Below are 288,358 nucleotides of genomic sequence, written 5' to 3'. Positions count from 1 at the left end.
AACATTCTTTTGATAATGTTACTTTCCAAATCATAGAAGTCAACACCGAGTGGGACACCACGGCGAGAAGGAGAAGAGAAAATTTTTGGATCCACCAACTCCACACTTTAGAACCTGATGGTCTTAACGAAAAAGATGAGAAAAGATACAGGAAAGATAAAGAATAATTTAGTACACAGCATCGTCCTTTTTATCCTGTAATATTGGCCAATGGACGTTGCTAACTTCAACTATCAATTTTGTAAAAATCTTGAATTTCATCCAAATAATGAATTATTTTCAAGGCAGCTAAATTCAAGTGCAACATATACATTGAGCTGCAAAAGTTTCTTATTATCTACATCCGATTTCACCTGGATAGATGCACGCTTGATAAAGCTAGTTAGTCTAGCGAAATATTGCGTTTATTTTCATCATTTTGTAAATATTTTAAACATTCTTATATTTACATACTAAATAGTGTGTTAAAATTACATTGTTAGGCAATCTATAATTTTATTTGTGTAATTGGATTAATCTCTGTACTGATTAATCCACACTCCCATAGATTTGTATGTCATGTGCTGCTATTTATTTATATATATATATATATATATATATATATACAACCAATATATATATATATAGGTATACCATCTTTTCCGCAAGTTTGTTGTTTTCTGTTTGCTATTGAACTAATAGTTAAGATCCATTTGGTTAAATCTGGTGATCCGTTTATTTGGCAATCGCCAATGGCAGTCAGCAGGATTTAAGAACATCCGTTGTTCGACCTGCTAGTAAAATGCGTTTTGTTAAAATATACTTTTTCACTTTTTTGGTCTTTTGGAAAATGTTATTCGTGCTGTATTCAGACCCCTCAACAATTTGTTTTGCATGCACACGTATAAACATTGCGGTTTTTATCCAACGCAATCATAGGTTTGAACGTTGTTTTCAATTTAGACTTATATTTATATATATATCAACACGCATATTGTTATATGTATAATGTGTGCAGTACTATGAATCTAGTTTAAAGCTGAACTGACTGAGATGGTACCTTATAGAAGTAATGCTTGATGACTATCAATAATAAACTCATTATAGATACCAGGTTAAAGATTTTGTACGCCAGACGCTCGTTTCGTCTATAAACGACACTTCAGTGACGCTCGATTCAAACAAGTTATTATTTATGAACATTAAATAACTAAATGTATAGAAGCAACATGCATTATGTCATTTTTGTGTAATTTTATTTCAAATCAATTTTCTAAAAGTTGTTGATGGTATAGCTATTTTGAAATTCATTCAAGGAATTTAACGTTTAAGTCAATAGTAATTGATATCAATCTTTGAAAGAAAGATTATTTGAATTCATTATCTGAAGAATCGGCCAGTCTACAGTATTATAATGTAGCTGACCAAACGACATACCGGAAATAACTGGGAATAAAAGGCTGAACAAAAACGTCCAAGTCAGATAAAGGCAACAGTGGTATACCGCTGTTCAAAAGTCATAAATCGATTGAGAGAAAAACAAATCCGGGTTACAAACTAAAACCGAGGGAAACAAATCAAATATTAGAGGAAATCAACGAAATAACAGAACACAGAAGTGCAACAGAAAACAAACAATAATGCAACATTCATAGAAACGAACTATTAAATAACAACTGCCATACTCCTGTCTTGGTACAGGACATTTTAAGAAAAAAAAAGTGGGTTGAACCTGGTTTTGTGGCTAGCCAAACATCTGCGCTTATTGGCAATGTTAAATATACCGCTAAAATGACAACATTACATGACGGGAACAGAGTACAAATAAATGCAAAAACACCAAAGACAGAGATATACATAAATGAATAATATAATAGTACATTTCGACATGTTAACCACAGAATAACAACGAATAACTAAAATAATATACTAGGACAGTACACAAAAACAGCTGAATAGAATTACGAAGTGTGTGTCTGTAACACGAATGGATCAACGCCACATAAAGTAACGTCACAGGTAAATTTTAAAAAATTGGATATAAATCAAGATAAGGTTTCTAATTATGTTATTTGATGTATTTTATAACAATTACAAGAATATTAATTTAGAATTGTGTTAGTAATAGTGCAACTAACCATGTCGGCCTTTCTTCCAAATCAAACTGTGTAAAACAAATAAATCCTGTGCACATAGTTGCTTTAAACTAAAATCATACAAATGAACTAGTTGATTAATTATCTTAACTTTTACATACGAATAGAAAATAAAAGATAGAATCACAACTACAAACGATTAGACACAAAACAATATCCGATCAGAATTACAAATAAAACTTCGTAACTGAATACATGAACGCTGGATAAACAAATACCGAGACACGTCTTATAGCAATGTGAATTAACACTCAGTAAAGCAGTCATATTCGGGAATAGGTCACGTTCGGTACTTAAAAGACCAGACGACATAAATGGTAAACCATATTCTAAGGCGTGGAAAACATGTCCTTAGTTAGTTTAGACACAGACACATCGTATAGATCAACCAATTCGTGATGGTGTTCATAAAATTTACGGATTGTCATTTTTAATCTTTCCTCCTCATAACTTTGTTGGAGCAGTTTCTTCGTAAGGAGCACACTCCTGCACATGAGGTCCTTTAAGTGTGAACATGCAAACAGAAATATTTTATTTCAGTCCAATGTATTTAAATCAGCCAGTTACACTCCATGCCAACTTTAAAATTCTGTCAAGTGGAACCGTGTTTTTTAATGTTACTACATATTCTCAGTTGTTGCAAATAATCTACAGATGTCTGCTTTTGTTTGCTTATGTTGTTTGGTTACTGACCCATTGACTTTTACCCAACATTTCTACTTAAAGAAAGAAGAAAGATACTAAAGGGACATTAAAACTCATAAGTCGTAAATAAACTGACAACGCCATGGCTAAAAAAGAAAAAGACCACTAGACAAACAATAATACACAAAACACAACATAGAAAACTAAAGACTAAGCAACAAGAACCCCACCAAAAACTGAGAGTGATCTCAGGTGCTCCGGAAGGGTAGGCAGATCCTGCTCCCCATGTGGCACCCGTCTTGTTGCTCATGTTAGTACAAATTCCAAAGGAACATAGAACAGACCTATGATTATCCACGATTTCCTCTTTGTCAAGTGTCGTGTGGGTATATGTTGAGTTTCCAAGTTAATTGTCAATACCAAATTCATTTATCAAGCAGTTTATGTAATGTGATTTACACACAAAAAACGGTGTTGTTTGGGGCTTTGTCTTACTTAAATCATCAAGTGAGAATGAAGAATAATAAATATACCAAACGTCTTAATGTATTTATAGAATTTCAACATGTAATGACAATTTTAGGGAAATATTAAATTAGTGCGAGCACATGATCAATTTTTACTGATTAAGAATATACACACAGAAATGAAACAAACGCTATGTTTTGGGAACTCCCCATACTTTGGATTGTATTACAATGGCATAAGAGGTCGTAAAGTGTTCCACGATGATGTCTGTCAGTGTAAAAGTATTTGGTAACATTCAATAAAGATTGAAGGTTTAAGAAAATTCTTAATGTACAGGTAATACTGGACTGGAACAGGAAAAACATAGGACTGTTACAGGTTAAACATAGACTGGTTGAGGTCAAGCATCAGACTGGTACAGGTTAAGTATAAGACTGGTACAGAAAAAAAAAATAATTACAAAATACCGAATTAACTTGGTGTACCATAATAAACAGTACGACATATACATCAGCCGTTCTCTGTCCGAGTAGATTCCCGAAACAACACCATTTTAACAGTACAAAACATTATGCGTATCATTGGAATTGCCTTAAGTTATTTGTGTTCAGAATTTTAACACATAAAAAAAAAAAAACTCTTAACAGTTTGAGTCATGTTTCAACTGTAAGCTGTTAGTAAGCAAACCAAAATTGATCAAAAGAAATGAATAGTACAAAAGCTAAAGATTTAACAACACATGTATCATTGTAACTTAATATTATATCATTAGTATAAACATACTGCCCTTGGATGAAGGTGTTAGTGTAGATTAACACACGAGGGAAAAAATTATCACTCAAGACGAAGAATTATACTGAATGCCTTATTCAAGTGTGCACTATATTATTAGAAGGAAAATTGTAAAAAAATAAAGTCATAAATTAAGATAGTTTACTAATAACAACAGCAAAACAATGGAAATGATGTAGAAATGAGAATCTGTATACCTCGGCCGCCGGAGCCGGTGTTAATTGTTCCGGATCGGCAAACTTCGGGCTCAGCGGGTGTTAATTTTAGGCATTAGCACCCGTTGCTTATATTATCACATGTTGATATGGGTGGGCTGGGCTTATGAAAGGTTAGTGAAAACTAAAAAAAATGCCTCGTGTCCAATAAAATGAATGGTTAACATAAGAAATTTGCATATTAACAACTCCTCGTCGAACAACTTTACTGAATTTATTCTATGTTTTATAGTATATACTTTTTACGTGTACTAAGTAACTATGCATGGATGACCACAACGGGTAAATTTATACATTGTATTTCAATCAACCTAATATGTGTGGAATAAGTTGACAAGATGGGGAGAGTATATGAAATAAGGAGTTGTGGTTTGATTGCCAGTGAGATAACTTTCCTACAGAGTCTAATAATCGTTTTTTTTCAGCAATTTTAGGCCACCGTATGGCCGTCAACAATAAGCAAAACCTTTTCAGTATCGTCAGCTATATTAAAAAGTCCTCGATATGACAAAATGACGGACAGCAACTAACGACAACCACCGAATAACAGGCTCCTGACTTTCGACGGGCATACATGTTTCTAGAACCATGAATTCTGAATTATCTATAATTGTCACTATAGTAAAACAAACTAGTCCAGCAGGTTATCAGTCGTCCATCGTTACGTGTCACATTATTTAATGGTAATAACATCACCACCAAGGACAGAACAATTAGCAAAGGAGAAAACGTACCGTTAATAATAAATTTTAGAATGAAGATTACCGCGAGAAATTTAAACATCGTGATCTAAAAATAACGTTCGTTTACTATTACTGTTTGCTTAATAGGTATAGTTGAAGTGTTTAAATTTCAATCGTTCATTTATAAGTTGGGTTTTTATAAAATTCATTTAGCTGTGATCCGTGAAAGTATATAAGTAAATCATTCTGAAATGATACACCATATTTTATTAACAGGTCATAAAACACTTCCAAATGTTCTTCACGTGGTCAAGGATTTATATAGTGATACTTGCGTGATTGATTAAATGAGACACTGTTTATATCTAACTATAGTAACATGAGTACTTGTTGATTATAGCAGGAAGCACTTTGTTTTTAAAGTTTTTAACAACGTTGACTAACACTGGCAGTATGCGTACCCTCATAGTTTTGTGCATTATAAATGTTTATTTATGTAACACTGTGTTTTCAAAATGCAGTATCACATTAGATATGTTAGGACATAAGGAGGCTCAGTGTAAAGACCAAGGATTAACATCTGTTCCGATCAATTTACCACCTGATATAAAGAACTTGGATTTAAGTTTTAATAGACTGAACCGACTGGATGCCAACGTATTTCTTAGATATAAGTACCTAGAACATCTAATGCTTGATAATAATGTTATAAGACTGTTGCATGAAAAGGCTTTCAACGGCTTATCATTATTGAAATATTTGTCTATGTCTAACAATTATCTTAATGTAACCGATTCGTATCCCACTGAAGTGTTTGAGTCTTTAAAGAATTTATCAGTTTTAGACATAAGTAGAAATATGAAAACACCAGAATACAACCCGTATAGAATTCCTGTTGGTGAAATCTGTAACTTGCGTGAACTGTCAATTGATCTTGTGTTTAACGCAACGTTCGGGCAGCAATTCAAGGAACTGCACAATTTACAAAAGTTGAGATTTGACTATTGTCACGTTAATTTTTTAAACAATGAAACGTTTTCAGAAATGCCGGGACACATAAAGGAATTCCACATGACAACTTGTAAAGATTTTGTCGTTGTTGAAGTTGGTGTTCTGATTCCATTTCCACAACTAACAGTACTTAATCTCACTAACAGCAATATTCACTTAACACAGGCTCTCCGACTTTTACATCCGTTTCAGAATAAATCAATGGAAACAATTCTTTTTCGTGGGATAACTTATGCCAATTTTAAATACGGTCTAGATTCGGTTATTCTTACACCAGAGTTGATGAAGTATATATCGACTATCTGTATAAAATCTTTAGACTTATCTGACAATGATATCATATTAGTTAGAAACAGATCATTAGTTGTGTTTCAACATCCAGAGTGCTTTGAAAATGTGATGTTGTCGGCCAATAGTTTTAGTTTAGATAATTGGGCGCTCGATTTCTTCATTCTTGTTAGTAGGATGACTAACGTAGAAATATTTGATTTTTCTTATCTTCCACTTAGATTCAAGAATCCAATTTTTCTTGACGTAATTACAAACAATAACCATACACGAGTTGAACAAGTTCAAAGCAAATGGACAAAAAAGATAATTCCTATCACAGTAACATTACCAAATAAAAAAATTTGGTTTGTGAGAATAACTCATCTTATGGCTTCAAATTCTTTCAAGGAAATTAAATTCACTAACAGTTCCCTTCGTCACCTTGAATTATCTTACTTTGAAACAGACATCTTTCCAATTATGACTATTGAGGGATTTAATAGTTTGGAACATTTAGATTTGTCAGGAATAAGATCAGATATAACAATTGGAGTGGGGAAAGTTCCACTTTTAATCCACCTAAAAACTCTTATCCTGAAAGAGACAAAACTGTACAATGTTTTACAAACTAATACTACACCATTTAGATTTTGTCCAAATATAATGAATTTGGATATATCACATAACTATATCTGGAAAATAAAAACTCTTGGACAGCTCCGCAACCTTAAACAGCTTAATCTATCTCATAATTTGCTGGATAATGTTCCAAAGTTTGTTACAAAGTTGGAAAACATCGCAGAACTCGATTTGTCGCACAATCAATTAACAACAGTTCGAAAGAAAACACTCGATTGGATTGATAACCAGCATAAAAAACTTGGAACTTTTAAATTATATCTCAGTGGTAATCCATTGATTTGTTCGTGTGGAACAACCGCCTTTCTGCGTTGGATTCTGAAAACTAAAGTTAAGCTAGATAACAATGGTAACTACTCGTGTTGGGTTGCTTATAGTAATAATATCAACTATACAAGAAATGTCACTGAAGACTTTCACCATTATTTCGTTGACTGTGATCCTATCTTATGGATCAGATTAGGCATTTCATTATTGGTTTCTGTTTTATCAAGTTTGATTTGTATTACTCTATTGTACAATTTTAGGTGGAGAATAATTTTCTTTTTCTTCCGAAATTTCCGGAGGTTTGCAGAGAAAGGTCTTGAGCTTACATTTGATTATGACGTTTATGTGTCATATTCCGATGACTGTGTTTGTTTTGTAAAAGAATTACAAGAAAAAATAGAAAACGAATGGGGATTTAAAATCTGTATCGAAGACAGAGATTTCATTGTAGGCGAATCGATTGCGACGGAAAGAGCTACATCCATTAACAGATGCAGACACATTATATTTGTAGTCTCGCCATCTATAATCGAAAATGAATGGAGTCGTTTTGAAATCGAGCGTGCAAAGTATGAGAAGTTTTCAAAAAATCTGCAGAAGATTGTTGTTATTACAAGAGATATCGCTTTGGATAACATTCCCGTAGAATTTTCTATCATTTGGAAAGATGTTCTACTTATTCAATGGCCAGTTGAGAAGGATGAAGTTCAAATGGCTTGGCAAAAGCTGCGACTTTGGTTCTTCTGAAGTAGTGTTAAGGTACAAGCGTCACCATTTTGCTACATGTACCCCTAATAGAAGACTTATATATGTGTAATAGGGACAAAAATAACAGTAATACTAAAAAAAAAGAAAAGACAGGACACCGTCTTTTTCTTTTTACATTTGATTTCAAAGCGTTTTCATCTATAAATTATTTGTTGCATTGCTCTGTCATTATTAACCGTGTGTATTGTTAGATAGATGAGTTAAATATGGAAATACATATAAACATAATTAAAACCTGTCCTAACCACACTAAATTATTTTGGTTTGCCTTGATTCATTGTTTTCATGTCAACGAAATGATTATAAATCATTCCTGTCAGATTTTCATTTTTTGTTGTTGAAAAATGAAAGAATATGTCAAGACAACAATAAAAAATCTATTTGTGACAACATTTCTTACCTATCTGACTGTTAAACGCATACTTTGAACTAAATAATTATGTAGGTGTACATATTTGAGCAGTTTATGTGTGCTTCGAATTGATTACCATTTTTGTTGAACTTTTAAACTACAGAAAAAAAGATGTTTTTCGAGGTTGTTGTGGCTGTCTACGTCCAACTAGAGGTAATGTCTACTGTCTATGGGAAGTATCTTTTGGTAGGTGTGGTTTCAGATTTATGAGAGCTACAAGTGTATTTTTATGTATGTTAATGAAGATAACGTTTTAATTGTTTAAAACCTTAACAGTAATCTATTTCAGGGTAATATTTGATGTACAGCAATAGTTGCTGCTTTCCTGGAGGAGAAGAATTTCAGACAACGTAAATCAGAATGAAATATGATTAAAAACAAGACAAGAAAATGGCTAAATGCACACGACAGGGGAGGAAAATAGGTCACTGAATAAACTCACAATAGATACAAAGATACAAGTTCTATACGCTAGACGCACGTTGTGTCAACAAAAGACTCATCAGTGACGCATGAATTAAAAAAAGAATAAAAGGCAAAGTAAAGCATAAGGTTGATGAGCATTGAGGACCCAAAATTCCGAAAAATATTTTAGAAATTATACCAGAAGTCTATAGCATTATAAAACCCCTTGGTTTGTTTTAAGGGATTTTGTTTGTTCTTGCTCTTCTAGTTTATGGTGTTTTTTTATGCTTTTCTAATTTTTCAATGTCTGTGGTGTTTCTATCGGTAAAAGACTTGTTATTCGAGGATCACTGATGAGTCTTTTGTAGACGAAACGCGCGTCTGGCATACACAATTTTAATCCTGGTATTTATGCTGAATTTATTTATCCTTTTTTTCCTGAAAAAAAAACGTGTTTCTTTTTCAAAATTTTACAAACGGTCAAGTTTTAAAAAAACAAGAAAATTCACATGACTGATACTTACGAATTCTATGGTTTACACAATAGTCAATTTCCAATCTGCTCTTGCGTGATGTCCTAATAAGTTGATATTACTTATTATATAGGACTAGACTAACACGGCGGGAGTAACATGTGGAGCACGATCTAATCTTCCCGGAACACATAAGATCAACCCCGGTTTTCGGTGGGGTTCGTGTTGCTTAGTCTTTAGTTTTGTATGTAGTATTTTGTGGAATTATTGGTCTTTTCGTCGTTTTTCGTTCTATGCAATGGCATTGTCAATTTTTCTTCAACTAATTTGTTTTAAATGTCCCCTTGGTATCTTCCGCCTCTAGGATTGTGGCTTAGTTCGTTTATCAATCATATTTTTGCTTGGTATTTTGTATATAACACAGTTTTTTAATTGTATCATTCTTTGATATGCTATGCATGTACATTGGGCTTTTGTTTTAAGAACTACCGTTTATAGTATGCGTTTTATAAATTTTTTTTACAGTTCATTATCATCAAGGTTAATGGTAAAAGTGGGTTTTGTATATTTGCTTAATAGTGATCTTGATTGTATTTGTACATCAGAAACAATAGTTTTTGTTTTATTATCACCCTTATTCTGCATGTGATTAATTTTTTAAAATGTATATCGAGAAGTTAATAATTTGATATGAAGGACTTTCTTTAGAATGTTTTCCTTAAGTGAATTTTACTTTCTAATAAAACTATGTCTTTATTTGTCTGACAGCTCGTAAATAGAACTGCACTCACCAGGCCCATAATGGATTGATACTAACAATAAGGGGCAAAAGATACCAAAGGGACATTCAGACTCATAAGACGAAATAAACTGACAACGCCATGGCTAAAAAAGAAAAAGACAAACAATAGTACACAAAACACAACATAGAAAACTAAAGACTGAGCAACACGAACCACACCAAAAACTGTGGGTGATCTCAGGTGCTCCGGAAGATGATATATACATAAAGCTTTGGCAATAAGAGGTCTGCATCATTCCTTACGAGCAGATATAATATGCCCTCTCCATACCTAGAAAACCATTTGGATTATGCTAGATTTTAACCAAAATTAAATCAAACACGTGGTTTAACAAAAAAAAAAAAAAAACCCCAAACTAACAAACAAACAAACAAAACACAAAAAAGAAGACCATTGGGGAATCCAAAGATATACTCAAATATAAGTTAAGGAATGTTTCAATGAAGAAGAATATGTGTTTTTATACACGCCTTCTTTGCAGTTTACATTATCAATCTAGGATGCATTGCTAATAACCAAGTACTTGTGAACATTGATCATCTATTTTATTCATATGTTTATACGCTTGTATAAATATTGTTAGTACTTCATAAGCCTCTTAAGGCTGGCTAATATATTATACTATTGCTGATGTATTGAAATGTAATTTTGATGTTATGTACATGTATATTGTATCAGGTTTCACTTTAAATTTAATAAATAAATATCATAGTATTCATTTAATAGTTAAATGATAACATTATAATAAATGTACATTTCGAAATGAATGTTCCGTATGCATAAGTGTTATTAACAAATATTTATTGTAGAATAATTGGTTTATTCTTATATATTTCAATCAGCATCGGGAAAAAATGGTGATATTTGTGTTTTTGTAGTTCCGTTTTCATGATTTGTTTTTACGTATTCTTATGATCAGACTTTGAGTACGTGTATTCAAGCAACTGATATAAGTGTTGATATCAAAAATGTTTGATGGATTACATGTGTATACCATGACAATATATAATCCACTACTATACACATTTCATGGTATATATCAACATGAATATTTCTATATGTATGATGTGTGCAATACTATGAACCTAATATAAAGCTGATTTGAATGAGATGTCACTTTATAAAAGTAATGCATGATGTCTTTAATTATTAAACTCATCATGAATACCAGGCTTACAAATGTGTACACCAGACGGGCGTTTCACTTATACACGACACATCAGTGACGCTCAAATCAAATAAGTTTAAAATGCCAAATAAAGTACGAAGTTGAAGAGCATTGAGAACCCCAAAATTCGCAATGATTGATGCAGAATGTTTAGATTTAAATGCATTATGTCATTGTTGTGCAATTTTAATTCAAATGATTTTTTAAAATTTCGTGATGGTAAAACGTTAAAAGTTTAAGGAACTTTACGTTTAAGTCAATAGTAATTGATATCAATTTTTGAGAGAAAGATAGTTTAAATTTAAAAGGTAAATGTGCATTCAGTTGTTATTCAAACAGATAAAAAGACAGATTATGATTAAATCAGCCAGTACACTAAATAAAATTCTGTCAATTGGAGCCGTGTTTTTTTTTTATTGTTGCTTCAAATTCTAGGTTGTTGCAAATAATCTACAGATTTTTTTTATTAGCTCAGTATGTTGTTTGATTACTGAACCAGTGATTTTTACACATCAATTCTATTTATATCTATCGAGTTTTGTAACAATACTCATTATCAAGTCAGAAAGAAGAATAATAAATGAACCAAACTTCTTGGTTTATTTATAAAATTTCAATCTATGATGGCAAATTTAGAGAAGGATTACATTAATGTGAGCACATGGTTACTTTTTACTGACAAAGAATATACACACAAAAATTAAGTGAAAGCTATGTATTGGGAACTCCCCATACTTTTGGTTGTATTAAAATGACATAAGAATGCCATTACAATGTCAGAAACAGACTGTATGTCAAAGTTAATTGCATTACATTCAGTAAGATGCTGGACAAAACTATTTTCAAACATTGCTTGAGATGTTAACTTTCAACAATACATGTAAATGAGGGTTTGATTATGGGCTTTCATATCGGCATTCTTTACTTTTTGAGCCAATTTTCTCCTCCCAGCATTTTTGTTGCGCACATTTTTCCGTTTTTTTTTAATAATTTAGCACGTCATTGTTCTCTATTTTGTATTTGTCTTTTTTTGATTTTGCATTTTATACTCAACCTTTTCCGCGATTAATCTCTATTATGTATTTAAACCCCCATAAAAAAGCTTCCGTTATAGTTTTATAAAATTTTAAAGGTTATCGATGTTTAAAAAAAATTCAAGCACTGACTGTGCTTAATGCTGACACCACCAACGCCGGAATGTAGGATCACTATGTGTCAAAAAGCTGATGATGTCTAGTTTCGTATTTTGTACTTTTAAATTTCTATGTTGTACTAATCAAGCAAAACCTTCACATGGAGTATATATATCGCCCATTAGCTACGACATTAAGGGCTTGTGTTGTCTATCATGCTTTTCTAGATAAAGGAATGCTGCTTTCACGGATGCTATTGAACCAACGATATGTTAAAGGCGAGGATGATATCATCTCCGCGGAAATTTTATGGACACCATCATGACTGGGTTAACTGCTTTGGTATATCTACCTCACATATGTACGCGTTGTCCCACATACAATTCCTTCCTGAATTCCAAATTACGACTTCATCAAATAAAACTTTCTTCTTGTTTTTTTACTTAAAATTGGCACCATGAAGGGTGCAAACGTAGTGCAGAAACTACTACCCTTCTGGATCATTTGAGTCAACCCCTAGTTTTCGTGGGGCCAATATTGTGGTCTAGCGAATTTTGATCTTATTTGTGTGTATATATGTTTCTCTTTGGTTATTGTGTTGTGTGTTTTTCTTTGACTTCTAGTTCTTGATTACCCTCTTGTCACCTCCATTTTTATACCATTTTTCTTCCTTTTCAAAAGTTTCTGGAATCATTACCGTTTTAAATTAATGAATCAACGAAAATTCAGTAAACACAATTCCAGACAACGAACACAGTTGTAATCCTACTCATTTTATTATATAAATCTTTCCATTAGATAAAAGTAAGACTTTTATATATAATAATGATTTATTTTAAAGATGATAAAGATTTAGAACAAGAAAGTGTATACAAGACATTTTTGAAAACAAGAAAGACCCTGTGTATATTTGCAAAAGTAAAACAATAATGTGTATAAATTTGCACATACCGTAAACACTAGCATATGTTTTCTTGAGTATATAAATACCATCACATGGAGTTTCCAATGTGTATATATACACAAATGTGATGTTAGGTGTTTGGTTAGCTGCTTTACTACACAACTGTTCTTATTTCCGTTGTTTGTAGAGTGACTTGCACTTTGCATGTAAAAAATAAATATCTTTGGAACAACTTTTACGGGGTTCAAGTCGTCCTGCTAAAAAAAACAAATGTTTTGAATTCAACATTAGGTGAAGAACAATAAGTTACTTCCAGCAGGTCGAGCAGTTCCAGTGGAAGTTTAAAATCCCCATCGTCAATTAATTTGCCACCAGATCTTGGAAGCACCAGAGTAAGCAGCATGCAGTACATTTATATAAACGGTTTAAAGACTATTTTATTTTGTCTATGAATATTATATTCACTTCATGGTCTATGGTTGCTTTATGATACTGAGTACAGTAAGGACAACAAAAAAAGCTCCGATTCTAAATTCAAAATAATGATGATGGTTAAGTGGAAGAAACATAGGACACGAACAAGGAAGACAAAGGACTGGTACATGCTAAACAAGACTGGTACAGGTAAAATATAAGACTGGTTCAGGTGAAACACAGGACTGGTACACGTAAGACATAGGACTGATACAAGTAAGACATAGAACTGATAGAAGTAAGCATAGGAAATGGTACATGTAAAACATAGGACTGGTAATGATAAACATAGGACTGGTACAGGTAAAACATAGGACTGGTACAAATAAAACATGGAATGGTACAGGCCAAATTTAAGACTGGTACAGGTCAAACATAGGACTGGTACTGGTCAAACATAGTACTGGTACAGGTCTAACACAGTACTGGAACAGGTCAAACATAGGACGGGTACATGTCAAACATAGAAATGGTACAGCTGAAACATAGGACTGGTACAGGTTTGACTCAATACTGTTAAAATTTAAACAAAGGACGGGTACAGTTTTCCTACCGAAGGTCGTTGGTTCTCTCCGGGCACTCTGGCTTCCTCCACCAGTAAAAACTGACCGTCACGAAATATCACAAACATAGGACTGGTAGAGGTATAACATAGGACTGGTACTGGTTAAACATAGGACTGGCACAGGTCAAACATAGAACTGGTAAAGGTATAAAATAGGAAATGTACAGGTTAAAAATAGGACTGGTACGTACATGTCAAGCCTATGAATAGTATAGATGAAACATGAAACTGGTACATGTATAAACAATGATTGGTACAGGTCTAACACAGTACTGGTATAGGTCAAACATAGGATGGGTACATGTCAAACATAGAAATGGTACAGATGAAACATAAGACTAGTACAGGTCTGAATCAATACTGTTACAGGTTAAACAAATGACGGGTACAATTTTCCTACCGAAGGTCGGTGGTTCTCTCCGCACTCTGGCTTCCTCCACCAATAAAAACTGACCGTCACGAAATATCACTAACATATAGGACTGGTAGAGATAAAACATTGGACTGGTCCAGGTTAAACATGGGACTGGCACAGGTCAAACATAGAACTGGTAAAGGTATAAAATAGGACTTGTACAGTTTAAACATAGGACTGGTACATGTCAAGCCTATGAATGGTATAGATAAAACATGAAACTGGTACATGTATAAACAATGATTGCTACAGGCCAAACATAGGACAGGTACAAGTCAAACACGGGACTGGTTCAGGTCGAACATTTGACTGGTTCATGTAAAAAATAGACTTGTACAGATATAAATTACAACTCTAACAGGTAAACATAGGACTGCTAAAGGTAATAAAAAGGTCTGATTCAGGTAAATTGTAGATAAAACATGAGAATGGTACATGTATAATCATAGGACTGGTACAGGTAAAACATAGGACTGGTACAGGTCAAACATTTAACTGGTACATGTCAAACATAGGACTGGTACAGATATAACATACAACTCTCACAGGCAAACATAGGACTGCTACAGGTAAAAAAAAGGTCTGGTTCAGGTAAATTGTAGATAAAACATGAGACTGGTATAAACAAGGCTCAGTAAAGGTCAAACATAGGACTGGTACAGGTCAAACATTTGACTGGTTCAGATAAAACAAAGGACTGATACAGATATATCGTACAACTCTAACAGGTAAACAGGACTGGTACAGGTAAAAAAAGGTATGGTTCAGGTAAATTGTAAAAGATAGAACGGGTACAGGTCAAATTTAGGACTGGTACAGGTCAAACATAGGACTGGTACAGGTATAAAATAGGATTTGACTAGGGAAAATCAAGGATTATTAAAACATTGGAAATGGTACATGTAAAACATTGGACAGGTACAGGCCAAACATAGGACTATAACAGGTAAACCATAGGATTGCTACAGGTAAAACATAGGATTGTAACAGTGAAACATAGAAATTGTACAGGTAAAACATAGGACTGGTATTGATAAAAAAGAAGACATGGTCAAATAAAGAAAAAGGACTGATACATACAAAACAGAGGACTTATACAAGTACAAAATATGACTGGTACAGGTACAACCAAAAGACTTGAACAGGTCAAAAAGGACTGGTACGAGTATAAGATAGGACTGGTTCAGGAAAATCATTTAGCTGGTAATGAAAAAAAAAGATAATTGCAAAATAACGAGTTAATTTGGAGAACCATATCAAAACAGTACGATATAATATATTACTAGAATGAAGGAACTCTGACTCATATGAAAACAACAAGAGGTCAGCTCGTTCCCGTAGTAATGGCGAAAATTTGTTGAAAAAGTCTACCTCTAAACTCAACAAATATGTTGTCAATAAGAAACTTCAGCATACTTATCACTTGTTCTTCTGTGTAGCATGTTTTATTTTTTTGTTCACTATTAACAAAATATGCCGCATGGTATACCAAAGTATTGTGGATTATTTCTTTCAGACGATTTTTCAATTTCACATGGGGAATGGTGGTAAACAGGGTTGAAAAATCAAAAGTTTTGATAGATTTTCTTTTTCTTTTTAAATGTTTCCTGGTAAGTAATATTTTAATTTGAAATTACGACAGGCACATACAGATTATTTCTGAGTTTTACGTTCCCATTTACAAAAGTTCAAGCAACTTCGAATAGTAAATGACGTAATTGTTGCCCTATGAAAAATAAGTATGAACAAGTACGGGAAATATGATTATAAAACTGTTGACCGGGGAAATAATTTTTGAAACTATTGACTGGCATATAGTCTGTTGAATGAAATAGCACAAATATTTCATTCTTTTTTACTGAGGTAAAATAAAACCACATATTAACAACTCATCGTAGAACAACTTGCCTGAATTCATTCTATTGTCTCTTTGACACATTCCCCATTTCCATTCTCAATTTTATGATTTATAGTCTGTACTTTTTACGTGTACTTAGTAACTATACATGGATGACCACAACGAATTGGATTACATTGTATTGTACAAATAAGGCCACTATCCAACAGAGTTAAAATAATGTGGTTTGCAGCAATTATCGGTACGTGATTAACTTAAAAACTATTTCTTCATTTTATGAATCTTTAGGTGGATTTATGTCAGTTATGATAACATTTTATCATCAAACAAGACTGAACAGAGATTGTTGATAGCTGATCCATTTGACTGTGTATCTCATGCATTACAGTTACAATTGATTGTCTGTTAGATGAACCATGGATTCTTATTTAGCTATTGTTACTTTAACAGTAAGAACTGGCCAAACAAGTTATGTACCTCTAACATAATCTAATTGTCCATTTTAAATCACCATCAATGACAGGACAATTAACAGAGAAAAAAAACGTTTATCATAAATTTTGGTTTGACAATTATCATGAGAAATTCAAATATCACAATATATAAAGAATATAAGTGAAGGGTAAGAGGGAGTTGTTAAAATTATTCTTTTATTTTTGAAATATAATATCTGAAGGTTTTGCTGAAACATCTACCAACTGGAGTTTCTAATATGTTCCTTTCAATGTGATCCATGAAAGTATATATTAAGTAATCATTCTGAAATAAAAGGAACAATTTTATTAAGTAGGTGATTTCAAAACACTTTTTTAAAATCAATCTCAAATTTTAATCACGTGATGGACCATATGAGACATTGTTTTTATCTAACTATGGTAACATGAGTACTTGTTGATAATGTTGAGTATGAAAGGAAGTACTTCATCTATGAAATTTTATATTGCGTTGACTGACACTTGGATAAGATGCGTATCTTCATACTGTTGTGCATAATATCTGTTTATTTATGTAAAACTGTTTTTCAAAATGCAATATCACATCAGATATGTTAGGATATAAGGAGGCTCAGTGTTGAGAACAAGGGTTAACATCTGTTCCGATCAATTTACCGATTGATATAAAAAAAATTGGATTTAAGTTCAAATAAACTGACCCGACTGGATGCCAACACACTTCTTAGATATAAGTATCTAGAACATCTAATGCTTAATAACAATGTTATAAGACTGTTGCATGAAAAGACTTTCAACGGCTTATCATTGTTGATATATTTGTCTTTGTCTAACAATTATCTGAATGTAACTGAATTGTATCCAACTGAATTATTTGAGTCCTTAAAAAACTTATCAGTTTTAGACATAAGTAGAAATTTGAATACATCAGAATACAACCCGTATAGAATTTCCGTTGGTGAAATCTGTAAATTGCGTGAACTGTCAATTGGTCTTATATTTAACGCAACTTTCGGACAGAAACTTTAGAAACTGAACAATTTATATAAGTTGAGATTTGACTTTTGCCACGTTAATTTTTAATACAATGGAACATTTTCAGAAATGCCGGTACAGATTGATGAACTCCACATGACAACTTGTAAACAATTTGTCGTTGTCGAAGTTGGCGTTTTGATTCTATTTCCACATCTAAAAGTACTGAATCTCACAAACAGCAATATTCACTTAAGGTAGATAGGGTGTCTTCCTCCATCTTGGATTTTGAAATACCAGAAAATAATCGGTCTAGATCTTTAATAAAATGTGCAAATTTGAGAGTAGTGGGTAACTCATGTGTAAGAATTTTCATTTTAATATAGAAAATGACATGTTTTATTATATTTATGGTTGTATTTTACAAAAAAACAGAATACTTTTGTTTGATTTAAATTTTTCCAACTTTGCCACATAAGGGGAGGCAACTCAAATGTAAAGGGCAGATAATTCAGATCAAGTTACTTTTACTATAGAATGTGTTAGGAATTTACCTATTTTATTATGTAGCAAGAAAACGGGTCCCGTGACCCCATTTTTTCTTTTTCTTATCTGAAAGTATAATATTAGAGCTATCTTCTCATATTTTATCTCAAAATTCTATGGTGTAGTTTTCGTTTTATGGCAGAAAATTGCGTTTTCCATGCATAATCTATACAAAATCTGTCAGTTTTGCACAACCTGTAGCGTGAAAATAAGCCCCGTGATCCATTCGTTTTATTTTTTTTTTTCAAAAAAGCATGATATAAACTACATTTTGGCAAATTATTAAAAAATTCTATGGATTATAATTTAGACACCCCATCTACCTTAACACAGGCTCTTTACGTCCGTTTCAGAATAAATCAATGGAAGCAATTCTTATTCGTGGAATAACTCATGCCGATTTTAAACACGGTCTAAGGTTGGTTTTTCTTACACCAGATATGATGAAGTTTACAACAACTATGTGTATAAAAACTTTAGACATGTCTGACAATAAGATTATATTATTACGAAACAGATCATTAGTTGTGTTCAACATCCAGAATACTTTGAAAATGTCATGTTGTCGGCCAATAGTTTTAGTTTAGATAATTTTGTATTCGATTTCTTTATTCTTGTAAGAAAGATGTCCAACATCAATATATTTGATTTTTCATATTTTCCACTTGGATTCAAGAATCCAATTTTTCTTGACGTAATGAAAAACGATAACCATACACGAGTGGAACAGGTGCAAAGCAAATGGACGAGAAAAGTCATTCCTATCACAGTAACATTACCGAATAAAAAAATTCAGATTGTAAGAATAACTCATCATATGGCTACAAATTCTTTTAGAGAATTTAAAGTGATGAACAGTTTTCTTCGTCACCTTGAATTATCTTTCTTTGAAACAGATTTCTTTCCAATTATAACTATTGAGGGATTTAATTGATTGTAACATTTAGATTTGTCAGGAATGAGTTCAGATATTACAATTAGAGTCGGGAAAATTTTCTCTTATACTGAAAGAGACAAAACTGTACAATGTTTTACAAACTAATATTACAGCATTTAGTTTTTGTCCAAATATAACTATATCTGGAAAAAAATCCTTGGACAGCTCCCGAACCTTCAACACCTTAATCTATCTCGTAATTTGCTGGATAAAGTTCCAAATGTTGTTACAAGGTTGGAAAATATCGCAAATAAAGGCAACAGTAGTATACCGCTGTTCAAAAGTCATAAATCGATTTAGAGAAAACAAATCCGGGTTACAAACTAAAATCGAGGGAAACACATCAACTATAAGAGGAAAACAACAAAATAACAGAAGACAGAAGTGCAACAAAAAGCAAACAACAATGCATCATTCATAGAAACGAACTATTGAATAACAACTGCCATATTCCTGACTTGGTACAGGACATTTTAAGACAAAAATGGTGGGTTGAACCTGGTTGTGTGGCTAGCCAAATCTCTGCGCTTTATGGACAATGTTAAATATACCGCTCAAGAGGCAAAACTCGATTTGTCGCACAATCAATTTACAACAAATAAAATTGAGATTGGAAATGGGGAATATGTCAAAGAGACAATAGCCCGACCAAAGAGCAGAAAACAGCCGAAGGCCATCAATGGGTCTTCAACACAGCGAGAAAATCCCGCACCCGGAGGCGGGCTTCGTCTGGCCCCTCAACAAAAATGTGTACTAGTTTAATGAAAATGGACATCACACTAAACTCCAAAACATATAAATGAATTAAAATTAAAAAAAACATACAAGACTAACAAAGGCCAGAGGCTCCTGACTTGGGACAGGTGCAAAAATGCGGCGGGGTTAAACATGTCTTGTGAGTTCTCCCCCTCCCCTATACCTCTAGCCAATGTAGAATAAACGAACACACAGCAATACGCACAGTTGAAAAGAAGTCCGAGTCCGATGTCAGAATAGGTAACAAAAGAAACTAGGCAAAATGACAATGATATATAAATTAAGAAAGGACTACTAGCAGTTACTGACATGCCGGATCCAGACCTCAATTAAACTGATTGAAAGATTATGTCTTCATCATACGAAAATCAAGCACAATTCCTCCCGTTAGGGGTTTAGTATCATACCGTCATAAAATATATGAGAGGAATATAACCAATATCATGTCAACAACTGGTTTTAGGATAAATGTGTTTATTTCCGATGCAAAGACCCTATGAGTGAATCAATATCAATACCAAAATATGCCATCTTTAATGACCTGACAATAGTATTGTAACTATATTCCTTCTGAATAATTCTGTTTCAATGTTTGGTTAGCTTTTGAGGTGAATGTCGACATTTTTCTGCTTTGTTAAGAATATTACCATAACAGATTGGATGTGAAATACCTGAACGTATAAGATGTCTGCATGGTGATTTATATTTACGAATAATGTCCTTGTACCGATGATAAAATTTAGTAAATGTTTTGACTAGTTTGTAATATGGAAACCCTGGTGTAATAATTTTTCAGTAATAAAGAGGTTTCTTTCGTTAAAATAAAAAATGTTGTTACATTCACGAGCGAATCGAACAAGTTGGGATATATAAACACCATAAGATGGTGACAAGGGAACGTCACCATCTAAAAATGGATAATTAACAATAGGAAATGAAAAATCACTTCTTTATATCATAAATTTTGGTATTAAGCTTCCCTTTGAAGATATAGATATCAAGATCAAGGAAAGGGCATTGTTCATTGTTAGTATAAGCTTTATTTAAAGTCAGTTCAGCAGGATAAATCTGTTTAGAGTATATACTGAAGTTGTCATTATTGAGAGCCAATATATCATCCAAATATCTAAAAGTGTTATTAAGTTTTTGTATCAGATACTGTTTTGATGGGTCTTTGCTGATTTTAGTCTAAAATTGTAACTCATAACATTACAGAAACAGGTCCGCAATAAGTGGTGCACAGTTAGTCCGCATAGAAATTCCGATAACTTGACGATATACGGAATCTCCATAGCGATGAAAAATGTTATCTAGTAAATATTCAAGGGCAGTTAGCGTATCAAAGCAGGTCCAATTGACATAGTTCTTTTGTCTGTTGTTACTAAAAAATAACCTAAAAGAGTTAGAACATATATATTCGCATTCTGACTTTTTAAATGCCCATTTAATTATGTGTGTGAAATTATTCTTAAGAAGATTATGAGACAAAGAAGTATATAGGGTAGAAAAATCAAAACTTTGAACAGATTCGAAATCACCAATATAAGCATGCAATTTATCAAGTACTTCTAACGAATTTTTGACACTCCTAAAGTAATTAATTCCACTATTTTCAAAGGCTTTATTTGAACAATTTATTACCAGGTTTTTGATTGTACCATGTGTACTAGTAAGTTGAATAGACAGTTTAGTAGTGGAACAATGGCTTGAAGACGAAATAATTTTGTAAGGTGTTTTGTGCAGCTTCTGAAGCCAGTACATAGTTGGAACTTTAATTGTGTTTAGTTGTGCTTGTAAAGAGGTTGCTAAAAGTTTATGTTTGTTACAGATGTCATTTTCCGAAAATGGAGTCAGTTGGAATGTTGGTAAATTCGTTATTTCCTTTTGCTGAACCTCAATATAAAATTTACATCAAACAATAATGATATTATTTGCAGCCTAATCAGCCGGGACAAAACTAAATGCCTTGGCGAGTTCTTTTAGCTTATGTTTGATACGAGAAATAGGGCTTTTATAGTTGTTGTTAGGAGTAAAATGTTCTTTAAAATGTTTAATACGAATATCATCTATGTTCATTACTGAATTAAAAAAAGAATCTAAGGATTTTTTGTCAGCTTTTTCTCGTTTTATCCATTTCGAGCAGTAAGTACTGAGTGAGTCGTGGATGATGTTACGACACTCATTTCAATTAATAATTGACGGGGGACGATATTTAGGTCATTTACTGAGGAATGATTTCAACTTTCTGTCATGAACGATGTTAAGGTCTCCTGTTATAACATGGGAACTTGGGCCATAAATGTATTCGGAATTACTGCAATTTTATGACGTAGGTGTATTGTCACTGATATTAACATCTTTACACACTTTGCTTTAATTAAACACATATTTCCGGGTAGATTTTTTGTAAACATAACAAATAAGAGGGAGTTCAGTATTATCAAAATAGCCAGGAATTTGTTCTTTAACAGAATCATCATTAAAAATACCGGCAATATTTACAAAATCAAAACTTTTATTGACATATTAGATTTTAATAAAAAAAATTATGATCTTCAAGGCGATCAATTTTGGGAAACAGTTTAGAATAACAATATGCAATTCTAATTTGGACGATTTCATACTTAGGACTGCAATATGGAATTGTGTTGCAATCCTCTAAAATTTGATGCAATTTATTAACAGGTAAAGAACAGAGCTTGGTTAACAGATAATGTCTGCCGTTGTTTTTTGAAATAGTAATTAAGTCCTAAATATTTGTATTGTTAAGTACGAAATTTTCTCTGATTGAAATTTATTCTACACCCATGAGAACGGTTTTTACGAACAGTTTTAGAAACTATATCCAAATGTTAACAGAATCTGTTCTTGGTATATTACCAATTCCCGTGATATTATCATTAAGACCCAGAGGAAAGACTGTTAATTTTTAAATCCAATTTAATTCAACTATTTTCCGCGATCGTACAAACTTTGAATGAGATTCCCCAGGCTACTTATTTACTACTTCTAAAGGGTGAACTGTTAAATATTTAATAGGATGCTTGTGCTTCTTAAGATGTTGATTAATGATATTTTTTAATTTATGGGGTCTTTTAAAACGATAAAGGTGTTCTTGCGTGCGTTTTGATAAATAGCGTTCAGTTTCACCTACGTACTGAATACCGCATCCCGATTTGTTGCATGTGAGTAAATAGGACAAATAGATAATACTGTTAGTTTTGCAATGTATATCAGTTTCAAAATTTAAGGAAAATGTGCGAGCATTAAACGTGCACCTTACCGTATTGTTGGTGGAAAGACGTGGACATGTAAGTAATTTTTTGGCATGACACTATCGATAGAAGGGTAAACACGATTTTTATTATTAAAAATATTAGCGATTGTAGTATTTTTAGATAACCGATTTTGAAGATTGAGACGTGTAGATACCCTTTGAATGAGTTTGGTATTTAGTATTTTTCCATTTCTGAGTTTCATTTTTTGTTTTTTTTTTATCCGTATTTCCAATTGAAAGAAGCAAAGACTGGCGTCCAGAATACGAACCAGCACACAGGAATTGAATAAAGTAAAAAGATAAAACTGTTCGGCTAAAGACGTCAAACGCTATCCGTCATTAGGTACCCGACAAAATACGTTAACTACAAAACCAGAGGACAAAAACAAAAGACAGGGTATATCAGGGTAGCGCCCGACGTCTGACTAAATAGTAGAATTGGGCTGAATAGTTAAATATGAGTTTTAGATAAATATTCCTAAAGTAGTGAACATAGAGAAGTTCTCGCTCGGACACACACTCCCTTATCTTGTATATTATAAGGGCATTAACCTCAAGCACGGGGTGGCACTCTACTGTCCACGGCACTAAAGACAAACTCTGTAAAAAATAAAATTGAGAATAGAAATGGGGAATGTGTCAAAGAGACAATAGCCCGACCAAAGAGCAGAAAACAGCCGAAGGCCATCAATGGGTCTTCAACACAGCGAGAAAATCCTGCACCCGGAAGCGGGCTTCATCTGGCCCCTCAACAAAAATGTTAACTAGTTCAATGAAAATCGACATCACACTAAACTCCAAAACATATACATGAACTAAAATTAAAAAAACATACAATACTAACAAAGGCCAGAGGCTCCTGACTTGGAACAGGCGCAAAAATGCGGCGGAGTTAAACATGTTTTGTGAGATCTCAACCCTCCCCCTATACCTCTAGTCAATGCTGTCAAAATAGGTAACAAATGAAAATAAGCAAAATGACAATGATACATAAATGAACAAAGGACTACTAGCAGTTACTGACATGCCAGCTCCAGACCCCAATTAAACTGATTGAAAGATTATGTCTTCATCATATGAAAATCAAGTACAATCCCTCCCGTTAGGGGTTTAGTATAATACCATCATAAAATATATGAGAAGAACATAAACCGTATCATGCAAATAACTGGTTTGAGAATAAATGTGTTTATTTCCGATGCAAAGACCCTATGAGTGAACCAATATTAATACCAAAATATGCCATCTTTAATGACATGACAACAGTATCGTAACTATATCCTTTCTGAATAATTCTGTTTGGTAAGCTTTTGAGGTGAATGTCGACATTTTTGTGCTTTGTATAGAATATTACCATAAAAGATTGGATGTGAAATACCTGAACGTATAAGATGTCGGCATGTTGATTTATATTTACAAATGATGTCCTTGTACCGATGATAAAATTTGAATAGTAAATGCTTTGACTAGTTTGTGATATCGAAAACCCTGGTGTTATAATTTTTCAGTTATACAGAGGTTTCTTTCGTTTTAACCAAATACGTTGTAACATACACGAGCGAATCGAACAAGTGTGGATATATAAACACCAAAAGATTGTGACAAGGGAACGTCACCATCTAAAAATGGATAATTAACAATAGGAAATGAAAAATCATCTCTTTTATCATAAATTTTGGTACCAAGCTTCCCGTTAAAGATATAGATATCAAGATCAAAGAAAGGTCAGTGTTCATTGTTAATATTAGTTTTATTTAAAGTCAGTTCAGCAGGATAAATCTCTTTTGTGTACATACTGAAGTTGTCATTATTGAGAGCCAATATATCATCCAAATATCTAAAAGTGTTATTAAATTTTTGTATCAGATGCTGTTTCGATTGGCCTTTGCTGATTTTAGTCAATTGTAACTCATAACAATATAGAAACAGGTCCGCAATAAGTGGTGCACAGTTAGTCCACATTGAAATTCCGATAACTTGACGATATACGGAATCTCCATATCGAACAAAAATGTTATCTAGTAAAAATTCAAGGGCAGTTATCGTATCAAAGCAGGTCCAATTGACATAGTTCTTTTGTCTGTTGTTACTGAAAAATGACCTAAAAGAGTAAGAACATATATATTCGCATTCTGACTTTTTAAATGCCTATTTAATTAGGTTTGTGATTTTTTTCTTGATAAGATTATGAAACAAAGAAGTATATAGGGTAGAAAAATAAAAACTTTGAACAGATTCGAAATCACCAATATAAGCATGCAATTTATCAAGTACTTCCAACGAATTTTTGACACTCGAAAATTAATTAATTCCACTATTTTCAAATGCCTTATTTGAACAATTTATTGAAGATTTTAATTGTACTAGTAAGTAGAATAGACAGTTTAGTAGTGGAACAATGGCTTGAAGACGAAATAATTTTGTAAGGTGTTTTGTGCAGCTTCGGAAGCCAGTACATAGTTGGAACTTTCATTGTATTTAGTTCTGCTTGTAAAGAGGTTGCTAAAAGTTTATGTTTGTTACAGATGTCATTTTTCAAAAATGGAGTCAGTTGGAATGTTGGTACAGTTGGAAAGGACACACTTGACTGGATTGATACCCAGCATAAAAAACTTAGAACTTTTAAATTATATCTCAGTAATAGCCCATTGATTTGTTCATGTGATACAACAACATTTCTGCGTTGGATTCTGATAACTAAAATTAAGTTAGATAACAATGGTAACTACTATTGTTGGGTTGCTTCTAGTAATAATATGAACTATACAAGAAATGTCGCTGAAGACTTTCACCATTATTTCGTTGACTGTGATAGTACCGCATGGATCAGATTAGGCATTTCACTATTATTTTCTGTTTTATCAAGTTTGATTTGTATTACTCTACTGTACAATTTTAGGTGGAGAATAATTTTCTTTTTCTTCCGAAATTTCCGGAGGTTTACAGAGAAAGGTCTTGAGGTGACTTTTGATTATGACGTTTATGTGTCATTTTCCGATGACTGTGTTTGTTTCGTAAAAGAATTGCAAGAGAAAATAGAAAACTAATGGGGATTTAAAATCTGTTTCGAAGACAGAGACTTCATTGTAGGCGAATCGATTGCGACGGAAAGAGCTACATCCATTAACAGATGCAGACACATTATATTTGTAGTCTCGCCATCTTTAATCGAAAATGAATGGAGTCGTTTTGAAATCGAGCGAGCAAAGTATGAAAAGATTTCAAAAAATCTGCAGAAGATAGTTGTTATTACAAGAGATATCGCTTTGGGTAATATTCCCGTAGAATTTTCCATCATATGGAAAGATGTTCTTCTTATTCAATGGCCAGTTGAGAAGGGTGAAGTTCAAATGACTTAGCAAAAGCTTCGACTGTTGTTCTTTTGAAGTAGTGTTAAGGTACAAGCGTCACCATTTTGCTGCATGTACCCTTCAAAGTACAATTATATATGTGTAAAGGGAAAAACTAGCAGGAATGCTTAAACAAATGTAGACAGGACACCGTCTATTTCTGTTAACATTTTATGTCAAAGCGCTGTCATCTATAAATTTTTGTTCGCATTGCTCTGTCCTTATAAACTCTTGTGTATTGTTGGAATGATGAATTTAATATGGAAATAAATATAGACATTATTAAAACATGTATTAACAACACTAACTCAATTTAGTTTGCCTTGATTCAATGTTTTGGTGTCAATGTAATGACTATAAAGCATTCAGGTCAGATTTAATAAACTATGTTGAAAAATGCAAGAAAATGTCAAGACAACAATAAAAAATCCAATAGTGACAACATTTCTTACCTATCTGACTGACATTTAGAATTCATGTATTTCGGGGTTGCTGTTTGAGGGGTGAGCCTGTCTACGTCTAACTACAGTTGGTGCCTACTGTCTTTAAGAAGTGTCATTTGTTCTGTTTGGTTTCAGATTTATGTGAGCTACAAGTTGATATTTTATTTATGTTAATGATAAACCTATACAATAATCTTTTTCATGGTAATATTAAATGAACAGCAATAGTTTCTGCTTTCCTGGAGAAGAAGTTCAGTAAACGTTAATCAGAATGGGATATGATTTAAAACAAGGCTAAATGCACAAGACAGGGGAAGCAAATGTGTCACCGAATAAAAGCATATTATATACAAGGATAAAAATTCTCCAGACTCACGTTTTGTCAACAAAAGACTCATCAGTGACGCACGAATCATAAAAGAATTAAAGGCCAAATAAAGCATGAAGTTGATGAGCATTAAGGACCCAAAATTCCAAATGATAGAAGAAATCAATAAAATTATAAAAAACCTTTGGTTTATCTAAAGGGGGTTCGTTTGCTGTTGCTTTACTTGTCTTTATGTTTTTTTAATTTTTTAATGTCTGTGGTGTTTCTATCGGTAATAGCCTTGTTGTTTTAGTGTCACTGATGAGTCTGTTGTAGACAAAGCACGCGTCTGGCGTAAAAAAATTAAATCCTGGCGTTTATGGTGAGTTTGTTAATCCGTTTGTTTCCTGTAAAACGTGTTTCTTTTTCAATATTTTATATACGGTCAAGTTTTAAGTTCGAAATTTGAAATGACTGATAATTTACAAATTCCATGGGTTAGACAATAGTCAACTACCAATCTGCTATTGCATGATGTCCTCATCAGTTGATATTACTTATCGACGTACTTGATAGGATTAACTAGGAATATCTCATAATGTGATTATTTTTTTAAAAGGTATGTCTGGAAGTTTATAACTTGATATAAAGGATTTCATTTAGAATGTTTTTCCCTTAATTAATTTTACGATTATGTCCAATATCCCGTAAACACATGTACAACTGTACTTATCAGGACCAGAGTGGATTGATACTTACGATGGTTTTGGCAATTAGAGGTCTGCATCATTCCTGTCAAACAGATATAATATGCCATCTCCCATTCCAGGAAATCAATTATATTATGTAAGATGTTAAACAAAATTAAATCAAACATGTGGTTTTTAACAACAACAAAACAACAAAAAAAAAAACAACAAAAAATAAAAAAAAAAAAAAAACCAATGGGGAATCCCCAGATAAGGTTTCCTTGGATTTCGAGAAAATAATCATATCCAAGTTAAAGGAATGTTTCAATGAAGAAGAACATGTGTTTTTTTACACGCCTCCTTTGCAGTTTCCATTATCAATCTAGAATGCATCACTAATAACCAAGTACTTGTTCTGTGATTATTAATCAGATATTTAATCATATATTTATACGCTTGTATAAATATTGTTAGTGCTTCATAAGTCTATAAAGGCTGGCTGATATATTATACTTTTGCTGATGTAATGAAGTGTTATTTTGATGTTCTATTATGTACATGTATATTGTATCAGGATTCAGTTTAAATTTAATAAATCTAAATCATAGTATTTATTTATTAATCAAATGATTGCACATAATGAACTTACATTTCAAAATAAATGTTCGGTATTGATAAGTGTTATAAGCAAATATTTGTTGTAGACTAATTAGTTAATTCTTATATCTATTTCGGTCAGTATCTGGATTAAATTTTCATACTTGTATTTTTGTAGTACCGTTTTCATGATTTGTTTTTGCGTATTGTTACCATTCAAGCGACTGCTGTTAGTACTTATATTAAAGCTACTGATGTTAGTATGTAAATTAAAGTAGCTGCTATTAGTATTTATTTTTAAAATGTTTGATGGATTATACCGTGACAATATATAATCCACTATTATACACGATTAATGGTATATATTAACATGAATATTTTTATATGTATGATGTATGCAATACTATGAATCTAGTATACAGCTGATCTAACTGAGATGTCACTCTATAGAAGTAATGCTTGATGGCTATACATTTTCAATAATAAACTGAGATGTCACTTTATAGAAGTAATGCTTGATAACTTTAAATATTAAACTGAGATGTCTTTGGCCTTTTAAACTTGTTTGATTCGAGCGTCATTGACATGTCGTTTATAGATGAAATATTTGGTGTACACATTTATTAGCCTGGTATTTATGATGAGTTTTGAAGAGCATTGAGAATTAAAAGCCGAAGTTATTTATGAACATTTAATTAAATGAATGTATAGAATTAAAATGCATTATGTCATTTTTATGCAATTTTTATTCAAATCATTTTTTCTAAAATTTGTTGATGGTATCGCTTTAAAAACTAAAGGAATTTTACGTTAAGTCAATAGTAATTGATATCAATCTTTGAGAGAAAAAAAAGTAAAATCACAAAAATACCGAACTCCGAGGAAAATTCAAAACGGAAAGTCCCTAATTAAATGGCAAAATCAAAAGCTCAAACATGGATAACAGCTGTCAAATTCCTTACTTGGTACAGGCATTTTCTTATGTAAAAATGATGGATTAAACCTGGTTTTGTAGCTAGCTAAACCTCTCACTTGTATGACAGTCGCATAAAATTCCATTATATAGAAAGGTTGCTTAAATTAAAGAGGTTAATGTTCATTCACTAATTATTCAAACAGATATAAAGATAGATTATGATTATATCAGCCAGTTCACTCCATAAAATTCAGTCAAGTGGAGCAGTGTTTTTTAACGGTTGTTTTAAATTCTAAGTTGTTGTAAATAATCTACCGATGTTTGTTTTTGATAGCTAAGTACGTTGTTTATTTGCTGACTCAGTGATTTTTTTTTTACATTATTTCTATTTTTATGTTTTGAGTTTTGTACCAAATTGAATACTCATTATCAAATAAGAAAAAAAGAATAACTTCACCAAACTTCCTAGTTTATCTATAAAATTTCAATCTGTAATGGCAACTTTAGAGAAGGATAACATCAATATGAGGACATGGTAGGTTTTACTGACAAAGAATATACACAAACAAATTAAGTAAAACCCATGTATTTGGAACGCTCCATACTTTGGATTGTATTAAAATGCATATATAAGAAGTCGTAAAGTGTTCGACGATTGCTGCTGTCAACAATAGACCGTATGTCGATGAATATTTTCAAACATTGCTTCATCTGTTAACTTATCAATAATACATGTAAATGAGGGTTTTAATTATGAGTCTTAATATTGGCATTCTTTACTTTATGCCAATTTTCTCCTTCCGGCATTTTTGTTGCGCAAATTTTTCCATTTTTTGTATCTTAGCACATCATTGTGCTATAATTTGATTTTCACTATTTTTTTCTATTTTGCATTTTATCCTCTATCTTTTCCGCCATTACTCTCTATTCTGTATTTAAATCCTCATAAAAAAGCTTCCGTTAAAGTTTAGTAAAATTTTATGAAAGTTTGACAAAAGTGATCGATGTTTAAAAAGACTTCAAGCACATACTGTACTAAATGAAGACGCCGCTGACGCCGTAATATAGAATCGCTATGTGTCATATAATATCTTTTGTAGCAGGCTTAATAACGATCAGCAAAAATAAGAATTCTTTTATTGAAATCAAATTTGTAACGTTTGTATCCTTAGGGAACCGAATGTGATCTTATTCTAACCTACTTGGGTTTTTAGTAAGTGATTATAAAAGTTTGATCACATCTATTCCGTTGAGCTTGAAATGAATGATGCCATATATACAGGCAGGTCTCCTTCCTATTAGAGATTTACGGAAAGTCTCCGTACCGAATGTTTACTTACTCGGACAGGAAAAATGGAGGAGATTGTCTCAAAATAAAAAAAAAATATGTACTAAACTTTTAGCATTCAAGGTAAAAGTCGTAAACAATAAACCTTTATATAAAATTTCACAAATCTTACCCCACCCCCTCTTGTTAGCTCACTTAAGCCAAAGGTAAATGTGAACTATTGCCATTACCGCTTGGCATCCATCGTTGGCCGGTTGTTTTTCAGGCTTAAAAAGTATTTGAACCAAACTTAGTAAATGGGTCATTTTAGAAAAAAATGTTGAATTGTCAGTACACCTATGCTAAATTTGTTTTTATGGCTAATGAAAAATGCATTTGTAAGTGTTTAAATGAAAGATTGTAGCATTTATGATTCTTTAAATCAATAATAAACACGATTAAGATATATTTTTATGAGATTAAAATACTGAAAGATGCTTGCGTAATTCATGTGCATACAGTGTCAGGATAGCAAATTTTGATTTTGTTTTCCTTGTTTTCTGATTGACTTGAAATCTGCATAATAAACTATTTTAAAATATTTAAAATAACTAACGAAAAATCAGTTTCTTTATTATTCGAATGTAATATTTTTTTTAATAACTAATTTCAATCGGCGTACATGAAATGCATGACTATACTGTTACTGATACTAGATCAACCGTTAAGTTATTTCTCCCTTTAAATATTGGACTATTCAGTGATGATATAAAAAGCACAAAGCATTCTGAAAATTGTACACGGCACGTTTCCCACATATCAATGTAGAGAAGAGACTTAATTAAAAAAAAACTAAGTGCGTATCTTCTGTCATTTCTATGATGTTACCAACAAATCTGTAAATTACAACAATAGTATACTTGTAAAATGTGCAATTACGTGTTAGAAACCAAGACCACAGAAGAAAAACATTATCACTGCAAAAAAGGGAGTAGTTATTTCACAACAGCATTCATGAATATGAAATTTGTCTCTAGTGTTACTGCATATCCTGTTACTATAGTTTAAGCATAAACAGGATAGACAACATAAAGAGGATGGTTTAAATTAGTAACTTTTATTCAAATTTGGAATTTCGACATTTTTTTTTGAATGACCCAAATATAAATGCTTTTTACATGGTTTACTACCAAAATTGTGTCTTACATCCCTATCCAATTTTCAAAATGGCCATCACAGACTTTGAGCGGTAGACTTTTCGTCAAAATCTACTAAATGTAGGTTTGAAATTAGTTTCAGGAATGATCCTCCGCAAAAACTGAGATCGATTATTCCGACAAATTTAAAAACGTGACCACCATGGCCTGTGATTGGTTGACAGACTTTTGTCAAACACTTGTTGGCCCATTCGAACCAAACTTGATAGAAATTTTCCTGTGTTGCCTGAATGGCCGCAACAGACTCTAATTTGTTGTCACAAGTAATTTTTTATGAGCAGTGATTATTTGTTATCGCTTCTTCCACACCCTGGTAAACTAAACTTCCCTTGTTTTCGTACCTGTGGAACAATAAAATATTTCTATCAGAAACCCAGATTTTTTCATTTGTGCACTTCATCATTCTGTAGAAAAAAAAATCATTTAAAAGTATATATCTGGCTGCATATATTATGTTTATTATGTTAATGAACTTGACGATACATCCGATTGAAATGTGATGTTATTCAAATTTTGCTGCTTTTTGCCGGTGGAGCGATAGTACGCTCCGTTCATGGAGACTAGTTTTATTTGCTCAAAAATACCTTATGAATCAAGTGCTTCGTACAATTCAAATTTGAGACGACCCCTTGCATTTTACCTGTCAAAGTCAGTGTCAACAGTAGGTACCGAGACTTTCCGTAAATCTCTGTTTTGACATACATCCAAAAATTGTCAGTAACTTAACCTTACGACAAAGGAGATGATTTCAAGTTTCGTTTTGTGAACTTTCCAATTTCTATGTTGCACTAATCCAGCAAAAGCTTCACATGTAGTATAATTATTTCTTCCATAAGCTACGATATTAAGGGCTTGTTTTGTCTATCATGCTTTTCTAAATAAAGGAATGCTGCTAACTCGGATGCTATTGAACCACGGGTATTTTAATGGTGAAGATGGTATCATCTTTGCGGAAGTTTTATGGACACCATCATAACTGGGTTAACTGCTTTGGTATATAGACCACAGATATGTCATCTGAGTCAACCCCTAGTTTTAATGGGGCCAATATTGCGGTGTATTTACTTGTGAACTTATTTGTCAGTCTGTGCTTTCTCTTAAGCCATTGTGTTAATTGTTTGTCTTTCTTTGACTTCTAGTTCTTGATTGTCCTCTTGTTAATACGTTTTATACCACTTTTCTTCTTTTCCAAAAGTTTCTTAATTCACTACTGTTTAAGATTAACGAGCCAAGGATAATTCAGTAAACACAATTCATTCAGACTACAAACACAGTTGTAATCATAATCATTGTATAAGATAAATCTTTTCATTAGATAAAAGAAGACTTTTAAACAAAATGATGACTTTTTTAAAGATGATAAACATTTAAAACAAGAAAATGTACGAGACAGTTTTGAAAATAAGAAAGTCCCTGTGTATTTTTTCTTTTGCAAAAGGAAAACAATGATAGTAAACAATAATCTGTACAATCTTGCACAAACCGTAAACACTAGAATATGTTTTTTAGGGTATATGAATACCATCACATATAGTTCTCATTGTGTATATATACACAAATGTGATGTTAGTTGTTTGTTTAGCTGCTTTACTACACAATAATTTCCTATGTGAGAAGAATGACTAGCACTTTCCATTTAAAAAATAATATCCTTGGAACAATTTCTACGGGGCTCAAGTCGTCCTGTTTAAAAACAAATGTTCTAAATTTAACACTAGGTGAAGGAAAACAAGTTATTTCCAGCAGTTCGAAGGCAAGTTGAAAATCTCCATCATAATACATTGAGGATGTACTCAGTTCATGTTTATGATTTTTTGTCAGATGTTCGGATTTCTTGGGTGCTTGCCTACGATACAGGGTAAAATATTATGGCCCATATCATCCACTTTTCTTTTCATAGAAAACTTTAATAGCTCATAAAAAGGTGATTACCAAAATTTAAGCAGAGTCTAGATGTGTTTTCTTTCGATTGGAGACCCAAATAATGACAATGCTAAATATAAGGTAAAAGTCCGAGTCAGCCTTTTCCCGCCATTAAAAAAATGTTCCTTTACTAATGCTCTTCTGACTTAAAGTATCGATTTTGAATTCTAGATTTTTTTTAATTTCACCTAACTACATCCTTAATTGATATGCCACCAGATCTTGGAATCATCTGAGTAAGCAGGATGCAGTTCATTTGTATGAGCAATTTAAAGATTATTTTTAGTCTATGAATATCATAAACACTTAATGGTCTATCTTTCATTCCTTCAACATTTAGATATCTCTTTCTTAAACTAATTCTTCTAAAGGACAAAACTATGGTTGCTTAATGATACTGAGTCTATGGGTATGAAAAACCAAAGACACATTGATTATAAAACCAAAATAATTAACTAGGTGCAATTTTGAAGAGCGTTAAGCAGAAAGAACATCAAAAGGTCAAAATATAGACAATTATCCTCCCCTTGATTATCCTCATTAGTGGAATTAGAACAAAGACGAAAAAGAAAGAATAATAAAAAAGCACATAAATATGTATTATAGACGACAACAAAATATAACTGGTGCAGACAAAACATAGGACTGGTACAGGTAAGACATAGCACTGATACAGGTAAGATATAGGAAATGTCAGAAGTAAAACAAAGGACTGGTACAGATAAAACATGGGACTAGTAATGGTGAAACATAGGACTGATTCAGGTATAAAATAGGACTGGAACAGGAAAAACAAAGGATTGGTACAGGTGAAACATATGGTACAGGCTAAACAGGACAGGTGCAGGTAAAATATAAGACTTGTACAGGTAAAACACAGGACTGGTACAGGAAAGACATAGGACTGATACATGTTAGATATAGGAAATGTCACAAAAACAAAGTACTGGTACAGAATGATAAAACATGGGACTGGTACAGGTGAAACATAGGACTGATTCAGGTATAAAATAGGACTGGAACAGGAAAAAGCAAGGATTGGTACAGGTGAAACATATGAAATGTTACATGTATAACATTGGACTGGTACAGGTCAAATATAGGACAAGTACAGGTAAACTGTAAAACATAGGACTTGTACAGGTAAAACATAGAGCTGGTTCAGGTAAATTGTAAATCTTAGGACTGGTACAGGTCAAACATTGGACTGTTACCGGTAAAACACAGAAATTGTACAGATAAAACAATGCACAGGTACAGATAAAATAGAGAACTAGTAATGGTCAAATATAAAACTGGTTCAGGTTAAACATAGGACTGGTACATATTTAACTCAGGACTGGACCAGCTCAAAAATAGGACTTGCAGAGGTTTAACACAAGACTGGTACAGTTCAAACATAGGACTCGTAAAGGTCAAATATAAGACAGGTACAGGTCAAACATAGGACTGGTACAGGTCAAACATAGGATTGGTACAAGTCAAACATAGGATTGGTACAGGTCAAACATAGGACTGGTACAGGCCAAACATAGGATAGGTACAGGTCAAACATAGGACTGGTACAGGTATGACCAAGGATTGGTATAGATGAAACATAGGAAATGGTACAGATAAAACATGGGACTGGTACAGATATAACATAAGACTCTAACAGGTAAACAAAGAACCGGTACAGGTAAAACAAAGGGCTGACTCAGGTAGATTGTAAAACATAGGACTGGTGCAGGGCAAACATAGGACTAAATCAGGTATAAAATAGAATTGTAACAGGACAAACCAAGGATTGGTACAAGTACAACGTAGGAAATGGTACATGGTAAACATTGTACTGGTATAGGTCAAACATAGAGCTGGTACAGGTAAATTGTAAAACAAAGGACTTGTGCAGGTAAAACATAGGACTGGTACAGGTAAAACAAAGGACAGGTACAGATAAATTGTAAAACATAAGACTTTCACAGGTAAAACATAGGACCGGTACAGATAAAATAGAGAACTAGTAATGGTCAAATATAAAACTGGTTCAGGTTAAACATAGGACTGGTACAGGTTTAACACAGGGCTGGTACAGCTCAAAAATAGGACTTGCACAGGTTTAACACAAGACTGGTACAGTTCAAACATAGGCCTCGTACAGGTCAAACATAGGACAGGTACAGGTCAAACATAGGACTGGTACAGGTCAAACATAGGATTGGTACAGGTCAAACATAGGACTGGTACAGGTATAACCAAGGATTGGTATAGTTGAAACATAGGAAATGGTACAGATAAAACATGGGACTGGTACAGGTCAAACATAGGACTTGTACAGGTCAAACATATGCCTGGTACATGTCAAACATAAGACTGGTACAGATATAACATAAGACTCTAACAGGTAAACAAAGGATCGGTACAGGTAAAACAAAGGGCTGATTCAGGTAAATTGTAAAACATAGGATTGGTGCAGGGCAAACATAGGAATGAATCAGGTATAAAATAGAACTGGAACAGAACAAACCAAGGATTGGTACAAGTAAAACATAGGAAATGGAACATGCTAAACATTGTACTGGTATGGGTCAAACATAGAGCTGGTACAGGTTAATTGTAAAACAAAGGACTTGTGCAGGTAAAACATAGGACTGGTACAGGTAAAACAAAGGACAGGTACAGATAAATTGTAAAACATAAGACTTTCACAGGTAAAACATAGGACCGGTACAGATAAAATAGAGAACTAGTAATGGTCAAATATAAAACTGGTTCAGGTTAAACATAGGACTGGTACAGGTTTAACACAGGGCTGGTACAGGTCAAACATAGGACAGGTACAGGTCAAACATAGGACTGGTACAGGTCAAACATAGGATTGGTACAGGTCAAACATAGGACTGGTACAGGTATAACCAAGGATTGGTATAGTTGAAACATAGGATATGGTACAGATAAAACATGGGACTGGTACAGGTCAAACATAGGACTTGTACAGGTCAAACATATGCCTGGTACATGTCAAACATAAGACTGGTACAGATATAACATAAGACTCTAACAGGTAAACAAAGGATCGGTACAGGTAAAACAAAGGGCTGATTCAGGTAAATTGTAAAACATAGGATTGGTGCAGGGCAAACATAGGAATGAATCAGGTATAAAATAGAACTGGAACAGAACAAACCAAGGATTGGTACAAGTAAAACATAGGAAATGGAACATGCTAAACATTGTACTGGTATGGGTCAAACATAGAGCTGGTACAGGTTAATTGTAAAACAAAGGACTTTTACAGGTAAAACAAAGGGCGGTACAGGTAAAACATAGGACTGATACAGGCAAATTGTCAAAAATAGGACTTGTACAGGTAAAACAAAGGACAGGTACAGATAAATTGTAAAACAAAAGACTTTTACAGGTAAAACAAAGGACAGTACAGGTAAAACATAGGACTGGTACAGATAAATTGCCAAACATAGGACTTGTACAGGTAAAACATAGAACTGGTACACGTAAAACAAAGAAATTGTACAGATAAAACAAAAGACTGGTACAAAAAAATTGAGAACTGGTACAGATAAAAAAAAAGACTGGTTCAGGTAAACATATGGGATTGGTACAGGTCAAAATTAAGACTGGTAAAGATAAAACATGGGACTGGTACAGGTCAAACATACGACTGGTACATGTCAAATATTATACTTGTCAGGTCATACATAGGATTGGTAAAGGTTTAAAACAGGACTGGTACAGGTCAAACATAGGACCAATACAGGTTTAACACAAGACTGGTACAGGTCAAACATAGAACTGGTACAGGTTAAAAATTAGACTGGTACAGGTCAAACTTTGGACTGGTACATGTTAAACATAGAAATGAAACAGGTGAAACATAGGACTGGTCCTGGTTTAACATAGGAATTGAACAGGTAAAACAAAGGACTGGTACCGGTCAACAAAGGACTGGTGCAAGAGAAATATAAGACTGGTACAGGTATAACATTAGACAGAAACAGGTAAATCCAAGGATAGGTACAGGTAATACATTGAAAATAATACATGTAAAACATAGGACTGGTACGGGTCAAACATAGGATTGGTGCAAGGCAAGTATACGACTGGTACAGATAATACATAGGAATGGGACAAGTATTATCTACGGCTCGAGCAGGTAAACATAGGACTCGAACAGGTAAACATATGAATGGTACAGGTGAAACATAGGTCTGGTTCAAGTAAATTGTAAAACGTTAGACTGGTACAAATAAAACATAGGAATGGTACAGGTAAAACATAAGACTGGTACAGGTAAAGCATTGGACTGGAAAACAGGATTGATACAGGTTAAACATATGACTGGAACAGGAAAAACATAGGACTGGTATATATGAAACATAGGACTAGTACAGGTAAAGCATAGGACTGGTACACGTAAAACACAGGACTGTTACAGATGAAACATATAGGACTAGTAGAAGTAAAACATAGGACTGGTATACGTGGAACACAGGACATGTACAGGTAAAACATAGGCCTGTTTCAGGTTAACAGTAAAACATAGGACTAGTAAGGTAAAACATAGGACTGGTACACGTACAACATAGGACTGGTACATGTCAATTGTAAAACATAGGACTGATACATGTAAAACATAGGCTTCGTTCAAGTAAACAGTAAAACATATGACTGGTACAGATGAAACATAGGACTGGTACGGGTATATTGTAAAACATAGGACTGATACAGGTAAATTGTAAAACAAAGGACTGGTACAGGTAAAAGATAGAATTGATACCGGTAAAACATAGAAACGATACAGGTAAAAACATAGGACTGGTACAGTTCAAACAGGACTGGCACACATATAGAATAAGACTGGTTCAGGTAAAGCATTAGTTTCGTAAAGAAAAAAAAAGCATAATTACAAAATAACGAATTCATTTGTTGTTCCATATTTGAACAGTACGATTTAATATAAAGTAATTAAAAAGAAATTTCAACAATTATAGGTACGTGATTAATTCAAAAATTTATGTCACTTATGATTACATTTTTTCATTCAAAAAGACTAAACAGATATTTTTTTTTATTGTTGATCTAATTGAGCGTGTATTTCATGCATTACAGCAAAAATTGATTGTCTGTTAGATGAACCATGAATTCTTAATGAGCTATTGTTTCTTTAACTCAAACACGGCTGTCATTCGGTATCGAGGAAAATGATCGTGAAAGAATAAGTAACTGTTGTCAAGCATTGCGATCAAATCGTGAAAGATATAAGATCATGAAAGTAATTACATGTAAAGTAGAATTTTGTTTAAATTCTCGTTTACGGAGATCGAGTCTGTAGATATAGGAAGATGTGGTATGAGTGCCAATGAGACAACTCTCCATCCAAGTTACAATTTATAAAAATTAACCATTATAGGTCAAGGTACGGCCTTCAACACGGAGCATTGGCTCACACCGAACAACAAGCTATAAAGGGCCCCAAAAAAACTAGTGTAAAACCATTCAAACGAAAAAACCAACGATCTAATCTATATAAAAACAAGAAACGAGAAACACGTATGAACTACATAAACAGACGACAACTACTGTAATCAGATTCCTGACTTAGGACAGGTGCAAACATTTGCAGCGGGATTAAACGTTTCAATGGTACCAAACCTTCTTCCTTTTCTGAAACAATAGTATAACATCACAACATAGAAAAACACACTATAAAATATCAATTGGGAGGCTTAACTCAATCACAAAACGTAAATTAAAATACAATGAACGAATAAATTTGACCTGTGACATCTGAATGCAAATACACAGTTAATAAAAAAATTACAAGGGATAAATAATTAAAGTCAAAAGTAAATAAACAGGTTTAAACAAAGTTAAAGTTTGATATCACTGTGAAATGTCAAACAATTTTAAGAAAATCATCAAATTTGAAGAAACCTGCGTCATATTATACACAGGCAAATGAAAATAAGTTTGTTGTTAAGTATACTTCTTCTTCTGTGTGTAAAAAATCTTCCGTTTAGGAATACCAAGATATTTCTTTAATATCAATAAAACTAATCTAACACTTGATACATATGGGGTGAATATCAACAATAAAACTATGAAATTAGGTCCATTTCAGCTTTGGGTTGTTTGTTAATTGTTAAATGTAGCATGGCTGCGTCCAGGCCTTTTTTTTCATGGCAATACTATAAGCAATTTTTATAAAAATATAGACAATTTACTGTGATTCACTCACACATTATGCAACGAACGCCAGGATCAAACGCAGGCGATAAGTACAAATATGTTCTTCAAGCCCTGACAGGAGGTAATGACCACAAAATGAACAAATAAACGCTAACGTACAGTTCCCCGTTAACTAATGCTGACGAAGCTCATGATAGTCCAATGTTACACGATCCGTCTCCTCCTACTATAAATGACCAGCGAGTACATGTACATCGAGAAACCCCACTCTCGGTCAAGCTGTCTAGACATCCTAAAAGTACTATCAGTATTCAGTCAAAAATTGAACAATTAGAAGCTCAATGTGAACATTTGAACCTAGAGCTACGTAAAGCTAAGCTAGAGAAAGAACACTCAAACTTCACCAAAGCTTTGGTAGTAGAATTACAGGCACTCCAATCTAAGGAGGCAAACCAAACTCCAATCTCAGGTATGCAAATTAAGAAAGCCAAGCAGATCACTGAATATTTGTTTCTTATTTCTCTTGATTCAATTGAGGAAGAAGGCCACATAGTTGAGATAGGGGGTGGAGCTCGTATTCAAATTGATCGAAAGAAAACTCCTCTTAGTCAAGTCACTTTGGAACAATGGGGTTTTGCGAGCCTTGGTATCCTCACAGAACTTATTCGTACTGACGAATTATTCCCCCTGGGGACAAAAGGTTACTTAAGTTACGCTCAAAGCATTTTTAGACAAGCAGCCAATCATATTTTGCATAGTGTACTGTTGTACGATAAAGAATACAGGGACCTTCAGGCTAAAGAAGGCTTAAAGTGGGGGATCCACAGAAGGATTTGCGTGATTTCCATTTAGTCCAAAACAACAGCTTAACAATGCGTACCTTTAGTGCAATGAATAAATCAGGTCAGTCTGAAAATTTGAAGGAGAGTTTAGGTTCGAAATAAAATTCAAGGAAAACAGGTCCATTTATGCCAGATGGCAGAAAAATATGCCGAAAATTCAATTCAGGAATTTGTGAGTTTCAAAGGTGCTGTATGGCTCATAGCTGTGCCATTTGCTACTCTCGAGATCACAAAGCAGTGGAGCACAATTCAAAAAAACGAAGTCAGGAAACTGAATTCAACAGCATAAAGTTTCTCCGAAATATGCCTTGTGTCAAAACTTATTACTTCATGTTGATTCATGGTATAGCCTATTCCCTTACGATGACAAGGATTATGACTTCATCTTGTCTGAAGTAAAAAACGGTTTTTCTATTGTGGATAAAATGCCTGATTTTGATACTCAAGTTTTTTGTGATAATTACAGATCTACAATGTCACAAAAAAGTTAAGTTGAAAAACAGACCAAAAATTAAATTGATAATGGAAGTTATGTGATACCCTTAACTACTAGTGCTATTGGTTCTGTTCCGAAAGATAATGGATCTGTGCGTTTAATCCATGATACTAGCTTGCCAAGTAAACTTTGTTTGAATAGTTTAGTTGAGGAAAAAAGGAAAAAGCTTGTTCTTACATGGATCTTAATTATGCATGCAAATTAATTAAACATAATCATTACTTAAAGCTTGCTTTGCTTTCGTCTTAAGCTTTTAATTGTGCTTTTTCAAATCTAATGCCTTTTCAGTTCTGAGCTGAATTAGCTCATGCGTTATATCTGGGAAGCTTCAATATCATTCTTATTACCTTATATTATTTTAATATCTATATTGCTGGTATTATTGATATATAAAACAGTCTTGGTTTTTTTATGTGATTTTATTTACTATAGCAGTTAGAATAGCTCATATGGGGTAGTAGTTTTCATATTCTACGTATAGCAGTTAGCTTATATTATGCCTTTTTGCTTCTTAAGACATGCTAATGTAATTGTAATTTTTACTTCAAAATCTGTGAAAAATCCGCTTTAATTTCAAAAGGCGGAACAAATCAGAAAAAAGAAATATGTCTGTCAAAATGATTCAACTTCACCAATAATACTATGCACTAAGGCAAAAAAGAAATGCAAAACTTTCTAAGAAAACGCAAAAGGAGACACACAATCCTATGCGAAATATAAAAAATCACATGTTTTGTAGCTAAATATGTGTGTATATATATATAATATTAGTTACACAGTGTGCTACAGACCTAACACGATATATATGGGGTCAGTAAATTCCATATCGGGTGAGACGCTCTCACCCAATATGGACTTTAATGACCCCCATATATATCGTATCATGTCACTAGCACACTGTGTAACGAATTTATCCTACCGACTATCTTAACATGTTGCTTTTAGACTAGTGGTCTTTCAAAGCGACCAAGTCTTCAATAATAAGAACCTACTTCCATTGGTCTATACAAAAACAAATGCTAATAATAACCACTTGTTAGCTTTAATGTGTTTTCTGCATTTATTTTCAGTCGTTCATTATCAATTTCTTCATCTGTTGTTTTGGCGAAATGTTTCAGATTTTTCTGCAACGTTGTGTTGTTTTTATAAAGGAACGTAACACTGCTACTAACCCAATATTAAAATAAAACACTCCCACTAGGCCAGTATTAAATATACAGGGTCTTCACGCGGTCGCTTTTAACCAATCATATTCCTAGAAATGTATAGGAGGTAAGATGGATATAAATATACGTATATATGTCTAAACATGTGACAACTTTATGACAGACATTTTCCATCGGATAACACGTGGTTATACAGGGCTAACACAATAATATACATACTTCGTCTCAAATTTAGCCCTACAATGTTAGATCTTCAAATTTGCATTCTTCCCTCAGCGGAATTCGAACCTTTGCTGACGAACTATACATGTACAATGTAAATATATGTGACCAGCCATGAGATTTTCAGGCTTATGGAGATACCAGGGTCAAAATGGTTTTTTTTGCATTTCTATGAAGTATACATAGATTCAAGACACCCAGGCAAGTTATTTTGCTATATTCTTCAAAATAACAAAATTATAGTCATTTTTGTTATCATCGATTTTATCAAACAATTTCATTTTTTTTACAATTTTTACATGTATGTTCATGTATTATATTTGCTATGTCATATTTGTTTGATTTTTTTTGGCAAAAAAATGGGAGGGGGTCAAGTCTTTTTTAGTTAATCAATTTAAATAATGTTAGTGTAGCTTTGATAACTAATTAACTGAAACATTTTAATTCGGTTGCCATATCAACAATGTACCGGAATCTAAAATCAAAATCATAATAAATTAAATATTTTCTTTCTTTCTTTTGTAAGGAAACTACATCAATTCTAAGAAAGTAAATACTAGGATATATAATAAACCATAAAGGAGCTGTGTATTATTTAATATGTTTTCTAATGTTCATCTATAATCTTATTGTGAATGCATATTATACATGTTATACATGTATCCTGACAAAGTTAAATCAAAGATTTGTTAATGCAGAGTAAGATGAAAAATAAAACAGCCTGATCAAAAATATAAGAGCATGTAGGTGAAAGTGATTTTCAACAATACATACATCTTGTTTATGTAGTTCTAAGACAGTCATAGATAAAAGAAAAAATATAACTCGGAATAAACATGGGATGAGACACTATTTGGGTCTTAATGGGCAGGTATATCTTGCTTGATTTACATGTACCGGTATATGTCCATATATATGTTCATATTTTCCCTTAAAATGTGAAACAATGAGATTTTAATTGTCGACAAGTAATACTTCAAGCTTTTTTTTTTGCAACATCTATCACGTGTTTTTTTTTAATAAAAATTCCTTTAATCGTGATTCATGAAAGTACATAAGAAGATCTCTCTGAAATAAAATAAGATGTTTTTCTTACAGGAGATCACAAACACATTTTTAAAATCAATCTCAAATTTTATCACGTGATGGACCATAAAAGACATTGTTTTTATCTAACTATGGTAACATGAGTACTTGTTCATTTTGATTATTGAAGGAAGTATTTCATCTATAAAATATTATATTGATTTGAACTGGCACTTGGGAAATATGCGTTTCTTCATAGTTTTGTGCATGATATCTGTTTATTTATGTAAAACTGTGTTTTCAAAATGCAATATCACACCAGATATGCTAGGATATAAGGAGGCCCAGTGTAAACACCAAGGATTAACATCAGTTCCGATCAATCTACCGCCTGATATAAGGAAATTGGATTTAAGTTATAATAGACTGACCAGACTGGATGCCAACGTATTTCTAAGATATAAGTATCTAAAACATCTAATGCTTGATAACAATGTTATAAGACTATTACATGAAAAGGCTTTCAACGGCTTGTCGTCACTGAAATATATGTCTATGTCTAACAATTTTTTGAATGTAAATGAATCGTATCCCCCTGAAGTTTTTGAGTCCTTTAATAATTTATCAGTTTTAGACATTAGTAGAAATATGAAAACATCAGAATACAACCCGTATAGAATTCCCATTGGTGAACTCTGTAACTTGCGTGAGCTGTCAATTGATCTTGTGTTTAACGCAACGTTCGGACAGCAATTCAAGAAACTGCACAATTTACGAAAGTTGAGATTTGACTACTGCCACGTTAATTTTTTATACAATGGAACATTTTCAGAAATGCCGGTACAGATTAAGGAATTCCACATGACAACTTGTAAAGACTTTGTCGTTGTCGAAGTTGGCGTTTTATTACCATTTCCAAATCTAAAAGTGCTAAATCTCACTAACAGCAATATTCACTTAACACAGGCTCTTCAACTTTTACGTCCGTTTCAGAATAAATCAATGGACGCAATTCTTTTTCGTGGAATAACTCATGCCGATTTTAAACACGGTCTAGATTCGGTTATTCTAACACCAGAGATGATGAAGTATATATCAACAATCTGTATACAAACTTTAGACTTGTCTGACAATAAGATTACATTAGTTAGAAACAGATCATTAGTTTTGTTTCAACATCCACAGTGCTTTGAAAATGTGATGGTGTCAGCCAATAGTTTTAGTTTAGATATTTGGGCACTCGATTTCTTTATCCTTGTAAGAAAGATGACCAACATTAAAATATTTGATTTTTCATATTTTCCGCTTGGATTCAAGGATCCACTCTTTCTTGATGTAGTGACAAACGTTAACCATACAAGAGTTTTAAAAGTTCAAAACAAATGGACAAGAAAAGTGATTCCTATCACAGTAACATTACCGAATAGAAAAATTCAGTATTTGAGAATAACTCATCTTATGGCTTCAATGTCTTTTAGGGAAATTAAAGTGATAAACAGTTCCCTTCGTCACCTTGAATTGTCTTACTTTGAAACAGATTTCTTTCCAATGTTAACTATGGAGGGATTTAATAGTTTGGAACATTTAGATTTGTCAGGAATAAGTTCAGATATTACAATTGGAGTCGGAAAAATTCCTCTTTTAATCCACCTAAAAACTCTTATCCTGAAGGAGACAAAACTGTACAACGTTTTACAAACTAATATTACAACATTTAGTTTTTGTCCAAATATAAATAATTTGGATATATCACATAACTATATCTGGAAAATAAAAACCCTTGGACAGTTCCGCAACCTTAAACAGCTGAATTTATCTCATAATTTGCTGGATAATGTTCCAAAGGTTGTTACAAAGTTCGAAAACATCGCAGAACTCGATTTGTCGCACAATCAATTAACAACAGTTGGAAAGCAGACACTCGACTGGATTGATACCCAGCATAAAACACTCGGAACTTTCAAATTATATCTCAGTGACAATCCATTCATTTGTTCATGTCAAACAGCAACATTTCTGCGTTGGATTCTGATAACTAAAGTAAAGTTAGATAAAAATGGTAACTACTCTTGTTGGGTTGCTTCACGTAATAATATCAACTATACAAGAAATGTCTCTAAAGACTTTCACCATTATTTCATTGACTGTGATAGTACCGTGTGGATAAAATTAGGCATTTCATTATTGGTTTCTGTTTTAACAAGTTTAATTTGTATTACGCTATTGTACAATTTTAGATGGAGAATAATTTTCTTCTTCTTCCGAAATTTCCGGAGGTTTGCAGAGAAAGATCTTGAGCTGACTTTTAATTATGATGTTTATGTTTCATATTCCGATGACTGTGTTTGTTTTGTAAAGGAATTACAAGAGAAAATAGAAAACGAATGGGGATTTAAAATCTGTATCGAAGACAGAGATTTCATTGTAGGCGAATCGATTGCGACGGAAAGAGCTACATCCATTAACAGATGCAGACACATTATATTCATAGTCTCGCCATCTATTGTCGAAAATGAATGGAGTCGTTTTGAAATCGAGCGTGCAAAGTATGAGAAGTTTTCAAAAAATCTACAGAAGATTGTTGTTATTACAAGAGATATCGCTTTGGATAACATTCCCGTAGAATTTTCCTTCATTTGGAAAGATGTTCTTCTTATTCAATGGCCAGTTGAGGAGTATGAAGTTCAAATGGCTTGGCAAAAGCTTCGACTTTGGTTTTTTTGAAGTAGTGTTAAGGTACAAGCGTCAGCATCTTGTTAAATGTACCCTTCAAAGTACAATTATATATGTGTGAAAGGGATATAAATAGCAGGAATATTTAACAAATGTAGGCAGGATACCATCTATTTCGTTTTACATTTTATTTCAAAGCGCTTTTATCTATAAACTTTTTTTTCGCTTTGCTCTGTCATTCTAAACTGTTGTGTGTTGTTGGATAGATGAGTTTAATATGGAAATACATTTAGACATAACTAGAATCTGTATAAACCACACTAGTTTTAGCAGTATATGTGTGCTTCGGATTGATAACCGTTTTCTCTGAACCTTTAAACTACAGAAAAATTCATGTATTTCAGTGTTGTTGTTTTAGGGTTGAGGCTGTCTACGTTTAACTAAAGGTGATGTCTACTGTCTATGGAAGTGTCATTTGTTCGGTGTGGTTTCAGATTAATGTGAGCTAAAAATTGATTTTTAATTATGTTAATAAACCTAAACTATAATCTATTTCAGGGTAATAATTTACGAATTCGATTCCTTACCAATCTGCTATTTCGTGATGCCCTTATCGGTTGAAATTACTTATCAACGTGTTTTATAGGACTAACACGATGGGCGTAACATTAGAAGCACCATCTAATCCTCCCGGAACACATAAGATCAACCCCGGTTTTTGGCGGGGTTCGTGTTGCTCAGTCTTCAGTTTTGTATGTAGTGTTTTGTGGAATTATTTGTCTTATCGTCGTTTTTCGTTCTATGGCATTGTCAGTTTTTCTTCGACTTATGAGTTTTGAATGTTCCTTTGGTATCTTCCACCTCTTTTTTTAGGATTGTGACTTAGTTCGTACATCAATTATATTTTCGCTTGGTATTTCATATTTAACTAATAGAACACATTTTATTATTAGAATCATGCTTTACTATGCTTTGTTCAGAGGGAAATACAATTTTTATGTTTTAATGACTGCCATTTATATTATGTGTTTTATAAATGTTTTTATTGACAGTTTATTATTATTAAGCTTACTTGTAGGACCAAATCCCAAATAAGACAGTCATTTATACAATGGCAACATTGGGATTTGCCTATTCGCTTATATTGACCTTTTTTGTATTTGTACATCAGAAACATCAGAAAGTTTTTGTATTATAGTTATCCTTATTCTATAATGTGATTATATCTTAATGATATGTCGGGAAGTTAATAACTTAATATGAAGGATTTTATTTAGAATATTTTTCCATTAAGTGAATTTTACCTTTAAATGTTTTTATTGTCCGATATCCCGTAAACACAACTGTACTTATCAGGACCAGAGGGGATTGATACTTACGATGGTTTTGGCAATTAGAGGTCTGCATCATTCCTGACAAGCAGATATAATATGCCCTTCCCCACTCCAGAACACTAGTTAGATTATGTTAAATATTAATCAAAATTAAATCAAACATATGGTTTCCAAAAAAACCCAAAAATAACAAAAACAAAAAGACCAATGGGGAATGCATAGATATGCTTTTCTTGAAGTATTGTTTCAATGAAGAAATAAATATGTTTGTATACACGCCTCCTTTGCAGTTTCCATTATCAAACTAGGAAGCATCACTTATAACAAAGTACTTGTTCTTTGAACATTGATTAGATATTTTATTCATATGTTTATACGCTTCTATAAATATTGTTAGTGCTTCATAAGGCTCTAAAGGCTGGCTGATATATTATACTATTAGTGATGTAATGAAATGTTATTTTGATGTTATATTATGTACATGTATATTGTATCAAGATCCACTTTAAATTTAATAAATCTAAATGATAGTATTTATTTATTAATCAAATGATAGTACCATAATAAATGTACATGGTTTTACACTAGTAATTTTTGGGGCCCTTTATAGCTTGCAGTTCGGTGTGAGTCAAGGCTTCGTGTTGAAGACGTACTTTGACCTATAATGGTTTACTTTTGTAAGTTTTGACTTGGATGGAGAGTTTTCTCATTGGCTCTCATACCACATTTTCTTATATCTATTTCAAAATAAATGTTCCGTATGCATTAGTGTTATAAGCAAATATTTGTTGTAGACTAATTAGTTAATTATCTATATCTATTTCGGTCAGCATCTGGACAAAGTGTCCATACTTTTATTTTTGTAGTTCCGTATGATTTGTTTTTCTTACCATTCAAGCGGCTGCTGTTAGTACTTACATTAAAGCAACTACTATAAGTATTTATTTTAAAAATGTTTGATGGATTATACCGTGACAATATATAATCCACTATTATACTCAATTAATGGTACATACTGACGCAATTGAGTCCAGATCAACATTTAGTTCTTGTTCTTCTGAGGCCACATCATAATAAACATCACCACTAGACACATTTTTAGAAGTAGATTGGTTAAGAATTTCATCAAAATCAAATTCAACCTCTGATATATCGGAATAATCATCAACTTTAACAACTTGAAATTTATTTCTGTTCAAATCTTCTTTTGAAACACATTTAACTTCCACAGTTTTAACTTTTGCCTTAGCATTGATGTTCTAAAACTTAACAAAATATTATGGTTCTAAACGTCCTTCACTATTACGAGCCCATAATTATAAACTTAGATAACCAAATCAAAACGGTTTGAAAAAAAAACTTACAGTTCAGAAATATATCTAGGTAATTAAAAGTAGTAATCGATGGTAATCCATATGTTGAAATGTTTAAAAACACTAATGGTTCTTGGATCCAACGTCTGACACAAAAAATGCTATGGCGGTCAGGGTACATTGAATTGACGGACGATTTGGCCACAGATAATCCAGTGATGCGTAGTGTTGTTAAATGAAAATATACTAGTAAATTGACTAAACTATTGTTTATTATAATTCCATTCTAGGCGAATATCTACATAATATACAGTTCACAAAATATATGATTCGAACATTTACATAGAAAAATGTTAGGTACAAAGGCACTCTCGGTAAATCACTTTCACAAGTAACTATAAACGAATTTCATTACATTCCGTATAACAAAATTAAACATCAGTGTCCAATACTGTGCATACAATAAAAAACCACGCATAGTGTCCAATACTATGCGGTAAAAAACTACGCAACAGTGTCCAATACTGTGCGGACAAAAACCACACAACAGTGTCGAATACTGTGCGGACAAAATATCAAAAATAAAAGTAATTCTGAGTCTATCAATGATCTGCCACGATCTGCCGAATCTCCAAAATCTGCCTAGAATAACAAAAATGTTTTAACGTGTCATAGTGTATCGTTCCTTTCTCATCTTCCATTTTCCCCAAAACTGAAACAAAGGGCCCTTATATACACAATGCCATCAAGAATGCACCAACTATGCACCAAGAATTTGACCTAAATTTCTACTTGCTTATCTGACCAAAATTGCCACCAAATATGCACCAACCTACATGTATTGAACCTATTAATGTATATTTTTTACTATTTAAACTAACTCATGCTAAAAGGGCTAGTTTAAACATATTTTATTGTTCAGAAACTAAACAAATGGATGAGACACAAGTTTTACAACTTAATAATGTCTTCTCCAGTACATACACAATTTACAAATAAATGAACATTAAAAGAAATATACAATATATATATATACATATACTTTTTTATAACGTATGAAGACGTTGAAAATGAAGTGGAAATTGGTTTAGGTATATAAAACTTTGCGAGTCGATGATTTTACACAACTAATCGAACGCACCTTTTGATCATTTGGTGTTCTACTTAGTACATTTAACACGTATATATATATACCATACATAACGCATAAAATAGTGTATCGTTGTGCATGGCATAGAAGGTTAATCTACTACGTTGTGAGTTTTGAAAAAAGGATTTATACACATAGTTCTAGACTGTAAGTACAATCTATGTGTTTAATAGCTATTACAAAAGTACTTAGGCTACAAAGTTTGCCATTATTTCATCGACTCGCAAAGTTTATTTCGCTAAATAAGGTGACAGATATGACCATGCGATAAGTATGTGTACTTATTATCATTACAATTACAATGGTTTGTTATGCGAAGGAAAACGTCCAGTATCTTTAATATATTTATGAACATTAAAAAAAATTGTAGTATTTATTTCGGTGGTAAGGAGTTCATTACCATATAATAAAATATCAGTATTTAGTTGTAAATCGCCTAAGTCTAACAGAGTTAGCTCTCCAAATAAAGTATTTCTATGTAAAGTGTATCTGTAACAATCAAACAAATAGTGTCCTACACTTTCATTTCTATAACCACATAAACATGATGGATCAGGAACCAAATTACAACGAAATAAATCACCGTTTAATGAACTACACTCATTTCTTAATCTTGTGTGAAGAACGTTCATATACCGATCTCCACAGTAAAAATAATTCGGCTTCTTCTTTAACTGAAAGTACTTTTGTTGCAATTTGAGTTTGAAGTTTGAGAAAGTTGGAAGTTGGCGCAAGCTCAAATCCAAAGAATTCCATAATTTAACTGTAGCTGGAAAAAAAGATTGTTGATACATGGTTAACCTACTAGCTGGTTGTGTAATATTTTGACTATTACGCAAATTATATGAACTAGTTTCAGCGACTGTAGGTGGCACTAGCTCCGTTAAATAGTCCGGTGTCTGATTATTTACAATTTTATAAAATAATATTATTTTTTCACTTCCCTTCTTGTTTTTAATTTTTCCAACCCAGTCTCAATATAAATCGAATTAATACTGGCAAATGACGGAAGTCCTGTGCTAAAAGGGCTATGACCTCTATGAAATCGGATACATTATACACTACTGATAACTACTATACAAAAATAAAATCTGAAAGAATGAAACAAACGACTTTAACAGATAAGAGTAATAAAGTCTTATTTACACTCTTTCAATATTAGCATGAATATTTTTATATGTATGATGTATGCAATACTATGAATCTAGTATACAGCTGAGCTAACTGAGGTGTCACTTTATAGAAGTAATGCTTGATAACTTTCGATATTAAACGGAGATGTCACTTTATAGAAGTAATGCTTGATAACTTTAGATATTAAAAGAGGGACGAAAGATACCAGAGGGACAGTCAAACTCATAGATCGAAAACAAACTGACAACGCCATGGCCAAAAATAAAAAGACAAACAGACAAAATATTAAACTGAGATGTCACTTTATAGAAGTAATGCTTGATGACCTGAACATGTTGAAATATTAAACTGAGATGTCACTTTATAGAAGTAATGCTTGATAACTTGAAATATTAAACTGAGATGTCATTTTATAGAAGTAATGCTTGATAGCTCATCATAAATACCAGGCTACTAAATGTGTACGCCAAATGGGCATTTCATCTAAAAACGACACGTCAGTGACGCTCGAATCAAACAAGTTTAAAAAGCCAAATAAAGTACGAAGTTGAAGAGCATTGAGAATTAAAAGCCGATGTTATGTATGAACATTTAATTAAATGAATGTATAGAATTTAAATGCATTATGTCATTGTTATGCAATTTATATTCAAATTATTTTTCTATAACTTGTTGATGGTGTAACTTCAAAAACTAAAGAGGAATGTACGTTTAACATGTTTTAGTCAATAGTAATTGATACCAATCTTTGAGAGAAATGGTGTTTCAATTAAAGAGGTTAATGTGCAGTCGCTTATTATTCAAACAGATAAAAAGACAGATTATGATTATATCAGCCAGTATACTCCATAAAATTCAGTCAAGTGGAGCAGTGTTTTTTTAATGTTGCTTTGAATGCTAAGTTGTTGTAAATAATCTACCGATGTTTGTTTTTGTAAGCTCAGTACGTTGTTTAGTTGCTGACCCAGTGATTTGTTTTACATTATTTCTATTTATATCTATCGAGTGTTGTACCAATACTCATTATCAAGTAAGAAAGAAGAATAATAAATGCACCAAACTTCTTGGTTACATGTAAATGAAGGTTTTGATTATGGGCCTTCATATTGGCATTCTTAACTTTTTCTGCCAATTTACTGCTTCCGGCATTTTTGTTGCTGAAATTTTTCCATTTTTTGTATTCTAGCACATCATTGTGCTCTATTTTGATTTTAACTATTTTTGTTTTATTTTGCACTTTATCCTCTACCTTTTCCAACATTATTCTCTATTCTGTATGTACACCCTCATAAAAAAAACTTCCGTTAAAGTTTCTTGAAGTTATCGATGTTTAAAAAGACTTCAATTTCATTTCTCCTTAAATACTGTTCTTGCACCTGTACAGGAAGTTTTATCTAGCACTTATTGTATAGTTTTATTGTTGATATTCACCCCATATGTACCAAGTGTTAAATTAGTTTTATTGATATTGAAGAAATTTCTTGGTATTCATAAACGGAAGATTGTATACACACAGAAGAAGAAGTATACTTAAAAACAAAATTATTTTAATTTACCTATATATAATATGACGCAGAATTTTTCAAAAGTGATGATTTTCTAAATATTGTTAAACATTTTACAGTGGTATCCTACTTTAACTTCGTTTACACCTGTTTATTTACTTTTGACCTTAATTATTTATCCCTTATAATTTTTATTAACTATGTATTTGCATTCAGGTATCGTTCATTGTGTGTTAATTTACGTTTTTTGATTGGGTTAAGCCTTCCAATTGATATTTTATAGTGTGTCTTTCTATGTTGTGATGTTATACTATTGTTCCAAAAAGGGAGAAGGTTTGGTACCATTAAAACGTTTAATCCCGCTGCAAATGTTTGCACTTGTCCTAAGTCAGGAATCTGATGTACAGTAGTTGTCGTCTGTTTATGTAGTTCATACGTGTTTCTCGTTTCTCGTTTATGTATAGATTAGACCGCTGGTTTTCCCGTTTGAATGGTTTTACACTAGTAATTTTTTTGGCCTTATATAGCTTGCTGTTTGATGTGAGCCAATGCTCCGTGTGGAAGGCCGTACCTTGACCTATAATGGTTTACTTTTATAAATTGTTACTTGGATGGAGAGTTGTCTCATTGGCACTCATACCACATCTTCCTATATCTATTCAAGCACAGACTGTACTAAATGCTGACGCCGCCGACGCCGTAATGTAGGATCGCTATGTGTCATATACATAGCTCTTGTAGCAGTTTCAATAACGATCAGCAAAAATAAGATTTTTTTTATTGACATTAAATTTGTAACGTTTGTATCCTTAATGAACCGACTGTGCTCTTATTCTTACCTACTTGGGTTTTTAGTAAATGATTATAAAAGTTTGATCGCATCTATTCCGTTGAGCTTGAAATAAACGATGCCATATGTACAGGTAGGTCTCCTTCGTATTTTGACATACATCTAAAAATTGTCAGTGATTTAACTTTACGACAAATGAGATGATTTCAAGTTTCGTTTTGTGAACTTTCCAATTTCTATGTTGTACTAATCCATCAAAACCTTCACATGGAGTATATATCATCCATTAGCTACGATATTAAAGGTTTGTTTTGTCTATCATGCTTTTCTAGATAAGTTAAACCGCTAACACGGATGCTATGGAACCAAGTTTTTATGATATTGTAATTATTATAAATATTTACCTTGGCCTAATTTGTTTTGTATGTCCTTATAGGATGTTTACATATTTGTTTACAAAAAATTGTTATAATTGTGCAGTTAAGAACTCACAGGAACAATCATAGATACTGATGGAATAATTAGAACTTTCTTTTTGACTTACATAATAATTCCAGAATGATCATAATCTACGATGCGTAATCTAAACTTCTAAAGTACTCTAGAAGTTTCCTTTCTACAGTTTTCTAGGAGTTTCCGTGACAACTATATATACAGACACCGAATTTAGACAGATCAGACATTAATACTTGTATTCTCAAAAGTTCTCTGGAGTTGTTGGATTGACACTTTTATTTACGTTAACTACATCATACTAGATTGGCCATATTCCGTACAGTTAAGAGAAGTATTCCGGATAAAGAAAAGACAAAGGATCGAACATATATTTTAACAGTTAAGTTGACATTTCAATTTGTATAATATTTTTTGTAAACTTGTGTATAATAGATCTTATTAAATTTTATTATTGATTTGTGTCTTTTGTTGGCTGCAATTTAAATGTGATTTCTGGCCGTAACAACGTGTACTTTAATAGTGAGGATGATATCATCTCTGCGAAAGTTTTATGGACACCATCATGACTGGATTAACTGCTTTGGTATATCGACCACAGATATGTACAACTTGTCGCACATACAATTTCTTCCTGGATAACGACTTCATCAAATTGAACTTTCTACTTGTTTTATTTAAAATGAGTAACATGAAGGGTGCAAACATTGTGTAGAAACTGTAAACACAATTCATTCAGTCTACAAACACAGTTGAAATCATAATCATTTTATAAGATAAATCTTTTCATTATATAAAAGTAAGACCTTTAAATAAAATTGTTTTTTTTTAATACATTTTTTTGTATTTAGAACCTTTACAAGATAGATTTCACCTATGTATTTTTTGCAAAATGTGTATATATACTGTGTAACACAAATGTGATGTTAAGTGTTTGTTTAGCTGCTTTAATACACAATTTTTCATATTTTCTGTGTTTTAAGATTGACTTACACTTTCCTTTTAAAAAAATAAATCCTTTGAACAACTTCTACGGGGTTTAAGTCGTCCTGTCAAAAACTAAAACATAGTCAACATAGGATTCGAACAAGTAATACAAAGGCCTGTTACAGAATTAACATAGGACTAGTATAGGTATAACATAGGACTTGTATATGTATAACATATGACTGGAACTGGTAAAACAAAGAATTGGTACAAGTAAAAATTAGGAATCGGTACAGATAAAACAGAGGACTTGTACTGGTAAAAAATAAGACTGGTACAGGTAAAAACAAAGGATTGGTACAGGTCAAGCATTGGACTGGCACAGATAAAAACATAGGAGTGGTACAGATACAGCATAGGACTCGAACCGTTAAAAATCAAACTTTTACCGGTAAAACTAAGGACTGGTACATATATAATATCGGCCTGGTACAGGTCAAACATATGACTGATGCAAGGCAAACATTGGACTGGTACATATAAACATAGGATCGAACAGATAAACATGTGACTGTTACATGTAAAACATAAGTCTGGTTCAGGTTAATTGTAAAACATTAAACTAGAAAACATAGATCTGGGACAGATAAAACATAGGTCTGATTCAGTTAAATTGTAAAATATGAGGTAAGGCAAAGTAACTTTGCATGGATGACCACAACGGGTTACATTATATTGTATTGCAATTAAGGTATTATGTGTGGAATAAGAAGATGACAAGGTGGCGAGAGTATATAAAATAAGGAAGTGTGGTATGATTGCATATGAGACATCTATTAACTAGATGCCAAATTATCCGCATTTCAGCAATTATAGGTACAAGATTTTCAGACGAATTTATGTCAATGATGATTACATTTTATCATTCAAAAAGACTGAACAGATATTTTTTACAAATGATCTAACTGAGTGAGTATTTCATGCAATACAGCTAAAATTGATTGTCTGTTAGGTGAACCATGAATTCTTAATTAGCTATAATAATTGCTACTTTATCCCAGAGCAATGCTTTGCTTTTGAGTCTAATTGATATTTCATTTGCGTCACAAAACATATTTCATAAGCGCCAAAATAATGCATTTCATTTGCGCCAAAAACACACTGTCAGGTAAATAGTCTAAATAATAGATCTTTATTGAAAAGAGACTTTTAGTAATAGTGTTACAACATAGTTTTGATAGAATTATATAACATATTTATCGTAAATCACATTCATCAATAAACCAAAATGAAAACATTAAACCCTTTAATCAGATTTTTTAAATGCTGAAATTGTACTTTTTGCTGGTCTGAACCGTAGTAGACTGTATCATTCAATGGTATTGCTGTTCACATCTGTTGTGATTCTGGCTTTGCAATTTTTTGGGGTACATCTATACGATTTCATTAAATTTTTTCGACGGATTTCCTCCTATAGTTGTCTACGAATGAATTTTGTCCATTTTGTCACCTCGAACATAGGAATACTACTAGTGTAAAATTTTAAACCTTTAAGAGACTCTCAGTTTTGTATCAGTATGAACTCACTTACTTTCCTAATGGGGAGGGATACTTGGTTCTTAATCGTGCGTCACTGATGAGTCTTTTGTAGACGAAACGCGCGTCTGGCGTACAAAATTTTAATCCAGATATATATGATGAATTTATTTACAACCACTGCGTCGATTCCACTATTGGTGGAGGTTTCGGTTTCTCTCCGAGGTTATCACCACCCCAGTGGTCAGCACTTCTGTGTTGACATGAATTATCATTGATATGGTCACCATTATAAATCAACTGTTTATAAACTTTGAATTTTTCGAAATACTAAGAATTTTCGACCCCAGGAATAGATTACCTTAGCTGTATTTGTCTAAACCTTTTGGAAATTTGTTCCTCAATGCTTTTCAATTTCGTACTTTATTTGGCCTTCTTAACTTTTTCGCTGTTTTTCTGTGTAATATCTTATCAAGACAGCATGCCGAGTTTGTAAAGCAAATGTTGACACTCTTAAATGATTAAAAACCCTAAGTAAACAATAATATAAGCACATGACATTGTAACATTTTAGGTTCATAAATACGAAAAAGGTCAAATTTTAAAATTATTATAAATCATTAAATCCCCTGTCTTGTTATATTTTATACAAATACTTTGTGGATAATAAAAGAGAGGCGAAAGATACCAAAAGGACATTAAAACTTATAAGTCGAAAAGAAACTGACAATGCCATGACAAAAAAAAAACGAAAAACGTCAAAAAGACGAACAACAGTACACAAAACACAATAATATAAGCCCATGACATTGTAACATTTTAGGTTCATAAATACGAAAAAGGTCAAATTTTTAAATTATTATAAATCATTAAATCCCCTGTCTTGTTATATTTTATACAAATACTTTGTGGATAATAAAAGAGAGGCGAAAGATACCAAAGGGACATTAAAACTTATAAGTCGAAAATAAACTGACAATGCCATGACAAAAAAAAACGAAAAACGCCGAAAAGACGAACAACAGTACACAAAACACAATATAGAAAACTAATAAGTTTTGAAATTGCTTTTTAGTAATTGCAGCAAGGGGGTTATAAGGCTATATTAGATATAACATCCTTGATTTCAGTAACATGATTGTTTTAAAGCAATGTGCAATTAATTGACAATCAAAATCAAAATCAAAATGTGGATCAGGAGTATCTAGATTAATTTATTGATGGTTGCTTAGTTTCCAGTGCCAATATTTCATGCGTTTTCAAGACAACAGAGTATCTAGATGTAAATCCCCATGTAACAATAACCTATTGAATACGTCCATCGAAAAATAATGCAACTAATATAGTCATTAATAAAAAAGTTTATTTTAACAGTAATTTTGTTTCAACTTTTACAATTTGTAATAAAAAAGAATAACATATCCGATTTAAGAGATAACTGTTAAGCTTGGCCTTCGTAAAACGTCGATTTTACTGTCGCAAATCGAATTTTCCTAGCGAGCTTAAAATACAATACAGTTATATCCATTCTAATGCCACATATTAAAATAAATTCCATTTTAGTAAATATTTTGGCTTAAAAATACTAATGCCATAAATGAAAATGTCCGCAAAACTGTTTCATCGTCTTTGGCATCTCAACAATATGACGTCATATGTATACTCCCGATGTCAAACATAAAGTACACTAAACTGTTTATACTTTTCGTACGCTTCTGAATGGTTTAATAAATATTGACAAAAAGAAGATTTTGAGGTACAAAAAATGATTTTTTTTTGTTTATTTTAACTTCATATGAATTCTCCACTAACTTTTCAGCCACGATTACTCTGAGACATTTCCTCAAAAACTGCTTTGAACCCTGATTGCTACCTTTGCCTCACGGCGATGCATTTCGTTTATTAATCATTAAAAACGAGACTTAGTTAAACTTATTGGCATAGACGAGCTATTGATATGAGAAAAAAATTAAGGTTTATGTCTTATTAAACATGAAGATTTGGTAAACGAAAGCTATCCATACGTATTGACTCCTTTTCGGGAAATTTGGAGTCATTTCAATTAGGGGAATTTGAAATATATATTAATTCCAGGACTATTACACTAACAATAATAATATATTAGTCCTACATTACATGAAAATTCCTAGATTGAAGTAAATCAAAGCACAGACTAATGGTTGAGAAAAATAGGAGATAGATATACTAAATGAAAGTTTCAACATGACTATTCCATCTGAAATTCACACCAGGTGACTAAACACATTTTTAAATTTGTGGACTTCACGCGGACATCTTTAAAAAGCATGGTAGTCGAAATAAAGGGGTCGCAGACCTCTGTTTTCGAGTATAATTCTAATGTTATTGTACTGATTATGCTATTCATATTACATCATACTCATGTCCTGTTGGCACACCTTGTCTTTATGATGAATGTGTGCTTACTGATACTGTTTCACTACGTACTTTCTTCTTTGTGGAGCTTATTTAACCGATGATATGAATTTAGTAAATAGTTCACATATACTGCCCTCGTCTAATTCTTACAAATTTGTTTATCTTAGAGAATATATTTCCCTCCATTTTAATCTTTTATGCATGGAAATGAGAATGTAAAAAAAAGAATTGAAAAAGAATGAATATGTGGTAACGTCACGAAGAAAGAAAATCCCCAAATACAGAAGGTAATAGAAGTCAGCACATGGTCTTGTATTTACAGAAATTAGCCTTTGTTTTGTGTCCATGAATATTTACCTGATATGACCTAGATTTTTACTTGCCATCTTCAGAAAATGATCTCAACTCGATTTTAGGATAAAAAGGGAATAGATTAAAATAAAAATTGTAAAATATGAAATTTGCATCGTTGGATGAATTTCAAACCAGAGAATTAATATATATGCGAATGAATTTGTTTCTATTAAAGGTGTAATGTGTATTTATATAATTATAAAAAACCCGTGTGCACACATTGCTGGTTTTGTATTGTATGAAATTATAGGGCGTGTACCGGGTGATTTTTCAAATGAAAATTGAACAATCTTCTGCCATGCTTATCAAAATAGAAATTATATATAGCTTAAAAATTGAACTTTCAAACTTGATGCAAATGTAAAAGAATTTTATTTTTGTTTACTGACAGCTAATCAAAATTTAAAATTTATCAATATCGATTGTGGTCCAATTTGCACTGCGGGTGGTGGTAAAAGTTCCGTATGCCCTGTAGCACAAATGAAATAAACCCCTGTGGCGCAAATGAAATACACCCCTGTGCCAAAAATGAAATACAACCCTGTGTCGCAAATGAAATACTTCCCTGTGAAACAAATGAAATACACCCCTGTGCCGCAAATGAAATACAACCCTGTGGTGCAAATGAAATACAACCTGTTGCGCAAACGAAATACAACCATGTGGCTCAAATGGAATACAACCATGTGGCGCAAATGAAATACAATCCTGTGGCGCAAATGAAATACAACCTGTTGCGCAAAATGAAATACAACTCTGTGCCGCAAATGAAATACAACCCTGTGCCGCAAATGAAATACAACCCTGTGGCGCAATTGAAATACAACCCTGTGGCGCATATGAAATACACAACCCTGTAGAGCAAATGAAATACTGCATTTTTCAAAGAACTGGCCAAACAAGTTTTCAGTCATCCCTTTGTTACCTTTAACATAATTTAATTTTTCAGAACATCACCATCAAGGACAGGACAATAAACAAAGGAGAAAACCGTTTATCATAAATTTTGGTATGGCGATTATCAGGAAAAATTCAAATATCAAGATCTATAAAGAACTTCGGTTACTGGTAAGAGGGAATTGGAGTGTTTAGATTTATTTCAATCGTTGACATATAATGTATAGAGGTTTTGTTAAAACATCAATGAAGTGCGGTTTATAATATGTTCCTTTACATGTTATTCTAGAAAGTATACAAGTAAATCCTTCTGAAATAAAACAAACTTTTTATATAACAGGTGATCACAAAACACTTTTTAAAAATAAATCTCTAATTTTAATTACGTGATGGACCATTTAAGATATTGTTTTTATGTAACCATGGTACCATGAGTATTGTTGATCAAGTTGATTATGGAAGGAAGTACTTCATCTATAAATTTTCATATTGCCTTGACTTTCACTTGGAAAAGATGCGTATCTTCATAGTTTTGTGTATCTGTTTATTTATGTAAAACTGTGTTTTCAAAATGCAATATCACATCAGATGTGTTAGGATACAAAGAGGCCCAGTGTAAAGAACGAGGATTAACATCTGTTCCGATCAATTTACCGACTGATATAAAGAAATTGGATTTAAGTTATAATAGACTGACCAGACTGGATGCCAACATATTTCTTAGATATAAGTATCTAGAACATATAATGCTTGATAACAATGTTATAAGACTGTTGCATGAAAAGGCTTTCAACGGCCTATCATTATTGAAATATTTGTCTATGTCTAACAATTATCTAGATGTAACTGAATCGTATCCCCTGAAGTGTTTGATTCCTTAAAGAATTTATCAGCTTTAGATATTAGTAGAAATATGAATACATCAGAATGAACCCCGTATAAAATTCCCGTTGGCGAACTCTGTCCTTTGCGTGAACTATCAATTGATCTTGTGTTTAACGCAACGTTCGGACAGCAATTCAAGAAACTGCACAATTTACACAAGTTAAGATTTGACTACTGCCACGTTAATTTTTTATACAATAGAACATTTTCAGAAATGCCGGTACATATAAAGGAATTCTACATGACAACTTGTAAAGATTTTGTCGTTGTAGAAGTTGGCGTCTTAATTCCATTTCCACATCTAAAAGTCCTGATTCTTACTAACAGCAATATTCATTTGACACAGGCTCTACAACTTTTAAGCCCGTTTCAGAATAAATCAATGGACGCAATTCTTTTTCGTGGGATAGCTCATATTGGTTTTAAGCACGGGCTAGAGTCAGTTACTCTAACACCAGAGATGATGAAGTATATATCAACTATCTGTATAACAACTTTAGACTTATCTGACAATGAGATCATATCAGTTAAAAACAGATCATTAGTTTTGTTTCAACATCCGCAGTGCTTTGAAAATCTGATAATGTCGGCCAATAGTTTTAGTTTAGATAGTTGGGCGCTCGATTTCTTCATTTTTGTTAGGAAGATGACCAACATCAAAATATTTGATTTTTCATATTTTCCACGTAGATTCAAGAATCCAATTTTTCTTGACGTAACGACAAAAGACAACCATACAAAAGTTCAAGGAAAATGGACGAGAAAAATAGTTCCTATAACAGTAAAATTTTCGAATAAAAAAATGCAGCTTATGAGATTAAGTCATCTTATGTCTTCAAATGGTTTTAGGGTAATTAAAGTGATAAATAGTTCCCTACGTCACTTTGAATTATCTTACTTTGAAACAGACATCTTTCCATATTTAACTATTGAGGGATTTAATAGTCTGGAATATTTAGATTTGTCAGGCATAAGTTCAGATATTACAATTGGAGCGAAGAAAATTCCACTTTTAATCCACCTAAAAACTCTTATCCTGAAAGAGACAAAACTGTACAATGTTTTACGAACTAATACTACAACATTTAGTTTTTGTCCAAATATAATGACTTTGGATATATCACATAACTATATCTGGAAATTGAAAACCCTTGGACAGCTCCAAAACCTTAAACATATTAATCTATCTCATAATTTGCTTGATAAAGTTCCAAATGCTGTTACAAAGTTGGAAAACATCGAAGAACTCGATTTGTCGTACAATCAGTTAACAACAGTTGGAAAGCACACACTCGATGGGATTGATACCCAACACAAAAAACTTGGAACTTTTAAATTATATCTCAGTAATAACAGATTAATTTGTTCATGTGATACAAGAACATTTCTGCGTTGGATTCTTACAACTAAAGTTAAGTTAGATAACAATGGTAACTACTCTTGTTTGGTTGCTTCTAGTAATAATATCAACTATACAAGAGTCGCTGAAAACTTTCACCATTTTATCGTTGACTGTGATAGTACCGTATGGGTCAGATTAGGCATTTCATTATTAGTTTCTGTCTTGTCAAGTTTGATTTGTATTACTCTCTTGTACAATTTTCGGTGGAGAATAATTTTCTTTTTCTTCCGAAATTTCCGGAGGTTTGCAGAGAAAGGTCTTGAGCTGACTTTTGATTATGACGTTTATGTTTCATATTCCGATGACTGTGTTTGTTTTGTAACAGAATTGCAAGATAAAATAGAAAACGAATGGGGATTTAAAATCTGTATCGAAGTCAGAGGTTTCATTGTAGGCGAATCGATTGCGACGGAAAGAGCTACATCCATTAACAGATGCAGACACATTATATTCATAGTCTCGCCATCTATTGTCGAAAATGAATGGAGTCGTTTTGAAATCGAGCGTGCAAAGTATGAGAAGTTTTCAAAAAATCTGCAGAAGATTGTTGTTATTACAAGAGATATCGCTTTGGATAATATTCCCGTAAAATTTTCCTTCATTTGGAAAGATGTTCTTCTTATTCAATGGCCAGTTGAGGAGTATGAAGTTCAAATGGCTTGGCAAAAGCTTCGACTTTGGTTCTTTTGAAGTAGTGTTAAGGTACCTTTCATAGTACAATTATATTGTGAAATAAGGAAAAATGAACCAGCAAGGATACATAAAAAATTTCGACAAGACATCATTATTTTCTTTCTACGTTTTCTTTTTTTAAAGTGCTCTCATCTATAAACTGTTTTTGTCTTATTGCTAAAGTATGAAAGCACTGTCATTATAAACTGTTGTGTATTGTTGGAAAGTTGAGAATAATGTGGCAATAGGCATACTTAGAACCTGCATAAACCATACTAAATTGTTTTGGTTTGCCTTGATTCTTTGATATTAGTGTTTATGAAACATTCCGGTCAGATTTATTAATTTATATTAAAAAAGGTAAGAAAATGTCACAGAGAAATGAAAAGTCATAACTTAAAGAAAAGCAGACAACATTATGGGCAATTAAAAAAAATGAAGATAACAAAAACAAATTCACCATAAACTACTAAAAACCTAAAGATTGAGCGATATGAACTCCGTAGAAAATTAGGACTACCATAGTTTATCGATGTTCAAGTCTCGCAAATCGATTTAGCAGAGACAAATCATGAAAACCCTATAGTGAACTCAGCTGATCCGGGAGGGACAGGCGTTCCCTTTTCTCTATTTCTGAACTACTTCTTAGATTGTTCAAAATCTAAATTTGTTTTAATCAAATTAGCTCTTTTAAATTTTATAATCATGTCTTCTTCATTGGAAGGTACAAATTACTGAGAATGTATAAATTGGACCAGTATATGAGTGTATGGTTCGACAGTGGCGTAGCGTGACCCTTATTTCAAGTGAGGCATACAATTTGAAGCTTTGGACTCAAGTCCTCAGCGCGAAATCATAGACCGAGTTCATAGTAAAAAATAATCTTTGTGCTCCGAAGCGCTCTTCTGGATTTAGCTTCACCAGGAAACCTCTAATCCACTTTGAAAGCCAGGGATGTAAATACTAGACGTACTATATCGTAGAGACAAATTAGATTCATCAGCGCCGGATGAAGCTAATTTGTTTAGCGAAATATTGCGTGAATATATAAAATATAACATAAGTGTTTCTCGTTTCTCGTTTTTTATATTGATAAGACCGTTGGTTTTCCTGTTTGAATTGTTTTACACTAGTCATTTTGGGGCCCTTTATAGCTTGCTGTTCGGTGTGAGCCAAGGCTCCGTGTTGAAGGCCGTACTTTGACCTAAAATTGTTTACTTTTTACACATTGTGACTTAGATGGAGAGTTGTCTCATTGGCACCCATACCACATCTTCTTATTTATATTTAGCATTTGTACAATTTAATTTAGTAACTGCATAAGTTTATCTTCAAACCGATCCACGCCTAAATAGATTGAATGTTGATTGTTGCTATTTTTCTGACCCTGTCAGTATAATATCGGTTTGTAACCCAAAAAAAGGACGCTTCACTATGGTAACGGCATGCGTGCTGTCACAAATCTTTATTCTGATTGGAAGAAATAACGGAATTAAACAAAAACCAACAAAAAAAAGATATATGCTACAATAAAAGGAGAACATTGCGGACATAAAATCAAACTTGAAAATGAAATTATCAAGATAAATAAAAATAAATCCATGTAAAGAAAGTGTCAATTCTTACGAAGGAGCTGAATCGGTACGAGTAACGATACCTGTACACAATAAGTAAATCATATAAACACCTAAAAAGTGTACAAAACAACACCAATATTAGAAAAAAAGCAAACATTAAAAGTAAGTATCTATAAATATTTCGGATAAAAGATATCCTTTATCAGTATGATTATGATGACGTAAAATGAATGGTATCAATCTATTCTGATTTAACTTAAACATTCTTTACAGTTATACAATTTAAACCGAACAACGCTTGTACAATTCTCAAGTTTCAAAAATATGACGTAGGTTAAGTATTTACAACAGAGACTGCATAGATATGCTTCTAAAAAGAATAGTAATGTGCGATATAAACTGGTACAATTCTAAAATTTCACAGGTGACGAAAAAGTGGAGTGACCAAGCCAACAAATTTTTAACTTTAATGGACCACCCTACCTGCATGCTGAATTATGATTTTTCTTTTAGAAAAATGTTTAAACTTCAATTTTTGCCTGGTGGCTGAATCGAAAAATGGTGCATTTTTTTTAATTTGAGGTCAAAGTTGAGATTTTCATTGTGAAATAAACAAGAAATTACTCCTTTAATGAAACAGTTAACAATAGCAATTCATTTTCGAGTCATTTTGAAAAAAATGTAATCACCACATGCCCATTTTTAGGGAAATTCAGGTTGGCAACAAGAAAAAGGCAGAGACGAAACAGAAAATTGCTTTCAATTGATATTTTCTATATTAGATGTACATTTAAAGATATATTTCTGAACTTTACGGTTTCATAAAAAGAATCAAAGATAATTCTGTTTCTGTTTAATTATATACCGGTTGTCAGCGGCAAGTATTTCACAAGGTAACTGAATAAAATGGTTCAAGTGAAGTACTGTTGGTTAGCGTATATTTTTCTGTTATGAACATTGCGATTGTATGTGTAGGGATTTTGACATCAGCAGCCTACTATGGAACCCTCTGAAAGAATAGCTGCTAGGGTGCATTAACATTTTTAGAACTCCATACTGTATTATATTTGTACGAAATAATTTTCCCAATATTTCTGACTTTACATATATTGTTCAGACATCGTTTGCATCGTCGTCTTCTTCAGAAATAGCTTGGTGAGTAAAATGATTCCTACATACCGCATACCCTCTACACGATCAAATACTTGTACAAGCCAAATTCTAGGAACGACTTCCATAGGCTTGGTTCAATACTTTTTATACAGTTTATGTCTCTGCATCAATTGAAAAATGTTTTAAATAAAGGAACCATGAGAGCCTCATAGGGCAGTGTTAATTCTGAAATACCACGATTAAACTGTTTGCAAATAATTATATGTTTCTGTATTTCGAGCATAAATTTCAGAGTCAACACATAAGTCATATAGCCCAGCTAAATCCAATCGGATGGAGAAACAGATCCGGAAATTCACTGAATTACAATGTCTATTAAAAATATGTCAAAAAAAGTGAATTTATGTGAAAAACTGGGCCGGAGTGGTCTCAAAACTTTACAAAATGAAGTTTATTACTTTTTATCTCGAAAAATTTTAATTTACAAATGTCGTAACCACTCCGTGAATATAAAACAGAGTGCATATTTTCAAAAGTTAGTGAAAACGACCATAATAAATAAATGCTCGACCAATCTCGACCCAGTCTTGACCTTTATATTTAGACTCGACTGGTCTTGACTCTGTCTGAATCAGCCCATCTATCTCAATCATATATTGATCTTACAAAATGCCAGGTTATTTGTTAGTTCGGTTTAATATTGCTGTCAAACTTAAAGATTTAATTAATTGTTAAAAAGGCTCGAATTTTCAGTTTGGACTAAATTCAGATAGATACCTATTAATTAAATCCTTAAATTTGACAGCAATAAACCAACCTACTAAATAACCTGGCATTCTGAAAGATCAATATATAGTTGAGATGGCTGTCGAGTTTTAGGAAAATCCAAGTTGATTTGGAAAAGTTTTAGAAATTTTCAAAGTTGAATATCTAAATTCAGTCCGAACTGAAAATACTAGCTTTTTACCTATACATTAAATCCTTTGGATTTGGCAGCAATAAACCAAACTACCAAATAATCTGGAATTCTGTAAGATCAAGGATTTGTATAGTGAAACTCACCATACAAATCCTTGGTAAGATCAATATATAATTGATATAGATTTGGGACTATTATGCTAATGGGACTGGAAGCCATTCCACCAATCAGTGTAATAATACTCAACATCACAGACGTTAGAACGCGACTTTAACTGCGCGAGATAAGTATATAGTCCTAGTATGAATGGGCTGATTCAGACCAGTCAGAGTAAAGTTAAAGTTCGAGACTGGTCAAGACTTGTTACTCATTTGTCGAGACCATATTCAGAATACCAAGATTATCAAGTACTCAGACTTATTAAGTAAAGTCGAGTCCAGTTACGTACAGTTACGTACTGTCGAGATTATGTCGAGTCTTGTCTAGTAAAATCTGTGATCGACCTTACTGTTTGAGACAAAATATTTTTTTTCAGGCTCTGAGCAGTTTGAAATGGTATTGGCTTTGCAAACATAAGTTTTAGCCTGCAGTTATGCCGATCCATTAAAGTCGTAAAATAAGCACCTTTTTCTTGATTTGTCACTTAACTAAAGTTAAATTATTACAAGAAAGTCTGCGTAGAAATACATTCCTAATGAATAGCACTGACCGATTTGAACTCATATAATACTAAACTTTCAAAATTTGACGAGGGTTAAGTAATTACAACAGAGGCTTTATATTATATATATATAATATATATGTAGACATAAGGCATACGTTTTTACGTTCCCAATCGTATCAGACGTGTTTTAGTATAATATAAGCACTTCCCGCATATGCAAAACTGACCTTTCTACTATCAAGTCCACCCTTTTAGTCAATTTAAGCATGATAATTATAAATAATCTACATATTCATAATCATGAAAGATTACATTTTTGCAGTCATATATAATTTCTTAACTTACACTAAGAGTTTTTATACATTTACATTAGCTTTTAGTTATTGGAATCAAAATTTCAATCTTTATATTCTTAGAGCTGAATTTTCTCTTTTGTTTTAGTCCGTGTTTTGGGGGAATGGAGGTTTTTGAATTTTTGCTTGATTGGCCACATACTGGAACAAATTATATTATATGAAAAACCAAATTAGAGGAATTATTATAACACAACGGTATTTCCCAATGTGCCTTAAATCATAACATCACATCGCATCTCCTTATTTTTGTACATTGTATTTAAACGTATCTATGTACAAATCATTGAAAGTGTTCAAATCATTTTGTAATTGTATGACATTTATTATGCAATTGGTACAGCAAAAGACCGGAATTCCATGACTTTTTCCGATACTCTTGTTTTAAGGAAATATTCTGTTAGGCTATGATGGTTCAATGCCATTTGAATTTTTTTTATAAGATCTTGCCGACTAGTCCGTGGTGTCCTAAAGTATTTACTCTATGTCTGTCCTTCCGTCAATATATTTATGTCGTTATTATAAGTTAAGAATGATCCATCTGATATCAATAATGTTTATTAACAGCATTTATATCTGTAAGAGGAAGATCCTTGTCGATTTTTATTAAAAAACAAGGGGTGGGGACATTTTTGTAAAAAGTCATAATATTTGGTTAAAAAATTCACAACAACTTTTCTTCAAATATTAATAATTTTCATCTTTATGTGCTAGGATTTGAACAACAATTTATACTTGGGTATATAATGTATATTATTGAATTCCAGATTGATTCCAAGAGTCAACTTTTCGATAAGAAATAGTTTTGATTTATTTTTTAGTGTATTGTGCTATTCTAAATTGGTTATCGATGTCAAAATTGCGGTAACAACTGAGGTTTTATAAAAGAAAATCATTAAATTTGAGAAACGTCTTTTTATGTTAGAATTTATATGCCATTCTGAATTGGTTCTCGAAGTCAAAAAAATATCCCTTGGCTGCCATTTTCGAAATGATCATCACAATGTATGAAAAATTTCATAAAAGACATTTTATATATAAATAGAACATATCTCGGAATAATTCCTGGTTTAAGTTTGTTATGTTTAAACGTTTCAATGCCAAGCAATGTCTAATTTTTGACTTAGAGTTGGATAATGTTATGCATTTAACATTATAGATACAAAGATACTGTTTTGACAAGTTAAGCTCCTGGGCTCTGTTTATCAAAACTGTCCTAGGGTCTGTCCTAAGACCTATCTTAGGAATAAATTAGGATAACTTTATGACCGACTTACGACATGTCTTAGCATGCACATCGAAGCTATCTTAGAACTATCTTACCTACATTTTTGTAGGATGTCCTAACCGCTGTCCTAAGTGTTAGCGTAAAGAGAAATAGGATATCAAAAATCAAAAATGCATCGAATTTCACAAGTATTAATAATTATAAGATTAAAAATTAGAAATATTATTAGTATTGTTATATAGATTTACCTAATAATTGTACATTCAAACTTAATGAAACACGTGAAAAATAAGAATAGAGGGGCATCATATATATACTGTTATTGTAATTTCTTATATATTTTGGATAAGAGCAAGAACACATTAAATAAGTGAAAATTTGTTAAATTATTAAAGAATATGTACTTAGTAAAAATCAAAACACAAAAACAAAATATTTAGAAAAAGGGGGAGTCATTCCCCGGGAAGCGCCTGTGTTACGGACGTGATAATCTATAATTGCGTATAATATCAATGTCTCCTAAATAGTCCATAAGCGGTCTATTGCTACAAAAATTATTTATACTGCTCCCTAAATAAACATCTATAGGTGGAGGTCGTATTTGTTTACAAATTAACCATCATAGAATATATCCTAACGTTGTGACCATCATCAGACCATCTTATAATAAGTTAGGACGATTCCTATGACTTTTCCTAAGTTACGACATGTTTGATAAACCCACTTTGGACAAAGATACGTCCTACGATGATCTTAGGACATATCATTGTCTTAAGAGCGCTTCGATAAACAGGCCCCTAGTTGCTTTATTATCTTGGAGGTCAAGTTATATTTACTTTTTAGTGAAGACAGGTCTTAATATATGGTTATATATATAAACATTCATATTTTTCTTTAGTTATGAACAGAAAGCGCTATACATTTAACATAAATGTTTCCCTTCTTTGAATAACCATCGAAGTACTGCTTGTATATAAATATAAATTTAATATTATTTTCTAATTGAGTTTTTTTAAAAGGTGCTGTAGAAAATGAGGTGGTGGTCAATTTACGTTCTTATTAAGAAATCACAAAAAAAAATATTTTCTGATGATAAATATAAAAAAAAAGATGTGGTATGATTGCCATTATGACAACTATCCGCCAGAGACCAAATGACGTAGATGCAAGCATTTGTGGGTCACCGAAAAAGCCTTCAACGATGAGTAAAACCTATACAGTCTTATCTGATCACGCATTCCTTTAAAGGATCAAAATAACGCGTTGCCTGATTTTTCACGATCAATTTTTATTAAAAATATGCAAAATCCTTCATTTTGAAAATAATCTTTATCTTTTCAAGGGAAACATCACGTCCATTTTACTGTACTCTCTGACAAACAAAAGATTTAGAGTCAAATGTTTCATGTTTTTTTTGGAATCTGACCATTGTAGATCCAAAACGTGGTTTTTCTCTTTAATGATTCACATAAGGTTCTGTGTTGCCTTTTGAGTTTTCTTCAAAAGTACTGCATTTTTTCTCTACCTTAGTGCACAGTATTATTAAGTTTTTTGACAGACATTATATCTCTTTTTTCTGATTTTATCTGCCTGATGATAATACAATGGATATTTTCACACATTTTGCAGTTGATTTGTATTTCACGATCCGATCGCAATGCTTGACCACCGTTCCAAAAAAAAAATGTACTTATTCTTTCACGATCTTTGTTCTCGATATACCGAATGACAGCCGCGAGTTAGGTCTTGTAACTGAATAAGTTTTAGGATTTTGTCAAGATGCATGGGTATCTCATGGAAGAACTTTGGAGTCTGCCTCACATGAGTAAAGGAACATATTAGGGGGAACACGAACACGGTTGGTTTCCATGCACATGTCCATTGAACGTTAAACATATCTTGTCAATTAAAGGCAAACATATTAAAACAGCTGTCCACTGGGAGTTGCATTACGTGCAATTAAGGTCCGTGTATATTTGCGTTCATTCGTTCCATTAGGATTTTTAATGTTACATTTTGATGACAAAACATCACTGATAATTTACTCAATCGCTTTGTGCAATCGTGACTTAATGTGTTCTTTGGTCACTTGTTGAATATTTTTTCGATATTTGAATTCTTGAATTGTTTTGCCAAAGACGAAAATAATGCTAAAAAATTAATGTTTTTAGTTTCAATTTTTCTTGTAACACTTAAACTGGCATGGACCATTTTTTTTGTAACGTTTGAACTGGCAAGAACTATTTTTCTTGTAACGTTTGAACTGGCATGAACTATTTTTCTTGTAACGTTTGTACTGGCATAAACTATTTTTCTTGTAACGTTTGAACTGGCATGGACTATTTTTCTTGTAACGTTTGAACTGGCATGAACCATTTTTCTTGTTACGTTTGAACTGGCATGGACTATTTTTTTATACTTATTATTACATCATGCTTCTATTAAAAAAAACACCTCAAAACGCAAAAAGGCCAAAAGGCAAAATCGTTTTCACCGTACCGTTTTCACCTTCGTGGTTTCACTGTCGCATTATTTGCGTTCGCGTTTTTGCCTTCGAATTTTTGCGTTTTGTCCTTACAGGTATAGAACCACTAATTCAGGCCCGGTCGGAAAGAACATACAAGAAAGTAGTACATATTTAAAACAAAATAGTTCCTACGCATAGCTGTATCTTTGTCAATAGTGGGAATATTTGGGTAGTTTTAGTATCAAATGAAAGCTTGGAGACTTGGGATCACTGTAGAACCATCGAAGTACTGCTTGTATATAAATATAAATATAATATTATTTTCTAATTGAGTTTTTTTAAAAGGTGCTGTAGAAAAGGATTTTACTGAATTTCAACTTGAAATATTCTTGTTTTTGTGGTGTTCTGAATATGCATAATTTGTCACTATTGAATCTCTCTTCCGAATTGGAACAGGTAACCAAATTATAATTTTATCTAAAGAAAACTGGTTCTATGTTTCATAGAAAGCAATGGGGCTATGAATTAGTGGTTTAATACCTACAACGAAAACGAAAAATGACCGCATTCGGTCTCAATGAATATTACTTAATACTATTCTTAATGCGTAGAAACAGAATTATTCATTGAGAGCACTTTATAATTAATCGTCCTCTTTGAACATGTTCATGCCAGTTCAAACGTTACAAGAAAAATAGTCCATGCCAGTTCAAACGTTACAAGAAAAATAGTTCATGCCAGTTCAAACGTTACAAGAAAAATAGTTCATGCCAGTTCAAACGTTACAACGTTGAATAATAAAGAAGTATATGAAATTTTAATAGGAGGGCTCATTTGGCCTGTTGTTAAGATCAGAAGTTCCTGTTTTTCTACTATCAAACTTCCGGGAACCAGTACGCTCTAATATGCAATTAAAGGTATGTTGATTTTTTCAGCACAAGTCAGCATAAGGTACAGTTTTGACATGAAATAACTGCCACTTTATTTGAACTTAGGACAGAGTAGCCATTTATGCTTGAAATTGCAGAATTTAACATAGAAAGCAATGGGGCTATGAATTAGTGGTTTAATACCTACAACGAAAACGAAAAATGACCGCATTCGGTCTCAATGAATATTACTTAATACTATTCTTAATGCGTAGAAACAGAATTATTCATTGAGAGCACTTTATAATTAATCGTCCTCTTTGAACATCTGTTATTGATGACCTTATATCTCAATTTCTTCATGTGTATTGAGTTTCAATTTATTGTAATTTTAGTAAGCTATGTTCTAAGGAAACATAGAACCAGTTTTCTTTAGATAAAATTATAATTTGGTTACCTGTTCCAATTCGGAAGAGAGATTCAATAGTGACAAATTATGCATATTCAGAACACCACAAAAACAAGAATATTTCAAGTTGAAATTCAGTAAAATGTCTATACAGCTCCATTTTGAAAATAAAGTTTAACGCGTTCTTTTTTAAATTCAAACGTAAAAATTGTGAAAAGTGAAACGTTATAAATACATGTACCCTCGTCTGTGATCAGAAAAAATTCTAAATATTTGAATCACTTTAATAACAGCTGTCGTATGTTTTAACTTAGTTTATGTTTACTTAGTTCTCCCCGAATGTTGATATACTTTCTGGTAAGTATGTAAGTAATTTATTTGTTTTAAGAGTTCCTCGGGACTACTTATGTCCCTCCGACTTTGAATGTTTTAAGGCGCATCTTATATTGATCCAATCCCAGTTTCAGTGTAACGGAGCTACTTGCAATACTTCCCGTATAGGTGTTCCCCGGAGAACCGTAGGCTACTCTCAGCTTAAGTGTTTCTGTACCATCTAATATCACTCTCGGTTTAAGTGTTTTCCGGAGAAAATCATGACAATCATACCACATCTTATTATTTTTATATTATATCAATCTCAATGTTAGTGCACCTTTCCTGTTTAAATATTTTACTAATCTCCTTATGGTATTCCAAGATATATTATTTCTAGAAGCACATTATATTCAACTCCTTGTTTGATAAAAGGGGATACACTACAATTGGGATATACAAAAAAATCGTAAGTCGAAACAAATTTTTCAAAACCATAAACAAAAGAAAAAATAAACAGGAAACAGACATCAACAAAACACTACTCTGAATATTGGGCAGCATTTGCCAACTAAACATCTAGACGGTACTCAGGTGCTCCAGAAAAGTAAGCAGTTTCTTCTCCACTGATTGTACTCAGGTACTCTAGAAGAGTAAGCAGTTTCTTCTCCACCGATGGTACTCAGGTGCCCCAGAAGAGTAAGCAGTTTCTTCTCCACTGATGGTACTCAGGTGCTCCAGAAGAGTAAGCAGTTTCTTCTCCACTGATTGTACTCAGGTACTCCAGAAGAGTAAGCAGTTTCTTCTCCACTGATGATACTCAGTTCTCCAGAAGAGTAAGCAGTTCCCTTCCACTGATGGTACTCATGTGCTCCAGAAGAGTAAGCAGTTTCTTCTCCACTGGTGGTACTCATGTGCTCCAGAAGAGTAGGCAGTTTCTTCTCTACTAGTGGTGCTCAGGAGCTCCAGAAAAGTAAGCAGTTTTTTCTCCACTAGAAGGTACTCAGGTGCTCCAGAAGAGTAAACTGTTTCTTCTCCACTAATGGTACTCAGGTGCTCCAGTGCTGCAGAAGAGTAAGCAGTTTATTCTCCACTAGTGAAACTCAGGTGATCCAGAAGAGTAAGCAGTTTCTTCTCCACTGGTGGTACTCAGGTGTTCCAGAAGAGTAAGCAGTTTCTTTTCCACTGATTGTACTCAGGTACTCCAGAAGAGTAAGCAGTTTCTTCTCCATTGATTGTACTCAGGTTCTCCAGAACAGTAAGCAGTTTCTTCTCCACTGAGTGTACTCATGTACTCCAGAAGAGTAGACAGTTTCTTCTCCACTGATGGTACTTAGGTGCTCCAGAGGAGTAAGCAGTTTCTTCTCCACTAGTGGTACTCAGGGGCTCTAGAAGAGTAAGCAGTTTCTTCTCCAGTAGATCGTACTCAGGTGCTCTATAAGAGTAAGCAGTTTCTTCTCCACTAATGGTACTCTTCATGTTGCTCATGGCAACTTAAAGTACGATGCTCAGTCACATTTGTAGATGTGACAATCGAGGATAATAAGACGAGATATGACATGCAAGTAGAAAATTATAGTGGTCATCTGTCACACAGAATAAGATATTCCATGGAGGTCATTCAAATTATTATAGCGCCTGTAAAACGTTCAAAGAGATGAATAAAACTGTACTATAAGGAATCTTTGGTGCAATATCTTCCTTGTGAGAAGCTACTAACTGTCTTTCAAAATATATGAAAAGGTAGCCCTAAGATATAGTATCACGTAAAGACGTATAATCTATATGGAGGTTCTGCAGGAATGAGGAATCTTAAGGTAAATAATTAGTGCAACCATCCATTTCCTGTGTTTGTACGTTTATCTCTCTTCTTGTTTGTCTGTACACTTGTATGCGGGGCAGGATGAGGGTCCATTTATTATTTGTTCTTTTTTTTAGACCTTTTTTCTCTATTATTTATTTGTTTTAACACCTTATCTCTATTCTTTATATTTCAAAACCCCATCATTCCCTATTATTTCTTTTTTAGTCTATTATTCCTTATTATTCATTTTTTTTGTCCTTTATTCTGCACTTTTAACCCATTGTTTTCTATTCTGTAAACCCCCTTCAAACCCTCTTGTATTGTTACTTTGCACATGCATTTTGGAGAAGACGTTAATAGATCGAAGAACTAAGTGTTCTAGCTTGTAAAATAATAATAATGGGAAATATGTGTGTGCCTTCGAATTGCATTTTAACAATGATAGAATATTTACGTAGTATGGTCTTTTAAAAGTCTTTATAATGTCTCTGAACATTTCAAGAACAGACTTGCAAACAAACATGATAGTGAACAAAACTTGTAGATATGCTGACACTTAAACACAAACTAAATTTCAGGTAGTAGATTTCTTTAAGTTTTAAGAATATAAAATTTTGCAGGAATTAAATTAATCTAAAAGCAATATAACTTCTTTTAGATTAAGAAACGTTTTAAGCCCTTTATCGATTTTGCTTATTCTCTAAGGTTAAGCAATGTACTGTCGCTCTTATTGTGTGAAATTATAACATCATAGCGTCGTACGACTTCTTAACTTTCTATATATTCAAAATTACGTCTGACTGTTGGAGGTTCAAGTTTTGACATTAGCTCTACATTTTGTTTCCTAAGAGAATTGTGAATAGATATAATTGAATGTCATAACATAGATCCTTCCATCTTTATTGGCTTCGCAGGTGATGTCTTAAGGATATCAATAAAAGGAAATATGGGGGTATACGTTACAATGTAACGAACCAGGAACCATACATTTAAAAAATGAAACAACATCAAAACAACAAGTTTTAGATTTCTAAAATGCTTTTGAGTCATTCTTTTAAGTAAGATGTGGTTTATGTTATTGTTTAAGTATTGGAAAGGTGTTATTTACATGTATCTCCTTTGCGCATATACTCATAATTGTGGTATTATAAACCTGTCATAGATGGGACGTATTATAGTAAACCGTAGTTTTCCCATTAACACTTCCTTGAAGGTTGCTTCAACCAATTCACGCAAAAATTTAAGGCAACATTAAAACTGACAGAAGAAAGCTTCCTTTTGATTTGAAAATTCATTGGTAGGGTCATACCAGAAAATACCGTGTGATTTAAAAAAATTATGATTTGTCAGTCTACAGTTAAGTAACTTTGACGATCAGATTAATAAAAGCTAATATTCTACATGTCATGCAATATATCTATTATGATTGGATCAAGTTATAAAAACTTAAAACACTGTTGTATCAATAATTCAAAATTAACTGCCTGAATCTATTTATCAAGATGAATTTTACGCGACATGATATATAGCAGGGCAAACCAGTAAAGGCAAAATTATTCATTGATCGAGTATTGGAACTGATCTTAAATACTCATACTGCATTTTTTCTGTATCTAATATCTTTTCCTGTCCGGGACATGTTCCCAATTCGTTATATCATTAAATCCAATAGATTCTGTCCCACATAATAATGAGAACCGATATGTGTTACGTAACTAAGGAACTAATATCTTCGCACCGTGATGCAAAGCAACAAAGCAACAAATAAGAAAACCCAACAAAAAAAAAAATTAAAAAAAAACAAAAAACAGAAAAATAAACAAAAAACAACACACACTCTCTCTCTCTCTCTCTCTCTCTCTCTCTCTCTCTCTCTCTCTCTCTCTCTCTCTCTCTCTCAAAAAAGAAAAAAAAAATCCAACAAACCGAACAATCTAAAGACCGAAATACGAAGTCCAACATTATACAAGGTAAAGCTCTACACAGTAGATGTGAATAAACATAGCTGACTACCAACGATTTTCAATCAAAATCAAATTCCTTGTAGAACAAAACAACCTATGAAGATGTGAAAAAGACAATTGTGACAACGAACAGACAAATCAAAATCAGTATGTGGAACTGGGAAAATAATTATGGTAAATCGTTTTAATTATGCAATGTATATCATGTTGATTTGAATTACTAAACTATGAATTTTACACCAGTTTATTTAAATCATTTCTTTTATTTCCAATTTTCAATCTAAAAGCATTTATTTTTTTTCATTTTCCTTTCAAGTATAAATACATTATTGGAATAAATCCAAAAAGGTTTCAAATAAGCCTGTGTTTTTTATCTCACAAATTCGTGTCACTTCATGTCATTTACATAATTTCTGTTCTATTATGAAACACGTAACACGGATATTGTTCGATTTAAATTTGATGTTATCATATGTCCAAATCATTTTGAATTAAGGAATGTATCTCCCTGTAGCATAGCTCTGATTTCATGTCCGGGTTTGGCTTTACTTTTGGTCCTGTTTGGTTTTATCAGCTCTTCAACGTTTGTATTAGATTTTTAGACTTTCAAACATTTTGGCCTCGAGCATCACTAAAGAGGCATAAATTGTCGAAATGCGCTTCTGGTGCAACAAACTTGGTACTGTCAATGTTATTAAACTTTTGATCAAATATGGTATATGTTGCAAGCTTAGTAGGATTACTAAATCCTTCCGCTGTTTATGTGTTCTGGGTTTTAATACTGAGTTTATTCGATTATTTCAATCGATGAATCTTAATCTTGCTTCTGATTTATTTGTCTATTTTTTAGATAGAAATTCGTATATTTTGTGACAAATAACATACTTCAATATTGATTGTTCGATTACATAGGTTTACTTTGTCTTGTCTCATGAATGTACGGTTATAAATCTTGAGTTAACTAATATGATTTTAAAATTGTAAGACACTTCTTTCCAATGAAATGGGTCAACAAATTATGAATAATGCTTCACCGGTGAAGTGACCTTTTCCTGAGGAAAGAAAGAATTTATAAACATGAATAAAAGGATATGTGGAGTATTACGTCAACGAGCTACATAACCAACGACACGTGCGAGACCTTAAGAGGTTAATTAACATAATGTCTTCAAAAATTGATGAATATCTGTATAAATATATATGCCAAACTGTAGAAAATTTGAAAAAATTGAACAGATTGTTTAATGATCTGCCATCATTATATATGTCGAATATATCTAAAACATCTCTGAACATTAAGTATACATCATTCAATCAATGTAATAAATCAAATCGATGCTAATACTTAAAGTAAGGATAGAGAACTTCTGTTCAAAATAGATCTGTAATAAGAACTCACTGTTCTATTATTATCCATGTTAACCTACTTCCTTGATTTAATTTTAACTATGAATTCGACGAGTCGTTAAAATCAAGGTTTACATATAGATATATTATTAGTTTTTTAAATTAAACTACAAAGGTATTGGCACTAGGACAACTGTTAGAGGTAATGTAAGTTACGTCTTTTCACATTTTATGTTTAATTTGTTTTGTTTTCATTTGCACGTAGAAAATGAAATTTTATACTCTTCTTGCAGGGTTGGCAAAAACCCGGGTTTCATGCATATTTCCCAGCCAAGTGGGATATACTGGGAAAACCCGGGTTTTACTGGGTTTTACATGGTAATACTGGGCAATAAGAATGGGTAACATGTGAAAATCTTTCTCAATAATCCTACTAAAATCTATTAAATTGCCATTCTGTATAAATCGATCAAACTGTTTTTATGAAGCCAAAGAATTCTTTTTTGTGTTTGTTTAAAATATATATATCTAATATTAAAAATTTTCACTAAATTTTGTTCATTGCTTAAATTTGTTTACTAATTTTAAGCATACTTAGAATCATGTGCAAAACAGTGTAGACAAGACCATTGATTGGCGCGCTAAAATATCCCATTGACTGGGTCAGATTAGGTGAACGTTCGTCTGTAACGCCCACAACTCACGACGTATTTATTATAAACATTTAAACTGTGGGGTTGCCAAAGGGTCTCAGTATATATACGAACTACAGTGCACAGTATATTATATACATATTTTATTTGCGATCATAAAAGTACGAAGTCGTTCATTACTATGTAAATTGGTTCGATTAAAAAAAAAGCTGAATATGTTTCTGTTGCCAAGGGTTTTTCACAAGTATAGTAGTTAGCAGAAAAGTTCACCAAACTATACATTTTACCTATTCAAAAACGTAAATGCAAATTCCACAAGGCTTGATCCTTTTTATTGTCTAATAACTTGCAAGTACGAAAAAGACAGGACAGAAGTATATTTTGTCTATATGTTTTGTGTACGCACACTTTTGAAAGTTGATCATGCATTCGTTCTAAAATAAAACTTTGACCAGATAAAAGTTAAAAGATGACATAATTGGACAACCGCAATTGTTAAATTGCTTTGACGTCCGAAAAAAAAGATAATAATCAACACATGCATTGTAACATGTAAAGCCAGCTAAATCCTTTTTTTTTGCTGAAAGAACGTGCGATATCATAAAAATTGATTATCAAAACATAACGAAAAAACAAGTAAAGAACGTTTAAGTATTCAATATAAATCAAAACACAAAGGTTATTCCTGATTAGTTTTTCGAATTATTTTATTTAGGCGTTGAGACCCTTTGGTGACCCCACAGTTTAAATGTCTATACTAAATACGTCGTAAGTTGTGGGCGTTACAGACGAACGTTCACCTAATCTGACCAAGTCAATGGGATATTTTAGCGCGCCAATCAACGGTCTCGGCTACACTGTTTTGCACATGATTCTATTTGTACGTCACTATCTAATAAGAAATTATTCTGATTATAACACAGATTTGTTGATATAACAAACATACTCACCCGTTCTCGTCCAATAGAAAATCAGTATTTTCCCTTCTATTTTTTATAGTACAGGTCTTTGTAATAGACTATATAATGCTATACATGAATGACGTTTCATTGTAGATTGATTATGAAAGTGAACTCTTAAAAACTGCACTAACGAAGTGTACAATCCCCCAAGGCAATTTCCAAAGGAAAAGAGCAAAAGAAAAAAAAATCATGAGTACTGTAGTTTGTCTAATCAGTATAAATGAATTCAAGAGAATAGAACTATAAAAGCATTTTAAGTTGAGGTTTTAACATTGTAAATGTTATTCAATGGTACATATATAGAACCCCCCCCTAAAAAAAAGAGAATTGAAAAGGGGGCAAAGGTGCAGGTGAAATTCATGTAATATTTAATCTAATTTTTAAATGAAACCTTGAACTCAATGTTTTAAGAAACCATGACGGTTTAATAAAAAATCAAAGAAAATTTTTGAAAAAAAAAAATACATTCATCAATGAAAAAAAACAAGCATCTGATGTTGAAACGATTGTTAATTAAAATTCATTGATGATGATTTATATAAAATTGTGTGCTTTTTAAAATGAAGGATTTCTAGATATATATATTAAATTGTACCTGTAGCAGAAGAAATCTCCATTTTTTAATGATTTATCCTTTTTTTGTTATCACAAAACTATCTCATTGCTCTTTCATTCCATTATTTGAAATGATCATAAAAATGATTTACATCCCTTTTACTAACCATGTCAACATTTAAAGTGAGCTAATATCAAAATTTGATTATTACAATGAGAGGCTAATTGTGTTATGTTACTCGAAGGTGTGAATATGTTCTAAATTGGTCAGACATTACTTGGTCATATTTTATGAACATTTAAAACCCTCGGCTACGCCTCGGGCATTAAAAATATTCATAAAAAATGACCAAATATTATCTCACCTATAAATAATCAGCTTTTTCATTTGTACAAGTGTTCATGACAATTGTCCTCTTACTATTATTGTATAACTATTATTAGAATATAACAAAGTGCTATGGAATTGTAGGATTTGAGGTCTCTTAACTGTGAAGAATGAATGTGAATCATGTTCTTTATAAGAGACTGTCCTATTGTTTTTACCTACTAACAGTTAGTTAAGAGTTACTACTGCCCGAAGTCATTTATCAGCTTGAAGGGGTTAAATTTTATGATTGAAATTGATTTAAAATTTTATAGTTAAACAAACAAAAAACAAAATAAGTTGAAGTTTGCTGGTGTAGTAAAAATTGGTATCGTTAAAGTTATAATTTGAATATTAATAAGTTTAAAATTAAAATAAAGAATGAACATCCAATGCAATTCAAAGGGAAAGAAAGATTGATTGATTGATTGGTGCTTAACGCCACTTTCAACACTATTGTGGTATTTCGTGGCGGTCAGTTTTTATTGGTGGAGGAAGCCGGAGTGTCCGGAGAGAACCACCGGCCTTCGGTAGTAAAACTGAAAATCCTAGTCAATTAAGATTGGAGTCGAGTGCACCTGCCCCGTGCGGGATTCGAACTCACAACCTGGGAAAGAAAGAAAAAAGCCCTTTAAACCAAATATAACTTAAATCTTAAAGAAAGACGTTTACAAAACTTCAGATTACTGGATCCGCAGTTGGTAAGAATAGTATTTACATATAGGGGATTCAATCAACCTTTGAATTTTATATTGAGACATTTTATATGAACATTACAATTTGAATTAATTACCTTACTTAATGAAAACGTTTTTCGGAATCAAATATTGGCTGTTGAATAAACTTCAGTTGTAAGTAAAATTTAGAATTTATTAATTTGAACTGTAAATAAACGAGAAGATACTTCCTAACTGATAGATTACATGATTTGCATTCATACTAACAATTAGGAAACTTAAATAATTCCTACCATTTCATCGTATTTCATCGTATTTTAGGTAACACTAGATTAAAAAAATATTGGTGAAAATTGAAAAAACATCATAAAGAAATGAGTTAGTAATAGTAAATAAAGAAATAAACACAGAAAACATGCCTAGTCCATCTGGATTAACATCTTCAACACATATACCAAGTGAAAGTGGTGGTGCTAGATTTGTAAAAGCAGATGCACCTAATGAAAAGTTGCAGGTAAACATGACTATAAAGCAACTTCGACAATTGGCTAATGATAAGGGGTTAAGTGGATACAGCAGGAAATCCAAAGACATCTTAAATAAATTCACAGAAGAAAAAACAAACCATAAGTTTATTCGTGAAGAAGTGGTTACTAAAAAGGAATTAAAAACACTAGCAAAAAACCAAGGTAAAACTAAGTATTCTGGGTTAAAAAAGGATGATTTACAAGATTTAGTAAACCCCCCATTAAAAGTAAATTATAGAAAAAAAGCATTAAAAGGTACGTTTCGCACAGTTATGATTGAACCTTTAAAACTTTTTGATGTAGATAAGTTTTTTAAGGCAAGTAAAAGCAAAATGAGCACTAAAATTACAGAGACACTTATAAAAAATAAGGCTTTCAAAGTGCAACTATTACTTCGAGAAGTATTGCTAAAAAATAACCCAGCCACAAGTGGCAGCACTTATATGAGTCCTTATTTTAGATCAACAGTAGTGTACAAAAACAACAGACCTTGATTTAGACATTGCATTTATGATGGAAAAGGCAAAAGAAACCATGGTAAGATACATACGTGAAGGTAGTGGTTGGACATTTAGTCACATTGAGGAATTAGAAATTCATATAAATAAATTTATACCACTTAAGGGGAATTCATACATACCTCTTCCAGCTAAACTAGCTAAAAAGAAGGCCATTATTAATGTACAAAACAAGGACGACAAGTGTTTTCAGTGGGCGGTGCTATCAGCGTTACACCATGAAGAAGTGGATAAAAATTGTACTAAGCGTGTAAGTCAATACATCAAATGGGAAAACGACCTTAATTTTGACAGCATTGATTTCCCAGTATCATTAAAATCCATTAACAATTTTGAAAGACGAAATACAGACCTAACATTAAAGTGTATGGTTATGGTGGTGTGGAAATAGATGAGTATGGAGAAGAAAAATTACAAGTGTACCCTTTAAGAATTTGAAACAATACTGGCACAACACATGTAGATCTTTTATTTTTAACCAACGCTATAAACAACAATACTGTTGGATTAAAAGTATATCACGTCTTTTAAGTGCTCAGGTAACCTCAAATGGTCATAAACAGTTTTTTTGTCGAAGATGTTTAAAATACTCTTCAAGACAAGACATTTTAAATGAACACATGGAGTATTGTAATTCAAAGAATGCATTTAAAATCGAGATGCCAGATGAAGGTCAGAGTATTTATTTAAAAAAACTATAAACATAAAATGCTAGTTCATGCTGTTATTTATCCTGATTTCGAATGTTATTTAAACAACATAGATACTTGTCAACCTAACACATCAAAACCTTACACGAATGCTTATAAACGACATACACCTTCAGGTTTTCATTACCGAGTTGTTTATACCCATAAGGAGACTAAAAAAGGACTAATCTTTAACCAATTTTTACTTGGAAGGGGATGTGGCACAATTAGAGGACATTTTTGAAGATTTTAGAGACATTTGTTTACAACATTACGGACTTGACCCTTTACATTATTACACATCACCAGGATTAGCGTATGATGCAGCTTTAAAAATTAGTAAAGTTAAACTGGAATTATTACACGATACAGATATGTTATACATGTTTGAAAATGCCACTCGAGGAGGTGTGTCTCAAATAAGTCATCGACATGGTAAGGCAAACTATAAATACATGAGTCACCACGATACTACACAACCTACTACATACTTATACTTAACCTATTTAGATGCCAATAATTTATATGGGTGAGCCATGTCAGAACCTTTACCTACAGGTGACTTTGAATGGGGAGAACCAAAAGAAGTGGAAGACATTTTACATTGGGAAGATGATAGTGAGGTTGTGTGTATGATTGAATGTGATTTAGAGTATCCATCAGAGCTTCATGATAGTCATAACAATTACCCCTTTCTACCTGAAAGTATAAACATGAATGGAGTTGATAAATTAATTCCCCATTTAAATTCCCGTCAGAAATATGTACCTCATTATAGCAATTTGAAACAGTGTCTTCAGAATGGCATCCTATTCACCAAAGTACATCGTGTTATTACATTTAAACAATCACGTTGGCTTAAGTCTTACATTGACAAAAATACAAAACTTAGAGCGGTATCCAAAACAGAGTCTGCAAAGGATTTTTTTTTCTAAATTGATGAACAATTCCGTGTTTGGAAAAACGATTGAAAACATTCGTAAACGTGTAGATGTAAAATTAGTGACGACAGAGAAACAAGCATTAAAACTAGTAGCCAAACCCAACTTTGAACGTCGAGTCGTATTTACTGAAAACATGGCAGCTGTGCATATGAAAAAAAAAAAACAAACTCGAATATGACAAGGCTGTTTACTTAGAGAGTTGCATTTTTGACATTTCTAAAATTTTAATGTATGACTTTCATTATAAGTTTATACGAAACATGTATGGGGATAAGGCACGCCTTTTGTTTACCGATACCGACAGTTAAGCCTATGAAATTCAAACAGAGGATTTTACAAAGACATGATACCCCACATACAAGACAAGTTTGACACCTCTTGTTATGAAGCAAATAATCCTTTTAGAATTCCAAGGTGTAAACAAAAAAAATATTGGTAAGTTTAAAGATGAATGTGGGGGTAAGTGTATGGCGGAGTTTGTGGGTCTTCGAGCTAAAATGTACTCGTATCGGATGGACGATGGTAAAGACACCAAGAAAGCCAAAGGTATGAAAAAGGCAGTTATTAAACGTAACATTACATTTGAAGATTACAAAACTTGTCTTAATACACAACAACCTTCGTATAGAACAATGAATGTCATTCGTAGTCATCTTCATACCATGTACAGTGAAGAAATTAACAAAGTAGCCCTGTCAGCGAACGATGATAAACGGTACATTTTACCCGATGGCATCAGTACCCTGGCACATCGACTTTACACAATTGAAAAAAATACCTTAAAGACGTGTGTTGGTAGAAGTAACAATGCCTGGATCACACAAACATTATAGATGTAGTAGTAAAACACTGGGTTTAGCACGAAAACACATGTAGACAAAAGATGAATGTTTTGGAAAAACGATTACAACTTCGCCATCGTTATGAGGCTCGTAAAATAAATGATACAAATACACAACATTCAACTCCCCAACAAACCCCTGTCCAACAGTGAGTTGGAAAAAGCAGTTAAGTCTCTCAAGATTTCACATTTTAGAGGTGTGTTTATGCGAGATACGTTACCCAGAGTGTAGTATTTTAAACCACGATACCTTAAGGGGACCGGGAACCCATTGGACGTGTTGGTATAAGACGACAACTAGCAAAGTGTATTTCGACTCTTACGGACTTCCACCCCCCTGACGAAATGGTAAATTACTTAAAATCTACGATATACTACAACACCGATGAACTTCAGATAAGAGGAACAGTGGTCTGTGGACACTTTTGTTTGTATGTGTTGAAATTGTGGTCGGAAGTTCAACCTTTTGATGACGTCGTGTTTTCCATTGGATGCTATAAATAAATGACAGACAAATTTGGATCGATTTTATGGACAGAGAGACATTAATAGGAGTTAATTGCTGGAAGACTTAAACATGAACGACAATCGTATTACCAACTTGAAACACCATCGAGTCACGGTGCGGATGCTACAACGAAACGATGGGTCATGCAACAAGTGAAAGACGTGACAAGCATAACCGAAGCATTACAATCCGAGTGTAAACGGATAGAAATAGGATATGATGCAGCAATCAAAGAACCCTGGAAAAAATGGTTAGAGTCTAATACCACCCTGCAACAAGAACTTGAGAAAAAAGTGGATACGATTAACACCTCCACACAACAAAAAATCGATGTATTGGTGGATCGCAAGTTGGCGATGGAAGAGCTAACAAAAGAGGACTTGTGTGGTAAAGGATGTTCATGCAATTGAAACATCCTGCTGGGAGATTAAACTATAAAATTGTGAGTGGTTCGGTATATGGTAAAGACATAGCTCAGTTGTTTAAACCTTCACCACCATGATATAAATTAAACTGACAGACAAATTTGAAATATATGGACATGAAGACATCAATAAGGATAGTTTTCTCGAAGATCTGTACATGAACAACAATCGTATCACTAACTTAAAATCTCCGAGTCACGATATGGATGCTGCAACGAAACAATGGGTCATGCAGCAAGTGAAATACAATACGAGACAATTAGAATTACAATTACAATCCGAGTGTGAGCAAATAAAAACGGATATAAAAAAAATGGAAAAAGAATATGATGCAACCATCAAAAAACTTAAGAAGAAAGTGGAAACGTTTGAAACCAGACTGCAACAAGAATTCAGTGGAAAAGTAAATGAGTTTTAAAACTATCTTTCAACAAAAAATCGATGCATTGGAAAATCGTTTGTTACTCATGCAAAGTATTACTATGTCAAGAATCGATACATTGGTGGAACGTTCATTGGCGATTGGAGATAAAAACAAGAAAGATACTAGCGATTTAAGGATATACCTTCGATTGGTGAAACGTTCTTAAAGTGGAAGAGTTAACCTTTTTGTTCTTGGGACTCAAGAACAAAAAGCTTACACATTCTTATTGAATGTCTGATTGTTTGATCCAAGAATCAAAGGACTTAGGGTATCCTTTCCATTGAACAAAGACTTCTATCACACCACCCTTGGTTCGTTTTCGCAAGACCTTTTCGATGCGGTACATGTCTTGATCCGCCTTTTGAATTTCGGGCTCGTAGAAGAAACCTTTTACTTCCTCGTCATTTAAATCCTTGATACGATAGATTTGAGGTTGAGTGTTTATACCACGTGAGACACAGAAAAGACTTCTTCAGTCCACCTAGGGGTGTATCCCTTTTCAAACACACCTTTCTTTTTAGTGATTCGAACTATATCCCCTACTTTAAATTTACCCTGTTTTAATGGAAGAAGGTTACCATACAAATTCCAGTACACTTTGTTTTCGTGTTCTTTTTGACTTGCAGCGATAGAAGTCATTTTAATGGATCTATGTTTAGACGTATTGTATTGATGCACGAGATCATCCAACACATCGATGTATGTGCGCGTAGAATTAGCCGAAAAGTATGTAAACATTTTCTCTTTCATGGTACGGTTCCAACGTTCAACGACACTCGACTTTTCTTCATTCTCAGTAGAGTACAGTTCAATGTTGTGCTTTCGAAGTAACTCCTTCACCTCTATGTTGTAAAATTCGGTACCTTTATCCGTCCATAACTTTTGAGGAGGTCGTGATGATGATGTGAAGACCGCTTTGAAGGCATCTTTAACTGTCAACCCTTTCTTGTTTCTGAGAGGTATGAGCCATCCGTATTTGGGAAACACATCGATGATGCTTAAAATGAATCTAAATCCTTTGCTATCGCGAGAAAATGAACTCATATCGACGAGAGCGGCAGTCCAAATCTCATCCACACCTCCAGCGATCACACTTCTTTTATTGAATTGACGTCGAACGGGTTTATGTAATTCTTCTGCTAATTGATCTGTCTAAAGAATTTTTTTTATGTCCCAAACCAAATCGTCTTTTAGTACCGATGAGAGGTTTAACGATACCACGATCCATTTTCTCGCTCATGGTTGGATGGTGAATGAAGTCTAATTGTAAGAGCATGCTTTTATCACACACGGAATTACGTGTCGGTGTATCTTTATGTCGAGCATAACAGAGGTCATGACGATAGGCAGCTTCGTCGACTCGATTGATAGGTTTAGACCAGGATTTAGGTGTTTTATCTGCATTGAGTCGTTGATGTAACTTTGTTCCAGGTCCAGTAAACTGATGTCCCGGAAGATGCATTTCTACGGATAGATGGTTAATATGTTTGTTCATAAACCCCTTACCGGTAGACCTTACAAACTAGGATTTCTTTGATCCACACACGGCGCAGATTCCACCTTTTCGTCGTCGTCCGTTGCTAGTCGTCTTTTCGTTTCTGTCGTCCTTTTACATTTCAAACAATAGGGTGTCATTTATTTAAATAAATGGACGTTGAAGACATCTCGTACAATGAAACGACTGTGAACAGAAAGAATCACTTCCTCTTCCGCAGCGATCGATTTGAGGACTGATTATTGGCAAGTCAGACTGTGGTAAGACAACATTACTCAGCAACTTTCTTCTTAAAGAGAACTGGTTAGATTACGATTGCTTGCACGTGTTTAAAAAATCACTTCATCAACCCATCTATCAACTGTTTCAACACGCATTGGAAAAAGGATACACCAAAAAAGACATACGATCTTTGTTATCCGTGAAAGGAAAATGTCCTCATTCTTTAATCGATGTTGTAAAAGACTAACCCCCACCTCAACATCCTAGTGGTACCGAGGCCTTCTTTTATGAATAAGGAGACGATGTACCAGACCCTCGACAACTGGATTCCCATCGTAAAAACTTTATGGTGTTTTGATGATTTGATGTTAAGTAAACAAAACAAGTGTGAAGATCACTACGTTCGAGTCGACATAACAACGTGGATTGCTTCTGCCTATGTCAAAATTACTTTAAACTTCCACGTCAAACGATTCGGGGAAAATAGTAACTTCATTTGCTTATTTCTACGAGACGCTAAAAATATTCAACACATTCATTGATCATTGGTTAGACCTCACATTTCAAGAATTTAAAACATTCTGTAATCAGTGTTGGAAAGAGCCTTACGGATTTGTGACCCTCGACCTAACTAGCACTAAGGAAAATGGGTAAAAGAGAAATCCTCCCTAGGTGCTGTATTTTCAACAATGCGTTGTAATCAGTGATGATCCATTTATCTTTAGAACACAACGTTCATCTTTTGTCCATCAGACTCGAACTGTAGGACTCTATCTGAGATCACCAGTGCAAAGGCTTCAGTGTTTGCTGGAACATTGCGTTCAAACTCTACCCTGACTTGAATGTCAACCACTGGCTCTTTTAGCTTTTCAGACTGTTGACTCACATTGATCACAAACAAAGGATAGAGGTCTGTAAAATCGGAAGTGTTTATATTAATATTACTGATGAGATGATCCATCTTGAAGATTTTTTTACGAAAATCGGCGGCTTCTTTGTATATTCTAGATATTTTACACTGATTAAATTGGGTGTTAAAGTCTACAGCTGGATAACGTTGTGCATTTAAGGTGACATAAATGTTTCTTTAAAAAACAGTGATCGAATAGTGCTGCGTTTTCTACTTGATCGTTACTTTTATCGGTTTGGAAGGCTATGATGATGTATCTAGGTTTTTCCCGTCCACTTTTGATCCCAATTCTCTACTTTGGGGAATGGATATGGAATCACACTGTCTCATGCGGAAACCACAGTCGAGTTTAGTCTTGCTTTGAATGGTTTTGTATAGTGTCATCTTGTTGTCATCGGAGGGGATCACATGAGGAACTAACCAGGATAGTTTACTTAATACGATTTTTGCTTTACCTGTTCCTGCTGCTCTGAATACCGGGTTTTCATCAGTTGACTCAGTGTTTTGTCCCCATAGACAAACATTACCAATCCACATTTTGTAAGTATTGGAGTAACATTACAGTAAAGGATTGCACGTTACAGAATCAAAAGTATGTGGTGCTTCTTTACCCCTTTTGTTCGTTTGAATGTTGTTTAGCCTTCATTGAAGACAATACGCATGATTACACGTTTGTTAGGAGTAAAACGTTAGTGTTAGACATGATTAAACAAGTGTCAGTAATGAACCCTTACCTTGTCATGCTAGTCATCGATCGGTGTTAAGTGTGTTTGGAGGACCTATTGGGTATGATGAATTTAAAAAGCTGTTCGTAACTAAACCGTATTACATGCAATATGCTTTACTATTGAAACCCCTTCAACACGAGTATGCTGTGATAACAAAATAAAACGTGCAGAGTGGCGCAGTGGAAGCGTACTGGGCTCATAACCCAGAGGTTCGTGGATCGAAACCACGCTCTGCTAATTATTAAAAACGGTTTTGTTTTTTAGGGAATTAAACCAGTTCCCTAAAAAACAAATCTTCGTTAGGTATAAATAAATGAACTATCATACGTATCGTTTAAATTCGACACAAGGTCAAACCCATAAATTACAAAAAGTAGTCACGAATGGTTGTCTTGTTAGTATCCGTTTATCGCATGCTAATTTAACGGGTAACGATAAGATGTTGCTCACTCAGCGGCAAATACAAAAGTTCGACAAGCTGTTAAAAAATGGTAAAGGTGGTATGGTCTTGGAGTTGAGTGTAAAACAACTCAAACAAAACATGCAAAAGGAAGGTGGTTTTTTGGGAATGTTAGCCGGAATTGCCATGCGAGCTCTTCCCATGTTAGCTAAAACAGTACTCCCCGCTTTAGGTGTAGGTGCTTTGAGTGGGTTAGGTAGTGCTGCCGTGAGTAAAGCCGTTGGTTCTGGTCTCTACCTTAAACGTGGAAGTAATGTTTGCATTTTTTTAAAAACAAGGTAACGGTTTATACCTCACCCCAGGTCAACTCCCTAACACCTAAGGAGATGGGTTGTATTTAAAACATGGAGGTAAATTTTATAATAATGATAAACAGGGTAGTGGTTTGATTTTAGGTCATAATAGTCCTTTAAGTCAAGTTCCTCTTCTAGGTTGGTTGTTATAAATAAATGGATGACGTAGACTCTAACAAGCAAATGTATCGGGAAGACAAAATTCGATCTGCTGAACACCTTCTAGAGGTAGAGATGCTTAAATACACCAACATTTTAAAAACATACAATAAACTAGACAAGGTGCTTTCTGTTGCATTAGAAACCTGTTCTGTTCTAAACGTTATTTGTACAACCAGTGCACTCAGTACTGCTGCAACAGGAATCGGAGCCATTGCTTGCATTCCTTTAAGTTCACTAGCGGTCATTAATTCTTTAGGAATTATGGGGTTAACGGTATTATCCAAAAGTATTCATAAAAAATGTAAAAAAAATAAAGAAAACGTACAACTCATTAGAATCTCTAAATCTAAGATTGAAGATGCAGTTAGTAAAGCTTTGGATGATGATGATATTAGTGACATAGAGTTTACAGGTAATGTTACATGCTTCGACTCTTATTACACTGAAAAACAACACTTACGACTCAATAAGAAAAACACGCTACTCACACCAATATTTTTCAATCTAGTGTTTGCTAGATTAAAAATGAATTGGACATATATTTTTTTAATCTTTATCTTCTTCATCATCACTTTCACTGTAAAAGCCACTGTCAAACTCACTATCACTGTCTAACCCTTCAAACTCGCTATCATCGTCACTATCCTCATCTAGGTTAAGGGTGTCGATTGCTGAGTACTGTCTTAACTATGTAGTATAAAACTTTATCGTCATCACTAAAAAGCCAATCTCCACTTCAATAACCATATTAACCATGTCATCCACATCTTCTGTATTAAATCAGTTTTGAAGAGGTACATGTACTATTGTATTAATAATCGCGTTAATTACAATAGTAACTTTGTTTTTAAAATCGTCTTGTAAATTGATCATTATTATTAATCAAATGTTTTTTAAAGTTTTTTTCAATTTTATACCATTAAAAAAAAAATACTAAAAAAAGGTCTGACAATGTCAGACTAATTCTCCGCTAAAAAAGGTCTGACAACGTCAGACTAATTCCGCGCTAAAAAAAGGTCTGACAACGTCAGACTAATTCTCCACTAAAAAAAGTGTGACAACGTCAGACTTATTTCTGATAATGTTGTATACATATAGCAACAACGCAACGTAAATTGTATTATGACGTTGAAGTATGAACCTTAGCGCTACTACCAATTTTACACCATGATCTAATTTTCAATTTAGTGTTTAGCAAGATTAAAAATTAAATGTTTTTTTTTAACTAGGAGTAAGAGGTGTTAAAGTGAAAGTAGGAAATTGAATTGTTGTTAACTAGTAGTAAGAGATTTTTACATTCTAAACAAGTCGTATGAAAAATACTCTTGTTTAGTCTTTTTACTTATTTTAATCCATGTACTTCTTACAAAGGCACCGTCCAAGGGTTCCTTCTCTCTGTGTAACCCACTGCAAGCCAACACCCTTGTCGTGTCCCCTTCCCTAGTTTTCATGGTAAGTATACTACTCTTACCAAACTTACCATCTTCTTCGTTCACTTCTATAATTTGGTAAATAACCCCGGTGGGGAGGTCTTTCCATTTTAAAATTTCTTCATTTTTTTGTTCCTGTACCTTGTCTTCAAACGCATTAATACTCATAAATGCATTGTCAAAAGAAGCCATCATAATATAATACTATATTACTCAACTCTTTATAGTTATTTTTTTTCAATTTTGTAGTACTACTTTCAAAATTCAACTCCTACTCCTATTCAAATTTTTACCTTACTTTCAAACATGTTAAAAAATTCAACTCTTATTCCTATTCAAATTTTTACACCATGTTTCAAAATGTTAAAAATTTAACTCTGACTCCTATTCAAATTTTTACACCATTTTTTCAAAATGTTATAAAAGTTTAAAATTTAGATGTACCGCAGAATATACCAGCTTTGATAAGTGCATTTGTTTGCACCTGTCCTACGTCAGGAACCTGATGTTCAGTGGTTGTCGTTTGATGATGTGGTTCATAAGTGTTTCTCGTTTTTTTATATAGATTAGACCGTTGGTTTTCCTGTTTGAATGGTTTTACACTATTCTTTTTGGGGCCCTGTATAGCTTGCTGTTCGGTTTGAGCCAAGGCTCCGTGTTGAAGGCCGTACTTTGACCTATAATGGTTTACTTTTACAAATTGTGACTTGGATGGAGAGTTGTCTCATTGGCACTCATACCACATCTTCTTATATCTACTTATCTAACTACTGTTAATAATTTTATAATATTAAGACACTTCTTTCCGATGAAATGGGTCAGCAAACTATGAATAACGTTTCACAAGTGACCTTATTTTTTTGAGGAAAGAAAGAATTTATAAACATGAATAAAAAGTTAATTAGAGTATATTGTGTACGTCAAAGAGCTACATATCCAACCGACACAAACGAGACTTTCAGAGGTTAATCATTATACTGTCTTAAAAAATGGACGAGTATCTGTATAGATATATATGTCAAACTCTAAAAAATGCGTAAATAAATTGAACAGATTTTTTATTGATCAGCCATCAATATAAACATGTATGTCTAATATATCCAAAACAACTCTGAACATTAAGTACACATCATTCAATCAATGTAATAATTCTAGTCGATGCTAAGACTTAAAGTAAGGACAGCTAAATTCTGTTAAAAATAGATTTGTACTCCCTGTTCTGTTTTTAAATGACTTCCTTGATCAATGTTGATAATTTAATTAACTGTAAATTCAACGAATCGTTTAAATCAAGTTTACATGTCGATATATTGTTTGGTTTTTAAATTAAAAACTACAAACGTAATGGAATTAGGATAACTATTAGAGGTACAGTAACGTCTTTTCGCATTTTATGTTTAATTTGTTTTGTATTCAATTGCACATACAAAATGAAATTTTGCACTTTTCTGACTTTTCATGAAAATCCAAATAGAACTTTTTTAAAGTATAATATATTTTTTTTTAAATTTCGAAACATGCCGGTGTCCTCCATCTATATCATTACATGTAGCTGTTTAAACCCGCTGCATTTGTTTGCACCTGTCCTAAGTCAGAAACCTGATGTTCAGTGGTTGTCGTTTGTTGATGTGGTTCATACGTGTTTCTCGTTTTTTTATATAGATTAGATCGTTGGTTTTCCTGTTTGAATGGTTTTACACTATTCTTTTTTGGGCCCTTTATAGCTTGCTGTTCGATGTGAGCCAGGGCTCCGTGTTGAAGGCCGTACTTTGACCTATAATGGTTTACTTTTACAAACTGTGACTTGGATGGAGAGTTGTCTCATTGGCACTCATACCACATCTTCTTATATATAGTTAGTGCATGTGTGTGGTATTTTTGTTTGTTATGGAATATTTTTTTTATAATTAAAGAATGTTCATACAGGCTTTATTTAAACATAAAACAAAAACAGTTGATTTGTGTACGCAAACCGCTATAATGATTGATTGGTGTTTCAAACAGAGAACACGGTCTTTCTAAAAATACAGTTCAGTCGTTAAATTTGTCGGTTCGCAAAGGACTCACAGTAGAATACTTATCGATACTCAAATACAAATCTACCATTTTTCGGTTCAAAAAGTTCTCAATCTATACTTTGTTTTGGGGAAAATGGCATTCTAATTTTAAGTAAATGGGATTTGCTTTTACCATTTGGTATCAGATATTTGCACTTTATCTTTTGGAAACGGGTATATTTAAATGTTACGGATATATGATCTATTGAATTATTTTAAGCATGTGACTATTTATAATTTGTAGGTATATTTCCATGCATCTACATATAATATTGATTCTATCTGAGAACAAGTTCTCAATTTTTAAACTTGAGTTACAGGCGTTGTTTCATCAGAGATATCTAAATGTAATATCTCAAAATAATATAAGGCCTGACGTAAAACAGTGTGTTCCGAAGTGCTGGTCGTATAAAATTGCTATTTTGATTTGAATGTTTAAGCACTATTTCTACCTGAAGCAGTTCAAATGTAAACATAAACAATAACATGTATTGAAGGAGTTAAAAAAATCTAACGAAGAGAGATTATCCTCTAAAAGACAACAAAACGCATCCACCCTACAAATGTATACAACAAGCTATAACTAGATAATACATGTCTAGACAAGATGTTAAAAACATAAGGAGACAATAACAAAAGTCTCGACTCAAAGACATGTGGCAAGGATAAACTGAGAGTGCTGATCAGTTAGGGATGTAGTTAGGTGAAATTAAAAAAATCTAGAATTTAAAATTGATACTACAAGTCCAAAGAGCGTTAGTAAAGAAACAAAATAAGCTAAAAATATTGATAGGTTATGGAACTCCTTTTTGAGATATTCGGACTTTTACCTTATATAAAGCATTGGCATTATTTGGGTCTCAAATCGTAAGAACAAAATCTAGAATCGGCTTTAATTTTGGTAATGACCTTTTTATGTGATATTGAAATTTTCCATGAAAAGAAAATCGGGTGATATGGGGCAAAATATTTTACCCTGTATCTTAGGAAAAAACCCAAGAAGTCCGAACATCTGACAAAATTCATAAACCTGACCTGAGTACATCCTTAAAACCCAAATATTAACAACAACGTAAATTCTTAAAATGCTTTTTTCGATATTTTATATGACCCACAATACAAAAAGTACAAAACAAGTGAACATGAAATCAGTATAATTTAAATCACATAAGAGAGAAATGTTCCAGTCACTGGTATTAAGATCAAAGTGTTATTGTGTTCCTGCCTCGATGCCTTCAAATCAATAATACTAATATATTGAATTTTGAATAATGACTTCTTACTCTTTATTCATAATAGAATATAATTGTACTTCCGTATATCTATTCCAAATAGTGGAGTCAAGTTTAACAATCTTATTTTGTATTGAATACGGTCATATTCGCATATGCGGTAATTTTACTTGTATTAGTAAACGATGTGAGGTATATGTTAATGATACCACGACCCAATGAGAAAAAAAGCCAATGGGTATATAGACCTCAACATAAGTCTTTAAGGATGTACACCTCTGAGGAGCCAAAAATTTCTAGAATTAAACTTATTTTCTAAACCTGATTTATGGGTTTATATGACGGTAAGAAAGTAAAGTGAAATCATATGGAGGTGCACTTCTTTTTTTTTGCTACGGCTATTTGAAAGTACCCTATTTGAAATGATTTTCCAATTTTTCATCAATTTTACCCATTTTTGGGGTATTATCATGAAAAAAAATCACAGTTTCACAATTAAGATTTTTTTCATACTTTCCCTAAAGATGAAGTGGACCAATCTGAATAAATTTAACTTAAAACAACTATAGGTTGGTGTTAATATTAACATGTTAGAAAACATTTTGATGCTTTTTCATGTCAAATTGACCATGCTGTCAATTTGATAAATTTGGAATTTTCTTTTTTTTAGTACAAAAAGCATATTATTTCAACTTCTTTGTTATAAATGATTTAAAAAATACATAAATAAGAATTTTGGAAAGAAAAAAATGAAATGGGATGTACATATTTTTGGTATAATCATTTCTTTGTACCCCTGACCCATTACTCAACATTTTGGCTGATGACACTGACCGGATTGGGTATAAAATTTGAAATATTTATTATTCAAAAACTACTTATACGTACACAATTTTTTCACAGAGTTTAGTTTGAATATAATATTTTTGAAATTCATTGATATTTTCCACTTGTATCACATGTTTTGGAAATAATTCCTTAACGAGATTTCAACAAGACTGAAACATCAGAAGTAACACGTGACAGTGTTTATACACTATGTTAGGCTTACAATCGTTCCTAGTAAAAACGTTCATCGCGAAAAAAAAATAAACAAAAATTATCAAAGACAGATTAATAAATTACGAAAACATTATGATATGACATAAGATAAATACTGACAAGATAGGCACATGAATATGTAAAAGGTCGAAAATTAAACTAATTTTTTTTAGATCTCAACCCTCCTTATTCTTAAATCTCGATGAATGAGTGGACTAGCAAAATAGGGTATATTAGAGAGCAAACAATAAAAATCAATTTAGAATGAGCTTCTCACTCTGAAATAACGAAATGATAGATAACAACGACTAAATAAAAAACGATAATGAAATAGTTTAAACAAATTATCAAATAAGTCGAGTCCACTAACTTTGGTGGATAGTCGTCTCATTGGCAATCATACCTCATCTCCGTATTTTTAAATTCATTGTATAATAAAATATAAAAAGGAAATGATTAATAATAAAATGCTTCGCCGAGCGCAGCCTGATACGACGGCGTAGATCGAACACTGAAAAGTTGGGGCAAGTTTGGACACAATATTCAAGCTTGATACTGTCTGAATTTGAATTCGGATCAAATTTTTGACATACTATAGGTTTCTGTTACAAAATAAATGTGGTCAAAGATCTTAAAAATTTGAAATGGGACATTTAACTAACCTGGTATGGGGCCCAATATCCAAAATAGTAATACAAGGTTAGAACCCCCCAAAATAAAGACTTGAAATTAATCCCATTGAAATTGGTTAAAAGATTTGTATTTATTTTCAATTGAAGATTTCTTGCTATTGCGCAATACTGTGATATTGCCCAATACTGTGCTATTGCGCAATACTGTGCAATTGAAGATTTCTTGCTATTCGCAATACTATGCTATTGCGCAAGAAATCTTCAATTGCGAAGTATTGCTCAATAGCAAGAAATCTTCAATTGCACAGTATTGCGCAATACTGTGATATTGTGCAATACTGTGCTATTGCCCAATACTGTGCTATTGCGCAATACTGTGCAATTGAAGATTTCTTGCTATTCGCAATACTATGCTATTGCGCAAGAAATCTTCAATTGCGAAGTATTGCGCAATAGCAAGAAATCTTCAATTGCACAGTATTGCGCAATCCTGTGATATAGCGCAATACTGTGTTATTGACCAATAATGTGCTATTGTGCAATACTGAAGATTTCTTGCTATTGCGCAATACTGTGCTATTGCGCAATATTGTGCAATTTAAAGTTTCTTGCTATTGCGCAATACTGTGTAATTGAAGATTTCTTGCTATTTCGCAATACTGTGCAATTGAAGATTTCTTGTTATTGCGCAATACTGTGCAATTGAAGATTTCTTGCTATTGCGCAATAGTGTGATATTGCGCAATACTGTGCAATTGAAGATTTCTTGTTATTGCGCAATACTGTTAATCTGTTATATATAATAATTAACACACCTTGTTTGGTGTGTATCTCCTGCCATATCACTATTTGTTGCTTGTATATATAAATCAGAAATAATCAATGTAAAAATGGAAAATTTTTAGACAAGAAATAATGAACAAAATGCCCCCCTCCCCCCAAAAAAATTGGAAAAAAAAATCCCCTCCAAACTTTTTGAAGCCCCTTGGAGTAATTACCCCAAACTCAATCCCAGTCTTCCCTTTGTGGTATGGAACCTTGTATTACAAATTCAGAGAGATCCATACACTTAAACACAAGTTATTGTTCGGAAACTAGAAAAATGCTTGTTTTTTGCCCTTTTTTTGCCCCTAATTCCTGAACGTTTGGGGCAATTACCCCCAAACTCAATCCAAGCCTTTTCATTGTGATATGGAACCTTGTGGTACAATTTCAGAGAGATCCATACACTTAGACACAAGTTATTGTCCTGAAACTACAAAAAATGCTTGTTTTTGGCTCCTTTTTGGCCCCTAATGCCTGAACCGTTGGTACCATAACCCCCAATATCAATCCTAACCTTCCTTTTGTGGTAATGAACCTTCTGGTAAAATATTATCCATTCACTTTAACTAAAGTTATTGTCCGGAAACCAAATGTGTCTTCGGACGACGACGACGACGCCGACGACGACATGATAGCATTGTACGAACGCAAATTTTTTGGGGTCGTATAAAAATGAAGAAATGAATATAATTTAAAAAAATACACGAAATTAAAATTTATCAATTAAAAAGTGCACAAACGGGGGATGGGGGTGATGTATTGTCGAACTGCTATATATCCAATGAAATTAAACCTGTATATTGTGTGATTCAAATTTTTTGAATTTTTTATATTTTTGTCTACAAGTCAAAGTAATTATTTTGTAAAAATTTTATGAAAATTAAACGAGCCAAATCTATTTTAATCAATGTGTTGGGTACCCGGTTATTTTTTTCATAAAAGTAATGACCTCCTATAAATCGGGTCACTGGTTCTAGAAGATTCGCGGATACAATATGCTGACAAACAAACGGATAAAACATTTACCATACCAAACAGTCCTCCTCATCACTACCGTTGGCTGATGATGGCATTAACTTAACATTGAACTCAACTGATATTGTTGCTGAATAACAAAATACACCAACCTTGTCAGTTATCATAATCTTTTTTTCAGATGTATTTTATCTGCCAATTTCGAAACAATGTGTGACTATTTAATGGTTGCGTCTATAGATTTTGGCACAGCCTATTCTGGGTATGCCTTTTCTCTGACGACTGATTTCAAACGTGATCCACTAATAATTTATTCCAATCAGACCTGGAATGCAGGTAATGCACAACTAATGTCATTGAAGACACCTACCTGTATTCTTCTCGATAAAAACAGAAATGTTAAATCCTTTGGATTTGAAGCAGAAAGTGATTATTCACAGTTAGAGGAAGAGGACAATGAAAATCAAGAAGATTATTACTTCTTTCATCGTTTCAAAATGATACTGTATGACAATGAGGTAATGACATTTTTAAAAATGCAAGTGACAAAATCGTTTTTGTTCATACTTGCACCACATATACTTTGTAGAGGTAATATTTATTTTTGAGACTGTGGTGAACGTAGAATTCCGAGCCTTCATATTTATAAATAAACACCATCTTTGTAGAAAATAACACGATTTATTTGCACTGCATGTATATACACACGTTACAAAGTTCACATAAAATACAAAACAAACGGCATACACTCCGACAGTTCACACCATTCCAGCTATTCTGTTCATTCGTCAACAGTCCCATCTAAACATCTCTCTCCTCTCACGTCATTATCACACGTTACTAACAACGTTAACACTGTATTGATTAATCACGGACATGCAGACAAAAAAAGTCGCAGTCACAACAAAGACGACTGTAGTTTATAAACACTAACAAAACTATATTACACCTATTATTTCAAATTCAAACACTTAAAGTTACCTTATAATGTGATATAGTCTATTACATGGCTGAACATGAAATGATGCTTTACGATTACCATTCGATGACAGAATTTGTAGTAAGATTTTATCACGTGTCTTTAGTTGTTAGTTGTCCTTTTGACCTTGCTGTAAGGGGAAGGCAATATACATGTAGTTAATCGTCGATGACATTTCATTTGAAGAGCAACATAGGCATTGTTTCATTTATTCAAATTGTTTTCCAAGTATTTCAATTGTTTTTGACTTCATATCATTTGTTTTAAAAATATCGATATTCTTCAAAGGAACAAAAGAAGAACTTAGTCTAGTTTTATCCAGGATATTACAAAGCAAAACTCTTTTTTTAATCTTTGACGGACGATAAATGTATATAAATTTTCAAAGCGAAAGGCACTGTTACAAATATATGCAGAGATGGATGCGTCATAGTTTTGAATATCGAACTACATCTGATATCTTTGTCATTCCTTTTCAGAATCTAGAACAACAAAGACTTAAGGATGTGACAGGAAAAACTCTTGCCGCTTTAGAAGTATTTTCAAAATTTATTAAAGCACTGAAAGACCATTTATTGACTCAGATTATTGAAAAGGGCAAAACCATAGAGCCACATGAAATACGATGGGTATTAACTGTTCCAACGATATGGACGGATGCATCTAAACAGTTCATGCGGGAATGTGCACACCAGGTATAAACTAAACAGTTCTTATGGGAATGTTAACATCAGCTATAAACAATTATCTCACGTAGGAATGTGCACATCAAGCATAAACTTTAAACATCTCACGTGGGAATGTGCACATAAGGTATAAAATAAAAAATCTCAGGTGGGAATGTGCTCATCAGGTATAAACTGAAAACATCTCACGTAGTAATGTGCACATCAGGTAATAAACCAAACATCTCATGTTGGCATATGCACTTTATGCATACACTAAACATCTCATGCGCGAATGTGCACATCAGCTATAAACGGCCAGAAATCACCTGAAAACTTTTAACCAACAAAAGACAAAAATCAATAATAAATCTAACAAGTTTTGTTATTCAATTTTACAAGAACAACATTATCCGGAATTCTTCTCTTAACTGTTGCGGAATCCAAACGGAATATTATGTCCAATAAGTTCACAAACTAGTATGGTGTTGTTAACTTAGACAAAAGTGTCACTCCAACAACTCCAGTGATCTTCGGAGAATACTTATATATTTCTGTATTTCTGTATATTTAGTACAATTCAGCGTCTATATATATAGTTGCGGCAGAAACTTCTAGAACACTGTAGAGGGGAAACTTCTGGAATACAATAGAAGGGAAACTTTTAGAACAGTTTAGAAGTTTAAATTATGCATAGTAGATTATGATTATTCTGGAATTATTATGCAAGTCAAATCATTCCATCTGTAACTACGATCATTGTTCAAGTGATTTCAAAACTACGCTATAACATTATTTTGTAAACAGCTATATACAGGTCACAACACAATTATGTAAACATCTTATAAGGCCACTAAAAAAAATTAGGCCAAGATAAATAATCATAATAATTACCATTTTATAACAACGTGGGAATGTACACATCAGGTATAAACTAAACATCTCACATAGAAATATGCAGATCAGGTATAAAATAAACATATCGCGTGCGAATGTGCACATTAGGTATAAACTTAAAACATCTCTCGTGAGAATGCGCACATCAGGTATAAACTACACAGCTCACGTGCGATTGTGCACATCAGGTATAAACTAAACATCTCAAGTGGGAATGTGCACATCAGGTATAAACTAAACATCGCATGTGCGAATGTGCACATCAGGTATAAACCAAATATATCACGGAAAAATGTGCACATCAGGTATAAACTAAACAACTCATGTTGAAATGTGCACATCAGGTATGAACTAAAAAATCTCATGTGTGAATGTGCACATCAGGAATAAATCAGTTACATCTCAGGTGAGAATGCGCACATCATTTATAAAGTCAACAGCTTACGTGCAAATGTGCATAGCACAGGCACAAACAAATCATCTCACGTTGAAGTATGCACATAAGGTACTTAATGTAACTTAACATCTCACGTGAAAACGTTCACATCAGGTATAAAATAAACATCTCACGTGGGAATTTGCACATCAGGTATAAACTAAAATGTTCATGCGGGAATCGAAGTAGAAAATTGAATACTGATGCGATTAAAAAAAATTATGCCATTAATGTTCCCCTCCTCGGAAAGTAAGAAAAAATAAAAAAAATAGCTACTCAAAACGCAGCGGTTAAAAAGCAAAATTTGACATTTTTCAAAATCACATACTTCACATATTATGTCTTTTTGTACGTTTCCTAAAAGGGCAAACAAACTTTTTTAGGGAAAATTTGAAGTATTTCAAATATAGAACAATAGATACAGAAGATGTGTAAATTAGAATGTGATCTACTGAATTAGACTTTTCATAGTTTCAATATGGCCCTTTGGTATCTTTCTCCTTTTCTTTAGACAGTAAACCCAAACAAAACATGTGTTGTTCCTGAAGAGCCAGGTTTATCTGTACTAAAGGGAGCTGTAATATTTGGTCATAAAACAGGCATTATTGGATCAAGATTCATGATATATTCATACAATAGATACAGAAGATGTGTAAATTAGAATGTGATCTACTGAATTAGACTTTTCACCGGGTGTGTACTTACACGAGTAACACAACGGGTGCCACATGTGGAGAAGGATCTGCTTAACCTCCCTGAGCACCTGAGATCACCCGTGGGTTTTTGGTGGGGTTCGTGTTCCTCAATCTTTAGTTTTCTATGTTGTGTTTTGTATGCTTTTTATTTTTTTGTCATTGTGTTGTCAGTTTATGTTAGACTTATAGTTTCAATGGCCCTTTGGTATCTTTCTCCTTTTCTTTAGACAGTAAACCTAAGACAACGTTTTCCTACATGTATATCTGTCTTTAACAATAGACAAATGTCTTTATAATATTATTTCAAGCTCTAATTCTGCCTGCGTCGATAAACATTTTGAGTTGATATATTTATCAAATATTTGTCATCATCACCAGATGCCATTAACACTGTGTAGCATCACCACCGGATATAAGTATCCCCGAAGCAAAGAAACAATAATAGCGAAAAGTACATATTCTAATCCAAGCACAGTAAACAACTATTCGCCGTTATTCGCCGTACAATTTATCCGCTTACTAGTAATATACAAGTTATAGTTTATTTCGAAAAACAGTGTTGTCCAAGCTAATATATGATATACCTTTATTCTACGAAAACGTCAAATGAATAGTTGAAAGATAAATGTGTTTTTAACAAGTTTGAAAATGTCACATGCTTCGTTGAACAGGTACCACCCGGTCAGATTCTGACGATTTGATGAGAGAGAAAAGCCAATTAAGGATCATAATCAGCCGTAAATAGTAGCTACCTTATTAGGAATCACTAGCACAAAACTTTACTTGTCAGCAAAACGTAGAATATTACGAAAATAAGAAGAATTTGACCATAACTGACTTCCCATTTGTTTTTCCACCGGGGGTAACAATATCCTGTGGTGATTCTACACAGTGATGAATGTCAAAAGAGTAAATGTAATAACAACTAAAAACATTTACTGGCAATTACTGATCCCTTGGGGCAGGTAGATGATTATGTTGCGATATATTTTTTGAATTTTTGTGGGACATAAATGTGGTCATCTGTGACACCAGTGTTTTTCAACTGTCAAACTAAATCATGATGACGTCATTTATTTAAATAACCCAAAAATGTGAAAGCCAAGGATGTATAAATAACTGAATACGCGATGAGAGCTATTTCCCCTATATGACCAAACGGGATTGTCGGAATGTTTAGTTATCAACCGACTCTCACTGTCAATTTCTAGATGTAAGCTAAGATATGAAGCAGACTAAACGGTTCCATCGTTTTAAAGTTCAATATGGAACATAGTCGCAAAAAGTAGTCTAAGAATTATTCGTTTTTATTCTTCAGAGTACATGATGACTCCTATAATACTTTCACCGGATAAAATACCAAAGATATTCAAAACAATATTACACATTTTGAAAACTATTTGTTTCCGAAAAATTATTTAGTAAACTGGGAAAATGTATAAGTGTTGCACAAATGTGCGAATCTATTGAAAGGATTGTTCTTTGTTCATGTAAAGTATCGCAATACAAGACGTACAACATATCTTTGGAACTAAAATCTCCTTCTCCTGATTAGGTGCGATTAATTTATTACTGTTGCAGTGACTGGGCACAGCTTCGCATCAGCGGGTTTGTTTCACAGTAACCCAATGTTGCTTGAAGATACTATAAATGTTAGTATTTTGAGAGAAATGAATCAGCGATATATAACGTTGTATGTAAGGACATTTATATAATTCAGGTACCCTATAGAGTGAAAGAAGGTCTGGTTCGTGACCTTTATTGAAGATTATAAGAATCATAAATCAGATATATGCTTGTCTAGGACTATTTAGTAAGTTTCGTTGAAGTATATTATCCGATGGACAGTGTAAGCTTTGTTAGGCATACAGTGATGTGAAGGCTTTCGTAAACAATTAAAAAACTCAATATTTTGCTTAACTCCCTTTTATTTTATAGCTTATTTAATAAATTTCCGCATTAATAAAGATTGCTTTACCCTGCACTAAAGTATTGCCAGAATGTTATATGACATATTTCTTTATATATTGCAGGCTGGTATAGATGACGAAAAGCTTGTAATTGCCTTGGAACCAGAAGCAGCCTCTATTTTCTGTCAATATCAAGAAGATAAACGAGCATCTAATGAAAGAAGTTTGCTTAATCGAACAGGACAGAAATATATGATCATTGATTTAGGAGGTAAATATATTTATGCTATTGGATCCAAAAAGTACAATTTGAATTTAATAGTATTAGGAAAGTAAACGCGAGATCCGTTTGTATGACATTGTTTAGTTATATCATTTATCTTTCATTGCAAGTTATTTAATCTTATCATTTTCTAATTTGTTTCTACTAGTGTCCTTAAATAATTTGGTGTCAATGACCGACCTTTTGTAGTAGGCGTTTATTCAAAACGAAACAGAAAAAACATATTCTTACAGCATATTATAACATACAAATTGTGTGTATTTGTGTGTGTGTCTATGTGTGTGTGTTTGTGTGTGTCACTGTATGTTATTTGTGTGTGTGTGTGTCACTGTATGTTATTTGTTTTTTGTTGCTGTCCTATTGACGTATACCTCCCATCTTTTCATTTTACTCGTATAAACCGAAAGTGAACCTTCTGATCTTAATCTCATACATAAACAAATATATTTGATTACAACTTATAGGGGGTACAGCTGATATAACAATCCACGAGAGACTACCAAAGGGTGATGACAAACTTCCCTTATTGAAAGAACTACACCATGCTATCGGAGATGACTGTGGTGGCACACAAGTAGATAATGCCTTCATGGAAGTCCTGGGAGAAATTCTGGGACAGAAGTTGATAACACTGATGAAAAAGAAACAGCCATCCTCCTACTTGGAGCTTCTGAGAGAATTTGAAACAGTTAAAAGAAGAGAAATTACCAACAAGAATTACCTAAGAATTCCGTTAGTGACAATTAACGAGCTGATAGAGGAACTAGAGGAGGAAAATATAGATAACAAAATCAAAATGTCCAAATATAAAAATCAAATAAAACGTAATAGAGAAAAACTTTGTATTGATGATGAATTAATGAAATCGTTCTTTGGTCCAACAATAGAAAGACTTGTATCTTTAGTGAAAGACACGAGTAAAATTAAGGCGATAAGAGACGTTTCTCTTTTTTTGTTAGTAGGAGGATTTTCTGAATGTAAGCACGTGCTTCACGCTCTTAAAGAAGCATTGCCAAACAAAACTTTTGTTGTTCCTGAAGAGCCAGGTTTATCTGTACTAAAGGGAGCTGTAATATTTGGTCATAAAACAAGCATTATTGGATCAAGATTCATGATATATTCATACGGAACAAAAGTGTTTGAACCGTTTGACCCAAAAGTGCATGAGATGTCAAGGAAGAAGAAGGCTGGAGGTCGGTACATTTGTCCAAAGATATTTGATTTTATAGTGATGAAAAACGATTCAGTTCCAGTAGGTACAACCATAAAAAGAGAATATTTGACGGATGAACCTCAGCAATGCTTTATGGACCTTGCTTTGTACAAATCGGACTCCGAATTAACCAAATATACAAATGAAGAAGGTTGCTACCGAGTTTGTGAAGCGACGATAGACATACCGGACCCATCAGAAGAAAAACGGACCGTTGAAGTTGAATATTACTTTGGTGACACGGAGATAAGAATGACAGCTGTTGAAACAGACAGTGGGAAATCCTGTAAAACTGTTTGGAAATTCATTTAGTTTGTTTTATTGTAACATTAATTGCAATACAACCTTCCATAAACTGTGTAGAAATAGTTACTGTCGCAATTCAAGTTTTATATTTAAAAACTATTTGTCAAAAGATTTTTTACTTGCTCGGACAACGCTGGTTTACGTTTTAAATGTTATGTTTTTGGATCTTTTTTGTCCTACTTTTGACGAACAACAATTTCTTAACTATTGTAAATTGGTGTATAATATACTTCACATAGTCAATATTGCAAGTGTATTATGATAACATGCGCCCCTGCTATCTGACAAATATTTTACCACGAAATAAGCCTGAATTTACACGTCAAAAGCTTTTCTAAAATAGGTCAAATAGGAATATATCATATCATAAGAAATAAAGATATACAAACTCATCATGAATGCCAGGCGTATATAGAGTTTGGAGGTAATGATCTCAACTTTTTTTGAGAAAATTAAAAATCATTGTATTGAAGAGTGTCGATGACACCCTGCAAGGAAAAGGGTTTGTTACATTCATAGTTTTTTTTATGATACAACATACATATATGAGGAATAAGAACACATTGTCAAACCAATCTTTATTTATATCATCTGTATCGTTTTGTCTTTATGTACAGCTGTTTTAAGAAACTAGTTGTCTGTATACATTACTAATCGTAATGACTTAGTAGACGTATGAGAAGGAACAAAAAAAAAGTCAGTTACATCTCTTCCTCAAACTAAAACAAAATAGGAGGACTGACATCGATAAATGACAACACGACAACCACCGACATCTTATAACATATACATGGATAAAATATTTATTTCAATAGCAGTTAATAAACCACTTTCGAGTTATGTCCTTCATCGGAAAAGTTCATCAATTATGTGATCTATCCAATTGATCTACGGTGTCGTGTGTCATTCATATTTATATTAACAAATGACATGTGAGTGTACGTCAATGAGAAAAACAACCTAATGACAAAGAAAACCAAACGACATCTAGAGGGCAACATTCAGTCTTCAACAATAGACAAAAAAAAAGGAAGTACAACCAATTGTTTTGAGAGTATTATAATTCGGACTCTATATCTGTAAGATATTTTTCAACAAATTTCTGAGTTTTACACCTGGAGTGAAACATGTACGAAGGAAATGAGCATTATTTTTTATGTTGTGCTGTTACACCACTGTTCCAGGTAAGAGGAGGGTTAAGCGCCCACAAACATGTTTAACCCCGCCACATTCGTTATGTGCCTGTCCCAAAACTATGGTCCTTAAGGCTTCGTAGATTGTATCAGCTTTTCTGTGGTCTTTCTTGTGGATTTCTTTTATCATATCCACTAACTCAATTTTACTTACTCATCTCCTATGGTGAACATTTAAATCAACAGATTTTCTAAACATTGATATGACTGAAATATGCTTTTCAAAAAATTAACTACACATGTAATTGATTTGACATGCCGTCATTTTCCTACATTGATTATTCGTAATTGAAAGTTCTGATATTACGATATGTGTAAATATTACATTATTTCGCTATGTTCAGCTGCACATATTACAATTTACAATAAAAATATGACCTAGGTTCTTACGAAATCATTTCAATATTTCATTTCGGTGTTATAAACAAACAAGCTGAATAGTATTTCATTCAGAAATCTGAGAGATTACTAAACCTATTAATTCATGTAAAAATGTTAGTTAAGAATAATGTGAAACATACGTTGTCAGTAATGTAGTCGTGTCCAAAAACTATGAAGCTGAATCAAATACTATCTGTAAAATTTGGGTGTCTATATACACAATTGGACACACTTCAAATACGTATACACAGCTAAGTGTCCTGGGTACATTTATCCGACGAGGACAAACGATATGAAACTCCGAAGTCTTATATTATAGGACTATAGGCCCCCGTGGCCTTGTTATCTTGGAGGTCAAGTTATATTTACTCTTTAGTGAAGACAGGTCTTAAATATATGGTTATATATATATAAACATCCATATTTTTCTTTAGTTATGAACAGAAAGCGCTATACATTTAACACAATTGTTTCCCCTCTTTAAATGACCATCGAAGTACTGCTTGTATATAAATATAAATATAATATTATTTTCTAATTGAGGTTTTTTAAAAGGTGTTGTAGAAAACAAGGTTGGTGGTCAATTTACGTTTTTATTAAGAAATCACACGCTCAATCTATTGATGTAAATCAATGATAAAAAAAATATTTTCTGATGATAAATATAAGAAAAAAAGATGTGGTATGATTGTCATTATGACAACTATCCGCCAGAGACCAAATGACGTAGATGTGAGCATTTGTGGGTCACCGAAAAAGCCTTCAACGTTGAGCAAAACCTATACAGTCTTATCAGGTCACGCATTGCTTTAAAGAATCAAGATAACGCGTTGCCTGATCTTTTGAAAATATTCTTTACCTTTTCAAGGAAAGCATCACATCCATTTTACTGTACTTTTAAAAGATTTAGTTTCAAATGTATCATGATTTATTGGAATCTGACCATTGTAGATCCAAAACGTGGGTTTTCTTAAATGATTCACATAAGGTTCTGTTTTGCCTTTTGAGTTTTCTTCAAAAGTACTGCATTTTTTCTCTAGTTTATAATTAGTGCACAGTATTATAAGGTTTTTTGACAGATATTAAATTTCTTTTTTTCAGATTTTAAACGCCTGTTGATAATACAATGGATATTTTCACAGATTTTGCAGTTGAATTGTATTTAATTTCTGTCACGGAATGCTTGACCACCGTTCCAAAAAATGTACTTATTCTTTCACGATCTTTGTTCTCGATAAACCGAATGACAGCCGTGAGTTAGGCCTTGTAACTGAATACGTTTTAGGATTTTGTCAAGATGCATGGGTATCTCATGGAAGAACTTTGAAGTCTGCCTCACATGAGTAAAGGAACATGTTAGGGAGAACAAGAGCACGTTTTGTTTTCACATGTCAATTAAACGTTAAACATATGTTGTCAATTAAATGCAAATATGTTAAAACAGCTGTCTACTTGGAGTTGCAATTACGAATTTTGTGCAATTATGGTCCGTGTATATTTGCGTTCATTCGTTCCATTATGATTTATAGTGTTACATTTTGATGACAAAACATCACTAATAATTTATCTAATCGCTTTGCGCAATCGTGACTTAATGTGTTCTTTGGTCACTTGCTGAATATTTGAATTCCTGGTTTCTTTTTGTCAAAGATGAAAAAAAATACTAAAAAATTCATGTTTTTAGTTTCAATTTTCCTAGTAACGTTTAAACTGGCATGAACCATTTTTCTTGCAACGTTTGAACTGGCATGAACTACTTTTTTTATACTTATTATAACACCATCCTACTATTTAAAAAACACCTCAAAACGCAAAAAGGCGAAAAGGCAAAATCGTTTTCACCTTCGTGGTTTCACTGTCGCATTATTGCGTTCGAATTTTTGCGTTTTGTCCTTTTCAAATATCAAAACGAAAACGCAAAATTACCGCATTCGGCCTCAATAAATATTACTTAATACTATTCTTAATGTGAAGAAACAGAGTTATTCATTGAGAGCACTTGATAAGGATTCGTCCTCTTTGAACATGTGTTATTGATGACCTTATACCTCAAATTCTTCAAGTGTATTGAGTTTCAATTTATCATCATTTTAGTAAGCTATGTTCTAAGGAAACATAGAACCAATTTTCTTTAGATAAAGTCATAATTTGGTAACCTGTTCGAATTCGGAAGAGAGATTTAATAGTGACAAATTATGCATATACAGAACACTCTTCTCCACAAAAACTAGAATATTTCAAGTTGAAATTCAGTAAAATGTCTAAACAGCTCCAGCTTGAAAATAATGGTTAACGCGTTTTTTTTTAAATTTAAACGTAAAATTTGTGAAAAGTGAAATGTTGTATATAACCTCGTCTGTGATCAGAAAAAATTCTAAATATTTAAATCACTTTAATAACAGCTGTCGTATGTTTTAACTTAGTTTATGTTTACTTAGTTCTCCCCGGATGTTGATATACTTTCTGGTAAGTATGTAAGTAATTTATTTCTTTAAAGAGTTCCTCGGGGCTACTTATGTCCCTCCGACTTTGAAAGTTTTAAGGCGCATCTTATATTGATCCTATCCCAGTTTCAGTGTAACGGAGCTACTTGCAATACTTCCCGTATAAGTGTTCCATAGAGAACCGTAGGCTACTCTCAGCTTTAGTGTTTCTGTACCATCTAATATCACTCTCGGTTTAAGTGTTTTCCGGAGAAAATCATGACAATCATACCACATCTTATTATTTTTATATCATATTAATCTCAATTTTTGTGCACCTTTCCTGTTTAAATATTTTACTAATCTCCTTATGGTATTCCAAGATATATTATTTCTAGAAGCACATTACATTCAACTCCTTGTTTGATAAAAGGGGATACACTAAAATTGGGATATACAAAAAAATCGTAAGTCGAAGCAAATTTTTCATAACCATAAACAAAAGAAAAAATTAACAGAAAACAGAAATCAACAAAACACTACTCTGAATATGGGCAGCATTTACCAACTAAACACCTAAATGGCACTCAGGTGATCCAGAAGAGTAAGTAGTTTCTTCTCCACTAGTGGTACTCAGGTGCTCCAGAAGAGTAAGCAGTTTCTTCTCCACTGATGGTACTCAGGTACTCCAGAAGAGTAAGCAGTTTCTTCTCCACTAGTGGTACTCAGGTGCTCCAGAAGAGTCAGCTGTTCCTTCTCCACTGATAGTACTCAGGTTTCCAGAAGAGTAAGCAGTTTTTCTCCACCGATGGTACTCAGGTGCTCCAGAAGAGTAAGCAGTTTCTTCTCCACTGATGATACGCAGGTGCTCCAGAAGAGTAAGCAGTTTCTTCTCCACCGATGGTACTCAGATGCTCCAGAAGAGTAAGCAGTTTCTTCTCCACTGATTGTACTCAGGTACTCCAGAAGAGTAAGCAGTTTCTTCTCCACCGAAAGTACTCAGGTGCTCCAGAAGAGTAAGCAGTTTCTTCTCCACTGATTGTACTCAGGTACTCCAGAAGAGTAAGCAGTTTCTTCTCCACCGAAGTTCTCAAGTACTCCAGAAGAGTAAGCAGTTTCTTCTCCACCGATGGTACTCAGGTGCTCCAGAAGAGTAAGCAGTTTCTTCACCACTGATTGTACTCAGGTACTCCAGAAGAGTAAGCAATTTCTTCTCCACTAATGGTACTCAGGTACTCCAGAAGAGTAGATAGTTTCTTCTCCACTAGATGTTACTCAGGTGCTCCAGAAGAGTAAGCAGTTTCTTCTCCACCGATGGTACTCAGTTGCTCCAGAAGAGTAAGCAGTTTTTTCTCCACTAGAAGGTACTCAGGTGCTCCAGAAGAGTAAGCAGTTTCTTCTCCACTGATTGCACTCAGGTACTCCAGAAGAGTAAGCAGTTTCTTCTCCACTGATGGTACTCAGGTACTCCGGAAGAGTAGGCAGTTTCTTCTCCACTAGATGTTACTCAGGTGCTCCAGAAGAGTAAGCAGTTTTTTCTCCACTGATGTTTCTCAGGTGATCCAGAAGAGTAAGCAGTTTCTTCTCCTCTGATGTTACTCAGGTGCTCCAGAAGAGTAAGCAGTTTCTTCTCCACTGATTGTACTCAGGTACTCCAGAAGAGTAAGCAGTTTCTTCTCCACCGAAGGTACTCAAGTACTCCACAAGAGTAAGCAGTTTCTTCTCAACCGATGGTACTCAGGTGCTCCAAAAGAGTAAGCAGTTTCTTCTCCACTGATTGTACTCAGGTACTCCAGAAGAGTAAGCTGTTCCTTCTCCACTGATGGTACTCAGGTGCTCCAGAAGAGTAAGCAGTTTTTTCTCCACCGAAGGTACTCAGGTGCTCCAGGAGAGTAAGCAGTTTCTTCTCCACTAATTGTACTCAGGTACTCCAGAAGAGTAAGCAGTTTCTTCTCCACCGAAGGTACTCAAGTACTCCACAAGAGTAAGCAGTTTCTTCTCAACCGATGGTACTCAGGTGCTCCAAAAGAGTAAGCAGTTTCTTCTCCACTGATTGTACTCAGGTACTCCAGAAGAGTAAGCAATTTCTTCTCCACTGATGGTTCTCAGGTACTCCAGAAGAGTAGGCAGTTACTTCTCCACTAGATGTTACTCAGGTGCTCCAGAAGAGTAAGCAGTTTCTTCTCCACTGATGGTACTCAGTTGCTCCAGAAGAGTAAGCAGTTTCTTCTCCACTAGTGGTACTCAGGTGCTCCGGAAAAGTAAGCAGTTTTTTCTCCAATAGAAGGTACTCAGGTGCTCCAGAACAGTAAGCAGTTACTTCTCCACTAGTAGTACTCAGGTGCTCCAGTGCTCCAGAAGAGTAAGCAGTTTCTTCTCCACTAGTGATACTCAGGTGCTCCAGAAGAGTAAGCACTCTCTTCTCCACTGGTGGTACTCAGGTGCTCCAGAAGAGTAAGCAATTCTTCTCCACTGATTGTACTCATGTACTCCAGAAGAGTAAGCAGTTTCTTCTCCACTGATGGTACTCAGGTGTTCCAGAAGAGTAAGCAGTTTCTTCTCCCCTAGTGGTACTCAGGGGCTCTAGAAGAGTAAGCAGTTTCTTTTCCAGTAGATCGTACTCAGATGCTCTAGAAGAGTAAGCAGTTTCTTCTCCACTAGTGATACTCAGGTGCTCCAGAAGAGTAAGCAATTCTTCTCCACTGATTGTACTCATGTACTCCAGAAGAGTAAGCAGTTTCTTCTCCACTGATGGTACTCAGGTGTTCCAGAAGAGTAAGCAGTTTCTTCTCCCCTAGTGGTACTCAGGGGCTCTTGAAGAGTAAGCAGTTTCTTCTCCAGTAGATCGTACTCAGATGCTCTAGAAGAGTAAGCAGTTTCTTCTCCACTAGTGGTACTCTTCATGTTGCTCATGGCAACTTAAAATACGATGCTCAGTCACATTTGTAGATGTGACAATCGAGGATAATAAGACGAGATATAACATGCAAGTAGAAAATTATAGTGGTCATCTGTCACACAGAATGAGATATTCCATGGAGGTCATTCAAACTATTATAGCGCCTGTAAAAAGTTCAAAGAGATGAATAAAACTGTACTATAAGGAATCTTTGGTGCAATATCTTCCTTCTGAGAAGCAACTAACTGTCTTTCAAAATATATGAAAAGGTAGCCCTAAGATATAGTATCACCTAAAGACATATAATCTATATGGAGGTTCTGCAGGAATGAGGAATCTTAAGGTAGATAATTAGTGTGACCATCCGTTTTCTGTGTTTGTACGTTTATATCTCTTCTTGTTTGTCTGTACACTTGTATGAGGGTCAGGATGAGAATCCATCAATTCTTTATTATTATTTTTTTATACCTTTTTTTCTCTATTATTTATTTGTTTGTTCTAACCCCTTATCTCTATATTTCAAAACCCCATCATTCTCTATTATTTCTTTTTTAGTCTATTATTCTTTATTATTCATATTTTTTGTCCTATATTCAGCTCTTTTTACCCATTGTTTTCTATTCTGTAAACCCCCTTCAAATCCTCTTGTATTGTTACTTTGCACATGCATTTTGGAGAAGACGTTGATAGGTCGAAGAAATAAATCTTCTAGCTTGTAAAATAACTTTAATGGGAAATATGTGTGTGCCTTCGAATTGCATTTTAACAATGATAGAATATTTACGTAGTATAGTCTTTTAAAAGACTTTATAATGTCTCTGAACATTTCAAGAACAGACTTGCAAACAAACATGATAGTGAACAAAACTTGTAGATATGCTGACCCTTAAACACAAACTAAATTTCAGGTAGTAGATTTCTCTAAGTTTTAAGAATATAAAATTTTGCAGGAATTAAATTAATCTAAAAGCAATATAACCTCTTTTAGATTAAGAAACGTTTTAAGCCCTTTATCGATTTTGCTTATTTTCTAAGGTTTAGCAATGTACTGTCGCTCTTATCGTGAGAAATTATAACATCATAGCGTCGTACGACTTCTTAACTTTCTATATATTCAAAATTACGTCTGACTGTTGGAGGTTTAAGTTTTGACATTAGCTCTACATTTTGTTTCCTAAGAGAATTGTGAATAGATATAATTGAATGTCATAACATAGATCCTTCCATCTTTATTGGCTTCGCAGGTGATGTCTTAAGGATATCAATAACAGAAAATATGGGGGTATATGTTACAATGTAACGAGCCAGGAACCATACATTTAAAAAATGAAACAACATCAAAACAAACAAGTTTTAGATTTCTTAAAAGCTTTCGAGTCATTCTTTTAATTAAGATGTGGTTTATGTGATTGTTTAAGTATTGGAAAGGTGTTATTTATCTCCTTTGCGCATATACTCATAATTGTGATATTATAAACCTGTCATAGATGGGACGTATTATAGTAAACCGTAGTTTATCCATTAACACTTCCTTGAAGCTTGCTTCAACCAATTCACGCAAAAATGTTAAGGCAACATTAAAACTGACAGAAGAAAGCTTCCTTTTGATTTGAAAATTCATTGGTGGGGTAATACAAGAAAAATACCGTGTGATTTGAAAAAAATATGATTTTTCAGTCTACAGTTAAGTTACTTTGACGATCAGATTAATAAAAGCTAATATTTTACATGTCATGCAATATATCTATTATGATTTGATCAAGTTATAAAAACTTATAACACTGTTGTATCAATAATTCAAAATTAACTGCCTGAATCTATTTATCAATATGAATTTTACGCGACATGATATATAGCAGGGCAAACCATAAAGGCAAAATTATTCATTGATCGAGTATTGGAACTGATTTTAAATACTCATACTGCATTTTTTCTGTATCTAATATCTTTTCCTGTCCGGGACATGTTCCCAATTAGTTATATCATTAAAGCCAATAGAATCTGTCCCACATAATGAGGAAACCAATGAGAACCGATATGTGTTACGTAACTAATGAACTAATATCTTCGCACCGTGATGCAAAGCAACAAAGCAACAAATAAGAAAACCAAAAAAAAAAAAATAATAAAAAAAATAAATAAACAGAAAAATAAACAAAAAACAAAAAACAACACACTCTCTCTATCCAAAAAAACAAAAAAAAAAACAAAAAAAAACAAATCCAACAAACCGAACAATCTAAATACCGAAATACGAAGTCCAACATTATACAAGGGTAAAGCTCTACACAGTAGATGTGAATAAACATAACTGACTACCAACGATTTTCAATCAAAACCAAATTCCTTGTAGAAAAAAACAACCTATGAAGATGTGAAAAAGACAATTGTGACAACGAACAGACAAATCAAAATCAGTATGTAACGAGGTTAAAGTAATACTTTCTGTAATAAAAATCTGACTGAGAGAATGTAGTCTCTACAATTGATCTTTATAGTTTCACTTATACAAAACTATCACAATTTTAACTTCCTTTTTATGTTCGTGGAACTGGGAAAATGATTATGGTAAATCGTTTTAATTATACAATGTATGTCATGTTGATTTGAATTACTAAACTATGAATTTTACACCAGTTTATTTAAATCATTTCTTTTATTTCCAATTTTCAATCTGAAAGCATTTAATTTTTTTCATTTTCCTTTCAAGTATAAATACATTATTGGAATAAATCCAAAAAGGTTTCAGATAAGCCTGTGTTTTTTATCTCACAAATTCGTGTCACTTCATGTCAGTTACATAATTTCTGTTCTATTATGAAACACGTAATACAGATATTGTTCGATTTAAATTTGATGTTATCATGTGTCCAAATCATTTTGAATTAAGTAATGTATCTCCCTGTAGCATAGGTCTGATTTCATGTCCGGGTTTGGTTTTACTTTTGGTCCTGTTTGGTTTTATCAGCTCTTCGACGTTTGTATTAGATTTTTAGATTTTCAAACATTTTAGCCTCGAGCATCACTGAAGAAATTGTCGAAATACGCTTCTGTTGCAATACACTTGGTACTGTCAATGTTATTAAACTTTTGATAAAATATGGTATATGTCGTAAGATTAGTAGGATTACTAAATCCTTCCGCTGTTTATGTTCTTTGGGTTTTTATACTGAGTTTATTCGATTATTTCAATCGATGAATCTTTATCTTGCTTCTGATTTATTTTTGTCTATTTTTAGATAGAAATTCGTATATTTTGTGTTTTTTAATGAAATAACATACTTCAATATTGATTGTTCGATTACATAGGTTTACCTTGTCTTGATTACATAGGTTTACCTTGTCTTGATTACATAGGTTTACCTTGTCTTGTCTCATCAATGTACGGTTTTAAATCTTGAGTTAACTAATATAATTTTATAATTATAAGACACTTCTTTCCAATGAAATGGGTCAGCAAATTATTAATAATGTTTCACCAGTAACCTTTTCCTGAGGAAAAAAATAATTTATAAACATGAATAAAATGATATTTGGAGTATTACGTCAATGAGCTACATAATCAACGACACATACGATACATTAAGAGGTTAATTAAATAACATACTTCATAATTGATGAGTATCTGTATAAATATATATATGCCAAACTGTAGAAAATTGGTGAATAAATTTAACAGATTTTTTAATGATCTGCCATCATTATATATCTCGAATATATCTAAAACATCTTTGAACATTAAGTAGTATCATTCAATCAAGTCGATGCTAATATTTAAAGTAAGGATAGAGAACTTCAGTCTGTTCAAAATAGATCTGTAATAAGAACTCACTGTTCTATTATTATCCATGTTAACCTACTTCCTTGATTTAATTTATGAATTCGACGATTCGTTGAAATCAAGTTTTACATATAGATATATTATTAGTTTTTTAAATTAAACTACAAACGTATTGGCACTAGGACAACTGTTAGAGGTACTGTAAATTACGTCTTTTCGCATTTTATGTTTAATTTGTTTTGTTTTCATATGCACGTAGAAGATGTTCTATGTTATATGTGTTATTGTAATATATATTCGATGAAAAGCTCTCAAGAGCTTATGTTTGTATGTTTTAAACCATGCTGAATCAAAATAAAGTTTTCTTATCTTATCTTAAAATGAAATTTTACACTCTTCTTGCAGGGTTGGCAAAACCCCGGGTTTTATCCATATTGCCAAGCCAAGTGGGAAATACTGGGAAAACTCGGATTTTACTTGGTTTTACTTGGTTTTACAGTAATACTGGGCAATAATAATGGGTAACATGTGAAAAGCTTTCTCAATAATCCTACTAAAATCTATTAAATTGCCATTTTGTCTAAATCAGTTAAACAGTTTTTATGAAGCCAAAGAATTTAATATTTTGTTTGCTTAAAATATATATATCTAATATTAAAAATTTTTACTAAATTTTGTTTATTGCTTAAGTTTTCTTTACTAATTTTAAGCATACTTATTTGAACGTCACTATTTGATAAGAAATCATTCAGATTATAACACAGATTTGTTGATATAACAACAATCAGCATTTGTACAAGTGTTCATGACAATTGTCCTCTTATGGTGTTTATCTAGCAATATTATTGTATAACTATTATTATAATATAACAAAGTGCTCTGGACCAATGGAATTGTAGGATTTTTGGTCTCTTAACTGTGAAGAATGAATGTAAATCATGTTCTATTGTTTATACCTACTAACAGTTAGTTATGAGTTACTACTGCCCGAAATCATTTATCAGCTTGAAGGGGTTAAATTTTATGATTGAAATTGATTTAAAATTTAATAATTAAACAAACAAAAAACAAAATAAGTTGAATAGTACGGCGGCTTCATGAAAAATTGTGTACATCCTGCTAAAAGCATGAAACTTGGCACAACGCTTCCTCTAGTATTACTCTTTGATTTCAGATAGGGAAGCATTTGAAAAAAATGTCTCACTTCCGGTAAAATTCAAAATGGCGGACAGTATACTTAAATCAGCCCAATATCGAAGGCTGGTATGTGAAAAGGTGTTATAATCATGCTACTATCTTTATATTCGGCACGAACCTTTGTTATGTGCTACTTTTGGATACATTTAGAGATTATAAGTCTTTGGAAACCCTACTTCCGGTAAAATCCAATATGGCGGACATTGTACTAAAGTAAGCGTATTTATTTGGGAGGGTAATTGAAATGTGTTTGAATGTATTGCTACTATCATCATATTGTACAGGAACCTTTCTTTGGTGCTGCTCATGGATACAATGTATAGGTCATATGTTTTTAAAATCACATACTGTGGATTCATTTATTTTCGTGGGTATCAATTTTCGTGGATAGAGATAAAAAGACGTTTCGTGGTATACGTGAATTCGTGGATCGCTGATTACAAAAAAGAATAAAAAAATTCAGATACGTAATTCGTGGATTTCTTTTTGATTTAGGAGATCATATAACCTCCTTGGTTTGATCAATAATAAAACAAAAAAAAGAAGGAATTCATTGAAAAAGTTTTGAATTGTCAAAATCCTGGCTTGGTCATTCTAGGTTAAAGTGTTCATTGAAAACTTCTATTACAATAATGGACAGAGACAACTAATTATTTGTTTGTTTTACAGTTTATAAATTCTTGTTGGAATTTTATAAGGCATTCAAAACTCTATGATTGAAAGCTCATTTCCCTAATCACGATATAATAAACAGTCATATAAGTAAAAGGTGTGAAAATAAATGTTCCTGTCATAAACAATATTGATTTTTAATCACCAATACACCAAACTATGACACGGTAATTAACAACTTGCAGTTATTTTCCATGAACAGTTTTAATCAATTTTAAAAAGTAAATTATCACTGATATTCGATCTATTTATTATTGATTTAATCAAAATACTTGTATCTTCTTTCAATAAAAACACGTTTTATGTTACAATGTTTATCGCTAGTCAACACTATACTAGAACTGCATAACATAACCGGAAATACACATCCGACTCCATACACATTTATTCTTCGTTGAATTCTTAAATTCGTGGTTCACTGTGACCCACGAAACCCACGAAAATTGGTATACCACGAATAAAAATGAATCCACAGTAATATATTCCTCTTTTTTCAAAATGTAAAAAAAGTGTTTTTTGTGCCGGTCATTAAACTTTTGACTTTTTAAAAAGTTATACTCAAACCAATAATTCACTATTATGTTAAAATGTTTTAATACAATAAAAAATAAATATGGCGGAGATTTGAAAACTCAGTCTGTATCCTCAATCTACAGTTTTGGATAGATTGATTTAAAAAAAATAGTCACTAAAGTACCAAAGTACTAAAACATCTTTAAAATTACTAATATATGGCCGCAACACATGTCTATTAACAATCACCATCACAAGCACATAAAGCAGTGCACGGGAGACGTGATTTTTCACATTTACAACGACCGCCGCATCCTTTCTTACATCCACAATGTACAAGCTCCTGACAAGATGACGAGGCCTCAGAAAGAGCTGTCCAAAAGGGTTCCCATTGATCATCTATGTCCCTTTGCCATCCATAAGCGCCTGGACTAGGTAGCAATGGAACCAATTCCAAGCTCGTTCCCCATACACACCCGCCTTGGTATATTGCACGTTTTACATGCTGGAAAAGACTAGACCGAGTCAGCGGAATAGCCTCAATTAGTCTTCCCTTTTGCGCAAACAGTTGTTTTCTTGCTTCATTAACCCCATCTGATGTGTTTGTTCGATCGTACATTAAAACCACGTATCGTTCTATCAATGCCATTATTAAATCCATATCTGGTGATGTAGGCTGATCAATCATTATGCTGAATGCTAAAGTCACATCTTCAAATGCCATCCATGTATCCCACGCAGTCTGTTTTCCTTTTCCAGCAAACGAAGATACGGTATCACAACCGGTAAAGGCATGGAACACAGGAAGTGTGTGTGGTATCTCAATGCCTAGTGCATTTGAAAGGTCATGAATAAATATATATCTGAAGCTTTTTCCACTCCCAAACGCAAGCCATAGTTCGTCTGCCCTAATTTTACGGAATAGCGAAACAGCAATGACAGCAACATCAGTATCGACTGTTCGAATCATGACTCGTTTAAGTCCGTGTTTCGCTGCATCAGACACATGCACCATGATTCTAGTGTCAGCCTCTTCGTGTGAACATGGTGCTAAACTTGAAACATCATCACGTGGTAGATAACATAAAACATCCGGAGCATTTGTTGCTACAACTACCTTTTCCGCAAAATTTTGTTGAGCAAGCTCTCAGAAAACTTTGCCAATTTTGAGGAATTTTATTTTTACCCTGGACTCGTCTGCGTATTCCCTTTCCCCTTTTGCTTCTTGTGGCAGCCTTCAAGCTGTTGTCTATGTACGCATCCCAGACTACATCCACTCTTGCTACAGTTTCCAGGTGTTTCCTAATGCAAGGACAGAATATCAAATCAGCATAATCGTCAAAGGTACGAGATGGTTGATGGTTTAAGCATATTCACAATTGCTGCTCCGTCAATAACTAAAACATCCACCTCAGGGACATCACCTGTCGTTATTGTCAATGGTTCTAAACACTTACTGAGAAGATCCGATTTGGTTCCGAGACGCATTTTCCCTTTCTGGCTCAATGCTGGTGGATTTATATTGTTTTCATGAGCAAAGAAGACTTCCATGTCGCTACCTCTTGTCTGACAAGATATATAGAGTCTTGAAAATAACGACACATCACTTTTCAGTATGCTTATTTTGTCCTTCATTGCCGAAACAGTCTTCCCATGAGGAGTTCTAAGTAATGCCATTGCATTTTTCTTGATTGGTTCAAAAATTGGAACAGTTCGTTTTGTCAGTCTGTCTTCTATGTACTTTTCATACTGTGTTTTACCGATCTTTTCTATTTTGCGGATAGTATCAACGACAGATGTTGATGCTATATCCTTCGTATCAAGGACAAGAAAATCCTGACTATCTTCCATGAACGGATTCCCTAACTCATCCATTACTTCTACCATCGACCAAACAACCTTCAAAAATTACTTTTGAACACTAGTCTTATCTTCATGGTGATGTTCGTCTTCTTCTACCTCAAAATCACTTATAGTGCTCTCAAACTCTTTTGTCGACCTTGCCATTTCAGGCCCTGCAATCATCCATCGCCGTAAAGCTACAGGATTTTCAGTTAATCCAACTGCACCACCATCAGACTTTATTATTGCATTGTTCTGCTCATTAGCATGGTCTATTGCTATTGCAGAAAACTTTCTTTTTGTTTTGTGCACAACAAATTTCCCTGACAAAAACTCAACAAGGACATCATGATTGGTAGAGGAAAGAGCTGTCATATCACGAACATGAACCGGTAACCATCTTGAGTAGTGAATATGATCCAGTGTAAAGAACCAAGGGATGATTCTAGTAAGTGCATCTATGTACAGTTTAAAATGCCCTTCTTTTATGGCTCTGATGAAAATGAGCGCATCTAATTCAAGTTTCAGAGTTAGAAACCAGTAATGGAACTGAATTCTTTCTTTAGAGATTTGCAAGCACCACTCCTCCATGTCCAGTTTATGATCAACTTCCTCATTGTCAGTGTATTCCTGGTAAGCAGCCTTCAGCAAGATGTACAAACAACATGCAGATATCTGATGAGCACGTCTCGTCCTTGTTACGTGACTAGCATTCAAATTCCTCAGCTTTTCCAGAAGATGCAACATTAGCTTGTGTCAGCACAGTTGTCCAACCAGATCCTTACAACCAATCTTCAATGGTCTTAAACGTTGACATTTCAATATGAAGTCCACCGAACATTACTATGAACTTGTTTTCACCGTAGAGTTCTGGTCAGGATTTAACGCATCGACACTAGTCTTTATAACATCAAATGAGTGCTTTATCATTGCCACAGATTTAGCCTCTTCTTCAAAGAGTAGTAGAAGTGCTGATACGCATGGTTCAAAATCCTTGATATGTTCGTGTTCTGCATGATAGGCTCCCCAAGAAAAACCAATGTCTTTTCCTCCATATCATTTTCCTTTGAATTGGCAACAGTTTCAATCCACCTGTATTCGTTCTGAACTGCTTCTTGTAAGTCATCAGTACATCCTTTACATGCACTATCTGTCATAGGAATAACAGGTACATTTGTCTTCAAAACAGCTGGTTTTACAACAGCATATGAATCAGGCAAACTTTCAGTCACTCGCCCATCATGGATGTCCGTTAACTGGAAATATATTCGGTGTTGTCCATTCATTTGACTAGTCACATGTTGGAAGAGAGAAATTCCTGTTCCATGGAATGAATCTTTTGCTGTCGTTGAGCTAGGGTTATGATCAATATTATCTACGGCGGTAGTAGTGAAAAGGCCTATCCGTAACGTCGGAGGACAAACATATCCGTCTTCTTGATACTGCTTACAAAGTGTATTGGTAAGAGATGCTCATACTGATAAAAATCGATCATATGATACTGACAATCCTAGTTTATAGATTTTGTCAATTAATCCTATCTTCCTTGTTTGACAATGAATCACTATTCCCAAATACATATGTGAAGGTGTTTCTCTTGATTTTGCATGTCTGTTTGTTGGACTTTTGAATTCTTTTATGACTGTTGAAAATCAGCATTTGAGCAATGGATAACGTTTCTTGGGAAAAGGAATCAGTTGTTATGTCTGGTCCATACAGTAACATATTCACTAACGTTAAAAGAGATCGTGGTACTGATTTTTCTTGACAATCTGCAGCAAATGTACCATTGAATTCTGAAGATGTTGCCATCATATCACTTCTAACAATCTTCACAGCCTTATATATCTGCATATAATTTGAGTCATAATCTTCCTCACATGCCCTTCGTAAGGCTGGTCTAATGTCATCTTTAAATGCTAATAAATTTTCCCGACCTTGCTTATAAGCCTCAATATCAGGTATTTACGTCAATAATCTTTTCTTCAATCTCGTACTATGGACTCTACTTTCTTGTTCGGCTCCCATTTTCTCCAATCTGTTACCATACATTTTTGAAAGATCTGACATCTTGAATACTGGTGCAACATTATCTTCACTTCTAGATTCTTCTATAAAGCTTACTAATTCAGCTAATGCAATTCCATGGCTGATTCATGTCTGTGTTCCTCCTTCAGAATCATCGTCATTAGCCACTCTTGAGGCTTTTCGATAGAGATCTAGTAAGCACCTCGCGTGATATTTTGCCTCTTTGGCTACAAGGTCTCCTGCACTTAACTTTGCTAGTATGGCAGTGTCCTGTAGCTTTTGAGCACATTCACGAACACGATTGTCAATGGCATAGGTCGCTGCTTCACATAACCTCTCATTTTCCTCAATAGTATTACAAAAGAAACATACATAATCGTTCAGTCCTATTTTACAGGGTACACTCAGACGTGTTGATTTTCTTGCCTCTTGTAATAATGATGCTTGCCCATCATCGGATATATATTTATGTTGTCTCTTTTGAGCCCTTTTGAGTTCCATAGTATTGAATTTCAGACGACATTTTTTATGCCTTTTAGCATTGCTCTTTATCAGTGTGTTCTGAATACCACTCCAATCATTGTTTTTTTTAAAGTCTAACCAGGTTGGTAAGCAGTTTATCTCATTAAATTGTTCAAGGTTTTCGGATAATGTTTTATATCCAGCATTTGTGTCACTCTACTTTGCAGATGCAGGCATTGTAGTGTTTCACAACTATCAGTTTGACAAAATATGCATTTAGACCAGTCCACTTCTGGGCCATGTTCCCCTATTTGAGATGATGTTGGTACTTGTCCATCAAATGTATCAATGAGCTGAAATGATTAGATGGACATCTCTAGACTTCAATCAGTTGACTATAATTCATATCATTCTAAAAATAATCGGGGGAATTTGATGTTGGGGAATGAAATGAACTATAATATACTTACTGAATGATTCATCCGAATACCAACATCTTTTAACAAAACAATATACCAAAATTTACCAAAATTTACCAAATTTGAATATTTTTTTCTGCCATTTTTTTTTTTATTTTTCCGGAAATACGGTATTTTTATAAAAGTCTGCCTAATATGATATCAATAAGAGACACAAAAGAAAGGTTTGTGCCAAATTTGATGCAGTTTTGTTTTGTAGTACGCCTATAAACATACTTTTAGTCGAAATTGACTTGAATAGGATTTTACCGTAAGTGAGAGCTTTTTTTCAAATGCCTCCCTATCTGAATTAAAAGAGTAATGGTTGAGGAAGGTTTATGCCAAATTTCATGCGTGTAGCAGGATGTGCACAATTCTTCTGAAATATGCTTGTAGCCGCCGTACTAGAAGTTTGCTGGTGTAGTAAAAATTGGTATCGTTAAAGTTAACGTTATAATTTGAGTATCAATAAGTTTAAAATCAAAGTCAAGAGTAAACATAACCAATGCAATGCATATGGAAAGTAAGATTGATTGATTGATTGGTGCTTAACGCCACTTTCAACACTATTCTGCTATTTCGTGGCGGTCAGTTTTTATTGGTGGAGGAAGCCGGAGTGCCCGGAGAGAACCACCGACCTTCGGTAGGAAAACTGACAATCCTAGTCAATTAAGATTGGAGTCGAGTGCACCTGCCCCGTGCGGGATTCGAACTCACAACGTAGGAAAGAAAGAAAAAAGCCCTTTAAACCAAATATAACTTAAATCTTAAAGAAATACGTTTACAAAACTTCAGATTACTGGATCCGTAGTTGGTAGGATTAGTATTTACATATAGGGGGTTAAAACAACCTTTGAATTTCATATAAAGACATTTTATATGAACATTTCACTTTGAATTAATTACCTTACTTAATGAAAACGTTTTCTGGAATCAATTATTGGCTGTTGAATAAACTTTAGTTGTAAGTAAAATTTAGAATTTATTGATTTGAACTGTAGATAAACGAGAAGATGTTCCTAAATGATGGATTACATGATTTGCATTCATACTAACAATTAGGAAACTTAAATAATTCCTACCATTTCATCGTATTCGTTGTGTCATTTAATGCCTAAAACACAGTTTTATTAAACTTTCCCATATTATAAGATAGTCTTTACATTACCACGACTTATCCATAAACAAAATCGAAAAAGGAATATAGAATAAACATATAATTAACAGTAGAATAACCTTCATGGCATCCACATTGTTTATTCTTAATAGAAGAAATTGGTCTGGAAATTTATTAAGTCTGTTTTTTCATATAGAAGTGAAAATCTTTATCAAAGCAGCGTACAACAGTGATTGGTCTTTAGTACATAGGTTATATTTATCGCCTTTATTTTTATAGAATGTTTTGATGGTCCCTATCAACCATGACTCTGGAATTTTCCCCGTTTCAAATATCAAATTGAATTGAAAATGTTAATGAATTTATCAATAGAGGCCTTTATATGTTCATTTACAAAATTAACATCGGCACACGCCTTGTTGTTCTTTAAGTTATGGACACATTTAATGATGTCTTCTCTACTTATTGGCATATTAAGTTCTTTATTGATGTTATCGAATATATTTCCGGTAACGGGGAATGTAAAATCGTTAGTAGTATTTTTTTTGTGCCAGTTTAATTCTTTAAAGAAAGAAAGAAATTCTTCAAAACAATCTTGTAAACTAATAGATACATCAATGACAATAAATAAAGTGAACGAATACAACTCCTTTGAACAGTTGAAGGGTACCATTCCCAGTTAGTTCAACTCTACACAATATACGCAATGGTCGATGAAGTTATGTACCAACTCGTCTTTAGTCTTATACCCAATAAAAGTGAACAGACATACATGTACGACCGCTTATTCAACATGCTATATACTGCTTGTCAACATAACCAACTTCAACTAGCACCACAGATATTCTTCACTGACTTTGAGACAGCTACCCGTAAATCTGCGCAGCGAGCATTCGCCAAAATTACTTTGATGCTTTTTTCACTACACACAATAATTGTTTCTCAGATACTATATTAAAACCTCATTTACAAAAATGTAGATGTATCATTACCGTAGTTGAGTTTATGTGGTATTTGTAGTAAAACTCTCATATTACAGACTTTCAACATAAATTCAATCATGGTAAGAAAAGCAGGCAAAACATTTCAGCGTGTGCGCTCTTGTTTATTAATTAAACTTTTTGTGCTTTGTATAAAACTAATAATTTGCCCTCAATTTAAAGAATTTTCCATTTTCAGGTTTTTAAAGTGCATTTGTTCATTAGCGTTAGCATTGTTAATTATTTCATGCGATTGTAAAATAGTTTCGTTGTTAATCACTCTTTTGTACATAAGTGTTCTTTAATGAAATATTTTTTTTTCAATTTTGACAATTTCAACCCGTCAGATTATTCAAAAGTTAATTTAAGCTGGAATCACTACAACTCCATTTACAGGTAAATTTCATTAATCCCTTTTGCCAAAATATCACGTTTCTCCAACAAGAAATTATTTACCTGTAGACAAAAATATAAAATGTTGGAGAAATGTGAACACACCATTAAAATTTACATTTCACTAAAAAAAAAATTCTTCAAACATTGGATTATTGAAACAGTGCTAGGTGATAAACAAGGTATCAAGAAATGTGCATAACTTAATAATATTCAGCCTACATAGAATTATTGGAGAAAAGGAAGATATTGAATTTTCAATCCTCTGAAAATGGCTCTCAATGGTTATCTGTATAAAATGTATATATTTAGCTATAATTCTAACTACACCATTTCCTTACTTTTTTGTGTAGAAATAAGCGAAAAAAATCAGTATTGCCCAGTATGAACTATTTCAGGGAGTATTGCCCAGCCTGAAAAAAACCGGGATTTTCCCACCCGTATTTCCCACCGGGTAATACTTCGCCAATCTTGTTTTCTTGCCTTTTAATATAAATCTAAATGGAAATTTTTTCAGGTATAATACATACTTTTTAATGTTACGCTACATCTATATCACTACATGTAGCTGTTAGTGCATGTTTGATATGCACTTTTATGTATTATTAAAGTATTTTCATGCAGTTTAGTTTTTTGTGCGAACTTGAAAACAATTAATTGGCGAATGCAAACCGCTACAATCGTTATAATGATTGAACAGTGTTCTTTGCAAACCGATACAGGTATTTGTTGTTCTTTGTAGAAGCACAAATCAATCGTTTTTGTCGGTTCACAAAGAACACATATAAATAAGAAGATGTGGTATGAGTGCCAATGAGACAACTCTCAATCCAAGTCACAATGTGTAAAAAGTAAACAATTATAGGTCAAAGTACGGCCTTCAACACGGACCCTTGGCTCACACCGAACAGCAAGCTATAAAGGGCCCCAAAATGACTAGTGTAAAACAATTCAAGCAGGAATAAAAAAAAACGAGAAACGAGAAACACTTAGGAATCAGATCAACAAACGACAACCACTGAACAACAGGCTCCTGACTTAGGACAGGTGCAAACAAATGCAGTGGGTTTAAACATTTTAACAGGCGCCAACCTTCACCCTAACCCGAAACAGTAGTGTAATATTACAACATAAAAAGACACACTGTAAAATATCAATTGAAATGACTTAACTAGATAAAAAAGACCTATAAACAAAAACAAGTAAACATACACTGAACGAATCAGTTTGATCTATGACACAATATAGTCGAATATATATCGATACACAAACACAAATCTATCATTTTCCGGTTCAAACTGTTCACCTTTGTTTTGGGAAAATGGCTTGTTAATATGTAACAATGGGAATTGATTTAACATTTTGGTATCGGCTATGTAAACTTTATCTGTTGGGATCATGTATATTTCAATGTTAAGGATATATGATAACGTGTATAGAACTAATTAAACATGCGACTATTTTAAATTTGTGGGATACATGTAATACTATATGTTCATATACTTTAATATTGATTCTATAGGAAATAAATGTCCCAGTCACTGGTATCAAGATCAAATTGTTATTGTGTTGTTGTCTCAATGACATCAAACTAATAATTCTGATCTGTTGATTGTAAAATAATGCCTCCCTACTCTTTATTCATATGTGTACTTCCGTATATCTATTCCAAATAGTGGAGTCGAGTTAAACAAGCTTACTTTGTAATGGAATACGGTCATATTTGCATATTCGGTAATTTTATTTTTATAAATGTGTGTGGTATATGTAAAATGATACAGCGATCCATAGACAAAAAAAAAAAAAAACAAAAACAAACAAAACAAACTAAAAGGCAAATAAACGTCAACATACATTCTTCAACAAGTGACCAGGTTTTATACAATGTTATGGGCATACAATCGAAAGAAAATGAGGCTTCTAAGAGCCCGAATTGCTGACTTGGTAAAAATAAGACATTTTGATAATTATTTTTACATGTGCTGTAATCAGTTATGTTTGCTTATTTGTTAATCATATTAAGTGATATTTTTGAAGATCTTGTATAGATGATCAATTTTACTGTTTACAAAAAAAGTAAAATGACAAAAATACCGAACTCCACGGAATATTCAAAACGGAAAGTCCTTTATCAAGTGGCAAAATCAAAAGCTCAAACACACCAAATAATGCAAACGAATAGAAAACAACTGTCATATTCCTTACTCGGTACACGCATTTCTTTATGTAGAAAATGGTGGATTAAACCTGGTTTTATAGCTAGATAAACCTCTCACTTGTATGACAGTCGCATAGAATTTCAATATATTGACAACAATATGGGAGCAAATCAAACAGACATTTTAATAATTTATTAAAGGTTTCGAGATAACTGTCAAAATTATGAAATTAGTAAAAGAAATCGTCATTTAAGGGCAACAAATCCTACAAGACAACTTGGCCATCTTGACTTATTTGTCGATTTTCTTTTTTCTTTTTAAAGTTTCTGTCTATCTAAAATATTTTTTTTACAAAAATGCAAAATTTGGTTAAAACTCACTATTCAGTTGAAATAACTTCTATGAGGAGTCGCTTGACATCTTCAGTCATTTGACTTATTTGTAGATCACCAAAATCAGTAAAGACACGTCATTGTTACTTTTGGTTGATACATTCAACAATACCTACCGTTATCTTGATGATATTATTTGTTAAATAATCCAGAGTTCTCTAAATATACTACCGAAATTTACCCAAAGGAACTTACTTTAAATAAATCTAACATAAACAGCAGTAGTTGTCCTTTTCTAGATTTAGACATTTCAATTTTTAAAGGGAAACTCCATACTAAAATTTACGACAAAAGAGACGATTTTTCATTGCCTATTGTTAATTTTCCCTTTTTAGACGGCGATGTTCCTTTGGCTCCATCATACGGTGTTTATATATCCCAACTCGTTCGTTATGCCCGTGTGTGTAGTGATGTCTTAGATTTTAACGAACGTAATCAATGCATCACTGGTAAATTGTTAAGTCAGGGATTTCGTTACCATAAATTGCTTAAAACATTTACTAAATTCTTTCATAGATACAAAGATTTGATTAGTAAATTTGGCTGTACCTGTAGAAAACTTATTAAAAACGGTATTTCACCTAAATTTTACGGTAATATTGTACTAAAAGCGCGGAAATCACTATGTGATCCGTCTAAACTAATCGAACCTTAAAACAAACTTATTAGTAAAGGTTATCTTACCAATGTTGTAATTAGATCTTTGAATATAGTTTACATTGGCACAAATATCGATTTTGTCATCAGCAGATTAAAACATAACTAAATTTGTATTCTTTTCAAACGTTTTTTTTTTATGTATAAATACACATCCACGTTCATTTTCTATATAGAGATTACTCTATCTATATATTACATTATACATATTTATTAACAGGTTAACTCCTAACTATCCTACTGCCTGTCGATACTTTTATTTTGCCATTGCAAAAGTCATGTCTTCTTTGACTGTTCATGACGTTGAAACACTAAATCCCTGTGATGTGTTTTAGTTGATTATAGTCTCTGATGCATGATTTTTTTATTATTAATTGTTTTTGGCTTTTAACTAGCTTTCGGTAACTGCGAGTACTCTCAAATCGTACTTTCGTGTTAATTTGACCTGTTGATACAATTTGTAATGTATTTTTGTTCTTTAATGTTTGCTTATTCGGTGTTATATCTAGGCTCACTATTTTTAAAATATACCACCTTTGATAAGTGTTTAGTATGACGACAAATTTTCACTTTTGTTCTCTTACTAGAAACAACAAAATTATTTATTTTGTAAAAATTATTTCCGTACTCCATGTATACCTTACAACAAAATTATTTTTATTTACCCGTGTATGCTATTTTATTTGGCGGCATTTTGTCCAAGGTCATAGTTGTCTTTCTGATATTGTTAAACATCTAACCCCATTGTTTTATTAATTTTGTATTTACATTGTGTCATAGATCAAATTTATTCGTTCAGTGTATGTGGACTTGTTTTTGTTAATATGTCTTTTGATTGAGTTAAGCCATTTCAATTGATATTTTATAATGTGTCTTTCTTTGTTGTGATGTTACACTATTGTTTCAGGTAGGGTGAAAGTTGACGCCTATTAAAACGTTTAACCCGCTGCATTTGTTTGCACCTGTCCTAAGTCAGGAACCTGATATTCAGTGGTTGTCGTTTGTTGATGTGGTTCATAAGTGTTTCTCGTTTCTCATTTTTTATATAGATTAGACCGTTGGTTTTCCTGTTTGAATGGTTTTACACTACTCATTTTTGGGGCCCTTATAGCTTGCTGTTCGGTGTGAGCCAAGGCTCCGTATTAAAGGCCGTACTTTGACCTATAATGGTTTACTTTTACATATTGTGACTTGGATTGAGAGTTGTCTCATTGGCATTCATACCACATCTTCTTATATCTACTAATTGTTTTTATTATATGATTTATGCGTAAAAATATTGTTTTAAAGGTAATAACTCTTGTTAGGAAGCAACTGGCGATTTCAACGATATTGATATACTTGGAAATCTTATTTTACTGAACATTATTTATAGGTACAGTTTCTCTCTTTTTATTCTGGTTTCTGCAAAAACGGTCAAAACTTACTTTTAGGGCTATAACTCATAAATGGTTTCAATTGACAATTATACCATATTACCTCATTTATTAATCTTATTTCGCTGAATTATTTTGCTTTTTATATTTTATCTCTATTTTTCAAATTTCCGCAAAAAAGGTAAAAATTGTCTTTCAGGGGCAATAACTCATATAAGGGGTCAATACATGATTTCGGTCATTGTGCCTAATTTGCAGGTTTTATTGTCATTTTTACTGTTTAAAAGTCTAACTATCTGTTATAGTTTTCAGGAATATAACCGAAATTTGCCAACAAAATATATTTCTGGGGCAATAACTTCAAAATGGATTGTCCTTTTTTTTTAAATTACACAGGAGATAGACCTTGATCTGCTGATAATTTTTTATCTAGTATATATTGCTATAAGATGTTTTAAGATACATGTATAAGACAAACACTGAATTTTAACCCTTCTAGATTTAAGCTACAGTGTCTGTGCTTGTTGGTGGATCGAATCCCGGATATACTTTTAAGACAAGATACATGTACCCTAAGGAATATTCCTGTAAAATTTGGTAACATGTGGCACAGTAGTTTTAGCGAAGAATATTTTATTTTAAAGTTTACGACGTCGGACAGACGACGACAACGGACACCAAGTGATGACAAAAGCTCACATGACCTTTTAGGTTAGGTGAGATAAAACGAATAAATATACAGCTGCAAAATTAAAAAAAAAGTGCACAGGAGGGTTATAATTTTTCTTTAAATTAATGACCTCCACTAGAGTTAGAGGATTCGTGGATACAATTATTATGCTGACGAACGAACAATCGGATAAAACATTCACCAAAGTACAGATTTCTCCTCATCACTACCGTTGACTGAAGATGGAATTAACCTAACATTGAACTCAACTGATATTCTTGCTTTTAAATAACAAAATACACCAATGTTGTCAGTATTAATATAATAATAACATAATTTGTGCATGTCTTTATTTCCGAATATAACAAAGTGAGATCAGTATGGCACCATTTTCACTTACTATTACAATTGTTTTTTTTTCAGATGTATTTTATCTGAAAATTACGAAACAACAGTAAACAATGTGTGACTATTTAATGGTTGCGTCTATAGACCTTGGAACAGCCTATTCTGGGTATGCCTTTTCTCTTAGGAGTGATTTCAAACGTGATCCACTAAGGATTCATTCTAACCAGACCTGGAATGCAGGTAATGCACAACTAATGTCACTGAAGACACCTACCTGTATTCTTCTCGACAGTAGCAGAAAGATAAAATCCTTTGGATATGAAGCGGAAAGTGATTATTCACAGTTAGAAGAAGACAATGAAAAACAAGAAGATTATTACTTCTTTCATCGTTTCAAAATGATACTGTATGAAAATGAGGTAATGACATATAGAATACAATTATTTTTTTTCATTTGTTCATACTTGCACCACATACTTTGTAAAGCTGATATATATATATTTTTGAAATGAATATAATTTATAAACACTTACAAAACTATATATTACACGCATATTTGAAATTCAAATAGATATAAGAAGATGTGGTATGAGTGCCAATGAGACAACTCTCCATCCAAGTCAAAATTTATAAAAGTAAACCATTATAGGTCACAGTACGGTCTTGAACACGGAGCCTTGGCTCACACCGAACAGTAAGCTATAAAGGGCCCCAAAAATTACTAGTGTAAAACCATTCAAACGGGAAAACCAACGGTCTAATCTATATAAAAAAACGAGAAACGAGAAACACTTATGAACCACATCAACAAACGACAACTACTGAACATCAGATTCCTGACTTAGGACAGGTGCAAACAAATGCAGCGGGTTTAAACTTTTTAATGGTACCAAACCTTCACCCTTTTTCTGAAACAATAGTGTAACATCACAACATACATGTAGAAAGACACACTATAAAATATCAACTGAAATAGCTTAACTCAATCAAAGGACATATTAACACCATTGAACATACACTTAACAAATAAATTTGACCTATGACACAATGTAAATACAAAATAAATAAACTAAGGGAAGAATAATAAAAGTAACATGTTATATCGGTAAGAAATGTTAAACAATTAAAGAAAAACAATATGCTCGAACAAAAATATCAGCCACTACATTTGACCTTATAATTTGATTTTTTACATGACCAAACATAAAATGATGCAACTTCTGTGCATTACGATGACAATTGGATGACAGAATGTGTATTAAGATTTAAGCACGTGCTTTTGCTATGTAAGTGGTCGTTTTGACCTTGCTGTAAGGGGTAGGCAATATACTTGTAGTTATCGTCGACGACATTTTATTTTTGTGTTGCCGAAATGGACCAATATCAACGTATACATTGTTTCATTTATACAAATTGTTTTCCAAGTATTTCAATTGTTTTTGACTCCATATCCTTTTTTCAATGATATCGATATTCTTCAAAGGGATAGATTTGATTTTATACAGTACATTAAAAAGCATGACTTTTTTAAAAACAATTTTATCCTTAAAACAGACGATACAAGTATATTGATTTTAAAAACGAAAGGAACTTTTAAAATGTATTCTTGTAAGATAAGAGCATCATATTTCCTAACGTCGAATTACATCTGATACTTGTACTATCTTTTCAGAATCTAAAACAACAAAGACTTAAGGATGTAACAGGGAAAACTCTTGCCGCTTCAGAAGTTTTTTCAAAATTTATCAAAGCACTAAAAGACCATTTATTGACTCAGATCATTGAAAAGGGCAAAACCATAAAGCCACATGAAATACGATGGGTATTAACTGTTCCAACGATATGGACGGATGCATCTAAACAGTTCATGCGGAAATGTGCACAACAGGTATATTAAACTAAACATCTTAGTACGTGGGAATGTGCACATCAAGTATATTAATCTAAGCATCTCACGTGGGTATTAGCATATCAAGTATAAACTAAACATTTCACGTTCGAATGTGCACATCAGGTATAAACTAAGCATCTAACATGGTTATTTGCATATCAGGTAAAAACTAAACATATCACGTGGGAGTGAGCACAACAGGTATAAACTAAACATCTAATGTAGGAAGTGCACATCAGGTATAAACTAAGCATCTCACGTGAGAATGTGCACATCATGTATAAACTAAGCGTGGGAATGTGCACATGAGGTATAAACTAAGCACCTAACATGGGAATGTGCACATCAAGTATAAACTAAGCATCTCACGTGGGTATGTGCATATCCGGAAAAACTAAAAATCTGATGTGGGAATGTGCACATCAGGTATAAACTAAGCATCTCACATGGGAATGTGCACGTCAGGTTTAAACTAAGCATTTCTCGTGGGAATGTGTACACCAGGTATAAACTAAGCATCTAAGATCGGAATGTGCACATCAGGTATAAAACAAGCATCTCATGTGGGAATGTGCAAATCAGGTATAAACTTAGCATCTCGCGTGGAAATATGCACATCAGCTATAAACTAAACATCTCACGTGGGAATGTGCACATCAGGTATAAAATAAGCATCTCGCGTGGAAATGTGCACATCAGGTATTAACTTAGAATTTCACGTGGGAATGTGCACATCAGGTATAAACTAAGCGTGGGAATGTGCATATCAAGTATAAATTAAGCACCTTACATGGGAATGTGCACATCAAGTATAAATTAAGCACCTCACATGGGTATGTGCATATCTGGTAAAAACTAAACATCTCATGTGGGAATGTGCACATCAGGTATAAACTAAGTATCGCACATCGGAATATGCACATCAGGTAAAAACTAATCATCTTGCTTGGAAATGTTCGCATCAGGTATTAACTAAGCACTTCACATTGGAATGAGCACATCAGGTATAAATTAATCTTCTCAAGTGGGTATGTGCACATCAAGCGTAAAGTAAACATCTCACGTGGGCATGTGCGCATCAGGCATAAACTGAACATCCCACGTGAGAATATGCATATCAGATATAAACTAAGCATCTCACGTGGGTATGTGCATATCAGATATAAACTTAGCATCATACGTGGGAATGTGCACATCAGGTATAAACTAAGCATCTCACGTGGGAATATGTTTATCAGGTATAAACTAAGCATCTCACGTGGGAATGTGCACATCAGGCATAAACCAAACATCTCACATGGGAATGTGCACATCAGGTACAAACAAAACAGTTCACGCGGAATCGAAATGGGAAATGAAATTCTTTTATTGCTTTTAAAAAATTGAAATGAACTGTGCCAATTATATTTCCACTATGCGAAAAGTCAAAAAAATTTAAAATAGCTATTCCAAACGCTGCTGTTAATAGATACATATTTGAAAACTTTCAAAATCACATACTATACGTCGTAAAACTGTTTAAAATCTATATCTTACGTTGTCTGTACGTTTACTGTACAGGGCAAACAGATGTTTTTAGTGAAAATTCGAAATATTCTATATTCTCTCAAATATATAACATGCGATATAGAAGATTTGTAAATTAAACAGCAACTCTACGATCAGGCATCCCCTCCTCTCCAAAACTACAACTTTGGGTCAAATTTCTCTGTAATATGTCAAGCCCTAAATCGCTCCGGGTCGAAAAAAGTTATGAATTAATATAATAATTAAATAGCTGCCATCATCACCAAATTTCCCGAAGGTCAAATATTATATAACTAAAAACAATTACTGACAACATCCTGGTCGTTAAAGACAGGTACGTGATCATGTGGCGATATTTAATATTTTCTGAGAATTCAACCTTCTCCATTGCTAAAAAAAAAAAAAAAATTACGACGAGTGGTACAACGTCTTCTGAAACAGTTATGTTCTAGTGTAACAGTAAACCAGATCATGAAGGTGTCATTAAAGGCAGGACATCTTTTTTTTTTTTCATTAAGAACCCTTGGTTCAGTAGCTTCCTTTTAATCAGTCACCGTGCCACCCGATGGTCGAGTGGTACGTTGATAGTAAACAGGTATATTCATAGTTAAAATATGGCATATTGGTATACATATGGTACAAATAACCGATATATATTGGAAAATCGAGGATTTGTGAAAATGAAGGGGAGAGACTATGGGGCTCAACATATTTGTCCTGTCCTTACGAACCATATGGAACGACTCCTATAATATTTACACTAGATACACATTTTTTTAAATATTTTGAAACAATTTTAAATATTTCAAAAAATATTTGTATCCGAAAATTGATTAAGCAAACTGGGAAAATGGAGAATTTTGCAGGAAAGTGTGAATCTATCAATGATTTTTCTATGTCCATCTATAATTATCGCAATGCAACACGTACAGCGTATCTTTGGAACTAAAATCTCCTACTTCCAATTAAGTGTGATTAATTTATTACTGTTGCATTGACTGGGCACAACATCACATCAGCATGTTGTTTTCACAATTACTATGGCAACCAATGTTGCTTGAAGGTAGCGAGGATGTAAGTAATTTTGAAAGAAATGAAGTATATTATATGATAGAAAAAAAAATAAGCTTTGTTAAGCATACAGTGATTTAAAGGTTTTCGTGATCAATAAAAATGCTCTACATTTTACTTAAGGCCATTTAATTTTTTTTAGCTTATTTATAAATGTCCGTATTCATAAAAACAAATTGCTTTCACTTAAATACTTCTACTAAAGGTTTGCCAGAATGTTATATGACATATTTCTTTATATACTGCAGGCTGGTATAGATGAAGAAAAGCTTGTAATTGCCTTGGAACCGGAGGCAGCCTCAATTTTCTGTCAATATCAAGAAGATAAACGAGCATCTAATGAAAGAAGTTTACTTAATCGAACAGGACAGAAATATATGATCATTGATTTAGGAGGTAAATATTTGTATGCTATCCTATCCACAGTGTACAGGTGCAAGACATTTGACATTTAATAGTATTAGGAAAATAAAACGCGAAATTCGTTTGTATGTTTAGTTATATCATTTATCTATGATCATTGCAAGTCATTTAATTCTATTTTATCTTAACTTGTTTCCTTATATAATTTGGAGTAGATGGCCGACCTTTTTTTATTGTACCTCGGGTAAACTAGTGACGATGTGATTGGTTTAAAGCCATCACGTGGTGACCCCAAACAGAAAGAATTTTTTTTTACGGCGTATTATAACAGCCAAAGTGTGTGTGTGTATGTGCGTGTGTGTGTGTGTTATATTTGAGTTTTGGTTACTGTCCTATTGACGTATACATTATATATACCTCACATCTCTTTTTATTTTACTCATATAAACAGAAAGCAAGCGTTCGGATCCTAACCTCATACATAATCAAATAAATTTGATGATAATTTTTAGGGGGTACAGCTGATATAACAATCCACGAGACACTAACAAAGAGTGATGACAAATTTCCTTTATTAAAAGAACTACATCATGCTATCGGCGATGACTGTGGTGGCACACAAGTAGATAATGCCTTTATGGAAGTCCTGGGAGAAATTCTTGGACAAAAGTTGATAAAACTGATGAAGAAGAAACAGCCATCCGCCTACCTGGAGCTTCTGAGAGAATTTGAAACAGTTAAAAGAAGAGAAATTGCCAACAAGAATAACTTACGAATTCCTTTAGTGACAATTAATGAGCTGATAGAGGAACTAGAGGAGGATAATATAGATGATAAAATAAAAGTGTCCAAATATAAAACTAAAATAAAACGCAACAGAGAAACATTTTGTATTGATGCTGAATTAATGAAATCGTTCTTTGGACCCACAATAGACAGAATTGTATCTTTAGTGAAAGACACGAGTAAAATTAAGGCGATAAGAGACGTTTCTCTATTTTTGTTAGTTGGAGGATTTTCTGAATGTAAGTACGTGGTTCACGCTCTTAAAGAAGCATTACCAAACAAAACTTTCATTGTTCCTGAAGAGGCAGGTTTATCTGTACTAAAAGGAGCTGTAATATTTGGTCATAAAACAAGCATTATTGGATCAAGATTCATGATATACTCATATGGAACAAAAGTGTTTGAACCGTTTGACCCAGAATTGCATGAAATTTCAAGGAAGAAGAAGGCTGGAGGTCGGTATATTTGTACAAAGATATTTGATTTTATAGTGAGAAAAAACGAATCAGTCCCGGTAGGAACAACCATAAAAAGAGAATATGTGACGGACGACCTTCAGCAAAACTTTATGGACCTTGATTTGTACAAATCGGACTCCGGATTAACTAAATATATAGACGAAGAAGGTTGCTACAGAGTTTGTAAAGCGACAATAGACATACCGGACCCATCAGACGAACAACGGACCGTTGAAGTTGAATATTACTTTGGTGACACGGAAATAAGAATGACAGCTGTCGAAAGAGACAGTGGAAAATCCTGTAAAACTTTTTGGAAATTCATTTAGTTTATTTTATTGTAACATTAACTGCACAAACAACATTCCATAAACTGTGTAGAAATAGTTGCTGTCGCAATTCAGGTCCTTAGTTTATCTACATTTTAATTCTTATATTTAAAAAAAAACTAGTTGTCAACAGATTGGTTACTTGATCGGACCACGCTGGGTTACGTTTTGAATCTTATATTTTGGATCTTTTTGGTCCTACTATTGATCCACAATAATGTCTTGACTATTGTAAATTGGTGTATAATATACTTCAAATAGTCAATATTGCAATAATTATTGTATTGTGATAACATGCACCCCTGCTATCTGCATATTTTATACCCCAAAATAAGCCTTTAAACGTTAAAAGCTTTTCTATATTAGGTCAAATAGGAACAAATCATATCATAAGTAATAAAGATATAAAACTCGTCATAGATACCAGGCTTATAAAGAGTTTGGAGGTAGTGATCTCAACAGTTTTCAGAAAATTAAGAATTATTGTATTGAAGGGTGTGGATTACAACCTGAAAGAAAAAAGAGCATGTTATATTCGTTGTTTTTATTGTACAACACACATGTATAAGGAATAAGAACACATTGTCAAACCAAACTATCAGTACAATGAGGTCAACTACAGATTACAGTCAACTTTCACTAACACAATAGAAGGAGATGTGGTATGATTGCCAATGAGACAAATCTCCACCAGAAGCCAACTGACGTAGATGTAAGCAACTATTGTAGGTCACCATACTAACCTAAACAATAACAAAACCGGTATCGCATATCAAGCTACAAAAGGCTCCGACATAACAAAATGTAAAGCAAAACAATTTAAAGAGAAAAACAACGGAAAACTTCGCACATGTACAAGGTTTTACAGGTTCATTATAATGTTTATGCTTCGTAAACGGACAGTAAACGGTCGAGGTCTAACAATTCCAAAATGGCAGTAAATTATTGTAACTTCACTTAATGACAAATAATCAGTTTAAGAAGAAAATCTTTTTAAAATATAGCCGGACAGTTCACAATGTGCCATTATGCTACAATAGACTATATACCGGCACGTGTATTTACAAAATAACGCTATAGCTTCCCCTCATTCCGTATAAAGTTTACTTCATATGAATAAAGGAAAAGGTAAGCAAAAAAGAGGAGCCCATTTGGTTCCAATAGGGTTGCCAACTTTTAGTGAAAAACCACGTCGGTAATCCTTTTTTATGAAACAGATTTGAACTAATTTTTAGGGTAGATATTTTCATAATAGCTCTGAAGCCCGGCTTTGATTCTTGATGTTAACAATTTGAAAAGAGGCTTCGTGGAACAGTTGGCAGACCCAGCGATATAATATTGTTTGTAAGGACACTTATTTTGATTTTGTTTCCAGCACAGTGAAGGAAGATCAGTTCTTTATCTTTTTGGTTGATATTCCACAAGAACATAAAACATACCTCGTGGGAGTAAATTATGTGGAGCTTTCAATTGAATTGTCAATAAGTAACTTATCTTAATCAAACAGTTTATGTAATGTAATGTACAAACAAAAATTATTTTGTTCCGATGCTTTGTCTGCGGGAGCAACAGCATATTTGTCATGGAGGTAGACTGCTGTTGAGCAAAATTTGGGTTTTTGAATATATGTGTTGCATGAGTGTCCGAACACCCATTACATTTGTTATTTCTAATTTGTATCAAAGACGTCGACCTCACAGTCCTTTCCGAGTCGGTAAGTGTCTTCGTCTTCTTTTTCACGTTTAACCAATTTACTGGCATAATCCTCAACTGAATGTTATAGTATTTAGTTGCGTTCTAATTCATGGATTTAAGCCCTGTGGTTTATACGTTACGCCGGGATGTATTGTTGACCAGTAAATATAACGTACCCAGCCGGATTAGATATGAATGGGCAACTAGCAAAGGTAACATTACGTCCCACGGTACAGTGGATGCCCTCTTACTACATAAGACATTTTGGTGAATATGTTTATCACATCTATAGCATTGAAATTGATATAAAGCGCTTCATATTTTGACTTTCATCTAAATTTGACAGTGAAGGGTGGTTTAGAACTTTAATTTACAATTTGTCATTGTGAACTTTTTATTTAAATGTAACTGCATCATTGAGCGGCATCTGTATATTGATTTTATACATGTGTCTCACAGTTGATACGATATTCCAGTGCATGTGTCTCCTGTCATGTGGGAAGATACAGTCGGTATACTATTTTCCTGCAGACGATCAATTTAAATTGTACGCAAACCTTTAAGAAAATGGATAATATATCTTTTACGAACATTTTGCGTATTGAAGCTTGAATGCAGTATTTAAGATAAAGTAAAAATGCGTTGTACAAACGTAATTTAAAATAGCTGTCAGAAAGGGAGATAATCCACAAAACGAATTTGGTTCTGTTAATATTTTATTGATAATGACCAATATGCAGTTAAAAAGTGAATATGCAAACTTCATACTGTCCTATTTTATAAATATTAGGTGACTCATTAATTATTTTTTGGTCAAAGGAAAGTAAATTTTATGGTTATAAACGTAGAGTTTCAGAATCTCGTAACATACATGTATCACATAGGTTTGTAAAGTAAATAATGTGTCGCTTCAAAATAGCTCTCTAAAAAGTACAGGATTAAAATATATCTATTTAAAGACCTGAAAAGGAAGTGGAAGCATAGATTATACAATTTCGTGATTTTATTTAATGTCAGATATATGACAAATAAGTTGAGGTCATGATAATGTTGAATTTGCGTGTTAACTTAATTTTACAAGTTTTAATCTTTACTGCTGTTTCTCCTGGACTTCTCTGACTGAGCTGCATACATATACGGATTCTCATGTTCCAGTGATGTGTACAGCCAGTAAAAAAATAAATTTAATTTTGTACGCCAGAAATTGATTCGCTTAGCAATATTTATACCAATTTTACACAAAACTTTCAAAGCCTGCTTTTCTCAACGTTTACTATATGAAGAGAGAAATGATTACATTATATTAACCAGATTTTTTTTGTGTGTGAATGTATACTCAAAAGCCAATTTTTAATTGTTTGAAAGGGAGATGATTTTTTTGCCACTTGATTTTTCACTTTGTATGTAGAGTATCTGTTTCTAAAAATTTAAATGGTGATTCCCAAGGTTTATGTAATTATTGTAGTGAGATGTATTGATTGACATGAGCAATAGATATTTGTACAACAATGCAGAATACAATAAATTTTATTATGTCAATTAGGACGCCCTTTACTGAGCAAAATAGTCATTATCACATTGTACAATTAACAATATAAAATAATTTAAACTAAATAAAAACAACAAAATAATCGGTTATTAAAAAAACTAAGTGCTTATAAACAAAAACAAAAACGACAAAGAGTATAACCAATGCCGGAAAAGGAATCAGAGCTGTGAATGAGGGCGATAAATATTCCTTCATTAAAATTATTTCCAAAATTTTGTAACAGCAAATTTTAATAACACAACGGTACTGACTTTTCTGCAGCAGATCAGCATTATGACAATAAATGTCTCTTCTGTGACACTCTCCGTCAAAATATTTGAAAATCCAAAGCTTATTAAAAATAAAGAGCTTAATAAAGACAAAAAAGGACAAAAGGTATTTCAAAAGGTGCATATATAATAGGGGATTAAACCTGTCTATATGAGTGGACAGTATCAAATGACAGTCAGGTGTTTGGTTATTTTGCCATGTTCTGCATGGTTTTAATAAAAGGATGCTCAAAATCAAGGTATAACGATAGAATTTTCTGAAACTTAAACTTAATGCATTTACAATTTCAATTAAGAGTCCTTAAAACCAAAATACAATAATAAGACCAGACTATTTAAATATTTTAAATATTACACAATACAAAATGGGTGCAATTTGTCAACATAGAATTGTAATACACATATATGTTACTGAAATATGCTTTTCAAAATATGGACTTACTGGTTTGACATGCTGTCATTGTACTACATTAAATATTCGAAACTGAAAATATTGATACATCGCTGTGTAAATATTACATCATCACGATATGTTCAGCGGCAAATATTGCAATAGACTATAAAAATATGACCTAACTTCTTATGAAATCATTCCAATAAAATGTATATCATTTCGGTGTTTTAGACATACAAGCTCAAAATGTTAGTAAAGAAAAATGTGAAACTTGCGTTGTCAGTTATGTAGTCGTGTCCAGAAGACTATAAAGTTCAATCAAGTACATTTGATATACTATCTGTAAATATGGGTATCTATATATACAATTGGTCACACTTCAAATACGTAAACAAAACTCAGTGTCCTAGGTACATATGCCCAACGAGGACAAAGAAAAACTTCATCGCCAATAACTAGTAACCAATCAAAACAGATGTTCAATTTCAACCCCAATGACTATGTATGAGTAAAATAACTCAATACGTGCATTATATACAAAAAAGAATAGAAAAGTGAAATAATTAAACAAATTAAGTTTCAAACAAGTATTTGATAAATTCATTTAATTTTTAATTCCATAAATGATTTTCAAAGGAAAACTTTACATAATTTATATAAGTAAACATACAAAATGATCCCTGCTTCATTCCAGTATAAATTAAACTAAATTTCAATCGCGGATCCAGTTCATTCATGTATAGAACGGAGTAGCAAACACAAAAACGGGGCAGTCAAAAATGAGAAAAGGGTACACAAAAATACAAATTTTCGAACGTGCTTCTTCTATCCACTTCTTTTTTCATTATTTTTTGGATACAGATAGTTAAGATAAAATTCTTTCAGCATTACAAGTATCCAAATCGTTGCTTTTTCAAGATAATGCGAAGAATAGCAGAGAATGCAGAAATTTAGCAGTCAAGTTCTAACTTTAAATATAACTAACATTCGAAGTTTAACTCTAATTGTGATTCGAAACTCAACTCATAACTCAAACTTGTACTCTGGATTGAACTCTAACCTTAACTCGAAGCATTACTCGAACTGTAAATTGAACTATAACTCGATGGATAGCCACACCCAGGCACATAATACAAACGAAATCGAAATCGGATTTAAAATAGAAGTGATGTTTCTAAAATGGTGAAAAGGTTTTACCTCATGAAGTAATTTGATAACCACATCAAGGAATGACAAAACAATACCAAACACTGACACATAGTATTACATATTATGTAGTGTAAAATCCTTAAATTTTGGAACAACATTATGTAATGTTAAAACCTTGTAAAAATGTGGACCTCATATAGATTAACATTAAAACCATACCTCTAGTAGTGTCTACACAAAATTGAAATAGGATGAAGACTTTATCAATTAATACAACTGGCCGTATTACGAATTGACAAAACATCATTACGAAATAGCAATAGACTTGAGAATGGTAACGGGGAATCCACATCATGTAACGAAACAACTACATGTACATTACATTATCCCATATACACTCAAGTAATGTTAAAACCTCATTGACTCTGTTCTTGCATAGTTTTATGAGAATAAGCTATCTTTCTTACTATCTATCTACAATATCAAGTAATATCAAAACATCATTAAGTAATGTCAAAACCACAGTATGTAAAGACAAAATATCATAAAGTAAAATCAGGCAATAAATACACACCACGTACTGTCAGAGCTCCACATAAAACAGCTGTGGCTTTACATAGTATTTACAATTTACTCTAAGGAAGCATGCTCACATTTAGGTATTCAACAAAAACTAACGTTTCTCGTCAAATTTCTATTCTAATTCTAAACTTCAAAACAATATTCGGAAAACATTAACGTATTTACAATATTACATACAAGAAACTATGCAAAGAACTCTTTGAAAACCCAATGACCCTGTCAATCTACATTCTAATATTGCCTCATCTATTTTCTTGGCTACGCTTAAAATGAGTTTCTGGACTAGCAATTACCTCATCCCAAAATCTTCCTTATTCTTTGAATAAGAACTATCTAGGTAAAGAGTAGTTAATGTTTGATTTATCTGACATTGAAACATTACTTGCAGAAGTGCTAGCAGAAGAGATAGACACAGCTTTAGATGTATCCGTTGGCCTGTTAACTCTTGTTGTAGATGATGTAAAAATTGCTTTCACATGATTTCTAAATTCCGAACTTAAACAACAAGTTATAATAAAATTAGAAGGGATCAATACAGAGTACGATATATTAGAAGCTGTGATTATAGATCGGACATCGTTATTATTGATAATTTAGACACCAAACATAAGGTACAGGAAATCAAATGACATCGAAAATATCATAAGCAATCCTTGGAACAAAGTTAAAGACGTAATTGCGATGGTTGAGTAAGTTAATTGATTCTCTTTTCTCATCTTTACATTTGCTGACATTTTCTTTCTTGCAGCTGTTGATTTCTTCATTGCGATAACCAGTAAAATTTCAAAAATTAACAAAACTGTACATGGAATAACAAGGAAAATAAACATCTCCAACGTTTGAACTATTGCTAAGTACTCATAAAAGTTCATTTTAATCCATCCCGGAGCTCGCACTGCACATGCCTGCATTGTAGTATTCTCTTCAACGAACGCAGGTACTGTTATTCCGAAATAATCGTAGTGCACAAAGAAAATACCTTTCATCAAAAGGGATAGACCAAATAAACCACATATGCAGAATTTTATTATCTTTTTAGAACAGAACCGATCCGCTTTGAAAGGGTGTCCAACACAAATGTATCTCTGGACAGCAAGAAAAATTGTAATATAAAAAGACGTTGTTGTAAAAATTTTCGGAAAAACTTCCGTCATGTAATGGTAAGCACGGCACCATTTGTAAGGTAGATAGTACAAATGTTTTCGAATGGCAAAGAAATAAACCCACATTATACTTGGAAACAAAGGACCAATACTGTCACAAATAGCTATAGCTATTAAACAGAGGTGGGTTTTCGAATTCATACTGTTTTTGATAAATACGAAAATCATGAATGCATACATGGCAATATTGAAAACAGTCAAGATGGGAATGCCGTAAGCATTTATAACAATTTCAAATCCATGTTGGTACCATTGTCTAAAATCTACGACGATAATTTGTTCAGGTGTTGTAACATTTGACATATCCATTTTAACTGCCGTTGACGTTGTAGAGGATACATTTGACGGGTTAGTGAATAAGTTTGACGGTACTATTGACGTTGCAGCGGAAGGATTTGAGGAAGTAGTGAATGAGTGATTATGCTGGGTAATGAATAAGTTTGACGGTAAAGTCTTATTAAGGTCTATGGTGAGACTAAGTGGTGTTGACAAATTTGCCATGTCAGGCTAGTAAATTAGTCACATAAAACTACAAAACTTTCCAACACATGGTTATGATCTTGGTTTCCACTGTGTTCGTTCACAATTAAATAATCCAAAAGTCGTTAGTTATGTTTCCAATAACGTTTTTTGAACCTTAGTCTGAGTATGAAAGCCTTTTCCAGTGAAACAAATCGGTAAAATAATTTCACTTTTATACTTGAAATCATTTTACCTCTAATTAAATATTAATAAGATCTTTAATTTACATTTAAAATCAATTCTGTAAATTTAAATGTATACTATTTAAATGCGGTAAACAGTAGTAGTAGTACTTTCTAGATGGGGTTACTAAACATAAACCATTCACTAATCCTGGAGATATTAATGCTATATTTTCCACTAATTTCCGAGACATTCAAAATCAGTTCATCCAAAAGTAATCAATAAAATTCAGTTATAAGCAAAACAAAAATGTAGTCATCATATAACAAGACAAAGTGACATATAACTGTTCCTTTTACAACGAACTCAAACGTTTCACTTTTAAAATCATAAAAAAAATTACTTGGTAAATGTGTTACGTGACGTTTGAGTTACGAGGATGGCATATATAAACATAACAAGTAATTCTTAGGCAGTATTCCTTGGTCAAAAACAATAAGCTTAAAATATAAGCTTATGACCTTTACTTAAGCTCAATACATGTGGTAATAAAAATCAAAGTTTTTTTAAGAGTTTAAGTATTGAAATAAACAGGCATATACAATCATTATCGAGATATTTCATGTACCTGTCAATGAGAATGTGTCAGTAAAGAAAGTATTATTCCGCTAGCAGTAGATTGCTAAAGTTTTAATTCCTCTACGTACAAAATGTATTAACAAAACACTGATATCCAAAGTAAATTTCAAAAGGGGACTTCCATTAAAACTGACAAAACTAAACGCACACGACTATATCAACCAGCCGAAAGATTGCAAAGTTGACCTACCACGGTTTTTGCTGTTGTTATTAGATATTCAAACTCCAACATGTATATTATTTCTGTGCATAACAGTGACTTTAAGCTGAAATAAAGTTGGCAAGATGTAATCTTTTATACATCGAAAACCATGTGTATTTATTCACCTTTTACTAGAGGTAGAATTATTTTATTCAGTTAATGTATAGCAAGTACATATATAAAGAGTCGTACACATCAGAATCGTAGGAATATGTTAGGCAATACAACACTGTGCTAAGACAGGCTAGGCGTCTCCCTCTATGGATTCGTCTTTCATCATGATTCAAAAGCAGCATTATACTCCCTAATTGTGTAAGGACCTCATTAATCATGCACGTACAACTTTGAACATTAAATAATAGTAATTATTAAATATACTCAGTTATATTAAATATACTAATATACTTATGCATATGCCTCAATTGTCGTTACCACAATCCCGCCCCCTTTTCCCCGAATGTGACGAACCGAATAAGACTTATCACCAGGTTTTACTTACATGAACAACACCACGGGTTCCACATGTGGAGCAGGATCTGCTTATCCTTCCCGGACCTGAGATAATACCCCGTTTTTTGGTGGGGTTCGTTTTGCTCAGTCTTTAGTTTTTTATGTTGTGTTTTGTGTACTGTTGTTTGTCTTTTAGTCTTTTTTTGCCATGGCGTTGTCTTTTTTTTTGACCTATGAGTTTGAATGTCCTTTGGTATCTTTCACCTTTCTCTTAGTAATTATTATATATAAAATTTACTTAGTAATAATTAAATACACTAATTATCAAATATACTTAGTAATTATTAAATACACTAATTATTAAATATACTTAGTAATTATTAAATATACTTAGTAATTATTAGATATACTTAGTAATTATTAAATATACTTAGTAATTATTAGATATACTTAGTAATTATTAAATATACTTAATAATTCATGAAAATACTTAAAGATGAATATGTAAATTGTGGAAATGAAATAGGTGTTTGACTGTGTTAAATTTTGCAATGCTTGAAACATATCTTCAAAATCAAGCCTTTCTTTCCTGCAAATTCGACTAAATGCGGGTTGTGTCTGTTCGTTTTGCTATGAGGTTGTCTTTCTTCACCGAGATATGGTTTATGATTGCCCAACTTGGTATGTCTTTTCCATTTTTGCAATCTATATTCTTTTATTTTCATATACAGTTTTCGTTATTTGTGGTGTTTAGTCTTTGTTCATGTAATTTTGTTAAGTTAAACGAAGGAATTTTCCACCAAATAATTTATACAATGTTTCAACTTTTACCTTGTTCTTGAAAATACCAATATCAGATTAAAACTCTAAACTTCGTTAAAGGTTATATTACAGCTGATAAATAATTCATGTATTAATTTTGATATTGCTGATGATATCAATCCACCAAATTAATCTTGTAAATATTTCAATCTTATAGAGATTCATGTTTCTAAATTTGGTACAGACATAATTATGTTTAATATTTAATATATTCATTTGGCTTAGTCTCAGGCGCAGATTAAAGTTCTATCAGAAATATAGAGTTTAAAACTCGCTGAAATCGAAATCATATCCATACGAAGGTAACTTTTAAGATTTTTCAGTACAGACAACGTACTAACATTTAATAGTATTTTTATAGAATATAGTAAAATTCTGTGGATACCAACAAGACATTAATTGAAATTAACTCAACATTTCTCCATGTCTTTTCATTATTATACTGACAATCTTTTTCAATTTTTATTGAAGTATTTTATTTTCCTCCTAATTTGGTAAACAGCTCCGGTGGTCTCTTGGTAGCATCATTTTGTAATTGTATGAAAATTTATTATGAAATTGGTACAGCAAAAGACCGGAATTCCATGACTTTTTCCGATTCTCTTGTTTTAAGGAAATAATCTGTATGAACTGTGAATTTGATATGGAAAACATGCGTTACGTTATTCTCCGTTAAAAGCCCATTTTATGACGCTGATTTGTCTCACCGTAAGAAAGCAAAACTAACGACTTCGAATTATATACCCGTAGCTTGTTATACTTGTATCTGAGATTTTTTTACTTCTTTATTATCTATATTTTTAATTTTTATAAAGTTGAGTACATATTGCACAGCGATAGTCAGTACTGAGTGATCGTACCGGCCGTCGAAATGTTTTCTTCGTAAACCTGTAATTTCCGTCAGGACAAACTATTTAGCACAACATAGAGTGTGATACCGGTATAAGTTAAATTTGATTATAAGGTTACCATAAATAATTTTGTTTATAACAATGGTCATTTATTCCAAACCATATCAGTCTGGAAAACTAAGCAAAGTTGAAAACTGCAGAGATTTGTTAAGCATGTAACCTCCGTGGAATGGTCTATTCTAAACAAACACCAATTAATTATTTTGAAAAGTTTTTGCATCCAACAGATCGATATCGGTGTCAACATTCAATTTTAGTACAACTTCTATCTTCAGATACATGTATTATGTTTTATAAATGACGAAATCATCGAAATGTAACCTCCGTGGGATGTAATCTCCGTTGACGTTTTGGTAAATAGTGCTTTCTATCACGTCCGCACTTCTATCGAGTATGGCATGCTAAATAAACATATAAGATCATTATTACGGATGGCGAATATATGTATAACTTACAGATCAATAACATACATTATTATTCAGACGACATAAGAAGACACCATGTGACAATTTTAATTAATCAATTGTTTAAGTGCAACAGAGTTGCTTTTTTCTCAGATCCAGAAAAAAAAAATCGAACTGGATGTTTTTATATCAATATTAATGCAAGTAAATAATTTTAACCCGTTTTAAATATTCAAGATATGAAACTTTTATTATTAATATAAATTTGATACCGAATTTAATACGATTTAACAATCATGCAAGTAGCCATAAAAATTGCTCTGCCTAATGAGTTTTATATCATGTTGCACAGGGAGAGAAATGAAATTACGACGTCGACTGAGAGGGCATGACAAAAATGCTTATTCTGTTCTTGTGTTCAGATCCAGCATATGAAAATTTCATGTTGTATCATAATTTTGACATGCTGAAGAAAATTCTTTAATTTGTCCAAATTTAGAAGAAATATACTTTTTTCTCATTATTGGCTTCGCAGACAATAATTCGCCGACATGTTTTCCGTATGCAGTTACCTCAGCGTGACCTTTCTCGTAAAAATCCGGTGATCGCAATACGCAAGTGCGAAGGGGAAAACCAAATTGGCAGAGAGAGTCAACAAACGTAAACATCGCTCCGTCATCGAAATAAGCTATATCTTATTGTACATGTTATACATGTGCATACCTCAATATCCATGCTTCTTTGTTGATTCTTTACAAAGGTGACAATCGGTAAACTTCGGCTTCAAAACACAACCATTAATTAGCTGCCATATTTCACAACAACACTGACCGAGTGAAATATTTTTTTGACAATTATACGATATGGATGCGTAAAAAATGACAAAATCGTGCACAGAAGACTAAGTTTATGATATATGCATGGTTCAAGAATTGGATTAACATTATTTTTCACCAGTCACTCGTTTCATATGACTTTAATTTCAACTTACAAGAAAAAGTTTATGTGAATTAATAAAGATAACAAAACACCGTAAAAGAAATGATTTCAACGGTTTTATTATTTTTGGTATTGAAATGCACGCTATCAGATAACGACGTCAAAGGAAATAAAATGACGTTAAATGTATTTTTTGACATTTTTTCATCTAAATTGTCTCGATCATTACAAATTAACGGTAGCATATTACATGCTGAAATTTATATGGTGGATAGAATGTGCTATGAGGATGTTCCATGTTCTTTATTTATAAGTTTTGCTACAATTTATATTTTATCATTTTTACTCGGACGTTGGGCGCTTTACCGGAGAACCAGTGCTAAATGCCTACAAAATAGAGGGAAAGTTGAAAATTCCACAGCTATGTTATGTGCGTCCTCAAGTGTTAAAACTCGCATTAGTACGAATAACACAGTATATATAGTACCAGAAAATTTATCGAGGTTGCATGCATGATTAATTCGTACAGAATAGTATATACTAAAGTCTTTTTCTGACTGTCCGTCAATGAATGAATGAATGAAGAGTAAATGATAGTAAATATATTGTAAACATAGCGTAAAGTATAGTAAAACTTACTAACTTTACTCTTTTGATAAATTGATATGGTAACACAATCATACCACATCTTCTTATTTTTACATTATTACATACTAGTATAGAAAACAAACAAACATCATAATTTAAAAAAAAAAATAATGTAAGTGCATGCTATAAAGTATTTATATTCCATTTAAACTTAGTTCAAAGATAAGTGCAATAAGTTATACGTAAAGCATTCGAAAAGTGTGTTCTCCCTATTTCGAAAAGTTCCCGTTTAAAATAAATTTTAACACAATAGGTTTGTTTTACAATAACATCTATTTGACTCATATATTGCATTTCTTTCGACGGACAATTTTCAGTTCGTGTTAACATTGCTTTTCATGAATTTGTGGTTTCAAAACAAAATAAAACCGGGTCCTACACAAAGACAAAACCGGGTCCTTCCATTTTAACATGACCCATTACTTTCGTTCCATGCACAGAAATACAAATATTGAGGTGCTGAAAGTGACAAATTTGCAATATACGTGTTAATTTCTTTCTGTCCGTGCCTTTCTTTCCGTACAATGTGCACAATTTAAAGAGAAATTAAACAAATTCGATGCAATGTTCACTCAATTCACCATTTTCATGTGCCTTTATACTTATGTCTCCATTAATCTATAACGGTTGTAGAAAATATTACATCTAACAATCGAAAATAGTTATATGTGTATGTATATTCTTCAATATCATAAAAATAACAAATAAATAAACAGAAATCCTACCTTTTCTCTGTCTGTTGATGGTCCGTCACCGTACCGGATATTAAATACTATTGAGTCCAAACATTTTTTGCCGGAGTAGTTTAGACACAGTGAGGTTAAGCAGTGGCGAATCCAGGGGGGGTTGGGTTAACGATCAATGCATTTGAATAGGGACATATAGTTGGAACCCCCCTTTATCCTTGGTAAGCAACCCCCCTCCCCCCCCCCCCCCCCTTCCCCGTTTATAAATGGCAGGATCCGCCCCTGTTAAGCTCATGCTCTCTGTTTACCGAAGCTGTCCTAGGATCTGTCCTAAGAACTATCTTAGGAATAAATTAGTATAACTTTATGACCGACTTACGACATGTTTGAGCATGCACATCGAAGCTATCTTAGGAATAGCTTAGCTAGGATGTCTTAACCGCTGTCATAAGTGTTAGCGTAAAGAAAAATAGGATATCAAAAATTAAAAATGCATTGAATTCACAAGTATTAATAATTATAAGATTAAAAATTAGAAATATTATTAGTATTGTTATTCAGATTTATCCAGAGACATATATACACATAATTTTATGTGTATATACGACTCTGTTTTATCCAAATAATTGTACATTCAAACTTAATGAAACAAAAACAAAAACACAAACACAAACACAAAAAATGTAATAATGTTTTATATAATAATTGAACAAATTATTTGTAAATAGTGACACCTAATACATATAATCGGTCACTATCATTATATATTTTTGAGCGAGTTCAATTCGAAGTTTCACGGTTTTATACTGTACATAGTTCAAACGAAAAACTCGTGCATCTTTCATATAAAAACGGAGTACATAAAATATTTTTTTACGGTTTTATACTTTACATAATTCAAACGAAAAACTCGTGCATCTTTCATATAAACACGGAGTACATAGAATATTTTTTACGGATCACAGGCACTTGCGGAATACACCCTTTTTTCTGAATTTTTATTTGTTTGTGTTTAAACTTTTTTCAAAGTAAATATTCTTTTTTTATGTCATTCTAATATTCATTTATTTAATGTGATTTATTTATATATGATGCCACTCTACTCTTTTCCACGTGGAAAATAAAATTACAGGGGCATTATATATATACGACTGTAATTGTAAATTACTTAAATGTATTTTGGACAAGAGCAAGAACACATTAAATAAGTGAAAATATGTTATATTAAAAATATTAAAGACTATGTACTTAGTAAAAATCAAAACACACAAAAATTATATTTAGAAAAAAAGGGGAGTCATTCCGCGGTATGGGCCTGTGTTACGAATAGTCCATAAGCGGTCTATTGCTACAAAAATTATTTATATTGCTCCCTAAATAAACATCTATAGGTGAAGGTCGTATTTGTTTACAAATTAGCAATCATAGAATATATCATAAATCGGGACCATCTTAAGACACCTTAATAGGTGTCCTAAAGTTAAGTCGATTCCTATGACTTTTCCTAAGTTACGACATGTTGGATAAACCCACTTTGGACAAAGTTGCATCCTAGGATGATCTTAGGACATATCCTAGTCTTAAGAGCGCTTGGATTAATAGGCCCCCAGTGGCCTTGTTATCTTGGAGGTCAAGTTATATTTACTCTTTAGTGAAGACAGGTCTTACATATATGGTTATATATATAAACATCCATATTTTTCTTTAGTTATGAACAGAAAGCGCTATACATTTAACACAAATGTTTCCCCTCTTTAAATGACCATCGAAGTACTGCTTGTATATAAATATAAATATAATACTATTTTCTAATTGAGGTTTTTTAAAAGGTGTTGTAGAAAATGAGGTTGGTGGTCAATTTACGTTTTTATTAAGAAATCACACGCTTCAATCTATTGAAGTAAATCAATGATAAAAAAAAAAATTTCTGATGATAAATATAAGAAAAAAAGATGTGGTATGATTGCCATTATGACAACTATCCGCCAGAGACCAAATGACGTAGATGTAAGCATTTGTGGGTCACAGAAAAAGCCTTCAACGTTGAGCAAAACCTATACAGTCTTATCAGGTCACGCATTGCTTTTAAGAATCAAGATAACGCGTTGCCTGATCTTTTGAAAATATTCTTTACCTTTTCAAGGAAAGCATCACATCCATTTTACTGTACTTTTAAAAGATTTAGTTTCAAATGTATCATGAGTTTTTGGAATCTGACCATTGTAGATCCAAAACGTGGGTTTTCTTAAATGATTCACATAAGGTTCTGTTTTGCCTTTTGAGTTTTCTTCAAAAGTACTGCATTTTTTCTCTAGCTTATAATTAGTGCACAGTATTATAAGGTTTTTTGACAGATATTAAATTTCTTTTTTTCAGATTTTAAACGCCTGTTGATAATACAATGGATATTTTCACAGATTTTGCAGTTGAATTGTATTTAATTTCTGTCACGGAATGCTTGACCACCGTTCCAAAAAATGTACTTATTCTTTCACGATTTTTGTTCTCGATAAACCGAATGACAGCCGTGAGTTAGGCCTTGTAACTGAATGCGTTTTAGGATTTTGTCAAGATGCATGGGTATCTCATGGAAGAACTTTGAAGTCTGCCTCATATGAGTAAAGGAACATGTTAGGGAGAACAAGAGCACGTTTTGTTTCCACATAGATATAAGAAGATGTGGTATGAGTGCCAATGAGACAACTCTCCATCCAAGTCAAAATTTATAAAAGTAAACCATTATAGGTCACAGTACGGTCTTCAACACGGGGCCTTGGCTCACACCGAACAGTAAGCTATAAAGAGCTCCAAAAATTACTAGTGTAAAACCATTCAAACGGGAAAACCAACGGTCTAATCTATATAAAAAACGAGAAACGAGAAACGAGAAACACTTATGAACCACATCAACAAACGACAACTACTGAACATCAGATTCCTGACTTAGGACAGGTGCAAACAAATGCAGCGGATTTAAACGTTTTAATGGTACCAAACCTTCACCCTTTTTCTGAAACAATAGTGTAACATCACAACATAGAAAAACACACTATAAAATATCAACTGAAATAGCTTAACTCAATCAAAGGATATATTAACACCATTGAACATACACTGAACAAATAAATTTGACCTATGACACAATGTAAATACAAAATAAATAAACTAAGGGAAGAATAATAAAAGTAACATGTTATATCGGTAAGAAATGTTAAACAATTAAAGAAAAACAATATGCTCGAACAAAAATATCAGCCATTTGCAATAACTTTAAACACAGGTAAATGAAAATAATTTTGTTGTTAGGTATATGTGTACAGTACCAATAGAGAAAGGAAATATTTTTACAAAATAAATAATTTTGATGTTCATAGTACGAATAGAAAATTTATAGTTATACCAAACACTTATCAAAGCTGGTATATAGACCAGATATAACCCTGAATAACATTAAATAACAAAAAAGCAATACGATTAGTATCAACAGGTCAAATAAACAAGAAAGTACGATTTGAGAGTACTCGCAGTTACTGACAGCTAGTTAAAAGTAAAAGCCAAAACAATTAATAATAAAAAATCATGCATCAGAGACTAAAATCAACTAAAACACATCCCAGGGATTTAGTATTTTAACGTCATGGACAGTCAAAGAAGACATGACTAGTGCAATGCCAAAAATAAATGTATCGACAGACAGTAGGATAGTTAGGAGTTTAACCTCTTTATAGATCAAAACGAACGTGGGTGTGTCTTTATACATCCCGTTTGAAAACAAATACAAATTTAGTTATGTTTTAATTTGCTGATGACAAAATCGATATTAGTGCCAATGTAAACTATATTCAAAGATCTAATTACAACATTGGTAAGATAACCTTTACTAATAAGTTTGTTTAAAGGTTCGATGAGTTTACACGGATCACATAGTGATTTCCGCGCTTTAAGTACAATATTACCGTAAAATTTAGGATGTCAATTAAACGTTAAACATATGTTGTCAATTAAATGCAAATATATTAAAACAGCTGTTTACTTGGAGTTGCAATTACGAATTTTGTGCAATTATGTTTCGTGTATATTTGCGTTCATTCGTTCCATTATGATTTATAATGTTACATTTTGATGACAAAACATCACTTATAATTTATCTAATCGCCTTGCGCAATCGTGACTTAATGTGTTCTTTGGTCCCTAGCTGAATATTTGAATTCTTGATTTTTTTTGTCAAAGATGAAAAAAAAAATACTAAAAAATTCATGTTTTTAGTTTCAATTTTCCAAGTATAACCTTTAAACTGGCATGAACCATTTTTCTTGCAACGTTTGAACTGGCATGAACTATTTTTTTTTATACTCATTATAACACCATGCTACTATTAAAAAACACCTCAAAACGCAAAAAGGCGAAAAGGCAAAATCGTTTTCACCTTCGTGGTTTCACTGTCGCATTATTGCTTTCGAATTTTTGCGTTTTGTCCTTTTCAAATATCAAAACCAAAACGCAAAATTACCGCATTCGGCCTCAATAAATATTACTCATTCTTTATGTGAAGAAACAGAGTTATTCATTGAGAGCACTTGCTAAGGATTCGTCCTCTTTGAACATGTGTTATTGATGACCTTATATCTCAAATTCTTCAAGTGTATTGAGTTTCAATTTATCATCATTTTAGTAAGCTATGTTCTAAGGAAACATAGAACCAATTTTCATTAGATAAAATCATAATTTGGTTACTAGTACCTGTTCGAATTCGGAAGAGAGATTTAATAGTGACAAATTATGCATATACAGAACACTCTTCTCCACAAAAACTAGAATATTTCAAGTTGAAATTCAGTAAAATGTCTAAACAGCTCCAGCTTGAAAATAATGGTTAACGCGTTTTTTTTAAAATTTAAACGTAAAATTTGTGAAAAGTGAAATGTTGTATATAACCTCATCTGTGATCATAAAAAAATCTAACTATTTAAATCACTTTAATAACAGCTGTCGTATGTTTTAACTTAGTTTATGTTTACTTAGTTCTCCCCGGATGTTGATATACTTTCTGGTAAGGCGCATCTTATATTGATCCTATCCCAGTTTCAGTGTAACGGAGCTACTTGCAATACTTCCCGTATAAGTGTTCCGTAGTGAACCGTAGGCTACTCTCAGCTTTAGTGTTTCTGTACCATCTAATATCACTCTCGGTTTAAGTGTTTTCCGGAGAAAATCATGACAATCATACCACATCTTATTATTTTTATATCATATTAATCTCAATTTTTGTTCACCTTTCCTGTTTAAATATTTTACTAATCTCCTTATGGTATTCCAAGATATATTATTTCTAGAAGCACATTACATTCAACTCCTTGTTTGATAAAAGGGGATACACTAAAATTGGGATATACAAAAAAGTCGTAAGTCGTAGCAAATTTTTCATAACCATAAACAAAAGAAAAAATTAACAGAAAACAGAAATCAACAAAACACTACTCTGAATATTGGGCAGCATTTACCAACTAAACACCTAAATGGCACTAAGGTGATCCAGAAGAGTAAGTAGTTTCTTCTCCACTAGTGGTACTCAGGTGCTCCAGAAGAGTAAGCAGTTTCTTCTCCACTGATGGTACTCAGGTACTCCAGAAGAGTAAGCAGTTTCTTCTCAACTGATGGTATTCTGGTCCTTCAGAAGAGTAAGGAGTTTTTTCTCCACTAGTGGTACTCAGGTGCTCCAGAAGAGTCAGCTGTTCCTTCTCCACTGATAGTACTCAGGTTTCCAGAAGAGTAAGCAGTTTCTTCTCCACTGATGATACTCATGTGCTCCAGAAGAGTAAGCAGTTTCTTCTCCACCGATGGTACTCAGATGCTCCAGAAGAGTAAGCAGTTTCTTCTCCACTGATTGTACTCAGGTACTCCAGAAGAGTAAGCAGTTTCTTCTCCACCGAAAGTACTCAGGTGCTCCAGAAGAGTAAGCAGTTTCTTCTCCACTGATTGTACTCAGGTACTCCAGAAGAGTAAGCAGTTTCTTCTCCACAGAAGTTCTCAAGTACTCCAGAAGAGTAAGCAGTTTCTTCTCCACCGATGGTACTCAGGTGCTCCATAAGTGTAAGCAGTTTCTTCACCACTGATTGTACTCAGGTACTCCAGAAGAGTAAGCAATTTCTTCTCCACTAATGGTACTCAGGTACTCCAGAAAAGTAGATAGTTTCTTCTCCACTAGATGTTACTCAGGTGCTCCAGAAGAGTAAGCAGTTTCTTCTCCACCGATGGTACTCAGTTGCTCCAGAAGAGTAAACAGTTTCTTCTCCACTAGTGGTACTCAGGTGCTCCAGAAAAGTAAGCAGTTTCTTCTCCACTAGAAGGTACTCAGGTGCTCCAGAAGAGTAAGCAGTTTCTTCCCCACTGATTGCACTCAGGTACTCCAGAAGAGTAAGCAGTTTCTTCTCCACTGATGGTACTCAGGTACTCCGGAAGAGTATGCAGTTTCTTCTCCACTAGATGTTACTCAGGTGCTCCAGAAGAGTAAGCAGTTTTTTCTCCACTGATGTTTCTCAGGTGCTCCAGAAGAGTAAGCAGTTTCTTCTCCACTGATGTTACTCAGGTGCTCCAGAAGAGTAAGCAGTTCCTTCTCCACTGATGGTACTCAGGTGCTCCAGAAGAGTAAGCAGTTTTTTCTCCACCGAAGGTACTCAGGTGCTCCAGGAGAGTAAGCAGTTTCTTCTCCACTAATTGTACTCAGGTACTCCAGAAGAGTAAGCAGTTTCTTCTCCACCGAAGGTACTCAAGTTCTCCACAAGAGTAAGCAGTTTCTTCTCAACCGATGGTACTCAGGTGCTCCAAAAGAGTAAGCAGTTTCTTCTCCACTGATTGTACTCAGGTACTCCAGAAGAGTAAGCAATTTCTTCTCCACTGATGGTTCTCAAGTACTGCAGAAGAGTAGGCAGTTTCTTCTCCACTAGATGTTACTCAGGTGCTCCAGAAGAGTAAGCAGTTTCTTCTCCACTGATGGTACTCAGTTGCTCCAGAAGAGTAAGCAGTTTCTTCTCCACTAGTGGTACTCAGGTGCTCCGGAAAAGTAAGCAGTTTTTTCTCCACTAGAAGGTACTCAGGTGCTCCAGAACAGTAAGCAGTTACTTCTCCAATAGTAGTACTCAGGTGCTCCAGTGCTCCAGAAGAGTAAGCAGTTTCTTCTCCACTAGTGATACTCAGGTGCTCCAGAAGAGTAAGCACTCTCTTCTCCACTGGTGGTACTCAGGTGCTCCAGAAGAGTAAGCAATTCTTCTCCACTGATTGTACTCATGTACTCCAGAAGAGTAAGCAGTTTCTTTTCCACTGATGTTACTCAGGTGTTCCAGAAGAGTAAGCAGTTTCTTCTTCCCTAGTGGTACTCAGGGGCTCTAGAAGAGTAAGCAGTTTCTTCTCCAGTAGATCGTACTCAGATGCTCTAGAAGAGTAAGCAGTTTCTTCTCCACTAGTGATACTCAGGTGCTCCAGAAGAGTAAGCACTTTCTTCTCCACTGGTGGTACTCAGGTGCTCCAGAAGAGTAAGCAATTCTTCTCCACTGATTGTACTCATGTACTCCAGAAGAGTAAGCAGTTTCTTCTCCACTGATGGTACTCAGGTGTTCAAGAAGAGTAAGCAGTTTCTTCTCCCCTAGTGGTACTCAGGGGCTCTAGAAGAGTAAGCAGTTTCTTCTCCAGTAGATCGTACTCAGATGCTCTAGAAGAGTAAGCAGTTTCTTCTCCACTAGTGGTACTCTTCATGTTGCTCATGGCAACTTAAAATACGATGCTCAGTCACATTTGTAGATGTGACAATCGAGGATAATAAGACGAGATATGACATGCAAGTAGAAAATTATAGTGGTCATCTGTCACACAGAATGAGATATTCCATGGAGGTCATTCAAACTATTATAGCGCCTGTAAAAAGTTCAAAGAGATGAATAAAACTGTACTATAAGGAATCTTTGGTGCAATATCTTCCTTCTGAGAAGCAACTTACTGTCTTTCAAAATATATGAAAAGGTAGCCCTAAGATATAGTATCACCTAAGGACATATAATCTATATGGAGGTTCTGCAGGAATGAGGAATCTTAAGGTAGATAATTAGTGTGACCATCCGTTTTCTGTGTTTGTACGTTTATATCTCTTCTTGTTTGTCTGTACACTTGTATGAGGGTCAGGATGAGAATCCATCAATTCTTTATTTATTTTTTTTATACCTTTTTTTCTCTATTATTTATTTGTTTGTTTTAACCCCTTATCTCTATATTTCAAAACCCCATCATTCTCTATTATTTCTTTTTTAGTCTATTATTCTTTATTATTCATATTTTTTGTCCTTTATTCTGCACTTTTTACCCATTGTTTTCTATTCTGTAAACCCCCTTCAAACCCTCTTGTATTGTTACTTTGCATATGCATTTTGGAGAAGACGTTGATAGGTCGAAGAAATAAGTCTTCCAGCTTGTAAAATAACTTTAATGGGAAATATGTGTGTGCCTTCGAATTGCATTTTAACAATGATAGAATATTTACGTAGTATAGTCTTTTAAAAGACATTATAATGTCTCTGAACATTTCAAGAACAGACTTGCAAACAAACATGATAGTGAACAAAACTTGTAGATATGCTGACCCTTAAACACAAACTAAATTTCAGGTAGTAGATTTCTTTAAGTTTTAAGAATATAAAATTTTGCAGGAATTAAATTAATCTAAAAGCAATATAACCTCTTTTTGGTTTAGAAAGAAACGTTTAAAGCCCTTTATCGATTTTGCTTATTTTCTAAGGTTAAGCAATGTACTGTCGCTCTTATCGTGAGAAATTATAACATCATAGCGTCGTACGACTTCTTTACTTTCTATATATTCAAAATTACGTCTGACTGTTGGAGGTTTAAGTTTTGACATTAGCTCTACATTTTGTTTCCTAAGAGAATTGTGAATAGATATAATTGAATGTCATAACATAGATCCTTCCATCTTTATTGGCTTCGCAGGTGATGTCTTAAGGATATCAATAACAGGAAATATGGGGGTATATGTTACAATGTAACGAGCCAGGAACCATACATTTAAAAAATGAAACAACATCAAAACAAACAAGTTTTAGATTTCTTAAAAGCTTTCGAGTCATTCTTTTAATTAAGATGTGGTTTATGTGATTGTTTAAGTATTGGAAAGGTGTTATTTATCTCCTTTGCGCATATACTCATAATTGTGATATTATAAACCTGTCATAGATGGGACGTATTATAGTAAACCGTAGTTTATCCATTAACACTTCCTTGAAGCTTGCTTCAACCAATTCACGCAAAAATGTTAAGGCAACATTAAAACTGACAGAAGAAAGCTTCCTTTTGATTTGAAAATTCATTGGTGGGGTAATACCAGAAAATACCGTGTGATTTAAAAAAAATATGATTTTTCAGTCTACAGTTAAGTAACTTTGACGATCAGATTAATAAAAGCTAATATTCTACATGTCATGCAATATATCTATTATGATTTGATCAAGTTATAAAAACTTATAACACTGTTGTATCAATAATTCAAAATTAACTGCCTGAATCTATTTATCAATATGAATTTTACGCGACATGATATATAGCAGGGCAAACCATAAAGGCAAAATTATTCATTGATCGAGTATTGGAACTGATTTTTAATACTCATACTGCATTTTTTCTGTATCTAATATCTTTTCCTGTCCGGGACATGTTCCCAATTAGTTATATCATTAAAGCCAATAGAATCTGTCCCACATAATGAGGAAACCAATGAGTACCGATGTGTGTTACGTAACTAATGAACTAATATCTTCGCACCGTGATGCAAAGCAACAAAGCAACAAATAAGAAAACCCAACAAAAAAAAATAAAAAATAAAATAAACAGAAAAATAAACAAAAAACAAAAAACAACACACACTCTCTCTCTCCAAAAAAAAAAAAAAAACAAAAAAAAAAAAAATCCAACAAACCGAACAATCTAAATACCGAAATACGAAGTCCAACATTATACAAGGGTAAAGCTCTACACAGTAGATGTGAATAAACATAACTGACTACCAACGATTTTCAATCAAAACCAAATTCCTTGTAGAAAAAAACAACCTATGAAGATGTGAAAAAGACAATTGTGACAACGAACAGACAAATCAAAATCAGTATGTAACGAGGTTAAAGTAATACTTTCTGTAATAAAAATCTGACTGAGAGAATGTAGTCTCTACAATTGATCTTTATAGTTTCACTTATACAAAACTATCACAATTTTAACTTCCTTTTTATGTTCGTGGAACTGGGAAAATGATTATGGTAAATCGTTTTAATTATACAATGTATATCATGTTGATTTGAATTACTAAACTATGAATTTTACACCAGTTTATTTAAATCATTTCTTTTATTTCCAATTTTCAATCTGAAAGCATTTAATTTTTTTCATTTTCCTTTCAAGTATAAATACATTATTGGAATAAATCCATAAAGGTTTCAGATAAGCCTGTGTTTTTTATCTCACAAATTCGTGTCACTTCATGTCAGTTACATAATTTCTGTTCTATTATGAAACACGTAATACGGATATTGTTCGATTTAAATTTGATGTTATCATATGTCCAAATCATTTTGAATTAAGGAATGTATCTCCCTGTAGCATAGGTCTGATTTCATGTCCGGGTTTGGTTTTACTTTTGGTCCTGTTTGGTTTTATCAGCTCTTCGACGTTTGTATTAGTTTTTAGACTTTCAAAAATTTAAGCCTCGAGCATCACTGAAGAAATTGTCGAAATACGCTTCTGTTGCAATACACTTGGTACTGTCAATGTTATTAAACTTTTGATAAAATATGGTATATGTCGTAAGATTAGTAGGATTACTAAATCCTTCCGCTGTTTATGTTCTTTGGGTTTTTATACTGAGTTTATTCGATTATTTCAATCGATGAATCTTTATCTTGCTTCTGATTTATTTTTGTCTATTTTTAGATAGAAATTCGTATATTTTGTGTTTTTTAATGAAATAACATACTTCAATATTGATTGTTCGATTACATAGGTTTACCTTGTCTTGATTACATAGGTTTACCTTGTCTTGATTACATAGGTTTACCTTGTCTTGATTACATAGGTTTACCTTGTCTTGATTACATAGGTTTACCTTGTCTTGATTACATAGGTTTACCTTGTCTTGTCTCATCAATGTACGGTTTTAAATCTTGAGTTAACTAATAAAATTTTATAATTATAAGACACTTCTTTCCAATGAAATGGGTCAGCAAATTATTAATAATGTTTCACCAGTAACCTTTTCCTGAGGAAAAAAATAATTTATAAACATGAATAAAAAGATATTTGGAGTATTACGTCAATGAGCTACATAATCAACGACACATACGAGACATTAAGAGGTTAATTAAATAACATACTTCATAATTGATGAGTATCTGTATAAATATATATATGCCAAACTGTAGAAAATTGGTGAATAAATTTAACAGATTTTTTAATGATCTGCCATCATTATATATCTCGAATATATCTAAAACATCTTTGAACATTAAGTAGTATCATTCAATCAAGTCGATGCTAATATTTAAAGTAAGGATAGAGAACTTCAGTCTGTTCAAAATAGATCTGTAATAAGAACTCACTGTTCTATTATTATCCATGTTAACCTACTTCCTTGATTTAATTTATGAATTCGACGATTCGTTGAAATCAAGTTTTACATATAGATATATTATTAGTTTTTTAAATTAAACTACAAACGTATTGGCACTAGGACAACTGTTAGAGGTACTGTAAATTACGTCTTTTCGCATTTTATGTTTAATTTGTTTTGTTTTCATATGCACGTAGAAGATGTTTTATGTTATATGTGTTATTGTAATATATATTCGATGAAAAGCTCTCAAGAGCTTATGTTTGTATGTTTTAAACCATGCCGAATCAAAATAAAGTTTTCTTATCTTATCTTATAATGAAATTTTACACTCTTCTTGCAGGGTTGGCAAAACCCCGGGTTTTATCCATATTGCCAAGCCAAGTGGGAAATACTGGGAAAACTCGGATTTTACTTGGTTTTATTTGGTTTTACAGTAATACTGGGCAATAATAATGGGTAACATGTGAAAAGCTTTCTCAATAATCCTACTAAAATCTATTAAATTGCCATTTTGTCTAAATCAGTTAAACAGTTTTTATGAAGCCAAAGAATTTAATATTTTGTTTGCTTAAAATATATATATCTAATATTAAAAATTTTCACTAAATTTTGTTTATTGCTTAAGTTTTCTTTACTAATTTTAAGCATACTTATTTGTACGTCACTATTTGATAAGAAATCATTCAAATTATAACACAGATTTGTTGATATAACAACAATCAGCTTTTTCATTTGTACAAGTGTTCATGACAATTGTCCTCTTATGGTGTTTATCTAGCAATATTATTGTATAACTATTATTATAATATAACAAAGTGCTCTGGACCAATGGAATTGTAGGATTTTTGGTCTCTTAACTGTGAAGAATGAATGTAAATCATGTTCTATTGTTTATACCTACTAACAGTTAGTTATGAGTTACTACTGCCCGAAATCATTTATCAGCTTGAAGGGGTTAAATTTTATGATTGAAATTGATTTAAAATTTAATAATTAAACAAACAAAAAACAAAATAAGTTGAATAGTACGGCGGCTTCATGAAAAATTGTGTACATCCTGCTAAAAGCATGAAACTTGGCACAACGCTTCCTCTAGTATTACTCTTTGATTTCAGATAGGGAAGCATTTGAAAAAAATGTCTCACTTCCGGTAAAATTCAAAATGGCGGACAGTATACTTAAATCAGCCCAATATCGAAGGCTGGTATGTGAAAAGGTGTTATAATCATGCTACTATCTTTATATTCGGCTAGAACCTTTGTTATGTGCTACTTTTGGATACATTTAGAGATTATAAGTCTTTGGAAACCCTACTTCCGGTAAAATCCAATACGGACATTGTACTAAAGTAAGCGTATTTATTTGGGAGGGTAATTGAAATGTGTTTGAATGTATTGCTACTATTATCATATTGTACAGGAACCTTTCTTTGGTGCTGCTCACGGATACAATGTATAGGTCATATGTCTTTAAAATCACATAATATATTCCTCTTTTTTCAAAATGTAAAAAAAGTGTTTTTTGTGCCGGTCATTAAACTTTTGACTTTAAGTTATACTCAAACCAATAATTCACTATTATGTTAAAATGTTTTAATACAATAAAAAAAAATATGGCGGAGATTTGAAAACTCAGTCTGTATCCTCAATGTACAGTTTTGGATAGATTGATTTAAAAAGAATAGTCACTAAAGTACCAAAGTACTAAAACATCTTTAAAATTACTGATATATGGCCGCAACACATGTCTATTAACAATCACCATCACAAGCACATAAAGCAGTGCACGGGAGACGTGATTTTTCATATTTACAACGACCGCCGCATCCTTTCTTACATCCACAATGTATAAGCTCCTGACAAGATGACGAGGCCTCAGAAAGAGCTGTCCAAAAGGGTTCCCATTGATCATCTATGTCCCTTTGCCATCCATAAGCGCCTGGACTAGGTAGCAATGGAACCAATTCCAAGCTCGTTCCCCATACACACCCGCCTTGGTATATTGCACGTTTTACATGCTGGAAAAGACTAGACCGAGTCAGCGGAATAGCCTCAATTAGTCTTCCCTTTTGCGCAAACAGTTGTTTTCTTGCTTCATTAACCCCATCTGATGTGTTTGTTCGATCGTACATTAAAACCACGTATCGTTCTATCAATGCCATTATAAATTCCATATCTGGTGATGTAGGCTGATCAATCATTATGCTGAATGCTAAAGTCACATCTTCAAATGCCATCCATGTATCCCACGCAGTCTTTTTTCCTTTTCTAAACGAAGATACGGTATCACAACCGGTAAAGGCATGGAACACAGGAAGTGTGTGTGATATCTCAATGCCTAGTGCACTTGAAAGGTCATGAATAAATATATATCTGAAGCTTTTTCCACTCCCAAACGCAAGCCATAGTTCGTCTGCCCTAATTTTACGGAATAGCGAAACAGCAATGACAGCAACATCAGTATCGACTGTTCGAATCACGACTCGTTTAAGTCCGTGTTTCGCTGCATCAGACACATGCACCATGATTCTAGTGTCAGCCTCTTCATGTGAACATGGTGCTAAACTTGAAACATCATCACGTGGTAGATAACATAAAACATCCGGAGCATTTGTTGCTACAACTACCTTTTCCGCAAAATTTTTTTGAGCAAGCTCTCAGAAAACTTTGCCAATTTTGAGGAATTTTATTTTTACCCTGGACTCGTCTGCGTATTCCCTTTCCCCTTTTGCTTCTTGTGGCAGCCTTCAAGCTGTTGTCTATGTACGCATCCCAGACTACATCCACTCTTGCTACAGTTTCCAGGTGTTTCCTAATGTAAGGACAGAATATCAAATCAGCATAATCGTCAAAGGTACGAGATGTTGATGGTTTAAGCATATTCACAATTGCTGCTCCGTCAATAACTAAAACATCCACCTCAGGGACATCACCTGTCGTTATTGTCAATGGTTCTAAACACTTACTGAGAAGATCCGATTTGGTTCCGAGACGCATTTTCCCATTCTGGCTCAATGCTGGTGGATTTATATTGTTTTCATGAGCAAAGAAGACTTCCATGTCGCCACCTCTTGTCTGACAAGATATATAGAGTCTTGAAAATAACGACACATCACTTTTCAGTATGCTTATTTTGTCCTTCATTGCCGAAACAGTCTTCCCATGAGGAGTTCTAAGTAATGCGATTGCATTTTTCTTGATTGGATCAAAAATTGGAACAGTTCGTTTTGTCAGTCTGTCTTCTATGTACTTTTCATACTGTGTTTTACCGATCTTCTCTATTTTGCGGATAGTATCAACGACAGATGTTGATGCTATATCCTTCGTATCAAGGACAAGCAAATCCTGACTATCTTCCATGAACGGATTCCCTAACTCATCCATTACTTCTACCATCGACCAAACAACCTTCAAAAATGACTTTTGAACACTAGTCTTATCTTCATGGTGATGTTCGTCTTCTTCTACCTCAAAATCACTTATAGTGCTCTCAAACTCTTTTGTCAACCTTGTCATTTCAGGCCCTGCAATCATCCATCGCCGTTAGCTACAGGATTTTCAGTTAATCCAACTGCACCACCATCAGACTTTATTATTGCATTGTTCTGCTCATGAGCATGGTCTATTGCTATTGCAGAAAACTTTCTTTTTGTTTTGTGCACAACAAATTTCCCTGACAAAAACTCAACAAGGACATCATGATTGGTAGAGGAAAGAGCTGTCATATCACGAACATGAACCGGTAACCATCTTGAGTAGTGAATATGATCCAGTGTAAAGAACCAAGGGATGATTCTAGTAAGTGCATCTATGTACATTTTAAAATGCCCTTCTTTTATGGCTCTGATGAAAATGAGCGCATCTAATTCAAGTTTCAGAGTTAGAAACCAGTAATGGAACTGAATTCTTTCTGTAGACATTTGCAAGCACCACTCCTCCATGTCCAGTTTATGATCAACTTCCTCATTGTCAGTGTATTCCTGGTAAGCAGCCTTCAGCAAGATGTACAAACAACATGCAGATATCTGATGAGCACGTCTCGTCCTTGTTACGTGACTAGCATTCAGATTCCTCAGCTTTTCCAGAAGATGCAACATTAGCTTGTGTCAGCACAGTTGTCCAACCAGATCCTTCCAACCAATCTCCAATGGTCTTAAACGTTGACATTTCAATATGAAGTCCACCGAACATTACTATGAACTTGTTTTCACCGTAGAGTTCTGGTCAGGATTTAACGCATCGACACTAGTCTTTATAACATCAAATGAGTGCTTTATCATTGCCACAGATTTAGCCTCTTCTTCAAAGAGTAGTAGAAGTGCTGATACGCATGGTTCAAAATCCTTGATATGTTCGTGTTCTGCATGATAGGCTCCCCAAGAAAAACCAATGTCTTTTCCGCAACAGTTTCAATCCACCTGTATTCGTTCTGAACTGCTTCTTGTAAGTCATCAGTACATCCTTTACATGCACTATCTGTCATAGGAATAACAGGTACATTTGTCTTCAAAACAGCTGGTTTTACAACAGCATATGAATCAGGCAAACTTTCAGTCACTCGCCCATCATGGATGTCCGTTAACTGGAAATCTATTCGGTGTTGTCCATTCATTTGACTAGTCACATATTGGAAGAGAGAAATTCCTGTTCCATGAAATGAATCTTTTGCTGTCGTTGAGCTAGGGTTATGATCAATATTATCTACGGCGGTAGTAGTGAAAAGGCCTATCCGTAACGACGGAGGACAAACATATCCGTCTTCTTGATACTGCTTACAAATTGTATTGGTAAGAGATGCTCATACTGATAAAATTCGATCATATGATACTGACAATCCTAGTTTATAGATTTTGTCAATTAATCCTATCTTCCTTGTTTGACAATGAATCACTATTCCCAAATACATATGTGAAGGTGTTTCTCTTGATTTTGCATGTCTGTTTGTTGAACTTTTGAATTCTTTTATGACTGTTGAAAATCAGCATTTGAGCAATGGATAACGTTTCTTGGGAAAAGGAATCAGTTGTTATGTCTGGTCCATACAGTAACATATTCACTAACGTTAAAAGAGATCGTGGTACTGATTTTTCTTGACAATCTGCAGCAAATGTACCATTGATTTCTGAAGATGTTGTTATCATATCACTTCTAACAATCTTCACAGCCTTATATATCTGCATATAATTTGAGTCATAATCTTCCTCACACGCCCTTCGTAAGGCTGGTCTAATGTCATCTTTAAATGCTAATAAATTTTCCCGACCTTGCTTATAAGCCTCAATATCAGGTATATACGTCAATAATCTATTCTTCAATCTCGTACTATGGACTCTACTTTCTTGTTCGGCTCCCATTTTCTCCAATCTGTTACCATACATTTTTGAAAGATCTGACATCTTGAATACTGGTGCAACATTATCTTCACTTCTAGATTCTTCTATAAAGCTTACTAATTCAGCTAATTCAATTCCATGGCTGATTCATGTCTGTGTTCCTCCTTCAGAATCATCGTCATTAGCCACTCTTGAGGCTTTTCGATAGAGATCTAGTAAGCACCTCGCGTGATATTTTGCCTCTTTGGCTACAAGGTCTCCTGCACTTACCTTTGCTAGTATGGCAGTGTCCTGTAGCTTTTGAGCACATTCACGAACACGATTGTCAATGGCATAGGTCGCTGCTTCACATAACCTCTCATTTTCCTCAATAGTATTACAAAAGAAACATACATAATCGTTCAGTCCTATTTTACAGGGTACACTCAGACGTGTTGATTTTCTTGCCTCTTGTAATAATGATGCTTGCCCATCATCGGATATATATTTATGTTGTCTCTTTTGAGCCCTTTTGAGTTCCATAGTATTGAATTTCAGACTACATTTTTTATGCATTTTAGCATTGCTCTTTATCAGTGTGTTCTGAATACCACTCCAATCATTGTTTTTTTTTAAAGTCTAACCAGGTTGGTAAGCAGTTTATCTCATTAAATTGTTCAAGGTTTTCGGATAATGTTTTATATCCAGCATTTGTGTCACTCTACTTTGCAGATGCAGGCATTGTAGTGTTTCACAACTATCAGTTTGACAAAATATGCATTTAGACCAGTCCACTTCTGGGCCATGTTCCCCTATTTGAGATGATGTTGGTACTTGTCCATCAAATGTATCAATGAGCTGAAATGATTTGATGGACATCTCTAGACTTCAATCAGTTGACTATAATTCATATCATTCTAAAAATAATCGGGGGAATTTGATGTTGGGGAATGAAATGAACTATAATATACTTACTGAATGATTCATCCGAATACCAACATCTTTTAACAAAACAATATACCAAAATTTACCAAAATTTACCAAATTTGAATATTTTTTTCTGCCATTTTTTTTTTATTTTTCCGGAAATACGGTATTTTTATAAAAGTCTGCTTAATATGATATCAATAAGAGACACACAAGAAAGGTTTGTGCCAAATTTGATGCAGTTTTGTTTTGTAGTACGCCTATAAATATACTTTTAGTCGAAATTGACTTGAATAGGATTTTACCGTAAGTGAGAGCTTTTTTTCAAATGCCTCCCTATCTGAATTAAAAGAGTAATGGTTGAGGAAAATTTATGCCAAATTTCATGCTTGTAGCAGGATGTGCACAATTCTTCTGAAATATGCTTGTAGCCGCCGTACTAGAAGTTTGCTGGTGTAGAAAAAATTGGTATCGTTAAAGTTATAATTTGAGTATCAATAAGTTTAAAATCAAAGTCAAGAGTAAATATAACCAATGCAATGCATATGGAAAGTAAGATTGATTGATTGATTGGTGCTTAACGCCACTTTCAACACTATTCTGCTATTTCGTGGCGGTCAGTTTTTATTGGTGGAGGAAGCCGGAGTGCCCGGAGAGAACCACCGACCTTCGGTAGGAAAACTGACAATCCTAGTCAATTAAGATTGGAGTCGAGTGCACCTGCCCCGTGCGGGATTCGAACTCACAACGTAGGAAAGAAAGAAAAAAGCCCTTTAAACCAAATATAACTTAAATCTTAAAGAAATACGTTTACAAAACTTCAGATTACTGGATCCGTAGTTGGTAGGATTAGTATTTACATATAGGGGCTTAAAACAACCTTTGAATTTCATATAAAGACATTTTATATGAACATTTCAATTTGAATTAATAACCTTACTTAATGAAAACGTTTTCTGGAATCAATTATTGGCTGTTGAATAAACTTTAGTTGTAAGTAAAATTTAGAATTTATTGATTTGAACTGTAGATAAACGAGAAGATGTTCCTAAATGATGGATTACATGATTTGCATTCATACTAACAATTAGGAAACTTAAATAATTCCTACCATTTCATCGTATTCGTTGTGTCATCTAATGCCTAAAACACAGTTTTAATAAACTTTCCCATATTATAAGATAGTCTTTACATTACCACGACTTATCCATAAACAAAATCGAAAAAGGAATATAGAATAAACATATAATTAACAGTAGAATAACCTCTATGGCATCCATATTGTTTATTCTTAATAGAAGAAATTGGTCTGGAAATTTATTAAGTCTGTTTTTTCATATAGAAGTGAAAATCTTTCTCAAAGCAGCGTACAACAGTGATTGGTCTTTAGTACATAGGTTATATTTATCGCCTTTATTTTTATAGAATGTTTTGATGGTCCCTATCAACCATGACTCTGGAATTTTCCCCGTTTCAAATATCAAATTGAATTGAAAATGTTAATGAATGTATCAATAGAGGCCTTTATATGTTCATTTACAATATTAACATCGGCACACGCCTTGTTGTTCTTTAAGTTATGGACACATTTAATGATGTCTTCTCTACTTATTGGCATATTAAGTTCTTTATTGATGTTATCGAATATATTTCCGGTAACGGGGAATGTAAAATCGTTAGTAGTATTTTTTTTGGTGCCAGTTTGATTCTTTATAGAAAGAAAGAAATTCTTCAAAACAATCTTGTAAACTAATAGATGCATCAATGACAATAAATAAAGTGAACGAATACAACTCCTTTGAACAGTTGAAGGGTACCATTCCCAGTTAGTTCAACTCTACACAATATACGCAATGGTCGATGAAGTTATGTACCAACTCGTCTTTAGTCTTATACCCAATAAAAGTGAACAGACATACATGTACGACCGCTTATTCAACATGCTATATACTGCTTGTCAACATAACCAACTTCAACTAGCACCACAGATATTCTTCACTGACTTTGAGACAACTACCCGTAAATCTGCGCAGCGAGCATTCGCCAAAATTACTTTGATGCTTTTTTCACTACACACAATAATTGTTTCTCAGATACTATATTAAAACCTCATTTACAAAAATGTAGATGTATCATTACCGTAGTTGAGTTTATGTGGTATTTGTAGTAAAACTCTCATATTACAGACTTTCAACATAAATTCAATCATGGTAAGAAAAGCAGGCAAAACCTTTCAGCGTGTGCGCTCTTGTTTATTAATTAAACTTTTTGTGCTTTGTATAAAACTATTAATTTGCCCTCAATTTAAAGAATTTTCCATTTTCAGGTTTTTAAAGTGCATTTGTTCATTAGCGTTAACATTGTTAATTATTTCATGCGATTGTAAAATAGTTTCGTTGTTAATCACTCTTTTGTACATAAGTGTTCTTTAATGAAATATTTTTTTTTCAATTTTGACAATTTCAACCCGTCAGATTATTCAAAAGTTAATTTAAGCTGGAATCACTGCAACTCCATTTACAGGTAAATTTCATTAATCCCTTTTGCCAAAATATCACGTTTCTCCAACAAGAAATTATTTACCTGTAGACAAAAATATAAAATGTTGGAGAAATGTGAACACACCATTAAAATTTACATTTCACTAAAAAAAAAAATTCTTCAAACATTGGATTATTGAAACAGTGCTAGGTTATAAACAAGGTATCAAGAAATGTGCATAACTTAATAATATTCTGCCTACATAGAATTATTGGAGAAAAGGAAGATATTGAATTTTCAATCCTCTGAAAATGACTCTCAATGGTTATCTGTATAAAATGTATATATTTAGCTATAATTCTAACTACACCATTTCCTTACTTTTTTGTGTAGAAATAAGCGAAAAAAATCAGTATTGCCCAGTATGAACTATTTCAGGGAGTATTGCCCAGCCTGAGAAAACCGGGATTTTCCCACCCGTATTTCCCACCGGGTAATACTTTGCCAATCTTGTTTTCTTGCCTTTTAATATAAATCTAAATGGAAATTTTTTCAGGTATAATACATACTTTTTAATGTTACGCTACATCTATATCACTACATGTAGCTGTTAGTGCATGTTTGATATGGACTTTTATGTATTATTAAAGTATTTTCATGCAGTTTAGTTTTTTGTGCGAACTTGAAAACAATTAATTGGCGAATGCAAACCGCTACAATCGTTATAATGATTGAACAGTGTTCTTTGCAAACCGATACAGGTATTTGTTGTTCTTTGTAGAAGCACAAATCAATCGTTTTTGTCGGTTCACAAAGAACACATATAAATAAGAAGATGTGGTATGAGTGCCAATGAGACAACTCTCAATCCAAGTCACAATGTGTAAAAAGTAAACAATTATAGGTCAAAGTACGGCCTTCAACACGGACCCTTGGCTCACACCGAACAGCAAGCTATAAAGGGCCCCAAAATGACTAGTGTAAAACAATTCAAGCAGGAATAAAAAAAACGAGAAACGAGAAACACTTAGGAATCAGATCAACAAACGACAACCACTGAACAACAGGCTCCTGACTTAGGACAGGTGCAAACAAATGCAGTGGGTTTAAACATTTTAACAGGCGCCAACCTTCACCCTAACCCGAAACAGTAGTGTAATATTACAATGTAAAAAGACACACTGTAAAATATCAATTGAAATGACTTAACTAGATAAAAAAGACCTATAAACAAAACAAGTAAACATACACTGAACGAATCAGTTTGATCTATGACACAATATAGTCGAATATATATCGATACACAAACACAAATGTATCATTTTCCGGTTCAAACTGTTCACCTTTGTTTTGGGAAAATGGCTTGTTAATATGTAACAATGGGAATTGATTTAACATTTTGGTATCGGCTATGTAAACTTTATCTGTTGGGATCATGTATATTTCAATGTTAAGGATATATGATAACGTGTATAGAACTAATTAAACATGCGACTTTTTTAACTTGTGGGATACATGTAATACTATATGTTCATATACTTTAATATTGATTCTATAGGAAATAAATGTCCCAGTCACTGGTATCAAGATCAAATTGTTATTGTGTTGTTGTCTCAATAACGTCAAACTAATAATTCTGATCTGTTGATTGTAAAATAATGCCTCCCTACTCTTTATTCATATTTGTACTTCCGTATATCTATTCCAAATAGTGGAGTCGAGTTAAACAAGCTTACTTTGTAATGGAATACGGTCATATTTGCATATCTGGTAATTTTATTTTTATAAATGTGTGTGGTATATGTAAAATGATACAGCGATCCATAGACAAAAAAAAAAAACAAAAACAAAAACAAACAAAACAAACTAAAAGGCAAATAAACGTCAACATACATTCTTCAACAAGTGACCAGGTTTTATACAATGTTATGGGCATACAATCGAAAGAAAATGAGGCTTCTAAGAGCCCGAATTGCTGACTTGGTAAAAATAAGACATTTTGATAATTATTTTTACATGTGCTGTAATTAGTTATGTTTGCTTATTTGTTAATCATATTAAGTGATATTTTTGAAGATCTTGTATAGATGATCAATTTTACTGTTTACAAAAAAAGTAAAATGACAAAAATACCGAACTCCACGGAATATTCAAAACGGAAAGTCCTTTATCAAGTGGCAAAATCAAAAGCTCAAACACACCAAATAATGCAAACGAATAGAAAACAACTGTCATATTCCTTACTCGGTACACGCATTTCTTTATGTAGAAAATGGTGGATTAAACCTGGTTTTATAGCTAGATAAACCTCTCACTTGTATGACAGTCGCATAGAATTTCAATATATTGACAACAATATGGGAGCAAAACAAACAGACATTTTAATAATTTATTAAAGGTTTCGAGATAACTGTCAAAATTATGAAATTAGTAAAAGAAATCGTCATTTAAGGGCAACAAATCCTACAAGACAACTTGGCCATCTTGACTTATTTGTCGATTTTCTTTTTTCTTTTTAAAGTTTCTGTCTATCTAAAATATTTTTTTTACAAAAATGCAAAATTTGGTTAAAACTCACTATTCAGTGGAAATAACTTCTATGAGGAGTCGCTTGACATCTTCAGTCATTTGACTTATTTGTAGATCACCAAACTCAGTAAAGACACGTCATTGTTACTTTTGGTTGATACATTCAACAATACCTACCGTTATCTTGATGATATTTTTTGTTAAATAATCCAGAGTTCTCTAAATATACTACCGAAATTTACCCAAAGGAACTTACTTTAAATAAATCTAACATAGACAGCAGTAGTTGTCCTTTTCTAGATTTAGACATTTCAATTTTTAAAGGGAAACTCCATACTAAAATTTACGACAAAAGAGACGATATTTCATTGCCTATTGTTAATTTTCCCTTTTTAGACGGTGTTTATATATCCCAACTCGTTCGTTATGCCCGTGTGTGTAGTGATGTCTTAGATTTTAACGAACGTAATCAATGCATCACTGGTAAATTGTTAAGTCAGGGATTTCGTTACCATAAATTGCTTAAAACATTTACTAAATTCTTTCATAGATACAAAGATTTGATTAGTAAATTTGGCTGTACCTGTAGAAAACTTATTAAAAACGGTATTTCACCTAAATTTTACGGTAATATTGTACTAAAAGCGCGGAAATCACTATGTGATCCGTGTAAACTAATCGAACCTTAAAACAAACTTATTAGTAAAGGTTATCTTACCAATGTTGTAATTAGATCTTTGAATATAGTTTACATTGGCACAAATATCGATTTTGTCATCAGCAGATTAAAACATAACTAAATTTGTATTCTTTTCAAACGTTTTTTTTTATGTATAAATACACATCCACGTTCATTTTCTATATAGAGATTACTCTATCTATATATTACATTATACATATTTATTAACAGGTTAACTCCTAACTATCCTACTGCCTGTCGATACTTTTATTTTGGCATTGCAAAAGTCATGTCTTCTTTGACTGTTCATGACGTTGAAACACTAAATCCCTGTGATGTGTTTTAGTTGATTATAGTCTCTGAAGCATGATTTTTTTATTATTAATTGTTTTTGGCTTTTAACTAGCTTTCGGTAACTGCGAGTACTCTCAAATCGTACTTTCGTGTTAATTTGACCTGTTGATACAATTTGTAATGTATTTTTGTTCTTTAATGTTTGCTTATTCGGTGTTATATCTAGGCTCACTATTTTTAAAATATACCACCTTTGATAAGTGTTTAGTATGACGACAAATTTTCACTTTTGTTCTCTTACTAGAAACAACAAAATTATTTATTTTGTAAAAATTATTTCCGTACTCCATGTATACCTTACAACAAAATTATTTTTATTTACCCGTGTATGCTATTTTATTTGGCGGCATTTTGTCCAAGGTCATAGTTGTCTTTCTGATATTGTTAAACATCTAACCCCATTGTTTTATTAATTTTGTATTTACATTGTGTCATAGATCAAATTTATTCGTTCAGTGTATGTGGACTTGTTTTTGTTAATATGTCTTTTGATTGAGTTAAGCCATTTCAATTGATATTTTATAATGTGTCTTTCTATGTTGTGATGTTACACTATTGTTTCAGGTAGGGTGAAAGTTGACGCCTGTTAAAACGTTTAAACCCGCTGCATTTGTTTGCACCTGTCCTAAGTCAGGAACCTGATGTTCAGTGGTTGTCGTTTGTTGATGTGGTTCATAAGTGTTTCTCGTTTCTCATTTTTTATATAGATTAGACCGTTGATTTTCCTGTTTGAATGGTTTTACACTACTCATTTTTGGGGCCCTTATAGCTTGCTGTTCGGTGTGAGCCAAGGCTCCGTATTAAAGGCCGTACTTTGACCTATAATGGTTTACTTTTACATATTGTGACTTGGATTGAGAGTTGTCTCATTGGCATTCATACCACATCTTCTTATATCTACTTATTGTTTTTATTATATGATTTATGCGTAAAAATATTGTTTTAAAGGTAATAACTCTTGTTAGGAAGCAACTGGCGATTTCAACGATATTGATATACTTGGAAATCTTATTTTACTGAACATTATTTATAGGTACAGTTTCTCTCTTTTTATTCTGGTTTCTGCAAAAACGGTCAAAAATTACTTTTAGGGCTATAACTCATAAATGGTTTCAATTGACAATTATACCATATTACCTCATTTATTAATCTTATTTCGCTGAATTTTTTTGCTTTTTATATTTTATCTCTATTTTTCAAATTTCCGCAAAAAAAGGTAAAAATTGTCTTTCAGGGGCAATAACTCATATAAGGGGTCAATACATGATTTCGGTCATTGTGACTAATTTGCAGGTTTTATTGTCATTTTTACTGTTGAAAAGTCTAACTATCTGTTATAGTTTTCAGGAATATAACCGAAATTTGCCAACAAAATATATTTCTGGGGCAATAATATCAAAATGGATTGTCCTATTTTTGAAGATTACACAGGAGATAGACCTTGATCTGCTGATAATTTTTTATCTAGTATATATTGCTATAAGATGTTTTAAGATACATGCATAAGACAAACACTGAATTTTAACCCTTCTAGATTTAAGCTACAGTGTCTGTGCTTGTTGGTGGATCGAATCCCGGATATACTTTTAAGACAAGATAAATGTACCCTAAGGAATATTCCTGTAAAATTTGGTAACATGTGGCACATTAGTTTTAGCGAAGGATATTTTATTTTAAAGTTTACGACGACGGACAGACGACGACAACGGACACCAAGTGATGACAAAAGCTCACATGACCTTTTAGGTTAGGTGAGATAAAACGCATAAATATACAGCTGCAAAATTAAAAAAAAAGTGCACAGGAGGGTTATAATTTTTCTTTAAATTAATGACCTCTACTAGAGTTAGAGGATTCGTGGATACAATTATTATGCTGACGAACGAACAATCGGATAAAACATTCACCAAAGTACAGATTTTTCCTCATCACTACCGTTGACTGAAGATGGAATTAACCTAACATTGAACTCAACTGATATTGTTGCTTTTAAATAACAAAATACACCAATGTTGTCAGTATTAATATAATAATAACATAATTTGTGCATGTCTTTATTTCCGAATATAACAAAGTGAGATCAGTATGGCACCATTTTCACTTACTATTACAATTGTTTCTTTTTCAGATGTATTTTATCTGAAAATTACGAAACAACAGTAAACAATGTGTGACTATTTAATGGTTGCGTCTATAGACCTTGGTACAGCCTATTCTGGGTATGCATTTTCTCTTAGGAGTGATTTCAAACGTGATCCACTAAGGATTCATTCTAACCAGACCTGGAATGCAGGTAACGCACAACTAATGTCACTGAAGACACCTACCTGTATTCTTCTCGACAGTAGCAGAAAGATAAAATCCTTTGGATATGAAGCGGAAAGTGATTATTCACAGTTAGAGGAAGAGGGCAATGAAAATCAAGAAGATTATTACTTCTTTCATCGTTTCAAAATGATACTGTATGACAATGAGGTAATGACATTTAGAATGCAAATCGTTTTTTTTTATTTGTTCATAATTGCACCACATACTTTGTAAAGCTGATATATATATATATATATATATTTGAAATGAATATAATTTATAAACACTTACAAAACTATATTACACGCATATTTGAAATTCAAACACTACATTTGACCTTATAATTTGATTTTTTACATGACCAAACATAAAATGATGCAACTTCTGTGCATTGCGAAGACAGAATGTGTACTAAGATTTAAGCACGTGCTTTTGTAATGTAAGTGGTCGTTTTGACCTTGCTGTAACTGGTAAGCAATAAACTTGTAGTTTATCGTCGACGACATTTTATTTTTGTGTTGCCGAAATGGAACAATAGCAACGTAGACATTGTTTCATTTATACAAATTGTTTTCCAAGTATTTCAATTGTTTTTGACTCCATATCCTTTCCTTTCAATGATATCGATATTCTTCAAAGGGATAGATTTGATTTTATACAGTACATTAAAAAGCATGACGTTCTTTAAAATATTTTTATCCTTAAAACAGACGATACAAGTATATTGATTTTAAAAACGAAAGGAACTTTTAAAATGTATTCTTGTCAGATAAGAGCATCATATTTCCTAACGTCGGATTACATCTGATACTTGTACTATCTTTTCAGAATCTAAAACAACAAAAACTTGAGGATGGAACAGGGAAAACTCTTGCCGCTTCAGAAGTTTTTTCAAAATTTATCAAAGCACTAAAAGACCATTTATTGACTCAGATTATTGAAAAGGGCAAAACCATAAAGGCACATGAAATACGATGGGTATTATCTGTTCCAACGATATGGACGGATGCATCTAAACAGTTCATGCGGAAATGTGCACAACAGGTATATTAAACTAAACATCTTAGTACATGGGAATGTGCACATCAAGTATATTAAACTAAGCATCTCACGTGGGTATGAGCATATCAAGTATAAACTAAACATTTCACGTTCGAATGTGCACATCAAGTATAAACTAAGCATCTCGCATGGGTATTTGCATATCAGGTAAAAACTAAACATATCACGTAGGAGTGTGCACAACAGGTATAAACTAAACATCTTATGTGGGAAGTGCACATCAGGTATAAACTAAGCATCTCACGTGAGAATGTGCACATCAGGTATAAACTAAGCGTGGGAATGTGCACATGAGGTATAAACTAAGCACCTAACATGGGAATGTGCACATCAAGTATAAACTAAGCATCTCACATGGGAATGTGCACGTCAGGTTTAAACTAGCATTTCTCGTGGGAATGTGTACATCAGGTATAAACTAAGCATCTAACATCGGAATGTGCACATCAGGTATAAAACAAGCATCTCATGTGGGAATGTGCACATCAGGTATAAACTAAGCATCTCGCGTGGAAATATGCACATCAGGTATAAACTTAGCATCTCACGTGGGAATGTGCACATCAGGTATAAACTAAGCATCTCGCGTGGAAATGTGCACATCAGGTATAAACTTAGAATTTCACGTGGGAATGTGCACATCAGGTATAAACTAAGCGTTGGAATGTGCATATCAAGTATAAATTAAGCACCTTACATGGGAATGTGCACATCAGGTATAAATTAAGCACCTCAAGTGGGTATGTGCATATCTGGTAAAAACTAAACATCTCATGTGGGAATGTGCACATCAGGTATAAACTAAGTATCTCACATCGGAATATGCACATCAGGTAAAAACTTAACATCTTACTTGGAAATGTTCGCATCAGGTATAAACTAAGGATCTCACGTGAAAATGTGCACATCAGGTATAAAGTAAGCATGGGAATGTGAACATTAGGTATAAACTAAGCACTTCACATTTGAATTTGCACATCAGGTATAAATTAAGCTTCTCAAGTGGGTATGTGCACATCAAGCATAAAGTGAACATCGCACGTGGGAATGTGCACATCAGGTATAAACTAAGCATTTCACGTCGGCCTGTGCATATCAGGTAAAAACTAAACATCTCACGTAGCATGTGCGCATCAGGCATACACTAAACATCACACGTGAGAATATGCATATCAGATATAAACTAAGCATCTCACGTGGGTATGTGCATATCAGATATAAACTTAGCATCTCACGTGGGAATGTGCACATCAGGTATAAACTAAGCATCTCACGTGGGAATGTGCACATCAGGCATAAACTAAACATCTCACATGAGAATGTGCACATCAGGTACAAACAAAACAGTTCACGCGGAATCGAAATGGGAAATGAAATTCTTTTGTTGCTTTTAAAAAATTTAAATGAACTATGCCAATTATATTTCCACTTTGCGAAAAGTCAAAAAAATGTAAAGTAGCTATTCCAAACGCTGCTGTTAATAGATACATATTTGAAAACTTTCAAAATCACATACTATACGTAGTAAAACTGTTTAAAATCTATTATCTAACGTTGTCTGTACGTTAACTGTACAGGGCAAACAGATGTTTTTAGTGAAAAATCGAAATATTCTATATTCTCTCAAATATATAACATGCGATATAGAAGATATGTAAATTAAACAGCAACTCTACAATCAGGCATCCCCTCCTCTCCAAAACTACAACTTTGGGTCAAATTTCTCTGTAATATGTCAAGCCCTAAATCGCTCCGGGTCGAAAAAAGTTATGAATTAATATAATAATTAAATAGCTGCCATCATCATCAAATTTCCAGAAGGTCAAATATTATATAACTAAAAACAATTACTGACAACATCCTGATCGTTAAGGACAGGTACGTAATCATGTGGCGATATTTAATATTTTCTGAGAATTCAACCTTCTCCATTGCTAAAAAAACAAAACAAACTACGACGAGTGGTACAACGTCTTCTGAAACAGTATGTTCTAGTGTAACAGTCAACCAGATCATGAAGGTGTCATTAAAGGCAGGACATCTTTTTTTTTTTCTATTAAGAACCCTTGGTTCAGTAGCTTCCTTTTAATCAGTCACCGTGCCACCCGATGGTCGAGTGGCACGTTGATAGTAAACAGGTATATTCATAGTTAAAATATGGCATATTGGTATACATATGGTACAAATAACCGATATATATATTGGAAAATCGAGGATTTGTGAAAATGAAGGGGAGAGACTATGGGGCTCAACATATTTGTCCTGTCCTTACGAACCATATGGAACGACTCCTATAATATTTACACTAGATACACATTTTTTTAAATATTTTGAAACAATTTTAAATATTTCAAAAAATATTTGTATCCGAAAATTGATTAAGCAAACTGGGAAAATGGAGAATTTTGCAGGAAAGTGTGAATCTATCAATGATTTTTCTATGTCCATCTATAATTATCGCAATGTAACACGTACAGCGTATCTTTGGAACTAAAATCTCCTGCTTCCAATTAAGTGTGATTAATTTATTACTGTTGCATTGACTGGGCACAACATCACATCAGCATGTTTTTTTCACAATAACTATGGCACCCAATGTTGCTTGAAGGTAGCGAAGATGTTAGTAATTTTGAAAGAAATGAAGTATATTATATGATAGAAAAAAAAAAAAGCTTTGTTAAGCATACAGTGATTTAAAGGTTTTCGTGATCAATAAAAATGCTCTACATTTTACTTAAGTCCATTTAATTTTTTTTAGCTTATTTATAAATGTCCGTATTCATAAAAAAAAATTGCTTTCACTTAAATACTTCTACTAAAGGTTTGCCAGAATGTTATATGACATATTTCTTTATATACTGCAGGCTGGTATAGATGAAGAAAAGCTTGTAATTGCCTTGGAACCGGAGGCAGCCTCAATTTTCTGTCAATATCAAGAAGATAAACGAGCATCTAATGAAAGAAGTTTACTTAATCGAACAGGACAGAAATATATGATCATTGATTTAGGAGGTAAATATTTGTATGCTATCCTATCCACAGTGTACAGGTCCAAGACATTTGACATTTAATAGTATTAGGAAAATAAAACGCGAAATTCGTTTGTATGTTTAGTTATATCATTTATCTATGATCATTGCAAGTCATTTAATTCTATTTTATCTTAACTTGTTTCCTTATATAATTTGGAGTAGATTGCCGACCTTTTTTTATTGACCTCGGGTAAACTAGTGACGATGTGATTGGTTTAAAGCCATCACGTGGTGACCCTAAACAGAAAGAAAAAAATATTTTTACAGCGTATTATAACAGCCAAAGTGTGTGTGTGTGTGCGTGTGTGTGTGTGTGTGTGTTATATTTGAGTTTTTGTTGCTGTCCTATTGACGTATACATTATATATACCTCACATCTCTTTTTATTTTACTCATATAAACCGAAAGCAAGCGTTCGGATCCTAACCTCATACATAATCAAATAAATTTGATGATAACTTTTAGGGGGTACAGCTGATATAACAATCCACGAGACACTAACAAAGAGTGATGACAAATTTCCTTTATTAAAAGAACTACATCATGCTATCGGCGATGACTGTGGTGGCACACAAGTAGATAATGCCTTTATGGAAGTCCTGGGAGAAATTCTTGGACAAAAGTTGATTAAACTGATGAAGAAGAAACAGCCATCCGCCTACCTGGAGCTTCTGAGAGAATTTGAAACAGTTAAAAGAAGAGAAATTGCCAACAAAAATAACTTACGAATTCCTTTAGTGACAATTAATGAGCTGATAGAGGAACTAGAGGAGGATAATATAGATAATAAAATAAAAATGTCCAAATATAAAACTAAAATAAAACGCAACAGAGAAACATTTTGTATTGATGCTGAATTAATGAAATCGTTCTTTGGACCCACAATAGACAGAATTGTATCTTTAGTGAAAGACACTAGTAAAATTAAGGCGATAAGAGACGTTTCTCTATTTTTGTTAGTTGGAGGTTTTTCTGAATGTAAGCACGTGGTTCACGCTCTTAAAGAAGCATTACCAAACAAAACTTTCATTGTTCCTGAAGAGGCAGGTTTATCTGTACTAAAAGGAGCTGTAATATTTGGTCATAAAACAAGCATTATTGGATCAAGATTCATGATAAATTCATACGGAACAAAAGTGTTTGAACCGTTTGACCCTGAATTGCATGAAATTTCAAAGAAGAAGAAGGCTGGAGGTCGGTATATTTGTACAAAGATATTTGATTTTATAGTGAGAAAAAACGAATCAGTCCCGATAGGTACAACCATAAAAAGAGAATATGTGACGGACGACCTTCAGCAAAACTTTATGGACCTTGATTTGTACAAATCGGACTCCGGATTAACTAAATATATAGATGAAGAAGGTTGCTACCGAGTTTGTAAAGCGACAATAGACATACCGGACCCATCAGACGAACAACGGACCGTTGAAGTTGAATATTACTTTGGTGACACGGAAATAAGAATGACAGCTGTCGAAACAGACAGTGGAAAATCCTGTAAAACTTTTTGGAAATTCATTTAGTTTATTTTATTGTAACATTAACTGCACAAACAACATTCCATAAACTGTGTAGAAATAGTTGCTGTCGCAATTCAAGTCCTTAGTTTATCTCCATTTTAATTCTTATATTTTAAAAAAAAAACTAGTTGTCAACAAATTGGTTACTTGCTCGGACAACGCTGGGATACGTTTTGAATATTATATTTTGGATCTTTTTTACGGAGCCCCGCTAGGGACATACAAAGAAAAAAATATATATTGTGCGCACAATTTAAATATATTGTGCACACAACATTATATATTGTGCGCACAAAATAATTTATTGTGCACAAACAATAATATATTGTGCGCACAGTTTAAATATATATTGTACGCACAGTTTAAATATATATTGTGCGCACAATTTAAATATATTGTGCGCACAACATAATATACTGTGCGCACAAAATAATATACTGTGCGCACTAAATAAGTAAAACAGTTTTCAGTTGACCTTGACCTCATTACATATCATTGAACAAGGTTATGTTTTCGTGGTTAAGTCCTCATCTCAGATACTATATGCAATAGGTCTTCTTTTTGGTATGGAATGATTTTAAGGTGTACATGTCCAACTGGCAGGTGTCATCTGACCTTGACCTCATTTTCATGGTTCATTTGTCCATGTTATTTGATTCTTGTTTGGTCTGTTTTTTTCAGATACTATAAGGAATAAGTAAACTATATTTGGTTTATGGAATGATTGTAAGTTTTATATATTTGTCTGGTCGGTATCATCTGACCTTGACCTTATTTTCATGGTTTATTGGTCAATGTTAAATATCTCAGATTTGGTCTGTTTTTCAGATACGATAGTGAAGATATAGTAGAACTGTATTTTATGTATAAAATAATTATAAGGCGCGTATGTCGAATAATGTTTGTTTCTGAAATACTTTTAGCTATTGGCTAACTAAATTTGTTGTTCGCAATGATTGTATGGCCTACATGGCTGTCTGAAAGGGTTTATCTCACCTCGACATCATGTGCATTGAAAATTAAATGTTAATTTAGCATAATGTTAATTTGATGTAATGCTTGGGGTATAAACTTCCTTTTTTAACTTTCAACATAAATTCAATTATGAACACAAGAACAGTCGAGACGTTTCAGTGTGTCCACTCTTGTTTTTTCAATATGTCTATACAGACTTATATATGATAGGTCAATTGGATGTGTATTGATTGATAATATCCTAGACCAGGGAACATGATTTTCATTTTTTGCGATTGAATTTAAACTAGCTTTCAGAACTTTGTTTTTTTTAATCATAAGATTTGTGCCTTTTCTTCATTTGATGAATAAATCCATTTTCAACTATTTTTACAAGTTATTCTTTTTTTGTGCTGTTTCAGCTTTGTCACAGTTTTGTGGTTGATTGCTCATTCATAAACATGTTTAAACTATGACATTTTATGTTTGCCTGTTTCAAGTCATGGGTCCGTATTTCAAGGCTTGCATCGATACCCGTCTGTCAAATTTGTTTTTGTTGATTGTGTCTTTGTATGGGCTATGGTAGATATGTAGTTGTCTCATTGACAATCGCACCGATCGCGATCAATCGCGTAATAAGTATTTGAATAAATGATGCACCTAAACAAACCACTCTTATTCATCTTTTTTTTAATAATACCTGTAACGTCTATGTTATAGTTAAGCCATTTGAATTGATATTTCATAGTGTGTCTTTTTGTGTTGTAATGTTACACTACTGGTTAGGGTGAAGGTTGACGCCTGTTAAAACGTTTAAACCCGCTGCATTTTTATGCTCCTGTCCTATGTCAGGAGCCTGTTGTTCAGTGGTTGTCGTTTGTTGGTGTGGTTCATAGGTGTTTCTCGTTTTGTTTATAGATTAGACCGTTGGTTTCACCGTTTAAATTGTTTTACAATAGTCATTTTGGGACCCTTTATAGTTTACTGTTTGGTGTGAGCCAACACTCCGTGATGAAGACCGTACTTTAACCTATAATTGTAACTTTTAATACATTGTGACTTGGATGGAGAGTTGTCTCATTGGCACTCATATCACATCTTCTGATTTATATATGTACTCAGTTTTACCTTAATTTGATCACAACTTCATGGTGAACTTCTTAGACTGATCACACCGTCACATTTCAACAATGAACAGTAAATTTTGGGTCAAAACCGAACTTAAACATGATCAAACATATTAACCTTTTAATAAAGAATTTGTACGCGTACTTAGTTTTAAGTCGATTTGATAATGATATCTTCAGAGAAACCACAGAATTTATTTAAGTTGATGACATTACAACTTCATCATAAACTACTGTGACCAAAACATTTATCATAAAAAGAGACGGACGGATGGACGGACGCAAAGACTTCTAAATATAATGACCATCTTATATCGTCGACGGGGCATAACAAATCAAAGTCGTGAATTGAGCATCATGTCAGTCTTGTGTCAATCAACATAAACAAAATCTTGAGATTTGCAGACATAAAGTATAATGCATAAGCACAAATAGTAGTTTTAAAATTGTAACAAGAGAATAGGTAAAACCATGTTATCAAAGTCTACATAAGTTCGATAGTGACCTCACTCTAATGCCAAGTCTGTTTCAAACCGTTCCAATAAACACCGATACAAAGTGGCAGCTTCAGACGCATCTGTTGGTAAACCAAGTTCAGACGAAATAAACGTAGCTTCTTCAGTATTCGTTTCAGGTGTCGATAAGAAACAATACAGTGATGATTTTTTGCTAAAAGTGCGAGTATTTCCATGTAATCTAACCCCATTTCAAAATAAACCCTTATGTATTTCTCCATTCTGTCACTTTGAAAAAGAGACATTAAAGCACCGTACCATGTGTAAGCTCAATGAATTTGAGCGCACAATATATTATTATGTGCGCACAATATATTTAAGTTGTGCGCACAATATGTTTCAGTTGTGCGCACACTATATTATTTTGTGCGCACAATATATTTAAGTTGTGCGCACAATATATATTTTTTCTTTGCACGTCCCTAGCGGGGCTCCGTACTTTTTGGTCCTACTTTTGATTCACAATAATTTCTTGACTATTGTAAATTGGTGTATAATATACTTCAAATAGTCAATATTGCAATAATTATTGTATTATGATAACACGCACCCCTGCTATCTGCATATTTTATACCCCAAAATAAGCCTTTAAACATTAAAAGCTTTTCTTTATTAGGTCAAATAGGAATAAATCATATCATAAGAAATAAAGAAATAAAACTCTTCATAGAAACTAGGCTTATAAAGAATTTGGAGGTAGTGATCGCAACAGTTTTGAGAAAATTAAGAATTATTGTATTGAAGGGTGTGGATTACAACCTGAAAGAAAAAAGAGCATGTTATATTCATTGTTTGTATGGTACAACACACATGTATAAGGAATAAGAATATATTGTCAAACTAAACTATCAGTACAATGAGGTCAACTACAGATTACAGACAACTTTCACGAACACAAAATAAGGAGCTGTGGTATGATTGCCAATGAGACAAATCTCCACCAGAGACCAACTGACGTAGATGTAAGCAACTATTGTATGTCACCATACTAACTTATCAATAAGCAAAACCGATATCGCATATCAAGCTACAAAAGGCTCCGACATAACAAAATGTAAAACAAAACAATTTAAAGATTTAAAGAGAAAAACAACGGAATACTTCGCACATGTACAAGGTTTTACAGGTTCATTATAATGTTTATGCTTCGTAAACGGACAGTAAACGGTCGAAGTCTAACAATTCCAAAATGGCAGTAAATTATTGTAACTTCACTTAATGACAAATAATCAGTTTAAGAAGAAAATCTTTTTAAAATATAGCCGGACAGTTCACAATGTGCCATTATGCTACAGTAGACTATATACCGGCACGTGTATTTACAAAATAACGCTATAGCTTCCCCTCATTCCGTATAAAGTTTACTTCATATGTATAAAGGAAAAGGTAAGCAAAAAAGAGGAGCCCATTTGGTTCCAATAGGGTTGCCAACTTTTAGTGAAAAACCACGTCGGTAATCCTATTTTATGAAACAGATTTGAACTAATTTTTAGGGTAGTTATTTTCATAATAGCTCTGAAGCCCGGCTGTGATTCTTGATGTTAACAATTTGAAAAGAGGCTTCGTGGAACATTTGGCAGATCCAGCGATATAACATTGTTTGTAAGGACACTTATATTGATTTTGTTTCCAGCACAGTGAAGGAAGATCAGTTCGTTATCTTTTTAGTTGATATTCCACAAGAACATAAAACATACCTCGTTGTAGTAAATTATGTGGAGCTTTCAATTGAATTGTCAATAACTTACTTATCTTAATTAAACAAAAATTATGTTATTCCGATACTTTTTCTGCGGGAGCAACAGCATATTTGTCATGGAGGTAGACTGCTGTTCAGCAAAATTTGTGTTTTTGAATAGTGTTGCTTGAGTGTTCGTACACCCATTACATTTGTTATTTCTAATTTGTACCAAAGACGTCGACCTCACAGTCCTTTCCGAGTCGGTAAGTGTCTTCGTCTTCCTTTTCACGTTTAGCCAATTTACTGGCATAATCCTCAACTGAATGTAGTAGTATTTAGTTGCGTTCTAATTCATGGATTTAAGTCATGTGGTTTATACGTTTCGCCGGGATGTATTGTTGACCAGTAAACATAACGTGCCTAGCCGGATTTGATATGAATGGGTAACTAACAAAGGTAACATTACGTTACACGGTAGAGTGGATGCACTCTTACTACATAAGACATTTTGGTGAACTATAGCATTGAAATTGATATAAAGGATAAGGACTCAGCGCTTCATTTTTTGACTTTCATCTAAATTTGACAGTGAAGGGTGGTTTAGAACTTTTATTTACAATTTGTCATTGTGAACTTTTTATTTAAATGTAACAGCATTTCACTGAGCGGCATCTGTGTATTGATTTTATACATGTGTCTCACAGTTGATACGATATTCCAGTGCATGTGTCTCCTACCATGTGGTAAGATACAGTCGGTACACTATTTTCCTGCAGACGATCAATTTAAATTGCATGCAAACCTTTATGAAAATGGATAATATATCTTTTACGGACATTTTGAGCATTGAAGCTTGAGTGCAGTATTTAAGATAAAGTAAAAATGTGTTGTACAAACGTAATTTGAAATAGCTGTCAGAAAGGGAGATAATCCACAAAACGAATTTGGTTCTTTTAATATTGTATTGATAATGAACAATATGCAGTTGCAGAAAGTGAATATGCAACCTTCAAAATGTTCTATTTTATAAATATTAGGTGACTTATTAGTTAGTTTTTGGTCAAAGGAAAGTAAATCATATGGTTACAAACGTAGAGTTTCAGAATCTCGTAACATATCACATAGGTTTGTGAAGTAAATACTGTGTCGCCTCAAAATAGTTTTCTAAAAAGTACAGGATTAAAATATGTCTATTTAAAGACCTGAAAAGGAAATGGAAGCATAGATTATACAATTCCGTGATTTTATTGTCCATAATGTCAGATATATGACAAATATGTTGAGGTCATGATTATGTTGAATTTGCGTGTTAACTTAATTTTACAAGTTTTAATCTTTACTGCTGTTTTTCCTGGACTTCTCTGACTGAGCTGCATACATATACGGATTCTCATGTTCCAGTGAGGTGTACAGCCAGTAGAAAAAAAAAATTAATTTGGTACGCTAAAAAATTGATTTGCTTAGCAATATTATACCAATTTTACACAAAACTTTCATTGCCTGCTTTTCTCATCGTTTACTATATGAAGAGAGAAATGATAACATTATATTAACCAGATCTGTTTTTTTTTTGTGTAAATGTATACTGAAAACCCAGTTTTTAATTGTTTGAAAGGGAGATGATTTTTTTGCCACTTGATTTTTCACTGTGTATGTAGAATATCTGTTTCTAAAAACTTGCCCCTCTTTAAGTTAAATGGTGTACCCCTTATGTAATTATTGCAGTGAGATGTACTGATTGACATGGGCAATAGATATTTGTACAACAATGCAGAATACAATAAATTTTATTATGTCAATTAGGGCGCCCTTTACTGAGCAAAATAGTCATTATCACATTGTACAATTAACAATATAAAATAATTTGAACTAAATAAAAACAACAAAATAATCAGTTATTAAAAAAACGAAGAACTTATAGATAAAAAACGACAAAGAGTATAACCAATGCCGGAAATGGAATCAGAGCTCTGAATGAGGGCGATAAATATTCCTTCATTTAAAATTATTTCCAAAATTTTGTAACAGCAAATTTTAATAACACAACGGTACTGACTTTTCTGCACCAGATCAGCATTATGACAATAAATGTCTCTTATTTGACACTCTTGGTCAAAATATTTGAAAATTCAAAGCTTATTAAAAATAAAGAGCGTAATAAAGAAAAAAAAGGACAAAAGGTATTTCAAAAGGTGCATATATAATAGGGGATTAAACCTGTGTATGTGAGTGGACAGTATCAAATGACAGTCAGGTGTTTGGTTATTTTGCCATGTTCTGCATGGTTTTAATAAAAGGATGCTCAAAATCAAGGTATAACGATTGAATTTTCTGAAACAGAAACTTGATGCATTTACAATTTTAATTAAGAGTCCTTAAAACCAAAATACAATAATAAGACCAGACTCTTTAAATATTTTAAATACTACACAATACAAAATGGATGCAATTTGTCAACATAGAATTGTAATACACATATATGTTACTGAAATATGCTTTTCAAAATATGGACTTACTGGTTTGACATGCCGTCATTGTACTACATTAAATATTCGAAATTGAAAATATTGATACATCGATGTGTAAATATTACATCATCACGATATTTTCAGCGGCAAATATTGCAATAGACTATAAAATATGACCTAGCTTCTCATGAAATCATTTCAATAAAATGTATATCATTTCGGTGTTTAAACATACAAGCTCAAAATTTTAGTAAAGAAAAATGTGAAACTTACGTTGTCAGTTATGTAGTCGTGTCCAGAAGACTATAAAGTTCAATCAAGTACATTTAATATACTATCTGTAAATATGGGTATCTATATATACAAATTCTAACTTTAAATATAACTAACATTCGAAGTTGAACTCTAATTGTGATTCGAAACTCAACTCTTAACTCAAACTTGTACTCTGGATTGAACTCTAACCTTAACTCAAAGCATTACTCGAACTGTAAATTGAACTATAACTCAATGGATAGCCACACCCAGGCACATAATACAAACGAAATCGAAATCGGATTCAAAATAGAAATAATGTTTCTAAAATGGTGAAGTGGTTTTTCCTCATGAAGTAATTTGATTACCACATCAAGGAATGACAAAACAACACCAAACACTGACACATAGTATTACATATTATGTAGTGTAAAATCCTTACATTTTTGAACAACATTATGAAATGTTAAAACCTTGTAAAAATGTGGACATTATATAGATTAACGTTAAAACCATATCTAGTATTGTCTACACAACATTGAAATAGGATGAAGTCTTCATCAATTAATACAATTGGCCGTATTACGAATTGACAAAACATCATTACGAAATAGCAATAGACTTGAGAATGGTAACGGGGAATCCACATCATGTAACGAAACAACTACATTACATTATCCCATATACACTAAAGTAATGTTAAAACCACATTGACTTTGTTTTTGTATAGTTTTATGAGAATAGGCTATCTTTCTAACTTTCTATCTACAATATCAAGTAATATCAAAACATCATTAAGTAATGTCAAAACCACAGTATGTCAAGCCAAAATATTATAAAGTAAAATCAGGCAATAAATACAAACCACGTAATGTCAGAGCGCCACATAAAACCGCTGTGGCTTTACATAGTATTTACAATTTACTCTAGGGAAGCATGCTCACATTTAGGTATTCAACAAAAACCAACGTTTCTCGTCAAATTTCTATTCTAACTCTAAACTTCAAAACAATTTTACGGAAAACATTAACGTATTTACAATATTATATACAAGAAAATATGCAAAGAACTCTTTGAAAACCCAATGACCCTGCCAATCTACATTCTAATATTGCCTCAACTATTTTCTTTGCTACGCTTAAAAAGAGATTCTGGACTAGCAATTACCTCGTCCCAAAATCTTCCTTATTCTTTGAATAAGAATTATCTAGATAAAGAGTAGTTAATATTTGATTTATCTGACATTGAAACAGTACTTGCAGAAGTGCTAGCAGAAGAGATAGACACAGCTTTAGATGTATCCGTTGGCCTGTTAACTCTTGTTGTAGATGATGTAAAAATTGCTTTCACATGATTTCTAAATTCCGAACTTAAACAACAAGTTATAATAAAATTAGAAGGGATTAATACAGAGTACGATATATTAGAAGCTGTGATTATAGATCGGACATCGTTATTATTGATAATTTCAACACCAAACATAAGGTACAGAAAATCAAATGTCATCGAAAATATCATAAACAATCCTTGAAACAAAGTTAAAGACGTAATTGCGATGGTTGAGTAAGTTAATTGATTCTCTTTTCTTATCTTTACATTTACTGACATTTTCTTTCTTGCAGCTGTTGATTTCTTCATTGCGATAACCAGTAAAATTTCAAAAATTAACAAAACTGTACATGGAATAACAAGGAAAATAAACATCTCCAACGTTTGGACTATTGCTAAGTACTCATAAAAGTTCATTTTAATCCATCCCGGAGCTCGCACTGCACATGCCTGCATTGTAGCATTCTCTTCAACGAACGCAGGTACTGTTATTCCGAAATAATCGTAGTGCACAAAGAAAATACCTTTCATCAACAGGGATAGACCAAATAAACCACATATGCAGAATTTAATTATCTTTTTAGAACAGAACCGGTCCGCTTTGAAAGGGTGTCCAACACAAATGTATCTCTGGACAGCAAGAAAAATTGTAATATAAAAAGACGTTGTTGTAAAAATTTTCGGAAAAACTTCCGTCATGTAATGGTAAGCACGGCACCATTTGTAAGGTAGATAGTACAAATGTTTTCGAATGGCAAAGAAATAAACCCACATTATACTTGGAAACAAAGGACCAATACTTTCACAAATAGCTATAGCTATTAAACAGAGGTGGGTTTTCGAATTCATGCTGTTTTTGATAAATACGAAAATCATGAATGCATACATGGCAATATTGAAAACAGTCAAGATGGGAATGCCGTAAGCATTTATAACAATTTCAAATCCATGTTGGTACCATTGTCTAAAATCTACGACGATAATTTGTTCAGGTGTTGTAACATTTGACATATCCATTTTAACTGCCGTTGACGTTGTAGAGGATACATTTGACGGGTTAGTGAATAAGTTTGACGGTACTATTGACGTTGCAGCGGAAGGATTTGAGGAAGTAGTGAATGAGTGATTATGCTGGGTAATGAATAAGTTTGACGGTAAAGTCTTATTAAGGTCTATGGTGAGACTAAGTGGTGTTGACAAATTTGCCATGTCAGGCTAGTAAATTAGTCACATAAAACTACAAAACTTTCCAACACATGGTTATGATCTTGGTTTCCACTGTGTTCGTTCACAATTAAATAATCCAAAAGTCGTTAGTTATGTTTCCAATAACGTTTTTTGAACCTTAGTCTGAGTATGAAAGCCTTTTCCAGTGAAACAAATCGGTAAAATAATTTCGCTTTTATACTTGAAATCATTTTACCTCTAATTAAATATTAATAAGATCTTTAATTTACATTTAAAATCAATTCTGTAAATTTAAATGTATACTATTTAAATGCGGTAAACAGTAGTAGTAGTACGTTCTAGATGGGGTTACTAAACATAAACCATTCACTAATCCTGGAGATATTAATGCTATATTTTCCACTAATTTCTGAGACATTCAAAATCAGTTCATCCAAAAGTAATCAATAAAATTCAGTTATAAGCAAAACAAAAATGTAGTCATCATATAACAAGACAAAGTGACATATAACTGTTCCTTTTACAACGAACTCAAACGTTTCACTTTTAAAATCATAAAAAAAATTACTTGGTAAATGTGTTACGTGACATTTGAGTTACGAGGATGGCATATATAAACATAACAAGTAATTCTTAGGCAGTATTCCTTGGTCAAAAACAATAAGCTTAAAATATAAGCTTATGACCTTTACTTAAGCTCAATACATGTGGTAATAAAAATCAAAGTTTTTTTTAAGAGTTTAAGTATTGAAATAAACAGGCATATACAATCATTATCGAGATATTTCATGTACCTGTCAATGAGAATGTGTCAGTAAAGAAAGTATTATTCCGCTAGCAGTAGATTGCTAAAGTTTTAATTCCTCTACGTACAAAATGTATTAACAAAACACTGATATCCAAAGTAAATTTCAAAAGGGGACTTCCATTAAAACTGACAAAACTAAACGCATACGACTATATCAACCAGCCGAAAGATTGCAAAGTTGACCTACCACGGTTTTTGCTGTTGTTATTAGATATTCAAACTCCAACATGTATATTATTTCTGTGCATAACAGTGACTTTAAGCTGAAATAAAGTTGGCAAGATGTAATCTTTTATACATCGAAAACCATGTGTATTTATTCACCTTTTACTAGAGGTAGAATTATTTTATTCAGTTAATGTATAGCAAGTACATATATAAAGAGTCGTACACATCAGAATCGTAGGAATATGTTAGGCAATACAACACTGTGCTAAGACAGGCTAGGCGTCTCCCTCTATGGATTCGTCTTTCATCATGATTCAAAAGCAGCATTATACTCCCTAATTGTGTAAGGACCTCATTAATCATGCACGTACAACTTTGAACATTAAATAATAGTAATTATTAAATATACTCAGTTATATTAAATATACTAATATACTTATGCATATGCCTCAATTGTCGTTACCACAATCCCGCCCCCTTTTCCCCGAATGTGACGAACCGAATAAGACTTATCACCAGGTTTTACTTACATGAACAACACCACGGGTTCCACATGTGGAGCAGGATCTGCTTATCCTTCCCGGACCTGAGATAATACCCCGTTTTTTGGTGGGGTTTGTTTGCTCAGTCTTTAGTTTTTTATGTTGTGTTTTGTGTACTGTTGTTTGTCTTTTAGTCTTTTTTTGCCATGGCGTTGTCTTTTTTTTTTGACCTATGAGTTTGAATGTCCTTTGGTATCTTTCACCTTTCTCTTAGTAATTATTATATATAAAATTTACTTAGTAATAATTAAATACACTAATTATCAAATATACTTAGTAATTATTAAATACACTAATTATTAAATATACTTAGTAATTATTAAATATACTTAGTAATTATTAGATATACTTAGTAATTATTAAATATACTTAATAATTCATGAAAATACTTAAAGATGAATATGTAAATTGTGGAAATGAAATAGGTGTTTGACTGTGTTAAATTTTGCAATGCTTGAAACATATCTTCAAAATCAAGCCTTTCTTTCCTGCAAATTCGACTAAATGCGGGTTGTGTCTGTTCGTTTTGCTATGAGGTTGTCTTTCTTCACCGAGATATGGTTTATGATTGCCCAACTTGGTATGTCTTTTCCATTTTTGCAATCTATATTCTTTTATTTTCATATACAATTTTCGTTATTTGTGGTGTTTAGTCTTTGTTCATGTAATTTTGTTAAGTTAAACGGAGGAATTTTCCACCAAATAATTTATACAATGTTTCAACTTTTACCTTGTTCTTGAAAATACCAATATCAGATTAAAACTCTAAACTTCGTTAAAGGTTATATTACAGCTGATAAATAATTCATGTATTAATTTTGATATTGCTGATGATAGCAATCCACCAAATTAATCTTGTAAATATTTCAATCTTATAGAGATTCATGTTTCTAAATCTGGTACAGACATAATTATGTTTAATATTTAATATATTCATTTGGCTTAGTCTCAGGCGCAGATTAAAGTTCTATCAGAAATATAGAGTTTAAAACTCGCTGAAATCGAAATCATATCCATACGAAGGTAACTTTTAAGATTTTTCAGTACAGACAACGTACTAACATTTAATAGTATTTTTATAGAATATAGTAAAATTCTGTGGATACCAACAAGACATTAATTGAAATTAACTCAACATTTCTCCATGTCTTTTCATTATTATACTGACAATCTTTTTCAATTTTTATTGAAGTATTTTATTTTCCTCCTAATTTGGTAAACAGCTCCGGTGGTCTCGTGGTAGCATCATTTTGTAATTGTATGAAAATTTATTATGAAATTGGTACAGCAAAAGACCGGAATTCCATGACTTTTTCCGATTCTCTTGTTTTAAGGAAATAATCTGTATGAACTGTGAATTTGATATGGAAAACATGCGTTACGTTATTCTCCGTTAAAAGCCCATTTTATGACGCTGATTTGTCTCACCGTAAGAAAGCAAAACTAACGACTTCGAATTATATACCCGTAGCTTGTTATACTTGTATCTGAGATTTTTTTATTTCTTTATTATCTATATTTTTAATTTTTATAAAGTTGAGTACATATTGCACAGCGATAGTCAGTACTGAGTGATCGTACCGGCCGTCGAAATGTTTTCTTCGTAAACCAGTAATTTCCGTCAGGACAAACTATTAAGCACAACATGGAGTGTGATACCGGTATAAGTTAAATTTGATTATAAGGTTACCATAAATAATTTTGTTTATAACAATGGTCATTTATTCCAAACCATATCAGTCTGGAAAACTAAGCAAAGTTGAAAACTGCAGAGATGTGTTAAGCATGTAACCTCCGTGGAATGGTCTATTCTAAACAAACACCAATTAATTATTTTGAAAAATTTTTGCATCCAACAGATCGATATCGGTGTCAACATTCAATTTTAGTACAACTTCTATCTTCAGATACATGTATTATGTTTTATAAATGACGAAATCATCGAAATGTAACCTCCGTGGGATGTAATCTTCGTTGACGTTTTGGTAAATAGTGCTTTCTATCACGTCCGCACTTCTATCGAGTATGGCATGCTAAATAAACATATAAGATAATTATTACGGATGGCGAATATATGTATAACTTACAGATCAATAACATACATTGTTATTCAGACGACATAAGAAGACATCATGTGACAATTTTAATTAATCAATTGTTTAAGTGCAACAGAGTTGCTTTTTTCTCAGATCCAGAAAAAAAAATCGAACTGGATGTTTTAATATCAATATTAATGCAAGTAAATAATTTTAACCCGTTTTAAATATTCAAGATATGAAACTTTTATTATTAATATAAATTTGATACCGAATTTAATACGATTTAACAATCATGCAAGTAGCCATAAAAATTGCTCTGCCTAATGAGTTTTATATCATGTTGCACAGGGAGAGAAATGAAATTACGACGTCGACTGAGAGGGCATGACAAAAATGCTTATTCTGTTCTTGTGTTCAGATCCAGCATATGAAAATTTCATGTTGTATCATAATTTTGACATGCTGAAGAATATTCTTTAATTTGTCCAAATTTAGAAGAAATATACTTTTTTCTCATTATTGGCTTCGCAGACAATAATTCGCCGACATGTTTTCCGTATGCAGTTACCTCAGCGTGACCTTTCTCGTAAAAATCCGGTGATCGCAATACGCAAGTGCGAAGGGGAAAACCAAATTGGCAGAGAGAGTCAACAAACGTAAACATCGCTCCGTCATCGAAATAAGCTATATCTTATTGTACATGTTATACATGTGCATACCTCAATATCCATGCTTCTTTGTTGATTCTTTACAAAGGTGACAATCGGTAAACTTCGGCTTCAAAACACAACCATTAATTAGCTGCCATATTTTCACAACAACACTGACCGAGTGAAATATTTTTTTGACAATTATACGATATGGATGCGTAAAAAATGACAAAATCGTGCACAGAAGACTAAGTTTATGATATATGCATGGTTCAAGAATTGGATTAACATTATTTTTCACCAGTCACTCGTTTCATATGACTTTAATTTCAACTTACAAGAAAAAGTTTATGTGAATTAATAAAGATAACAAAACACCGTAAAAGAAATGATTTCAACGGTTTTATTATTTTTGGTATTGAAATGCACGCTATCAGATAACGACGTCAAAGGAAATAAAATGACGTTAAATGTATTTTTTGACATTTTTTCATCTAAATTGTCTCGATCATTACAAATTAACGGTAGCATATTACATGCTGAAATTTATATGGTGGATAGAATGTGCTATGAGGATGTTCCATGTTCTTTATTTATAAGTTTTGCTACAATTTATATTTTATCATTTTTACTCGGACGTTGGGCGCTTTACCGGAGAACCAGTGCTAAATGCCTACAAAATAGAGGGAAAGTTGAAAATTCCACAGCTATGTTATGTGCGTCCTCAAGTGTTAAAACTCGCATTAGTACGAATAACACAGTATATATAGTACCAGAAAATTTATCGAGGTTGCATGCATGATTAATTCGTACAGAATAGTATATACTAAAGTCTTTTTCTGACTGTCCGTCAATGAATGAATGAATGAAGAGTAAATGATAGTAAATATATTGTAAACATAGCGTAAAGTATAGTAAAACTTACTAACTTTACTCTTTTGATAAATTGATATGGTAACACAATCATACCACATCTTCTTATTTTTACATTATTACATACTAGTATAGAAAACAAACAAACATCATAATTTAAAAAAAAAAATTAATGTAAGTATTTATATTCCATTTAAACTTAGTTCAAAGATAAGTGCAATAAGTTATACGTAAAGCATTCGAAAAGTGTGTTCTCCCTATTTCGAAAAGTTCCCGTTTAAAATAAATTTTAACACAATAGGTTTGTTTTACAATAACATCTATTTGACTCATATATTGCATTTCTTTCGACGGACAATTTTCAGTTCGTGTTAACATTGCTTTTCATGAATTTGTGGTTTCAAAACAAAATAAAACCGGGTCCTACACAAAGACAAAACCGGGTCCTTCCATTTTAACATGACCCATTACTTTCGTTCCATGCACAGAAATACAAATATTGAGGTGCTGAAAGTGACAAATTTGCAATATACGTGTTAATTTCTTTCTGTCCGTGCCTTTCTTTCCGTACAATGTGCACAATTTAAAGAGAAATTAAACAAATTCGATGCAATGTTCACTCAATTCACCATTTTTATGTGCCTTTATACTTATGTCTCCATTAATCTATAACGGTTGTAGAAAATATTACATCTAACAATCGAAAATAGTTATATGTGTATGTATATTCTTCAATATCATAAAAATAACAAATAAATAAACAGAAATCCTACCTTTTCTCTGTCTGTTGATGGTCCGTCACCGTACCGGATATTAAATACTATTGAGTCCAAACATTTTTTGCCGGAGTAGTTTAGACACAGAAAGGTTTAGCAGTGGCGAATCCAGGGGGGGGGGGGGTTAACGATCAATGCATTTGAATAGGGACATATAGTTGGAACCCCCCTTTATCCTTGGTAAGCAACCCCCCTCCCCCCCCCCCTCCCCGTTTATAAATGGCAGGATCCGCCCCTGTTAAGCTCATGCGCTCTGTTTACCGAAGCTGTCCTAGGATCTGTCCTAATAACTATCTTAGGAATAAATTAGTATAACTTTATGACCGACTTACGACATGTTTGAGCATGCACATCGAAGCTATCTTAGGAATAGCTTAGCTAGGATGTCTTAACCGCTGTCATAAGTGTTAGCGTAAAGAAAAATAGGATATCAAAAATTAAAAATGCATCGAATTCACAAGTATTAATAATTATAAGATTAAAAATTAGAAATATTATTAGTATTGTTATTCAGATTTATCCAGAGACATATATACACATAATTTTATGTGTATATACGACTCTGGTTTATCCAAATAATTGTACATTCAAACTTAATGAAACAAAAACAAAAACACAAACACAAACACAAAAAATGTAATAATGTTTTATATAATAATTGAACAAATTATTTGTAAATAGTGACACCTAATAAATATAATCGGTCACAATCATTATATATTTTTGAGCGAGTTCAATTCGAAGTTTCACGGTTTTATACTGTACATAGTTCAAACGAAAAACTCGTGCATCTTTCATATAAAAACGGAGTACATAAAATATTTTTTTACGGTTTTATACTTTACATAATTCAAACGAAAAACTCGTGCATCTTTCATATAAACACGGAGTACATAGAATATTTTTTACGGATCACAGGCGCTTGCGGAATACACCCTTTTTTCTGAATTTTTATTTGTTTGTGTTTAAACTTTTTTCAAAGTAAATATTCTTTTTTTATGTCATTCTAATATTCATTTATTTAATGTGATTTATTTATATATGATGCCACTCTACTCTTTTCCACGTGGAAAATAAAATTACAGGGGCATTATATATATACGACTGTAATTGTAAATTACTTAAATGTATTTTGGACAAGAGCAAGAACACATTAAATAAGTGAAAATATGTTATATTAAAAATATTAAAGAATATGTACTTAGTAAAAATCAAAACACACAAAAATTATATTTAGAAAAAAAGGGGAGTCATTCCGCGGTATGGGCCTGTGTTACGAATAGTCCATAAGCGGTCTATTGCTACAAAAATTATTTATATTGCTCCCTAAATAAACATCTATAGGTGATGGTCGTATTTGTTTACAAATTAACAATCATAGAATATATCATAAATCGGGACCATCTTAAGACACCCTAATAGGTGTCCTAAAGTTAAGTCGATTCCTATGACTTTTCCTAAGTTACGACATGTTGGATAAACCCACTTTGGACAAAGTTGCATCCTAGGATGATCTTAGGACATATCCTAGTCTTAAGAGCGCTTGGATTAATAGGCCCCAGTGGCCTTGTTATCTTGGAGGTCAAGTTATATTTACTCTTTAGTGAAGACAGGTCTTACATATATGGTTATATATATAAACATCCATATTTTTCTTTAGTTATGAACAGAAAGCGCTATACATTTAACACAAATGTTTCCCCTCTTTAAATGACCATCGAAGTACTGCTTGTATATAAATATAAATATAATATTATTTTCTAATTGAGGTTTTTTAAAAGGTGTTGTAGAAAATGAGGTTGGTGGTCAATTTACGTTTTTATTAAGAAATCACACGCTTCAATCTATTGAAGTAAATCAATGATAAAAAAAAAAATTTCTGATGATAAATATAAGAAAAAAAGATGTGGTATGATTGCCATTATGACAACTATCCGCCAGAGACCAAATGACGTAGATGTAAGCATTTGTGGGTCACAGAAAAAGCCTTCAACGTTGAGCAAAACCTATACAGTCTTATCAGGTCACGCATTGCTTTTAAGAATCAAGATAACGCGTTGCCTGATCTTTTGAAAATATTCTTTACCTTTTCAAGGAAAGCATCACATCCATTTTACTGTACTTTTAAAAGATTTAGTTTCAAATGTATCATGAGTTTTTGGAATCTGACCATTGTAGATCCAAAACGTGGGTTTTCTTAAATGATTCACACAAGGTTCTGTTTTGCCTTTTGAGTTTTCTTCAAAAGTACTGCATTTTTTCTCTAGCTTATAATTAGTGCACAGTATTATAAGGTTTTTTGACAGATATTAAATTTCTTTTTTTCAGATTTTAAACGCCTGTTGATAATACAATGGATATTTTCACAGATTTTGCAGTTGAATTGTATTTAATTTCTGTCACGGAATGCTTGACCACCGTTCCAAAAAATGTACTTATTCTTTCACGATTTTTGTTCTCGATAAACCGAATGACAGCCGTGAGTTAGGCCTTGTAACTGAATGCGTTTTAGGATTTTGTCAAGATGCATGGGTATCTCATGGAAGAACTTTGAAGTCTGCCTCATATGAGTAAAGGAACATGTTAGGGAGAACAAGAGCACGTTTTGTTTCCACATAGATATAAGAAGATGTGGTATGAGTGCCAATGAGACAACTCTCCATCCAAGTCAAAATTTATAAAAGTAAACCATTATAGGTCACAGTACGGTCTTCAACACGGAGCCTTGGCTCACACCGAACAGTAAGCTATAAAGAGCTCCAAAAATTACTAGTGTAAAACCATTCAAACGGGAAAACCAACGGTCTAATCTATATAAAAAACGAGAAACGAGAAACACTTATGAACCACATCAACAAACGACAACTACTGAACATCAGATTCCTGACTTAGGACAGGTGCAAACAAATGCAGCGGGTTTAAACGTTTTAATGGTACCAAACCTTCACCCTTTTTTCTGAAACAATAGTGTAACATCACAACATAGAAAAACACACTATAAAATATCAACTGAAATAGCTTAACTCAATCAAAGGATATATTAACACCATTGAACATACACTGAACAAATAAATTTGACCTATGACACAATGTAAATACAAAATAAATAAACTAAGGGAAGAATAATAAAAGTAACATGTTATATCGGTAAGAAATGTTAAACAATTAAAGAAAAACAATATGCTCGAACAAAAATATCAGCCATTTGCAATAACTTTAAACACAGGTAAATGAAAATAATTTTGTTGTTAGGTATATGTGTACAGTACCAATAGAGAAAGGAAATATTTTTACAAAATAAATAATTTTGATGTTCATAGTACGAAGTGAAAATTTATAGTTATACCAAACACTTATCAAAGCTGGTATATAGACCAGATATAACCCTGAATAACATTAAATAACAAAAAAGCAATACGATTAGTATCAACAGGTCAAATAAACAAGAAAGTACGATTTGAGAGTACTCGCAGTTACTGACAGCTAGTTAAAAGCCAAAACAATTAATAATAAAAAATCGTGCATCAGAGACTAAAATCAACTAAAACACATCCCAGGGATTTAGTATTTTAACGTCATGGACAGTCAAAGAAGACATGACTAGTGCAATGCCAAAAATAAATGTATCGACAGACAGTAGGATAGTTAGGAGTTTAACCTCTTTATAGATCAAAACGAACGTGGGTGTGTCTTTATACATCCCGTTTGAAAACAAATACAAATTTAGTTATGTTTTAATTTGCTGATGACAAAATCGATATTAGTGCCAATGTAAACTATATTCAAAGATCTAATTACAACATTGGTAAGATAACCTTTACTAATAAGTTTGTTTAAAGGTTCGATGAGTTTACACGGATCACATAGTGATTTCCGCGCTTTAAGTACAATATTACCGTAAAATTTAGGATGTCAATTAAACGTTAAACATATGTTGTCAATTAAATGCAAATATATTAAAACAGCTGTTTACTTGGAGTTGCAATTACGAATTTTGTGCAATTATGGTCCGTGTATATTTGCGTTCATTCGTTCCATTATGATTTATAATGTTACATTTTGATGACAAAACATCACTTATAATTTATCTAATCGCCTTGCGCAATCGTGACTTAATGTGTTCTTTGGTCCCTAGCTGAATATTTGAATTCTTAATTTTTTTTGTCAAAGATGAAAAAAAAATACTAAAAAATTCATGTTTTTAGTTTCAATTTTCCAAGTATAACCTTTAAACTGGCATGAACCATTTTTCTTGCAACGTTTGAACTGGCATGAACTATTTTTTTTTATACTTATTATAACACCATGCTACTATTAAAAAACACCTCAAAACGCAAAAAGGCGAAAAGGCAAAATCGTTTTCACCTTCGTGGTTTCACTGTCGCATTATTGCTTTCGAATTTTTGCGTTTTGTCCTTTTCAAATATCAAAACGAAAACGCAAAATTACCGCATTCGGCCTCAATAAATATTACTCATTCTTTATGTGAAGAAACAGAGTTATTCATTGAGAGCACTTGATAAGGATTCGTCCTCTTTGAACATGTGTTATTGATGACCTTATATCTCAAATTCTTCAAGTGTATTGAGTTTCAATTTATCATCATTTTAGTAAGCTATGTTCTAAGGAAACATAGAACCAATTTTCATTAGATAAAATCATAATTTGGTTACCTGTTCGAATTCGGAAGAGAGATTTAATAGTGACAAATTATGCATATACAGAACACTCTTCTTCACAAAAACTAGAATATTTTTAAGTTGAAATTCAGTAAAATGTCTAAACAGCTCCAGCTTGAAAAAATGGTTAACGCGTTTTTTTAAAAATTTAAACGTAAAATTTGTGAAAAGTGAAATGTTGTATATAACCTCGTCTGTGATCAGAAAAAATTCTAAATATCTAAATCACTTTAATAACAGCTGTCGCATGTTTTAACTTAGTTTATGTTTACTTAGTTCTCCCCGGATGTTGATATACTTTCTGGTAAGGCGCATCTTATATTGATCCTATCCCAGTTTCAGTGTAACGGAGCTACTTGCAATACTTCCCGTATAAGTGTTCCGTAGAGAACCGTAGGCTACTCTCAGCTTTAGTGTTTCTGTACCATCTAATATCACTCTCGGTTTAAGTGTTTTCCGGAGAAAATCATGACAATCATACCACATCTTATTATTTTTATATCATATTAATCTCAATTTTTGTTCACCTTTCCTGTTTAAATATTTTACTAATCTCCTTATGGTATTCCAAGATATATTATTTCTAGAAGCACATTACATTCAACTCCTTGTTTGATAAAAGGGGATACACTAAAATTGGGATATACAAAAAAATCGTAAGTCGTAGCAAATTTTTCATAACCATAAACAAAAGAAAAAATTAACAGAAAACAGAAATCAACAAAACACTACTCTGAATATTGGGCAGCATTTACCAACTAAACACCTAAATGGCACTAAGGTGATCCAGAAGAGTAATTAGTTTTTTCTCAACTAGTGGTACTCAGGTGCTCCAGAAGAGTAAGCAGTTTCTTCTCCACTGATGGTACTCAGGTACTCCAGAAGAGTAAGCAGTTTCTTCTCAACTGATGGTATTCTGGTCCTTCAGAAGAGTAAGGAGTTTTTTCTCCACTAGTGGTACTCAGGTGCTCCAGAAGAGTCAGCTGTTCCTTCTCCACTGATAGTACTCAGGTTTCCAGAAGAGTAAGCAGTTTCTTCTCCACTGATGATACTCATGTGCTCCAGAAGAGTAAGCAGTTTCTTCTCCACCGATGGTACTCAGATGCTCCAGAAGAGTAAGCAGTTTCTTCTCCACTGATTGTACTCAGGTACTCCAGAAGAGTAAGCAGTTTATTCTCCACCGAAAGTACTCAGGTGCTCCAGAAGAGTAAGCAGTTTCTTCTCCACTGATTGTACTCAGGTACTCCAGAAGAGTAAGCAGTTTCTTCTCCACCGAAGTTCTCAAGTACTCCAGAAGAGTAAGCAGTTTCTTCTCCACCGATGGTACTCAGGTGTTCCAGAAGTGTAAGCAGTTTCTTCACCACTGATTGTACTCAGGTACTCCAGAAGAGTAAGCAATTTCTTCTCCACTAATGGTACTCAGGTACTCCAGAAGAGTAGATAGTTTCTTCTCCACTAGATGTTACTCAGGTGCTCCAGAAGAGTAAGCAGCTTCTTCTCCACCGATGGTACTCAGTTGCTCCAGAAGAGTAAGCAGTTTCTTCTCCACTAGTAGTAGTCAGGTGCTCCAGAAAAGTAAGCAATTTCTTCTCCACTAGAAGGTACTCAGGTGCTCCAGAAGAGTAAGCAGTTTCTTCTCCACTGATTGCACTCAGGTACTCCAGAAGAGTAAGCAGTTTCTTCTCCACTGATGGTACTCAGGTACTCCGGAAGAGTAGGCAGTTTCTTCTCCACTAGATGTTACTCAGGTGCTCCAGAAGAGTAAGCAGTTTTTTCTCCACTGATGTTTCTCAGGTGCTCCAGAAGAGTAAGCAGTTTCTTCTCCACTGATGTTACTCAGGTGCTCCAGAAGAGTAAGCAGTTCCTTCTCCACTGATGGTACTCAGGTGCTCCAGAGGAGTAAGCAGTTTTTTCTCCACCGAAGGTACTCAGGTGCTCCAGGAGAGTAAGCAGTTTCTTCTCCACTAATTGTACTCAGGTACTCCAGAAGAGTAAGCAGTTTCTTCTCCACCGAAGGTACTCAAGTTCTCCACAAGAGTAAGCAGTTTCTTCTCAACCGATGGTACTCAGGTGCTCCAAAAGAGTAAGCAGTTTCTTCTCCACTGATTGTACTCAGGTACTCCAGAAGAGTAAGCAATTTCTTCTCCACTGATGGTTCTCAAGTACTCCAGAAGAGTAGGCAGTTTCTTCTCCACTAGATGTTACTCAGGTGCTCCAGAAGAGTAAGCAGTTTCTTCTCCACTGATGGTACTCAGTTGCTCCAGAAGAGTAAGCAGTTTCTTCTCCACTAGTGGTACTCAGGTGCTCCGGAAAAGTAAGCAGTTTTTTCTCCACTAGAAGGTACTCAGGTGCTCCAGAACAGTAAGCAGTTACTTCTCCAATAGTAGTACTCAGGTGCTCCAGTGCTCCAGAAGAGTAAGCAGTTTCTTCTCCACTAGTGATACTCAGGTGCTCCAGAAGAGTAAGCACTCTCTTCTCCACTGGTGGTACTCAGGTGCTCCAGAAGAGTAAGCAATTCTTCTCCACTGATTGTACTCATGTACTCCAGAAGAGTAAGCAGTTTCTTTTCCACTGATGTTACTCAGGTGTTCCAGAAGAGTAAGCAGTTTCTTCTCCCCTAGTGGTACTCAGGGGCTCTAGAAGAGTAAGCAGTTTCTTCTCCAGTAGATCGTACTCAGATGCTCTAGAAGAGTAAGCAGTTTCTTCTCCACTAGTGATACTCAGGTGCTCCAGAAGAGTAAGCACTTTCTTCTCCACTGGTGGTACTCCGGTGCTCCAGAAGAGTAAGCAATTCTTCTCCACTGATTGTACTCATGTACTCCAGAAGAGTAAGCAGTTTCTTCTCCACTGATGGTACTCAGGTGTTCCAGAAGAGTAAGCAGTTTCTTCTCCCCTAGTGGTACTCAGGGGCTCTAGAAGAGTAAGCAGTTTCTTCTCCAGTAGATCGTACTCAGATGCTCTAGAAGAGTAAGCAGTTTCTTCTCCACTAGTGGTACTCTTCATGTTGCTCATGGCAACTTAAAATACGATGCTCAGTCACATTTGTAGATGTGACAATCGAGGATAATAAGACGAGATATGACATGCAAGTAGAATATTATAGTGGTCATCTGTCACACAGAATGAGATATTCCATGGAGGTCATTCAAACTATTATAGCGCCTGTAAAAAGTTCAAAGAGATGAATAAAACTGTACTATAAGGAATCTTTGGTGCAATATCTTCCTTCTGAGAAGCAACTAACTGTCTTTCAAAATATATGAAAAGGTAGCCCTAAGATATAGTATCACCTAAAGACATATAATCTATATGGAGGTTCTGCAGGAATGAGGAATCTTAAGGTAGATAATTAGTGTGACCATCCGTTTTCTGTGTTTGTACGTTTATATCTCTTCTTGTTTGTCTGTACACTTGTATGAGGGTCAGGATGAGAATCCATCAATTCTTTATTTATTTTTTTTATACCTTTTTTTCTCTATTATTTATTTGTTTGTTTTAACCCCTTATCTCTATATTTCAAAACCCCATCATTCTCTATTATTTCTTTTTTAGTCTATTATTCTTTATTATTCATATTTTTTGTCCTTTATTCTGCACTTTTTACCCATTGTTTTCTATTCTGTAAACCCCCTTCAAACCCTCTTGTATTGTTACTTTGCACATGCATTTTGGAGAAGACGTTGATAGGTCGAAGAAATAAGTCTTCTAGCTTGTAAAATAACTTTAATGGGAAATATGTGTGTGCCTTCGAATTGCATTTTAACAATGATGGAATATTTACGTAGTATAGTCTTTTAAAAGACATTATAATGTCTCTGAACATTTCAAGAACAGACTTGCAAACAAACATGATAGTGAACAAAACTTGTAGATATGCTGACCCTTAAACACAAACTAAATTTCAGGTAGTAGATTTCTCTAAGTTTTAAGAATATAAAATTTTGCAGGAATTAAATTAATCTAAAAGCAATATAACCTCTTTTTGGTTTAGAAAGAAACGTTTAAAGCCCTTTATCGATTTTGCTTATTTTCTAAGGTTAAGCAATGTACTGTCGCTCTTATCGTGAGAAATTATAACATCATAGCGTCGTACGACTTCTTAACTTTCTATATATTCAAAATTACGTCTGACTGTTGGAGGTTTAAGTTTTGACATTAGCTCTACATTTTGTTTCCTAAGAGAATTATGAATAGATATAATTGAATGTCATAACATAGATCCTTCCATCTTTATTGGCTTCGCAGGTGATGTCTTAAGGATATCAATAACAGGAAATATGGGGGTATATGTTACAATGTAACGAGCCAGGAACCATACATTTAAAAAATGAAACAACATCAAAACAAACAAGTTTTAGATTTCTTAAAAGCTTTCGAGTCATTCTTTTAATTAAAATGTGGTTTATGTGATTGTTTAAGTATTGGAAAGGTGTTATTTATCTCCTTTGCGCATATACTCATAATTGTGATATTATAAACCTGTCATAGATGGGACGTATTATAGTAAACCGTAGTTTATCCATTAACACTTCCTTGAAGCTTGCTTCAACCAATTCACGCCAAAAAGTTAAGGCAACATTAAAACTGACAGAAGAAAGCTTCCTTTTGATTTGAAAATTCATTGGTGGGGTAATACCAGAAAATACCGTGTGATTTAAAAAAAAATATGATTTTTCAGTCTACAGTTAAGTAACTTTGACGATCAGATTAATAAAAGCTAATATTCTACATGTCATGCAATATATCTATTATGATTTGATCAAGTTATAAAAACTTATAACACTGTTGTATCAATAATTCAAAATTAACTGCCTGAATCTATTTATCAATATGAATTTTACGCGACATGATATATAGCAGGGCAAACCATAAAGGCAAAATTATTCATTGATCGAGTATTGGAACTGATTTTTAATACTGCATTTTTTCTGTATCTAATATCTTTTCCTGTCCGGGACATGTTCCCAATTAGTTATATCATTAAAGCCAATAGAATCTGTCCCACATAATGAGGAAACCAATGAGAATCGATGTGTGTTACGTAACTAATGAACTAATATCTTCGCACCGTGATGCAAAGCAACAAAGCAACAAATAAGAAAACCCAACAAAAAAAAAAAAAAAAAAAAATGAACAGAAAAATAAACAAAAAACAAAAAACAACACACACTCTCTCTCTCCAAAAAAAAAAAAAAAAAAAAAAAAAAAAAAAAAAATCCAACAAACCGAACAATCTAAATACCGAAATACGAAGTCCAACATTATACAAGGGTAAAGCTCTACACAGTAGATGTGAATAAACATAACTGACTACCAACGATTTTCAATCAAAACCAAATTCCTTGTAGACAAAAACAACCTATGAAGATGTGAAAAAGACAATTGTGACAACGAACAGACAAATCAAAATCAGTATGTAACGAGGTTAAAGTAATACTTTCTGTAATAAAAATCTGACTGAGAGAATGTAGTCTCTACAATTGATCTTCATAGTTTCACTTATACAAAACTATCACAATTTTAACTTCCTTTTTATGTTCGTGGAACTGGGAAAATGATTATGGTAAATCGTTTTAATTATACAATGTATATCATGTTGATTTGAATTACTAAACTATGAATTTTACACCAGTTTATTTAAATCATTTCTTTTATTTCCAATTTTCAATCTGAAAGCATTTAATTTTTTTCATTTTCCTTTCAAGTATAAATACATTATTGGAATAAATCCATAAAGGTTTCAGATAAGCCTGTGTTTTTTATCTCACAAATTCGTGTCACTTCATGTCAGTTACATAATTTCTGTTCTATTATGAAACACGTAATACGGATATTGTTCGATTTAAATTTGATGTTATCATATGTCCAAATCATTTCCAATTAAGGAATGTATCTCCCTGTAGCATAGGTCTGATTTCATGTCCGGGTTTGGTTTTACTTTTGGTCCTGTTTGGTTTTATCAGCTCTTCGACGTTTGTATTAGATTTTTAGATTTTCAAACATTTTAGCCTCGAGCATCACTGAAGAAATTGTCGAAATACGCTTCTGTTGCAATACACTTGGTACTGTCAATGTTATTAAACTTTTGATAAAATATGGTATATGTCGTAAGCTTAGTAGGATTACTAAATCCTTCCGCTGTTTATGTTCTTTGGGTTTTTATACTGAGTTTATTCGATTATTTCAATCGATGAATCTTTATCTTGCTTCTGATTTATTTTTGTCTATTTTTAGATAGAAATTCGTATATTTTGTGTTTTTTAATGAAATAACATACTTCAATATTGATTGTTCGATTACATAGGTTTACCTTGTCTTGATTACATAGGTTTACCTTGTCTTGTCTCATCAATGTACGGTTTTAAATCTTGAGTTAACTAATATAATTTTATAATTATAAGACACTTCTTTCCAATGAAATGGGTCAGCAAATTATGAATAATGTTTCACCATTAACCTTTTCCTGAGGAAAAAAATAATTTATAAACACGAATAAAAAGATATGTGGAGTATTACGTCAATGAGCTACATAATCAACGACACATACGAGACATTAAGAGGTTAATTAAATAACATACTTCATAATTGATGAGTATCTGTATAAATATATATATATGCCAAACTGTAGAAAATTGGTGAATAAATTTAACAGATTTTTTAATGATCAGCCATCATTATATATCTCGAATATATCTAAAACATCTTTGAACATTAAGTAGTATCATTCAATCAAGTCGATGCTAATATTTAAAGTAAGGATAGAGAACTTCAGTCTGTTCAAAATAGATCTGTAATAAGAACTCACTGTTCTATTATTATCCATGTTAACCTACTTCCTTGATTTAATTTATGAATTCGACGATTCGTTGAAATCAAGTTTTACATATAGATATATTATTAGTTTTTTTTAAATTAAACTACAAACGTATTGGCACTAGGACAACTGTTAGAGGTACTGTAAATTACGTCTTTTCGCATTTTATGTTTAATTTGTTTTGTTTTCATATGCACGTAGAAGATGTTTTATGTTATATTTGTTATTGTAATATATATTCGATGAAAAGCTCTCAAGAGCTTATGTTTGTATGTTTTAAACCATGCCGAATCAAAATAAAGTTTTCTTATCTTATCTTATAATGAAATTTTACACTCTTCTTGCAGGGTTGGCAAAACCCCGGGTTTTATCCATATTGCCAAGCCAAGTGGGAAATACTGGGAAAACTCGGATTTTACTTGGTTTTACTTGGTTTTACAGTAATACTGGGCAATAATAATGGGTAACATGTGAAAAGATTTCTCAATAATCCTACTAAAATCTATTAAATTGCCATTTTGTCTAAATCAGTTAAACAGTTTTTATGAAGCCAAAGAATTTAATATTTTGTTTGCTTAAAATATATATATCTAATATTAAAAATTTTCACTAAATTTTGTTTATTGCTTAAGTTTTCTTTACTAATTTTAAGCATACTTATTTGTACGTCACTATTTGATAAGAAATCATTCAGATTATAACACAGATTTGTTGATATAACAACAATCAGCTTTTTCATTTGTACAAGTGTTCATGACAATTGTCCTCTTATGGTGTTTATCTAGCAATATTATTGTATAACTATTATTATAATATAACAAAGTGCTCTGGACCAATGGAATTGTAGGATTTTTGGTCTCTTAACTGTGAAGAATGAATGTAAATCATGTTCTATTGTTTATACCTACTAACAGTTAGTTATGAGTTACTACTGCCCGAAATCATTTATCAGCTTGAAGGGGTTAAATTTTATGATTGAAATTGATTTAAAATTTAATAATTAAACAAACAAAAAACAAAATAAGTTGAATAGTACGGCGGCTTCATGAAAAATTGTGTACATCCTGCTAAAAGCATAAAACTTGGCACAACGCTTCCTCTAGTATTACTCTTTGATTTCAGATAGGGAAGCATTTGAAAAAAATGTCTCACTTCCGGTAAAATTCAAAATGGCGGACAGTATACTTAAATCAGCCCAATATCGAAGGCTGGTATGTGAAAAGGTGTTATAATCATGCTACTATCTTTATATTCGGCACGAACCTTTGTTATGTGCTACTTTTGGATACATTTAGAGATTATAAGTCTTTGGAAACCCTACTTCCGGTAAAATCCAATATGGCGGACATTATACTAAAGTAAGCGTATTTATTTGGGAGGGTAATTGAAATCTGTTTGAATGTATTGCTACTATCATCATATTGTACAGGAACCTTTCTTTGGTGCTGCTCATGGATACAATGTATAGGTCATATGTCTTTAAAATCACATAATATATTCCTCTTTTTTCAAAATGTAAAAAAGTGTTTTTTGTGCCGGTCATTAAACTTTTGACTTTAAGTTATACTCAAACCAATAATTCACTATTATGTTAAAATGTTTTAATACAATAAAAAAAATTATGGCGGAGATTTGAAAACTCAGTCTGTATCCTCAATGAACAGTTTTGGATAGATTGATTTAAAAAGAATAGTCACTAAAGTACCAAAGTACTAAAACATCTTTAAAATTACTAATATATGGCCGCAACACATGTCTATTAACAATCACCATCACAAGCACATAAAGCAGTGCACGGGAGACGTGATTTTTCACATTTACAACGGCCGCCGCATCCTTTCTTACATCCACAATGTACAAGCTCCTGACAAGATGACGAGGCCTCAGAAAGAGCTGTCCAAAAGGGTTCCCATTGATCATCTATGTCCCTTTGCCATCCATAAGCGCCTGGACTAGGTAGCAATGGAACCAATTCCAAGCTCGTTCCCCATACACACCCGCCTTGGTATATTGCACGTTTTACATGCTGGAAAAGACTAGACCGAGTCAGCGGAATAGCCTCAATTAGTCTTCCCATTTGCGCAAACAGTTGTTTTCTTGCTTCATTAACCCCATCTGATGTGTTTGTTCGATCGTACATTAAAACCACGTATCGTTCTATCAATGCCATTATTAGATCCATATCTGGTGATGTAGGCTGATCAATCATTATGCTGAATGCTAAAGTCACATCTTCAAATGCCATCCATGTATCCCACGCAGTCTTTTTTCCTTTTCCAGCAAACGAAGATACGGTATCACAACCGGTAAAGGCATGGAACACAGGAAGTGTGTGTGATATCTCAATGCCTATTGCATTTGAAAGGTCATGAATAAATATATATCTGAAGCTTTTTCCACTCCCAAACGCAAGCCATAGTTCGTCTGCCCTAATTTTACGGAATAGCGAAACAGCAATGACAGCAACATCAGTATCGACTGTTCGAATCATGACTCGTTTAAGTCCGTGTTTCGCTGCATCAGATACATGCACCATGATTCTAGTGTCAGCCTCTTCATGTGAACATGGTGCTAAACTTGAAACATCATCACGTGGTAGATAACATAAAACATCCGGAGCATTTGTTGCTACAACTACCTTTTCCGCAAAATTTTGTTGAGCAAGCTCTCAGAAAACTTTGCCGATTTTGAGGAATTTTATTTTTACCCTGGACTCGTCTGCGTATTCCCTTTCCCCTTTTGCTTCTTGTGGCAGCCTTCAAGCTGTTGTCTATGTACGCATCCCAGACTACATCCACTCTTGCTACAGTTTCCAGGTGTTTCCTAATGTAAGGACAGAATATCAAATCAGCATGATCGTCAAAGGTACGAGATGTTATTGGTTTAAGCATATTCACAATTGCTGCTCCGTCAATAACTCAAAACATCCACCTCAGGGACATCACCTGTCGTTATTGTCAATGGTTCTAAACACTTACTGAGAAGATCCGATTTGGTTCCGAGACGCATTTTCCCATTCTGGCTCAATGCTGGTGGATTTATATTGTTTTCATGAGCAAAGAAGACTTCCATGTCGCCACCTCTTGTCTGACAAGATATATAGAGTCTTGAAAATAACGACACATCACTTTTCAGTATGCTTATTTTGTCCTTCATTGCCGAAACAGTCTTCCCATGAGGAGTTCTAAGTAATGCCATTGCATTTTTCTTGATTGGTTCAAAAATTGGAACAGTTCGTTTTGTCAGTCTGTCTTCTATGTACTTTTCATACTGTGTTTTACCGATCTTCTCTATTTTGCGGATAGTATCAACGACAGATGTTGATGCTATATCCTTCGTATCAAGGACAAGCAAATCCTGACTATCTTCCATGAACGGATTCCCTAACTCATCCATTACTTATACCATCGACCAAACAACCTTCAAAAATGACTTTTGAACACTAGTCTTATCTTCATGGTGATGTTCGTCTTCTTCTACCTCAAAATCACTTATAGTGCTCTCAAACTCTTTTGTCAACCTTGCCATTTCAGGCCCTGCAATCATCCATCGCCGTAAAGCTACAGGATTTTCAGTTAATCCAACTGCACCACCATCAGACTTTATTATTGCATTGTTCTGCTCATGAGCATGGTCTATTGCTATTGCAGAAAACTTTCTTTTTGTTTTGTGCACAACAAATTTCCCTGACAAAAACTCAACAAGGACATAATGATTGGTAGAGGAAAGAGCTGTCATATCACGAACATGAACCGGTAACCATCTTGAGTAGTGAATATGATCCAGTGTAAAGAACCAAGGGATGATTCTAGTAAGTGCATCTATGTACAGTTTAAAATGCCCTTCTTTTATGGCTCTGATGAAAATGAGCGCATCTAATTCAAGTTTCAGAGTTAGAAACCAGTAATGGAACTGAATTCTTTCTGTAGACATTTGCAAGCACCACTCCTCCATGTCCAGTTTATGATCAACTTCCTCATTGTCAGTGTATTCCTGGTAAGCAGCCTTCAGCAAGATGTACAAACAACATGCAGATATCTGATGAGCACGTCTCGTCCTTCTTACGTGACTAGCATTCAAATTCCTCAGCTTTTCCAGAAGATGCAACATTAGCTTGTGTAAGCACAGTTGTCCAACCAGATTCTTCCAACCAATCTCCAATGGTCTTAAACGTTGACATTTCAATATGAAGTCCACCGAACATTACTATGAACTTGTTTTCACCGTAGAGTTCTGGTCAGGATTTAACGCATCGACACTAGTCTTTATAACATCAAATGAGTGCTTTATCATTGCCACAGATTTAGCCTCTTCTTCAAAGAGTAGTAGAAGTGCTGATACGCATGGTTCAAAATCCTTGATATGTTCGTGTTCTGCATGATAGGCTCCCCAAGAAAAACCAATGTCTTTTCCTCCATATCATTTTCCTTTGAATTGGCAACAGTTTCAATCCACCTGTATTCGTTCTGAACTGCTTCTTGTAAGTCATCAGTACATCCTTTACATGCACTATCTGTCATAGGAATAACAGGTACATTTGTCTTCAAAACAGCTGGTTTTACAACAGCATATGAATCAGGCAAACTTTCAGTCACTCGCCCATCATGGATGTCCGTTAACTGGAAATCTATTCGGTGTTGTCCATTCATTTGACTAGTCACATGTTGGAAGAGAGAAATTCCTGTTCCATGGAATGAATCTTTTGCTATCCGTAACGACGGAGGACAAACATATCCGTCTTCTTGATACTGCTTACAAAGTGTATTGGTAAGAGATGCTCATATTGATAAAATTCGATCATATGATACTGACAATCCTAGTTTATAGATTTTGTCAATTAATCCTATCTTCTTGTTTGACAATGAATCACTATTCCCAAATACATATGTGAAGGTGTTTCTCTTGATTTTGCATGTCTGTTTGTTGGACTTTTGAATTCTTTTATGACTGTTGAAAATCAGCATTTGAGCAATGGATAACGTTTCTTGGGAAAAGGAATTAGTTGTTATGTCTGGTCCATACAGTAACATATTCACTAACGTTAAAAGAGACCGTGGTACTGATTTTTCTTGACAATCTGCAGCAAATGTACCATTGAATTCTGAAGATGTTGCCATCATATCACTTCTAACAATCTTAACAGCCTTATATATCTGCATATAATTTGAGTCATAATCTTCCTCACATGCCCTTCGTAAGGCTGGTCTAATGTCATCTTTAAATGCTAATAAATTTTCCCGACCTTGCTTATAAGCCTCAATATCAGGTATATACGTCAATAATCTATTCTTCAATCTCGTACTATGGACTCTACTTTCTTGTTCGGCTCCCATTTTCTCCAATCTGTTACCATACATTTTTGAAAGATCTGACATCTTGAATACTGGTGCAACATTATCTTCACTTCTAGATTCTTCTATAAAGCTTACTAATTCAGCTAATGCAATTCCATGGCTGATTCATGTCTGTGTTCCTCCTTCAGAATCATCGTCATTAGCCACTCTTGAGGCTTTTCGATAGAGATCTAGTAAGCACCTCGCGTGATATTTTGCCTCTTTGGCTACAAGGTCTCCTGCACTTAACTTTGCTAGTATGGCAGTGTCCTGTAGCTTTTGAGCACATTCACGAACACGATTGTCAATGGCATAGGTCGCTGCTTCACATAACCTCTCATTTTCCTCAATAGTATTACAAAAGAAACATACATAATCGTTCAGTCCTATTTTACAGGGTACACTCAGACGTGTTGATTTTCTTGCCTCTTGTAATAATGATGCTTGCCCATCATCGGATATATATTTATGTTGTCTCTTTTGAGCCCTTTTGAGTTCCATAGTATTGAATTTCAGACGACATTTTTATGCCTTTTAGCATTGCTCTTTATCAGTGTGTTCTGAATACCTCTCCAATCATTGTTTTTTTAAAGTCTAACCAGGTTGGTAAGCAGTTTATCTCATTAAATTGTTCAAGGTTTTCGGATAATGTTTTATATCCAGCATTTGTGTCACTCTACTTTGCAGATGCAGGCATTGTAGTGTTTCACCACTATCAGTTTGACAAAATATGCATTTAGACTAGTCCACTTCTGGGCCATGTTCCCCTATTTGAGATGATGTTGGTACTTGTCCATCAAATGTATCAATGAGCTGAAATGATTTGATGGACATCTCTAGACTTCAATCAGTTGACTATAATTCATATCATTCTAAAAATAATCGGGGGAATTTGATGTTGGGGAATGAAATGAACTATAATATACTTACTGAATGATTCATCCGAATACCAACATCTTTTAACAAAACTATATACCAAAATTTACCAAAATTTACCAAATTTGAATTTTTTTTTCTGCCATTTTTTTTTTATTTTTCCGGAAATACGGTATTTTTATAAAAGTCTGCTTAATATGATATCAATAAGAGACACAAAAGAAAGGTTTGTGCCAAATTTGATGCAGTTTTGTTTTGTAGTACGCCTATAAACATACTTTTAGTCGAAATTGACTTGAATAGGATTTTACCGTAAGTGAGAGCTTTTTTTCAAATGCCTCCCTATCTGAATTAAAAAAGTAATGGTTGAGGAAGGTTTATGCCAAATTTCATGCTTGTAGCAGGATGTGCACAATTCTTCTGAAATATGCTTGTAGCCGCCGTACTAGAAGTTTGCTGGTGTAGTAAAAATTGGTATCGTTAAAGTTAACGTTATAATTTGAGTATCAATAAGTTTAAAATCAAAGTCAAGAGTAAACATAACCAATGCAATGCATATGGAAAGTAAGATTGATTGATTGATTGGTGCTTAACGCCACTTTCAACACTATTCTGCTATTTCGTGGCGGTCAGTTTTTATTGGTGGAGGAAGCCGGAGTGCCCGGAGAGAACCACCGACCTTCGGTAGGAAAACTGACAATCCTAGTCAATTAAGATTGGAGTCGAGTGCACCTGCCCCGTGCGGGATTCGAACTCACAACGTAGGAAAGAAAGAAAAAAGCCCTTTAAACCAAATATAACTTAAATCTTAAAGAAATACGTTTACAAAACTTCAGATAACTGGATCCGTAGTTGGTAGGATTAGTATTTACATATAGGGGGTTAAAACAACCTTTGAATTTCATATAAAGACATTTTATATGAACATTTCAATTTGAATTAATTACCTTACTTAATGAAAACGTTTTTTGGAATCAATTATTGGCTGTTGAATAAACTTTAGTTGTAAGTAAAATTTAGAATTTATTGATTTGAACTGTAGATAAACGAGAAGATGTTCCTAAATGATGGATTACATGATTTGCATTCATACTAACAATTAGGAAACTTAAATAATTCCTACCATTTCATCGTATTCGTTGTGTCATCTAATGCCTAAAACACAGTTTTAATAAACTTTCCCATATTATAAGATAGTCTTTACATTACCACGACTTATCCATAAACAAAATCGAAAAAGGAATATAGAATAAACATATAATTAACAGTAGAATAACCTTCATGGCATCCACATTGTTTATTCTTAATAGAAGAAATTGGTCTGGAAATTTATTAAGTCTGTTTTTTCATATAGAAGTGAAAATCTTTCTCAAAGCAGCGTACAACAGTGATTGGTCTTTAGTACATAGGTTATATTTATCGCCTTTATTTTTATAGAATGTTTTGATGGTCCCTATCAACCATGACTCTGGAATTTTCCCCGTTTCAAATATCAAATTGAATTGAAAATGTTAATGAATTTATCAATAGAGGCCTTTATATGTTAATTTACAATATTAACATCGGCACACGCCTTGTTGTTCTTTAAGTTATGGACACATTTAATGATGTCTTCTCTACTTATTGGCATATTAAGTTCTTTATTGATGTTATCGAATATATTTCCGGTAACGGGGAATGTAAAATCGTTAGTAGTATTTTTTTTGTGCCAGTTTAATTCTTTAAAGAAAGAAAGAAATTCTTCAAAACAATCTTGTAAACTAATTGATACATCATTGACAATAAATAAAGTGAACGAATACAACTCCTTTGAACAGTTGAAGGGTACCATTCCCAGTTAGTTCAACTCTACACAATATACGCAATGGTCGATGAAGTTATGTACCAACTCGTCTTTAGTCTTATACCCAATAAAAGTGAACAGACATACATGTACGACCGCTTATTCAACATGCTATATACTGCTGGTCAACATAACCAACTCCAACTATCACTAAAGATATTCTTCACTGACTTTGAGACAGCTACAGTACCCGTAAATCTGCGTAGCGAGAATTCGCCAAAATTACTTTGATGCTTCTTTTCACTACACACAATAATTGTTTCTCAGATACTATATTAAAACCTCATTTAGATGTATCATTACCGTAGTTGAGTTTGTTTATGTGGTATTTGTAGTAAAACCCTCATATTACAGATAAGAAAAGCAGGCAAAACATTTCAGCGTGTGCACTCTGGTTTATTAATTAAACTTTTTGTGCTTTGTATAAAACTATTAATTTGCCCTTAATTTAAAGTATTTTCCATAATTTCAGGTTTTTAAAGTGCATTTGTTCATTAGCGCTTATATTGTTATTATTTCATACGATTGTAAAATAGTTTCGTTGTTAATCACTCTTTTGTATACTAGAGCTCTTTAAGAAACGTGAACACACCATTAAAATTGACATTTCACTAAAACAAAATGTTTTTCTTCAAACTTTGGATTATTGAAACAGTGTGCTTGGTTATAAACAAGGTATCAAGAAATGTGCGTATTCTGCCTACATAGAATTATTGGAGAAAAAGAAGAAATTGAATTTTCAACCCTCTGAAAATAACTCGCAATGGTTATCTGTATAAAATGTATATATTTAGCTGTAATTCTAATTACACAATTTCCTTACTTTTTTGTGTAAAATAAGCGAACAAAAATCAGTATTGCCCAGTATGACCCATTTCAGGGAGATTGCCCAGCCCGGGTAAACCGAGATTTTCCCACCCGTATTTCCCACCATGTAATACTTTGCCAATCCTGTTTTCTTGCCTTTTAATATAAATCTAAATTGATTTTTTTTCTTCAGGTATAATACATATTTTTTTAATGTTACGCTACACCTATATCATTACATGTAGCTGTTAGTGCATGTTTGGTATGGACTTTTTTTTATAATTAAAGAATGATCATGCAAACCGCTACAATCGTTATAATGGTTGAACAGTGTTCTTTGCAAACCGATACAGATAATTGTTGTTCTTTGTACATGTAGAAGCACAGATCAATCGTTTTTGTCGGTTCACAAAGAACACATATAAATAAGAAGATGTGGTATGAGTGCCAATGATACAACTCTCCATCCAAGTCACAATGTGTAAAAAGTTAACAATTATAGGTCAAAGTACGGCCTTCAACACGGACCCTTGGCTCACACCGAACAGCAAGCTATAAAGGGCCCCAAAATGACTAGTGTAAAACAATTCAAGCAGGGAAAAAAAACGAGAAACGAGAAACACTTAGGAATCAGATCAACAAACGACAACCACTGAACAACAGGCTCCTGACTTAGGACAGGTGCAAACAAATGCAGTGGGTTTAAACATTTTAACAGGCGCCAACCTTCACCCTAACCCGAAACAGTAGTGTAACATTACAACATAAAAAGACACACTATAAAATATCAATTGAAATGGCTTAACTCGATAAAAAAGACCTAGAAACAAAAACAAGTAAACATACCCCGAACGAATCAGTTTGATCTATCACATAATATAGTCGAATGTATATCGATACACAAACACAAATCTATCATTTTCCGGTTCAAACTGTAACTGGTCACCTTTGTTTTGGGAAAATGGCTTGTTAACAATGGGAATTGATTTAACATTTTGGTATCGGCTATGTAAACTTTATCTGTTGGGATCATGTATATTTCAATGTTAAGGATATATGATACCGTGTATATAGAACTAATAAAACATGCGACTATTTTAAATTTTTGGGATACATGTAATACTATATGTTCATATACTTTAATATTGATTCTATAGGAAATAAATGTTCCAGTCACTGGTATCAAGATCAAATTGTTATTGTGTTGTTGTCTCAATGACGTCAAACTAATAATTCTGATCTGTTGATTGTAAAATAATGCCTCCCTACTCTTTATTCATAATTGTACTTCCGTATATCTATTCCAAATAGTGGAGTCGAGTTAAACAAGCTTACTTTGTAACGGAATACGGTCATATTTGCATATTCGGTAATTTTATTTTTATAAATGTGTGTGGTATATGTAAAATGATACACCGATCAAACGACAAAAATAACTAAACGGCAAATAAACGTCATAGGTGCATGATTTTTTTCATTAGTTGGTATTGGCTTTGAACTAGCTGTCAGTAACTGCGAGTACTCTCAGATCTGTACTTAGTGTCTTTCTGTTGTGTGGATGTATAAGTACCCGTCCACATCCACTCTGTGTTTTTGTTAGATGTATTTCTATTTGTATCCATCTGATGAGTTAAGCCTTTTTCAACTGATTTTTATAGTTTGTTCTTATGTAGTACTGTTACACCACTGTCCCAGGTTAGGGGGAGGGTTTGGCGCCAACAAACTAGTTTAACCCCGCCACATTCTGTATGTGCCTGTCCCAAGCCAGGAGCTGTAATTCAGTGCCTGTGTAACATACTTGTTTTTCGTTCATTATTTTGTACATAAATTAGGCCGTTAGTTTTCTCGTTTGAATTGTTTTACATTTGTCATTTCGGGGCCCTTTATAGCTGACTATGCGGTATGGGCTTTGCTCATTGTTAAAGGCCGTACGGTGACCTATAGTTGTTAATTTCTCTGTCAGTTGGTCTTTTGTGACGAGTTGTCTCATTGGCAATCATACCACATCTTCCCATTTTTATGTCAACATACACTCGTCAACAAGTGACCAGGTTTTATACAATGTTTTGGGCTTACAATCGAAAGAAAATGAGGCTCATACATGTAAGAGCCCGAATCGCTCACTTGGTAAAAAATAAGACATTTTGATATTTATTTTTACCTGTACTGCAATCAGTTATGTTTGCTTATTTGTTAATCATATTAAGTGATATTTTTGAAGATCTTGTATAGATGATCATATTTACTGTTTACAAAAAAAGTAAAATGACAAAAATACCGAGCTCCACGGAATATTCAAAACGGAAAGTCCTTTATCAAATTGAAAAATCAAAAGCTCAAACACATCAAACGAATAGAAAACAACTGTCATGTTCCTTACTCGGTACAGGCATTTTCTTTTGTAGAAAATGGTGGATTAAACCGGGTTTTATAGCTAGCTAAACCTATCACTTGTATGACAGTCGCATAGAATTCCATTATATTGACAACAATGTGGGAGCAAAGCAAAAAGACATAATTTTTAATGATTTATTAAAGGTTTAGAGATAATTGTCAAAATTATAAATTGAAAAAATAAAATTCGTCGTTTTATTCTGGTTTCTGTAAAAACGGTCAAAAACTACTTTTAATGGCAATAACTCATATAAGGATTCAATTGACTTTTATACCATATTGCCTCATTTATAAATCTTATTTTGCTGAATTTTTTGCTTTTTATATTTTATCTCTGTTTTTTAAAGTTTCCGCAAAAAAGGTAAAAATTGTCTTTCAGGGGCAATAACTCATATAAGGGGTCAATAATGATTTCGATCTTTGTGACTAATTTGTAGGTCTTATTGTCATTTTAACTGTTTAAATGTCTAACCATCTGTTATAGTTTTCAGGAATATAACCTAAATCTTCGAAATTTGCCAAAAAATATATTTCTGGGGGCAATAACTCTAAAATGGATTGTACACAGGAGATAGACCTTGATCTTCTGATAATGTTTATCTAGCATATATTGCTATAGCTCTTTAGTTTTGACATACATTTATAAGACAAACACTATATTTTAACCCTATATTATAGATTTAAGCTACAGTGGCCGTGCTTGTTGGCGGATCGAATCCCCGGATATACTTTTAAGACAATATACATGTACCCTAAGGAACATTCCTGTAAAATTTGGTAACATGTGGCACAGTAGTTTTAGCGAAGAAGATTTTGTTTAAAAGTTTACGACGGCGGACAGACGACGACGACGACGACGACGACGGACACCAAGTGATGACAAAAGCTCACATGGCCTTTTAGGTTAGGTGAGCTAAAACGAATAAATATACAGCTGCAAAATAAAATCAATAAAAACAGTGCACAGGAGGTTTATAATTTTTCTTTAAATTCATGACCTCCACTGGTTTTAGAGGATTCGTGGATACAATGATTATGCCGACGAACGAACAATCGGATAAAACATTCACCAAACTAATTTAAAAGATTTCTCCTCATCACTACCGTTGACTAAAGATGGAATTAACCTAACATTGAACTCAACTGATATTGTTGCTTTTGAATAACAAAATACACCAATGTTGTCAGTAATTATAACATAATTTGTGCAAGTCTTTATTTCGAAATATAACAAAGTGAGATCAGTATGGCACCATTTCACTTACTATTACAGTTGTATTTTTTCAGATGTATTTTATTTGAAAATTACGAAACACAGTAAACAATGTCCGACTATTTAATGGTTGCGTCTTTAGATCTTGGCACAGCCTATTCTGGGTATGCGTTTTCTCTTAGGAATGATTTCAAACGTGATCCACTAAGGATTCATTCTAACCAGACCTGGAATGCAGGTAACGCACAACTAATGTCACTGAAGACACCTACCTGTATTCTTCTCGACAGTAGCAGAAAGATAAAATCCTTTGGATATGAAGCGGAAAGTGATTATTCACAGTTAGAGGAAGAGGGCAATGAAAATCAAGAAGATTATTACTTCTTTCATCGTTTCAAAATGATACTGTATGAAAATGAGGTAATGACATATAGAATGCAAATCGTTTTTTTTATTTGTTCATACTTGCACCACATACTTTGTAAAGCTGATATATATATATATATATATATTTGAAATGAATATAATTTATAAACACTTACAAAACTATATTACACGCATATTTGAAATTCAAACACTACATTTGACCTTATAATTTGATTTTTTACATGACCAAACATAAAATGATGCAACTTCTGTGCATTGCGAAGACAGAATGTGTACTAAGATTTAAGCACGTGCTTTTGTAATGTAAGTGGTCGTTTTGACCTTGCTGTAACTGGTAAGCAATAAACTTGTAGTTTATCGTCGACGACATTTTATTTTTGTGTTGCCGAAATGGAACAATAGCAACGTAGACATTGTTTCATTTATACAAATTGTTTTCCAAGTATTTCAATTGTTTTTGACTCCATATCCTTTCCTTTCAATGATATCGATATTCTTCAAAGGGATAGATTTGATTTTATACAGTACATTAAAAAGCATGACGTTTTTTAAAATATTTTTATCCTTAAAACAGACGATACAAGTATATTGATTTTAAAAACGAAAGGAACTTTTAAAATGTATTCTTGTAAGATAAGAGCATCATATTTCCTAACGTCGGATTACATCTGATACTTGTACTATCTTTTCAGAATCTAAAACAACAAAGACTTAAGGATGTAACAGGGAAAACTCTTGCCGCTTCAGAAGTTTTTTCAAAATTTATCAAAGCACTAAAAGACCATTTATTGACTCAGATTATTGAAAAGGGCAAAACCATAAAGCCACATGAAATACGATGGGTATTATCTGTTCCAACGATATGGACGGATGCATCTAAACAGTTCATGCGGAAATGTGCACAACAGGTATATTAAACTAAACATCTTAGTACGTGGGAATGTGCACATCAAGTATATTAAACTAAGCATCTCACGTGGGTATGAGCATATCAAGTATAAACTAAACATTTCACGTTCGAATGTGCACATCAGGTATAAACTAAGCATCTCACATGGGTATTTGCATATCAGGTAAAAACTAAACATATCACGTAGGAGTGTGCACAACAGGTATAAACTAAACATCTAATGTGGGAAGTGCACATCAGGTATAAACTAAGCATCTCACGTGAGAATGTGCACATCAGGTATAAACTAAGCGTGGGAATGTGCACATGAGGTATAAACTAAGCACCTAACATGGGAATGTGCACATCAAGTATAAACTAAGCATCTCACATGGGAATGTGCAAGTCAGGTTTAAACTAAGCATTTCTCGTGGGAATGTGTACATCAGGTATAAACTAAGCATCTAACATCGGAATGTGCACATCAGGTATAAAACAAGCATCTCATGTGGGAATGTCCACATCAGGTATAAACCAAGCATCTCGCGTGGAAATATGCACATCAGGTATAAACTTAGCATCTCACGTGGGAATGTGCACATCAGGTATAAACTAAGCATCTCGCGTGGAAATGTGCACATCAGGTATAAACTTAGAATTTCACGTGGGAATGTGCACATCAGGTATAAACTAAGCGTGGGAATGTGCATATCAAGTATAAATTAAGCACCTTACATGGGAATGTGCACATCAGGTATAAATTAAGCACCTCACGTTGGTATGTGCATATCTGGTAAAAACTAAACATCTCATGTGGGAATGTGCACATCAGGTATAAACTAAGTATCTCACATCGGAATATGCACATCAGGTTAAAACTTAACATCTTGCTTGGAAATGTTCGCATCAGGTATAAACTAAGTATCTCACGTGAAAATGTGCACATCAGGTATAAACTAAGCATGGGAATGTGAACATTAGGTATAAATTAAGCACTTCACATTTGAATTTGCACATGAGGTATAAATTAAGCTTCTCAAGTGGGTATGCGCACATCAAGCATAAAGTAAACATCGCACGTGGGAATGTGCACATCAGGTATAAACTAAGCATTTCACGTCGGCCTCTGCATATCAGGTCAAAACTAAACATCTCACGTGGCATGTGCGCATCAGGCATACACTAAACATCCCACGTGAGAATATGCATATCAGATATAAACTAAGCATCTCACGTGGGTATGTGCATATCAGATATAAACTTAGCATCTCACGTGGGAATGTGCACATCAGGTATAAACTAAGCATCTCACGTGGGAATGTGCACATCAGGTATAAACTAAGCATCTCACGTGGGAATGTGCACATCAGGCATAAACTAAACATCTCACATGAGAATGTGCACATCAGGTACAAACAAAACAGTTCACGCGGAATCGAAATGGGAAATGAAATTCTTTTGTTGCTTTTAAAAAATTTAAATGAACTATGCCAATTATATTTCCACTATGCGAAAAGTAAAAAAAATGTAAAATAGCTATTCCAAACGCTGCTGTTAATAGATACATATTTGAAAACTTTCAAAATTACATACTATACGTAGTAAAACTGTTTAAAATCTATTATCTAACGTTGTCTGTACGTCAACTGTACAGGGCAAACAGATGTTTTTAGTGAAAATTCGAAATATTCTATATTCTCTCAAATATATAACATGCGATATAGAAGATATGTAAATTAAACAGCAACTCTACGATCAGGCATCCCCTCCTCTCCAAAACTACAACTTTGGCTCAAATTTCTCTGTAATATGTCAAGCCCTAAATCGCTCCGGGTCGAAAAAAGTTATGAATTAATATAATAATTAAATAGCTGCCATCATCATCAAATTTCCAGAAGGTCAAATATTATAATAACTAAAAACAATTACTGACAACATCCTGATCGTTAAGGACAGGTACGTGATCATGTGGCGATATTTAATATTTTCTGAGAATTCAACCTTCTCCATTGCTAAAAAAACAAAACAAACTACGACGAGTGGTACAACGTCTTCTGAAACAGTATGTTCTAGTGTAACAGTCACCAGATCATGAAGGTGTCATTAAAGGCAGGACATCATCTTTTTCCATTAAGAACCCTTGGTTCAGTAGCTTCCTTTTAATCAGTCACCGTGCCACCCGATGGTCGAGTGGCACGTTGATAGTAAACAGGTACATTCATAGTTAAAATATGGCATATTGGTATACATATGATACAAATAACCGATATATATTGGAAAATCGAGGATTTGTGAAAATGAAGGGGAGAGACTATGGGGCTCAACATATTTGTCCTGTCCTTACGAACCATATGGAACGAGTCCTATAATATTTACACTAGATAAATTTTTTTTTAAATATTTTGAAACAATTTTAAATATTTCAAAAAATATTTGTATCCGAAAATTGATTAAGCAAACTGGGAAAATGGAGAATTTTGCAGGAAAGTGTGAATCTATCAATGATTTTTCTATGTCCATCTATAATTATCGCAATGTAACACGTACAGCGTATCTTTGGAACTAAAATCTCCTGCTTCCAATTAAGTGTGATTAATTTATTACTGTTGCATTGACTGGGCACAACATCACATCAGCATGTTTTTTTCACAATAACTATGGCACCCAATGTTGCTTGAAGGTAGCGAAGATGTTAGTAATTTTGAAAGAAATGAAGTATATTATATGATAGAAAAAAAAAAAGCTTTGTTAAGCATACAGTGATTTAAAGGTTTTCGTGATCAATAAAAATGCTCTACATTTTACTTAAGTCCATTTAATTTTTTTTAGCTTATTTATAAATGTCCGTATTCATAAAAAAAAATTGCTTTCACTTAAATACTTCTACTAAAGGTTTGCCAGAATGTTATATGACATATTTCTTTATATACTGCAGGCTGGTATAGATGAAGAAAAGCTTGTAATTGCCTTGGAACCGGAGGCAGCCTCAATTTTCTGTCAATATCAAGAAGATAAACGAGCATCTAATGAAAGAAGTTTACTTAATCGAACAGGACAGAAATATATGATCATTGATTTAGGAGGTAAATATTTGTATGCTATCCTATCCACAGTGTACAGGTCCAAGACATTTGACATTTAATAGTATTAGGAAAATAAAACGCGAAATTCGTTTGTATGTTTAGTTATATCATTTATCTATGATCATTGCAAGTCATTTAATTCTATTTTATCTTAACTTGTTTCCTTATATAATTTGGAGTAGATGGCCGACCTTTTTTTATTGTACCTCGGGTAAACTAGTGACGATGTGATTGGTTTAAAGCCATCACGTGGTGACCCCAGACAGAAAGAAAAAAATATTTTTACAGCGTATTATAACAGCCAAAGTGTGTGTGTGTGTGCGTGTGTGTGTGTGTGTGTTATATTTGAGTTTTTGTTGCTGTCCTATTGACGTATACATTATATATACCTCACATCTCTTTTTATTTTACTCATATAAACCGAAAGCAACCGTTAGGATCCTAACCTCATACATAATCAAAAAAATTTGATGATAACTTTTAGGGGGTACAGCTGATATAACAATCCACGAGACACTAACAAAGAGTGATGGCAAATTTCCTTTATTAAAAGAACTACATCATGCTATCGGCGATGACTGTGGTAGCACACACGTAGATAATGCCTTTATGGAAGTCCTGGGAGAAATTCTTGGACAAAAGTTGTTAAAACTGATGAAGAAGAAACAGCCATCCGCCTACCTGGAGCTTCTGAGAGAATTTGAAACAGTTAAAAGAAGAGAAATTGCCAACAAGAATAACTTACGAATTCCTTTAGTGACAATTAATGAGCTGATAGAGGAACTAGAGGAGGATAATATAGATAATAAGATAAAAGTGTCCAAATATAAAACTAAAATAAAACGCAACAGAGAAACATTTTGTATTGATGCTGAATTAATGAAATCGTTCTTTGGACCCACAATAGACAGAATTGTATCTTTAGTGAAAGACACGAGTAAAATTAAGGCGATAAGAGACGTTTCTCTATTTTTGTTAGTTGGAGGTTTTTCTGAATGTAAGCACGTGGTTCACGCTCTTAAAGAAGCATTACCAAACAAAACTTTCATTGTTCCTGAAGAGGCAGGTTTATCTGTACTAAAAGGAGCTGTAATATTTGGTCATAAAACAAGCATTATTGGATCAAGATTCATGATAAATTCATACGGAACAAAAGTGTTTGAACCGTTTGACCCTGAATTGCATGAAATTTCAAAGAAGAAGAAGGCTGGAGGTCGGTATATTTGTACAAAGATATTTGATTTTATAGTGAGAAAAAACGAATCAGTCCCGATAGGTACAACCATAAAAAGAGAATATGTGACGGACGACCTTCAGCAAAACTTTATGGACCTTGATTTGTACAAATCGGACTCCGGATTAACTAAATATATAGATGAAGAAGGTTGCTACCGAGTTTGTAAAGCGACAATAGACATACCGGACCCATCAGACGAACAACGGACCGTTGAAGTTGAATATTACTTTGGTGACACGGAAATAAGAATGACAGCTGTCGAAACAGACAGTGGAAAATCCTGTAAAACTTTTTGGAAATTCATTTAGTTTATTTTATTGTAACATTAACTGCACAAACAACATTCCATAAACTGTGTAGAAATAGTTGCTGTCGCAATTCAAGTCCTTAGTTTATCTCCATTTTAATTCTTATATTTTAAAAAAAAAAATAGTTGTCAACAAATTGGTTACTTGCTCGGACAACGCTGGGATACGTTTTGAATAATATATTTTGGATCTTTTTTACGGAGCCCCGCTAGGGACATACAAAGAAAAAAATATATATTGTGCGCACAATTTAAATATATTGTGCACACAACATTATATATTGTGCGCACAAAATAATTTATTGTGCACAAACAATAATATATTGTGCGCACAGTTTAAATATATATTGTACGCACAGTTTAAATATATATTGTGCGCACAATTTAAATATATTGTGCGCACAACATAATATACTGTGCGCACAAAATAATATACTGTGCGCACTAAATAAGTAAAACAGTTTTCAGTTGACCTTGACCTCATTACATATCATTGAACAAGGTTATGTTTTCGTGGTTAAGTCCTCATCTCAGATACTATATGCAATAGGTCTTCTTTTTGGTATGGAATGATTTTAAGGTGTACATGTCCAACTGGCAGGTGTCATCTGACCTTGACCTCATTTTCATGGTTCATTTGTCCATGTTATTTGATTCTTGTTTGGTCTGTTTTTTTCAGATACTATAAGGAATAAGTAAACTATATTTGGTTTATGGAATGATTGTAAGTTTTATATATTTGTCTGGTCGGTATCATCTGACCTTGACCTTATTTTCATGGTTTATTGGTCAATGTTAAATATCTCAGATTTGGTCTGTTTTTCAGATACGATAGTGAAGATATAGTAGAACTGTATTTTATGTATAAAATAATTATAAGGCGCGTATGTCGAATAATGTTTGTTTCTGAAATACTTTTAGCTATTGGCTAACTAAATTTGTTGTTCGCAATGATTGTATGGCCTACATGGCTGTCTGAAAGGGTTTATCTCACCTCGACATCATGTGCATTGAAAATTAAATGTTAATTTAGCATAATGTTAATTTGATGTAATGCTTGGGGTATAAACTTCCTTTTTTAACTTTCAACATAAATTCAATTATGAACACAAGAACAGTCGAGACGTTTCAGTGTGTCCACTCTTGTTTTTTCAATATGTCTATACAGACTTATATATGATAGGTCAATTGGATGTGTATTGATTGATAATATCCTAGACCAGGGAACATGATTTTCATTTTTTGCGATTGAATTTAAACTAGCTTTCAGAACTTTGTTTTTTTTAATCATAAGATTTGTGCCTTTTCTTCATTTGATGAATAAATCCATTTTCAACTATTTTTACAAGTTATTCTTTTTTTGTGCTGTTTCAGCTTTGTCACAGTTTTGTGGTTGATTGCTCATTCATAAACATGTTTAAACTATGACATTTTATGTTTGCCTGTTTCAAGTCATGGGTCCGTATTTCAAGGCTTGCATCGATACCCGTCTGTCAAATTTGTTTTTGTTGATTGTGTCTTTGTATGGGCTATGGTAGATATGTAGTTGTCTCATTGACAATCGCACCGATCGCGATCAATCGCGTAATAAGTATTTGAATAAATGATGCACCTAAACAAACCACTCTTATTCATCTTTTTTTTAATAATACCTGTAACGTCTATGTTATAGTTAAGCCATTTGAATTGATATTTCATAGTGTGTCTTTTTATGTTGTAATGTTACACTACTGGTTAGGGTGAAGGTTGACGCCTGTTAAAACGTTTAAACCCGCTGCATTTTTATGCTCCTGTCCTATGTCAGGAGCCTGTTGTTCAGTGGTTGTCGTTTGTTGGTGTGGTTCATAGGTGTTTCTCGTTTTGTTTATAGATTAGACCGTTGGTTTCACCGTTTAAATTGTTTTACAATAGTCATTTTGGGACCCTTTATAGTTTACTGTTTGGTGTGAGCCAACACTCCGTGATGAAGACCGTACTTTAACCTATAATTGTAACTTTTAATACATTGTGACTTGGATGGAGAGTTGTCTCATTGGCACTCATATTACATCTTCTGATTTATATATGTACTCAGTTTTACCTTAATTTGATCACAACTTCATGGTGAACTTCTTAGACTGATCACACCGTCACATTTCAACAATGAACAGTAAATTTTGGGTCAAAACCGAACTTAAACATGATCAAACATATTAACCTTTTAATAAAGAATTTGTACGCGTACTTAGTTTTAAGTCGATTTGATAATGATATCTTCAGAGAAACCACAGAATTTATTTAAGTTGATGACATTACAACTTCATCATAAACTACTGTGACCAAAACATTTATCATAAAAAGAGACGGACGGATGGACGGACGCAAAGACTTCTAAATATAATGACCATCTCATATCGTCGACGGGGCATAACAAATCAAAGTCGTGAATTGAGCATCATGTCAGTCTTGTGTCAATCAACATAAACAAAATCTTGAGATTTGCAGACATAAAGTATAATGCATAAGCACAAATAGTAGTTTTAAAATTGTAACAAGAGAATAGGTAAAACCATGTTATCAAAGTCTACATAAGTTCGATAGTGACCTCACTCTAATGCCAAGTCTGTTTCAAACCGTTCCAATAAACACCGATACAAAGTGGCAGCTTCAGACGCATCTGTTGGTAAACCAAGTTCAGACGAAATAAACGTAGCTTCTTCAGTATTCGTTTCAGGTGTCGATAAGAAACAATACAGTGATGATTTTTTGCTAAAAGTGCGAGTATTTCCATGTAATCTAACCCCATTTCAAAATAAACCCTTATGTATTTCTCCATTCTGTCACTTTGAAAAGGAGACATTAAAGCACCGTACCATGTGTAAGCTCAGTGAATTTGAGCGCACAATATATTATTATGTGCGCACAATATATTTAAGTTGTGCGCACAATGTGTTTCAGTTGTGCGCACACTATATTATTTTGTGCGCACACTATATTATTTTGTGCGCACAATATATTTAAGTTGTGCGCACAATATATATTTTTTCTTTGCACGTCCCTAGCGGGGCTCCGTACTTTTTGGTCCTACTTTTGATCCACAATAATTTCTTGACTATTGTAAATTGGTGTATAATATACTTCAAATAGTCAATATTGCAGTAATTATTGTATTATGATAACACGCACCCCTGCTATCTGCATATTTTATACCCCAAAATAAGCCTTTAAACATTAAAAGCTTTTCTTTATTAGGTCAAATAGGAATAAATCATATCATAAGAAATAAAGAAATAAAACTCTTCATAGATACTAGGCTTATAAAGAATTTGGAGGTAGTGATCGCAACAGTTTTGAGAAAATTAAGAATTATTGTATTGAAGGGTGTGGATTACAACCTGAAAGAAAAAAGAGCATGTTATATTCATTGTTTGTATGGTACAACACACATGTATAAGGAATAAGAATATATTGTCAAACTAAACTATCAGTACAATGAGGTCAACTACAGATTAGAGACAACTTTCACGAACACAAAATAAGGAGCTGTGGTATGATTGCCAATGAGACAAATCTCCACCAGAGACCAACTGACGTAGATGTAAGCAACTATTGTATGTCACCATACTAACTTATCAATAAGCAAAACCGATATCGCATATCAAGCTACAAAAGGCTCCGACATAACAAAATGTAAAACAAAACAATTTAAAGATTTAAAGAGAAAAACAACGGAATACTTCGCACATGTACAAGGTTTTACAGGTTCATTATAATGTTTATGCTTCGTAAACGGACAGTAAACGGTCGAAGTCTAACAATTCCAAAATGGCAGTAAATTATTGTAACTTCACTTAATGACAAATAATCAGTTTAAGAAGAAAATCTTTTTAAAATATAGCCGGACAGTTCACAATGTGCCATTATGCTACAGTAGACTATATACCGGCACGTGTATTTACAAAATAACGCTATAGCTTCCCCTCATTCCGTATAAAGTTTACTTCATATGTATAAAGGAAAAGGTAAGCAAAAAAGAGGAGCCCATTTGGTTCCAATAGGGTTGCAAACTTTTAGTGAAAAACCACGTCGGTAATCCTATTTTATGAAACAGATTTGAACTAATTTTTAGGGTAGTTATTTTCATAATAGCTCTGAAGCCCGGCTTTGATTCTTGATGTTAACAATTTGAAAAGAGGCTTCGTGGAACATTTGGCAGATCCAGCGATATAACATTGTTTGTAAGGACACTTATATTGATTTTGTTTCCAGCACAGTGAAGGAAGATCAGTTCGTTATCTTTTTAGTTGATATTCCACAAGAACATAAAACATACCTCGTTGTAGTAAATTATGTGGAGCTTTCAATTGAATTGTCAATAACTTACTTATCTTAATTAAACAAAAATTATGTTATTCCGATACTTTTTCTGCGGGAGCAACAGCATATTTGTCATGGAGGTAGACTGCTGTTCAGCAAAATTTGTGTTTTTGAATAGTGTTGCTTGAGTGTTCGTACACCCATTACATTTGTTATTTCTAATTTGTACCAAAGACGTCGACCTCACAGTCCTTTCCGAGTCGGTAAGTGTCTTCGTCTTCCTTTTCACGTTTAGCCAATTTACTGGCATAATCCTCAACTGAATGTAGTAGTATTTAGTTGCGTTCTAATTCATGGATTTAAGTCATGTAGTTTATACGTTTCGCCGGGATGTATTGTTGACCAGTAAATATAACGTGCCTAGCCGGATTAGATATGAATGGGTAACTAACAAAGGTAACATTACTTTACACGGTAGAGTGGATGCACTCTTACTACATAAGACATTTTGGTGAACTATAGCATTGAAATTGATATAAAGGATAAGGACTCAGCGCTTCATTTTTTGACTTTCATCTAAATTTGACAGTGAAGGGTGGTTTAGAACTTTTATTTACAATTTGTCATTGTGAACTTTTTATTTAAATGTAACAGCATTTCACTGAGCGGCATCTGTATATTGATTTTATACATGTGTCTCACAGTTGATACGATATTCCAGTGCATGTGTCTCCTACCATGTGGTAAGATACAGTCGGTACACTATTTTCCTGCAGACGATCAATTTAAATTGCATGCAAACCTTTATGAAAATGGATAATATATCTTTTACGGACATTTTGAGCATTGAAGCTTGAGTGCAGTATTTAAGATAAAGTAAAAATGTGTTGTACAAACGTAATTTGAAATAGCTGTCAGAAAGGGAGATAATCCACAAAACGAATTTGGTTCTTTTAATATTGTATTGATAATGAACAATATGCAGTTGCAGAAAGTGAATATGCAACCTTCTTAATGTTCTATTTTATAAATATTAGGTGACTTATTAGTTAGTTTTTGGTCAAAGGAAAGTAAATCATATGGTTACAAACGTAGAGTTTCAGAATCTCGTAACATATCACATAGGTTTGTGAAGTAAATACTGTGTCGCCTCAAAATAGTTTTCTAAAAAGTACAGGATTAATATATGTCTATTTAAAGACCTGAAAAGGAAATGGAAGCATAGATTATACAATTCCGTGATTTTATTGTCCATAATGTCAGATATATGACAAATATGTTGAGGTCATGATTATGTTGAATTTGCGTGTTAACTTAATTTTACAAGTTTTAATCTTTACTGCTGTTTTTCCTGGACTTCTCTGACTGAGCTGCATACATATACGGATTCTCATGTTCCAGTGAGGTGTACAGCCAGTAGAAAAAAAAATTAATTTGGTACGCTAGAAATTGATTTGCTTAGCAATATTATACCAATTTTACACAAAACTTTCATTGCCTGCTTTTCTCATCGTTTACTATATGAAGAGAGAAATGATAACATTATATTAACCAGATCTGGTTTTCTTTTGTGTGAATGTATACTGAAAAGCCAGTTTTTAATTGTTTGAAAGGGAGATGATTTTTTTGCCACTTGATTTTTCACTGTGTATGTAGAATATCTGTTTCTAAAAACTTGCCCCTCTTTAAGTTAAATGGTGTACCCCTTATGTACACACAAAACAATGTAATTATTGCAGTGAGATGTACTGATTGACATGGGCAATAGATATTTGTACAACAATGCAGAATACAATAAATTTTATTATGTCAATTAGGGCGCCCTTTACTGAGCAAAATAGTCATTATCACATTGTACAATTAACAATATAAAATAATTTGAACTAAATAAAAACAACAAAATAATCAGTTATTATAAAAACGAAGAACTTATAGATAAAAAACGACAAAGAGTATAACCAATGCCGGAAATGGAATCAGAGCTCTGAATGAGGGCGATAAATATTCCTTCATTTAAAATTATTTCCAAAATTTTGTAACAGCAAATTTTAATAACACAACGGTACTGACTTTTCTGCACCAGATCAGCATTATGACAATAAATGTCTCTTATTTGACACTCTTGGTCAAAATATTTGAAAATTCAAAGCTTATTAAAAATAAAGAGCGTAATAAAGAAAAAAAAGGACAAAAGGTATTTCAAAAGGTGCATATATAATAGGGGATTAAACCTGTGTATGTGAGTGGACAGTATCAAATGACAGTCAGGTGTTTGGTTATTTTGCCATGTTCTGCATGGTTTTAATAAAAGGATGCTCAAAATCAAGGTATAACGATTGAATTTTCTGAAACAGAAACTTGATGCATTTACAATTTTAATTAAGAGTCCTTAAAACCAAAATACAATAATAAGACCAGACTCTTTAAATATTTTAAATACTACACAATACAAAATGGATGCAATTTGTCAACATAGAATTGTTATACACATATATGTTACTGAAATATGCTTTTCAAAATATGGACTTACTGGTTTGACATGCCGTCATTGTACTACATTAAATATTCGAAATTGAAAATATTGATACATCGATGTGTAAATATTACATCATCACGATATGTTCAGCGGCAAATATTGCAATAGACTATAAAATATGACCTAGCTTCTCATGAAATCATTTCAATAAAATGTATATCATTTCGGTGTTTAAACATACAAGCTCAAAATTTTAGTAAAGAAAAATGTGAAACTTACGTTGTCAGTTATGTAGTCGTGTCCAGAAGACTATAAAGTTCAATCAAGTACATTTAATATACTATCTGTAAATATGGGTATCTATATATACAAATTCTAACTTTAAATATAACTAACATTCGAAGTTGAACTCTAATTGTGATTCGAAACTCAACTCTTAACTCAAACTTGTACTCTGGATTGAACTCTAACCTTAACTCAAAGCATTACTCGAACTGTAAATTGAACTATAACTCAATGGATAGCCACACCCAGGCACATAATACAAACGAAATCGAAATCGGATTCAAAATAGAAATAATGTTTCTAAAATGGTGAAGTGGTTTTTCCTCATGAAGTGATTTGATTACCACATCAAGGAATGACAAAACAACACCAAACACTGACACATAGTATTACATATTATGTAGTGTAAAATCCTTACATTTTTGAACAACATTATGAAATGTTGAAACCTTGTGAAAATGTGGACATTATATAGATTAACGTTAAAACCATATCTAGTATTGTCTACACAACATTGAAATAGGATGAAGTCTTCATCAATAAATACAATTGGCCGTATTACGAATTGACAAAACATCATTACGAAATAGCAATAGACTTGAGAATGGTAACGGGGAATCCACATCATGTAACGAAACAACTACATTACATTATCCCATATACACTAAAGTAATGTTAAAACCACATTGACTTTGTTTTTGTATAGTTTTATGAGAATAGGCTATCTTTCTAACTTTCTATCTACAATATCAAGTAATATCAAAACATCATTAAGTAATGTCAAAACCACAGTATGTAAAGCCGAAATATTATAAAGTAAAATCAGGCAATAAATACAAACCACGTAATGTCAGAGCGCCACATAAAACCGCTGTGGCTTTACATAGTATTTACAATTTACTCTAGGGAAGCATGCTCACATTTAGGTATTCAACAAAAACCAACGTTTCTCGTCAAATTTCTATTCTAACTCTAAACTTCAAAACAATATTCGGAAAACATTAACGTATTTACAATATTATATACAAGAAAATATGCAAAGAACTCTTTGAAAACCCAATGACCCTGCCAATCTACATTCTAATATTGCCTCAACTATTTTCTTTGCTACGCTTAAAAAGAGATTCTGGACTAGCAATTACCTCGTCCCAAAATCTTCCTTATTCTTTGAATAAGAATTATCTAGATAAAGAGTAGTTAATATTTGATTTATCTGACATTGAAACAGTACTTGCAGAAGTGCTAGCAGAAGAGATAGACACAGCTTTAGATGTATCCGTTGGCCTGTTAACTCTTGTTGTAGATGATGTAAAAATTGCTTTCACATGATTTCTAAATTCCGAACTTAAACAACAAGTTATAATAAAATTAGAAGGGATTAATACAGAGTACGATATATTAGAAGCTGTGATTATAGATCGGACATCGTTATTATTGATAATTTCAACACCAAACATAAGGTACAGAAAATCAAATGTCATCGAAAATATCATAAACAATCCTTGAAACAAAGTTAAAGACGTAATTGCGATGGTTGAGTAAGTTAATTGATTCTCTTTTCTTATCTTTACATTTACTGACATTTTCTTTCTTGCAGCTGTTGATTTCTTCATTGCGATAACCAGTAAAATTTCAAAAATTAACAAAACTGTACATGGAATAACAAGGAAAATAAACATCTCCAACGTTTGGACTATTGCTAAGTACTCATAAAAGTTCATTTTAATCCATCCCGGAGCTCGCACTGCACATGCCTGCATTGTAGCATTCTCTTCAACGAACGCAGGTACTGTTATTCCGAAATAATCGTAGTGCACAAAGAAAATACCTTTCATCAACAGGGATAGACCAAATAAACCACATATGCAGAATTTAATTATCTTTTTAGAACAGAACCGATCCGCTTTGAAAGGGTGTCCAACACAAATGTATCTCTGGACAGCAAGAAGAATTGTAATATATAAAGACGTTGCTGTAAACATTTTCGGAAAAACTTCCGTCATGTAATGGTAAGCACGGCACCATTCGTAAGGTAGATAGTACAAATGTTTTCGAATGGCAAAGAAATAAACCCACATTATACTTGGAAACAAAGGACCAATACTGTCACAAATAGCTATAGCTATTAAACAGATGTGGGATTTCGAATTCATGCTGTTTTTGATAAATACGAAAATCATGAATGCATACATGGCAATATTGAAAACAGTCAAGATGGGAATGCCGTAAGCATTTATAATAATTTCAAATCCATGTTGGTACCATTGTCTAAAATCTACGACGATAATTTGTTCAGGTGTTGTAACATTTGACATATCCATTTTAACTGCCGTTGACGTTGTAGAGGATACATTTGAGGGGGTAATGAATAAGTTTGTCGGTACTGTTAACGTTGCAGCGGAAGCATTTGAGGAAGTAGTGAATAAGTTTGATGATACTCTTGACGTGACAGAGGATACATTATGCTGGGTAATGAATAAGTTTGACGGTGTAGTCTCATTAAGGTCTATGGTGAGTCTAAGTGGTGTTGACAAATTTGCCATGTCAGACTAATAAATTAGTCACATAAAGCTACAAAACTTTCCAACACATGGTTATGACCTTGGGTTATACTGTTTTCGTTCACAATTAAATAATCCAAAAGTCGTTAATAATGTTTCCGATAACGTTAATTGAACCTTAGTCTGAGTATGAAAGCCTTTTGTAGTGAAACAAATCGGTAAAATAATTTCGCTTTTATACTTGAAATCATTTTCCCTCTGATTAAATATTAATAAGTCCTTTAATTTTCATTTAAAATCAATTCTGTAAATTTAAATGTATACTATTCAAATGCGGTATTAAATCGTAGTAGCATTATTTTCTCGATGGGGTTACTAAACATAAACCATTCATGATGTACGTTCAACTAACCCTGGAGATATTAATGGTATATGTTCCACTAATTTCTGACACATTCAAAATCAGTTCATTCAAAAGTAATCAATAAAATTCAGTTATAAGCAAAACAAAAATGTAGTCATCATATAACAAGACAAAGTGACATATAACTGTTCCTTTTACAAAGAACTCAAACGTTTCCCTTTTAAAATCATAAAAAAATTACTTGATATATGTGTTACGTGACGTTTGATAAGTTACGAGGATGGCATATATAAAAATAACAATTGATTCTTAGGCAGTATTCCTTGGTCAAAAACAATAAGCTTAAAATATAAGCCTATGAACTTTACTTAAGATCAATACATGTGGTAATAAAAACCAAAGTTTTTTAAGAGTTTAAGTATTGAAATAAACGGCATATACAATCATAATCGAGATTTTTCATGTACCTGTCAATGAGAATGTGTCAGTAAAGAAATTTTTATTCCGCTAGCAGTAGATTGCTTAAGTTTTAATTCCTCTACGTACAAAATGTATTAACAAAAAACTGATATCCAAAGTTAATTTAAAAAGGAGACTTCCGTTAAAACTGACAAAACTAAACGCATACGACTATATCAACACAGCCGAAAGATTGCAAAGTTGACCTACCACGGTTTTTGCTGTTGTTATTATATATTTAAACTCCAACATGTATATTATTTCTGTGCATAACAGTGAATTTAAGCTGAAATAAAGTTGGCAAGATGTAATCTTGTATACATCGAAAACCATGTGTATTTATTCACCTTTTACTAGAGGTAGAATTATTTTGTTCAGTTAATGTATAGCAAGTACATATATAAAGAGTCGTACACATCAGAATCGTAGGAATATGTTAGGCAATACCACAATGTGCTAAGACAGGCTAGGCGTCTCCCTGTATGCATTCATCTTTCATCATGATTCAAAAGCAGCATTATACTCCCTAATTGTGTAAGGACCTCATTAATCATGCACGTACAACTTTGAACATTAAATAATAGTAATTATTAAATATACTCAGTTATATTAAATATACTAATATACTTATGCGTATGCCTCAATTGTCGTTACCACAATCCCGCCCCCTTTTCCCCGATGTGACGAACGGAATAAGACTTATCACCAGGTTTCCTTACATGAACAACACCACGGGTTCCAGATGTGGAGCAGGATATGCTTATCCTTCCCGAGGACCTGAGATAATACCCCGTTTTTTGGTGGGGTTCGTGTTCCTTAGTCTTTAGTTTTCTATGTTGTGTTTTGTGTACTGTTGTTTGTCTTTAAGTCTTTTTTAGTCATGGCGTTGTCAGTTTTTTTTTCGACCTATGAGTTTGAAGGCCCTTTGGTATCTTTCACCTTTCTCTTATTATATATAAAATATACTTAGTAATAATTAAATACACTAATTATTAAATATACTTAGTAATTATTAAAAATACTTAGTAATTATTAAATATACTTAGTAATGATTAAATATACTTAGTAATGATTAAATATACTTAATAATTCATAAAAATACTTAAAGATGAATATGTAAATTGTGGAAATGAAATAGGTGTTTGACTGTGTTAAATTTTGCAATGCTTGAAACATATCTTCAAAATCAAGCCTTTCTTTCCTGTAAACTCGACTAAATGCGGGTTGTGTCTGTTCGTCTTGCTATGAGGTTGTCTTTCTTCACCGAGATATGGTTTATGATTGCCCAACTTGATATGTCTTTTCCATTTTTGCAATCTATATTCTTTTATTTTCATATACAGTTTTAGTTATTTGTGGTTTTAAGTCTTTGTTTATGCAATTTTGTAAGGTAAAACGGAGGAATTTTCTACCAAATAATCTATACCATGTTTGAACTTTTACCTTGTTCTTGAAAATACCAATATCAGATTAACACTCTAAACTTCGTTAAAGGTTATATTAAAGTAGATAAATAATTCATGTATTAATTTTGATATTGCTGATGATATCAATCCACCAAATTAATCTTGTAAATATTTCAATCCTACAGAGATTCATGTTTCTAAATTTGGAACAGACATAATTGTATTTAATGTTTAATATTTGCATTTGGCTTAGTCTCAGATGAGGATCAGGAATATACAGTTCACTCACAGAAATCGAAATCATATCAATACGAAGTTAACTTTTAAGATTTTTCAGTACACATATAATACACACAACGTTCTGACAATTAATAGTATTTTTATAGAATATAGTAAAACTCTGTGGATACCAACAAGACATTAATTGAAATTAACTCACCATTTCTCCATGTCTTTTCATTGTTACACTGACAATCTTTTTCAATTTTTATTGAAGTATTTGATTTTCCTCTTAATTTGGTAAACCGCTTCGGTGGTCTCGTTGTAGCATGTTCGCCTCGAGTGCGGGAGGTCGAGGATTCGAACCCCGGCCGGGTCAAACCAAAGACTTTAAAATTGGTATTTGCTGCTTCCCCGCTAAACACGCGTCATTAAGGAGTAAGAGAAAAGACTAGTCGGCTCGGAGTCAAATAATGTGTCCGGGTAAGGTGACACGTCTTCCTGCTTACTGTTACCTTGTAAACTAGCACGTTAAAAATCCGGCTCAGCATGTCTGTCTAGTAAAAAGCAGGGTTAAAATTCATATCACATTAACATTTTCTTTGAATATCCGTATTAATTTGCCGCCTGACGTTAAGCAGCCACCCATCATCATCATCATAATCATCTTCAAAATTCGGTTGTACTCCATTTAAGGTGAGCGGAAAAGTAACCTTACGAAGAACTGTTATATATTCCTAGCTTACTCTTTAGTTTGTTTTAATGGTAATTTTTAGGCAGATGTGTCCATATCAATATGACAAGATAAGAAACATGATAATCGGTAAATAGAAGTCATACCTTAAGGTCAATACATGTTGTAATAAAATACAAAAGTTTTTTTTTCAAGTGTTCTGTTTTTTTTTTATGTATTTGAAATAAAAGGGCATATACCATCATTATCAGGATAATTCATTTTCCTGTCAGTGGAAAAAAATAAAGATATTCAATTCCTTCCTACAAAAAATGTAATAACAGAAATATCGAAATCTAGCTAAACTAAATTCAAAAAGGGGAAGTCTACTAAATGGTGCAATTTGATTTATGAACCTCATTACACATGCATTATTCTTTCAACTTTTTACCGATAAGAACTATTAAACATACTTTTTTGATAACAATGGGTATTGTGGAAATAAAAAAGGTTTTTGTTTTTATTTTTCAAATGCTTGAAAAAAAAGTAAAATCACAAAAATACTGAACTCCGAGGAAAATTCAATCGGAAAGTCCCTAATCACATGGCAAAATCAAATGACAAAACACATCAAACGAATGGACAACAACTGTCATATTCCTGACTTGGTACAGGCATTTTCAAATGATACATATCTTCAAAATTCCGTTTTTGTTACATCGACTAGTTGCGTGCTTTGTCTGTTTGTCTTGTTTTCTTATGGTCATGGGGTTATCTTTCTTTTATCAAGTTATGATATATATCTATTCCGTTTTGCAATTTATATTTTCGTGTTCATGCAGTTTTAGTTATTTGTGGTATTGGTAATGAAATTTCGTTATGTTCAACAGACGAATTTTCCACCAAAAAGTTTATAATTTTTTTTAACTGCTACCTCGTTCTTGAAAATACATTAGCGAATATTAGATCAGAACTCTGAACTTCGTTAAAGGTTGTAATAGAGGAGATAAATAATTCATGTATAAGTTATGATATTGCGTATGATATCAAATCCCCAAATTAATGTTGTTAATATTTCAATCCTATAGAGATTTATGTCTCTAAATTTTGTACAGACATAATTATATTTAATGTAATATTTACACTTGAGAGATGAAAGTTATTACAGAAACAATTGTCATTCACTCTGTATCTAATCTGATCGATATCATATCAATACGAAGTTAACTCTAAAGATATTTCTATACACATATAATACAGACGTACTAAAAATTAAAATTATTTTCATAAAATAAAGTAAAACTCTATGGATCCCAATATGTTCATTTGCAAAGATACAAAAAAGACATTCATTGCAGTTGTCTCAACATCTCTCCACACCTTTTTTTATTGTTATACTGATAATCTTTTTTTAATTTTTTATTGAACTTTTTCAATTTCCTTCAAATTTGGTTGTACTGCATCAGATAAACAGAAACGTAAGTAGGTGAACTGTTATATACATATTTAGCATATTCTGCAGTTTATCTTAATCATGAAAACCGCCTACAATGTAACCGGTCCCTTTTGAAAGATGTTTCCAAAGCAGTATGATAATGTTTCCAAGTGGCATTGTTTCGTCTAACAAAGGCATTATAACAATCGAGCTACATTCTGTTACTGCAACAGCACCCACTTATCTAGTCGAATGTATTTGAACCCATTTATGGACCAGAAGGGAGATGTTATAAAATAAAAATCATTAATTTACTTTAAACAAAACAACATCTCTTTATGGAAAAATAGATTAAACTAAATGTTAGCCAATGTATAAGCTGGATTTCAAACAGTCTTTTAACATATAACAGTATTTATAGTCATAAAAAGATTGAGGAGAATTAGTTATGTTGAAGCAATGCATATATATATGGGTAATACAAATAGAAATCTAGAGGACAATATAAGGAAGATAGAAACCAAAAGTACGAAACAAGTTAAAAGCTTAAACAGACGAAATTCAGAAGCAAACACGTACTCACAACAAAAGTATCAGAATTTCCGCCCCAAAGTGATATGAAGTGATATGGAAAGGCAAGCATATCCTACTTGCCATACAGCACCCACCATTACGTTCATGTATCAAAGTCAGCAATTATTCGGCGAATGCCTTCTTAGAAAAAAAGGACGTGAATTACGTGATATGTCTGAGAGCAATTGTGACCTGAATACAATGTTCCTGGTCTTTATAAAGTAAAAAAAACATAGAGTAACAATATCGGATGCATATTACCCTGATTTTAGAGTTCGTGAGAAAGTAATTTTGATATATCGAGGAAGTCCAAATGGCTGACACAATTTCTTGAGTTCCGAACCCCCTGTTTTATTTTTATTTTAATTTTAATTTGCAATCTTTTATCATCACGCTTTTCACAAAACGTCTGTTTGTTACTATTAAGTACAAGTATGAAGTAAACCCTGTTTTATAGTAATGTTCTGTATTTCCAGTTCATTGGAATAGATAAGTGTAAATGAAATTCACTGTCATACAAGTGAGAGGTTTAGCTAACCAGGTTTAATCCACCATTTTCTACATAAAGAAATGCTTGTACCAAGTCAGAAACATGACAGTTTTTTTCTATTCGTTTGGTGTGTTTGAGCATTTGATTTTGCCATTTTGTAAAGGAATTTCCGTTTTGAATATCTTGGAGTTCGGTATTTTTGTTAATTTATTTTTCACTAAAATTGTTCTTTGAAGAAAATAGATGTACGACTTCTACATATAGCTGACCCCTAAATTAATGGACTGGGCACAAATCTTTGAGTTTTTTGTAATATTCAAGTTAATACTAGCAAGATATGAGTGCACAGCTAGTTCCAATCAACCTATCAATGTCCTGTTGTTGGAAAAATTAAATCCACTACATACGCAATATAGCATTGCATCAGTTATGTTTTAATCTATATCTATATACAGAATATGTATCAATTGCCTAAATTGAAATGACACTTTATAAATATGGTACGTCCTATGTGCTCTCCTGCATTTTTCGTCATCAGTAACGATCAAACCCACCATATCTAAAAATACTGGAATAGTTGTGGAGCTAAATTACAAAAAGTATCTAAAAAGCCAAATTCACATAAGGTCAACTTTGCCTGTATGAGTTGGAACCTTTAAGTTAGTTTATCAAAATTTAATTTCTAAACTTGTCAAAGGAGAGTTCAATATATGTACATGTATGTTATAATTCATAGAAGTACAGAATCACTGTCTTCTGAGCATATACTACCATCGGGAACTAGCAGTCGACCAGCAGCGTTTAAGAATTTATTTTATAATCAGTATTTTCATGATACAATCATTTTTTGTTTTTTTCTATCAACAAGTAATGAGAAAAAAAATGTATATCTTAAATACCTCCTAAACATTTCAAACCACCTGTATGAATAAAAAGTCGCTTTGAAAGTATAATAGTACCAATGAAAAAATGAAAAAGAATCGACATACTTTCGAAAGTAGAATATCCGATATTGGTTTGATTTGTAAAGCCAGTTACATCATGTACATATTGATTTAGTACGCGTTGCTTGCAAACCGTACAATGGCAAGTACTTCAACCATATTCAAGATGTTTGATGCATACAATAAGGAGGTTCTGCAAAGCTAGTGGACAGGGATGAAAGTCGGGGAATGATAACTTTACTAAACAATTTCGACCGGACATACCTGCGTATTTATTAGTAGGATGCCCAGTCAACAAATTTGATCGATTTGGGTTAACGGAATAACACACGGCTATATTGTATATCATTGGAAAGAGGAGAACAAGCCTCGTCGAAATATTGATGTCGTCGTTGTCTACAGTGGTCACGATTTTCTTAAATTTGGGTCAAAGGTCAAATCTAAAATTTCAAGGAAAACGTAGAGTCACGTTTAGACAGCTGGCCATCCCTACATATTTGCGTTTATAGCAAAATAAATTCGAATAATTCAAAGGATTATAACTTAAGTTTTCATATTTAGGACTAACTTGATAATTTAATTGCCAAATATGGTTCGAGATTGACATTTGTACTTATAGGGTGCACATTTACAATTTTCATTCAGTTGTTAAATAACAGTGACCTTGACCTTTTTAAAGTTCCAAAATCGAAATTTTTACATAAGATTCGATACAAGTGATCTTCAGAGATGTTTTTTAGATATTAACATTTATAAGTTGCCATCCCAAAATGTTATTTTTTCCGTCTTTTGATAGAAGGTGTTCGTCATGATTTTCTGGGTAAATATCCAATTCTCTTTTGGTGAACGTGGAAGCACATCAAATAGTACTTAGTTCCAAAACTGATGAATATTAACGCAAATTTGATTGAATTAAGGTGGTCAAGTCCGTACAGTCTCAGATAGTAGTGGGTTAAATATATTTGGTGAATGGAATGGTAACAAGGTGAACGTGATTTTGTGGCAAAGTTCATCTGACCTTACCTCATTTATATGGAACATTGATAGTGGTAATTTTATGTAATACTTGTTGTATAATATATAGGAGATGTGGAAGCAAGCAATTATAGGTAACCGTACAGCCTTCAACAATGTGAAAAACTCATACCGTATGGTCGGCTATAAAAAGGCCAGTTATGAAAAAAATTAAAGAATTCATTTGAAAAAAAACTAACTGCCTGATTTATAACAAAAGCTAGTTTTTACGCTAATGATGTTTATGATCATACTTTTCTCAGACTATTGATGACGTCCTTACATTAGTTTTCAGTAAGGAAACACCCATTTGATTTCGAAAACAGGGAGGGAATGAGGATTTTGAAAATGAATTACTTGGCCTGGTATGAACTGAAATAGTTGACTTTGCACAAGACAGGATGAGAATGAACACTCTGCAACATGAACTGCAGGATAGTTGAGGATATGAATGTGTACAAAAGTGAAAATAAATTTTCGCACCTCCAGCCCCATCCCTTTTTTAAGAATATTAGATGTTCTACCCTAACGGCGAGTACTATTATATCGGTACTTTGTGTTTTTTGGTTTCATGTTAGTTGTTTTTGTGCTTCATGCCGATTTGATAAGTCTTATGCTGTGTTGTTATACCATTGTCCAGTTCAGGGAAGGGTTGAAGGATCACAAACATGTTTAACCCCTCTAAATTCTGTATATGTCTGTCCAAAATCAGGAGCCTGCAATTAAGTGGTTGTCGTTGGTTGCTGTCTGTTGTATCCGGGTTTTTTTTGGTTGCACGAACGGTCGAACGGTGGTATAGTTTTGATGTCGTTCCCACCGAGAGTGATTTAGGTCGAAAACATCATACGAGACTTTTGATATGCCATATTCTGGGTGTGAAACAAAACCGACCTATTTGATTCTTATACTACAATTATAACAAAATATTTATTTAGCCTTTCTACCTGCCGTTAGGTTTTAAAGGACGATAGCTCTATTTTTTACAGAAAGCTGAAATGCGCAATGCAATCACAACCTATTTTCACGAGTCACATACAATTATCCTGAACGGACCGTAAATCTTTGCTTATTTCCACCATTAATTCTGTTATTAGCATCTATTTGTTATAATAGGTACAGTCATTGTATTGAACAAAATCATTCCTCTTTGTCGCATAATTTATATATAATGCATAGTGATGCACGTTGACTGAATATGAAAGTGCATATGTAGCTGTCTCCCTTAGTAGTATAATCAGTTTCAGAATGTGCATATCTGGCTTCATGATAAAAAGTATTTAATAAATCAATCCAAGCATTACACAACAATAGACATTAAACATTTACTAACAATAAAAAAAATTGGCTTGAAATAATATTGCCTTAACCTCCTCCCCTTAAAGAAACCAAATTGTATCTGGCAGACAGGATTATTGTGTCATTGTTATTTCCCTTGTTTAAAACTATAAATTTCATATTTCTTTATTTAATGACTTACATGATGCTTATTCAGTTCATATTTGTGAAATTGAATAGATATTGGTATTTTGAAATCATTGGTCAAAGATATTTTTTTATATTCTAAAGTTTAGTATTTGCATCGTCGCAAATCATTTGTAACCTTATTTGATAGACTTAGACCTATACATTTTATATAATTGGTTTGCAATATGTATATTAAATTGTCTGAAGACTGAAGATCAGTCCAATAATGGAAAGCTGTGAATTTCCCAAACTTCCATTTATATATAGTGCAACTGCCATGTGTCTTCTTACGACGGGTAATTATTGTAGTCATTGAATGCTCCATTCCTTTACTTTGGACTTCATGATAAAAGTTGTACTTAGTGACTAAATTATATATTGTTTTCACTGTTTTTGGTTTTCATTTACTTAGATATTTAGAGAGCGCTTTTACATTTGGCATCCATCGTCTCCGTATAAATCAGTTCACAAACTTGAAAAAGCTGAGATCCGCATCCCCGAATCTCCAGCAGAATTGTTCCTGCTGCAGGTACATGCCACATTATTCTTCTAAAATATGACATGTCACAGATTGAGCACCTGCATTGCTGCAAGTGTGATGAACTTTCACTTTTTGACATGGTTTTCATAACTGAAATTCAACCATATCAGTGGTTTCATGGTAGTATCTTTGCCTTGACTGTTTATTATCTGGTTCAGTGTGTAAATCTGTTGTGTTAGTGTAGAGTACATGTAGGCTCAAAGTTCATATATCATTAGATCATGTTCTCATCTTGCATTTAATAAGCAACTGGGTGTTAAACAATGGTTGATGCATCAGTTCAACTCAATCTGCAGTGTTCTATGCTTTATTTCGCTTTGATGTACATATATAAGTGCTATTGTGCAATACTGTGCTGTTGCACAATACTTAGTTAACCTGTTATATATTTATAGGATTCATAACGAGTGAGAATGGGATATCGCTTGATATCAACTCGAGTTATTCAATTTCAATATAATAATAAACGAGCATTGTCCCATGGACAAAATGTACATCGTCATAACCTTTGAAAGTCATTAATGACATAACGAATAGCCATCGGAAAAAAAACCCCAATATATTATGAGAAAAACAAAATCCCCCCCCCCCCCCCCACCCCCCCAAAAAGAAATCGAAAAAAATTGAAATTTTGATAAATTTGTTGAAAATAGTATGACCACCCGGCCCCCACCCCAAAAAAAAAAATCCCCCACCCTCAGAATTTTTCTTTTTTTAAATTTGAAATTTCACAAAAAAATATGAATCCACCAAAAAAAAAAATTGACATGATAGAACTTTTCGGTGGTATAAAAAAATTATAGAGAAAATGATTTCGTTCTTTGCCAGATAATTGATGAAACAGACTATACAAAATAAAAGTAGTGAGTGAACATTGGGTTATTCCTCTTAGTATGAAAAAATGTCAAAGAAAAACTTAGGTTGTTCCCCTTGCATTCATAAGTTGTTTATAAACAAAAAAAATATATTAACATTTTCTCAGGCGTGCATGAATATACAGACAAATGTTTTGTTATATTTTGCTCTAATTATAAATGACTGTTTAAAAAACAATTTTCATTGGTTTATTTTGATATTTACAAAATTATGTAGAAAGGCTAATTTATTCAATAAAAGGTTTAAAGTTTTGAAAAACAGACACAAAACAGATTTCTCCGAACAAAGTGACAATCTATAAAGTTAGCTGGCTGTTCACAACAAATAAATCAACCACACAACAACCAAAAAAGACAAATGCTTTGAGTGACCTCTGTCCTTGTTAATGACCTAATAGTGTAAGCAACAAAATGATTAATGACACGAGATAATCCGTGTTTAATCAATATCAAAATGTTGACTTAATTTGTGTTTTTAATTGCTAATTTCTTCTAAACGATTTTTATTTCACGCATGCAATTTGGCACACACATGCACTGTGTCTTATTGCTTAAATCAGAGTAAAAAATATTGTGATGATACACGTAATAATTTTGCTTTCGATGAAAATAGGGTACATTTCAGGTAAAATTTCACTAAATTGCTGAAATACTTATATTAAAACCACTTAAATACTTTCCGATTTCGTTATATGATATATTTAATATATAAACTATATTATAGGTACTATTTTAACTACCAACAAAGAACGCAATAATTTTATTTTTCATGTTAAAGATTCCCCGTACAATACGACATCTGGTGGTACCCTGTAAAAACACGAAATTTAGAAAATCGTGACCACGGGAACTTACGACGACAATCATGATTGTAAAATATAATGATATTCCTATAATGTGCAAAAAAATCAGCCGTGTGTTATCCGTTAACTTAAACTCGTTAACTAGAGGACTTTTTGGACATTGGGCACCCTACTATATGCATCGTGCAATGCCTAAGTTCTGTACCCCAGTTAACCATTTGTGCTTCCGTTTATATAAGAATAATATCCAATAGTTTTTTATACTAAAACCAGGAGATTTGTCTACAATAACTCTTAGTTTCATAAAAAGACTAGAACCAATATTTGATAATATACAGGTTCATAAGTATCTTTTTTGTCATGTATTTTATATATTTTGATACATACCTTTCTCCTATAATGATCTCAATTCTGAAGTTATAGGATGGTTCCCCAATTTTTATGTTTGACAGAGTCTTCAAAAACATCTAATAGAATTGAGAATGGAAATTGGGAATGTGTCGAAGAGACAACAACCCGAACACTGAGCAGAAAACAGCCCAAGGTCACTAATGGGTGTTCAACGCAGCAAGAAAATCCCGCACCCGGAGGATGTATTTAGAACATAACAATATGAAAGAATACCTATTATTTCATTTTATTGTCCGATACCTCAATAGTTAAGTGATAGCCATAAAGTCAGTAAATCCTTCAGAATGTATGTGTTTTAATCTACAAATCGTATATAGCTACTCAGTTCCACTATGATATATAAACAGTAATATGAAATTATTATGCTATTTAGTCCAACTTTAGGTCTTATAAAGATAAGAATATGTGGTATGATTGTCAATGAGACAACTCTCCACCAAAGAACAAATGACTTAGAATTAACAACTATATGTCACCGTACGCATCAACAATGAGCAAAGACCATACCACATAGTAAGCCTTAAAAAGCCTTGGTAATTCTTAACCTTTTATTAATCATCACTTCATACATAACTATCATTATTAAAACATTCAGTTTGTACGACGCATGATTCTGGAATAAACCATGATCAATACGTTTGTATTATATATTCAGCATTTCTATAAAAAAAAATCAACAAAAGTTAACATACATTATTTAATTCAACGACAGGTTAAAAAGTTTCCTTTCCTTTTTCGAAAAAAAAAGATATACACTAAAAGCATTCATTATACAGCCTTCCCAAAAAAATTCAATATACACTTTGACAATACTTAAGACACATCACAAAAAGTTATAATAGATAGACCGCTGTAGAATATGATGTCAAGTCTATTGCAATCTACTTGAAATTACTATTGATAAAGCTCAGCAGTAGTCTGAGCCAATAAATGCTAAGGTTTCAAAATGTTTCTCCTGACTCTCGGAAATATTCGCAATATGATTTTTTTTTCATTATATTATAATGGTTTTAATTTTCACATGTTTTATTACTGTAGTACAGTATGGAATGACACATTAAAAAGATATACGAACTGCAAAAAGAGCTGAGAGAACCTTTCCTAATGCAAATCATGATATTTCATCTCTTTAGATATTCAAACACCTTCGTTAGCTTACTAAGGACAATCGAATTGAATATTGTAGACTTGTACGTTTGAAAAAACTTATACGTCATTTGGTCTCTGGTGGAGAGTTGTCTCATTATCAATCAGACCACATCTTATTTTCAGAAGAATTTTGTTATAAAAACCTTCTTTTAACAACATTTCTAGGAATCCAGTTTAATAACCAAAAACAAATACAGAATACCAGACTCTCATAATACATGTATCACTACAGCCAGAACAAAAGTCACGAGGTGAGTTTTTATCAATTTTGCTCTTAAAAATTTGACACTCAACATCGTTTCTGCGTATACTATCAATTCTGTATTTTAGATACAATTCAAGTAATTAATTAACATTGTTTTCTTATTCGTGGCCTCAAACGCAAATAAAGTATTTATGAACAAAAACTCAAACACATATCTATGGGAAACAGCTCACCTAGACGAGTGCAGCAAAGTTTTATTTTTCTAATAATAGAACTGTCTTCAATCACTTTGCCAGCACACTAAGACCGCTGCAGCATACATGTCTTACAAACATAGCTACAATGAAAAACAATGAAATAGAATTCATTCATATCATAAAACAATATTTACATAATGTTCTTTTAAGATTTGCAGAAAAAACCTAATGCGTTTACAATAATAAGAAATTAATACAAAAAAAATTCACAGGGAGGAGGGAGGGGGAAACTTTACTGCACTAAGAATGAGCTTCGAATGGTCAAACTATGAAAATGTATTTTCAATGTAAACTTTTACCGCGAATGGCCAGTCCGTGCTATCATATAAAGAAACTTTCAACTCTTAACTTTGTTAAGGTGACTTATTGTTATGCTAGAATTATTTAAATATTATTGTAAACATGAACACATGTTCCCAATATAACAACAAACTATGTGCTATCGATAGTTAATAAATACATTTTTACATATATTCTACAATAAGACTACTAAGCACAAATTCATCACACGTGCTACTTTCGAACATTTTTAAAAAAATAAATGACATGTTATTTTCGAAAACTATTGCGTATTACACGGAAAGACGAATTAATTATTTATACACAAAATGAAGGCCAAGGTTAGCAAGTGAAAATATACAGATTGAAAAAATGGAATATTTTAGTATAATAAGAAATGCTTAGTTGTTTTGCGATAATACACGCATTAAAATTCGTAAGGTCTTGTAAAACCAATCAGTCGTTGATGATGAATTCAAAGCTCATCTGTTCGCTTATTCAAATAAAAGTTGTTTAATTTTCTTCTCTTTCAGTAACACCTAGAAGTCATTTCAACGTTGCCAATAACACCGTGTTGTTCATAAATATAAAAAGATGTGGTATGAGTGCCAATGAGACAACTCTCCATCCAAGTCAAAATTTATAAAAGTAAACCATTATAGGTCAGAGTTCGGTCCTCAACACGGAGCCTTGGCTCACACCGAACAGCAAGCTATAAAGGGCCCCAAAAATTACTAGTGTAAAACCATTCATGTACATTAGACATTTCATTCGACATTTTAACCGTTTTGGTATATTATAATTTATTCTGGTAATGATAATAAGGGTTTATTACGTCTCGGTAGGTATATTTTATATTAAATCTGTAGTGGTAAAAAGATTTGATACATTTTCAGGTAACAACCGGTTAACTCATGCGGTCTAATATCAACTGAAAAATTTATCTCTGTACGAAAAGTTGTATTTTCATCAATTGTGGTTATAATTTGTTATATCTTTTCTTTTCTTTTAATAACAATTTATTTCATGTGTACAAGTAACAATTGGTATACTTATTCGATGGGTGCCAGAAGCAACTAAATATGCACCGACTTCATTAAATGAACATGCTGTTTGTGATGGAGACGTTGTAGCCATAAAAATATTCTTTTGGCCTGCTTTTAACAACAATTTAACGTAGATTTTGTACTTTCCTGATTGTTTTAACAGCAGTGAACTTATAGGTTGCAATTCTGTGAATATAGACAATGCAATTTCCCATAGGAACTCCCTTTGCGGCTAAAACTGTGCCACCTTTACTATGAAGTTTCGTGAAAAATTATATCCCAGAACGGAAAGTTGATATGCACTACTATTTTATTCAAAGGTCAAAATATAGGGCTGTGCGGCATATTTTCAACATTTGTATGCCATCAACTTCTAAGAGTTTAAACTTATACTAAAATTCTATACTACCCAACCTCAACTTTTGGACCTCCTAAGAATTAAATTTTATGCGCTACCATGTTTTTCTATATTGGAAACATTCCCAAGTTATGTCCCTATGAGACGAAACACAGAGATCATATCAGGGAACCAGTTCGTTAACAAATTAACATATCTATGAATATTATAAATCTCCCCAAAAGAGGCGTGGCTTGTGAAACAGCTGTATTTACAAAGTGCAACCTATACAAACATTTATTCAAATAGAAAACTCTTGAAAAACACTTTTTCTCACAACAAAACTTATTTATCAGAATTATAGCCTTAAAGAAATCACTGCATATACTCTAACGTTTCTTTAACAGTACATTTTATACCCCCACCCTTGTTTCAATTTTGTAAAGAATTTGAAAACAAGACTTTAATTATTGTCAGCCTACCCTATGTGCATGTTTTCTGACATGAAATGTCTACAACCTGTCTGATACTATTCTTATAACAAATTAAAAGCATTCCAGAATGCTATAAATGTAAAGTTTAGTAGTTAAGCATTCCAACATTCAAGATTATATAAAGTATCCAATCCTGCCTTTGTCTCCAGTCCACATCTTCCTGTATGCCTATTTGTCAATTAAAGTTAACAATTTCTACCTCAAATGGTCAGTGCAGAAATGTTGTCACAACAATATCATCTCTAACCATATATCTAACATAATTTAGCTAATATATGAACTTGAAGTGTTTAATCAAAGCCATATTTTCAAAAGTTGTATATATTAAGTTACCAGTCTAATGTTTGACTTGACTAAAAGTTGAATAGAACTGACTGCTAACATCTGTTTTTTGCATAATTTCAAAGCACAGTTATTGTTTTTCTATACAAAAGACCTTTCAAATAATAAAATCAAAGCACAGGTTTAATTATCTGATTTGTGACCCAGGGTTTATGCATTTTTCTGTTGTTTTGCTACTGGGGCCTCAAATTTGCTAATTATTCTTTTTTTTCTGTGAATATGGAATATTCAGTACATATTTAGGATAGAACACACTATTGTTAGTTTTAATGAGGTATTTTTGTATTTCTAGCTTGTATTTTTTCATGCCGCAGTCACAAAAAAGAACATTCAGGTGTTACGGCATACTTTTTGGTTATCGACAGAACAAAAACACCCTAAAACAATATTCAGGAAGAACCTATGAGTTTCAATGACTGCGAAGAGTAAATATAAGCACTTCTAAACAATTCAAATTACAAATATGCATACATCAAAAAATTATTTTGAATTCAGGCCTTTAAGTAAACTATGCATAATGTAAACAGTGAATTTATGCTGAGTCATCATAGTTAAGGCCCAGGATTTTCTCAATCTTCATGAAATATTCATTAAACTTTGTCTTTGAGTTACTTTCATTTAAATCTCTGAGATAAACCAGATTTGGTGAAATTCTATATGTTCTCTTTTTTCACCCTATATAGGTTGCAATTCTGTAAATATAGACAATGCAATTTCCTATAGGAACTCCCTTTGCGGCTAAAACTGTACCACTTTTACTATGAAGTTTCGTAAAAAATTATATCCCAGAACGGAAAGTTGATATGCACTGCTATTTTATTCAAAGGTAAAAATATAGGGCATATTTTCAACATTTATATGACCTCAACTTTTAGGAGTTTAAACTTATAGTAAAATTCTATACTACCCTAACCTCAACTTTTGGACCTCCTAAGAATTAATTTTTAGGCGCTACCATGTTTTTCTATACTGGTAACATTCCCAAGTTATGTCTCTATGACATGAAACACAGAGATTATATCTGGGAACCAGTACGTTAACAAATTAACATATCTATGAATATTATATTTCTCTCCAAAAGAGGCGTGGCTTGTGAAACAGCTGTATTTACACAGTGCAACCTATATATTTGTAGAATAAATGTATACATTTAATGTTCACAACGTAATCCCATGTAAATGGTTTCTTCGGCAATATAGGTCTGGACCTATTTAAGTACGGTATCAGATACACCAAAATAGAACTTTGACTACTAAACAAATATAACCCGTACATAAGTGGTAGTCAAAACCAAGCTCTTTTCTTTTGTTTTATATATTATTGAATACAAAAAATATCACTCAACGCTAATAAGAAGATAAATTAAAATTCCTACATATAGTTACATAGTCATGAAAAATCATATATATAAAAATATTTTGGCATTTCAAAAAAAATATATTATATTTTGATATCAGTCGGAATTTAAAACATTTCGTTTAAGTTTCAAAATCACAAATATTATCTTGGAACAAATTATATATCTATGTGTTATCGAAATGTAGGACATATAACCAAAACAATTATTGTTGATATTAAAGTTCCAAGGAAAAATACCCAGAAAAGAATACGGTCTACAACTTGTGCAACCCTTCTCCAGTCTTGTATGATTTCATAATCATGGTCCTCGCGCTCATGTTTGTCTATCACACTACGGAGAGACTGTAATATTTCATCGTTTATACGTGAATATGAATGACCTCGGTTTGATTTTGTGCGACTTCGTCGAAGATTTTCGTTTTGTAATGAATTGAATCTGACGTCACGCGGAGAGTGTATACTGGTTCCTTGGTTATCAGTGACAATTGTATCTGCCATTCCGTTTTCCATTTGCATTTCATTTTGTAACTCTTGTGCGATGTTGTCTAGGGTCATTTTCAAGGACATACTTCGAAGAAACTTCGTCTCATTTGTTGTAACTAATGGAGAATTTGAATTATTTACACAGAAAAACTGTCTTAATTTTCCAAGAACAATTCTTCTCATCCACAATGGAATTTCCTGTCGATTAGGTCCTCTGTGATGAAGATTTAACACTAATACCGTCATGATCACGGAAATAGAGGTAAGGGACATTACTATTGTTAGATAGACGCCTGAAATTGAATAAATATCTTATTAGCTTCTGATTATCTATTAAGGTATGAGTAAATAATATTTAATTGCCGAACAAATCTTGATTTTAACGATATTTACAACATTTTGTAAAGACTAGTAATTTATAATCATCTAAATGCTTGTGTATAATTGTCCCGACATAAAAGTTATGATATTTCATAGGTTTAAAAGGATGACAATGCGAGGTGTAGCAAGAAAATACAAGCTTCATACGAAAATCCATAGGACCACTTAGATTTACAGAACACAAAACAACAAAGACAAGCATACAATAAAATCAAAAATATCTACAAAGTCTAAGAGTACACAGAACTTAATGAAAATTCAATACCAAAATGATATGTTTGCGAGGAATAACAAGTGCTCAGCATATTTTTCTTCGCATGATCTCCCGACGCATAATCGTATGTACCCATAACAAGTAATTGTAAGGGAATGTTCATGGTGAAGTTAAATATCAGTGACTTTGAAAGGGATATAATATTTCAGGTCATCTGGTTATGGTTAACCATATAATATATACATTTGTATGGTCAAATCAAGTATGTAACCAATAACCAAAACCTGTGGGATGTTTAAACGGGTCCATGCATACTAGCATATTTCTTTGTCTTTTAACAGACGAGTCTATATGCTTGTTTGAAAATAAGTAAGACGACATCAAATAAGCAGACAAAATCTTGAATCAAATAAAGTGTTTTTGAAGAGTAAACAAAAAGTAATACCCTCCACCGATAGAGCAACATGAACAAATACACCCAGTTAACCCAGGTGGTCCTAAACATAACGTCTTCACCAATGGTACCCTTTGTGTTGTTTGCATTGGAAACAGTTAAGAACTATATCATTTTTACCGCATACAATATGCGTTTATGTGTTTATTTTTCATTAGATAATTGTAAGAACGATAGTAGTCTTAATATTTATTTCAAATTGTATTGTGTGTAAGTTATCAATATTTTCATTTCATAATTTGTAACGCTAGGTTTATAAATCCCTAGACTATATAATTGATCAGTGGTGTCATCTAACATCATGTACATATACATAGACTAAGAAATTAGTAAACAATGCTCCTCAATATTGAATATCATAGACTTTCTGGGAAAAAAGTTTAACTTCATCACAACCAAAACATAGCTACATAAATATTTTTCAATCTTGCATAGGCCAATAAATGTTTTAACAACTTCTTTGTTTATCATGCAATAATACTCAATACGTCTATGTTAATATCAAATGTAATGCTGACTGTCTGATCAAATGATTCCATTAGTGGAAAAGATTATATTCCCCACTATATTATGAAATTTCATGTCTCTATCTTTGATTTTGAATCAGAATAACAATTTACTACCGATAAAAAGCTATTAAATTGCCTTACATGCTTTAATTGGGATACGTTTTATGATAAAATCAAATTGGAACTAATTAAATTGAAAATAGAAAAATCAAGAAGGAATATCAAGCTATAATAAACTATATGCACTTCCAAGAATTGAAAATCGCACATCAATAATTCTGTATGAAATTTATAATTAAAGATTCAGAAAAGATGCGAATTAAACACATACAAAGCTATTGGAAAATTAATGGTGGGTCGTTCCTTCCTTCCTTAAGGTAAAGTATTTCTTTTTGCCGTTTTCACCAGAAAACACGTTGTTCTATATTTGACGATTGAAAAAGTATGGTACGACCTGAATTAAGTTTATTACATTAATGTCCATGAAGAATTTTATCATTTCCGTTTAAACATCCCTTTTAAAACAAACCATGTTAAAAAAATTAACATTAGCAATTGTGATTTTGATGTAAAATTCTAATATTCTGTCATGTTATAACTTGCGAGGAAAAATTTGACTTTACGGTTAAATACATTTTATCGGAAGGCAACTACAAAGCGTTCATTTATTACTTACTTATTAATGGAACGAATTCTGATGTTTCCGGCAGATTTTCCGCTACTGCTAACATAAAAACAGAAAAGGCCAATAAAACTGTAATTCCAAGCGCTATTTTCTCTCCTGAGTCTGGAGGAAGACAAAACACCAGTAACGTCAGTGCTGACATCATTATACAAGGAAATACTACATTATACATATAATATAAAGTTCGTCTCCGGATATGGATGTAAAATGTGACGTCCGGAAACGGTTCTGGACAACATTGGTAGTAAACTACGTTTCTCTGTATTGTTATACTTAGCATTTCCCATTCGCCATTAATAACGTAATTATCTAAATCAACTTCAGATGTTCTGTTTAAGATATCAACTTGGAAGCCATCGTATGTCCATGAACCAAATTTTAGTTTACATCTTTGTTCATCAAAAGGAAAGTAAGTAACATCAACCTTACATGAACTTTGTAATTTTGCTGGGACTGGCCAGAATACTTCACCATTAGGTTTAACCATAGCGTTAGCAGACATTAGACCATCAGTATATTCTGCTGCACTGTAATAAAGAAAGACAGTTAATGTGCTGTTAAACTATGAATACGGAAAGCAAACATAGCAATTGTAAAGTTATAAGTAAATTACTTTGATTTCGTATTCACATGACTAACTTTATTGGCATTAAGTTTAATGGCGTGTTACATCTTAGTTTATTTTATTTCAGTTTTTCTTATATTATAGGAAAAAAGATAATATTTTATAAAAAATCTTCAATGAAAAAATAAAAGTCCGTCCCGCTGCTAAATACTGTCAAATAAGGACACGTTATTAAACCAGCAATTGCATCTGCAGTTTTGTGTTTTAATCATATAACTAAAGACTTGATATACTTTGAGAATTTAGAAATAACTGAAATATGATATTCTATTTGCTTGCATAATTCCCAAGGCAAGGTGTTAAAATGTACGAAATCATTTGATCTTTTTTCTAGAGCGTCTGCTTGGGAAAATGGATATTATAAGTTGTATAGGTAAACTCCAGTTCCACATATGTGGCTTTGATGATTCAAACATACTTTGTGTATTAATTGCAGTTTTTTGTTGTTTGTTTGTCCTTCAAATTTGGATATTCTAATATTTTCATCTGGCAAAGAAAGGCTAACTTAATTTATAAATATATGGAGATGTGGTATGATTGCCAATGAGACACCTATCCACATCATTTGAACTAGTTGTCCTATAGGCATTCATACCACATCTCCTTATTTTTATTTCCACCAGAACTCAAAGGACGTGGATTTAAGCAACTAAAGGTCACCGTGGACCTTTTACAATGAGAAAAACCCATATCGTATTATAAGCTACATGTATTAAAGACTAGTCTTACTAGCAATAAGTAACACGTATATATAATAAAGTTTACAAATTTGATCTTATGGTAACATTCATGTTTATTGTATACTTAGAAGTACATACTAGGAAGTGTCATGTGTAATATATATTACAGTCAATGTAAGCTATCCGTGAAGATATCGATATCATTCACGGTTGCAAAGATTGACTTACTACCAAACCATCAATTTTAGTATAATATAAAGCTTACATCAAATGAATTTTGCAATATCGCACATCGTATCAACCCTCAACGAATATAATGCTTCGATCAGAGCTCTCTGGATTATGTTGGTGTTTGGTTGATACAGGTGTGATATAGAATAAGCAATTATATATATTCTCTAATTGAAATCTTTAAAAGTGTATTATTTAGAAATGGAAAAGACAGATTATTGTGTATCAATATTTATTCACGGGCCAAATGTAAAAAAAAAACCCCAAATTGCAAAGAAACAAAAGAACGAAAAGGCGCTTTAATTGATGTTCTAGATCATCACCTCAAACTCACAGTGAGGCTTCAACTTGGATCACAGACTTTCACCTTACCGCAGGTTTAAGACGGTTTATACCACTTGTTTGAGTTGAATGCTAAATGCTCGATATTGACCAATCTACAACCACGAGACACGAATAGCAAAGGAACCTCATTTGTAATGCCTAACTGTTAATTCTCTTAAAAGAAATTAGAACTCCCGAATTTAAAACTTTAATCAAAGTTAGAATTAAACTTCATTGTTTCACGTCAAAAAGGGTGTCATACCAAACGAGGATTTTCTTTCTTTTATATTATTAAAACCCAGGTTCAATCTACCAATTCCCATTATAAACAATTTCTTCAATAAAATAAATCTTTCTTTATATGATTAACAATTGGGCTATTAGGTTTCAATCCCGTTAAGTATTTACCAAAGATTTATCTATTTACACTCAATATCTGCATATAGAAGAGTTTTCTAGATGTTTTCCTCATTGGGATAAATCAAAGGTGATTTATTATATTGATTAAATGTCTGAGTTTGTCTGTAGATCTGTCGACCGTAATTTTGATTTCAGTATTTAAAACGTCCAATGAAAACTGAAAATGCCATTTAATCATCCATTATTTGATTTAGATTTATTAAGGGATATCTTTGTTTCCGTGTATCTATCATCAGCAGAGGTGATTTGTAATAAATGAACTTGTTTTTGTAAGCTTTGTTCAAGATGAAAGGAAATGTTTTATGTCCAATTGATTTAAAATATTCTGGTCAAGTGTTCTAAAAGTTTAATTTTTGGCATTTCGTATCAATAACACAACATGACAGTGTAGTTGAAAACCAAACTCAGATTAAAATTATAAACTTTTTTTGACAGAAATAACTTGAGAGTCGCCGCATGAAAATAAGTAAATTGTAATGACAAGAGTTAGCTAATTTAAAAAATATCTTATACCCACAGAAGACAGAAATGTGATGATGCATGTTATATTAGTGATACAATGTATTCATTTCTTATATAGAGTTCTGTGACAAAGGTTATCTTTTGAAATATAAGGACAAAGACTTGATTTTTACTCGTTCCTACATTGTTGATAAGTTATATAAAAAAGTATAGTCATTAAATGAAACTATACTTGGTTTTTAAATTTATATTATTTGTTATGCAACATCCTTATCAAAGGTATCTGTAAAAATCTGGACACGGTGACTCTTATTCGTAAAATTAAATTAACTTAACATGAAACATTTATCCTTTCATGTCCAATGTGATCCAAAATTCATCTTCGAACTCAAAATGTGTTTCAAGCTAGAGAGTGGAAACATTTTTTGTACATATGCAAGAGCGGTTAAAAAAAAGAAGAAAAATGACACTTTATGAATCGTATGTGTACGTAGCGCCTTGATGATTTACCTTAACTAGGCACGCTAAAAGCCAAATATCTGATAGGTTGAACTTAGTTTTTGACCATGGCTTGCAATGTACGGTTGTCTTCCTTGTAAGGGATAGTACTGGTAAAAAAATAATGCTACATCTGTCAGATTACCGAACGATTTTCCTACAAATACAAAGGGGCGGCCTGGTCTTTGGCCATAACTTTTAATACGAGCACCAAAACAGGTGCAACTAGTAGAACAGGACCTGCTTACCTTCTGGGGCACCTGAGATCATCCCCAATTTTGTGTGGGTTCATTTTGCTCAGTTTTTAGTTTTCTATGTAAAATGTTGTGCACTTGTTTGTCTTTTCGTCTTTTTTCGGGCACATAACAGACAAAAGTGTTACCAATAAGAACAACACAGACGTCGAAACACTAAAAATAACATTAAACATTACACAGAAAATGAAAACAAAAGCAACACGACATTAAGATTATCTAGGGTTGAACTCATTTGTACCGGAAGGTAAGCAGTGGCTATTTCACAAGTGCCTTTTTCAACGGTTGTTACCATGACCATTCAAACTTTGGTCATAGTACACATGAGATGAAAGTTATGAACACGGAAAAGAGAATCGGGGCATGGTAACAACCAATCGAACAAATCATCTTAACCAATATTTCCGTGGCAATAAAGCTAGGAGATATATTCTCTACGGAGATGCTTCTGGAATGTTCTACATCAAATCTTACTTGTTGTATAAAACAATATCTGGAAGCCATATTTTGTCACATGGTATGCGCAGAGTTGTTATATTATTAAAGTCAGTAGGTGACCATCGTAAAAATTCATCCATCCATTCCTAAAAATAAATATTAATAGCGATTCTTATTAGCATTAATTACAATGATGGCATTTTGTCATCATTCTTATTATGCCATATCGTTTTGTATAATTTAATGTATTCGAACTATCGCATCCTTGCATTAATTGTTTGTAATCGCGTTCTTTGTCTTGTGTGATATAATATTTTATTTTTTTATTTTATTTCTCGAAATATAGCTTATATCTCCTTTGCCTTTGATATCTTTTATATCGGCAAGTAACTATTTGAACATAATACACACTTATAAACTGTCGGTTCAATATCACCATCACATAAATACGTTTGTAAAAACATTAATATTATAGTTTACAGAAATTTTTCAAAATTGATATTGACTAGTCATTTTTTTCAAATAAGAATGCACAAAATACAAAACCGTAGAATTACCTGATCAAGCCAAACGTTGGTAACCAGAACTTGATTTTTTTCATCCTTAAAAAAATATGATTTTATTTATAATGATGGCCATTAACACTACAATAACATATAATATACAAGGTTTAATCCACCATTTTCTACATAAGAAAAATGTCTGTAAAAGTCAGAAATATGACAGTTGTTATCCATTCGTTTGATCTGTTTGAGCTTTTGATTTTGCCATTTACTTAGGGACTTTCTGTTTAGAATTTTCCTCAGAGTTCGATATTTTTGTTATTTTACTTTTTATAGTATATTAAAGCATAAAGTACATGTAAATTTAATTACCATTCAATGCCAAAAAAATCGTTAATAAAGTATGTAGGAACCATAGTAAAAAACAATGCGAGAACGATTTCAAAGGACAACAGAACTGACTCGATATCACGACTTAGTAACTCATTATAACAACTTAATAACGCGTTATAATGACTTAGCTTAGTCGTAACCACGACTTTGCAACTTGTTATAACGACTTAGTTAGATCGTTTAATGACTTATCTAACCCGTTATAACAACTTATATAACTCGGTATAATGACTCAATTCAGTCGTTATCACTTCTTGCTAAACTTATCAGACCGGCACAAAGGCAAAGAACAACAAACAAAAAGAGAAGACGACATAAAGTTAGAATTCTCGCAGTTTCCGAATCTGATTCAAAGCTGTATTTGTCTCTGTTCGCATGGGTATCTTTAACTGTAAGTATTTTTAGTGATTATCCAAGTCAGTCCTTATGCGTTTTGTATATTTATGTTAGTCTTTGTGTTGTGTGTTAAAAAAGAAGTCGTCCAACGTTTTCAGACACAGGAACAAAATAAATTCCTGTCATACGTATACTGAGTTCCGCTAAATATAATATCAGAGTTGACTTTTATGGTACGTGTACACACTTTAAATGGGACAGTGCTTTGGTCCTGTTAATATTAGAAAATGTCACGTGGTTATAGTAGTCATATTCATTCTTAGTATTAGCTGTTTAGAAGGCATGTGGAATTTATGATAGAGTATATTTAACAATGTCACTCGATAGCTCAGACGATTAGGTGTCATTTGTTTTATCCTTGATGTATATGTACCCCTAACTCCTTTTATTTTCACCCATACAATAATAATCAAACAACTGGTGATGTGGTACGAGGGTGAATTATTCTGAGCAATTGTTAATTTATAAATGACATTAATATTCATGTTTCTTTTTTTCGGAATATGTAATTATAATGCTTCACTTTCCTCAGACTAGAAGATTGATTATTGTTAAATCCCATTTTCTGAGAAATATTCATCCAACATGTATTTTCATCAATGCACAGATTAAAATTAATCTCTTTCTTTAATATACATCATCCATGATTAAACGGATCCTGAAAGACTCAATCGAGTTGAAAATGGTAAATTAGAGGCAACAGTAGTTTACCGATATTCAAATCGCATAAATCCATTCAGAATATGCATTTGAATTTAAACAATGAACACTGAGGAAACAGAGTCAATATCAGAGCTCAAATGCATTCGTTCAGCTTTGGCTCCAAAGTGCCGTCCATGGAGATGAAGTTGCAATGCAAATTGATTGCAACAAAAAGGATGTAATATATATATATAAAAAAATAAATTTATGATTGCTAATGATTGAGACAACTACACAGCAGAGACCCACAATCATAGATATGAGTAACTATAGGGCACCGTACGGTCAATAATCAAAACTAATACCGTATTGTAAACTATATACCGTATCGTAAACAATAAAAGGCTACGACATCACTAAAAGTAAAACAGTATGTTTCGACGTTAAAAATATTTGCTGGCGCTAAACCATCCCGCTAATCAGCATTGGCGGATCCAGAACTTTTTACAAGGGGGGCCACTAACTGCCATAACAAGGGGCCCGCTACATTCATGCTTCAGTGATTTCCTATATAATCAACCCAAATTTTTTCCACAAAGGGGGAGGGGGGGGGGGGTGGCTGCCCCCACCCCCACCCCTCCTCCTGGATCCGCCTTTGATCTGGGACAGTGGAGTCGAAAAACAACATAAGAAAAAACTAAAAGTCAGACTAATTTTATCGCCAAAAACACAAAACAGCTTAAAAAAAAAAGACACAAGTACCAATCTAAGGCTTCTGACGTGGAAAAAATTATCACTTCACAAGATCTACAGGTTTCATAACAAAAAGGTAACATGCTTTTAGTTTTTGACGTACTATAAATGTAATAGTTCTAAATCTGTTTTAAATCTGATTTTATTACAAATAACGTCATGCTTCAAGATCAGGAAGAAACATACGGTTTCGCTCTTTTTTCTAGTTCGTTCGATTTACTCAGTGTTTGCCTCTTGAATTGTGTTTTCAAAGTAAATTTACTTGTTTTCAACATCAGAAAATTTCTTTCTTATTTTATTTGAGACATTTTACTACATGATACGAGTTTGCAATCGGATGATGCATGAATAATGAGATGGTAACAGTCTTGCAGAATCTTAACACACTCAGTTTGGAGTTCATTCATTAACCATTGTTCATACTAATGTTTCTATGAATTAGAGGAGACGACCAAATCTCATCAATCAATTATGATGATAAATCAAGGTAAACCAAGCAAAAATGGGGGAATCGCAAGAACTCTTAAAGAAAAATTAGTGCATCCACAGGGTAAGAGTCTTTCTTTGCATGCATCAACCGTCATGCGAATCCTGACTCGGTCAAAATGCAACAATCGTGAATACGACAAAATCGAGAAATTTACAGATCAGACGACTATTCTGGTATCTAAAGATCTCAGACCGTACATCACCAAATTAATAACCGATATTTTTCTTCGGAAATCCGGTTAAAAAGTATTTTAATTCGTGATTTAATATGGATAAAAGTTTCAAATTATATTCAGAAATATCTAAATATGAAAATTCTTCTTTCTAAACTCGTTTCATTGAACATTTCAACGCCATTTCAATTTATGTTCTTACTAATATAAAGACTGCTAAAACTTACCATATCAAATATTTGGGTCATTGTCAAACCCATTTTTATTTTAACTGCTGTTGATGCATTCCTTACAGGACGAACAGACTTCTCGTATCCTTTGAGTATGTAATTCATGAGTCTTTGTTCATCAGGATATGTCATATTATATCGTTGTTCCTGGAATACCTTTGTCGGTTGATTGTTTACTATATAAGTCACATTGAAGTAAGGACTCCCTCTTATTGGTGACAGATCTGTGTGTATTTTGTCACCTATAAAATATAGGTAATTATATTTGATGAGTTAAGTGCTAAACGTTTCTGACGGGATGGGACTATCCACAGTATATGATAATTGTATAATATAGCGTAATTCTATATCACGTTTATACGGAAGTTGGTAAGTGTCAAGCAATGATCTGGAATTTTATAAACAATTTCACCCTTGCAGACTTAAAGGTTTGAAAGATCACTCTGTAGTGTGATAAGTCGTGATAACGAGTTAGCTTAGTTGTTTGAGCGAGTAACTAAGTCGTAATAACGACTTAAAGGTACACTACATAAAGATCTTTCAAATTTTTAAGTCTGGAAGGCTGAAATTGTAACAAGATTCCAGATCATTGCTTCACAGAGTTATCTTCTAACAAAAAAAAAACAAATATTGCTAAGTGATTTTTTTTCCATGTTGATCCCTTAGCATTAATCATGTGGAGATGTACTTCAACAGAGCTTTGATCTTGGAAAATAAAGTTTGTGTATGCAATATTATTTATGCAACATTTATTTTAATTCTTCAATTTATATCGTTCTAAATGTTATATCATGTCTTTCATGACAGGTGATTTTCTTTTAAGAGCAACAATTTTCAAATCTGGCAGTGTTTTATTGGTATTTTACTTCTTTGTCTATGTCATTAGACGCTTATGTAGGTTGTTGTCCGAAATAGCCTCTTTTATAGTGTGTTAGTTTCTTAATAAATATAATTTCATAGCCCTCTTATTATGAAGTAAAATAGATGTACACTGAATTATTAATTGTTTTAACTCTTTGATCGCGAGTATACATGTATTTGTTATACCGTGTCATATTGTTGGCTTACGAATAAATATTTACAGAGCCCACATACACTTTTGATCAAAGGTAGATCAAAGTATAACATATATATGCAATGCATTAATAAATAATAGAGGATATCTAATGGGCCAGATTGGCACGAGTACGTCGATAGAAAAATATTAATAAAACATAGATATTTCCTATATTTTCAGTTTCATTATCTGTACTTCCAGATTTATCACCCTCCTGCTGGTAGTTCTTAAATGAATTAATTCATTTTTAAAGCAAGGTGTTATTCTGTAGATATAGCAAATAAGAAGGCTTTAACTACAATATACTACAGCCTACTGCTTAAGATATCCAAGCATATTAGACTATTCAATTGTCTATCTAAGTATATTTCTAAAGATATATCTGAATAACTAAAAGACTTTTCTATTTGTATAATGCTTTATGTAAAGGGGAAACTGGGACAGTTTATTAGTTACAAACACAGAAATTGGAAATTATTCGTGAATTTGAACACAGAACAAAATATTTTGTATCATAAATGTAAACACAAATGGAGAAAAGGTATAAAGATAATTTCTTTTTTCGGCAATGTGTTAAAAATTGCGTTGTATGTCATGCATTTATAAACAATTGTAAACACATAGTAGTCCATCATGCATTGCAACTCATTCATTGGATTGGTCGGTGAATCGCCCAGAAAAAAATGCATTATTTGTAAACAAACACTGATAATGTATTGGCGGAAGCATTAAAATGTTAAATATTGCATATCCGTATAAGGAAATCAGATTCAGATCCAGTATTTTGAAAAGGAAAAGGGGGAGGAGGACAAACTAGACAACGTTAGGAGTACGACTGGTAAAAAGTCTATGCATTAACCATGTATGAAGCTCCCCCCCCCCCCTCACTTAAATCCGCATCTGGAAATGTCCCGACCTGTTAACTGAAACAGTTGAATGACAACAATCTAATTAAGAATGGTACTTTTCTAATCCATCCATGCATTGAATAATGTGTTCATAATATTTTGATAGTAGATTAATTAACCAAAAGCTTAATACAAACAGATTAATTGTAACACATAGGTTATGTAAAGGTAAGACAATACTTGGTCATGTTTTATAAAGATTTAAAGCCCAAGGCGTAGCCGAGGGTTTTTAATGTTCATAAAACATGACCAAGTATTGTCTGACCAAATTAGAACATATTCACACTTTCGAGTGACCTTACAAAATTATCCTTTCCCATTGTAATATTCAAACCTTGACAAGAATTCACTTTTTATAATGAAGTGTTAACTAGGTTAATAAACGGAATGTACAACATAGGTAATGATCATTTCAATGGATGGAATGAAATAGCATTAACATAGTTTTGTGAGGACAAAAAGGATAATTGTTCAAACATTGAGTTTTTCTTTTGTTTCAGGTAAAATGTTTCTTGATTGTGAGTATGAATGTAAATCATGTAATAGTTTAGTGAGGAATTATCCTTTTTGTATTTACAGTTTAAATCAATAAATACATTTGAGTTACAACTAATCTTATTTCACAGCCAATATTTTGGTCCGGCTTTTTAAATCAAATACTATTTCAATATGTCAGGGAAATGTTCAAATAAAATGCCTTTAAAAGTTTTAAATATATTCAAAACTAAAATAAAATTCTTGCTTGTTTTTTATTTTATTTTTTTTTATTTTATCGGAATATTGGAAATAACTATTCTTCCCAACCGCTTGTTCAGTAATTAGAGTTTTGGAAAGCTAATTAAAAGATATATGTTATTTTTATTATTTTTTTTTTTGCATTGCTTTTATATTGTATGATTTTTTAATAATTTGAAGTTATTAATATTTTCATAATAACATTAAAGGTACAAATTTTACTGCACCAGTAAACCTATTTTGATTTTTTTGTATGTTTCACAATTCAACTTTTAGTCAGTTTCAATCACTGTGATAAATCCTTTCAATCTGATAAATGTGCTTCGGGGCAGTTATAACCCATTCATAGAAACTCTTTGTTTTGAACTATAAATATACCCAAATAATAGGATAATCCCTTACTAAGAACATGATTTACTTCATTCTTCACAATTAAGAAACATCAAATCCTACAATTCGAGAGCACTTTACTATATTCTAATTCTCGATAAAGTACGTAGTAGTCCATCATGCATTGCAACCCTTTCAATGGATTGGTCAATTCTCTAAGTCAATAAATGTTGCTTATAATGCAACCAAACAATTAAATTAGAGGGAACGTTAGTATGCCAATGAATGATATTGTACCCAACCTGATTAAATGTATTTATGTTTCGGAGGGATACATACTTTATTCAAGCGGTCCTTAATCATTCAGGAAAAAAGGTAAACAAAGATTAATTCATATCATTTTTGAAATAGAAACAAAAAGAAATACGACACTGTGATAAAAAAATAGTATACCTGTATAAGAAACGAACCAATGCCCCCCCCCCCCCCCCACCAATGAATTAAATTATATTATAATAAAACGCACTCTCAGAACAAATTTGAGTGGTATGTGCGTAATCATGAATTCGGAATACGGTTCTGCAACCAATCATGGGTTTTCATCAAGTAAAGTGTTAATCAGAAAGATTCCAGTGTCCAATTAATCAAACTATAATGTATTATTCTCAATAATCTAGTCCAAGTGCTGAGTCAGTCAGTAGAACGTTGGACCAACTAATTTGAATTCTAGCTTTCATGTTTGAATTTATTCAACAATTAATTGATATTGAATTTAAAGATTCCCATTTCATAAAGTAAATGCAAATTGTATAAACTAGGTCCAAATATATGCAGCTTTTTACTGTCCTATATTTTGCAAGTACGAAAAAGACCATACGAAAATATATTTTTTTCATTTTTTTTAATTGCACCACGATTTAAATTTTTCATGCATTCGTTCTAAAAATAAATATTTTTAGACATGATAAAAGTTGAAAGTTGAAATATACGAAGAGCCAGTACAAATTTTAAAAAGCTACAATTGTAAGTCCGAAAAGGGTTATTGCTTACACATTCATTACTACTTTTGAAGCTAGTGAAATTTTATTTTAATGTTTAAAGAACGCGCGGTATTATAAATAGTTAGATTATCGATTGTTGGTGAAGAATGTCAAAATATTCAATGTTAATCAATACGCCTTTAGTATTTTTTTTAGAGTTATTTGTTTTCAGTCGTTGAGAAACCTTTAATGATGCCGTACGTTTAAATGTCCCTTGTAAAACAACGTATTATGTAGGCGTAACAATCAAACGGTTACCTGATCTGACCCAGTTAATTGGTGAATTAAGCGCGCCAACGAATGGTCTCGTCAATAGATATAAGATGTGGTATGAGTGCCAATGAGACAACTTTCCACCCAAGTCAAAATTTATAAAAGTAAACCAATATAGGCCAAAGTACGGTCTTCAACACGGAGACTTGGCTCACACCGAACAGCAAGCTATAAAGGGCCCAAAAATTTCTAGTGTAAAAAACCATTCAAACGGGAAAACCAACGGTCTAATCTATATAAAAACGAGAAACGAGAAACACTTATGAACCACATCAACAAACGACAACTACTGAACATCAGATTCCTGACTTAGGACAGATGAAAACAATTGCAGCGGGTTTAAACGTTTTAATGGTACCAAACCTTCACCCTTATCTGAAACAATAGTGTAACATCACAACATAGAAAGACACACTATAAAATATCAAATGAAATGGCTTAACTCAATCAAAAGACATATTAACACCAGTAAACATACACTGAACAAATAAATTTAAGGGAATAATAATTAAAGTAACATGTTATACCGCTGTGAAATGTTAAACAATTTAAGAAAAACAATATGCTTGAACACTGTTATGATTTTGATAATATATTGTTGGAGACTCTATGCATACTCCACATCTACTTATATTCGTACAGATTAAAAAAATAATAATAATTCCGAACATTTAATGGACGTTATAAAACAAAGTGTTCAAAAACGTATTAATCAACTGACAAAAAATCTGATATTGCTGTTTGGCAAATCAAAAATTAGGCATGTTTCTTAACATATTAGAACAAAAAAGGTCTTTCAAAATTGAATTGTGTAATTTGTCATTAAATCGACAGAATCAGCCTATACATTATATGGCATAACCACATCAATATCTTAGATTTAATGTTTATTAAAAAGGCTAATCAATCACCCCATACCAATCTGATTAATGAAACGACAACACCAGGCTACCAATGTCGTTATTATTTACAAATTTATTCTGATTTAGGCTTGACTCTCTGACTTGAATCAATCAAGTCAGCTAAGATAATATAAGAAAATTAAGAATATCATATATTGGAATATCGGATAAATTACTACAAGAGTTATTTTATTACTTTTTTTCGAAAAGATTTTGTTAGTACGTTATAATTAGCTATTCTAACACTTCTAGGTTGATGCAAGGATAATGTAGTTTACCTGATAATACAGCTGGATTTTTTTTTCTTTTTTTGCTTAAAAAACAACTTGCAGATTTTTACTTTTTTTTGCTAAAAAAACAACTTGCAGTGAACAAATGTCTTATCTTTAAGAATTTTACTGATAGTTGTCTTATTAGAAGTTCGTACACATCTCCTTTTTCTATCTAAACCAAAAGCAACAGTAGTTAACCGATGGACGGTCAATTCTTAAATCCGAACAGAACATACTAATGAAGATTTCATAAAAAAGGGGAATAAGAATCAGCTCAATCAAAATTTGATCATAGGGAAACAGACACGACAATTGACATAAAATCTGCTGATCAATATTAAAGATCTTAGACCACTAGAATGGACTTTGATATGAATATGGCATAGCGTTGTCTTATGAAATTCATAATTCAATGAAAAAACAACTATGAAAATAAAAACAAACGTTATTTCATAAAATTAATACGCCATGCGATTAGCAGTGTCGACTTGGTAAATTGTCCGGCAATATATGGATCACCGCTGACCAAAATCAGCTTATGATTCATCAAGTATTTTCAGTATTTTATAGCTTTTTTCAAAACGACCAAAAATATATTTACTAGCATAGAGCTAGAAAAATATTTAGTTTTTTATTTAGTCAGATGCACGATAATTGACATATTTACACTATGACGGTTTGACCAAGGGAGATTTTCTGCATGTTTTCGGACTTTTTGAGGATAACAAACTATATACTGTATAGGTTAAAGAGCCAATTCGATTGATTTGATCTGGAAGAGGGAGAACCGACACACCCAAACAGATCTTATAGATTTTATTTTATAAATACAGCTTGTTAAACGGCTTGTTAATTTTGTATGGTATGGCTTAGAATATTTATTGTTAGATATTGGAGGCAATGCACAGGCTAAGCGGAACTGTCATGAACACGCTCTATCAATTTTCGAGGCGATTGGCAGAAAAAATAGACGTACATTAGTTGACATAAATCTCAGCATGTCGTCTTTTGATTGACAAATGTTAGTTTTTGAAGCCAATTATACGACGAAAAGTAATAAGGCATATAATTGGAAATGACTTAACAAAGTGATTTAAACCAACAGAAAGCTGATTGAAATGATCTATCTTATTAACTACATCAGCACATCAATTCTGAATGGGATTGAAGATGCATACAAATCTTAATGAAAAATAATAATAATATCTTCTTGTTTTTTTTTATTGCACATAAAAAAAATGTCAAACTACTGAAATGACTAGACAAACAAATATTATTAAAAATAGTTCTTTAACTGAGATCATAACTGCAAATGATGTTATCCTTTTTGTCAGTTCATATTCATGCTTTAAAAGTTCTAATAACTAAACCGCTGGTAATGTATATGTATGTAAAATTATGAAATAAAAAAATCAATTTGAAATTCAGTGTTGTCTATGATTTTTCCATTTTGAAAAATTATTTTGATTTAAAGTTTATATATTAATTCATATACTTGATAAACTAAACCTAGGATGGTTTTGACTGGTAGGTTTATACCGTTTCATTACCATATATCTAAACCAGCCACTGCCCCACATGAGTTGTTGAAGATGACTTCGTGTATTATTAGACAGATTTTTTGTAATAAGATTTGCAGAAATTTGCAAAAATTAAACGATGTCTGAAAACAACACACAGTTTCATACAATAGACAAGTTCCTACATTGTCCACTAAATCCCAAGAATTACTGATTAAGTGCTCTTAACCAAATAATGGAAAACTTTGAATGTCTGAAACCCAGAATCACATACAAATTCAAACTATTACAAATGTAGTAATGCTTAAAGGTCACGTTTGAAACTTATTACGATGTCTCATGTTGTTCTTCAAAATATGTTTTACGAAAGCGTCGATCACAAAAGGGGAAAGCGCTTCCCACAACTCTCATGTTTATCGAGTTGAGCTGTTTGATTAACAATATATGATATGCTACAAATAGTTCTAGTATTTCCTCTAATTAAAATTGTGATCCCTACAAACGTACAAAAATATAACCAAGCGTTTTAGCAACTTTGACTGATTTTTCAAATAATATTATATTTCAAAACAAAATCTCCTATCTTAGATGACATGTGAAGTGGGCAGAAACAGGGATGACGAGAAATAATCAAAGATTGAACATGAGTGAACACAATAAAGTTTATAGCGTTTATTCAGAACTATTATGCTTCCTATCCAAACTATCAGGATGTAGTTAGACAACAAAAAGGAACTTTTAAGTCTTCCATTTAAAATTTCGAATTATGCGAAAAGGAATTTACTTTCTTTTTAGACACTCAACGACAGACAAAATATGATATGAAGAGAAAAAAATACTTTCAAGTTATCTCTTAATGACTCTTAACCATATAGGAACATGGTCTGAATATCTGTCTTCTGCCGTCATTGATTTAATTATTAACAATTTCTGACTCGGAAGATTTTGATCTAAAAAGAAGCGAAAGATAACAAAGAATCATTTAAAGTCATAAGTCGAAAACAAACTAACAACGCCATGGCGAAAAACGAAAAAGATCAAACGACAAACATCAGTATACAAAACACAACACAGAAAACTAAAGACTGAGCAACACGAACCCCACCAAGAACCGGGGATTGATTTCATGTCCTAATGAAGGGTAAGCCGATCCTGCTCCACTGGTGGCGTCTGTCGTGTTGCTCATGTAAGTACAAACCCGGTGATAAGTCTAATTCGGTAGATAACATTCGAGGAAAAGTGTACGGGATTGTGTTTAAGGAACATATCCGTCGTCACCTGTGAAACGGAAATTCCATAACGGTCAACCAACGCGTGATAGCGTATAGACCTTTAACAACAACAATAATTTTTATTTGTCAATCAAGACGGAGGAGCAGAACAATTACAGTTTAAATTAAAGTATATATTAAGTAATTATTATGATTATTTTATTGAAAAATTACAATAAACTAAAACTATATATTAGAAGCGAGACAACAAACACAGTGTATTCCCGAAAATAATGAGTGAGTGAACACAATCTAATTAAAATTCATATCTATATTAACTCGCGTGCTCGTATATATATGGATATGAGGATAACGAAATCAAAGATCTACATTTTAATTAGATTGGAGTGAACACAATCAGTACCGTTGTATAATTGACGGAAGTGCTGGCGAGCCACTCATGTCCACAAAACCAGGTTCAACCCACCATTTTTTTCTTAAAATGTCCTGTACCAAGTCAGGAAAATGGCCATTGTTATATAATAGTTCGTTTCTGTGTGTCCATTAAATTGTCCAAACAATTTTGTAATCCAGATGAAGTTTCAGTATTCATAATGAGGTCATCTGCATACATTTAACAGTTAAGGGTGCTGTTGTGTAACAAACCTGGGCAACTGTTAGAATAAAAAAACTCTCATTTATAAAAAGTTTAAACAATGTAAGGCTCAGATGATCCCCTCGACGAACATCAATAGCTGATGGAAAATTTCCAGTTAGTATGTTATTATTAGTTTTTACACACAAAGATGTGCTTTCATACATATCTTCAATTACATTAACCGTGTCGTTTTGCTAAATTTCTTAAGAATATTACTAAACTGCAAGCAGGAATAATTATGATATGTTCATTTCAATTTATGATTTGAAATCGACGTTTCTTCATTATATATGACTAACCTTCCGAAACACTTGACCTCCGTCTCGGATTTGTTTTTAAATGGACCTTCAAAAGCCTAAATGCAAATCTCTATTTATTTTATGATAAAAAAAGCTTCAGGAAAAAATTGGCCGAAAATGTTCTGTAACAAAAAGCTGCAAAAGCTAATACTGAATACCAAAATATACCAATTTTCTGGTTCGGGAGTTGCTGCCAAAGTTATCTCTTCCAAAAACTGTTATGGACAAACGACCAAAACTTATTTTACATCACAAATAATGCATAATCAAGTGGCTATCACTTCGTAATTTATAATGTGAGGTGCCAAAAAGAAGTCATTTTTGTTAAATGTGAGTGTTTTCTGGACAGACTGTACAATTATTAAAATCAGAGGACAAATTGTAACACTTTTTTCATTACTTTATATAACTTTGTAAAATGAGCAGAACTAAAATTAAACAAAAATATGGTCACTTCACATCAAATCGACATATTTTTGAAGCATATACACAATCATGCATCAATCCATTAGCAGAGTTGGAAATATAATCTTATATTCTTTTGTTAAGATCAATCATGTTTTAAATTTATTTTACGTTAGTAATTTTTGAAAGAAAAATGTACCATGAAATCAACAAAACTCAATTTATGATCCTGTTATCTATTCTGAAAAAAGTCTGATATTATTTTAATAATTCACATTTAATTGATACTTTAAGAAGTTGTAGATAATAATCATTTCAATTTACAGTAAAAAGAAAATGTTTATCAGAGCACAAAATCATAATCATTTTTAAGTAGAAAGACAAGGGTGAATTATTAATCATTCATTTAGCAGTAAATCCTACAAGCCATTTACTTCAACCGACAATTCTGTTTGAAAATCATAATTAAAAGATGCGAAACATTCATTTAAACAAATATCACGAAATGATTTCAACCAATTATGCATCATATCTTTGGAACGATTAATATAAATATGTGTGTTCTTTCTTTTGATCGAAACCAAGAATAATGAACCTGACTTTTTGTTCGAGAAAACAAATTATTAAAGTTACGATTCTAAAAAGAAATAAACATCCGTTCGCAAGCTAAATACAATGACAAAGTATGGATACATCTAAAACCCGTCATGCTTTTACGTGCTGAGCTTGGAACATGAAGAAGATTTATATCAAATATTTAACGGATATTTTTCTTGTAAAAGGTTAGGAACAAATTAACTGTCATTTGGTGAGAGCTTTTTGCTGGGTGTAAAATCTGGTTTAACCCACCATCTCTTCGAAACATGTCATGAAAACTTGTATGACAGTTGTTATCCAGCCCTGCCTTTGGTTGAAATATTAGAGAGGTTGGTTTTGTCAGTTTTTATGGACTTCTCGTTTTAGAATATACCTCGGAGTTCTGTATTTTTGTTATTACATTTTCTGACACATAAAAGAACAGACGATTTCTAAAGATCGATTTAAGATTTAATCAGATATGCGCTGATGAAACTGGATACAAATAAATGAAAAGCATACATGGTTGTTTTGTCCGAAGCTCGACCCATTTCTCATTCATGATTTATCATTGAATTAGAATAAAACGTTTTGTTGTCACAGACCACGGTATTGGTGACAATAGTTGAGATGAAACTAAATATCTGCTTCAATCATCAGAATAATGTTGCTCAGTGTTTATTGTGTAATATTGTTTTCTTTTTCTTTTGTGCAAGTGACGTAAATAAATTTACGTCAAACGCACGTGCACATACATCGTTCATCTAAAACAAATAATCCTCTATAATGAATCATTGTTTTTTTTGTAAATTTATTTACATCAGCCAAGCAGTTGTATCCTTTGTGTTAACCTTTGGTTTGCACTACTATTCAACTTTTTGATTGATTTGGTGATCCAACTGTTTTGGTTCTAGCGCCACTGATCAGTCGTATGAAGTCGAATTGTGCGCGTCAGGAACGCTAAATCATAAGCCTGATATTTGTAATGAACTATGCGTAATTATTTCACGATATTGATTTTGCTCATTATTAAACTAAGGCAGTACTGCTATCGTTAGTTTACATCCTCGATCTTTGTTGGGTTGTTGTCCCAAGCATATCACATCTAATAATTTATATACTCAACAACACAAATACTGAAATTAATGGCAAAAATATAGATGATTTCATGATGATTTGTCATCCTTTTAATTTGATTATGATAGATAATAAAAGAAAGATAAGTCAGAAGAAATGTGTTGTTCATGTGGTCGAAAATTATGTCTGCCTACATTTTATTTTAATCATACAGTTGCTTCCTGTACAGTTTTCGATCACAAACGATACTGTTTGCTCTAGAGGAACATTATTTAATTGAAAGGGAATCAACGAGCGCTGAACATTCTTTTTTAGATATACGCGTTGGAATAAAACTCAAAGAAATTGTTTGACTCGGTTAAAAAGTTAAATCAAAATTTACTGAACCACTTAAGTTGTTTTGTTTGGAATTTCCACATGTTATATTGAACTAAGCCTTAATTAGTTCATATTCTAGGAAAATTTGTTATACATACTCTCGTCAAATTCTTCCTTCATTCAACTTTGATCTGATTGAAGTTTGTGTGCCGCTGCAAATGAGACTTCAGAAAATGTAATCGAATAGCGTATTTCTTTGCAATTCATACAATACTATTTTTTATGACTTTTTAGTGCTCGAATTTTCTTACTGAATCCTACTCTGTAGCTAAATGTCCTAAATTGAAAAGTAATGTAGTGCATGCATGTATATGTATGCTCGACTAAATATTTACTGTTTTTAAATCTATGTTCAGAAGTCAATATGTTGTTCTTGAAAATATGTTACGGCTTTAGTTAACGTGCTGGGAAATAATCAGAATGCAGGATTTTGTTTCATTAAGCGACCCCGAATCACCCTGCTGTAAAACTACCTGAGCAAGATGACCTCGTTGCTTTGCGACCCTGTTATGTTCTCTTCAAATATTGCGGGTACACTTCATTTTTGCTAGCTTCGCCTATGTTGTCATTTTTCCTTTCGTTATATTGTTGTCTTGTTGCCGGAGACGCTTAACGTGTCGCCTGTCGACGCATCCGGTTTCGGTCAACTAATGTTGCCTCAGAATTTCAACTACTTATTACTTCTTTTTGATTTTGTCTCATTCAGCGAATTTCCATTTTTCTTTTTTTTAATTATACATAAAGGAAATCACAAAAAACATTTTTAGAAAGAAAAGTAGTACCAAAGTTGTGTAAAAGTCCCCCATTCACTTCACAATCATCAATTCTAATTATCATAAAAATTACTATTTTAACCAAATCGTATTGTATTAGAACATAGTCCAGTTAAAACAATTGTGATACAGCTATATTGTACCCCAAAGAAAATTAGTTGTAGTTCATCTCTAATGGAAATGGGAAAAATACATGCGTAGAACATGTATGACTTATTCAAAGTCTAACGGGTGTTTTTTTTTCCATAACAAAAAAAGAAAGTCAGACGAAACAAAACGCAACATTTACCACATGTGAATAACGACCAAAAATCTTATCTGAGGACAGGTAAGACAATCAAACCGGAATTGAAACGAAAGACAGAAATCGAAAATATATTCCATATTAATAATTTCGAATGATGAGAAACACTATGGTGTTTTTATCCAGCCATCGATGGCCCTAGCCTATCAGAAACAACTTTTTGATTTACAATGCTCGTCAACACCGTATTCTATTTGGCTTTCAAAATTTTTTTATTCGAGCATTACTGAATAGTTTTATATAGGAAACGCACGTCTAGTGTAACAAATCTTAAATCTGGTATCTTTGATGGCTTCTTTTAGTACCATTTAATAAATTCTTTTATTATAGTCTTTTCTGAATTATTCATAAAGAGCTGTAACTTATGTCCCGTCCTAAGTATGTTTGGTATATCACACTCTTATATATATAAATAGTGTAACAAATCTTAAACCTGGTATCTTTGATGGCTTCTTTTTATACCATTTATTAATAAATTCTTTAAGTATAGTCTTTTCTGAACTTTACATAAAGAGCTGTAACTTATGTCCCGTCCTATGTATGTTTGGTATATCACACTCTTATATGTATAAATAATATAATGCAGAGGGAGGGTTAAGTTTAAAAGTAGAAAATGCATAGTGTGAAACAAAACATTTGTAGTTTGCAGTCTGAAGTCTGATTTTTTTTTAAGACAGAGGTCCATACAGCAATCTGTGTGTGTTTGATCATAAGAACTTGGTTGCATGGCAAGATATATTATCGTTTCAATTTGTTCATTACATGACTAGACGTGAGGCGATTTATTACATGAGTAGACGTTAGAAAATTTAGGACTTGTAACACGGTGTGAGGGATTGTGATGATATGTCAAGTTAACTTATATTATTGAGTTACTGTTCCAGTTAAGCTAACTTCACATCAAATTTATATTTGCAATCAACATCTTATTATCATCGATTAAGGACTTAATTATGTTTAGCTTTTTGGGAAACACATTTCCAAAGTGAGAAGTGTAGTGTATATAATCTAGTATTTAGTGTTAAGAAAAAGTATGATATTCTGTGAAAAGTAAAGTTTAATAAACAAAATCAAATAAACATATTAAAGACTGCAATCAACGGCTGGTTAGAATTCTTTATTATACCATATTTTATCTTAACAGAAATTATCTCCACGGTAAAAGTTTTTTATGTGAGTATTTATAACTCATAACTATGATACATTAATCTGATACTTATATTATGTTTTTGTTGTTTCTTGCATCGTCAAAAGCATTAGCGTCATCCAGTTATATTGATGAGTTTTCCAGCAAATCTCGAATATGGACAATCTGTTTGATATTATAACAAAGTAAATATTTTTAAAGAGCTGTTGATTTATTGGGGGATAAATATCGAAAGTACTTTTGACGTTTAAATAGATTTGTACCTAATTTGTTTAATGTTAGTTTGTTCAATAGATAACGTTTTAGCGAACACGCTTTGATCGAATGTCGAAAATCAAATATCTTCTTTAATGTTGTTCATTAGGAGCAGGTGGTGCTTGCAAAGGCTATGAACTATAGTATGATACCCGTAATAATTGGACTTAAACTATGTATCCCTTCCAAATTAAAGGAACACATCGGCGAATAACGAAGTTTCATGCAAAAAACATAAAAAACATGTCATAAAGAGCAGTCCTCTCCACGGTTTGATCTTAAATGGTCCAGCTGTCATCAGGACAGGTAAAACCCAGACCTGTCGAAGGACTCGTCTGGAGCAGACTTTCTCTAAAGACTGGCCAGGACATTTTTGGTATCTTTGATCAGGCTTCAAGGCTAGAACAGTCTTTAAAAGCAGACCTAGCTTTGATCTGCCACTTGTAAAGCTCCCTTGAATGAGAGCTTAAAATAAATACCGTGTAAACATGAAAAGCAGACTAAATGTTTGCAAAACTAAATGTTGTAGAGGTTGACTACACCCATCTTGTTTATATTCTTTGTGTCTTATTCAACAAAAGTATTATTTGTCACAACACAAACACACGACAAAGCAACTACCGTTAAATGTAAAGTGATATAAAAAGTCCTTTGGTGACTGTTTTTAAAGATGGCCTTCAAAAATATTGTGATGAGATATATTCAACCAGTGGTGTCAATCAGATGTGGATTCTCAAAAATTCTAAAGATCTACTGCTAAATCTTAGATCACAATCTCTGCAATTTTGCAGCAACATTAAGACCTTTGATTTTTTTATGCTTTACACTACTATTCACCATGCTCAATTGAAAGATCGACTTCACCATCTCATTAAACAGAACTTTTTCTATAAAAATGGGAATAGCAGATATAATTTTCTTGTTTTGGGTTATAATAATTCTTATTTTGTGAAGAACTACACTGATTCTATCAGAAAATACACTGTCTATGGATAAAGTATTGTGTTAGTCCAAAAAATTATAACGTCGTCACAGCATTTATTTAAAACAGCCTTTCAATACCGTCATAGTCATGATAATTGTTTGGACTAGTATTCTGAAAATAATTGTATAAATCTCAAGATTATACATTCGTTACAAAAATACTTCACTATTTGTGATGTACTGTGCTGTCGTTAAATGGAAGATGTTTGTTGTTATTCTGCGGTTTACATGTTGTAACGACTAGTATAATATTTATTTGTGCGTTTCTCTGTGCTGAGTGTTCTTTCGTTTAGTTGTACTGTATTTCTGTCATTGTAGTGTTGTCATTTTAGCGATATTTTTTTAACATTGCTATATAAGCGGGAAGTTTGGCTAGCCATAAAACCAGGTTTAACCCACCATTTTTTCGTATGGGAGTTGTTATCAAATAGTTCGTTTCTATGTATGTTGACGTTTGTTTTTGTTGCACTTCAGTGTGTTGTTCCGTTGTTTTCCTCTTATAGTTGATGTGTTTCCCTCGGTTTTAGTTTGTAACCTGGATTTGTTTTCTCTCAATCGATTTATGACTTTTGAACAGCGGTATACGACTGTTGCCTTTATTTAGTAGGTCGTACAGATACCACAAAAAACATAATATATTTGTCTGAAAGGGGGAAAACAAAATGTTTGTCTTGTTTTCACTTACTGTCTTGTGTTGTCTGAGAAATCAGTTGATATTGATCATTTTTTTTACAAAAACACATAATTAGTATAATGGAGGGTCACCTTAAGGAATTAAGCATTATTAGTGTGTATTCGTGAAACCACAAGTTCGCTTGATTAAACAATAGTTTTATGGTTTTCCAATATTACTGCTATTAATCATTTCGTCTTTTTACGTAAGAACTTTAATATCTAACTTACTTACATTCCTTTACTCGAGATTTATTTTATAAAAAAGAAAAGAGACATGATCAACGATTAAGCACATTGAAGTAGAATTTAATTCCGAGGTCACGGTAATGCCAACAGAAAACACATCTAGCAGAATAAAAAGTGAAAGTAATTTTTAACTAAATGTTCTTCTGCAAAACAACAGTTCGGGAAGTTATAAAATTGATTACTATTTGACCCATGTATATTTGAACAACATTTGAAATGGTGTGTTTATTTGCAATTGCCTACTTGTATTAATCAGTAAGCTACATTCACATGCATAACAATATTAAAACAAATAAAATATTTAACTAGTATGATTATACTTTCAGAAAGAATGTCTTCTTCATTTATGCATACAGTAAAAATAAATGAACTTGCATGATATTCACAAAGCTTTTGTTAATAGTAGACGTTTCAGTACTTCGGTACTGACATGATACATAACAAAACTTTCTAAAATTGCCCGTTTATAAATTTTGAAATTATAAAAAAAACTAAGGTTTCAACTCCCTCAGGCAAAGTTGGCCTTTGATAGATTTGGCTATTTTTAGGTCCTTTTTGGTTTATAGCTCTCCAACGTTTTCAGTCCTTATGCATCCTTGGCTTTCAAATATTCGGCTTTGAGCGTTCCTGATGAAGGTAAATCCAGAAAAGCGCTTGGGGCGCATGAAATTTATAACGTGTTGTTTTCAAGTTTTACTCATAATTTAACATATTGTTTTCATTATTAGATGGAACTTAGCACAAATGTTGTCTTCGTGGTATTTACTTAATGAAGTTAGATAGAGGGAAGTGCTTCGGACGCACGAAATTTATCAAGTGTTAATTCTGTTTTCACTGTACTCTCAAAGCCTTTTATGAAAAAAGTAAAACAACAAAAATACCGAACTCCAAGGAAAATTCAAAACGTAAACTCCCTTATCAAATGGCAAAATCAAAAACTCAAACACATCAAACGAATGGAAAACAACTGTCATATTCATGACTTGGTGAAGGCATTTCCTTATATAGAAAATGGTGGATTAAACCTGGTTATCTAGCCAGATTAACCTCTCACTTGTAAGACAATCGCATACAATTCCATTATATTGACATCAACGAGTAAACAAAACATACAGACATAATAGGTAAAAATGTCAAAAATAGGGTTCAGCAGTCAACATTGTGTTATAATCTTAATCACTATTAAAACAATCAAATATTTCAACAAAGAAAAACAAAATGGCGTTCTTTGACATAACCCTGGTTCATTAACGTTCTGCTCAGACACTGGTGACGTTTTATAAAGTCTAAGTAGCAGGTGCAAGCTCTTGAATACCGAATGAGTTGGGAAATGTATATCCCATATGCAGGTGAAGTTGGTATATTGCTACTAAGGTGGGGGAAATTGATAATTTTAAAATTAAAATCGTCTCGATAAGTTAGTTTGTTTTATATACATGTAGTTTACTTATATCTAAGTTGTAAACAGATGCAATACCTATTTTTATGATATGATGATATCAATAGTAGTGTAAACAGTTTAATTTAGAATCGAACCTGATTTTCAAATTTAAATGAATTTCAGCAGATTGGAAAAACGATATGAAAATTATATTTCGTTATTTCATGTATACATGCATCTCTGTTTTAATTATACAGTTTTCTTTTCGCTTTATGTTGTATAGACGATAATACCAAATACCATAACCTTCCTCTTAAATTTTTCATTAACATATTTCAATCTATATATGTTCAAAATTCAAAAAAAAACAAGAAGTACGGAATTCAAAACTCAAAACATTTATACCGATTAACTTGGAAAATAATTCTTTTGCAAACTAGACAGACTTGTCAGTGGAAATTGAAAATGTTTTAGCGAATTTTTCTATATAGAAGATACAGATAAGTCTGCTGATCTCTTCAATTGTTCCAAGCCAACACGAAGGTTAACTTTACTTTTCCTGAAATGATGCCCTTGATTGATTTACAAGTACGCCTACAAACCAATAGATATGATTGATAAGGTAAAAGGGATCTCCTTAAAAGATCAACGACGTCATCATGCTGTGACCGATATAACTACTGATATATTCCACCTTTCAAGTCACAAATTCCGTCCTCTTAACTCCTCGTTTACTACATAATCAAAACCTTCGTGCCAGGAGTAACACGACAGATGCCACTAAAGGAGCAAAAAGATTATATCCTGTTCGGCGTCTATGTTCTCGACTGTTTTATTTGCGGTTCCCGTTGGTCATTTGTTTTTTAGCTTTCTGTGTAGTGTTTTATGAATTGGCTTGTACATGTACTTATGGGCTTTGATTGACCCTTGGGTATCTTTTCAACATTTTTTAGATAAATCGCTTACAACAAATAAAAGATTAAACGTGTATATCCATGATTATTGTCTTCTATTTTACAAAAATATGTTGAATATGGTTGATAACAGTAATATACATTTCAAGTATTCCCCACTATGAATTTTTATCTGTCATCCAAATTAGAAAGTTAAACAATCTCGGTCTTTGATTTACCAATACTTCAATAACAGTCTTAAATTCTTAATTACTGAGAGTTACACCAGAGATATTCATCAATTTGCTGCTATTGTTTGATGCACTACCCCGGTTCGTGACTCATGTATGAATTTATACAGGAGAATCATGATGGTTTTAACCAATGGAACAAAAACTATTGAAACTTAGGATAACACCATGAGAAATAAAAAAAAAATACGAAAAAACGGCAGTCCATAAAACATTACACAGAAAACCGAAAAATAATCAACACGAATCCCTTCAAAATCTGGGGTTAACTCGGGTATTCTGGAAGAGAAAACTGTTTTGCTGATAATGAACTGGAAATACTATTTTTTTCGTTTTCGTAATAAACATCACACATTGTACTATGCAGAAGTGCTCGGTTCATAGAAACAAACGATTGGAAATTGTCAAAGAAGATTTCTCAAATAAATGACAAAATAGTTTAGAAAATTGGTGTATAGTGGACACAAACCAAACAAAAACCTCATAAAGAATAAGATGGAAAAAACCGAGATGAATAAGAGAGATGAACAGTCGCGAACTCATAAAATGTTTGCATGCCGTTGCAGAAGAAGACACTATGTTAGAAAAAATGATTTGCGCATAATAATTACCATTGCAAAAAGAAATATTATATTTGATAATTAATAACCCCAATTATGAATATCAGAAGAAAATGTGCAATGTTTAGTCCTTAACTAGCAGTAAAATCTGACAATAACTTAGTTGTTATTTTATCATACTGAATGACCTGCATCCCACTTCTTTTGATCCTAACCTTTAATTATATAACGTTTTATTTCAATGCATCATATCATTCTTTTAATCCAGCATATTTCTTTAATACTGCTTAACATCTATTAATACAGAACTAACTCAAGCACCATGTAAATCTGTTGATATTCAATACTTATTCCAGACATAGCATCTTTCCTTATCATTGAATACCACGACAGTATCATATAAGCATTGTGCATTCTCACCACAAATCAAAATGATTGATGATAAACTGAATTAATTGATGATTAATTTGTATCCCCAGAAGAAATAGAAACATTAGTAACATTACAGACATCAAGTTATTTGGCAGTGCGTTACAGCTAACTTGATACTTCTACTATTCATATTCAATTAATCAAATGGATTTCCAAGTGAAAGACATTTGTTTTCTTTTCAAATACTAAATGCAAAAGCATGATTGTGTTGTGCAAGTATTTTAGCGCACGTAGGGTAGACCGACAATTATTCAGTTTTAGCAAAAAGCCCTAATATATAAAACGAAAATTTCAATAGAAGTGTTGCATTCGTTTAGAAAATGAAATTAGATGTTTCCTAAAAGGAAAAGGAAATAGTTTTACGTCTTTGAGTATTTTCCACAGCTGAAACGATTGAAATCGTGCAAGAAATGAAAATGAAGGTAACACATTATTCTACAAGCTGGAGAGATGGGACAATTGAACAACAGGGATTATAAGGAAGTATTGGAAAAAAATGAACTTTAAATATTGGAACAGTAGAAAACAAACAAGGGACGTAATCGGATACCAATTTGAGCATGTTAGGAAATTTCTTCGTTTAAAAGACAGAACAAAAGACGAATAACAGAAACAGAAAAAAATAAAATAAATAAACAACAAAAAAGATAAAACCCGCAATTCAAGCAGAAGAAAAGCCACAATTCAATGAATAAATAATGTAAACGTTTATAAAATTGAACTTGATAAAATGAAAACAAAAACCAAGCAAATCAAGACAGATCAAGACCAATAAGGGAAAACTAAAACAAATACTAGTAAGCAAAATCAAAATGAACTGTGATACACCTAGAACCTACCGTAAATATCTGGAAACAAACACCAGAAGTCTTTTGATATTTATAAATAAGAAGATGTGGTATGAGTGCCAATGAGACAACTCTCCATCCAAGTCACAATGTATAAAAAGCTAAAAATTATATGTCAAAGTACGGCCTTCAACACGGAGCCTTGGCTTACACCGAACAGCAAGCTATAAAGGGCCCCAACATGACTAGCGTAAAACAATTCAAACATGAAAACCAACGGTCTAATCTACTGAACAACAGGCTCCTGACTTAAGATAGGTGCATAAAGATGCAGCGTGTTTATGTTGTCCAGGAGAAAATGTAAAGCTTCAGAATGTATTCAATCAAATAAAAACAACATTTAAAGCAATACAGAACAAACTGAAGACCCTCAAAAAGAACAAATAATAAAACAAACAAACACAAACACAGTAAAAATACAAAAACAAGAAATCAATCTGAATAAGGTAAATCTGAAAAAAGTAGCAGAAAGAGATTCAGGTTAGACGAGAGACAATGTATAATAATGATAAATTGCTAATATACATGTAATCATGTGTGTTGTGTCCCTGTATGGCGTTTATATGTATAAATATACAAATGAGATGATGTGGTATGATTGCCAATAAGACAACCCTCCACCAGAGACTAATTGACATAGAAGTTTACAACGTTAGGTCACCGTACGGCCTTCAAGAATGAGCAAAACCAATACCGCATAGTAACATTTAGCAAATCCCGAAATGACAAATGAAAACAATTCAAACGAGAAAATAAACGGTCTGATTCATGTACAAAACAATAAACGAAAAACAAATATGAAATACACCAACAAACGACAACCACTGAATTTCAGGTTCCTGACTTGGGACCAGCACATATATAATGCAGCAGGAATAAACATGTTTGCTGGCACCAAACACTTCCCCTAATCTGGGACAGTGGTGTAACAATATGACATAAGAACAAACTATAAAAATCAGTGAAATAGGGCTTAACTCATCAGATCGAAACGAAGCACATAAAAGCCCTAACACAAATACAAAAAAAAAAAAACAAAAAAAAAACAAAAACAAAAAAACACAAAGTACAGATCCGAGAGTTCATGAGATAACTGAATTGTATTTACGTTTGGCCTATAAAACAAATTCTACCTAGGCAAAAAAAAAAATGAAAACACGCTATAAATTGCATGCGTCCGAAGAGCTTTTCTGGATTGACCTTCACCGGGAACGCTCAAAGCCGAATATTTCAAAGCCAAGGATGTTTAAGAACCGAAACAGTTAAAGAGCTATATGACCAAAAAGATCCCCAAAAAAATAGCCAAATCCATCTAAGGTCAAATTCGACTGAGGGAGTTGAAACCTTGGTTTCTAATAATTTAAAAATTTATCAACGGACAATTTTAGAAAGGTTTGTTATAAATCATGTCAGTACTTCGGACTACTGAGCTGTTGATACCCTCGGGAACTGATAGTCCACCAGTAGAGGTATCGACCCAATGTTGTAAAAAATGAAAACAACACGTTTATAATTTCATGCGTCCGAAGCGCTTTTCTGGATTTACCTTCATCAGGAACGCTCAAAGCCGAATATTTGAAAGCCAAAGATGTATAAGAACCGAAGCAGTTGAAGAGCTAACAATGCAACACATTATTCTTTCTTCTAAGACAAAATAAACATACATTACGCTAGTATCATGATTTAAGTATAAAAAACCTAAAAATATAAGAAAATTCTAAGAAACTTTGTTCTCGTCTTTTGCATCGAAATAGTAATTAATTACAGAAACGCTGATGTTTAAGGATACAGGGAGAGCCTTTGAATGCAATACAATAAAAATAAAAAAAATGTCTAATTGAAAAAATACCTTCTTTGTTTTTCATTCATAAAATTAGATACGAACTCATTCCGAAATTCAAACTGCGCTGCTGACTCAAAATATCGTAATTATTGTATTGAA

The 288,358-nt window shown here is 32.9% G+C and overlaps 4 protein-coding genes and 1 non-coding gene across 21 annotated transcripts; 4 read left to right on the top strand and 1 right to left on the bottom strand.

Moving 5' to 3' along the window:
* The first annotated feature begins 5,354 nt into the window (after positions 1-5,354).
* LOC127734120 (toll-like receptor 4) lies at positions 5,355-8,212 on the top strand. The gene has a single exon (XM_052243792.1). The coding sequence runs from the start codon at positions 5,392-5,394 to the stop codon at positions 7,870-7,872; it is 2,481 nt and encodes an 826-aa protein (XP_052099752.1). The 5' UTR covers positions 5,355-5,391; the 3' UTR covers positions 7,873-8,212.
* A 54,183-nt stretch (positions 8,213-62,395) lies between these two features.
* On the top strand, positions 62,396-63,661 carry LOC127733475 (toll-like receptor 4). The gene has a single exon (XM_052242831.1). It carries the CDS (start codon positions 62,550-62,552, stop codon positions 63,534-63,536), a length of 987 nt encoding a protein of 328 aa, XP_052098791.1. The 5' UTR covers positions 62,396-62,549; the 3' UTR covers positions 63,537-63,661.
* Positions 63,662-78,696: 15,035 nt separating this feature from the next.
* LOC127734119 (heat shock 70 kDa protein 12B-like) lies at positions 78,697-230,433 on the top strand. Of its 17 annotated transcripts, none has more exons than XM_052243790.1 (6): positions 78,697-78,746; positions 117,563-117,678; positions 132,497-132,840; positions 134,094-134,309; positions 137,159-137,306; positions 137,786-138,904. In XM_052243790.1, the coding sequence occupies exons 3-6, from the start codon at positions 132,535-132,537 to the stop codon at positions 138,844-138,846; spliced, it is 1,731 nt and encodes a 576-aa protein (XP_052099750.1). In that variant the 5' UTR covers positions 78,697-78,746; positions 117,563-117,678; positions 132,497-132,534; the 3' UTR covers positions 138,847-138,904. The 17 variants fall into 17 exon arrangements, with proteins under 17 accessions (XP_052099750.1, XP_052099741.1, XP_052099749.1 ...); XM_052243781.1 differs by lacking the exons at positions 117,563-117,678; positions 132,497-132,840; positions 134,094-134,309; positions 137,159-137,306; positions 137,786-138,904 and adding exons at positions 163,993-164,108; positions 223,264-223,609; positions 224,269-224,484; positions 227,401-227,548; positions 228,033-230,433 and having other exon boundaries at positions 78,702-78,746; XM_052243787.1 differs by lacking the exon at positions 78,697-78,746 and adding an exon at positions 117,262-117,353.
* On the top strand, positions 90,155-90,227 carry Trnam-cau (transfer RNA methionine (anticodon CAU)). Its single transcript has one exon. It is a non-coding gene; the product is annotated as a tRNA-Met (tRNA).
* A 25,527-nt stretch (positions 230,434-255,960) lies between the features above and the next one.
* On the bottom strand, positions 255,961-278,504 carry LOC127733417 (neuronal acetylcholine receptor subunit alpha-10-like). The gene is made up of 6 exons (XM_052242780.1): positions 278,450-278,504; positions 266,024-266,268; positions 263,005-263,049; positions 262,484-262,593; positions 258,507-259,042; positions 255,961-256,565 (listed from the first exon to the last, which is right to left on the bottom strand). Exons 1-6 carry the CDS (start codon positions 278,502-278,504, stop codon positions 255,961-255,963), a joined length of 1,596 nt encoding a protein of 531 aa, XP_052098740.1.
* Between the last annotated feature and the right edge of the window lie 9,854 nt (positions 278,505-288,358).

The sequence above is a fragment of the Mytilus californianus genome, unplaced genomic scaffold, assembly GCF_021869535.1.
Source record: "Mytilus californianus isolate M0D057914Y unplaced genomic scaffold, xbMytCali1.0.p SCAF_3, whole genome shotgun sequence".
NCBI lineage: Eukaryota > Metazoa > Mollusca > Bivalvia > Mytilida > Mytilidae > Mytilus > Mytilus californianus.
The sequence above is the reverse complement of the archived record's forward strand: the minus strand, read 5'-3'. Positions and strand labels throughout refer to the sequence as shown.

Excerpts from the sequence above, each read along its gene's own strand:
- LOC127734120 (XM_052243792.1), top strand. The coding sequence starts at position 5,392 with ATGCGTACCCTCATAGTTTTGTGCATTATAAATGTTTATTTATGTAAC.
- LOC127733475 (XM_052242831.1), top strand. The coding sequence starts at position 62,550 with ATGACTTTGGATATATCACATAACTATATCTGGAAATTGAAAACCCTT.
- LOC127734119 (XM_052243781.1), top strand. The coding sequence starts at position 223,301 with ATGTCCGACTATTTAATGGTTGCGTCTTTAGATCTTGGCACAGCCTAT. Across the intron at positions 223,610-224,268 it reads TGATACTGTATGAAAATGAG|AATCTAAAACAACAAAGACT; the intron begins GTAATGACATAT and ends CTATCTTTTCAG. Across the intron at positions 227,549-228,032 it reads TATGATCATTGATTTAGGAG|GGGGTACAGCTGATATAACA; the intron begins GTAAATATTTGT and ends GATAACTTTTAG.
- LOC127733417 (XM_052242780.1), bottom strand. The coding sequence starts at position 278,504 with ATGATAATTAGAATTGATGATTGTGAAGTGAATGGGGGACTTTTACAC. Across the intron at positions 263,050-266,023 it reads TGACCCAAATATTTGATATG|GATGAAAAAAATCAAGTTCT; the intron begins GTAAGTTTTAGC and ends TATTTTTTTAAG. Across the intron at positions 262,594-263,004 it reads CCAACGTTTGGCTTGATCAG|GAATGGATGGATGAATTTTT; the intron begins GTAATTCTACGG and ends ATTTATTTTTAG.